At 47.8% G+C, this 288,358-nt stretch overlaps 1 protein-coding gene across 1 annotated transcript; it reads left to right on the forward strand.

Annotated features, from left to right (window-relative positions):
- Positions 1-5,471: 5,471 nt before the first annotated feature.
- On the forward strand, positions 5,472-180,526 carry FAM135B (family with sequence similarity 135 member B). Its single transcript, XM_047782921.1, has 19 exons — positions 5,472-5,548; positions 51,908-51,987; positions 91,681-91,820; positions 96,546-96,616; positions 101,879-102,052; positions 105,775-105,901; positions 138,573-138,726; positions 141,819-141,868; positions 150,351-150,506; positions 151,302-151,375; positions 158,721-158,875; positions 163,938-165,957; positions 167,858-168,024; positions 172,195-172,286; positions 175,269-175,366; positions 176,584-176,735; positions 177,775-177,885; positions 179,771-179,884; positions 180,302-180,526. Exons 1-19 carry the CDS (start codon positions 5,472-5,474, stop codon positions 180,505-180,507), a joined length of 4,218 nt encoding a protein of 1,405 aa, XP_047638877.1. The 3' UTR covers positions 180,508-180,526.
- The last annotated feature ends 107,832 nt before the right edge of the window (positions 180,527-288,358 follow it).

Here is a 288,358-nt window from a genome sequence, read left to right on the forward strand (position 1 = left end):
GTAACTGCATGCCCTTTTCATAAAGTCAAGGCGGATGAGAATTAAGATCAACACGCCTTTTTTCATTTAATCTTTCAAAGGCCACACACTTTGAAGATGGATGTTTTAAAAGAAAGATTACATTTTAAAGAAGACGTGTTTGTCAAAGGATTTGTTTCCAAGCAGCATCTAATGAGTATCGGCACCACAGTCTTTCTCCAAAATAGCCTTAATATTTTTAACACATTTCCTCAGAGGCTCCTGGGGATGTTCGGAAACATTTTCGAAAATGTAAATAACTCAGGAAACACTTTAGAGACATCGCAATGAAAAGTGCGGTCATTCCACCTTAATGGACCTGGAGTCCAGGCCTCCAGGGACCCCAGAACCTCTGAAACACCGGAGAGAGGACTAGTGCGTGGGGTCTGGATTGCATGAGGGGCCTTTTGAATTTCTGCCAAGAGTGTCGAAGGCAGAAATGAAAAGACGCCCTGCTTCCGCTGATGAGTGATTGATGACCTGTCAGGAAATGACTGAAGCTCTTCACCCGCGTGATCCTCTTTAATGCTCGGTGCCGCCTCAGTGCCCGACCTGCCCCCCCTCCTCCCCCCCGCACCCTGGAGAGGTCTCGAGATACAAGAACGGGGACAGTGGATCAGGCTCAGCTGTGACCTGGTGCGGGGGCTAAGGCTCTGTGCCTGGGGGGTGGGGACCCCGCCTGCTAGGGCGGTGGCTTTGGAGATGGAGAGACGGGCTTGGATTCTAGGAGCCCCGGACAGTGAGATCTGACAACTAACTGTCTCTGGGGGTGTCTTCCTTTGTTCTGGAAGCTGTAACAAAACACTACAGACATTTATTGCTCTGGAGCCGAGTCTGAGATGCGCACGGTTGCCCGCACGGTCCGGTGAGGGCCCCTCCCAGGTGGCAGACGTCTTAGGTTCTCGCGGGGCAGCGGGGGAAGGGAGCGCCTCCGGGGCTTGTTCGTAAGGGCACTGATCCCTTTCATGGGGGCGCCGTCCTCATCCCCTAGTAACCGCCCAAGGGCTCCAATCTCCCGGTGGCTTCACTTTGGGGATTTTCAGCATATGATTTTGGGCTCATGTTCAGAGCAGGGCAGGGGCAGGAGGAGAGAGGCTGCCCCTCTGAGCTCGGACAGCTGAGGGCTGGCGGTGTCCTGCACACCTTTGGTGTCACTGAAGCTGCGTCTGGGGTAGGGAGTGGAGGGTCCTGGTCGTCTGGCCCCATGACTGGGCAGAGAGCTGCGGGCCCCGGTGTTAGAACAGAGACCCAGGCCTCTCTCCCACCCTCACGATGCTGTGGTCATTAACGTCACGCCCGTGGGTGAACCTCTGCCTTGGGGACTCAGAAACCCACGCACAGACACGGCCGCTGCATTCTGGGGACCTAACCATCTCTTGGTTAAGGAAGAATAAAGACCATGCTTGTGTTTCCAGAAATAATTTCTCTTCCTACTTTAATAAGACCTTGGTGGCCATGAAAACGATGTAATACTTTACAGAACCTCTCTGGTTAGTTACCACTTCGTAGCACTCTCCTGGGTACGCACTCCCCGATCGGGAGTCCAGGCTCAGAGAGGCGAAGGGACCTGCCAGGTGACACGTTCCCTGACACCACAACCTGCCTCTCCCCTCCGCGCTCGGACTTAGGATGTGTTCCTTGTCAAAGCTCAACGCGGCCCGCCTGGGGATGATGGGGTCTTAGATCTTAGAACCTTTTGTAGTAGGAAGCCAGTGTGGAGGGGTGTGTGTGTGTGTGTGTGTGTGTGTGTCTGTACCAACTGTGTGGGTGTGATGCGTGTGTGTGGTGTTGGTGGTGTTTCGTGGCTGGGATGTGTCGTGATGTGGGTGTTGAGTGTGTCCTGGTCATGTGCCAGGGGCATCCTGTGTGTGCGATGAGTGCTCTGTGTGTATGTGCGTGTGTGCGCCTGGGTCTGTACCAAGCGTGTGCGTGTGATGTGTGTGTGTGTCGAGTGTGTTGAGTGTGTGCCACGTTTCTGTCCTGTGCGTGTGTCATGCTGGTGCCGCTGGCCCGGGGACCACCGTTGAAAATGCTACCGGATCCCCCGGGGCTCACCCTGTAGTGACAGACAGCACTGCGCTCTGTCTAGTCTCTGCTCTAACACCGGGGCCCGCAGCTCACTAGTCCTTAGAGAGATGAGGGAGAGGGTTGGGACCAAAGCCAGGAGTTTGGGATTCCTGCACCTCCGACAAAGGGGACCTAGTACGGTGACCAGCGAAACCGATGTAGAGTTTTAAACCGATGTTTTAAATGTGAGCGCATGGCCCTCGTTGAACAACTGAGTGTTTGGTTGTAATGCATCACACGGTGCTAAAAAGAAAAAAGGCAGCGTCCCACCAAGAATCTGTGTTTGCAGCTCCACGTCCTGGGATTGCTTCCTGTTTGCCCTGAACGAGCAAGGATGGCACAGAGCATCTTGGGAGAAAACCATAGTGTTTCCTCTATGCATTATTTTTGCTTCTAAACATGCATCCCCCTCAAACACTGTCCCAGCCATTCTGCAAGAAAGGACTAGCGCTGGAAAAGCAGAACTGTGGGCTCCTGGGTCAGTGTTCTGCCTTCCTGTGGCGTGCCTGATGGCTCTGTGTGAATGCCTCCCTCGGGGAGATGTTGGGGAGAAGCCCCAGGCGGTGATTAGCACGTGGGTGTTGGTGTGTGTTCTCGCTCCCCTGCTGTTCCCCTCTAAGCTGCTTCAGGAATCAGAGAGAGCAGAGACATCAGAGATCAGAGAGGGTCTGGCGTTAGCGGAATGGGTGACCACGAGCAAGGGTGGCAGCGGATTTGCCAGTTCTCCCGCATTTTGAGAATGGACACGGAGTGGGGTGCGGAGAGAGGGGGAAGATGCCCTGGCTGCTGTGTGCTGTTGAATGTGGTAACAAAATGAAGCCGAGTGGCTTTTCTGCTGGCCCCTCCACTGGGCTGTTACTGGAAATGCCTTGCACTTGAAGCGGAGAGGCGCGTTCCGACCTTGACAGACTCTGATGCATTCGGCAGGACCAGGGCGCGCCTGGATGGCTCTCCCATTAGGGAAATAGGTTTTCAGCACTTTTTCTTCGTCAGGACTTTCCAGGCTTATCCGCTTGAAATGTCCCCCTGCAGCCTGTATAGAGGCTGGGTCTAGGATCTGTTGCGTTTTCATCAGGCATGCGGAATTCTGCGTTTTCAGAAATGTTTTCCAGGGTGGCACCCTTGCTGGAGCTGAGATGCTGTTAAGGCCAAGTTAATCCCTTGTACTCTTATTCTTGGGACCTGGCCTGGCATGACCCCTCAGCCGTGGGGAGATCGGGCTCTGAGCCCCAGCGATGGTGGTCTGGTCCTCGAGGCGTCTCGGGGGGCCAGAAAGAAGAGGGGCTTTGAAGGGACATCCAAGTACCAGCCACACTTGCCAGCTGGGAGAGATCAAACCCCTCTCACCTTCCCTCTTCCTGTCTTATCCTCCCCCTGTCCCCAAGACCATGCCAGCTACTACCTGTTGAGAACCTTCTAGCTTCCCCAGAACCTGCTCAATTGTAGATAACCCCTTTGTACCTTCCGCCTGGGTAGCTTGTCTCATTACCTAGGACAGTAAACTGAGGCTGCTTACCAAAGGCCACCACTAGAACTTTCTAGAGTCACAAAGGGCTCTCTCTAGGTTAGAGACATCCAGACCCCTTTCCTTCTCTGCAGTATGGGGCCAGATTCTTCCTGGAATGAATTGGACAGCTTACATACAATACTTTAGGGAGTACCAAGAATATAGTAAATGCTCAGTAAAAGTCGGTTTCTTTTCCTTCCTCCAAATGCTCGGTATCTAGATGATCGCGTATCCTCGGGACATCCAGCCTGCCTTGAGTCTCCCGGTCAGTGTGTTTCTCCTCCTAGACTGGGAATATTTTAATTTTGTTCCCTTTCATCTTTCCTATCCAACCTTCTTTTTTTGCTGTGGTTGTCTTTTTAGGGCTGCACCTGCGGCGTATGGAAGTTCTCAGGATAGAGGTCAAATCGGAGCTATAGCTGCCAACCTACGCCACAGCCACAGTAACGCCAGATCCTAGCCGCATCTGCAACCTACACCACAGCTCATGGCAGCGCTGGATCCTTAACCCACTGAGTGAGGCCAGGGATGAAGCTGTGTCCTCATGGATGCTCGTCAGATTCGTTTCTGCTGAGCCATGATGGGAACTCCCGCCGTCCAACCTTGTTATTGGCCCAGGATCTCCTGGCGTGGAAAATTAACAACCTGTCAAGTTGGGTTCAGTGTCTGCTTGGCAATGGCACCCATTCCCTCTCCTTCCCCTGCTTGGTAGAGACACCTTTGTCTTTGCCGCTCCAGGCACCCTCGCTCTTGAGGGGCTGTGTTTATAGTAATGGGGAGAACCAGCTTCGTTATCATTAGTCATTATTCATGGTACCTACCGCTAACTGTGTGCTTACATGTCAGGGACTGCGCGGAGGGTCCTGTGTGACAAATGGATTGACTCTTCCCGTCCTCCCCACTTACGTGCTGTTACCAGTCCTCCTGTTACAGATGAGGAAACTGAGCATGGGAGGAGTTCAGTGACGTGCTCAAGGTCGTACAGGTAGACAGGGAGGAGAGGGCTTTGCTTTGCTGTCAGGAGGTATGTGCTTGCAGCTGAGATGCTGTTGGCTTCGGGTACTGGCGGATAAGGAAGCGCAGGGGACTAGCCCAGCTTTGTTATTTTCTCAATTTGTATGAAAGGATCATTGATTTACAGCATGATGTAAATTTCTGCAGCATAGTGACCCAGTCGTATATATATATATATTCTTTTTCTCCTATTATCTTCCATCATGTTCTAACCCAAGAGATTGGATATAGTTCCCTGTGCTGTACAGTAGGACCCCATTGCTTATCCAGTGTAAATGGAAGAGTTTGCATCTGCTAACACCAACCTCCCCCTCCCTCCCCCTCCCTCCCCTCCCCCTTGGCAACCACAGGTCTGTTCTCCACCTCCTAGAATAATGACAATTAAAAACAAAAATAAACCAATGGGACCTAATTAAACTCAAAAGCTTTTGCATAGCAAAGAAACCGTTAAAAATCGAAACGACAACCCACAGAATGGGAGAACATCTTTTCAAAGGTTGCAGCTGACAAGGTCCCAATCTCTGAAATACACAAGCAACTCCTACACCTCGACAACAGCAGCAGAAACAGCTCAGCTTTGAAACTAAAATGTTTGGGTCCAGGTCCCAGTTCCCAAGAGCTGTGTGACATCCTGCGAGTCACTTCGTCTCGCCGTGTCTTTCCTCGAAAAGGAACCCCTGAGTGAGGGCATCCAGGGGACACGTCATTGTCGCTTGGGTCAGATAATTGCTCAGATACTCCTGCCCACCGAAGTCAGCGCTATCGGGCTCCCCGTGGTAGAAGCCCCGGGCTCTCTGTGTTTGGCGGATGTGATCTCAAGCTGTTAATTCCCCTCTTGTTTTTTAGGTAATGAACCAAAAAGATCATGTCTGAAGTACAAGGAACGGTGGAGTTTTCTGTAGAGCTACATAAGTTTTATAATGTGGATCTCTTTCAGAGAGGGTGAGTATGCTTTTCTCTCTTCGTACGTGTTTATGCATTTGATCCTTATTTTTTTTTCTCAGGCAGGGGTGATAGTGGGGAGGACAGGTCATAGGAAATTTTTGGATCAATGACGAAAGGTTCTGTAATTTTTTTTTTCCTGCCAAGCGGAAAAGCCAAACTGGAGTGCATTTGAACATAAGCCCTGGGTTGACAAAGACCAGACAATGCTGGTTTCTCTCTCCTCCTCCTCCTCTTCCTACTTGCTCTTGCCATTCAGTCTGTCAGTCAGTGTCAAAGGAAAGTGAATTTATTGGCAAGGAAGGCTGCCTGTGTAGCTCTGATAAAAAGGTGTCTGAAAGATCAATATTTGTAGGGGGCCCAGTCCCCAAACCACGGAGCATAAAAACCTATGCCCAGATCTCTCAAAAATAGAATTGACAGAGTCCTTCTTAAAGGTGCAATTAAACTACAGCTGCTTCTACTTTTTGAGGAGGGACTCTGAATTTTGGCATTTTACCTGTATGACCCCAGATGGAATGACCAGTTCATTAGCACCAGCACTAAAGAGACTGAGACACGTGATCTTCCTTCAGAAAGCATCTGATCTATGGATTTGTAACCATAGTTATTCATACTGTACCTCATCTGAATTGTATATTGACCTTCAGTTATTGACTAAGGCTTGTCTGAAATCATCCCTGATAGGAAGACATTTCGAAACGGCACATCTGGAATTCCCATCGTGGTGCAGTGGCAATAAATCTGACCAGTATCCCTGAGGATGCTGGTTCGATCCCTGGTCTTGCTCAGTGGGATAAGGATCCCGTGTTGCCATGAGCTGTGATGTAGGTCGCAGATGGAGCTCGGTTCTGGCGTTGCTGTGGCTGTGGTGTAGGCGGGCAGCTACAGCTCCGATTCGACCCCTAGCCTGGGAATCTCCGTACGCTGCGGGTGTGGCCCTAAAAAATAATGGCGCATCTAAAACACAAAGAGAGCCCTGTGCCATTGGCAAAAGAGGTTGAAAATGGGTGTGGGAAGCATAAGTTACTCAATAAGCCTGTGGTCCTTTTGCTTCTTTCCACATCTCTGTGGTTTGGGGAGGTATCTTACGTAGCTGTGCTCACTTCTAAAGCCTGGTATTGAGTTAGCTGAATTAAAAACCTGAGCTTTGAATCATTTGTTCTATGTATAGATGTAGATTTGTGTGTGTGGGGGTATATAATTTTTATTACTCTTTGTATTACTATAGTATATAGTCATAAGAACAAAAAGTTACGTCCCATTCATACTAAAAGTAATTGTTTTTAAAACATGAATCATCACATTTCTTAACTCATTTTTTTTTACTTTTTTCTTCTTTTTTCTTATCTCGTCTTTGAAAATACCTTCTCTTGTTTTTATAATGGATATTGTATATGAGTAGAACAGTACATGCATATGACTTATAAATAAATATATATATATTGGGGTTGCAAGCACGTCAGTGTTTTTATGGGTAGCTATGCCGTCAGTACCAGCTGGGGACCACTGGTCCATCAAGCAGAACAAGGAGGACTCGTGTAACCTCCTTCTAGCTCTTGCTGTTCGCACGCGTGAGATAGAGGCGTGTGCACATATGTAGGCACACACAAAGATGTGGATGAGGGCATCGTCGTGTGATCACACTTGCTTGAGGGTGGGTTTTGTTGTAGCTCCATCCATGAACAGACCAGGGCATCCTTGGGTTGAAGGCGTTTAGATCTCTCAAAAGGATGGAGTGAGTTCTAGGGTCTCTAAGCTCTCATCTGTAGTAAGACCTGGCTGTGAATGGACCCCAGCCCCCTGGATTCTGCCTCAGAGAGCTGTGGACAAGCTGGGCATGATGCCAGCCGGGATGCTGCGTCTGCCAGGGGAATTCCTGACGGGCGTGATCCGTGGTGCTCGCCTGCTAAGGACTTTTCCATCCTGAATCCCACAGGAGCCATGCGTAGGGCCAGATGTAATTACTGTAACAAGCACACCATGGGCATGTGGCGGCTGCAGTCCGAGCCTAGGAGGCGAGGTTGGGGGCCTGCGTGGAAGAAAGCAGATGATCCCCTGCTGTCATGAGAGAGGGACGCTGGGCTTCGGGGAAGCTGGCTCATTTTTCTTGGCTGTGAGGATGTGCAATTCAGCGCCTGCTCCGTAGTGTCCTCGGGTGGTAGCCGTTCGAGCCAGGGGTTGCAGAAGAAGAGGGCCCTTCTTTGAACTGAGTTTGACTCTGCTCATCCAGGTTCTGTCTGGTTTCTCCGGTTAATGAGAAATGCCCTCTTGTGCCTCCAGCCAGATGCGTGAGCTCATTACCCTGCCCGCTCAGAGAGACGCCCCCTCTTGCTTTGTGAGGATGCTGCATTGGAACCACACGGGCACAGAACTCAGACTACTGATCAAGGATTTGCCCTGATCAAGGAGCTCCTGGCTCCCAGCACATTTATGTTTGTGAATAGTTTTTCTCATCCCAGAATGCACACTGGTTTTTGGTGATGTTTGCTTTGAACGGATAGTCAACTTGCATTTATCCGAAATCTATATTGAGGGAGATGAATTCTGAAAGGAAAAAGATCTGAGACCAATCAAAAGCATCATGAACTGTCACCCCCGTGCTTGGCAGCCAGACTCATCGTGACAAAAAAGCAGGGGCAGGGAGGCACGCGTGGGGTGGAGGGAGCTGGCTTTATGGTCAGACCTGATTTCGAAGCCATGCTCTGCTAATTATAAGCTCTGAGACCATGCAGATGTCCTCTTAAAGCCTGTTATCACTGTAAAATGGTGATGACAAAGTCTGTCTCGTGGGAAGATCCAGGTGGGAAGGCCATAATAAATCCAATTATGGCCTTCGCTTCATTAATTAATATATGCAGAAGAGCGAGCATGGTGCCTGGCCTGGTATCTAGTACATGTTACCCAAGTTGTCACTTCTTCTGGTAAATCCTTACCTCCAACCTGCCCTTAGCACGCTTAATGGAGCTATAGGCCCAGAGGGTGGATGTGACCATCTCGTTTCCCCCTTTAAAAAACCTTCTGCTTCTTTCTGCTTCCCCCCATCAGCCTAGTGCTCAGAGCCGGAAGGCTTTGACCCTCAACTTCTACCTTATTGTCTCTGCTCATTCTTTTTTGTCTTTTTTTTTTTGCTATTTCTTGGGCCGCTCCCGCGGCATATGGAGGTTCCCAGGCTAGGGGTCCAATCGGAGCTGTAGCCACCGGCCTACGCCAGAGCCACAGCAACGCGGGATCCGAGCCGCGTCTGCAGCCTACACCACAGCTCACGGCAACGCCGGATCCTTAACCCACTGAGCAAGGGCAGGGACCGAACCCGCAACCTCATGGTTCCTAGTCGGATTCGTTAACCCCTGCGCCACGACGGGAACTCCCTCTGCTCATTCTTGACCCTCCTTCTCCTAAGATCTGCCTTGAAAATCTCGCCCTCTGAGAGCTCCAGCACCGATGGGGAGCTCCTCCTCTCCAGACCATTTCTGGGTGTGGACCGATAATCGCCTATCCTATCAGCCCGGTTTTTAGGCACCCCTCTTCCTTGTTTCCAAAGCACATCTTATATATTTCTGTTCTGTCATCCACTCACCCGTGCAGGACTGTGAACACGAGTGAATGTAGGTTCTTGGATCAGGCTTCAGAAGCGTGAAGATGAAGGATGTTCGCCAGCGCACGAGGGGGACAGGTGTACATAGGAAGTAACTATGCCACGTGATGTTCCATGACAGACAGATTTGGGTCAGGAAGCAGAGCCCACGCGGAAGAGTTAAGAAGAGTAAGGCGAAGCGGGTGGGGGTAAGAGGATTATAGAATTTATCCCAGGCCACCTTTTACTAGACTCGTGATTGTAAGGATGTTGATGCCACAAACTTTCGTAGATTGCAGTGGGGGTGGGGGAGGCTAGGTTGCAGAAGTGAATGGTGGTGACGGCATGTGCGGCTTTATCCTCTTAAGTGGATTCAAGCATCTTAAGGGTAAGGACCCCATCTTATTTGACGTTATATGGGCAATGCTTGGCATAGAGCCTGGTGCATCCTGGCAGGTTCAAGAACAGCTTAGGTGTGGGCCTTTATTTTGTTTACGTTTATTTTATTGAAGTATGGGTGATTTACAGTGTTGCCTTAATTTCTGCTGTACAGCAAAGTGATTCGGTTATACCTAAATGTTCTTTCTCATGTTCTTTTCCGTTATAGTTTATTACAGAAGAGTGAATATAGTTCCCTGTGCTCTATAGGAAGATTTTCTTGTTTAGCCATCCATTCTATACCTAATAGTTTGCATCTGTTAATCCCAAACTCCCAGTCCATCCCCCGCCCCTTCTCCTTGGCAACCGCAAGTCTGTTCTCTATATCTCTGAGTCTGTTGTTGTTTCATAGATAAGTTCATTTGTGTCATATTTAAAATCCCACGTATAAGTCCTATTATATGCCATTTGGATCTTTATTAAATGACAGTAATAAAGATAAAGCTGTCCCTGATTCCTAGGGTATTAAATTACTGCGGCTCAGGGTGTTGCCCGTGGACCAGAGGCATCTCCATTACCTGGGGACTTACTAGAAAAGCTCATTCTCAGGACCTGTGTCACACCCACTGAGTCAGCATCTCTGATTGTGAGGCTCAGGTTGGGGTTCTAGTTGGAAAGCACAGGAAGTACTGATGGAAAAGTTTCTATGAAAATACTAGCAGGGCCATGTATTAGAATCATCTGGAAAATCCACCCTCCAGACAAATGGAAAAAAAAAAAAAATGCTGAGTGGACACCACCTAGGCATCTTTCTCAAGTTCCACAGGTAACGCCAAGGTTGAGAATGACCGGATTAGAACGAAACGCAGCATCTGCCAAGCAACCTCAGCCTTGGGTCGGTAACATTTTTGTCAGAAGGAAAGGGGACACATCTCTTCCTTCACGATGTGGTTGTGACCATCTTTCCTGGGGGGAGACTGGATCTGAACTCCCTTCGCCCGTGCCTTTCGCGCAGGAATCTGTAGAGGTCCCGTCTTGACTTTCTAGCGTGGGTTCTGGAGGTCAGAAAGCAAAAGGGAGATCTTATTTCATTTATAGTAATCTTCTCATAAGGAGATGCTTAAGCGAACAGTTAATTACAGAACCCATTGCATGGGTATTTATGGCGTTAATGTATCAATAACCCATTTATACCTATTTCTGAGGGCATGAACCTTCATTTCTGATATTGTTAGCTGAAAGGGAGCTAACGTTTGTCCTTGAAAATGAACTCAAATTTCGTTTTTAAAAAAGTTTTTTTTTTTTTGTCTTTTTAGGGCCACACCCATGGCATATGGAAGTTCCCAGGCTAGGATTTGAGTCTGAGATGCAGCTGCTGGCCTACACCACAGCCACAGCAATGCCAGATCCGAGCTGCGTCTGCAACCTGCACAACAGCTCACGGCAAAGCTGGATCCTCAACCCACTGAGCGAGGCCAGGGATCAAACCCGCATCCTCATGGATCCTAGTTGGGTTCCTTGCTGCTGAGGAACTCGCTCAAACTTCGTTTTAAATCTTAACTCGGACAAGGCTCTGAATCCAAACTGATCTTCTTTCTAAGTCAAGTTTTTCATTGTTTGATGTTCAGATTCATCTCTTGTCTTTCCTCCACCCCTTGTCTACGATGTCATTTAGAAGATTTTTCTGCCTTGGAGGTTTTAGGTGTTTGCGCCTGTAAATTCTGCCCTGCCCACAGACTTCTTGCACATGAAGAACCTACAGATCCTGTGATCAGATCTGATGTGAGAGGTTCAAGCATCACGGAGATGCTGGGATTGAAATCCCCTTTGAACAAATTCCCTTGCCTCGTCTCTACCGGAGTGAACATAGCTGAATCCTAAGTCAAGTGGCTCCCGAGAGAAAATACCACCTGTGTTTAAGCCCTGGCTGTCGTCCCCATCATGGCCTGATGCTTGGTGACAGCCAGGTCCCTGCGAAATCTGCTAACCAGCCTGGATGCGCCTTAATAGACTCAGGAATACAATTACCTTTGCTTGCCAGAGATCAATTCATTGATTGGACTGGTTCTGTTAGAAACAGTCTTTTTTTTTTTCCCCCCACTTCTCTTACTAAAATACGTTGAGATCCTTCTCATTCATTCCCACATTTTGAAAAGGAGTGAGGGTTATACATGGTTTGATTTGAGATTTTTATCCCTTGCAGCCAAGGGTTCCATGTAGCGCAAGGCGAAGGGATGGGCTCGGGGATCTTTAAGGTTTGAGTCCTTCTGTGAAACTCCATGATGATTATTTTAATAAAAAATCGGATCTCCCTTTCCCCATAAGATGGCATTTTAAAATAATTATTCCTATGGGGAGTGAACAGACGTTGGTTACCCGAGGGCTTATGTAGATGGACCTTCTGGATGATTTTTCTGGCAAATCCACGTTCCTGTGAACAATTACACTGTCCCATTTTTTTTCTCCTATTTTTTTCCTCTTTGAATCTGTGACTTCATACGCCTGCTGCTTTAAGCCTTTTATCCTCTTAAGCCCTGACAGAGGACATGCTCAGCTGGTCTATAAAGAAAAGACCCTCCCAGGGGGCTGAAAGTTGACCTGCAGAGATTAAAATGTCTCTGGTGAGCTCAGAACCACCCACGGGGCCTAATAACCTCCTGGAAGAATAAAGGCAGAGCAGAAAGCCACTGGGTAGAGGGGACCTTTCTAGTTTCGCGCTGACAGTGGTTCTTGCTCAGGCCTCTCAAGGAGAACGAGAGGGCATGTGGTCATGAATGCGGGGCAGATGGAAAAGCAGAAGCAGACCTGGTCTAGGACACAGAGGTCTCTTACTAGCTGGGTGCCCGTGGGCAAGTCTCTGACTCTCTCTGATCTCAGTGTCTTTACTTGTTTCGCAAGATCTTGGTTAGAAGTCACGAGTGATATTTGTAGAGCATCTAGCTAGAGAGCCAGGCTTGGCAGTGGTGCTGAGACGGGCTAAGCCCACATTAGCCGATCTGTCCCATGGGTGACAGCTGAAACTCTGCACCAAACGGGCCTCGGCTGGTCCGTGCAAGGCCAAGACAGACCACGGACTTGGTGGGCCTCTGGACTGGGGGCTTCTTTTTGTATTTTAAGCAGGTGTTACATACCCTGCCCTCCTCATCTCCCACGAAGAGGTGCCCTTGCCAATGGGAACCCAACGGGCTCCATACTGATTCATCTTGGCCTCAGTGGGGCAAGCCTTGCTTTCTGTACTTTACCTCATATTTGGAATTAAGGTGGAAGGGCCTCAGTTCCACTTCTTTTTTTTCACCTTTACTGAGATGTGACTGATGCCTAAGATTGTGTAAGTGTAAGGTGTGCACGTGACAGTGTCGTCTCTGTATGTGTCTGGAAGGATTACAGTGTGGTCAGTTCACACATCCTTCAGCTCAAATGGTTACCGTTTGTGCGTGTGTGTGCCTGTGCATGTGTGTGTGCGGTGTGACCCTTTAAGATCTATTTTCAGGAACGTTCAAACACACAATTCATTTCTAAAGAAATAGTAACTTTAGGGACACTACGGAAATACTCTAGTCAATAGAGGTATATGAAACTGCAGCATGTTTCTTTTCCAGAAGGTTCTTTGAGAGGACCTTGGGTCAGGGTGGAAGATGTAAGAGAACGAGGGCCCTGATGGTCAGGTCTGTTGCTGTATTTTTCACAGGACACATGTTGCTTTTGTAATCAGACCACGCCCGCACCCCCTCTGTATGTGTGTATGTACATATGTGTGTGTGTGTGTGTATGCATAGACACCTCTCTCTCTCTTTTTCTCCCCATTACTTGTGTTTCATATGCCCATGTGTTTAACTTTACAAAAATGTAATGTATTGGTTGGTTTTCTTCTTTCTCTCGGCCCATGTTGTGAACTTTTTCATCACCCTGTGTGTCCTGTTTATTAAGTGTGGTTGTTGTACAATGTTGTGCCAGTTTGTGCTGTACAGCATAGTCATCCAGTCACACACACACACACACACACACACACACACACACACACACACATTCTTTTTCTCTTTCTGTCTTCCACCATCTGCTGTCCCAAGAGTGGATATAGTTCCCTGTGCTGTGCAGTAGGACCTCATGGCTTATCCATTCTAAATGGAATAGTTTGCACCTACCAACCCCAAACTCCCTGTCCCATCCCACTATCCTTCCTCCCCCTTGGCAACCACAAGTCCGTTCTCTGTGTCTGTGAGTTTGCGTCTGTTTTGTACACAGGTCCATTTGTGCCATATTTTAGATTCCACATATAAGTGATGCCCTATGGTATCTGCCTTTCTCTTTCTGACGGACTTCACTGGTATGAGAATCTCTAGTTGCATCCACATGGCTGCAAATGCCATTACCCCCTTCTTTTTTACGGCCGAGTAGTATTCCATCGCATATAAGTACACTTTGTCAAAGGACTCTACCACCCAAGGCAGTCTGCAGATTCCATGCAATTCCTATCAAATTACCAAAGACATTTTTCACAGAGCTAGAGCAAAATATTTTAAAATTTGTGTGGAAATATAGAAGACCCCAGATAGCCAAAGCAATATTGAAACCGGAAAATGGAACTGGGGAATCAGGCTCCCTGATTTCAGATTAGACTCCAAAGCTAGTCATCAAAGCAGTATGATACTGGCACAACAACAGAAATATAGATCAACGGAACAGGATAGAAAGCCCAGAAATAAAATCAAGGACCTATAGTCACTTAATCTATGACAAAGGAGGCAAGAATATACCGTGGAGGATAGCCTCTTCAGTAAGTGGTGCTGGGAAAACCCACGGCTGCAGGTAAGAGGATGAAATTAGAACATTCTCTAACACCATACACAAAAATAGACATGAAATAGATTAAAGACCTAAACATAAGGCCAGATACTCTAAAACTCCTAGAGGAAAACATTGGCAGAACGCTCTTTGGCATAAATCACAGCAACATCTTGTTTGACCCACCTCCTAGAATAATGACGATAAAACCAAAACCAAACCAATGGGACCTAATTAAACTCAAAAGCTTTTGCGCAGCAAGGGAAACCATTAAAAAATGAGAAGACAACCCACAAAATGGGAAAATCTTTGCAAATGATGCAGCCAACATGGGCGTCCTCTCCAAAATGTACAGACAACTCATAAAACGCAACAACAACAGAACAACCCGATTGAAAAATGGGCAGAAGATCTAAATAGACATTTCTCTAAGGAAGACACATGGATGGCCAGGAGGCACATGAAAAGATGCTCAACGTCACTAATTATCAGAGAAATGCAGACCAAAACTACAGTGAGGTAGACACCGCCTCACACTGGTCAGAATGGCCGTCGCTAACAAGTCTACAAATAACAAATGCTGGAGAGGGTGTGGACAAAAGGAAACTCTCCTGCACTCTTGGTGGGAATGTAAAGTGGTACAATCACTGGGGAAAACAGGATGGAGGTTCCTCAGAAAACTAAATATAGAACTGCCATATGATCCAGCAATCCCACTCCTGGGCATATATCCAGACAAAACTTTCATTCAAAAAGATACTTGCATGCCCAGACCAGCTCAGCAGGTGAGGGCTGAAGAATGGGTGCTGTGAAACTTAAGAAAAAAGTTAACATAAAGCAAGACACAGGGACATTTATCTTAATTAAAGGTGGGAACCGGGGGACTCAAGGTCTCAGGGACCAAGAGTGCTGCCTCAAGAAACCACACTGCTTTTATTGTGCTCTTTAGGATTACATCAAGTGAGAAGGGGGTTGTAGGTGCAGGGTATAGGTTTTTTTATTATTATGTTAAAAGTTCTTTTATTATTTTAAAAGTCCATAGCCTTAGCTGGTTAAGCTTTTTTTTTCTGCCCTTTAGGCATTTCACAATCATTAGCATTGAGGAAGTCTGGCGCTAGTGTCTGTGCATAGCATCTAGAGAATCATCCTTGTGCTTCCGCAAACAGCATGCCTGTCTGCAGCAACCCAGCGTGTCTAGGTTTGCACCCTGGTTCTCCTTGCTGGTGCAAATTCTGCTAAGGACCGCTCATAAACCACTTGGGGCCATGAGGTTCCTCTTTCTCTTATTTTATCAAGATGCATCATACTGTGCAAACGGTGTGCCAATCTGCACAGGTTGGCATGCCTAGATCAATGCATTATATCCTCATTGAACTGGCCACATGAATAACTTATGCCTTCTGGTCTTTGTTCTTAAGCTTAAGTTATTTATCAGCACTGCGACTGTTTTTCAAGCAGCAAGATGGGGTAAAGTAAGGCAGGACAAGATGGAGTTTTTAGCGTAGAAAATAGAAGCAAGAGGCTAAGAAAAGATGGTAGAAACCTATCTCCCGACACCTGCACCCCTATGTCCATTGCAGCGCTGTTCACAATAGCCAAACCCTGGAAACAACCTCAATGTCTGTCAACAGATGAATGGATTGAGAGGCTTTGGTACATACACACAACGGAATACCTGTATGTCCCTTTACAACACGGTTCATAGCTGCACCAAATTCCATCATAGAATCCATCATAATTTATTTAACCAGTGCTCTATTTTTGGACATTTTGCTTCTTTTTTGAATTATCAAAATACATTTCATATTTAGAAGCCACCATGACATTTTTGTTCTTGAATACTTAGAAACACGTCACTCTTGGTTATATAAACAGTACCCCTGGAAAATGAAGGGGTACCTTTGGCCACTTGGTTTGCTTCGAAGTCCTGGCAAGGTGGACGAAGATGGGTTCTCATCCTCCAAGGTGAGGGAGGAAATGATTGGCAGCCGGACAGTCCTCCTTTACCCCTAAACCTCTGTCCCACCTCCTCCTAAACTTTGGCAAAAGGCCCTTGACAAAGCTCAGAGGAATTAATTGCTGACCTAAGAGTCTTCCTGGCATCGGGCAGGGAACCTCCAGCTTTTGAGTAGAGGAGCGTTTTTGAACAGCGGGCATCTAAACATCCCCGACGTAGTTCGTGTCTGGGTCTCCATGGCCCCACGGATTCCAGGCATCAACCCCCAGTCACTGAAGTTACTGGCTGGGGACTCTGGGGAAAGTCACCTTTGGAAGGCTGGCCCTCTTCTGTTCCCCCTAAAAGTGGGCAGAACTTTGCTTTCACCTGTGTGCTCTGTGTTCCCAGAGAGGGTGAAATTCTAGGCTTTCTTTGAAAAAAAAAAAATCTCTTTGGTTTCCTGGCACGAGCTGTCTTTAATGTCTCAACCAGAATTCCTCTGGAGTAGAAACTTTAATAATTCTCTGTTATTACCAATAACCTCACGTAATCCCCCCATGTCTGCGAGGGCTGTGGTGTCATTCCTGCATCGGAGAGGAAGCAGAGGCTTCCTGGGTTCAGAGTCAGGGTCGGTTTGGCGCATTCTGCACGTGGCCAGGTGGAGGGGCTTCTGGGGATGCCTGCCCCCCAGAGTCCACGCGTTGGCTCGTTCCCCCGCTAGGCGTGGTTTGTTTTGCCTGGAGCAGGCAAGGGGGTTTCAATTTTATGATGACCACGCGCCCCCGCGTCTTTAAACACGACCCAGCTCTGCAAACCACACAAGCACAGCTCACTCCTTTCAGGGAACTCCTACTCAAACTTTCTTTCCTGGCTGCCCTGGAGCTGCTTGGATCCTTTCCCTTGAACAAGGAGAGGATGTTGTGCTGGGGACAGAATCCCCCTGCCGAGGACTGACAGACCCCAGAAGCATTTTCTTAACCAAATCTCTGTACGCTTCCGTGACGAAAGCTCTTTCCATAAAGAGAACCCTGGGAGCCGATCTTCTGTCCGCCCCTTTTCTCACCCAGGAAAGCTTTTCTCGAACACCCTCCTCCTCCTCCTCCTCCTCAAGCGGGAAGGTTCAGCCTGCCTCCCGTGGAACTCCTGTGCAAACCGCCCCTTGTCAAACACACCCAGATCCTTGCTTGTACCCATTCACACAATCACTCGAAAGACCTTGAGCTCTGCCCTAGGACTTCTGGGCGGAACTCTGAGGAAGACAGAGCCGGGAAGTCAAGCCAAGTTTCCAACATGTTACGGGAGAAAGAGGTGGAAGTCAATGCAGTGATGTCAGCAATGGGACAAAAAACACAAGCCTGGACAAGGTCCCGAGGTGCTGAGGAAAGACAGGCACCCGCCTCCCCTCACCCACAAGGCATCAGGATGGGTTACCTGGAAGTGGGGGGGATTCTCTTCGTCAGCTGAAGGCCGGAAGGGAATCTCAGGCCTTGAGGACAACGTGTGCAAAGGCCTGGAGATGACAAAGCTCATGGCATCCCCTGGGAAATGCCATGCTGCTCGGGAGGGCTGCCTGGAGGCGGTGTTTTTGATGGCGTGGAAGGGATGAGACCAGCCAGACTTCCGGGAGGTTGACCCTGAAGCAGGGGTTGTTGTGCCCTGGAACTGAGATAAAGGAGGACCACGAAGCAGTTTCTGGAAAGGAATGACTTGATTATTTGTGTTGTAGAAATGACACTTTGGAAGCAAAGAGGGTGACAAGTGGATGGAGGCAAACTGATAATGGGTGAGGACAGCTCCGGGAGAGAACCGTTGAGAAATCTTGAAGCGGTGGGACTGGGAGAATGGCTGCTTTTGTGTGGTGTTGGCGAGGGAGGCCAGTGACGGACATCTCTTTCCTTGGATGATTGAGCAGGTAAAGCTGAGGGCGGGGCGCCCCAGGCAGCCAGGGGGCCCCTGTGAGTCCCCAGGTGCAGAGGCAATGGGGCATCTGAGTCCAGGGACCAGATGAGAATCAGGGCCGGGAGTGGTCTGCTTGTGGGCATCCCTGAGCCTGGCTAAATCCTTCAGTGACCCGTGACATTTCGTGAGCTCCGACTGTGTGCTGGGACCTTCACGGTATCCACTCACTGGATGCTATTGACATTTGAAGGTGGAGAAACATGCCCAAGTGTCTGAGCTAAAGCTGTTGGGAAGGCACCAGAAACATTGAGAGAGAGGAAATCACAGTAAGAGAAGAACTGGGAGAGCCTGAAGGAGGGAGCATCCTTGGGCTCAAATGTTGCAGAAGGAACAATGAGTATGAGGACCCAAAGGTGTCTCGGACTTGGCCTTGGCGGGGGTGGTGTGTGGCGAGGCTTGCTTTTGTTAGAGCTGTGTGGGTGTGTGGACAAGGGGCCAGAGAGCCTGAGAGACAAGTATGGCTGTGAACTTGCCCCACGCCTCCCCTGGTCCTGGGGAGAGCTGCAGCTAAAGTGGGTTTACTCTTCAACCTGATCAAGCCAATCTAGAGCTGATGGTCATAGCAGTTTGCCACGGGATGCCCTCTTTGAGCTGATGCTGCTGAGGTCAGGGGAGGATGCTGAGAAGGGGATGGGGAGGGGCGCACCAAGGAGTTTGAACTTTGTCTTCTAGGGGTGGCACAGGAGGGGTGCGAATGGAATGTTTTAAGTGGGGAAGGATCTGACTGGGGTCAGAACATCATTTGGCCAAAGCGTGGACAATGCACTATGGCGGGGAGAGGCAGTGCCTGCCGGGAAGGTAGTTGGCACTCACACACTGGACTTCTATGTGCTGGGTGAGGCTGCTTTTCTGACCTGGGTGGTGAGGACGGAGGAGGCAGTGGCTGAGCAGTGTGATAAAGAGGTTTCCTATTGCTCCCAGTCCCATGGATTGGTAGTTTCTGAGGTTTGTATAAAGCTCAGATCCACCACTGATGTTTCTCTCCAGATGACTTCGTGAGCCTCGGACCCATGAGAAACAGTAATGAGATGGAGCCAGTGTCCTTTATTTATAGCTTGGGAAGGTCCTAGTTGTCTCTTTGTGGGGGGCACTGGGAAGACAGATTGAACAGTAAGGATTCAGCACAGGCATGGATGCCAAAATGGGATTCTTCCTGTCTCTGTCACCCCGACTGAGATAAATCTTAGGCTCAAGTGATTAGAGACAGAGCGTGGAGAGGGAAGGAATGAAGATAAATGGATCCCAGGGCCCAGAAGGGGCCCGGGGTTCCCAGGCTGAGCTGTACTTACCGAACACAAGGAACAAACGGCAGCTAGAAAACTGCATGGCTCTGGAAATTTATTGTCTGTGATTAAAATACATCTCTGCCAGTCTCTCTGGTTTTAACCAATCCATTTGGCAGTGCTTTTTCTACTTTCATGTCCTGGGTCACCCGGTCCCATGGGTTTAAATTGCACGTACAAGCCCTTGGCTGCTCCATTTATGTCATCAGTTTCTCCTCCCTCCCCATCTTCGCATCCCCCCCAGCAGGTGTCGGCCATCCATCTTCACGTTGCCGTCTAGAAGTCGTCTGAAACTTGGTCTCTCTGAGCCAAAAAGCTGACTCACCCTCCCAGACCTCGTCCATCAGACAACGCCAGCTCAGTTAATGGCAGCTGCCCCTTCTGGCTGTCGACACCAACACCTTAGCTCGGTTCTTGACGTCTCTCTCCCTCCCACCTGGTGTCCACTTTATCTGGAAATCCTGTTGGCTCTATCTTGAAAACTGATCTGGAATGTCCTGTGTCTCACCTCTCTGGCTAATACCCTGGTTCTAGCCACATCCCGTCCCATCTGGATTTGCACAACAGTCTCCCCTTTCCGGTGGCCTCTATTGCTCCCCTTGTCCATCTCTAGTCCTCTCACACACGACACAGAAGCCAGATGGTCTTTGCAAAGCATCAGTCGGTCCACGATGCTCCTTTGTTCCCGCTGTCCAGCAGCTCCCCAGTCTCCTATGGATAAAGCCAGAATCCCTACTGTGGCTGGATCGTCCCTTCGTTTGCTCACCTCCTGCCACAACAATCTCTTTGTAGTTTCTGATTATACTGGGTACCACTCTGCCTTAGAGCCTTTGTGTTGGCTCTTCCCATTGCCCGGAGAACTCGCCCATTGACTCAGTCACGTTTATTTAATCTCTGCATAAGGAAACTGGGCGCCAGAAGGGGTACTTTGCCTTGTAGTAGTTAGACAGCTGGGTGCTGGAAGAACCCTCTGAGGAATCTCAGATTTCCTGATTCCCAATCAAAGCCTTTTCTTCCACAACCAAAAAGAAAAAAAAATTGCAGAGTGTGTTATCTTTGTGGAACACTGGTCCACCCGTGGCAGCCTGCTGTGGCCTCTCTTGGGGATTTTCCCTGCAACCGCGTCCCTCTGTTCATCCCATCACAGATGGGTGCACATAGGTGTGTGTGTGCACGCACGTGTGTATGCGTGAGGAGTGGGCTGTGCGATACGAGTGTTCCAAAGCACACCTCTTGGAGGTTGCTCTTTGCCCTGTGCTGTCATCCCTCTGTCTACAGGGTAGACTTGCAAAGCTGTCCAAAGCTGGATGTATCTGGGGAGGGGGATGGTGCGTTGCTTTGAGCCCTTGGTGTCCAGAAGCTTTCTTTTGAATGAGGAGCTGTGAATGGTGATGGAAGTGAAGGCAACGGGGAGACGCTTACTGCCATCTATTTATATCAAGAGCTTCACGTGGGATTTTTAGTTTACATCTCTGAGATACTGTGCGAGTGAGGAGACTTCTTAGGTGCGGACCCAGGGGAGACGCAGAGGCTGGGATTTGGACTCCGGTGTCAGCGCGTTGGAGTCTGGGCCCTGGGCCCTGGACCTCAGAGCCAATATGGTCCTGGACAAAGTGCTTCATGTCTCCACATCTGAGAAACAGATAATGCTAGCATCTGCCTCGTGCGATTTTTGTGAACAAGAAATGACATGCATGCGTATCGTTCTCGAGGATTTTTAGCTGTGAATTTATTATTTATCATCATCATCTTTATGGTTATTACACCATTTGCCTGAGGGAGCACTCTGGCTGGTGAGCAGCAATGCAGAATTTAAGCCTGCCTCTGGCTCCCTGCAAAGCTCATATATTCGTGTACGTGCCTTGCATCGCTGGCTCCACTTTGCATATCCAGCCTGCAGGAAGGGATGCTTGGAGGGGCCACAGAACTCCCTATTGAGGATTTGTCTACTTTTCTATCCACAGAGCCATTCATTCCTTCCCCCGTTCATTCTTCCTCTTGTCACGCACCTAGCGAAGTGTAGTAATATGTGGCCCAACCTCTGCAAATCCCGGGGAACGAAACAAGCAAACAACAAAAGAAACAAAAAATGAATCAGCCCGATTTATAGTCCCTGCTGTATCCTAGGGATTGAACTAGGCATTTTATCTCCATCCTTTCATTTAATTATCTGGGAAAAGCAGATAGGATCTTTCCCGCGTTACAGGTGAGCAAACAGCCTTCAACAAACAGGAAAACAGCTGAAGCCCTACAGGCTACTAATGGTTCCATTCCAAGTCTGTCTCACTTCGAATCCCACACTCCTTCTCAGCAGCCACGCTGCTTCCCTTCCAAACACCATGCCCTGGACCCCTACCTCCCGTCATCTTCCTGGAAACGCAAGCCTTGAGGGAGCTCAGAGAGACACCGTTCATTTTGCTGCAATAATTTCACAAGTGAGTCCAGAGCGAGCTCGAGAAGGACTCCTCTTGGCACAGAAGGCAAACATCTTGACTCCACTGTCCAGTCCTGGTGCCAGCTGGAGACTCGGCGCTGCTTGCTCCTCCCTGCGCTGGTCAGACCTCTGGGGCTTTGAATTCCCCTCCGTGTATCAAATCCACAACACCCGGGAGCATGTGACAAACCTGAGTACCCTACCTGCAGGTGAAGCCCCGGCTCTGCCCAACCGGGAGGAGCTGAATGGATGCAGAGGATTCACACCTGTGTGGTCATCCCTTCGGGACGGCGAACCGTCTCCCGGGAAGATCAATTAGATTCGCAGTTAGTTTCTGCAAAGGCCAGAACTAAGACCCTGGCAGTGACAGGGAGATCTATTTTATTTATTTTTTACTTAATTTTTTTTCGGATTTTTATAATGATTTTTATTTTTTCCCTTTGTAGCTGGTTTACAGTGTTCTGCTCATTTTCTACTGTACAGCGAGGCGACCCCGTCACACATACCTGTGTACATTCTTCGGAGACCTATTTTAAATCTTGGATATCAGGATATATGGTTTCTAATGGATTTGGCTTCAACGGGCAGGGTTGCTTTGGGCATCACGAGTGTCCACACTCTGCGGAAGATGAAATTTGGACGATCAAGTGGCCAGGCAAGCTGCACATTTGGTGAGAAGACAGTGGTGATATATTAGATCAGAAATGTGACATTGTGTCTTCTCTAATCAGGAGAGGGGTTCTGTTCCATTTAGAATGGAGAGGCAGTGAGATCCTGCTGTACAGCACAGAGAACTATGTTCTGTCTCTTGGGATAGAACATGATGGAAGCAAATATGAACGAAAGAATGTGTGCATGACTGGGTCACTCTGCTGTGTATCAGAAATTTGCACAACATTGTAAATCAGCTATACTTAGTTAAAAGTTTTGACTTCCTCTCCTCCGAGTGAATCTTATAGGAAAGGCTGATATATGAAAGGAAAAAAGGGGAACTGGTTCAGTGGACATTTCCTGGGACGCAACCTCAGGCTGCTTGTCAGAATATGGGGGTGTCATTGGACCTATTTGAAAATCCCTGGAGAGGCAGCAGTAAACGTAGTTAGCACTGTGTTGGCTACCATTTATTGAACACGAAGCCTGGACCTCTTCTAGGTTTTATATTTATGATCTCATTCAATTCTTAAAGCAACCCCATGAAATCAGGGCTATGATTCGGTCCCTATTACGTGGGTGAAAGAACTGAGGGTCCCACGGGTGATGTGACTCGCTCGAATGGACCTTGTTGGTCTCAGGCAGAGCTGGGCTGCCTGTTAGGACAGAGATTGCAGGGTCTCTAGGGTTGCACCAGTTCTCACTAGTCTTTGATCATCTCGCGTCTGGTGTGTCCGGATCAGGTCCTGACTAGTCAGCACCTGGAGACATGCAAACAGAGAAGATGGTGGGGGACTTAGGGCTGCTGCATGAGTTACCCAGAAAGCACGAGGAAAACCCCAGGAGCCCGCGAGAGGGCTCTTCGCTGGAGAAGCAGCGTGTCTGCAGGTGCCATGCTCATGGGTACCATTCCTTTGTGCCGGTTCTTTCTCGTGACCTTTCTGAAGCCTGGGTTTCCATGAACGATGCACTTGCAGAGATGACCTGTAGGACTTTTAAGCCTCCATGTGACGGTTCCTGACATTGATGCAAAGGGCCCAGGACTTCCTGTAGGCATCGTCATCTCTTTTGTCCTCTGACTTAAATGCTAAGCCAGTCGAGGGCTTACGGACGGTTGATGTCGCAGGAAGTGATGGTTTGTGTTCTGAAAAGCTGAGCTCTGCTTCCACTCTTTTGTTAGAAAGCATCTGCGCACATGGTCTTGGGGGATTAGGGCACCGGTTCTGAAAAATTCTGTCTCCCCAGCGAGCAGCCAGCTCCTCTTGGAGAAGATGTCTTCCTACTGAGGCCCCGCCGCCGCCACCCCCTGTCTTCTTTCCTTTGCTCTTTTATTACTCACTGTTCACACTGTGATCAGTGCCTGTGTGGCAGGCAGGGTGCTAGTTACTGAGGACTCAGAAGTGATGGACAGAAGGCCTTTCCCTTGAGCCTCTAACTCCTCACGTAGGAACAGACACACATTGCTGCTCAGTGTGATGTGATGAGCATTTGAGCCCCTTCTACGTGCTGGCCCCTCTGCGCTTAATCTGCAGAGAAATGGAGGCGAGTCCTATCAGCACCCACCTTCTGGGATGGGGAAACGGGCTGTATAAGTCATGCAAGGCAATATGGGAAGTCCTCTAGAGGCAGAATCCGGCTTGCCCTTGGGGAATTCAGGAAAGACTGAGACTCAAGAATTGAGGGGTCCCTTCCTGTTTGAGGTGCCAGCTCTTTTAGCTGGGGCATTGGATCTTTTGGGGCAGAGAGTGGCTCCAAGTAGAGCCAGAGGGGAAGCGGGGTTAATTGCACCAAATCCTTAAAGGCCATGCCAAAGGGGTCTGGATCAATACATTAGTTCAACCAAGAATTCTCTTGGGATTCTGGCAGCTAACTTGCCCCCACCCCGTCCATTAGGGATGAGCCAGGATTTTGTACATCCTGTTGCCTCTGAGCTTTGCACCTGCCGCTACAACTACGAGGAGCATCCTTTCAGTCTGCAAAGTTCCCCCTGCTAACTCCTGCTCAGGTTTTTCTCTCTTTTCAGATGTCCCCTGTGTCAGGAGCCATCCTTATGCCTTAGCCTGGGTCAGGAGCCTCCTCTAGGCTTTCCTTTGTTCTCTCCCCAGCTCTGACCATCTCTCCATCACCTGTAAGGGCCTGGCCTCCAGGGTCCATCAGTTCCTGGTTCTCAGGCCTCCCACTCAAGGCTGACACTGAGTGCAGCTCAGTTAAAGCTTGTTGTTAAATGGATGATTTGGGTGGAAATATTTTGATTGTCCTCATCTCTGTATTGAACTATATAGCAGGATTTATTGAGTTTCTACTGTGTAGTTGGCACGGGCCTGGGTGCCATTTTCCTGGTTACGACCTGAGTAAAACCGTCCCTGTTCTCAAAGAACATTGGTCCGGTGGGAGAGAGAGTCATAAAATGTAAACTCCCCTTTCTAAGTAGCCAATTCAGCTTGAAATACAGAGTATGGTGTAGAGGGCAGGTGGCCGTAGGAGCCAGGACAGGCGACGCCTCATTTAGTTGAGGGCTCAGGAGAGATCTCTAGGAAGAAGGAACATTTAAAAGGAGACTTGGAAGTTAATTAAAAGGAAAGTTAAGTTCAAGTGGGAGGAAAGAGGCTGAAGGAAGAGCAGGCAGGAGGCCCCAGGAGGGAACGGCTTCGTCCAGAGAAGGAAGTCAGGCCCCTGGCGCCGCTGAAGAGGGGAGCTCCTACCTGATTCTGCGTGGCCTCCGCGCTCCACTGACCGTCTCCCTTTGGATCCCACGGGGCCTCCTACCTTTGAGAATTACCGGTGGCCGCACACAGTCGGACCTGAGTTGACACTTGTTAACCCTGAGGCAATGCCTTTGACCTTCTGTTCACAAGATACCCCAGCCCCGGCCCCTCTGCTCCCCATCTTCGCTGCTGCCGTCCCAACGCAAACCACTGTCCTCTCTCATCGGGTGCCTTCTGCGTAATCTCTCTGCTCCCTCCCTGTTCCCACCTTCCTGCTGTTGTTAGCACAGCGGCCAGAAGGTTCTTTTAAGACCTAAGCCAGGGAGTGTTGCCTCTCAGCTAAAATCTTCCCAAGGACTTGGCTTCCCATTTCGCTCAGGACAGCAGCCCCAGTCCTCACGATGGTCATGAGGCCATTCCTGACACTCTGGCCACTCTGGCCACCTGCCTGTTCGTCTGGCATCGCCCCCACCACCCCCCCCCCCCGACCGCCCCGACCGGGGGCCTTTGGAGCATCCTGCTCCATCTGGCAAGTTCCTCCCTAGTAGGTCTGCAAAGCACAGTCTCTCACATCCATTCTCTCTGCCTTTGTTCATGTTCCTTCTCTAGACACACTTTAAACCTCAGCTTCCCCCAGTCGGACCCTCTTTTTCCTCGTCATCTTCCAACATGCCATGGATGTAACTCATTCCTCACATTTTTGTTTATTTAATCTTCCTGTGACAATGTAAGCTGCAGAGATGCAGGGATTTTTTTTTGTTTTTTAATCAGTTCTTTTCACTGATGAACGCCAGCGCTTAGGATGCTTTTCAAGGAGTATATGTAACTATTTGTTTAAAAATGGAATGAATGATGTAGGGGAGATACGAGAGCCGATTGTCACCTTAAAAATCCCTCTGGCTATTCCATGGGAACCCCTGCCACTTCTCCCAATGAAGCAAGTGTGTTCACTGTCTTCAGAGCCCAGCCAGGCTCCTTTGCGCCTTTCAAGCAGAGCAGGACTTCCAGTGGACAAGGTTAGAAGGTAGCGGAAGGACCACAGGCTCCATCAAGGGGAAGGAAGAACAGGACATCCTGGGATTCCTGGAGAAGATACCTGGGCAGGGCGGGTCTTCTTACCCTTTGGACATGGACCAATGAAAACAGGCGATGATGGAGTTGGTCTCTTGGGGGAGGCTTGCCCTGGCATATGCCTTTCACCCTGTGGGTCATTGTAGAAGTTGGGCAGAGTTCCTGTGGCTTCACTGCAGCTGTTCCTGGTCATGAACAGAGACTACATGTGGGATGGAGGAGGCTCTGAGATGTCTTAGAGCCTTGTGACCTTTGAAGGTCCATCTGGGGCCAGAGTAGAGCTCTGTGTTTAATAAGCTGGGGTCAGTGGCATCCTTGCCTTTTGTGTGGCTGCTCATGGCAGCTGTAATGAGGGTTGCAGTGGCTGGAAGAAGGGAACAGGCATGAACATGCCACTTATTTCTTCCTGCTTGCCCACCTCTGGCGATGAAAACCCAAGGCTTCATGGGAGCCAGTTCCCTCCCCAGCCAGCTCGGTGATCAGATGCCCAGCAGTGGGTGGGGCACCCTGGGGCCCCTTCCTCTGTCTTGCAGCCTCAGTCCCTCCTGGATTTTCCCCATGAGCTTTATCAGGAAACTCCAGGTCTTTCAAGGCACATGTGAAATAGCCTCAGTTTAACTCTTCTTCATGGTGCAAACTTTTAAAGGAAAAAAGAAACTTTAAAATATTTTTAAAGTTTGTTTGGAAGCACAAAAGACCCAGAATAGCCAAAGACATCCTGAAAAAGAAAAATGGAGCTGGAGGAATCAGGCTCCCTGACTTCAGACTGCATTACAAAGCAATAGTCATCAAAACTGTATGGTACTGGCACAAAGACAGAAATATAGATCAGTGGAACAGGATAGAAAGCCCAGAATTCAACCCACGCACCTACAGCCAACTCATCTATGACAAAGGAGGCAAGAGTATACAATGGAGAAAGGACAGCCTGTTCAATAAGTGGTGCTGGGAAAACTGGACAGCCACATGGAAAAGAATGAAATTAGAACACTTCCTAACACCATATACAAAAATAAACTCCAGATGGATGAAAGACCTAAATATAAGACCAGACACTATCAAACTCTTAGAGGAAAACATAGGCCAAGCACTCTCTGACGTAAACAACAGCAACATCTTCTCAGATCCACCTCTTAGAGTATTGACAATAAAAACAAAAATAAACAAATGGGACCTAATCAAACTTAAAAGTTTCTGCACAGCAAAGGAAACCCTAAACAACACAAAAAGACAACCCACAGAAGGGGAGAAAATCTTTGCAAGTGAATCAACTGACAAGGGATTAATCTCCAAAATTTATAAACACCTTCTGCAGCTCCATACCAAAAAAACAAACAACCCCATCAAAAAATGGGCAGAAGATCTAAACAGATAGTTCTCCAAAGAAGACATACAGATGGCCGAGAAACACATGAAAAGATGTTCAGCGTCACTCATCATTAGAGAAATACAAATCAAAACCATGATGAGGTACCACCTCACACCAGCCAGAATGGCCATCATCCAAAAGTCTACAAACAATAAGAGTTGGAGAGGGTGTGGAGAAAAAGGAATCTAGTACACTGTTGGTGGGATTGTAAATTGGTGCAACCACTGTGGAAGACAGTATGGAGATGCCTTAGAAAACTAAACATAGAACTACCATTGGATCCAGCCATCCCACTCCTGGGCGTCTATCCAGAGAAAACCATGACTTGCAAAGACACACGTACTCCAGTATTCATTGCAGCACTGTTTGCAATAGCCAAGACATGGAAACAACCTCAATGTCCATCGACAGAGGAGTGGATCCAGAAGATGTGGTACATATACACAATGGAGTATTCCTCAGCCATTCAAAGGAATGAAATACCGGCATTTTTAGCAACATAGATGGACCTAGAAATTATCATGCTAAGTGAAGTCAGCCATACAATGAGACACCAACATCAAATGCTTTCACTGACATGTGGAATCTGAAAAAAGGACAGACTGAACTTCTTTGCAGAACAGATGCTGACTCACAGACATTGAAAAACTTGTGGTCTCTGGAGGAGACAGTTTGGGGGGTGGGGGGATGTGCTTGGGCTGTGGGATGGAAATCCTGTGAAATTGGATTGTGATGCTCATTATATAACTACAGATGTCATAAATTCAAAAAAAAGAAAGAAAAATATTCCATGCATGTGATGTACAGTCAAGTCTAAACTCTGTAAAATGTGTGTCTCTACCAAAAAAAAAAAAAAAAAAAGGAAAAAAGAAATGCAGGCAGACCTTAAGAAGGCGCTTGTCACTGCAGCATGGAACTTAAGAAAGACAAGCCTACTGGTCTGTGAACATAGAGACTCCATTGCGGTTGTGCATGCATGCATGAATCTTGTGCATGCATGTTTTTGGAAATGCATGGTGTGTGCACACGTTTGTGGGCAAGTAGCGTGGGTATGCGTGTTTCCATGTGCACATGTGTGTGGTCATGTGTGGTTATACCTGCGGGCATATGTGTTGGTGGGCTCACATGCATGCTCATTTAAAGAAATGGACCAGCCAACATAGGTGAACCCTGTCGAGCAAAACTGAGGACTGACTTCGGGGACAGACTCTGGTTTTATTGTTTCTTGTGTCCTTCCCCCAAGTCATCCTTTAATCATCCACCTCACTGTGCTCAGAGCCACGTCACCTGCTCAGCTGCCCTCTCGGAAGCCCCTCCCCTCTCTCGGGGTCTCCAGGGTGGTGTTCTAAGGACAGTGTGATTGCCAATGGCTCTTCAAAGTCACCAGGAGGACTCTGTCACCAGCACAGTTTAAAGCGCCCTCCCCCTTCTCAGATCTGGAAGGAGGCTGTGTCTTTTGTGACCTTGCAGCTGGCCGCCTAACTTAGAGGTCAGGCAGGGATGGATGGTTCTGCTGCCTGGGAGAGGAGGAGCTTCTGGGTCCCTCCTCCCTCGGTGGCACTTGGCTCCTCTGGCTCTCCGTTCCCCAGTCTGTCCCTCAGGTCTGGACCCGCACACAGCGGTTCCCTAGGATTGACTCCTAGCTCTGCGTCTCCCCAGCTGGAGAGAGAGCTGGCGTCATGGCTCTGAGCTCAGCCCAATTTCTCTGTATCAGAAAAAGACAGTGTTCGTGTGGGAATCACCTGAGGAAGACACGTGGACATCTGAGCACAGCGCTTGGCACATAGCTGGTGCTCCTTGTGGTAATTAATGGCAGAGGTAAATGGCAGACAAGGTGCCTTTCACATCTGCTGGCTTGAGGACACCAAGAACGTCTTAAATAACTTTGTATCCCTGGCGTGTTCAACAGTGCTGAGTGCTCAACAGGGCTGAGTGCACGGTTCCGGCTCCTGAAAGGTTCATTGTAAGATACAATCAAAGGATGCACCACCAGCACCTCCCCCTTCCCTTCCTTCGAGGTTAATATCTCTGCTGAGAGAGGGCTTGGATGCTGGACCAAAACATGTCAATTTATGCTTTGGGGGCAGGAAGGGGGTGGCGGCAGGAGACACGGGCGCAGTTAGGTCTGAGGACAGTGGAGAGGTGTTAGAAGGGACACCAGGAGGTGATCGAAGTGGCCAAATCTTCCTTCACTCATTCAATTTATCAAACACCGTTTCCTCCCATTTTTAAAAACTGAGGGAAAGACACACACACTAAAAGGGTACATGGACCCATGTTTTAAGGGGGCGGTTCCGAGGCGTTAAGCGCGTTTATGTCGTTGTGCAGCCTTCATCACCGTCCATCTCTGGAGCTGTCGCCTCTTCTCCGACGGAAACCCCTTCCCCTTAAACCACCCCTGGGAAAATGGAGCAGAGTCTCCTGTCACCCGGAGCAGAGGGATTGCCTTTAGATATTTTTAGTGCTGTAACTCTATGAAGCTGCCGTGCTCCGCCGGGGGCACGTTCTTGTCACCCCTTAGACACAGTCCATGCCCCAGTTTTGTCAAAGGTCGTGCAGTTTCCTCTCGCCCCGCTCTGGGTACCCTTGAGCATGGTGGACACATTAGAGGTCGCTGTTCCTGAGTCTAAGCCCCTCCTGACCCACCACCCTGGCTTTAGGTACCAAGGAGGTGTGGGGGTGGCGGGGTGGGAGAGGATTCACAGGGTGTATGTTTAAAGCACACATTTAGTTGGTTCTTTAAACATGACGCAACTGGCTTATCCAGCCTGGATTAGTACCACACAGCCAGCTGACACTCGTATGATTGTTTGGGGTTTTAAAAATATGCGCAGCACGTGACATAAAGTCAACGGTAGAAGGAGGTAGGGGGCGGGGCACTGGGTGAGCTCGCTGAGACCTCATTTAAATAGTGAGTGTGGCTCCCTCTTCTGTCACCTCTGTGGCGTCTTTGCTGCAAAGCCACCAAAGTCACAGCATCTGCACATGGATTCAGTTCTTCCTTTAGTAACGAGTCAGGACATGGGCGCTGTGCTGGATGCTGGCGCAGGGGCCCATCCGACCTCAGGGCTTGTAACAGTGACTCTTTGAGGAGGCGTTTTCACGCAGGGGGCACAGGGTGCTGACTGCAAAACTGGGGCTCGGAGGACCCCGCTGGGCTAGCGCTTTGCGGGGAATATCCTGAGGACTCATTATTTTTGAGGCATTTGTTCTACTGCACAAAAATACACATGTATTTGCATAGATTAGAAAATGCACAATAACAAATATCCCATTTCTCAAAATCGTCTCTAAACTTAAGAAATTTACAGACGTCTCTGTATATGTAAGTGTGCGTATACGTATTCTTTGCATATATCTCTATATATGTACACACACACACACACACACGCACATGCTCTGGTGGATGCATTTTAAAGAAAAATAAGATTATATTGTCCACCATGAAAGTATTTTTCCTAAGTGCTTACTTGCAGTTGAATGGATGGCTCTTCTCTGAAGGGATGTATAGCCATTTGCTGTAAGTCAAAGTCTGAGTGACATGAAAATGCAAAAGTATTGCCAGAACAATGTTGCCGGAGTGGTGGGAGGTCGGGACGAAGAACTCAGCGGTCAGATGCCGGCCACTGGAGCAGCTCAGGACTGCGTCACTCTCTCCTCCCCACAGGAAGAGGTTAGGGAAATACGCTGTAGGAATCATTAAAAAATCACGTTTTTATTTCTTTTAGGGCCACACCTGAGGCATATGGAAGTAGCCAGGCTAGGGGTTAAGTCTGAGCTGCAGCTGCCAGCCTACACCACAGCCACAGCAATGCCCAGTCTGAACTGAATCTGCAACCTATACCTCAGCTTGTGGCAACATAGGATCCTTAACCCACTGAGCGAGGCCAGGGAGTGAACCTGCATCCTCACAGACACTGTGTTGGTTCTCAACCTGCTGAGCCACAATGGGAACCCCAAGGCGCGCATTCTTCTAGCAGGGAGCTCAGAGTCCAGGTCTTGGGCGAAACTATAAAATCCAAGTATTGATCCTTTCCTAATCCATGCGTTGAGGGATGGCTGGATGCTGGGCCTTGCCTGGGGCCTTGGGCTGGAACGGGGGCGGGTGGGGGGCAGGATACGATTCTAACCCTCACTGAGCTTGGTCTCCCCAGGGAAAGGCTGCCTGGAAAGCCAGCAATGGGGAGACCAGGTCCTCTGCCAGCAGCTGGGAGCCTCAGGCACTTAGAGAGCTTGGGGGGGGGGCACGTAGAGAACAGATGGGCGGGGCCCTCCTCTGCAGGTGTCGTGGGAGCCTCTGAGTTAAGTCCTGGCTAAGGGACGTTTCTGAGGTGTGGGCGGCTGTCGTCCCAGGGAAGGGGAGCAGCACGTTCAAAGGTGCCGACGTGTGGGAAAGTAGGAGGCACCCACAGAACAGCGACGCTTGACACCAGGAGCAGAGGCCGACGCCTGGGGGGAAGAAGCAGGACCTCCAGATAATGTCGGAGGGAGGACAGACTTGTGGTTGACCGGGGGAGGGGGAGGGGAGGGAGGGGTGGCGCTGGCATTTGCGACGAGCAGATGCCAACTATTCCACATAGAGGGATCAACAACAAAGTCCTACTCTATAGCGCGGGGATCCACGGTCAGCATCCTGCGATAAACCATAAGGGAAAAGAATATGAAAAGGAAGGGGTGTGTGTGTGTGTGTGTGTGTGTGTGTGTGTGTGTGTGTGTGTGTGTGTGTGTAATTGAGTCACTTTGCTGTACAGCAGAATCGAACACAGCATTGTAAATCAGCTCTACTTCAATAAGATAATTTTCTTATTGAGAGGAAGACAGACCCTGATGCAGAATAAGGGGTAAGAACTTGATCGAGGGCAGACCCTGTGCAGAGGAAACTGGTGTCAGGTTTAGCTGTCCCCGGGCAGGGGTCAGAATTGCCTCTGTTCCATGAACTGGTTTTGAGGCTCATTTCAGAAGGTCCCTGATTAGCGGATGATCCCTTATCTCCTCACAGGTCACCGAGCCCCACATCTGCTTCGACTCAATGACTTTCTGCACTGTTACATTTTTTCCCCAAAGCATTTAAAGGTTTGTCGAAGGACTGTCATTCTAAAATAGAAGCGTGTGTGTGTGTTTCTATCCCAACGGTCGAGCGCTTTGTTACGGAGGATTGTGAGGCGAGGGTGCCACCTGCTTTATCTCAGGTCATCTCACCTCCCTATCTCCCTCGAGAAGCATCACGTGGGTGTCCAGCAAGCACTCCAGCCCTGCTGTCGCAGCGGAGCTCGACAACGTTTAAGGCTTTTCCTTTCTTCTCTGGCGTGTCAGGAGTCCCGTTCCTTTGGTTGGAAGGTCGGTGGGCTCCCGAGTCCCGTGCGGGTTGGCTGTGCTGCTCAGTGTCCACTCCTGTTTCCCTCCTGCCCCCGTAATAGACCCTCCACACCCGCTCTTCTCCCCAGGTCTTCACTGTCAAGGTTAATGGCATCATAATCCACCCGTTACCTGAACTCAGGCAGGACAGAGTGGTAGAGAATGTGCTCTTTGCAAGCAGGTCTGGGTCCGAATCCCAGCTCTACCTTGTGAACAGGTGGCCTGGTTTTACCTTGATTTTCAGGTTCGTTTCCTCTAAGTGGGCATATGATGCTTTAACAGTACCACGGATGCAATTTATGTGACAGCATCTATCCTAGTGCCCGGTGCCTAGTAGGTACTTACGGACCCCTCTCCATCAACTCTTGATGTCCCCCCCTCCCCGCCCGCCGCATCACGTGAAAGATGTGGCGGCAACATGTAACCTGAACCAGCCAGGCTCTTCTCGGCTCCACACCTTTGCCAATCTCTTACCTGGATGAAAGGTAGCTCACTCTCCTCTTGTCGCACGCAGGTTTCTTTCTGGACTCCTGCTTTCCTTGGACGCTGTTCAAATACCCCTGGCTCCTTGAGAGACAGGTTAAAGGAATAGATTGTGGCAAATGTTAACTCTTCTTTTGTGACCCTGAAAGGGTCAGAATCATTCCAATGCCAGAGGCAAAGAGAGCTGTGGACCGTGATGTTTGGTTCCTGGAGAAGCAGGTGTCCTCCTGGACCTTCCCGCCCAGGCTCTGCAGACACACAGACAGACGTTCCTCTTCCTTGCAGACCAAAGGGGTCACTCTCGGAAGATGGGGGTGATCTGGTGTCTGGGGGATGTGAAGCCCCAGCCTTGGGCTTAGAGCCAGGTGTCCAGGTGCAAATCCAAGTTCTGATGGCTCCCACCGAGAATGTCACTAGTCAGAAGGATGCACCTGCCTTTTTTTTTTTTTCTTTTTGCCATTTCTTGGGCCACTCCCATGGCATATGGAGGTTCCCAGGCTAGGGGTCAAATCGGAGCTACAGCCACCGGCCTACGCCAGAGCCACAGCAATGTGGGATCCGAGCCACGTCTGCAACCTGCACCACAGCTCACGGCAACACCCGATCCTTAACCCACTGAGCAAGGCCAGGGATCGAACCTGAAACCTCATGGTTCCTAGTCAGATTCGTTAACCACTTCACCACGCATCTGCCTTTTTAACTCTTTTTTATTTTTAATATCTTTTTAGGGCTGCACCCATGGGATATGGAGATTCTCAGGCTAGGGGTCAAATCAGAGCTGCAGCTGCCGGCCTACGGCAGGGCCACAGCAATGCCAGATCCGAGCCATGTCTGCGACCTACACCAACAGCTCACGGCATTGCAGGATCCTTAACCCCGAGTGAGGCCAGGGATAGAACCCGCAACCTCATGGTTCCTAGTCAAATTCGTTTTTGCTGAGCCACGAGGGGAACTCCTCCTTTTCTCTCTTCCTTGCAAATAAGTGGAGACGTGACTCACAGCCCCACCTGGAAATTGCAGGACTCGGTGGAGCACTGCAAACGGATCCTTGGGCAGCTTGGAACAGGGGATTTAGTTCTGATTTTCAGACTTTAATTCAGTCTTCTCACTTTGAACATCTAGACAGAAAGGCCTGGAGACATTAGGTGACTTGCCTAAGGTCACATGTTAGCCACTAGCAGCCAGGGTTCTAGGACCTTTTGGCTACATCTCTTGGGCTTTTCTTTCTCTGAGGAATATCCCACCCGAACCTAGTAGGGACCCTCTGTATCCTGGTATCCATCCCAGAGTTCTCATGGGGCTGGGTCCAGTTCTGTTACAGTTCTTCACCCCAACTTCAGCTTGACCTGCTGTGAAAGAAGTGGAAACCAAACCAAACCAAATGAACCAGCAAAACCCAGGGCTTTGGGAATGCAGCAGGTCACTCAAGTGGGAAGACGTTTTTCTTTCAGATGTTCACTCATTTGTCATCTGTGTGAGGTCACTAAGTGTTGACTTGTTGTGATCAACTTTGGAAGACCTTTCTGTGGTGTAGGTTATGTTCTTCAAAGAATCTGACAGCCCTTGGATTTAAATCCCAGCAAGGCTGCTTCTTTGCTGTGTGGCTTTGGGGAAGCTGGTCAGTCTCTCTGAACTTCTTTCCTCATCTGTCATCTCAGCTAATGCCTACCTTAGACTGTCTTTTTTGTTCTGTTTTGTTTGTTTCTTTTTTTATTTAGGGCTGCACCTGCAGCATATGGAAATTCTCAGGCTAGGGGTCGAATCAGAGCTGCAGCTGCCGGCCTGCACCAGAGCCACAGCCACACAGGATCTGAGCTGTGTCTGCAACCTACACCGCAGCTCACGGCAACGCTGGATCCTTAACCGACTGAGCGAGGCCAGGCATCAAACCTTTGTCCTCATGGGTCCTAGTTGGGTTTGTTCCTGCTGAGCCACGATGGGAACTCCCTAGATAGGCTTTTCAAAAGACACGAAACAGTTTTCTGTCACCCTGAAGATAGTAGAGCCATTTTAGTTCTTGAGCACTTAAATCGTAAACTCTTTGGGGTTTGTACGTTGTTGATTAAAACCCCCCAAGACCCTCCTTGGAGTTTGCCTCAGTTAATGACAAAATGCCTTCCCAAGGAGGCAGAGTACGTATGTAAATATGTGTGTGTGCGCATTTATGATGTAAGTCATTCTTTCCTCGGGTCCTTCTGTTTGGGGGGGGGGGCTCTGTGTTATGTCAGCAAACATTTGCTAGTACCCACTGTGTGTGGTGTGCCAAGGGCGCAGGGGTATGACAGATTTATTGAGAAGGTACTGACAGCTCACCCAGGAGAGGACTGATGGCCTGAAACTTGGAAGCTTCTAGAATGTAAGTCTGGCTAAGAAATAGTGGGTGGGGAGGTCAGAAGAGAACATGGGCTTTGAAGTTGAAAGGAGCCCTTCTCAATCCCCTTTTGACCAATGGTTAGCAGCGGAGCTTTGGGAACAGCTACTTAACCTCCGTGAACCTACCTTCTTCGTTAATACTGTGAAGGTGACCACACTTAGGTGGCTCACTGGCGCCTAGAGGTAAGGTGTCCTCTTGGACGGAGCAGTGGCACATGGCAGGGTCAGTGCTGGGTCAGTAGACGTGGTCCTATATTTCATTTGGACAGGGCAGTGCCTTCCAGCAGGACCGTGTTGAGATGGTGACCGAGCAGTGGGTTCTCTCCTGGGTCACCTGCAGGTTCAGAGGTGCCTGGAGCATCCCAGGCCCTGCCCTTGCCGATGCGGGCTGGGCATGTGCTGTTCCCCGTCCACGAGGGTGAGGACGACACGGGAAGGGGTGGATTACTTTCAGCAGAACTGACATGGCCCTGAACTGCATCCACCAGCAGCCGAGCTTTGAACTCAAGACACCTGGAATACAGGTTAAGAGAGAAACGTCCGAAAAGGCACCTGAGAGTAAAAATGGCAGCTGGTGCCTGGCTGCAGAGAGGAGAGCGGACGTCTGGGCTTTGCCATCAGAGAAGGATGTGTAGGTGGTGGGGATGGAGAGACAGAGAGAGACAGAGAGAGGAGAGAGAGATAAAGTGAAAGAGAGAGGGAGGGAAGGGGTTGGAGGGAGGGAGGGAGAGAGAGAAGGGGGGGATGGTTTGGGGAGGGACAAACGCAGCCCATCCGAGGGCAGTCTACCTACACACCAGGGCGTGGGGCATCTCAGATCTCAGCTGCCATTCCGGGGTCCAGTTCACTGTAGTTTTATTAAACCGCGGGAATTCTGCTCTTGAATACTCGGGGATCTTTTCCCTTTGGTCTTTCTGTCCAATCCACTTGACGTTCAGCTAGTGGCATCTCTCTGTTGAACTTCCTGACCCAGCGCTTCTCACCCTGAGTCCAGGGCTTTTCCCGGCACGCGCATCATGTTTGCATTAACTTGCCAGCGATGACCCGCGTGCAGAGCCTTGGCAGAGCGTGGAGCGGTGTTGCTCACACCCACCACGTCCTCTGAGCCTCCCAGCCGACCCGAGAGGCAAGCCTGCTGCTTCTCCAAGTGCTTCCGACCCAAGTCCTTGCCTTCTAGCTGGCCAGGAGTTTGCTGCTGGCCATGGGCCTCCCGGAAGGACCTCGGGGTGTAATGCCCCCCATTGTAATTCGTGAGCAGATCTCTTAGTCAAATGGATCTAAGGGACGTCTTTGTTGTTGTTCTTTCTGAACAGTTTTGCAGAAGTAAAGATTTGATGGCTAAGGAAATGGAGATTTTTCATACGGACAAGGAAATCCCTTGAAATCTCCAGGATGGTTTTGAGCTCTTGTTAGTTTTTATATCAAAAGCAATTAAGAGGCACAGCAGCTGAGGGAATAAAATTAACCAGAGTGGTGACAGTTTCTTCTGATGGAAAGGGCTGGAAATCGGTCAGGGCTGCTTCTTCTGAAAGAACAGCTGGCGTGTGTGTTTTTCATTCTGTCTCATCTATCCATCCATCATCTATCCAGCTGTTTTTTTTTTTTTTTTTTAATGCAGTTTAGTAGCCCACTGGCTCGTCCTCATAGCCTATGCATGAGACATGACTCATACCAGATGGCTTGTGTGTGTGTGTGTGTGTGTTTCAGAAAGGAGGCAGGCTGGAAGGTGACATCATCCAAAACAATGTTTTGAAGGAGATCCTTCGTGGCTCTGCAGTAACAAACCCGACCGCTATCCATGAGGACGTGGGTTAGATCCCTGGTCTCGCTCAGTGGGTTAAGGGTCTGGTGTTGCAGTGAGCTGCGGTGTAGCTCGAAGACTCTGCTCCAGTCTGGCTGTGGTGTGGGCCGGCAGCTGCAGCTCTGATTCGACCCCTAGCCCTGGAACTTGCATGTGCTGCAGGTGAAGCCCTGAAAACAAATAAACAACCCCCACCAAAAAACAAAAAAAACAAACAAACCAAAATGATGTTTGAGGCATCTTATATTTTCTGAGTACATACAGTGTGCATTTTTTGTTTGTTTGTTTGTTTGTTTGTCCTTTTAGGGCCACACCCATGGCATATGGAAGTTCCCAGGGTAGGGGTCAAGTTGGAGCTGCAGTTGCCGGCCTATACCACAGCCACAGCCACACCAGATCCAAGCTGCATCTGTGACCTACACCACAGCTCTCGTGAACACCGGATCCTTAACCCACTGAGCGAGGCCAGGATTGAACCTGTGTCCTCATGGATACTAGTCAGATTCCCTTCTGCTGCGCCACGACGGGAACTCCCAGTGTGTGTATTTTCTGAGTGCATACAATGTGCAGGTGCCTTTCACATATTATCACATTTATTCCTACAACAGACCTACCAGGTGGGTGGTGCTCTCCTGCTTTGGCAAATGAAGAAACCGAGGCTCAGAGAGGTGAAATGATTCTCCCAAGAATGTCACACACCTGGCAGGTGGCAGAGCCAGGATTCAAACTCGGGTTTGACTCCAAAGGTGGTTTACCCCCAGCATAGCACAGTGCCGTCCGCAAGCCTGCCTTTATTAGAATAACAATGGTAATAACCCCAGTGGCCGAGCCAGTGAGTGTTGAAGCCTTACTCTGTGCCCTGCTAACCATTTTTATGTCACCCTCACGCGAACTAGGAGTTGGGTCTAATTGCTTCTCCAAGCCTTTCGATGGAGGAAGTGGTGGCTCAGGGAGGTTAAGTAACTTTCCTAAGGTCACACAGCTGGAAGGGGATGAATGTGGGACTTAAAACCAAGCTGAGTTTGCTTTCACAATTGGTACCTTTAACCATGACTCTTACATCTCCTGATGGGGGTTACCTTGGGCCAGCTGTTGGTTTGTTTGTTTGTTTGCTTTTTTTTAGGGCCACACCTGCGGCATATAGAAATTCCAAGGCTAGGGCTCGAATCAAAGCTACAGCTGCTGGCCTATACCACAGCCCCAGCAACACAAGATCCAAGCCGGATCTGTGACCTATGCTGCCACAGCTCACGTTAACGCCGGATCCTTAACCCACTGAGTGAGGCCAGGGATCGAACCCACATCCTCATGGATCCTAGTTGGGTTCGTTAGTGCTGAGCCATGGCAGGAACTCTTGGGCCAGCTGTGTATATAGTAGGAGCTCTTAGAGTAAATATCTGGGAGGTATCCATCTGTAGTTCCTCATTCTCCCTCCTGTACTCCAGCCAGACACAGTTCCCCAGAAACGACCCTGCTGCCTTTCCCCAAGCTTTTCTTCTGCCCTAAACTGTCACTCCATCTTTCCCTCATGCCCAAGACCTACCCATTCTTCAAGGGGGAGCCGAGATGGCAGGCAGGCTTCATCAGTACTGACCCGCACTTAGAAATGGGGCAAACCCCGAGTCGGTCTGGTGAACTCGTGTGTAGCTGTGTTGGACGTGACTCCAGTTCCGTTACAGGGCACCTCTGTCTGCCAGGATCTCCATCCTGCTGTGGGTCGGAGCTTTCACTTTCGTCCTGGAGAAGCAGCTGTGGTTCTACTGAACATGGTTCCAGGCTTGTTCCCCTCGGACCAGCGTTATAGATGAGGGCCTGGTGCAAATGGGGGATGTCAACAAGATCCCTTTCCGCTCCAGCCACTCTGCTGCCTTCACTGGCTGTGAACTCTTGGCTCACACTCCTGCTTCTTGACACATGAGGTCTCTACTGCATGCTGTGCTACTTTTAAGGGCCATTTAAAAATTTTTATTTATTGGCCATGCTGGTGGCATGTGGAGGTTCCTGGTCCAGGGATCGAACCTGTGCCACAGTTGTGGGCAACGCTGGATCCTCAACCACCTGCGATACAAGGGGACTTCCAGGAACCAGCTTTAATTCGCTTTTACCTTGGACAGAGCCCTGCCCCCCACTCTGAGCTAGCCTCACCCTTTAGCCCCTCCTCGTGGAAAAGCCGAGAGCCTAATTAGGACTAGAACTATTATTTGTGGAATTGGCTTTCATCTTTGCTGGACTGTAAGCTCCTCGAGGGCAGGGACTGTTTGATCATCCATCTCTGGGTCCCCAGCCCCTATCTTTTTTTTTTTTTGTCTTTTTGTCTTTTGTTGTTGTTGTTGTTGTTGCTATTTCTTGGGCCGCTCCCGTGGCATATGGAGGTTCCCAGGCTAGGGGTTGAATCGGAGCTGTAGCTACCGGCCTACGCCAGAGCCACAGCAACGCGGGATCCAAGCCGCGTCTGCAACCTACACCACAGCTCACGGCAACGCCGGATCGTTAACCCACTGAGCAAGGGCAGGGACTGAACCCTCAACCTCATGGTTCCTAGTCGGATTCGTTAACCACTGCGCCACGACGGGAACTCCCCCCAGCCCCTATCTTGATGCCTCGTACCTGACATTGATCAGCTGTCCATAACCAGTAGCAAGAATGCGAATAAAGTGGGCAGAAAACTTACAGTGGCTTTTCCCATCACCCCCACTGACATGGCTTTGCATGTTTAGGCACTTCGTGCTAGTAGGCGTCATCACGGTACCTCACTTACAGTGTTTTGGCCTCGCCTTCAGCAGACAGAAGTTCCAGGGCCAGGGGTCAAAGCTGCGCCATGGCTGTGACCCAAGACACTGCAATGACCATGTTGGATCTTTAACCTGCTGCACCACCAGGGAACTCCAGTACCTCACCTATATTTGCTGGTGACCAATATATGTATGTGTGGACCTTAACTTGAAGAATACACACACACACACACACACACACACACACACAATCTGAAGTTGCATAGACATGAGCCTGCACCCCAATTCTTCTTGTAAGCTCTACGTCTGTGTGTAAGATAGTTTTTTTGTTTTTGTTTTGTGTTTTTTTTTAAGTGGCTGTTCCCAGGGCCTGTGGAAGTTCCTAGGCCAGGGATTGAGTCCGAGCCCCAGCTGTGCCCCGCGCTGCAGCTGCAGCCATGCTGGCCGCATTCACCCCCTGCACTGGGCTGGGGATTGACATCACAGCTCTGTAGTGACCCAAGCTGCTGCCCTCGGATTCTTAACCCATCACGCCACAGTGGGAACACCAAGATCGATTTTTTTTTTCCCCCCGAACTTCTGTTTCCTCAGAAGGACCAGCAGAGGAGAGAACGAGCATCTTCTATGAATGTCATCCAGGTAGAACATGACATTGCAGGTAACGCACCTGTCTGGCGCCTGACTCAGGCCAGCTCGTGAGAATGAGTGGCTTCCTTTATTCTTTGTCTGATACTGTGGCTGTTACTGCTAATGTTGATGGAGCATCCGAAACAATGATATTTTACTCATATATATGTAGAAGGTCTTATCCCTGAATATCAATATCCATCCTAGAGTTAATATATCCTATGTATTATGTCCGAGTAGATTGGTACAGTGAGTTGGACCATGAGCCAAAATGAGCCGTCTCGTGCTCTAGCCTGGATTCTGCAACCTCGCCCTGTGTTTACTTTTCAATAGCAACATCTGGAGAAGTCACGATTGTATTAATAATTACCACTAGAGGAGTTCCTGCCGTGGTACAGTGGGTTAAGGATCTGACTTCAGAGGTGGGGGTTCTACCCCTGGCCCGGTGCCTTGGGTTAAAGGATCCAGCATTGCCGCAGCTGTGGCTTAGGTTGCGTCTGCATCAGTTCCTGGCCAGGGAGCTTCCATATGCCACAGGGGCACCTATACAATAATAATTGAAAAAATGGTACAATAATTACTGTTGGATTTTTAAAAAGGAATTGGTGATTCCCACATCACATGCACTGTGCCAGGTGCTCTCCCTGTAGGGGACTCATTTTTCCTCACAATCACTGATTTTAGAATATGGAGTATAGTTGCTTTACAATATTGTGTTAATTTCAGGTGTACAACAGAATGATTCGGTTATACATGTATTCATTCCTTTTCAGCTTCTTTCCCCAAATAAGTTACTGCAGAATATTGAGTAGCGTTTCCTGTGCTAGACAGTAGATCCTTGTTGCTTCCCTGTTTTATATATAGTAGTACAGTCATTCGTTTCTAAGAGGAGGGAGCCAGTGCTCAGAGAGGTCAAACGACCTGCTCAAGGTCACGCACCACTGGTGAGTGATGCGTCTGGTATCTAACGCCGGTTCTGTGTGAGGTGCAAGCCAGAGCTCTGGGGGTTCCACTGCTGGCTTTAATCCCATGCCTTTGAGCCCCCTGCAGGTTGTGCTTGCTCTCCAAGACTGTCTCCACCCTTTGACGGCTTGCATCTGGTGGTGGATCTGGTCTCACCCATTAGAAACATTCTCTCTGCAGAGACCCCTGCCTGAGTGTGATACCGTGCAGCGGATTTCTGGTCTGAGGGTTTTAAATTAGCCATGTCATTTCAAGCTGTGCGAGAGGCTCAGAAGCCTGCTTCCACCCTGCGTCGTTAAATCAAGCAACACAAGTGGGAAGAAAATCCAGTGCTGCCTCCAGTCAAAAGGGAAGAGGACCTAGGCTCCTTGGTGCCAGGCGTCTTTGCTGACATCCCATCTGACACTCGAGAAGGAGCCTTCATTTACCTGCAGATGGTGCTGTTCTGGGTGACAAGGAGACTGGCGCTGGCAGCTTTTCTGAGAGCAACACTGACACATGGCCACTCCTGCAAATTAGAAACCCCATCTGGGCTGACGCATGAGGTAGGAACAACAGGTCCAGCAGCCAGTGTGATAAAAACAGCAGAGGGAGATGCCAGGATGGGGAGGCACTTTTCAGGGTCCCTGCAGCGCTCTGCAGCCTCCGTTTTTATATTTAGCATCTGCAGCTAGGCTACTTGTGGTGTTGATCAGAGCTCCTCCACTGGCCTTTTACCAATAGAAGCATGTGTTTGTGGACCTATTGGGGTTGATAGAGAGCAAAAATAACACCCATCATTTACGGGAGCCCAGCATTGCTCTGCGCCTTGAGTTTTATTTCTATCAACTCCAGAAGGTAGCGGACATCCTCTTTGCAAATGAGAAAAAGGAAGTATGCGCATCACTGGAACACATCGTGGTACAGCAGAAGTGAACCCAACATTGTAAGTCAGCTCTGTTTTAAGAAAACTTTAAAAGATGGAGAAACGAAAACTACACTTCAGAGAGTTTGTCTTAGATTGCAGAAAAAAAAATCATTGCTGTTCTTATTGCTGATGCGGTTTTGCTTCTGTTTTTAATGTCACTGAGAAGAGGGGGAAATGAGAGAAGCACCATAGATATTTGGTACAGATTTTCAACCTGTATTCAAAGGGCACACCTCCTGTGCAGGTCATTCTTCCTTCCAGCTTAGAGGAGAATTACCCCAGAAGCCTAATTAGCAGAGCTTTATTCAGTGAGGTGTCTCTGAGCAGTAAGATAGATTTTTCCAGAAGGCTCCACAGTTTGAGTCCCACTCAACAGTGACTTTCTTAGACTTGTTCCAAATTGCCCACTTATTTACTCTGTTTGGGTTTCAGATTCCCTTTGGTTAAAAGAATGCAGCGGTGGAGTTCTCTGGTGGTGCAGTGGGCTAGGGCTCTGGCATTGGCACTGCAGTCCCTCTGGTCCCTGCTGTGGTGCAAGTTTGATGGATCCCTCACCTGGGAGTTGCCACGTGCCATGGATGCAGGCACCCCCCCTCCCCCTGCCAAAAAAAAAAAAAAGAAAAAAGCAAGAATGGAGTGGTGTTGGAGAGGAGAGGAGGGGGCTGCAGTGCTGTGCTGATAAATGTGTGAAACTGGCTCTAAAGGGGAAAAAAAAAAAGAGTCACAACAGGGGTTGATTTCCACGATGCTCTCACCACTTGTAAAAACGCACCACTCTGTGAATGGTTTCCCTAGACATTCAATTTAAAAACAGCGTGATTATACTCAGCGCCTGCAAACTTGGTTTGGCCGTGACTGGTGTTGGGGGCGGGGGCAGGGGGCTGCAGTGTGGGGAGAGAATTTGCAGATTTTGCCTTTAACCACTTGCTTCTCTGAAGCTCTCAGGAGCCATAGCTAATAGGCACAGGGAGCTAAGCTACAAGCATTTTACTGTCACCTGGGGCTCTGACCCCACACCCTGTTGGGGAGTGCCTGGGACTTACGTTCAGCTATAGAAAGAGATTCTTCTCTCACCATGAAGTAGGTTTAAAACTCTGGTGGACCAAAACTATCCACTTGGTTTCTACTGAAAAGTCCATCGGGGAATCTTAAATTTTAATGGCTTATTGCAGGGGAAAGTTAAGCTTCCCACTGCCCAAAGAAAAGTCCTGCCTATATCACTTCCTCTGCGCTTAACTGCACAGAAACTACGGCACCAGTCTGGAATCAGGAGGGTCTGGAATCAGAGTTGTTTGGCTTTGGACATTGGGTCTCGGGGGGGGGGGGGTCCCCAGAAAACCAGATGCAGACAGCACTGCTCTGTTGCTGCTGGTGCCGGGACCTCAGACAACTTCTGTCTTTCTGCTCCACCAGCCCTTCCACGTGGCTTTCGTCCTGCAGCTGGAAGAGGGCTGCTTTAGTGTTCACTCTTCTTTTCTGTCTGTGTCAAGATAGAAGATGGAGTCAGAGAGGGGACCCGTAGCCCAAGCGTTGTGCAGCTGAGGCTCCTCCTTCTAAGCCTTCTTGTGCTTTCCATCTGGCAAGGAGTGGTTTCTCTCAGGAAGCAGGAGAGAATCCTAAGATCGCTTCCAGCTGCAAGAGAGTGAGGAGTGAGAGTGTGTGTTTTCAAGTCGGCGAACTACATTCCCTGAAAAGGTCTTTTTTTATTTTAAGGAAGGAGGGGAGTGGGGATGTCGAATGTGTGGTTGACAGTGTGAGACCCACACAGACCCTTCGGGATCAGCTCAGGATGAGGGGTCTGAGACGGGTCCTTAGTAAACGTTGGTGGAACCTGACTGAACCGTCATCATCATTGTTTTGACGATGTCGAAGCAGCCAGGCAAGTTCTGCAGAAGTATTGGAGTGGGATTTTCTTGGAAAAAGCATCTCATTACTTGCTATGGAGGCCAATAAGTTGCAACAAGTGGATTGTAGTCCTGTCGTGGTGGGCAGATGCTCTTGCAACAGATGGATCAGTCTATGATCGTGGAGTAAAAATATATTGATCATTTCCTGGGTCTTTTTTTTTTTTTTTAAAGTTAATTTTTTGGAACACCAAGCCTCTCTTCCTGGCAAGACTTCCCCGGCTTCCTTGACTGGCCAGAGCATTTCTTGCTAGGATCCGTGGGGCTTCCACTTTTAGGCTGGGTCACATGGCCAGTACCAGGCGGCATTTCAGAGTTCACACTCTTAACCACTAGGCAGTGTTGCCTCAGAAGACCCAAAGAAAGAGGATTTTTTCCCAGCCAGATGGACAAGCCTTATCATAGCAGAGCATTGCATCTTGGAGCCGCCAGTTAGCATTCTCGGGTACGACGTGCCAAGGGTCTCTAAACCGTGTCCCGTCCAGAGCACCGCCATCCCCTTCCTTTACCCCAGTGGTGAGGTCAGAGGATACCTTGGGATCTTGTTTCGGGGAGGATTCGGCCTCACTCACCTCTTAGGCAATAGTAACACCCGTATTTTATCTTCTGTGGAATATGAGTGTTGAGACTCATACCCAGAACATGTACTGCCCTGTTCACACCTCATGACAGTCTGTGAGGCTGTTACAAGTGTCATCACTCATGAGGAAAGAGGTTCAGAGAAGGAAAGTTACTATCTTAACTTTGCCTGCTCGGCTCTGGAACGTAGGCATTCTGACTCCAGAGTCTCAGTTTTGACCTTTTCCCCAAGGCAGTGATTGGATTTTAGGTCATGTCCCACGCCCCTGCGTCAGGGCAGTTGTTTCCTAATACGTCCGATAGGAAGGTGATCAGGACAACGTGCCATAGTTATCTGTATCCCCACGATAGAATGTTATTTCTAGTTTTATTAGTAGTAAAAGAATGGCAGGTGGATGGTGAGCCGCTGACGCCGCTGAAGATGTTGGGATCGGATTGGAGATCCTGGTGGTTTATTGGGGGCATCTCTGTTACTGGAATTTTCATTCATTCACTTGTTCATACATCCGTCTGGCACTGGATGCGTGTCAACTATGTGTCAGCACCCTGTCAGTTGCTGGAAATCCAGAGACCTGCAGGCTGTGGCTTTTCTCCTCCAGCAGCCGGTGGTGATGGCTGTCTCTCGAATCAGCTGAGAACAAATGTCGATGACATGCTTTTTTCCTTCCTACAGCCCTAATAAGAGCTATAAGGGACACAGAAGTAGAAAGCAGCATTCTTATTCTGTGTGTTTTTGCGAAAACAAAGGGAAGTTCATTAGCGATCAGAATGAGGGATTGAGCTTCTGGGGAATAAAAGGGCAGTTGAGGTGAGGTTTTTTGTTTTTTGTTTTTTGTTGTTGTTGTTTTTTTAGGGCTGTACCCTCGGCACATGGAGGTTCGCAGGCTAGGGGTCAAATAGGAGCCCTAATATGAATGTACAATTTACTTAACCATTTCTCTTTGGATGTTTCATTATGATAAAATCACATACAATCACACTATTAAAGTTAGATTCCTAGGATAGAACTATTAAGGAAAATAAACATGTTGAGATTCTTGTCAAATTGCTTTCCAGAAAGGCTGTCATGATTTTCCATTTTTACCAACAGTGTGCAAAAGTACAGCTCTCATTGTATTTAAAATAGTTTTTTGGCCATCACTGCTGATTAGCAAGTGTAATTACACCTGCAACCTTTATTCCTTTTCTCTTCTCTTCTCTTTTCTTTTCTTTGTCTTTTTAGGGCCGAACCCATGGCACATGAAAGTTCCCAGACTAGGGGTCTAATTGGAGCTGTAGCTGCCGGCCTACGCCACAGTCACAGCAAAGCGGGGTCTGAGCTGCGTCTGTCACCTACACCACAGCTCATGGCAACTCCAGATCTTTAACCCGCTGAGCGAGGCCAGGGATCGAACCCACATCCTCATGGATACTAGTCAGGTTTGTTACCGCTGAGCCACGATGGCAGCTCCCCTTCATTCCTGTTCATAGCTCTGCCGATGAGGATGCAGACATCTCTGAAGAGACATCACCGTACCTACTGCATTATGTAAAGGGCGTAGTTCTGTGTTGCTCTTCTAGATGGAAGCCAGTAAAGGATGGCTGTTCTATTGTTATTTTCCCAAAGGGTTCTGGGCAGATCTAGACTATTCAGACCCACCAGCACATTGTCTGAAGTCTCCCATTGCCTGATCTTAGCTTCTCGGTCCTTGGTCCCTATTCCTCCATCTTTTCCTACCACCTGCTCATTCTCCAAGCAGCTGAGCTGGCTGCTCCCTTCCTCATAGTGCCTTCCTTAAATCACCACAGCTGGAAGAAGGTGACTCTAAGATGGTTAAAGAATGTCTGCTCATGAAACAATAAGGTCATTTTAGGAGAGGCACTAACATGACTCAGTAAGTGAACTTGTACAAACCCCTTCATCTCTCGGGATAGTTTTCTCATCTTTAAGACGGAAACCATGCTAAGCACATCAAAGATTTCCTTGAGGGATCCGCTAATTCCATGCCTGTCATGTATGACACGGTTTATGAATTTATGACCTGGCAGAAATTTCGTGTTAGACAAGAGAGAATTGCTAAAGGACTTTAAACATTCTGTTTAATCAAGACAGAACCAAATGGGCCAATCTAATTGAAACTTACTTCTTTCAACATATGCTATAAAGCATCTGAAGTTCAAGATGACTGGTTCGGTAACACCAGTGCTTTTAAGAAGCAAGAATTCAGACAGCGCTCTGGCGTTGGTTGTAAAGGAGTTAAAATTTATGCAGCAAAATATGACTCCAATGAGAAGCACTAGGCAAAACCAAATTACTCTTGTTTCTGGAGTGAGAACCTCATTGTCCTTTTCTAGTTTAACTACTTTAGCTAAGTAGTTCGATATCTGCAGGGGCCCAGTGTCTTCTGTGAAAAACACCTGAGGTAGTGCTTTCTTTTACAGAGGCTTTTTGGAGGATCAAACAAAATTGCATACGTGGAAGTTCCCAGAGCAGGTCCTGGCACGGAGATGCTTCATAAATCTCGAGCATAACTGTAACTTCTCCAAGCACAGGCTGATGCAAAAGTGGTGCATAGCCTCTGGCAAGGATTGGCCTCTTTTATATTTGGGGATGAACTACTGGTGGTTGGGGTGGTGATGATGGCGGTGGTGGGATTTGTGCCTCTTGTTTTGTTAATGAAGTTACTGAAACACATTGGTCTTTTACTGTAGAAACACTAAGCGTGACATCTTATATTTGTATAAATCAGAGTTTGCCAATTATCGGCCCATGGGGATTCAGCCTGCAAATGTATTTTATCATGTCAACACAGCTTTATTGTGATGCTGTGGTCATGGCCGCTGCTGCTAATTGCTTTTTTGCTGCTGTGTTTGTCACCGTCATTGATCTATGAACCAACATTTAAACATTTAAAGGTATTCTATTAAAAATCCAAGTTTCTGACTTCCCTTGAACATTGGAAAGATCTAGCCTTACACAGCCAACACTCCCCCGCTGTGGTAATGAACTATGGCTAAGTAGCAGCTGTCTGCTGTGGACAGTATGGGAAACTTCCACTCCCCCACCTCAGTCTTCCCCACACAGATGATGGGGTCTGTGGTCCATGCCTGTTCATCGTCGTGCTTCCCCTGTGGATTTCATGATGGCAGTAAACCGTCTCCGTCTGGTGAGCCAGGGTTATGTTCCTAGGAGCCTCTGGTCACAACATGTCCATCAACTTATCAATGCGTGACCCTGTTTTAGGTGTGTTTCTGTTTAAAGAAATATAGGCAGATAGATAGATAGATGGATAGATAGAAAAATCTACTATGCATGCGTGTGTGTGTGTGTGTGTGTGTGTGTGTGTGTGTGTGTTCATTTGGTCATTAACATTGAACTCAAGGCTGACAGTCGTATAATTCACACCTGCAGGGAGCCTACTTAACACACCATTTTCTGTATAAGGCACGGCTCAGCCTTCTTGCTTTTAGGAACAGCCAGCACTTTAGTTCTGATTAGTTCATCAAAGGTGATTTTAAAGACTAAAATCACCAACAAAAAAATTGTGGCGGTAGATAGGCTGCAAAAAGACCCTTGTGTAGTGTAAGAGCTGAAAAGAGCAGGTAGGGTCCTGTCTCTTTCGCCCTCAGGTGGGAAGCTACACACTCAAACGTTTTGCCTCTGAGCACGTCTTTGAATGACCTTGAAGGAGCTCCAAATAGTGTTTGTGAGATTACAGATCAACTATGGCAAGAAGCGAAATTTACAGATCCCACATCGTAAAAACTGAGAATAGACACATGTGAAGCAGATATTTTCTCTCCTGCATGGCTCATCTCTTAATCCTCTTTGTAGCACAGTTTACAGAACAAAAGTTTTTAATTTTGAGGAGGTTGAATTCATTACATTTTTTTATGGATTATGCTTTTGATGTCAAGTTTAAGACCTCTCTAGCTCTCAAAGCTTTCCTCTGTTTTTTTTTCCCCTTAAAAGTTTTATATTTTGCATGTAAATCTCTGATTCACTTAGAAATAAATAGTCTTTATATGAGGAGTGAGATTTAAGGTGAGTTTTTGTTTTTGGCCTAATAGATGTTGAGTTGCTTCAGGACTATTTATTGGAAAGGGTTTTTTCTTTTTTTTTTTTTGCTTTTTAGGGCCACAATTGTGGCATATGGAAGTTCCCAGGCTAGAGGTCAAATTGGAGCTGCAGCCACTGCCCTACGCCACAGCCACAGCAATGCCAGGTCAAGCCACATCTGTGACGTACACCACAGCTCCCAGCGACACTGGATCCTTAACCCACTGAGTGAGGCTGGAATAGAACCCACATCCTCAGGGATACTATTCAGGTTAGTTACCACCGAGCCACAACAGGAACTCCTGGAAAGGCGTTATAGAATTTCCTTTGAAGCTTTGTAAAAGATCCCTTGGGGGTGTTTTTGCCCTGTGGCTTCTGTGTGGGGGTAGAGTGCCAGGCTGCCCATATGGTCTGCACTGAAGCCAGGCTCAGTGGACTGCTCATCACCATTCACTGGTATTGAAAATCTGACTCTCTACTGGAGACCCTGTCTTGCCAGGTGGAAAAAGATGCTTCTTACAGCTTGGCAATGGTGACATCTAGGCTTCAATTTGGCCTTTGCCGATGTGGGTGGGGGTGATGCCACAGTCTTTTTTTTTTTTTTTCACCTGTATGGCTTGGCCGGGGTAAAACTACTATTGTTTAAAATTTTTCTGTCTTGCTAGGCTGCTTCTTTCCTGGCCCTTTGTCTAGAGAAAGCAGACATTTTTGTTGGGGCCTTTCCCCCTCCATCTGTTAGCATTTCTGGCTTCTTGGCTTCGCTCTGTTGTAAATGAGGCCAAAAGAAAAGGCAAAAAACTCACTCTCATGTCTCTCCTTGGACCCTGAGGTCCCTAGACTGTTTGCTTTCTCCTTCACCTTTAAGAATCTTCTTTTGTTTGTTTTCGGATTTTCTAGTTGTACTTAGGAAGAAGAGTAGGGAAATGTATGCCTACTCCATCTTTCCTGGAAGCAGAAGTCATGGCAGGAACCTCCCGCCCCCCTTTTAAAACCCTCCTTTTACAGATATAAAAACAAATTCAGAGAAGTTATGTGATATACTCAAAGTCACACAGCTCTCAAATGATGTCGCCCAAGCTACTCGGGTACAGTGCCAGTGCTCTTTGCTCTGCCTCTCCGTGGACCACTACGTGCACATAAACACATCAACAGAAACGATCTCGGAGAACATGCGCAGCACACGGAGTCGAGAGCGCAGTAGCTCCCAGCTGCGAGCTCAGTGAGCCACGCGAGACTGATGTGCTCGTGGTCTCTTTTACTTCGATCTCACTTTGTTTTATTCACATTTTTATTACACAGTGGGTTTGAAATCACTGGAAGGAGAGAACGATGATGCGGCCAGAAAGGTTCCCAAGTGCTTGCAGATGAAAGGGTTTTTAATTGCAGGGCACGGGACTCCAAAATGTGCTTCTGCACCTGGGGCAAAGGGGGCAGATGAGGGACAGATGTTGACTGACAGCCTGAGAACCTGCCCGCATGATGTGCAGGAATGACAGAATTTGGAAATGGCAGTGACACAGCAAAAATAGGGGCACAGAAATACGCTGGGCAAAGTATTTGGTGATACCCTCAGGATTAGCAGTTCAACTGCTGTGTTTCTTTTCCTCTTTTCTTTTCTTTCTTTCTTCTTTCTTTCTTTCTTTCTTTCTTTCTTTCTTTCTTTCTTTCTTTCTTTCTTTCCTTTTCTTTCCTTTTCCTTTCCTTTCTTTCCTTTCCTTTCCTTTCCTTTCTTTCTTTCTTTCTCTCCTTCCTTCCTCTCCTTCCTTCCTTCCTTCCTTCTCCTTTCCTTTTGCTTTTTTAGGGCTACACTCACAGCGTACAGAAGTTCCCAGGCTAGGGGTCTAATTGGAGCTACAGCTGCCGGCCTACACCACAGCCACAGCAGCGTGGGATCCGAGCCACGTCTGTGACCTATACCACAGCTCACGGCAATGCCGGATCCTTAACCCACTGAGTGAGGCCAGGGATGGAACCCACCTCCTCATGGATACTTGTTGCTGCTGAGCCGTAACGGGAACTTCCTCAGCTGCTATGTTTCTAAAGGAAGGGTTACAACATAGTAGCAATCAAATCATGTCTGAGTTGTCCACTGTGCATGAAAGCTCTTATTTTTCTGTCAAATAGACTTTGTTGATGCCAGCAAGCGCAAACCCCTTAATGTACTTGTAGCCCATGACCTAGCTTTTCCTTCCTCCTGTTTCCATCACCAGCAACCTTTGTTGGGCCTTGTATGATCTCAAGGGAACTCCACTTTGGTCTCCCACTTGGCCCGTCCCAGCCCTCTCCCACTGTGCTGATGGAATGACTCTCTCTTTGATGCTGGGTCATCATGCATGCGGCCCAGACCTTCCCTGGTTCCCTTTGACCTGTAGGATCAAGTCTGGGTCTTTTTAGCAGCAGGCAGCATAAGCAGTCTGACATTCAGCAGCCTGTCCTCTGTTCTCTTCTTAGGTATTATCAGATCCGAGTGACCTTAAAGGTGTCCTCAAGGATTCCCCACCGGCTGAGCGCCTCCATCGTTGGGCAGACAGGTGAGCAGGAGGATGGCACTGGGTACTTGTTTCCCCTTGGCAAACCTTCGTTTCTCGCTCTAAGCCAGGGCTTTAGAGTGCCGCACGTCCAGAGGTCCTTGGCAGGTCCTTGTGGGATGGTGAAGGCATGGACTTTGGAGATGGAGACCTGTGGACGCTTGGCCATGTGTGCGTGTTACCGCAAGGAGGACCCGGCTGAAGGAAACACACACACACACACACACACACACACACTCTCTCTCTCTCTCTCCCAGGAGCAGCTGGCATCTGAGGAGAAACTTGGCTGTCAGGGTTCCTTAAGTCAAGTCATGGAGGAAGGGGATGGGAAATGGCTCCCAGCTCATAGGTAAGAAGAAGTGTGTTGTCAGGGAGAAGCTGACCATCAGCAGGTGTATGGGGCTGAGGAAGCAGGCAGTTGTGGTAGCTCTTTCTGTGTACAACAGGGAGTCCAGGGCAGCACTCCTGGCTCAGGAAGAAGTCTTGCCAAGGACAATCCATGGTCCAGTCTTAGGGAGGCAGGTGTAGGCATAGGTATCCAGGGCCCCCAGCAGGGTCAGTATGATAGGGTTGCATCAGAAAGAGAGAACTTGTTTTATAAGAAATAAGGCTGGGCGTCAAGGTGATATTCTTATTCTCACAGAAATATGGACATGAGTAAATTTGGGGGAGTCTAGGCGTGAGCCAGACCGTAAGGAACAGGAGAGACACGTAGGGATGGAGGAGGCAAAGGAGAACAATGTAAACAAAGAAGAAGCTGCTTAGCTGTCACCATGCGAGGCAGCCGAGAGCATTACAGAGATCAGATCCAGTCGCGTCGAGGGGTCTGCTCACAGCGACACTTGGAGAAATTCGTTTGGAGTTGCTCCGGCGATTCGCCCCCACCCTGTTTTTGCAGTGATGTGATGGCGAGTAAAACGGCATGCGGTGGACCCCCCCCCCCCCCAGGGGGAGATAGATGTGCTGGACTGTTGAGCTCCACCTGGGAGCTGGTGTGGGAGATGCTGGGCAGAGCAGGCCACTGCGACCACGCAAGGGGCAATCGAGAGAAGCCAGTGGCTTGCGGACAGCAGGTTGACCTGAGCTTGTGATCTAGAGAGAGAACCTTACTGGAGACCCAGCGACTCCTCCCCCAACTCTGGACAGAGCTGAGTGTTAAGGAGCAGTCAGGGCTCCGCGTTTCCAAGGGGGTCCTTCGCTTCCATTCTTCACTCTACCCCCTCTCTCCAGGGACTAACTCGGGCACCTGAGACTGGTGTCGCCCACTCCCCATGTCCTGTGCGTACTCAGGACACCTGCGGCGCCCCACTGTGTTACCACCTGTGTCGTGCCCCCTCCCCGCCCCAACTCCTGCCAGAAGAAGATTCATGGAGTTGAGTGAGAAAGTAGGAGATTTGAACCCTGACGTTGCACGAGCTCAGGCTGACACCTTGAGCTTCATTTCCTCGCCTGAAACACGAGGATGAACATCTGTCTTCTGCAGGGTTTTGCCTTAGAGATGTTACGTGGAAAGGGTGTTCTCCACTGTATAGGGATTATTCAGGTGAATGTCCCAGGACGGGAACGGGCACAAAGGACGTGTCCAAGCCGTGTGATGTGTGAGTGGCCACCTGATCAGGGGTTCGAGACTGGGTCCTGTTCTCAGGGACAAGACTGGACCTGGCAATCACGTGGGACCAGTGTCCCGCTGACCTGAGGAAAGCCATCCCCAGGTCCCCGACAAAGGCCTCTGCTTCTTCTCATGACCCTGTCGCTTACAAGCTCAGCTCCTGTCTCTGGCTGAGCCGTCCTGGAGCTGACAGGCCCAGCCGGGAGGACCAGACAGGACACCCAAGAGCTGGCAGAGCCCGGTGAGTGGCTTGGGGAGAGGAGGACTTGGGCTGGAGCCTCATAGAGACAAAGAAAAAAATGAAATGCCACTTGGGGTGGGGGAAGGCCGTTTTCTTCATTGGTCTCGTTTGAGACAGGGATAATTGTGGTCCACTCGGTAGCCCACTTGACATGAGTGTGCTCTTTGGAACCGAATATTTACGCAGAGGTCAGTAGCCACGACAGTTGGGATGGCTCGGTGGGCGAGGAACAGATGGCGTTTGTAATTCCTTCCTCAAGGCGGATTTTCCAATGGTGATGTTTGCAGTGAGAGTGCCTTATTACAGAGCACTCCAGAATTTAGTGGTTGAAGACAACAGTTTATCCTTGATGTTTTGAGTTGCTGGGCTCAGCTGGGTCATTCACGGGCCGCTTTCAGCTGGGGTCTCCGTGGGGGCCGGTCACCATGGTTATGACACGTCTTCATGCACATCTGAGCCCTCAGCTGGGGCGGCTGGACTGCTCGTGGGAAAGGGCCAGCTCTCTCCAGTTGGGTGCTCCACCTTCTTCTGCAGTAGCTGGGTTCACCCAGAGAGACCTCAAGGATTGGGGTCCCTCGAGGGCTAGGCTGGGGAAGGGCAGGAGGTCACTGCCTCTACGCTCCATTGGTCAAGGCCAGTTGCAAGACCAGCCCAGCTTCAAGGCAAAAGTGGGTTATACTCTAACCCTGCATGGAACCCCCTTTGTAAACACAGCAAAGGAAGGGTGGTTCAGCGTTCGAATCGCACACCGTCATCCAGACATGCCTCCATTACCTGCCTGTAGTTCTGCGTAAAAAAGAAAACAATACATATGTTTAATCAATCAAGTATGATATACTGAGAAATCACCAGAAGGAGTCAAAACCATAGAAGCTAGTGATGTCTTTGACAGTTATTACTTGGGTGGTCTTGTTGGGACAAATGGTTTAATTTGGCTTTTTTGGGTTGCATTTCTACAGCAGAAAGAGGAACAACTATGTCTAGAGAGGCAAAATTCAGAAGTGGGGCAGGCCGTGCCTTCTGCGGTTTCCAGGTTCAAATCCTGCTTCCGACACTTCTCAGCCATGTGGATTTAGAAAAGTTATTTAACCTATTTGTTTTTTAATTTTTTTTTCTTTTGTCTTTTTAGGGCCACACCTGCGGCATATGGAGGTTCCCAGGCTAAAGGTCAAATCAGATCTACAGCTGCTGGCCTACACCACAGCTACAGCCACACCAGATCCGAGCCACATCTGCAACCTTCACCAGGGCTCACAGCAATGCCAGATCCTTAACCCACTGAGCGAGGCCAGGGATTGAACCTGCGTCCTCGTGGATGCTAGTCAGATTCGTTTCTGCTGAGCCACAACGGGAACTATTGAAATAAAGTTGACCTACATTGTTGTGTTAGATTTCAGGTGTGCAGCAAAGTGAATCAGTTATAGCTGTTCATCTCTCCTTCCTTTGTGCAGACTCTTTTCCCGGGCAGGTTATTACACACTATTGAGTAGATTTTCCTGTGCAGGAGGTCCTCGTTCCTTACTTATTTTGTGTATAGTGCTGTGTATTGTTCATCTCAACCTCTTCATTTATCCCTCCTGGCAGTGAGTCCCCTTTGGGGAAATGTTTAACCCTAAGTTAACCGATGTGTTCCTTGGGGTTCTTCACCTCTGCCCTGGGGCTAGTGGGCAGGACCTGCTTCGTAGGTTTGTGTGAAGAGTTGAAGGAATTATGCAAAGGCATGACTAGAATGGTCCTGGCACAGGAAGTGTTGCTATTGTGCTTTCAGTCGTTGTTGACTTGGTAGCATCTGCTCGGCACTGGTGGTCCCTGTGGAACACGTCCCTGGGGAGGAGAGCTGCCTGCCTGCTCTGGAGGCGCCCTCCGTCTTCGGAGGGAGATAGAAATGTTACACAAATAAAAACAGTGGCGGTGGAAGCTGAGATGAGGTCTCAAGTGAAACCTGGAAGGGGGAGCAGAAGTTGGCCCTGTGGGCACAGGAAGGGAAGGATGTTCCGGGTAGAGGGACCAGGTCCCCGTATCCTTGGGACCCGAGCTGAGCCAGGGTGGGTTTGGGAGGATGAGAGATCAGGGGGGCGAGTGATAGGACGTTGGCTGCCAGGTTCAGGGATGACGCTCTGGGGTAACCGAGCAGAGGGGTTTCGTTTCGAAGGCATAGCCAGAAGAAAGGAGAACACTTGGAAGACACACGCCCGGTGCTGTTCAAACACAAGATGTTACCTCATAAGTTAAGGGGCAGAATTATACATTCTTGGGCTCTTTTTTCGTTTATCCATTCTCTGGAAGCCATGATGTATGGAAATGCATTTCAGGTACGTAGGCGGCTTAGCTTCTGCCTCTCTAGATGGGAAATACTTTCTCATTGGATTATCCAAGGTCGGTGTGTATGAGTAGATTCTGTGAATAAGGAAAAAATAGTTCGCCATAACCTCTACACCATGGTGTTTTCTTCCTTCAGTACTTTTTTGGGTAATTTTAAAAATGTTACTGGCGTATAGGTGACTTGCAATATTGTGTTAGTTTCCGTGTACAGCAAAGTGAATCAGCCATACGTGTACAGATATGTGCATTCTTATGCAGATTGTATCCCCATGGAGGCTCTCACAGAGTACTGAATAGATTTCTCCCAGCTATGTAGTAGGTCCTTGCTACCGAGCGATTTTTGTATACAGTAGTGTGTATATGCCAACCCATACTTTTTCAGAAGGTGACTTGGGAAAGGTCTCTATAGAAAATGGATGGTTCCTTCTTGTCTGTAAGCGATGTATCTCGTAGAATAGCCTGTGACAGGCTCTGACCTCGTGCCAGGGAGGAGCAGTCCTCCCGAAGGCATTTCTGGAAAGATCCCCACGTCACAGAAGGGACGCCTGTGTGGGCAGGTGACACCCCACCTGTGACAGTGGATCTCATCAGGTCACGGTGCAGGGCGGGGAGGAGCTGCTTCTCTGTGGACGTGGGATCGTGGGAGGTTCTGCCGAGCGGCCGGCACGTCTCTAAAGGCTGCTACGTCTAAGTCATCACCCCAAATTGAAAAGTGTAAATTGTAGTTGATGATCCACCAAGGCCAGGCAGTCCCTGGGCGCTTCCAGAACTTTTCAGATTCCTCCCAGAAGCCAAAGTCCTAAGCACTGAAGAGCTCCAGAGAGGAAGGATGGCTTGTCAAAATACGAGTGTTAAGGGTTTCCAGGAAGAGAAACCAGAAGCAAGAAAATTTCTTAAAAATGTGATTCTGCTGGTTTCAAAGGCTTACGTTGTGTGGGTCTCACCGATTTGTTTCCTCTTCGGAGCCTTTTTGTAGGTCTTTGGCGTGTGTCTGTGAAGGAGGGTTCCATATGCGTAGCGTTGGATATTTCCTTCCAGCCGAGTGATGCTGTCTTATGGCTTGTGCAGCCCTTCCTGCCTGGAGATGTTGTAAAATGTTATTTTCGCTTAAAGAGATGATTGGTTAAGTCAGGTGTGGGGGAGGGGCACGGCACACGCTCGTCAAGGCCGCGCCAAGTGATTCGGGGGGAAACAGGCACCTGCTCGCCACTGCTCATCAAAGCAGGAGAGAGGATGGCACAGCCAATTGTGGAGACGTGTAAAAATTGCCATGATGAGTTTTAGTAATGTTTTGAGAGGTAATTTCCATTTTTATTAAGTGGAAGCACTTAAGAATTTCACCGGGTAGGGGGTGGGGAGAGGCCTTTGTTCTTCAAATGAATGAGACTAATTTCTTTTCAGGGCCCATTAAAGCACCTAAATATCAAACACTGGCCTGTTTTCCCGGAGAATGTGAAGCAGGCAAAACACTCGCGCTCCCAGGCTCTGGGCGGTCACTTGGGGCGGGAGGACAGCGCCACTCCGGACGGGAGGCTGTCTGGATCAGCGAGACTTAGAGGCTACTGTCCCCTCTACTCCTCGGGCGTCACCTCGGAAGCACCAGAGCCAGGGTCCCTCCCTTTTGCCTCCCAGTGCAGGCCTGGAACCTGCTCTGCCAGCTGGTCTGGTGACCCCGGTCCCTGTGGATCTGCGCCAGGATTCCTTTGTCCTGAGATCAAACCTTAAAGGCTGCCTGACCTCCAAGGCCCTCCTCCGGGAAGCGTTCTTCAGTCTCGTGCTGCTTTTGCTGTTCCCTCTGCTTCGAATGCCTATCCCTCCCTCCCGCCCCCTGTCAGCCTTCCAGTCCACCAGGCTGGGGGAAAGGAGTCGCGCCCGTTCTCTAAGGACACAAAGACCCCCTGCCCTGTCAGAATTACCGGTTCCCTACCTGGGCAGCCTCACTACCCGTGCACATGCAGCAGTGCCCCTCCCCCACTGTCCCTCCCCGACTGGGTGCCTCTCCTGCGCCCAGGGGCTCTGCTTTGGAGGACTACCCCCAGGCTCCTGGGGGCCCCCAGTCCAAGACTGGAGCGTGTCTGGGGGTGTGATTCCCACCCGCCTCCCCACCCCCACCCCTGCCACCCAACCAGGGATAATTAGTGAAGGGACACGGACCGGCGCTCTCGTCCCCCGTTGGGACAGGGTGAGAAGCGTCCTCGCAGGCTCAGGCCAGCTCTCCCCCTCCCAGGGACCTTGGTAGACATGCACCTGTGCCTGTCTGTCCTCCTCCCTTCGCCTGCCCCATGTCCCCACGTCCCACACGGTCTGCCTGGGTGCACGCGTGCTAGATCACCTGCTCGTGGACCCTCATCTCTGGGTCGGCTCTTTATCTGCTGTACCCAGAAGCCACTGGAGGCGGAAGCAGTTGGTGTGATACGGAAGGTGGGGGGTGAAGTTGGCTGGACCTGCGTTCTCCTGGGTCCCTCGTGACCCTGGGCCAGTAGCCTCTGTGGAAGTGACCCTCCCGGGCTGTTTGGGGATCCGTTAGAGCACCGTGTGTGGGTGGTTGATGGACGTCCTACAGGTGCACCCACATTTGGGTGTAACCTCTGAGGTCCCTCTCCTCCCCCGTTTGTCAGGGGTAAAACCCTCATTTGCCCACATTTAATGCCCTTATGGGGAGATAGTTAAACCGCATCAAATCCCAGTTCCAAAAGCCAGCTGCGTGTGAGGCATGGTTGACACAGAGCTGGAGGGTGGCCCCCGCTGGCCAGGAGCTCGAGTCTCGCGGTGGGGAGAAGAGGGATGGGTGATGGTTATGATAAGGGTGACGAGGGCTCAGGAGGTGGGGGCTTGGGGGCTGGGGGCTGAGGGCAGCCTCCCCTCCAAGGTCCCGATGCTCCGTTCCTGTGTCCGTCTTCTCTGCGCACACCTGACTTCCTGGTGTCCTGACCTCAGCCTGGGTCATCAGGGCAAATCTCTCCGTCCAGAAAGTGAGCCGAGTCCCACCGTCAGATCCTCATGGCTTCAGCTCACCTGCCATCCGTGCACCTGCCCTGGTGCTTCCGCTCCAGCTGGACCCCCAGGTCCCTGCCTGCCCCCCACTCCTCAGGTAGCGGCGCTACCAGCTGGCACCTGTGTGGGGCAGCTGGTACCTGGGGAACCGGGTTTCAGGCCAGCACACCTAGAGAGAGAGGGGCGGGGTCCTTGAAGCCCAGGCCAGAGAAGATGCTCAGCATCAGGGAGGCTTCCCTTTTGGACAGGAGAGAACCGTCTTTATCTCTATGGCGCTCCGCACGCGGGCTCTAGAACCAGCTGCTGGGTCCCACTCACTCTGGGTGACCTTGGCCTTGTTCCTAACCTCCCTGTGCCTCATCTTCCTTCTCTGCAAAATGGGAATAATCATAATACCTTCTTCCTGGGGTTGTGAGAAGTAAAAATGTTAATGCACATACACCCTCAGAGGGGAGCCTGACATCCTAAGCCCTGAGTCACTGCCGGCTCTTTTGAGGTTTATTGCAGAAGCCAGGATCCACAGGCTTGGGTGCAGTTTACATGGACTGATATGTTAGTCGTGATGGGTTTCCACTTGCATGTTCTAGCGCCAGGCACTGTTTCTGAAGCCTTGAGCCCCTAGATGCTCAGCTGCAGACGCTGTCTTAGAAGCAGCGAACTTCCCATTGCTGGGGTTTTAAGCAGAATTTTTCACATGGTATCATGAGACGGTGGCCCATGAAAAGAACATTGTAGCATAGTGTACTTAATGTGCAGAGTTGTTCTAGTCTTTTAAAAATGTGGAGGCTCTATTATTATTATTATTATTAGGGGTTTTTTTATAGGGCCACACCAGAGGCATATGGAGGTTCCCAGGTTAGGGGTCAAATTGGAGCTACAGCTGCCAGCCTATACCACAGCCACAGAAACACAGGATCTGAGCCGCATCTTCAACCTACACCACAGCTCTCGGCAACACCAGATCCTTAACTCACTGGGCGAGGCCAGGGATCGAACCCGCATCCTCATGGATACCAGTTGGGTTCATAACCTGCTGAGCCACAACGGGAACTCCTGTTATTATTATTATTATTAACCCTTAGGGATAGAAATTAATCCTAAATGTGAGAGTTGATGCTTATATTTACTCTCCAAAATGCTGGTTCCATGTTGCTTTCTTTAGTTCCGGCTCCCTGGTGCCTGCTGTAGTGTCTTGTACACAGTAGACCTAGCAGGTATGTTTATTGAATTAGCGAGTTCAAGACCAGAGGGCAGAACTTGGGCCAAAGAACAAAAGGAAAAGGGAGGCTGAATTACATGCAATTAAAAAAAAGTAGGGAGCTTTCGAAGGCTCCAAAAAAAACAGGTTCTTTTTTGGGAGGAAGCAAAAAACAGGTCATTTTGGGAGGAAGCATTTCAGTGGGAAAGGATGCTGTTTCAAATTCTCAGTAGTCCTTAAACTGTTGTTAAAAAAACCCCCAAACCTGATGATTATTTAGAAAAAAGCATAGTATCCAAAAGAGGCCGGATAATTTCCTTCCTGCTTTGGCCAAGTGGTCCTTGGGACTCTAAGAATGAACCATGGTGTGTGGCGTCTGGGGTATCGATGGGACGATGTCTAGGATGGAGCAGGAAGAGCCCAGGACCCCCTCGAACCACGGCAGGGTTTCTCTCAATGTGGTCCCAGGACCTCCCCTCTCAGGATGCCCTGGGGACTTGCAAACAGTCGGTTTCTTGATCCCTCCCCGGACACCTCCTAAGTCTGACTCGAAGAGTGAGACACTCGATATGTGGAAAAAATACCAAAGAGGAAATTCACATGGGGACAGCCGCAAGAGCAGAACCTTGGAATTGTGTAATTGCAGCTAATAAGCTGATGCTAATGATGGCTAATTGGCTGATTGAGTCTTCTCCCCTCAGTGACTTACAGTTACAAGAAGAGGTTCTGAAGTCTTAACACCTTAATGTAGAAAGTCCCTGGGGACATTCCTATGTGGCAGAGGGCCTTTGCTCCTGATCTGCTCACAGATGCATTTTCATCGGGTGCCTACGGACAACAGGGCAGTCATGCGGTGAAAAGAAATATTTTCGTCTGAGCTGGCTGAGGTTGGTAGACAGGTGGAATAGTCACTGCCGTAAGCTGGAGAAAGCCTGCTTTGGCTTTTGGTGCAAATTCTCCTGCCTGTTTACCCTGATGAGGTGAAAAGCGCTCTTTTCACCGTGAAGAATGAGAAAGCCCATCTTGTCCAAAATGCTCACATGTAACATGAGGAAGCCTGCACTCCCTATGACATGTTTGTTTGTTTGTTTTTAAATCCGAGGCACACAGTGGGAGGGCCGGGTGTCTCAGCAGCTCTGGAATGGAGAGAGAAGGGACATATTTAAGGGTAGAGTATCTGTTCTGGAGATTCTGTGCTCCGTACATCAGCCCCCAGAGCCATTTCGAAACTCTCACTTGTGGTGACCCACCCCATTTCCTGGGACATGTGTAAAAATGCACCATTTCCCACACTGAACACAGTGGGGTTTTTTTTTGTTGTTGTTGTTAAAACGTGTCTTTGAAATGATTGGCCTCAAATAATTCTTTATTCATGATGTTTCCTTATACTCGGGAAATGTTGCCAAGTGAGAAAATCGACCCTCAAGTTTCTTGGCAAAAGGAACAAAATTTTTGTAGCGACTGAATGTGACCACATAATATTATTGTGAGGAAATTCAAAATAATAGCATTATTAAACATTTATTCCTCTTGCCTTTGCAGTTTTGTTTTTAAATGTGGACGCTATTTAAAAAAAAAAAAGTACCCATCATTTCTAGGCCCTTGAGCAGCTCGTGGACTCCAGGCTTCCTGCCAATGGTGCCGAGGCATAAAACAGTCCCAGCTGATGGGCGGGGGTCCTATGTGGCGGGCAGAGTCCAGGACCACTTGACTAGTTGATTGGATGGTTCATTTGAGTAAAGAAAAGTGGAGTTTTCTATTTCCCTGGTTCTCTTAAGAACCAAATTTCGGAGTTCCCTGGTGGTCTAGTGGTTAAGGATCTGGTGTTATCACTGACATGGCTTGGGTTTGATCCCTGACCTGGGAACTTCCATATGCTGCTGTGTACTCCCTACCCCACCCCCCCCAAAAAAAAAAAATGGAGCAGGGGCTGTGGAGGCAGAAAAAACTGGATTCACATCTTGGCTCCGTCTCTTCCCGGGTTTGCGCCTTTGGGGAAGTCATTTGATCTCTCTGAACTTCAGGTCTTTTTATTATTTTTTTAAATCAAATGCTTTATTTTGTATGTTTTTTACAAACCCAATGTATTTTTTTAATAATTAAAAAAAATAGTTGATTTACAATTGTTGTGCCAATTTCTGCTGCACAGCAAAGTGAGCCCCTCCCACAAATGCCTACATTCTTTTTCTCATATCATCCCCCATCATGTTCTTTCCTAAGAGACTGGCTGTAGTTCCCGGTGCTGGACTTCAGGACCTCATTGCTTATCCCTTCTAAAGGTAATGGCTTGCATCCACTAGCCCCAAAGTCCCTGTCCATCCCACTCCCCCACCCCCGGCTCCCAGAAGTCTGTTCTCCACGTGGACCTCAGGTCTTTTGTCTGTAGGCTAAGGATCATGATTCCTACCCCCCAGCACACTCAAAGGTCTAAAGCAGCATGTCCCACAGAGTGGTACGAGCACCAACATTGGTTCATAATTATGTGGGATTGTAAGAGAGACGTGACCTCCGGGGCGGGGGGCTGGAACCAGATAAAATCCCACTCCCATTAAATTCTGGGGGTGTGGAGACCACAGTGCATCAGGGACTGACATTCTCGCTGTCCTTCTGCCCCTTTATCCGGACGTGCAGCTTCCGCTCTTGAGGTCACCTTAGGGTCCAGGCTGACTTCTGAAGCCTGGACCACTCCATCTGAGTCACAGGGGCAGGGGGAGGGGGAAGAACGGAGTAAGAAGCCAGGCACCCTCTCCCTGTTGAAGGTCTTCCTGGGGCCCCACACAGCTGCTCCTACATCTCATTCGCTGGAGTTTATGTATATGGCCGCAGCCAGAAAAAGGATGCTGAGAAAGGCAGCCTTTGTTCTAGGACTGCCTCTCCAAGGAAGAGCCTTGTAGTACCAGCCCCCAGCAGCCTTTGCCTCGGTGCTGGGGGTATTGAAGGTGAATTTAGGGGACCTGGGAGGTGATGCTCCTGAATATTAATCCTCATGGAAAAGTTTCTTTTTTTTTCAAGTTTAAGACTTCTGTTTAATTCAGGGAAAAATGCATTTTAGGCTAGTTAATTTTTTTTTTTTTTTTTTTTTACTTTTTAGGGCCATACCTGTGGCCTATGGAAGTTCCCAAGCTAGGGGTTGAATTAACCACAGCAATGCCAAATCCAAGCCACATCTGAGACCTAGGCTGCAGCTTAAGGCAGTGCCTGATTCTTAACCCACTGAGCGAGGCCAGGGATTGAACATGCATCCTCGTGGATACCAGTTGGGTTCTTAACCTTCTTAACCTGCTGAGCCACAACAGGAACTCCTGACTCTGTGTTATTAACCTTTACTAAGCTTCCATTTTAGCCAAGAGTTCCACCCCTCTTACTGTCAAGAGTATCTGGCTAAACTTCAATAAATGTTGACTTGTTTTCACCAATGGTTTCCATGAATGGAAAGTAACACTGGATCAATTGTTATTTAAGAGGGCATCACAGTGCCCTTTCATTTTTTTTTTTTTTTTTTGCTTTTTTAGGGCCTCACCCAGCATATGGACATTCTCAGGCTAAGGGTTGACTTGGTGCTGCAGCTGCCAGCCTACATCACAGCTACAGCAACGCGGGATCCGAGCTGCCTCTATGTGACCTTCGCCACATGTCACGGCAATGCCAGATGCCCAACCCACTGAGCGAGGCCAGGGATCAAAACCCATATCCTCATGGGTCAGTCACTGCTCCTCAACAGAAACTCCCGAATTTTAAAGCAAAAATTATTGCCAAAAAAGTTAAGTATTACTGGCAAAGCTGGTGTGAGGTCATGAGAGTGAAAATCATGTTAGTTTTTTGTAAATAACTGAAGTTGGGGAAATGGCAGCATGAAGCCTATTAATAGATATGAAACTCCCTGCTCTCAACTCACTATACTTCTAGCCATTTTTATTTCCTGGAAGATCAAGAACCAAAGGCACTCCTGCCTTTCCTAGAGTGCCTTTGATTCACTGTCCTACTTATGTGCATCCCGTAAAAAATTAGGAGCAGATCACTTGAGGCTTCACTCAGAGCAAATTTCCCAACAGAGACCCAAGGATTTGAGCAAGAGCCACTTTAAAGCAGAGGAGCGGGGTTCCTGGATCAGGCTTTCCCACTAATTGGCTTTCCATGCATCTGTCCCATGACCCTTTCTGTCCAATGACAGCCCGAGAGAAGAGGATGGATTTATGTTAAAACTGCTCATGCAGGAAAATGAACAGAATATGCCTCGCTGACCTTTTCATGTCTATACAGTATTTGGACAGTTACAGAAATAGGATTTCCCATTTTGTCTTGGGAGCTAATTGTGAAGCTCCCAAGGAGAGGCTATGAGGAAAGCATGTTCTCTGAAAAAATATGGCTTTCACTCAGAGTGTTCTCGAAGGAAAAGCATGAGAGTTTTATTTATTTTTACTCCATTCAATTTTTTTTGTTTTTGTAATGGTACATCCATTTTGAGGAGGCAGTGCTTTTTTTAAAGACTTTGCTTAGCGTGACCCAGCACACACATGTTCTCGGGGAAACTTGGAACTCTAGCTGCACAAAGCCAGTCAGCCTGAGAATTTTTTTAAAAATTATTTTAGTGAAGTATAACTGATTTACAATGTTGTGTTAATTTTTGCTGCACAACAAAGTGATTCATTCATACAGTGTGTGTGTATATGTGTGTATATATATACACACATATACACACATTCTTTTTCGTATTTTTTTCTATTATGGTTTATCGCAGGATACTGAATATAATTCCCTGTGCCATACAGTAGGATTTTGTTGTTTCGCCATCCCTTCTCTATATAGTTTGCACCTGCTCGTCCCAGACTCCCAGTCCAGCCTTCCCGCCCCCTTCCCCCCTCCCCCTTGGCAACCACACGTCTGTCCTCCATGTCTGTGAATGTGTTTTGTAGAAAAGTTTGTGTCATGTTTTAGACTCCACAGGTAAGTGATGGCATACAGTACTTGTGTGTCTTTCTCTTTGTCTTGCTGACTTACTCCACCTAGTATGAGCATCGCTTGGTCCGTGTGTGTTGCTGCACATCGGCCTGAGCATTTTGCAGCCTGTGCCCGGGGGAGTGTCTCTCCATCGCTCTCAGGACTTAGCTCACTTGCCTTCATCACTGACAAAGCCTGACCTGCGCCTTCGCACAGAAGCCAGGTAGCGGTTTTTGTGTGTGTGTGTGTATGTGTTTTTCTTGTTTACAGATAATTTGGATTATGCTGGCCCTACTCACAGTCTTTTAATGATAATAATGACGAGGATGATAATGACATTGACTGCTTAAATATGTACCCTATTTAAATTTAATATTACAATTAATGTTATGTGTGTACCATATTTAATATTAAATTTCCTCCCTTCTCACCACAACTCTGTATAGCGTAGGTGCTCTTGTTACCCCCACTTTATAGATGAAAATACCGACGTGCACATCTGGGAAGAGGCGGGGTGGGAATCCCAACCAGGCAGTCTGGATCTTAACTCCTGCATCACTTTGCAGACCTGGGAGCAAGAGACCAAGTCCTTAGTGGGTCCCGCCTGGCACTGGATGATCCGATCCTTGACTCTCCCCTTAAACTCATCTCCCACTCTCTTCCTCATTGCTCTTACTCTTCCTTGAATGAATGCACCAAGCTCATTCGCAATCCAGAGCTTCTGAACCTCGGGGGGGGGGGTCCTTCCACCCGGAAGTCAGTCCCTCTCCCAGTCTTCACCACACTTGCTTTGTTGATAAACCCCGGTCAGGTCTCTACTCAAATGTCACCTCAGAGATGCTTCTTGCCCATTTTTTTAAAATAGGTTTCTGGTTGCCACTCGGTTTCTTATTCTGCTTTCTTTTTCTTCAGGCTACTTCAGAGCTAGTTTTGTTACGTATTTATTTCATCTCTTTGTCGCCTCTACCATTTAATAATAGTGCCGCTTTCAGTAAATCATTCCTGAGTGTTTTCTAGGTGCCAGGAAATAGTGTTTCAGATGCTTTAAGTATTTATGTGTATGGATGTACTTGTTATGACACCTCCTCTAAGTGGTATGTTACGTGGATAGGTCCCTTTTTACAGAAGAGGAAATTCAAGCACAGAGCATTTGCAGATGCGCTCAACATCCCTTGGGCAGCGAGTCATGGAGCCAGGATTCAAACCCTGAGAGTCTGGCTCCAGAGCTCGGCAGGTCTTGTTGTTCCCTGCTCCACCCACAGTGCTGAGAACAGGACTTGTGCTGAGCATCAGCTGAAGGAACAAATCAGCTGTGTGATAAATGGTCCTGCCCCTGAACTGGTCCAGCGAGAAGGACCAGAACTGCTCCTTGACGCCCCGCCCCCCGACCTCCACATCCAGTCAAATTTCAGGTCCTATCAGTTGGGCCCTTCTCTGCCTCCTCAGGTCTCTCGGGTTCCTCCAAGCCCACTGACCTCCCTCTGGTCCCTCCAAGCCCACTGACCTCCCTCTGGTCAGGCCCCCAGTCTTTCCTGGGGTCAGTGCTTCCTCAGCCTGTTTCGTGCTCCAGCCTCATCCCTCCCACTGACACGGTTGGAATAGCGGCAGAATCAGACCTTCTCAGGCTGCCCCGCCAGTGTCCCAGGGATGCGCTTTTAGGCACATGTCATTCCAGTTCTACTGTTTTAAATATTTTAAACCATTTTAAAAAGATGCAATGTATGATATGCTTAGGTCTTTATTTTAACGAGCATTTACCCATTGACGGTCTCTTCAAGAGCACAAAACCATGTCTACAATCTATCTGGGTTCAAACCCTGGTTCCACCTCTTTGAAACAGTGAAACGAGTGCCTGGTACCTCTGTTTCCGCGTATGAAAACGATAGCAAGAACAGAGCCTCTCTTGCAAGGTCACCTTGAAGATGCGGTTGGGTGATGGGAGTCGCCTAGAAGCAGTAGCGGTGTTCGGATGTCAGCTGCTCTCCTCCTCCCCAGCCCCAGCTGTGCTGCTGTTCCCTGTTCTCTCTGTCCACATTTCAATATATATGCCATTGTAGGGCTGATGGACCCACCTTTAATCAGCCGGGCAGGCACAGATCTGATCACATGACTCTGTGCCCACAGGCGCCCCCTCCGTAGCGCTGCTGTGAGGGGCCCAGATGCCAGGTCTGGCCGCTGCATCATTTAGCACAGTGCTGTGTGGTGAGAGCAGAATGGACTGCATCCTGGGTTACCGTAATCTTGTTACATGGAATTTCAGCATTTACTCCCAGCTCCCCATGCGTCATATCTGACTTTAATTTGCACGAGGAAGGGCGTCTGTTAGATATAATTAGAGATAGAGCTTAGATGCTAAAATTGATCCTGAACTTTTCTTTTTGAATCAATGTTAGAATTCTTGAATATTATCATGAGGGGATTAAAATAAAAACAGAACCGGAGTTCTCTGGTGGCCTGGTGCCTAAGGACTCGACACTGTCACTGCTGTGGCTCGAGTTCTGTCTCTGGCCCAGGAGCTTCCTCATGCCACCGGCAAGGCCCAAAACAAACAGATAAATAAACAAAAACGGAACCAAAAATAATGTTGGGGAGAGACATGGGAGCAATCAAGTATTTATCACACAAATAAAAACAATGGTTGTTGGAAATGTCCGGTATCTTATTAAATCAGAAGGAAAACGCTTAACCAAGGCTTTGTAATCCTGATTTCAACCCTGCATGTCAGTCACAACCTTACGGCTTCATGGATTTTCTTGAGCAAATGTTATACACTTGAAACACATATACTGCCTCGCACTGATGAAATCATGCTTACATGGATTTCCCTTCCATGTAAGACGGGGTGGAGGGAAAGGAGACCTCCACTGCCAAAAAGTCCCTCAGTGTGATAAAATGCAAACGCAGGGAATGCACAGCTGCTCCTGGGGAAGATCTGAGCTGAGGGTCATCCATTCAGAGTCCCCAGCAAACACCCAGAGATTAAAGATGGCACCAGGGCTAAATTTCCATATGGAGGTTCTGTGGATTTTGAAGAGAAGGCAGCCAAGGTCTGCTGGGACCCCAGGAACATCTGGGGTGAGCAGATGAAAAGAAGCTCATGAAGATGCCTGAGGAGGAACAGCCAGAGACCAGAGAGAAAACACAAGGGCAGGATTGGATCTGAGAGCAAGTCTCAGCCCACAGCACCAGACGCTTGAAAGGGCTTTTTGATATGGACTGGGAAGCATCCAATAGCCGGACATTTCTAAACTCTGTCTTCAAGGTCTTTGAAATAAGCCTTTTCAAATTCTCCCCCGACACACGCCCTGGCTCAGCCTGGGCACCTTCCTGGTACCCTCAGGAAGTGGCTGCCTTTGCTTGTTCTGTGACACCCGGCAGAGATGCTTAACTACACAGCCCACCCCACCACCTGTATCTTCTTGCTTCTGCCCTGGTATTACCAGACCATCACGTTCGCAGCTCAGTTTCCTCTTCCTACTTAGACAAAACGTTTTATCTTCCCCGTAAGAATAACCTTGCTTCTTATAATCCCCCCATATTATTTGATCTCAGCATCCCTGTGAGTCTTATTGCCTATGACCATGTGTTCATGCTGCATGTGTATTAGCATTTCCACTGAAGAGCTCGCACCTAGAAGGTAGGACGTTGTCTGCATCTCCTTTTGTCTTCCCTTTCCGTTGCCTCATGGCTCCTACTTAGATCTCTGCCCGAAGTCTGTTCCCCCCGGAAGTCTCCTCCAGCCTGGCTGAGCGCTGGTGCGTTTGCCTTGTGACAGTCACCACTGTGTGCCTGTGTTCCTGTGAGAGCCACCTGACTGCTCCCTTGGTCCCTGCAGCTTAGAACTCAGTGGAACGTGGACCATGCTGTTGTGACCCCTTTCTATTCGCAGCACCTGACCCAGTACCCAGTGCCTGGTGTCCGTCAGGGTCAGCGTGTATGTTCTGTAGATAAGGAGACATTGTCTGTTTATAAAACTGCAGCCCCAGAGTTTCAGTGTCAGAGCCACCATGGAACCCGACGTATGTTCAGTAGATAAGGAGACATTGTCTCTTTGGAAAACTGTAGCCCCAGAGATTCAGTGTCAAAGCCACCATGGAACCCGCATGCCTGTTTCCTTGACCAGTGCCCTTCCTATCAGACTAGACTGTTCATGTCACTGGGACTACAGTCTGAGAAACCTGTCCCTTTACTGCTGTGGGCATTAGCCCTCTTTAGGCTTGTGTATTTCAGAAGCCTGGACAAAGGATTTAACCAAAAGGATGAACCAGCCATGGTGGAATCAGGAGTTAGGAGAACAATTCGGATCTGAATCTCCTTTCTGCTTAGTGTTCATTGAGAAAAGACTCTGGAGATCACTGCCTTGAAGTCTTTGAAATAAGAACCAGAGAAAATAGTCTTAAATGCAAAATACATCAGAGTTTTAGGGCCAAGTTTTAAAGAGATCTTAAAGATGAAACGGAAACCTTATAGACCCAGAGTCATTAAAGGAATTGACCAAGGTCATTAGTCAATGGAAGAGCTACTGTTTTAACTCGAGAATGTGAAATCTAATGGATATTTTCACCCTAAACGATTGCTTCCCCCCTCCCTCCCCTCCCCCCCTCCCCCGCTTCTTCCTCTTCTTCTTCCCTTTCCCTTTCTCCTTCTTCTTTAACTGTTGACTATTATGTATTCAGAGAAGAAGATTATCAAGCTCATTTGTGACTCCAAGGACAGCACCAGTGATGTCTGGTTAAAAGCAGTGAGAGTGAGCACTCGAGAGAGAATTCAGAAATAAAATATTTAGTCTCAGGAACAACAGAGCTGTGCTGAGAGTAGAATCGTCACATCCGAAGAAAATGGCTCTTAACCCAGAAACTCATTGTGGAAGCCAAATAGAATCAATTAATCTTTCAAGAGTGAAGAAAAGAGCAAAGAGAGGATGAGACCCACCCCCTCTCCTCAAGTAGCCATGAGACCAGACCCACTGAGTAGGTTTCTTCTGATTGCACAATGCTCGCACTTTCATTGAATATGTATTTATAACCAGAAGCGCCGGAATAAACATAACCCCGTGATGCCATCGTCTAGGTGTCATATAAACACTTGCAACACTTGATAAGTTCTCTCATTTTTTTTTCAATTTTTTTCCTTTCCCTTTTTATCACTTTCCCCTTCTCTTTCTATTTTTTCTTTCTGGACAACCTCTCTTTCCAATCTCTCTCTGGATATATGTAAACAAAATTGAGATAATTTGGCGGCTTATATCTTTTCTTTTTGTGTCTTATAAATATGTTGATATTCCATCAGTTATGCTGGGATAACTGAGGCATATTTCAATCGCCTCATAGTTTTCTGTTTCGTGGATGTAGTGTGATTTATTTGACCATTTCTGTTATGTTGAATAATTTCATTTCAATGTCATTTCTTCTAAATGATGATGTGATGAGCATTTTAAACCTAGCTTCTGTCTGTATCTTCGTGTGATGCCTCAGAAATGTCTTGCAAGAGTCAAATGCTTAGTTAATGAGTATGCATACACATGGCCTTCTGAGGTCCCCGATCTGTCACTAAGACACGCTATTCTTAATAGCAGAGGCTATTATAACAGAGGCTAAATATAGCCACTTTGATCCAGCCAGTTTTCAGCCAGTTGACTTGGTTGGATTCAGGCTAATATTGCTGTCTCTGCATGTAGCATTTTATGAAAAGTTGCAAGAGCAAGCACAACTGGTGTTTGATACATTTTGAGATCCTGAGAGCACAGAGCAGAGTATGGAGGTACAGGGTCCAGCTGGCTGGTCCCCAGACATCCTGAATCACCTGCTGCCTCTTCCAGGTAGAACAATGTAATGAAAAATGGGGTTGGAGGCAGCAGCGTGCGTTTGCATCTCGGTTCAGCCCCCTGGCTGTGTGCATTGGCTCCCCTTGCCTTGAATTGGGGCTCCCTAAGAACAAAGGTTAGCAGGATCTTAGCCATGGCACTTTTCCTCTCTCAGCCTCGGTTTTCTCATCTGTAAAATAGGAAAGCTAGTGATCAGTGCTCATGGCGTTGCCGAAAGGGTTAAGCATGTGATGGAAATGATGGGATGGGAGAGAGTCAGCCAGAAAGCTGTCTCATGTCCTAGGAAAGCCTCCTTCCACAATACATGACACGACTTATTTCCTCGTCTGAATCTGGTTTTATGATGTTTTATCATCTAATCTTCAGCTTAGACCCAAGGAGGAAGAGAGAAAGGCACTTGGAGTTCAGGATGCTGATTGAGCAGCTCAGCCCCGGGGGCCCTGCCTCCCCCATCAGGTACTGATGAGTGGTCCACAGTGTCCGAAGCTTAGAGGCACAAGTGAGAAAATAACAGCAAGCTCCCACAGAATTTTGCAGCAGGGGGTCCTGCCCACTTTCCAGATGCTGTTTCTGTGACAAAGCAAAGACAGACGCTAGTGCCCGATGGCGCCTTCCACCTTCACCATGTGCGCCATCACCTTGAGCAAATCACGCAAACTCTCCTCGTCTCTCTTTACATTTCTGTACAATCGTGCTGGTGGATGCACTGCACACGGCCGTGCGGACAGGGGGAAATGGCTAAGCACCCTTAAAAGTGCTCTGGGCACAGTAGGTGTTTAAGACATGAGAAGTCCCCAGAGCAGGGCAGACAGGGCAATAAGAGTCTCAGCAGAGGCCCCAGCAGGCAGCTAGTTGTGCCCCTGAGCATGCTCTCCAAGACCCCAGCTACTTAGAAGGTGGAGGGAGATGAGGGAGGGTGCCTTGGACAGATGTGTAAGGACCCGCTCTAAATGACAAGAAGCCCTACTGCTGAGGCAGCCGTATGTGTGTCAAAAGGCATTTCAAAGTTCCAGTTTAAGAAGATGTGGTATATATACACAATGGACTACTACTCAGCCAAAAAAAGAACAAAATAGATGCAAACTGTTGCATTTGAGTGGATAAGCAATGAGATCTTGCTGTATAGCCCTAGGAATTATATTTAGTCACTTGTGATGGAGCATGATGGAGGATAATGTGAGAAAAAGAATGTGTGTGTGTGTGTGTGTGTGAGAGAGAGAGAGAGAGAGAGAGACAGACAGACAGATAGACCGGGTCACTTTGCTGTATAGTAGAAAATTGACAGAACACTAAAACCAACTATGATGGAAAAAATAAAAATAATTTAAAAAAAATAAACTTCCACCGGCAGTTCATGAGGCTATTTTCCTGCACGAATTTAATATCTCATTTCGTTTGCATTTCCCTAATCACTATCTCTTTTTTTTGTCTTTTTGCCTTTTTCTAGGACCGCTCTCATGGCTTATGGAGGTTCCCAGGCTAGGGATCCAATCGGAGATGTAGCCGCCAACCTATGCCAGAGCCACAGCAACGCCAGATCTGAGCCTCGTCTGCGACTCACACCACAGCTCCCGGCAACGCCGGATCCTCAACCCACTGAGCAAGGCCAGGGATTGAACCCGCAACCTCATGGTTCCCAGTTGGATTTGTTAACCACTGAGCCATGACGGGAACTCCCTTAATCACTATCTTTTTATGTGATTATGAGCTATGTGATTATGTGATTAGTTCCCCTTTTAGGAGTTGCTCATTGACAACGTTTGCTGCTTTCGGGGGGATGTAATTTGCTCCTTGGGAATGTCATTGTGTTTCCTGCCTTCTGCCAAACTCAGCTTTGCTCATGATTCCTTGATGTGTCCTGTGGAAAAATACCTTCTCCTAGTCTGTATCTTGAACTTTATCTTTGTTTTAGGCATAAAGTCATGTTGACCTTTGGAGTCTGATGTATCGAAGCTTCTGCCTGCTGCTTTTGCTTAGGTTGGATTTTCCTGTCAGTCACACCAATAGGGATTTATTCTTCCCAACCATCTATATGGTTGTAGCTGACATTATTCCCACTTAGAGCTGGAGAAACTGAGGCTTAAGGAGGAACAGGTTAGGGTAAAGATTTGTACTGGGTCAGTTTGGCTTCACTGTCATCATTTGAGCCGTCGTTCCCTGCTGCTAATGGGGTACAACCACAGGGGTCCCCTATCAGCATCTCTGCAGCACCTCCCTGCTGACTTGGCCTGCCCCGGATCTCCAGCTTGTAACTGGACATGTTTCATTCACATAGGCTTTCCCTGCTGGGGTCTTCTTGACACACTACAGGGTCCCCTTGGGTCAGCCCGCCTCCCTATGGATGTCACATCTGGTCCACGTGCACTGTCTCTTTTGCCTCAGCAAATTCTGAGTGTCTGAGCTTCCCCCAATGCATTGACCTCTATCCTGCTGCCTGCGGTGGCCTTAACTTTTTGAAGAGCGAAACAAGCCCTGGTCCACTGGTCCCCGAACTGTGGGCATCTATATCAAGCTGTTGGAGTGGGTCTTCCTTGCTTGGATGAAAGGAGGTGACACCTCTTTCCTCTCCCCCATGGGAGGCGGTGTAGTCAGAGGCTGACTTCATGGCAACAGCTTCCTCCCAGCACCTGTGTATAAGCCCTCTGCCAAATCCTTCTTCCCTCTCCTCCTGATGCCAGGTTACTCCTCAGTCTAACGGAGATCTTAGAGCCACGGTTTTTATCCACTCCCTTTGTGAGTTCTGCTTTGTGTCTGGCCTTTCCCATTGGTTTGCCGAGTCTGTTGTGGCCTCTGTCAAACTTCAATTTTAATAACCCGGAAGATGCCTAGGTCACGTGCTCCCCCCACCCCAAATTAAGGGTGACACGGTCCCTTCAGTTTCTATTTTTGTAGCATTTATGACATTATAACTGGATGGTTAGAAATCCTCGGGCCTTTTGTTCCCTGGAAGGAAAGAATTCAAATGAGAGACATAGAGCAGTTTCCAGTAGCAGAAATTTCATTAAGCAAAGCAAGCTAAGGTACGTTACAGAGAGAGGAGAGCGGCCTCTCTGGCCGGAAATGAGAAGTAGCCCCTCCGTGGGGTCGAACTGGTTTTTCAGGGTAGTGGCAAGTCCCTGCCTGTGTCCTGCATCGTTTGGTTGACAAGGAAACTGACAGCTTTATGTTACAGACCTTTCCCCTCTGTGTGCAGGCACTTACCCATAGGCACCCAAGTGAAACCCATGGGTGGGAGTGGGGGGGAGGGAATCACAATGCAAACTTATTATACATACAGCATAATGAACCTGGCTGTTTTGGGTCACCTCTTAAGTCTTGGAGACCTGCACCCACCAGGGCTGGCAGTGTGGAAAGCCTAGCTGTGGTTTTTTTTTTTTTTTTTTTTGCTTTTTAGGGCTGCACATGGCATATGCAGGTTTCCAGGCTAGGGGTCAAATCAGAGCTGGAGCTGCCAGCCTACACTGCAGCCACAGCAATGAAGGATTTGAGCCACATCCGTGACCTATGGCACAGCTCATGGCAACGCCGGATCTTTAACCCACTGAGCAAAGCCAGGGATGGAACCTGCGTCCTCATGGATGCTAGTCAGATTCGTTGACTGCTAAGCCATGACTCCCCAGCTGTGTTTTTGACCTTCTACTTGGGCCTGAGAAGGCTGGGAATGTAGTGGTCCTTAACCACAAAAGGGAGGGATCTCTGGCATATTCTGGTCAGTGTCAAGGTGAGGGGGGGTGGGGACAAGAAAGACCGCTCCACTCAGGATGGGGCAGGACTTGTCTGACCAGCTACCTAACAGAACCATGACTTGAGCTCCCCTCCCCACCCCTTTACCGTAAGTCTTAGAAGGACGGAAGCTTGCTCACTGCCACAGCTCACGCACCTGCTGTCACACCTTTGCCACTCACGCTGATGTGTTGAGCCCGTGGACTGATGGATGGATGAAAGGATGAGCGTATGAATGACAAGACTTTCACATCCCTTCCAGACCACACCGAGAGACGTTTTCCCTTTCACCTAAATCCTCTTTAAAAGCTTCATCGGAGCACACGTTCTCCAGTATTGATTGATTTGGTTTAGAGCAGTTCTGGTCGATACTGCTAAAGTTTAAAGTGCGGTAAAAGTCATGATTCCTGAAAATGAATGCTCTTGTTTATCTTCTTCAAAGTAAATGTACTTTGCCTCAGCCTCCTGAACTATGTGCCGGTGGACGACCCATATTTTCATGGATTGGTGGCAGTGGCACTGATAAATTTCTATTGATTTTGCAACTGAATATTCCAGGTACTGTGCTAGATATTCTGTAAATACTTTTTCATAAATCCTCATAACAATCTTTGGAGTGAAGGTATCTGTGTTTCCATTTTCAAAGAAGGATTTTTTGTTGTTGTCTTTTTTTGTTTGTTTGTTTGTTTCCTAGGGCTGCTCTCCCCGCATAGGAGGTTCCCAGGCTGGGGGTCGAATTGGAGCTACAGCTGATGGCCTACACCACAGCCACAGCAATGCCAGATCCTTAACCCACTGAGCGAGGCCAGGGATCAAACCCATGTCCTCATGGATGCTAGTGGGGATTGCTACCACTGAGCCATGGTGGGAACTCCCACTGCCACAGTTTGATGGCTAATTTCCTTTGATCAGATGGGTAACTTGACGTCTCTACATTTTTAGGATCTTTTTGGTAATGGTCAAATGAGAAGGTAAATTATTTTTTAAAATATTAAAAAGTAACTAGGTTTGAGATTACTCAAACAATCAAAGGCGCTTTTACCCCAGCTACCATCCCAACACTGTTATGAGAGCTTGTAATCATGCTTTGCCAATGTTAGGGAGATGCGAGAATGTTTTCTGGGGAAAGAGATGAATAAGCAGAAGTCAGTGTGGTCTGTAGGGAAGGGACGTGTCACCCCAGGCAGGAGAGACAGCACTGGCAGAGGTGACACGTGACAAGGGGGGACGGCAGGTCCCTGTGGCTGTAGAACAGTGAGCAAGGGAGCCTGGAGAGGGGCACTTTGGCCTTGAGGACAATATGAGGGGAAAGAACCCCAGTTTTCCCTTTATCCTAAGATGAGTGGAAGGATCCTGAGGATTCTAGGCAAGGGAGCAGCTTGAGTCCCTTTGCAGGTAGAAGATAGTCTTCTTTGGAAATATTGTGGAGAGATGGGACCAGAGGCAGGTTGAGCAGCACGAAGCCCGCGGAGCCATCCAGGTGAGAACCCAGGGGACCATGGGCAGGTGCACTGGTGCTCGAGATGGAGAGAAGTGAGCCCTTCTTGGGAGGGATCATGCCTGGGAGGCAAGGGAGAGGGTGACCCTCAGACTTCTGGTTTAAACAGCAGGCTAGATCATAGACCCATTTACTAAACTACAGAATGTTGGAAGAGAAACCAGCATTTCAATTCTTTTCTTATTTTTTATTTTTTGTCTTTTTGGGGCTGTAACCACCGCATATGGAAATGCCCAGGCTAGGGGTCGAGTCAGTGCTGTACCCGCCGGCCTACGCCACAGCACAGCAACTCGGGATCCGAGTCACGTCTGTGACCACAACTCACAGCAACGCCAGATCCTTAACCCACTGAGGGAGGCCAGGGATCGAACCTGTGTCCTTATGGATGCTTGTCACGTTCGTTACCACAGAGCTCCAGAAACCAGCATTGTAGCTTTTAACAATTTGTTTCCTCTCTGGTGGTGGCGTGGAGAGTTTCCTTTGAAACGTGTTAAGCATGCGATGCCTTTGAAAATCCCCACAGAAGACTTCAAGTTGGCAGCGGAACTTAGAGGGGTGGCACTTGGAGGACGAGTCTGGGGTAGAGACTTGAGTTTTGGTGCTGCACCCCCTGTTGTGGACGGGACCTGGAGAAGATGCGTGAAAACGCAAGGGCCCTGCTCTGGGAGGGCTTACGCTGTGGTTGGAAGGGAAGATGCTCGTATGGCTGCCGTGGTGATGGAGGCTATGAAGTAGAACCAGCCCCCATAAGGGCGCCGGGGGGTGACACGGAGGGTGGCAGGCACGCGTGCTGTCGGGGAGGCAGCTCTGAGAAGGAGGTGGAGGAAAGCACAGTCCAGGGGGACCTCGTGTGGCTCAGCTCCGCAGCGGCCAAGGGAAGCGGGTATTTCAGGGCGGAGGGGTTGGCCAGCATCGCAGCAGCCTTCTGAGAATCCAAGCAGGGTTTACACCACAGCTTCCCTTGACATCTTAGCGGCGGGTAGACCATTCACCACCTTGATGGGAGCTCTTCCGGCGGTGATGAGGGGCTAGAAACCAGATTTGGGGGGGGGGTCGTTGAAGAATGAGTAAAGTGATGAAGAAAGGGGGACACGAGTTGAAAGGCCTTCCTGGGGTGCGTGTCACTGTTAGGCAGAAGGGGCCAGAGGGCGTGCTGGCCAGAAGGGCTGCGGGTTTGGGCTTTTGTGTGTATTTATTTCTAGGGAGAGAAAGTTGACTTCATTGCAAAGCCATCGGGGAGGATCTAGTTGGGGAGAAGTTAAATGTGTCAAATAAAGAAGGGAAACTCGTTGTAACACTCCAGTCATTAAAAGGCTACTTTTTCTCAGGCCCAGGCCTAGGGGTGCTGAGACGCAGGCCAGCACGGTGGGACCCCAGGACACTCATGCAGACGTGCACACAGATAATCGGGCGATGAGGTGTGATCATGGGGCAGGCGATGCCCTGGTGACCCAGCATCGGGGGAGGGGCCGACGTTACCCCCCGCCCGCTGCTTCCTGACCCCAGCTCCTACTGGCTGGGTGATCGTGGCCGTGGCGCACCTCAGCACGGTTGCGTCATCTCCTCTGCGCCAAGGCAGAGACGTGAAGAAAAATGAACCGGAGAGTCCTGGCCATCTGGTAATTGAATCTAAAGCTGCAATAATTGATTCTGCGGACGTAGGCCTAGGCGTGCATCGATTGTGGAGCCAACTGGCTGAGGGTGGGCTGACACCCAGGCAGGCGCTGCTGCGACTTTCGGCGGCTGTTTACAGAACCTGCTCAGACACAAAGGCATTGGAACATCCTTGGATACACTCCTTGATGCCCAGTGGATGTCAGGGGAGCCGTTGTGGGGCAGGAGGGGGGCGCTGGCGTCGGGGGCCCTGGGCTTGGAGGTTGGATTCTAGATCTCACTGTGAGTTCTGTCCTTGGGCTGGATCCCCCCAGTTCCTATCTGTGAAATGGGTTTAAAGAATGATGTGCTTTTCTTTTGGCTATTAGTTCTCCCTTGATGTGTGGGTTTTCAGGCTTTGGACACTGGCTTAGATGAAAAAGGAGTCCCTATTGTGGCGCAGTGGAAATGAATCTGAATAGTAACCGTGAGGTTGCGGGTTTGATCCCTGGCCTTGCTCAGTGGATTAGGGATCTGGTGTTGCCATGAGCTGTGGTGTAACTCACAGACATGGCTTGGATCTGGCATGGCTGTGGCTGTGGTGCAGGCTGGCAGCTGTAGCTCCGATTCAACTTCTGGCCTGGGAACCTCCATAGGCTGCGGGTGTGGCCCTAAAAAAAAAAAGAGAGAGAGAGAGAAAGAAAAGGAAACAGTGAGGACTCAGGTCTCCCTTTGGGGATCACCAGGCTAAGGCTCTACCTATTTCATTGTCACGCTCCTGTTGAGCACCTAGTTTATTCAAAGCACTCCCCTGGGTCACAGGGAAGACGGCCCATGACCATCCTCCCGTGTGGTGCCTCAGGGGGCCTGTCGAATGATGGAGAAGTGGGGGGCATGTGGATGAGGATGAGGTGATTCCTGGATGGATACAAGACAAGGTGGAATATACACTCCAAAGATGTGAACATGGGATAAAGTGCATTTTTAATATAAATACTGACACCTGCCACTGTCTTATCTTTCATGATGACCCTTTAGAAGAAGAGGTGTTCAGGGTTAGTTTGACCACGAAGAACATAGGCTTAAAAACATAAGTCCTTTGCAAGTGAGTTTATGTCTGGAAAAAATTGAAAACACTAATTTGAAAAGATGCAGGCATCCCAATGTTCACAGCAGCACCACTTACAGTAGCCAAGATATGGGCACAACTCAAGTGCCCATCAACAGATGGACATATGAAGAAAATATACACTCACACATACACATGTACGATGGAATATTATTTAGCCGTAAAAAAGAATGAAATTCTGCCATCTGCAGCATTGTGGATAGAGCTAGAGAATATTATAATTAGCACAGTTGGTCAGACAGGGGAAGACAAATACTGCATGATATCACTTAGATGTGGAATCTAAAAAAAAAAAATACAAACAAATGTATAGAGCAAAACAAATGGATTCACAGATGTAGAAAACAGACTAGCTGGTTACCAGAGGGGACAGGGAAGAGGGAAGGAAAAATAGGGGTAAGGTATTAACACATACAAACTACTATGTAGAAAATAAATAAGCAACAAGGAGATACTGTATAGCACGAGGAATTATACCCATCATCTTATAACAACCTGTGATGGAGTTTATACTCTGTACTGTACGTCAGTAAAACAGTTTTTTTGAAAAAGGCTGAATGAGGTGTTCCCTTGTGGCACAGCCAGTTAAGGATCTGGCTTTGTTACTGCAGCAGCTTGGGTTGTGGCTGTAACTTGGGTTCGATCCCTGGCCTGGGAATGTTTACATGCTGCAGGTGCAGCCAAAAAATGAAATAACATTTTAAAAAACTGAAAAAAGATTAAATGAAAAAAAATGTAAAAAACTTACAAGTGAAGAGGTGACATTTTCAGAGGAGACACAAGGGTCTGGGATGAAAAGGAGCCTATCAGTTCATTAAAAAATACTAATTCTGTGCCTTTTATGCCAGGCTTCTTCCTAGAAGCTGAGAGCATGGTGGTGATTGATAGTCTGCAGGCTCAGAGGAGGGCAGCACAGAGCTGCAACTGCATGACAGGTGTTGTAAGTTAGCTGCTGCAAACTGCTCCGGGAACAGAGGCTGGAGCAGCTATCTCTTCCCGGAGCATCAAAAGAACATCTGAAGCAGGGACAAAACAGGTGAGGGTCTTGATGAATGAGAAGAAGAAAGTTTGGTGGGGAAAATGGCATAAGGCAAAGAATATTCAAACAATATTTAAAAACAATAATATTTTTAAAAAACAATAATGTCTAAGTCCATGCGTGTCACTGAAAATGCCATTACTTCTTTCTTTTTTATGGCTGAGTAATATTCCATTGTATATGTGTACAGCATCGTCTTTACCCGTTCCTCTGTTGATGGACATTTAGGTTGCTTCCACGTTAGATTACTGACTTTGAGCAAGTGTTGTGCTAGGACCTCTTAAAACTACCAGTCAGTAACCTGGTCTAATCAGACATCGACTTGTATTTGGCCTGGTAGAGGTCACTATCAGCCAGTAGCTCCCCCAAAATTATCAAGAAAGTAATTAGAACATTGAAAAGTTGTGTTCATTTTAGGGAGCCATAGACATTTGTTTCCGTGATCAAATTTGGTGCCCTTGACAATAATGTAACTAGAGATTATTATTCCATTTTATAGAAAGCAAAGCAATGAGAGGACCATCGTGTCCTTGTGACAGGAGAAAATCGAGACGCTAACCCACGCCCCCCGCACCCCTCTGCGTCCTCTGTCATGCCTCGTGCCATCTTCGCCAAATCCCTAGAGTTGATCACACGTGATGTTACTAAGTGTGAGATTCAAAAGGTGAAACTGAGGAAGAAATCATAGCATGTAGTCAAGGGAAGAGAATGGTTCTTTGAAATTTTTATTTATTTTTTAGTAATTCAATGAATTTTATCATAGTTATTGTTACACAACCATCATCCCAACCTGATTTTACAATTATCCATCCCAAACCCCCAGTCTACCCCCTCCCCCCGACCTGTCCCCTTTCATAACCCGACCTTTTTCAATGTCTGTTAATCTCTTTCTGTTCTGCAAATAAGTTCATTTATATCCTTTCTTTAGATCCCCCATGTAAGTGACAGCTCATAGGATATTCGTCTCTCACTGTCTACTAATTTCTCTTGGTATGGTAACGTATGTCACTGCAAATGCCATTATTTCATTCTTTTTTAAGGCTGAGTAATATTCCACTGGGTGTGTATGTGTCCAGCATCTTCTTCACCCACTCCTCTGTTGATGGACTTCCATGTCTTGGCTACTGCCAATAGTGCTGCAGTGAACATTGGGTACATGCATCTTTTCAAGTCATGGTTTTCTCCAGACAGATTCCCTGGAGTGGGCTTGCTGGATCATGTGGTATAGAGGAGGAGAATGTCAACGGGCCTTCTTCAAGATCAGGGGCTGTCTTGTCTGCAGATCCATCATACCAGTTGTGGTGGATGGCGAGGGTACGGTTGGTCATGGAGCATCTTCTGAACGCTGCATGAGGGTGGGGAGTAAATGTGTGAGACCCGCAGGGAAGGACGTTCACTCTAAGCTACCACAGTCGGAGAAAGCTTGCCAGGAGGGAGGGTGTTTGAAGTCGGCCAGGAAGAAGGGAAGGGCTCAGATCCCCCCTCGGTTCCTTAGATCTTGCTCCCTGGAATGTCAGCACCATGTAGGTGGGTGGTTACCAGACTCTCTAGCTGTGCCAAGCCTGTAGGTAGACGGGTAGATAGACGGGAGCTAAGAAGTTCAGATTGAGAAGCATCTCGGTTTGGTTGGGTGTGGGGTAGACACCCTTTTGTCCTGCATTTGCTGTGTGTGAAGTTGAAGATCAGTTACCAGGTTCAGCCAGTGCCAGGTCCGAGTCAGGGCGGCGCATCAGAGTCCAGGGCTCTGGAGCAGGCAGGCCAGCATCGGGAGCCTTGGGCGATCTGGTGAGGGAGGTGGTTTGACTTGGAGAGGGGAGAAGTTGGCCCCGGAAGATCCCCCAAGTTCACAAACAGACTGACTGCATCTGCAGCACTTGGCGCTGGTGCCCAGCACAAGGAAAAGGTGCTGAGGGAAGGAAGGGGGAAGAGCGGCTGCAAGGCCATCCCTGTCTTGGAGGACAGGTGCTCCGGTTCCTCTGGGCCGACACTGGAGTTTAGAAGGAGGAGGCGTGGGATGAAAGCGTGGGGTCTGAGAAGACAAACCTCTGGCTGCAGGGACAGGTCTTGGCCGGGAGGCCGGGCTGACCTTCACGTGGTCTGGGGATGCCGCGTGCATTTTAACCAGGGACTGTGTTCAGCTGACACGTCTGGTAGGAGCAGTTGTCAGAGCAGCCGCTTGCCCTCTGATGTTGGAGCTGCCCCCCCATCCCCGGCCGGCTAGCCTGGCCCCTTTCCAGCCCCTCACCTTCCCTCTAGTCCACGAATAAAGGACTTGCTCCTGGCACAGAAAATGGCCTGCAGGAGACTGCTCATCACCATGCCTGGCGTGTGTTCTCATTGGTCGGGACCCGTGCTAACCATTTGGGGTACATGCCCGCTTGGGTGGGAGGGTGGGGTCTAACAGAGGGAAGGTGAGCATCCGAGGAGAGTCTGGGTGAGCAGGTCCTTGTGTGGTTGTGTGGGGAGAGCTCCGCTCACTCACAGGCTGGGGAGGGGACAGTCGTGGCTTCAACCCTTGGAGAGAGTTGCAGCCTGAGGCTTCTCCTTTTCTTCTGGTCAGTCTTGGCTCAGCCATGGTGGTGGGGCTGGTCTTCCAGAGGGACCTTCCATCTCTGTGGAAGAGAAAGGCGGAGTGACCACCTGGGCTTGCCTGCTCGGCAGTGTCTCTAGGGACTCCCCGATATTTTCGTAGCACGTCAGCACTGCCCCCTTCACTCTGTGGTCTCCTATGAAGGCCAGGGTCACCATGGCCTGGAGAAGGGCTCTGTGTTCTTTGGAACGTACTGGGACCACGATTGGGCGGAGATGCTGCCGCTCTTACATGTATTTGATTAGCTGCAGTTGTGGCTACGCTTAGTTCTCCTGGGGAAGCCTGTGGCTGAGGCAGATGGCTCAGGAAAGCCTGAATCACATAAACAGGGGTCTTCGCCTCCCATTGGCTGGGTCTCCTAATGGCTTTTTAGCAGAAGGGGTTTCAGAATGAGAAGGTGGAGCCCCGGTTACATCCTTCTCAGAAACCCCAGGCTGTGTGTTTCAGGCATGCTTAGTGCTGGCTGTTTGTAAAGGGACAGGATAGGTGTGGCCGTTGTGAGGACGAAGCAGGAAACAGAGGCAGCCTCAGTGAGCTAGCTGCTTGAGCCAAGACTCAGTCCACCCACCAATGTTGATTCAACACCGCTGCCAAGTTCTCAGTGCACCTTGGTCAGTCATGCGTTCCGTAAACATTTGCCCGACCTGGACGTCATGAAAAGAGCTGGCTCTGTGCTAAGCTTTCACCTGGATGGCAGCTTCCAAGCTGGTCATTTAGGGCCAATTAAACCATAGTAAATCATGTAGGCTTTATTCTATGAGCAGTGGGGTGTGATGAAGTCTGGCTTTTATTATATTAATAGACTGAAGAATAGTAACAAAGATGAGGAAAAAAGAAGAAGTAGAATTAAGTCTTCCATCTTCTGTGTGAAGAGAAAAGTACGAGGTGACCCAGAAAGGATTAGATTCATCAGAACCACATCTTGATTGGAAACCCCACAGAATTTGTGGAGGACTGGATAAGAGGGTGAGGGCGAAAGAGGAACCAAAGGTGACCAGGAAGTATTTGTTTATTTTACTTATTTTTATTAAAGTATAGTTGATTTATAGTGTTGCGTCAATTTCTGCCGTACAGCATAGTGACCCAGTCATACTTATATATACATTCTTTTTCTCGTACTACCTTCCATCATGTTCTATCCCAAGAGACTGGATGTAGCTCCCTGTGCTGGACGGCAGGACCTCATCACTTAGCCATTCTAAATGGAATAGTTTGTATCTACTAACCCCAAACGCCCCTCCATCCCACTCCCTCCTCCCACCTCCTTGGCAACCACAAGTCTCTGCTCCACGTCTGTGCGTCTCTTTCTATTCTGTCCATAAGTTCATTTGGGCCATATTTTAGCTTCCACATACAAGTGATATCATATGGGATTTGGCTTTCTTTTAGTGACTGGGAAGTCTTTTGCTCTTGGTGGTCAAGAAAGTGGGGGAGGAACACGTGTTGGAACCACGGTCAAAGGTTCTATGTGGACGTGGACGTGTAAGGTGTGTATCTGACTTGACCTGGAACAAGTCACGTCGTGTGGGCGAGAGGTCGGGTCTGCTCAGGAGAGAGATGGAGCTGGAGTCATGGCTTTGAGGGTTCTTGGCTCACAAGCGGCCCGTGAAGTCTTGGAAACAGCAAGTCGGGAGGAAGGGTTACAGCCCAGAGAGGCAGAGAGGCACGGGAGGAGCCAGTCCTGGGGGAGCAGCGGGCTGAGAGGGAAATCGCGAGCTTGGCTGCTCTCCGTTAGCAGGCACGGAGCAGGTGAGGCGTCTTCTCGACACTCTGTAGAGTCACATCATTATTGTCGTTTCCATCTGCGAAAGAACCAAGGCTGGGAGAGTGAAAATCGCACTGGAAGACTCCCAGCAGTAAACAGAGAGTGCCTTTGGCTCCATTTTTCCAGGTGGTGCCCACTGCCCCAATCCCAGCCTTTCCCCGCATCAGGAAACAATTGAGGATGCCCTTTCCACATCCCCTGAGCCTTCACTAGTAGCTGCTAGAATGCCATTGCGGCCGATCTTGAATAGTCACTCGGCTGCACAGTCCTGCCCATCCAGCAGCGTCTGCAGTGTCGTTTCTCTGGGCACCTGTTGAGTGTTAGACTCCGTGTCCCGTGCATTCCTAGGTCATCTTGTTCAACCCTCCTACATCTTGAACGCCCATCCCCAGGTCACAGGTGAGGAAACGGAGGTTCAGACCATGGAAGTTCCTTTGCGGGCGCTCGGTGTACAAAAGGCAGACCTCGGAGCACATCTGTGTCTTTTAACTCATCCATTTCTTGTCCTTACACAAGCGTGAGGGACGAGGCCACGGTCTGGACCTTGTTATTAAAATATGACTTGATGCGCAAGAGACTGCACAGCGGTTAGGACCCACTGGAAGGAACCCAGCAGGTGCACTTGGAGTAACTGGAGTATGTATGGTAGAGGCAACACGCTGGCCTGTACTTTGGCGATTAGATAGCAATGCACATCATCGGCTAATAAAGTGTTATCCAGTGCTAGCCTGCCTGGGCTCACTCTAATAGGTAGGTTACCATGGTTTATACGTAAGCCATGGAGCTTCCCATCGCTCTTGATGGGAGGGTGCTTACCGCTAACTTGCATCGGCAGTCCTTGTTCATGTTCGGGGCTGTAAAGAGGATTTTCTCTGCGCTCTTTGGTTTGGTTGTCCTCTTTGTGCAAATAGGAGTTTCTGCCAGGCCACGGTACCTGCTTTGTAATTTCGAGTTTCCTGGTGGAGTAAGATCAGCGTCTGATGTCTCAGGAACTGGAACTATCTGAGGGAGCCTTCTCTAAATCGTCCCCCTTCATCCACGCACTCATGAATAATTAACCGATTGATCGTTTTGGTGTATATTTATTTGAGTGAGCATACCAGGCAAAGCCCGCTGTTCCATCATTCTAGGACTTGAATTCTTTTTCTGCAAAGCAGAAGTGGTGGAGTTGCGTGAGAGCAGTGAGGAGAGAACCAAGTTGGGAAATACTGCCCTAAACACCGCAGGCTCATCCTTATTGTACCATCGCCAGTAACTAGGCTTATGTCTCACGCTGCCTATGTGGCTGTTTAGTTCGGTAAGAAATGAGTGAGTAAACAAACTTGGACATGAAAGGAGGGAGAGAAGCACGTGCCTTGCAGACACCATTCTACCATCTACGACCTTTGCTGCTGAGGACGGAACCGAACCCCATGATCCTGAGCTCCCTCATGAGGGGGATGCAAGAAGGACTGTAAAATGCCTGGAACCCAGACCAGCCAATCCCAGCCTAACTTCCGGAGAGCAGCTTGAAATGAGCAAGACAAGTCTGTGTCTCATGCATCTTCTAAGTGGCTTTTTCAAATCCTAGAGTTAAAAATAGCAGTGTTTGTGCTCAGACCAGGTTGTTGCACATAACGTGCCACCTCATTTGAAGTGGTCCAAGGAGCCTATAGAAGATGTTGCAAATAGTGCAGTGTATCTGGAGAGGTGAGAAATTCATTCACACAAGGAAATATCTGTAGAGGTGAATAAGGGACTATTCATCCCGACTCCATGGACAGGTGTTCAGACAGGCACATCCCACCAGGAACTGAGTGATTGTTGATTACTGAACCCCAGGTTTTTGCCTGCGCCTTGATGCAGAGCAGGTGATTAAGAAGCATTTAATAAATTAATTACTATATTTGAGGGCAACCCCCACAGAAACATATTAATCTGGGGTTATGAATAAGGCATACACTCATCTCTTTGTGCAGTAAAGCAAAACACTCGATATTCCTTGTACAGAAGGGGACTTCACGTAGAAAGTAAGAAAAATATGAGATGTTCTTTCAAATGGCCACGACCGAGGCAGTTAAAATGTTGCCCTTGATTGATGGGTCGTCGTTGTGATGTGCTTCAAAGTCGGAAGGTGCCAGTATGTGCACATCTCCTCATATTTTCCACCAGCATTTTGTGCCTTTAAATGCTCTGTTGGCAGGAATCCCAGCCCGATCCCCCATCTCCTATTGTCTGGGAAGCTCTGAGATTCCACGATGGAACAGGGTCCTTTTCTGAATGAGAGAACTGGATCTGAGCCGTCCCTTCTGGGGCTTCTCATGGCCACGTGGGTCTCTGTCCAAGGTGATTCTCCAGAATTCCAGGCAGGCTTGTCCTCTCAATGGCAGGTTTGCTTCTGCAGCGTCTGTAAGGCTCTCGGGGTACAAGCCTTGGAATCCCAGGTCCTCCCGCTGTTGGTGAACGTGACATATCCCAACAGTCCTCTTCAAAGCATAACTTTTGCGCCGGGTTAGATGGGTCCACAGAACCTTTCAGCTCACGACGTAACCAAATCAGCTTTGAGGTCATAACCCCTCAGCCATAGGGAACATGCAGAGTCGTCATCCTGGGTACCTCGAGGTACCTCAGAGTTCCTCGAGGTACCTCTCTTTCTGGGATCAGGTTTTCCCCACCTGGAACCCACACAGTGTATGAATACCTCCTACATCAGGCAACGTCTGTTCCAGTCTAACTGGTCTCCCCAGCTTCCACATTCCAGAAAAAGTCATCTTGATCCCTGTGCGCCCGGAAAGTCCTGCTGTCTCGATGCAAAATGTTCCCCTTGTCCTTCTGTGCTGTGGTCTCTGGGGAAAGTAGCAGCCTTGATGGAATCCTGGAAGGTCACGTCACATCTCTTGACCTTGGCGATGAGTGTTTGCTGGCCTCACCAGTCAGACAATGCTTATGCGATGCGGGCGGTCGTCCTGATCTTTCTCTGGAACAACAGGGAACATCCGCCTCAGGTAGCTTTTTCTTCTGTCTGTTCTTTGAAATGGTTAGAAGCAATAATAAAGCTTGGCTTCCAGTGACTTTCCGTCCTTCCTGTTCCTAGAAATGAGCCAGAAAATGACCTAGTTTAAAGAGTCGTCATCGGTATCATCTTCATCTTACCAGGACATCTGCTTGGCTTTCGAGAATTTCACAGTTGAACACACACTTCAGCTCTGCATCTCATCTCAGCCTCACGTTCATTATGTCAATCAAGCAGAGTGTGGCTCTTGCTTCCATGAAGCCTGAGGGCACACACACATCAAGAAAGTGGCGGGGCAGGTCTATGTGTTTGCATTACAGAAGGAGGCTCTGCTCTAAACCGCAAAAATCCAAGGTCCTGACCTTGACTTGCTCATAACCTATCTTGGCTTTTTGACGTCTCTGAATTCCAATGTTCTGGAAGCTTCTCCCATAGGAATGTGGCCGGGTCTGAAGAAAACCTGTGATAGCATCTTCTTAGCATCTTCATTTTCAAATCGTCCAGACCCCACTCAGCTGTTCTCAGGCCTGGAGGGTTCGAAAGGGTCCTCCAGAGTTTTTTTTTTGTCTTTTTGTCTTTTTGTTGTTGTTGTTGTTGTTGTTGTTGTTGTTGCTATTTCTTGGGCCGCTCCCGCGGCATATGGAGGTTCCCAGGCTAGGGGTTGAATCGCAGCTGTAGCCACCGGCCTATGCCAGAGCCACAGCAACGCGGGATCCGAGCCGCGTCTGCAACCTACACCACAGCCCACGGCAACGCCAGATCGTTAACCCACTGAGCAAGGGCAGGGACCGAACCCGCCACCTCATGGTTCCTAGTCGGATTCGTTAACCACTGCGCCACGACGGGAACTCCTACTCCAGAGTTTTGATGGCTTTTAGCCCAAGCCTGATTCTCTGTGGAACTCTCTGTGCAGGCAGTCATAGCCAGGTTCAAGAGGAATGGGTGTGGGGTTTGGCCCACAAGTCAGGGCCCATGAGGGTGCTGTGGCTTGAACTCTGGGGCAGAGAGGACTGTGGCCCATGAACAGCACCTGCACCTTGTAATTGGTGCTTGCTGAGCCCTCTGGGGCTGGAGGGGCTCTCAGCGGAGGGAAGGTCATTGTGTTGTGAACATTTAGAGATGCACACATATGCAAAGTAGTAATATTGCTCTTTTGAAAAGAAACAACAGAGAAATCTTCGAAGCGTGCGTTTCGGTCTGAAGTGCCAGGTTGAAGGGTCTCAGGTGTACTCTGGACCGTGGGAGTCCCTGAGGGACTCCCCCCCCTCCCCCTGGGCTCTGCTCTCTTTCTTTCTGCTTCTCTCCTCTTCCTTCCAGCCCCTTTTCTTGCTTCTCCCACTTTCTTTCCATCGGTCTTGTCCTCCCTCAAAGTTCCAACTCTCCTTTGGGTTACGCTGCAAGCTGTCGACTCTGAGACACACAAAAGATGCAGGTATTGGGAAGATGCTAATCTGCACCTCCTCCTTGGACCCCTGGAGTAAATCTAGTTGCTAAAGAAAAAGTTAAAAGAGTCTAAAGAGAAAAGGGGCCTTTTACCCTCCAGCTAGGAAGGGGCAGCCTCCCCAAGCATGGTCTAGGTCTTTAAACATGGGGAGAGTAGCCAAGAGCCCCCCCACCCCCCCAGGGGGGGCAGTGCCAAGTGCATAGGAGAGAGTGGGGTGCACAAGATGTGCACAAGCGCCCTCTGATGGCCAAGGAAGGCTCTGCATGTGAGCGGGAGAGCCAGTCCTAGCAAGTTCAGAAAGTGACCTTGCCCAGGAGAAGAAAGAAGCATCTCCTTCAGAATGTCAGGAAGAGGGAACCAGGACAGTGAGCCAGGTATCCAAGAGTGGCTTGTCATTATTGAAGAAGGGAGCACCCCAGTGGGAACAGAGGAGGCAGGCGCTGTCCCAGTGACGCTCCCAACCCCCAGAGGGTGTCTTATGATCAGTGAACCTTCCTTGGCAAGGAGGCACCTGATTTATGCCCTGCTTCCTAGTGATGACAAAATGACACAAAAGTCCCACAGAGCATCAGAAATGCCTCAGCTTGGGCTTAACAGGGCACCTTGGGTTGCAAGGATCTTCTGTAAACCCTGTTGAGTCCTGTGATCTAATTGGTCCATCTGCGCAACGTCAGGGGCACTCAGTCTCCCACAGATATGCAGCCAGTGGAAATGTACTCAGCAGAAAGCTCTAAGACCTTTCTCTGAACATAATGAAAAAGTCACCCTACTGCATTTTGTATGCCTAGTGTGTGCCTGGGCTTCAGATCTTGATTTATTTCATCCTTTTATGTCTGCACGGATCCCAGGAGGTCAGTGTGGTTATGCCTGCTCTTCACATGGAGAACTGCTGTGGTGCTAAGAGGTGATGTCGCTTGCCCAAGAAGGCAGGTGATTGACCTGTTTTGCTGGCTGTCCCTCCAGGTACGCGATGGCTCAGTGTTGCTCTGACCTTCAGAGTAGTCACCCCACCCATCCTCTGCCACGTTGCCCATCTGGCTTCTGCATCACCCAGGTCTTGACAGTGACAGAGGAAGGGCTGGTGCCGCAAATCAAAACAGAAAGGCGTTTGCACCCAAGGATCACTGCTGCTTAAAAGCCGCATCAGTTTGAATCCAGCGGGTCTAAATCGGGCTGCACCAGGCTAGTAATTTTATTTGCTTTGTGATGAAGAGCCAATTGGAGCAGGCACCTCTGAGCAGCTTTGAACACGACCTGAGATGTTGCATTTCTTCTTCTCTACTCTGGAGCCAAAGGCTGGTGGGGTCTAAGTGTCACAGTGCATTGGGAGGTGACGGCGACCCTCTGTCCTTGTTTCCAAGGGACTGTTTGAGCCAGCTGGGGACAGTGCACACGACGGTCAGGCAGTTTTCCTTTGCGTGTTGGCCTTGTTTTTCTTATTTTCTCAGCCCCCTTTGAAATCAGGCTGTTTCAAGTAGCGTTTTGTAGAAGACCAACCTTTTGCTGGGAAATGGGTGCATTTTCCTCACTCTCCCTAGAGGTCTTTGCCCAGGTGTTAAACCGGCTGATGTGAGGACAAGTCCACACCATGCTTGTCCTGTCCCAACTGTGGTGACACCTGCCTCTTCTTGGTTGAGCTTTGGTCTCTTCCTCTGCAGTGGCCTTAGCTATTGTCTGTGACGATGGAGGAAAGGAACGCATTTGAAAAGCACCTTGGAAGCTGTGAAGTACCACATGCTTGGCCTTTAGTATGAATAGCTAATCATTGCCTCGTGTTATGTAAATATTAGCATCATTTGTTTTAGAAGATGGCATATTTTTCCAACCGCGTGGTTTGTGTGTTAAGTGATTTGGAGGAATTCAGCCACTTTCTCTCCACGGTAACCCCGTGCAGTGGGTGCAGGAAGGTCTCCCAGCCTCGCTGAATAGAATCATCTTCCTGAAGTTCACCTTCACTTTGGGACAGTGTTTAGGGACGAGGTACATTTAGAATGTACTGGAGGACATGGAGTTGAACAAGTTCCTTAAAACCTGGATATCCAATACAATTAGAATTAGCGTAGGAGTTCCCATTGCAGCTCAGTGGGTTAAGAACCTGACCTGACCTGGAGGATGCGGGTTCGATCCCTAGCCTCGCTCGGGGTTAAGGATCTGGCGTGGCTGCAAGCTGTGGCGTAGGTCACAGATGCAGTTCAGATCTGGTGTGGCTGCGGCTATGGTATAGGTCGGCAGCTGCAGCTCTGATTCAACCCCTAGCCTGGAAATTTCACTGTGCTGTAGGTGTGGCCCTGAAAAGAAACCAAAAAGAACCAGCACGTTTATCTCAAACTCACAGAGCATCCATGTCCTATGTAATGTGCAGACAGCACCGTCAGGGGAGCGATGCTGTGGTCATTAGGATGTCCTTGGAGAAGGAAGGCCGGTTTCTGTCTTTATCTCTTTTCTCTCCTCCTCGGTATTTCCAGAAGAGGGGGGTTCTGGAAGGCTGTAGCGGGAGGGGATGCGTGAGAAGGTAGAGAGTTGAACAGGTACTGACTCCCAGCCGGGAAGCTCCGCCCTCTGCATGACCAAGATCCCGTGACTTACAGAGGATCAAACACGGTTCTTTCTGCGAGGCTGGCCCCATGCAGTGGAGGTCCATCTCCCACAAAGGAATCGCGTTCGTCCGTGGACGCTGGTCTTTGGAAATTGCGGTGGAGTTGGGGGCCACTGCGTTTCCTCTGGCTGGACCGACACTGAGGAGGCTGCAGGTCCAGGCCAGGACAGACGGGGGTTCATGCCAGCTCGTGTTTTGCAGACAGTGGCGGCCTGCGCTCAGCCTGCATCCACGAGAGCACCGTGCACAGCCGGGTCTTCCAGATCTTGTACCGGAACGAAGAGGTGCCCGTCAATGATGCCGTGATCTTCCGGGCTCATTTGCTCCTCGATGGTGAAAGGGTAAGTCCGGGAATCCACCACCGGCCGCAGACCCATGATCCGTCCTCGGGCCTGCGTATCCACTGCTGGGCAAAGGGACTGGAAGGGGCCGCTGTGGATTTGCTCTGAGATCTGACGGATCGGGAGCATTTTAGAGCATTCCTGCGCTTCGTGGTTTATTCATCCTGGTGCTCGTGTTTTCATTCATATTCCTGCTCGTCTCATGTTCCGAACGGGTCCCCTTGACCAACTTGCTGACTCTCTTAGTCCTTTCTTTGCCTGTTTGCCCATCTCTCTGGGCCTCTGCCAGCCGGTCCGTCAGCAGGTGTCTGCTGAGTATCCGCTGTGCGCAGGGCCGTGTGTATTGGGGGGTGGGGCTCGGATGAGGGACAAAGCTGAAGAAGGCAGCAGGACCTCTGCCCCCTGCTTACAAGTATCCTGACCTTTTGGTTTCACAGCATGTGAGAGGTCCGGCAGGTGCCTGAGTGTGCCCTCTCCAGGCTCCTCCCATCCTGGCTGTAGTGGGCCGGCGTGTCCACTGGGGTCCTGGAGCCTGCTTAGCTCTTGAGGACCAATGGTACCCATCTCCTCCCCATCTTTATTTTTAGTGACTTCACATGGGTGGCTTGAAATCAATTATGATGGAAATATTTACACCGTAGAAAAAGCACCAATACTACAAATCGGGATTTTAAAAAGTTTCCTTCAGAGAGCTGGTTGTTAAACATTTAATTTTTTTTTAATTTTTATTTTTGCAGGGCGGTGCCCGTGGCACATGGAGGTTCCCAGGCTAGGGGCTGAATCGGAGCTATAGCTGCTGGCCCACACCACAGCCACACCAGATCCGAGTGGCGTCTGTGACCTGCACCACAGCTCACAGCAATGCTGATTCTTAGCCCAGTGAGTGAGGCCGGGCCAGGGGTTGAACCTGCATCCTCGTGGATACTTACTAGTTGGGTTTGCGACCGCTGAGCCACAGCGGGAACTCCTGGCTTGAAACATTTACCAGCACACTCCTGACCGTATCTGCCTCTGCTTGGTAGGTGGGAGGGCTCCCTCCCTGCTGCTCTCTCTCCAGGTCCAATAACTGATAACCTCTCCCCGCCCGACCCTTCAGGCCAAAGGTGGTGAGGAGTCCTGGGTACCTGACCTCCAGACACCCAGCCGTCCTTTGTTGCTTTGCCTAAATTCTTCCCACACCTTTGCAAATCATCCCCTTCTGGGGAACTGAGTGCACCATCTACTCCCGCTTGGCCACACGTGCTTTAGCAAGAGATACCCAGAGGCGGCTTGGAGTGTTAAGGAACCCCCAGTTAGGCCGCACACAAGAGCTCAGCTTCCCCGAGTCCTAGAGAGCGAAGGTCACTTGGTTTGTCCTGGGTCACTGTCCTTCGGCATGTGGATCTCAAAGACCCTCCTGGGCACAGGGGTCGTGATTAGAGGCTGGGGTGGGACATGGCTCAGATCTCTTGATCGTTCTTCCGTCTTAATTCCATCAGACTCTCCCTCCTGCCCCGGAGAGTATAAAGCTTTCCACGGTTAAACTTTCCCAACCCTCAAGCCTAACTCACGGGACGTTGCCGCAAGCCGTGGTCCTGAGGCTGAACAGGGGGGCATTGTCGTCTTGCACGTAGTTGGAACAAGATGTAGTTCTTGCACGTGTCGTTTCCTTTAGCGTAGAGATCTGCCTGCCTCTGCAGGCTAACCATTCAGGCCTGTGTCAGGGTCGTCCGCCTGGCAGCGATCCCTGTTATAGTTAATCATTACATCCAGATCAGTGGCAATTAAAATGAAGTGGATACGCTCATAAAAGCTGTATCTCTGGAATGGATGCCTTAACTCTTTTCCAGTGAGTGTCTGTTTATGCCAGCCCAAACCCTGCTGATAGCCGGGTGGCCAGAGCTCATGGGCATGCCCGCACGTAGCCGTGTGGTGAGCAGCACGCCGATAGCATGCCTTCATCAAGTGTGTGGATGTGCGTGCCTCGGGGGGTGTGTGTGTGTGTGTGTGTGTGTGTGTGTTTGGAGGGACGGCAGGTAGCCACCAGCGAATGAAGAAATGAGTGACTAGAGAAACCTTTGATGCATTCTGGAGCATCTTGCTATTAAAAATATATTGACTGAGTTCCCGTCTCAGCTTAGTGGTTAACAAACCCGACTAGTATCCATGAGGATGAGGGTTTGATCCCTGGCCTTGCTCAGTGGGTTAAAGATCCGGCGTTGCCATGAGCTGTGGTTTAGGTCGCAGATGTGGCTCGGATCCTGTGTTGCTGTGGCTGTGGTGTAGGCTGGTGGCTACAGCTCCGACTTGATCCCTAGGCTGGGAACCTCCATATGCCAAAAGACAAAAAAAGATGTATTGAGACAGGGAGTTCTCATTGTGGCTCAGCGGAAGCAAACCTGACTAGTATCCATGATGATGTGGGCTGGATCCCTGGCCCTGCTCAGTGGGTTAAGGATCTGGTGTTTCCGTGAGCTGTGGTGCAGGTTGCAGACACAGCTCATATCCCACACTGCTGTGGCTGTGGTGTAGGCCTGCAGCTGTAGCTCCAGTTCAGCCACTAGCCTGGGAACTTCCATATGCCACAGGAGCAGCCCTAAAAACAAAAAAAAATGTACTGAGACATCAATGAAGTTCTAGCCAGGCTTAGTCTAGCCACAGCTGATCCTGGGCCTGCATACCTCTCCTTGTTCCAGAAGAACTGCAGCAAGTTTAAAACGGGAGCCTGCAGTGAATTTTTGTTACCTAGGCAAATGCATGCTCCGAGGTGGCTAGCACGGCTTGCTTGGCCAGTCTTACTTCTCAGGGATTGGAGCTGGTGACAGGAAGCTGTGGAAGTTCCCATTGTGGCTCAGGGGGTTCAGATCCTAACCAGTATCCATAAGGATGCAGGTTCGATCCTGGCCTCTCTCAGTGGGTTGAGGATCTGGCATTGCCATGAGCTGTGGGGTAGGTCGCAGATGCAGCTCAGATCTGGTGCTGCTGTGGCTGCAGCCTGGGAACTTCTGTATGCCGCAGGTGTGGCCTTAAAAAAAAAAAAAGAAGAAGAAGCAGCAGAAGCTGTGTTGCTTGGGTTGTGTGTGTGAAGCAGGGTTTGTGATTATGCAAAACAAATCGAGGAGAAGTTATTCATAGCACTCAAATTCAGTAAAACGTTACCTTTCACATGCTTTACATTTTTTAAAACAAATTTTCAAACCCTGGGGAGCTAAAGATAAATTCCATCCATATGTCCCTTCCTGAATTATGTTTAACCAGGAACACATTTCCAAAGTGGCCTTTGGCTAAGAGACTCCCATCCCTTACAGAATGAGGATGTTCTTGCAAAGAAACCCAAACCAGGGGGTGGGGGTGCAGAAGGGCTGAATTTATTCTTCAAGATACATGAATAGCTTCCATGCGACGGGCGCTATTCTGGGAGCTGGGGATCCAGAATGGATTAAGACTAGGCTCTCTCTTCATGATACCAGATGACAGGGGATGGTAGACAAGAGAAGGGCCATGGGGATTTAGCCAGAGGCTGGATGGATATTGTCAGAGGACCCCCCCCCCCCAAGCCCCATCCAGCGGGAGCTTCTGAATGCAGCCCAGCATGGCCAAATCCAGGGACTGTTTTCCAGAAGCTGGAGACCTGCCACGGAAGTGTGTAACCACCCGATTTTGAAATGTTTGCTGCTTGTTCAAAACATTAAAAAAAAAAATACTATGAGGACTAAACAAAATATGCCCACAGATGGTATTTGTCTCATGGGTTTTCAGGTTATAAGCCAGAAATCACTGTATGGGAAGTGTTGAAGGCAAAGACAGAAAAAAAACAGGGTTTTGTGGGTTGCGGCAGAGAAGGGGTCCCTCCGGCCTGGGGGTGGGGAGGAGATGGGGTCCTGTCTCAGGTGTGCAGTATTTACACGGATGTCCTGAGTAGGGTGTTTGTGAGCTCTGATATTGAGTAAGTGACTCCCCTGGAGGCGGGCTGATGTGTGATGTTCTGAAAAAGAAGATTCAGGGCTCCAGGGCTCCCAGTTTTTAGATGCATGTGAGAAGCTGGCAGGTAGAGTAAGAATATTCCCATGCTAATGAATGAAAACAGACTAAAAAAAAAGGGGGGAAGGAAGGAAACAGTCACGGATCGGACACGAAATGCTCATGTGTCTTAAAGCACAAATAGTTAAGAGCCACGGGTCTCGGAAGTGATGGATACAGTTTGTTGTGAAACTGAACCACCTCGGGGACTGGCTTCACTTCCCGGAGCATCGGTTTCCTTCTCTGTGAACCTGAAGGCGAGTCCCAGCCCCGAGAAGGGGCCAGAGGTCACCCCGCCTCCACTGTCCTGTCTCTAGCCAAGCGGGGCTTGCTCTCGACAAATGCACCGCTCCACCCTTTCAAAAGCAGGTGCCCCAGTGTACTTCACTCTTGATTCAGAGGACTCCAGATCAAATCTGTTTGGGAAATAAGGTTCTCCAAAGCCATGCAATATAAAAAACTTGTTTAATTTTTTTCTTTTTTTTTGGCGAGTTGGCTTTTCCCCAGATTTGACTATATAACCCTTTTCCTTCTATTTTCTGTATCATACAGATACCCCTTTCAACCAGCGTTACGTAAAACATGCATGGAAATGCTGCTTTACCCATAAATGGTATTGATCTTAGGGTGAGCGTCTTTGTCTACACTCTGGGAAGGAGACCAGCTACATGTGTCGTTTGGACCAGATTTGACTCTTGAAATCCTGAAACTTCGTTTCTCTTCCAGGTGGAAGAGGCGCTAAGTGAGGTCGATTTCCAGCTCAAGGTGGATTTGCACTTTACCGACAGTCAACAGCAGTGAGTGTCCCTGGAATCCTTGGATCACGTTAGCGCCATCGCCTCTGCCCGACCCTCCCCCGGGCCTGGAGTGGCCTCATGGCCACGGAACCTCAAGACCCGGTTCAAGACCCGCTGCAGAAACGCAGGCAGGGAATGTCTAAGTTGCCCTTTCAAGCTTCATGCATGTTAGGCGGGAGGCTCGAAGGTTGCCCGCACAGACAGCTCCTGACGTCCTAACTTTATTAATGGTCACCGTCTGGGAGCTGACGCCTCCATACACTTTCCATGCGGTGTACAATTCGGTGTTTAGATTAATGACCCTAGGAGGCTGCGAACATCAAGATCCCTTGAGAAACAAAGGCGATTCTGCCGGCATCCTCATCTTTAGGCCGAATATCTCCTACCGTCGTTCAGCTCTCTGAAAGTTGGAAATCCGTGGATGTGTAACCTGCTGATTGCATTTGTCCTTATAACTGCTCCCTTTGAACGTGTTCTCTGGCCTCTTCTTCCCACCCTGGGGGTGAACAGTCATGTCCCAGAGCCTCCCCATGATCTTTCCTGCAAGAAAGAGGGTCCTTTTTTTAGGTATTTCAAAGTCCAGTCAAATGTATTAACCCAAACTCCAAACTTTCCTCTAATTTATAACTTCTTTTTAAAAATTTTATTGAAATGTAGTTGACTCCCAAAATTGTATTGACCTCAGGTATACAGCAAAGTAAATCAGTGGTGTTACAAATATACAAATATCCATTCCTTTTCAGACTCTTTGCCCAAACAAGCTACCACCCAGGACCGAGTAAACTTCTTTTCGGTGGCACTTTCCCCTTTTCTCCACCGTGCCCCAGGCTTTCTCGGTGCCCAGTGCAGCAACAGAGTGTGGGTGCTTTGCCTCCTGTAGCTTGCTGCCTCCTGCCCCCTGGGGTGCGTGGGCTTCCCAGGGTCAGGCACAAAGAGAAGGGAGGAGATTGCAGATGAGGCAGGGAGTTCCGTGTGATGGGTTCAGTTGCACGCAGGGCTCTTGAGAGGGCAGATTCTGAATCACTGCTGTCTCTGCTCCTAGTGTATTCTTGTCCGTTCCTTGGAGATATAGCCATTACACAGTCCTCCTCTTTCCCAGCCCCGCTAGGTCTTTGATATAATGATGCTTCCTATGGTTGGGTCATTCACTCCCTGCAGGGAGGTCTTTTGGTAGCTCCTCCTCCAAGCAACGCACCTCCGGCCCTAGGATAATGGACACAAGCTCTTCCAACCTCACCTCACCCTGGTGAGATGCCCCGCCCTAATGCTACTCACTCTTCTTTGGCCAATCCAGCCACCTCCACCTTCACCTGGGGACCTCTGCAGAATAAGTCAGGCGCCAGGACCTGTGTCGCCCAGTTTCAAGGACATAGGGCATGCTCATACGAGGACTCCCCTTATTAAGTTGAAGATGAACTTGGAGTCCCTTCTTTTTCAACTGTTCCATGGGCAGAATCTCCACATACTCGGACACCTTTCCAGAGGTTAATCCTCCCCTTTGACCTCTACAACCTCCCATGGGGATGGGCGATCCGGTGGCCAGATGGTTCCCCCATCCCTCCAACGTCCCCATCGCAACTTTCATTCTCTCCTCAAGGACTGTCCCCTCCCTGGGATGTGTCCGATTGTTATGGATGGGGGTTTTCATAGCATGGGACGTTGAATCAGAGGGGATCTGAACCATAGATGGACGGCTGCTGAAATGTCAGAGGCTTGGTGGCGTCCGTGTTTTGAGAATGGACACTGCTGATGTGGACGTGGGTGGTCAGCCTTGTCTCGGGATCTGTCCGTGGTCCTGCCACTGTGTCCGGGCTCAGCACCACAGATTCCTCACGCTGGTCTTTCTCTGGACCCCAAGTGCCTCTGACCACCTTCCCCATTGCTTCTGCTTGCCTCCTGGTGGGATTATGGAGAAATCTTATCTTCCTCACGGCTTCCCCAGGACTGGTTGTTCTAGCACCATATTGAACTCAAAAGCCCCATCAGAGACTGGCCTTCTTTCTAACCTGTAATCTCCGAGGCGAAGTCCCCGCCTCTATTCTCATTCCCATCCACCACCTGGGGTGGCTGTTACGCACTCATTTGATGAATTGTATTCGCACTCTGACCCTATCTCCCTGTGCCCTCTTCCTTTGGAGGTGTTTGTCCGTAGCTCCATGGGAGGCATTTCCATTTGATTACAGAACCCTGCCATTGATCCCAAACTCAGCCTAGATGTCATTCCCCACTCAGCCCCCCAGGCAGCCTCAAGGATAAGTTAGAATGGATGCGATAAATGTGACCTTTTGTCATCAAATCGGTAGCTAATGGAGAGGCTCTAGAAAGGAGATTGGACAAAACAGAGTGTATAAAATTCAGCAACAGGCTCTGGGCTCATTGATTATGAGAGATGGGGGTGCATTCCTGCACTTTTCTAAATCTCAGTCGCCTCGTTTACAAAATGGGCATCCTGATAGCTCCCGCACCTCCTAAGTCCATTAGGAGGATGAAGAGAGCTGATACCTCAACCGGGCCAGGTGCACGGCCGGCAGCATCCATGTCTCCTTCCTCTTCGGGGCTTCCTAGATGCAGGTGGGGCCGGGTTTCCACAGGTCACTTCCTCGCCATAGTATAAAGCACTTAATAACAATCAGAGCGGAGCGTTTTCCCCCAGTATGAGATTAGCTAACAGGAACAGGAAGCCAGAGGCTGGGGGAGAATTGCAAATGCCATTATTTTTTCATTTCCACAAATTGGGCTGGCGGACAACAAGGCATCTGAGCACATCCTGGGGGTAGACTTCAGGCTTTAAAGATGACCCAGGCAGTCAGCTTCTTTGGAACCACTCGGGCTGATTGGGGTCAGACGAGAGAAGCGTGGCATCTAAAGTCAGGGTGGAAGGGTTCTTGATATCCCTCTCCTTCAGTGGTTCTCAGGGTGGGTGGCACCTTTTGGTTCTGTCCCCCACGGACATTGGGCCACTTCTCATTTCAGCCTGGATGGCAGTTCAGATACACAAGACCCCTTATCTCTCCATCTCCAGTTGTACAGCAGGGCTCTTCCTCTGTGTTTTGTTTTTGGCTTTGTTTGCTTTTTCCAGGCTGTCCCTGTGGCATATGGAAGTTCCCAGGCTAGGGGTCACATTGGAACTGCAGCTGCCGGCCTACACCACAGCCGTAGCAACATTGGATCCAAGCTGCATCTGCATCCTATGCCTTGGCTTGCAGCTGCACTGATCCATAACCCACTGAGTGAGGCCAGGAATTGAACCTGCATCTCGCAGAGATTATGCCGGGCCACAATGGGAACTCCTCTTTCTCTGTGTTTGTGTTGTCTGAATTTTTGGTTGTTGTTGGTTTTATTTCCTTGATGAGAACCTAGGCATTCTCCTCTCAATGATATCCGGTTTATCTTTATTCTTTTTCTAAACTGAGAAGCCCTCCTCAAACCTCCATGAATTTGCTCTATTCATTTCAGAGCACAGAAGAGTGATCCCCTCCCTCATTCTGAATTTTTTTTTTTTTGCACCTTTTTGCCTTTTCTTGGGCCACTCCCACGGCATATGGAGGTTCCCAGGCTAGGGGTCGAATCGGAGCTGTAGCCACCAGCCTACACCAGAGCCACAGCAACATGGGATCCGAGCCGTGTCCGTGACCCACACCACAGCTCACGGCAACGCCGGATCCTTAACCCACTGAGCGAGGCCAGGGATCGAACCCACAACCTCATGGTTCCTAGTCGGATTCGTCAACCACTGTGCCACGACAGGAACTCCCCATTCTGAATTCTTGCCTCTGGTTAAAGTGGCTTAAACGCTTGTGAGCGTTTTTGACATCGTGGCTCCCCTGACATGTATTTCACTCCCTGCTGTCTGAGCCCTGAGGTTATTCCCATGATTCACGGGAGCCTGCATCTGAGTGGAGTCCAAGCAATAATCCACAGCCACACAGAACAGGCTGGAGGTGGGCAGACCTGGGCCCAGCATTTCAGTTTTGCCTTGTGACTTAGGACAAGTCAGTTGGCTCCTGTTGGCTTGACCTCCTCGTCTGTAAATGGAATAACACCAGTTGTGACTTCGTGTAATCATCACTCTCGTTAAGGGAAAAGGCATTCTGTTTGGGTCGCAGTAGGGCTGCAATAAACTGTTGGCAGAATTAAAGTGACCGCGAATGTTAATGACTTCCTGGGACTCAGGGGTACGCTCTGTGTCCCCTGTGCTCAGGTTTCTTCTTGGTAAGAGAGGAGCCCGCTACTTGTGGGTGGTTTATGGAGTCACACTGGGCTCCATGGATTTAGTTAATTCTTTTACGGAGCATTCGTTTGCACCCCAGCTCCAAGCAGCAGGATTTCTGGGAAGCAAGGCCATTAGGATGGGTCTGGGGCCCCTCATCTTCTCTCTGTAGGGGAAGAGGAGGCGTCTCCTCTGGGCATCCTCTGAGCTCTCTGCTCTGCTCCCAGAAGACGCTCAATCCAGATGTTGCCGTGCTCTGTTCCAGAGGCTCGCCGAGGGCCTGAGTGCTTGGCATGCTGAGTTGGAGATGGTCACTGGATGCCTTTTATTCAGAGAGAAACCAGTCTCCTTTTTACAACCAAAGCCTCGGTTTATCTCTGTTGGTCCAGGTGGCTTATCTCTTGGGAATCAGATGCGTACCAATTACAGAACCCTGGAACAAAGGCGGGGGGAGTCCTTGATGAAATTCGTAAGAATCTTTAACTATTACTCTTTGGGGGTCATGCCTTTGTTTGTTCCATCAATGATCCCTTTGTGTAGGCAAGTCTTTGACCGATTTCCACTGTTCGCCAGATTCTATGCTTGGTGTTAAGGGTACAAGACAGAATTAGCCGCAGTCTTGCCCTTAAGAGGTAGGAGCCTGTAGAAGATGTAGAGGTACAGGGAAGGGCTGTGCTGGCCGTCTGGGAGGCAGATACAAGAGCAGGTGGGGGGCGGAGGCCCAGCGGGCTTCACTGTCGAGCCTGGAAAGGTGTCTGGGCACCGTTCCGTCATTGCAGGTGACCTTGGTGTGGGTAACAGCAGAGGGCAAGTCCCAGCTCTGCTGCGTAGCAGCTGTGCCATGTCCCGTGAGGCCTTTTCCCTCTCCGAGCCTCCGGTTTCTCCCAGGCCAGCCAGGGGAAAGGCAGTTTTTACCTAGCAGAGCAGAGGACTCGCAGGGGCGGCACAAGGGGACGCGTGCCCAGGGTTGTGCAGGGCGAGAGGTTGCAGTGGGGAGGCCTGGAGGACACCCACCCACCCCCACTCATGTGAGTCACCCCCTCGTCTTCCAGGCTGAGGGACGTGGCCGGGGTGCCTGTGATCAGCAGCCGCGTGCTGGGCCTGCACTTCCACCCGCGGAGAGGCCTGCACCACCAGGTCCCCGTCATGTTCGACTATTTCCACCTGTCGGTGGTCTCGGTGACCGTCCACGCTGCCCTGGTGGCCCTGCAGCAGCCCCTGATCAGGTACGAGGTTGCAAGCCCTGTGGGCCCAGGGGTGGGGGTGGCCGCTTGGGGATTCTTATTGCGCTTTCGTCTCCGACGTGGCCGAGAGCGGGCCAGGAATGATCGGCGCAGACCAGAGGAGCTGCTTCCAGGCAGGGGTGGGGGTGGGGGCGGGCTGGGGTGACAGGGACAGCTGGAGTCCAGAGGATGCGGCAGGAAGCCCCGGGGCTGGAAGAGTGACTCCTGGTGACCGCACCCGATCTGGCTTTCCTCCAACTGGGCCTTATTTGAAGAGTCTTCTAACATCCCTGAAACACTCTGTCTTCATCTCAGGAATAGGAACACTTGTGTTCCCATTGGGCCTCAGCAGTTACAAACCCGATTAGTATCCATGAGGACGAGGGTTCGATCCCTGGCCTCGCTCCGTGGGTTCAGGATCTGGCGTGGCCGTGAGCTGTCGTGTAGGTCGCAGACGTGGCTCCGATCCTGCGTTGCTGTGGTTGTGGCGTAGGCTGGCAGCTGCAGGTTTGATTCACTTCCTACCCTGGGAAACTCCCATATGCCTCGGGTGTGGACCTCAAAAAGACAAAAAAAAAAAAAGAAAAAAGGACATAAACACTCCTGTGTCCCGTCCACGTAAGATTTAGTGACGCTCACGGGAGGACGGTGCCAGACGCACGGTTTTCTGCCCCTCCGCCCGTGGCCATTTGTTCGAATGCAGGACCCGCTGAGGGGCCCCTTGCTCGCCCCTGATGTGAATTGTCCCAGAGCATCTCCACGGCCTCCTGAAGCCGTAAAGAAGAGGGACAGCGCTGACAACAGCGAGCACTTTGTCCTGTGCCCAGATGTCCTTGAACGGGCACCTGGCATGGCCAGAAGGGGACATCGACTCACTTCAGAACCTCCCACAGGCAGTTTTCCATTGTGGCTCAGCAGTAACGAACCCGACTAGTAACCATGAGGATGCGGGTTTGATCCTTGGTCTCCCTGGGCAGGTTAAGCATCAGGTGTTGTCATGAGCTGTGGTGTAGGTCACAGACGCTCCTCGGATCCCGTGTGGTTGCGGCCGTGGCATAGGCCGGCAGCTATAGCTCTGATTCGACCCCTAGTCTGGGAACTTCCACATGCCACAGGTGCAGCCCTAAAAAAAGCAAGAAACCAAAAAAAAAAAAAGCAAACAAACCAAAAACCTCCCACATGCACGTGGGCCCGAGGTGCACGCTTGCGCAGAGAGCTATTTGGGGATGCGATCTTGCAGCGTGAGCTTCTGGAAGGGAACTTTCCCAACATCCCTTTCCAGGACACTCCTCTGTGCTGAGGGTTGACATGTGGCGGCGGGGGCGTGGGGGGGGGGGAACTCCACTCCCTGTCCCCATTCCCTTGGGTCAGCCAGGAGGAAGTGAGATCTTAGCCAGGTCACGTGACCAGGATGTGCCCTCCCCCAGTCACCTGCGCCCACCTGCTAAAGTCCCATCCCGGCTCTGCTTGCTCCTGGGGCTGTGCCAGACACTCTCTGTAGAAAGTTTAACCTTCTGACGGAAACGGTGCTTTGCAAATTTGTCGGCAGCAACCTTGCCAGACAGGAGAGCAGATAGAAATTCACCATCAGAGTTTAGGCGTCTCCAGGGATGGGGGTAAGAATAGAACTGTTTTCTGTTCTCTGGATTTTGCAGGAAGGATTTCTATTAGTTCCCTCCCAGTGGATGGGAAAAAAGGGAGCCTTTAAGGTTATGGGAAATACCAGTCAACTAGGGCAAAGCTCTAGTTTTTCTCGAAAAGCCGTGTTAGCAGCAGCTGTTAAATCCAGGCAGGAAGGAGCAGGTGGGAAGTGAAAACTTAACTTCCAAAGATGCTTCACTTCCCCTCACAGCGACAAAGTTCTGTTTAACCCTCAAATGAGTACACTTGGAGCTCACCCGAGGGGGATTCAGCTACTCTGGGCTACACTTAAGTCATATAACCAGTTGCTTTAGTCACTGATGTGCCCTGAATGTGCCATGGGCACCTCTGCTCGGACACACAGTGCGTTTTTTCTGCGGTGTTCCTTTTACCCATCTTCTGGTTAAACTGTAGACTCCCTTTGAATCTCAGTTCTAAACAGAGACATGATCATATTATAGTTGATTGTGTTTGCGGTATTATCAACAATAGCTATATAAATATAACCATGGTTATATTAGATTTTGGTGTAGAAAAATCTGTGGTATTAGCGACCATCGCGCCTGGCATTTATTGAATCATCCCTGTTGGCCAGACATCGTACGTGGAGGCGTCCTTGGCTAACCTCATGGAATCGTCAACAATAACCCCGTTGTTACGGTTGCTGGTATCAACCTTGCTGAATTATGGGCAGACAGAGGCACTGGGAGTTTTAAGACTTGCCTCGTGGAGCTTGTAGATGCTTTGGGAGTTCAGACCCTGGCAGACCACGTGATCAGCAGCCTCTTAGCCTCTTGACAGTACGGATTACCGAAGCATTACCTCTAACTGTCCTCCCCTCCTCCCAGTTTGGCTTATAAAACGCTCTTCTGGGCTCCCTGGTCTGAGCCACCCCCATCCTACTGCATCTTCCTCCTCTGGATGCAGATGTCTTTAGAGTGCTGGCTATGCCTTAACCATCCTGGCCACCCTGTCACCTAACACGCTGCTAGGCGTGTGGCTTTAGCCCCCTAAGTATTTGAATGGGTTAAACCAAAATATAATGTTAGCTTTATTTCCCTGTGGGTATTTTGATTTGGCAGGTGGGCTTCTGGAATGAAATGCTTTCACAAATACTTCTTGAGGCCCTGTGATGGCGATAAGGCCGTCTGAGGCTACTGGTTATCAAGCCCCCTTTGCCATCAGAGACTTGGACGCCCCCTGGGGAAATAAGTCATGCCTATGACAGAACATTCACTGTAAGCCAAGACAGTTAACCCTTAGGGTATTAAGTGGAAGGGATCTGAAAGAAAGGGAGAATGAGTTTCAGGAGACTTTATGGATATATCGACTGGTGAAAATCAAAAAGGTTAAGGGGGAAGGAGATTATCATAAACCCAAACCAGATGAATTCAGATATCATAGGCTTTTCTAATCTCCCTTGATCCTAAAATGGATGTTGCCATCACAGCAAGCCGGTTGATCTTGCGACGACCTGCAGAGATGGGCAGGGCGTGTATCTTTGCTGGTGGAATAGACGCAGTGTTTCCAACTGACATGGAGACAGAGCCTCATCTCTCATGAGTCTTTGATGCCCACATCCCGTGAGACTCCGGCTGGGTCATGGAGATGGATGTTGTTTTAGGTTCTTCTACAGAAGAACAGAAGCATGGGGAGGGGTCAGGGCTGCAGGATTGCGTTCTAGGTCATGTCAACCAGAGGCGTGGGGCGGGACTCCCACACGTCCGATGGAGCCTCCCCCTATCCTGTGGTCAGGACCCCGCTCCCCCTGCCCCTGCGGTCAGGTAACCTCTGCCTCACTGTGTCTCAGCAGGCATGTCATTGGCATGGAGTGGGCATTTCTTTCTACACATAATAGGATGTGGGTCATCCTTGGCCTTCAAGCTCACATGCCAGTCATGGCGGCATCCAGCAAAGTGGCCCCCAACCTCCTAGGGGGCGAGCGACTCCTTCTAAATGACCAACCGCATGGGCTCCCCAATAAGACGGTCAAGGGAGTTGACTCAGTGGCACCATTGCTTGCTTTACATCTGTTTAGAAAACTTAATATAAATGTTCAATTCTTTCGATTCCCTTCTTTTCAGTTTTACTCGTCCAGGAAGAGGCCCCTGGCTCGGTAAAGGTGGCCCAGACACAGGACCAGAACAGTCCAGCCTCTCCCTGGAAAATCTGGTCTTTGGAGCGGGATACTGCAAGCCGACTTCCTCAGAGGTAATGTCTGTGGGGGAGCAGGGACCCCAGGACTCGCAAACTTCACTTAGCCGGGCGCAGATGTTTTCTGAGGTTTCAGCTTCTCCCCGACGCCCCATTTAGGGATGTTCTCCTCTGTCCTTCCCCTTGTCCATCCATGCCTTCTTTTAGTTGCTGCTGCATCCATCGGACATATTCCTAATGCCAGGCCCTGGGGTGGATGCAGGGGGTAGGGTCTTTTCATGGCATCGCTTCCACGCGGTCCCTTGAAGAAGACGGCGCCCAGAGGACGTGGGACGTGTTGTGAGCGGCTTCCCCCAGACTGTGTGTAAGCTCAAAAGCCTGCTGGCCTTGAGCTTCTTTCAAACCTGGCTCCGTCCTCCACTTGCTCGCTTCCGTGAGCCTCAGTTTTCCCATCTGTAGAGTGGGGCTGCTCATTCTTAATAACCTCACAAGGCTGTAAGTGTGTCCATTGCTGTGATGGATTTAAAGTGCTTAGACCAGCACTTGGTGCTCCGTAGGTGATCAATAAATACGCCCATCAGGTCCTTCCCCTTGGTCCTTCTTCCTGAGAAACACCTGTTGTTACTCTTCTCTGATGCCCAGGGCTTTGGACATGTGCAGCATTTCTCTCTCCAGACTTCTCTTGAGCAAATGCATGATCATTAGTATTGGGGGCCTGCTCAGAAATAACCAGATTGTATTTGTCTGGGTTCACCAGAAAACAGAATTAATAAGAGGCCTATGGAGAGTGACAGTGGAGAGGAAGGCAGCCAGCCAGCCAGCAGGGGTGGCTGTGTTTATATCATCACATGAGGATGGGTGGCTTCAGGGGTCCAGGATGGGACTGGGGAGGGATGGAAGTCAAGGACTCCCTTTGCAGCCCCAAGGCCAAGCACGGACCCTTCATCATTAGTGGATGCTGCCTGCATCCCCGAGTCACTCTTGCTGCAAGTCCAGCACTACTGCAGACTCCCCAAAGCTTGACTGAAGGCTTTGCTCTGATGGCATCACAGCCCAGCCTCTCCCTCTGCCCAGTGCTGCATCTTACTGCCCACATGAGCTGGGCCTGAGGGCCTCTCCCGTAGACCCACCTGAAAATTGTCAGCTCACACTGCTTCTCAGGGAACGCCGCCTGGAACATTAGGGAACGTCGGGGGTCATAGATCAGTTCAGAGCATCTTTGGAGTTCCCTCGTGGCTCAGTGGGTGAGAGATATGGCTGTTGTGGCTCAGGTTATGGCTATGGCTAGGGTTCAGTCCCTGGCCTGGGAACTTTGACATGCTAGAGGTCTTTCCAGAAAGAAAGATAGAAAGAAAGAAAGATTGAAATGAATTTTAAAAAACCACAGAGTTCCCTGGTAGCTCAGCAGGTTAAGGATCTGGCCTTGTCACTGCTGGGGCTTGGCTGCTGTGGTCAAGAGGGTGCAGTCCACGGCCTGGGAACTTCAGCAAGCTGCAGGTGCAGCCAAAAGTAAGTAAATAAATAAATAAAATTTAATTTAAAAAACCCCACAGATTTCTCTATTGGCTTAGCAGCTTAAGGATCCGGTATTATCACTGCCATGGCTTGGCTTACTGCAGTGGCATGGGTTGGATTTCTGGCTCAGGAACCTCTGCATGCCACAGGTGCAGCCCAAATTAAATAAATACATAAATACATAAGTAAAATTTAACAACCCGCTGAGTTCCCTGCTGACTCAGCAGGGTAAAGATCTGGTGTTGTCACTGTATGGCTCTGGTTATGGCTGTGGCACAAGTTCAATCCCTGGCTCAGGAGCTTTGGCATATGGCAAGTCTGGCCATAAATAAATAAACAAATAAATATCTAAAAAACCGCAGACTTCCCTAGTGGCTCTGCAGCTTAAGGAGTGGGTGTCGTCATTGCCATGGCTTAGGTTACTGCAGGGGTGTAGGATCGATCCCTGGCTCAGGAACTTCCACAGGCTTCTGGTGCTGCAAAAAAAAAAAAAAAAAAAAAAAGGCATCTTGGGCACTTCCATGCCAAGAGCGAGGGCTTCGCTGGCGCCCCAGGAGCGTGGGGATGGTTGTGATGTGGTGTCCCCCCCGAAGGAACTCTCATTCCTGTCCGCATGTCCTGTCCGCATGTCCTCTAATGCCGCCCTCAGAGGCCACCACCTCTGCGAAGGACCCTCTGATTTCCTAGGGAGGAATTCTCTTGCTCTCTCGGCTCCAGGCATCTCTGTCTCTCCTCCGTTGGGCTCTGAGCGGCTGGGGGCAGAGCCTTTGCCTTCAGCGCCACACCCTCAGGGCCCAGCACCATGCCTGGCGCCCATAATTCGCACTCAGGAAATGTGTGTTGAATGAATGATTGAGTCCCATGTTCATACTTGGCCTCAGCGAGAGAGCTGAGCCCCGCCGCCGCCGCCTCTTGCTTTCCTGGCGGCAGATAGAAAGCAGGGGGCGAACATGAGAATGAGGGCCTCTCCTTGGACGTGCGGGTACCATGCGGGGCTGCCCTGGGAGACTGTTCCGAAACCCTGGCCCTGGCGTGGGGTGGGGGGGCGCTGTACATCCTTTCAGCCTACCTGCTGCTCTTACATCCGAGGAGGCTGAGCGCCACCCAGCCCCACCTCTACCTCAGACACTGAGATGTGACAGACGGAAGAGTCTGGTTTCGAACACCGGCCATGTTCACTACTCGGTGACATGGGGGCTCTGTTCACCCTGTGGCAATCCGGGCTCCTCAACCCTAAAATGGAAGAGTACCTCTATTTTAGAGAGCATTTCAGGAGTGAATACATGTAAAAACAGTACAGAAATAGACTCATTGCAGGCACGTGACACAGTCTCGTTTTATTTTTTTATTTTTTCCTATTCTTCTCTTGGCTATTTTTGGGGATATGTGTCAAAGACGACATTCCCTGTCTTAAAGAGTCAGATAAAATAGCTTCTTTGTGGGCGCTCAGCGGTGAACTTGCTCGCAGAGCGCAGCTCAATGGGTTATTTTCAGGACCCGATGCTTTTCCTGTGTGTCTTCCGCTTGGGTCTCCTCCGGGGATGTGGGCTCGGAGCTGCGTGCCCACCCTGGGCCTTCCCGCAGGCAAGGGCTGCCAAGCAAAGGATACATCCACTCCCTTGCCTCCCTGGGGGGCCTCTGTCCAGATCCTCAGGGATCCCAGCACATTAGCAGATCACATGGAAATCCAAATCCGTGCAGATTGCGGCATCAGCTGGAGGGATTAGAGCCCAGTGCTCCCTTCAGAATAAGCCTTTGCAGAAACCAGAGGTTCGCGGCAAAATGAGCTGATGGGCATGGAAAAGCCTGGGGAGGCCGGGCCGCTGTGTCACATCCCGCCCCTCCTCCCACGCCAGGCCCCTCCTGGCCCCCAGCCCCACTCCTTCCTGCAGCCCCCGAGGCAGCTGGAGCTTCAGGTTTGGGGTTGGAGCCAGAGCGTGGGTCCTTTTCCTGAAAACCAGCCGCTTTGCCCCGGGGGGAAGTCATTGTCCCTCTCCCGCTCCTGGCTTATCTGTCAAAGAAGGATACTAATGCCTGCCTCACAGGGTTGCTGAGAAGATTAAATGAAGTAAGTGCATAAAAGCCTGGAGCCTAGAGCTTGGCACAAAAGTACTCAATAAAACCCTCTGCTGGGTCGTTTTTTTTTTGTTTTTTTTTTTTTTTTTTTTTTTAGTTTATTCACATAATTAAATCGAGTGTTATTCCAAGAGCCCCAGTGTTGTCTTGTGGGTAGGACTTAGATGTTTCCTGTTCTTGGCTCCAGCTCCAGCCTGCTGTGCCAGACACATGCCCTCTCTGGGTCTCAGTTTCTCAGTGTCTAGGAAAAGGATCAGATGAGATTGTGCTGGGGGCCTCCTTCCGTCCTTGCTATGCTGCTTTTACTGTGATCCCCCTGGCACTGCTTAATATATTAGTGCTCCAGGAGTCCTCTTTGTGGCTCAGTGGTTAACGGATCTGACTAGGAACCACAAGGTTGCGGGTTCGATCCCTGGCCTTGCTCAGTGGGTTAAGGATCCGGCGTTGCCATGAGCTGGGGTGTAGGTTGAAGACTCCGCTTGGATCCCGCGTTGCTGTGGCTGTGGTGTAGGCCAGTGGCTGCAGCTCCAATTAGACCCCTAGCCTGGGAGCCTCCATGTGACATGGGTGTGGCCCTAGAAAAGACAAAAAAGACCAAAAAAAAAAAAATATATATATATATATAAGCGCTCCAGAGAAACAGAATCAATAGGATAATAAGATCAAAGTGTGCATGTACATACATGTGCATTTAGGTATATGTGTATCTACGTGTGTGTGTGTGTGTAGATATGTATATATATATATATATATAGAGCGAGCAGTGTTTTAAGGAATTGTCACATGTGACTGTGGAGGCTGGCAAGTCCAGGACCTGCAGGTGAGGCCAGCAGTCTGGAGACGCAGGGAAGGGTTTCAACTCTGAGTCCAAAGGCAGTCTGCCCACCAAATGACCCACTTCCTTCTCCGTCAGTGTGGGGAGGGGGTCATGCCTGCGTCAGGCTTGTTAAGGCCTTCAGCTGATTAGAGGAGGCCCACCCATGTGTGGGAGGGAAATCTGCTTTCCTGAAGCGTATTTAATGGTTGAAACATTCATCTCCTCTGACACATACCTCCCCGGAACCTTCTAGAGCAATGTTTCCCTGCGTGTCTAGGTGCCGTGGATTTGCCAAATGGACACATGAAATTCACCAGCAGAAATGATCATGATATATAAGTCACCTAGACGCTGATAAAACTTTAAATAAGTGAAAAAAATAAATTAAATTTTACGTGGTGGGAGGTGCCCCAGCTCCCCGTGTTCAGAATTCCGCCTCCTCGGGGAGGGGCAGCAGTGGCTCAGCTCCGTTCTCTGCCCACCAGCCCTGTGTTTAGTCCCTACTCTGCGCTAGCATCTGTGTGCTGCAGGGGCTAAAACAAATGAGCTCAGTTTTTACCCTCAGTAGGTCTTGGGGTCTAGTGCTTGAGGCAACGGAGTAATTAAAAAATAGAAATTTGGGATAAATGCCCAGCAGTGGAATTGCCGGGTCATATGGTCGTTCTGTATTTAGTTTCCTGAGAAACCTCCATACCCTTTCCATGGTGGCTGTACCAGTTTACATGCCCACCAATAGTGCAGGAGGGTGCCCTTTTCTCCACACCCCCTCCAGCATTTGTTCTTTGTGGACTTGTTAATGAGGGCCATTCTGACGGGTGTGAGGTGGTACCTCATGGTAGTTTTGATTTGCATTTCTCTAATAATTAGTGATATTTATTGAGTATTTTTTCATATGCCTGTTGGCTGTCTGTCTTCTTCAGAGAAGTGTCTAGATAGGTCTTCTGCCCTGTGTTCACAGCAGCACTATTCATGATAGCCAAAACATGGAAACAACCTAAATATCCATTGACAGAAGAGTGGATTAAGAAGATGTGGTGCATATGTACAGTGGAATATTATTTAGCCATAAAAAACAAACTAATACCATTTGCAGCAACATGGATGGATCTAGAGACTCTCATACTAAGTGAAGTAAGCCAGAAAAATACAAATACCATATGATATCACTTATTTGTGGAATCTAAAATATGCAGCAGATGATCCTGTCTAAAAATAACGTACAACAAAAAACAGAAACAGATCATGGCCAAGAAGAGCAGCCTCGGGGTTCCCAAGGGGGAAAGGGGAGGGAGTGGGATGGGTGGGCATTTGGGGGGTTTTAGGGATGCAGACTGTTCTATTTGGAGTGGATGGGCAATGTGATCCTACTTATAGCACAGGGAAATGTGTGTGATTGGGTCACTTTGTTGTACAACAGAATTTGATGAAACACTGTAAATCAACTATACTTTAATAATAATAAAAAAAGGATATAGGAAATAAATTTTAAAAATCATAAGGGTATAATGTACAATTCAGGAAATATAGTTATTTCATAAAAATTACTAAAATTATAAATGAAAAAAAGATGAAGTGAAAAAAATTTAATTTCCTTAATAGTGTGAAAGCGTGATGCTGATCATGTAACATCACGTTTTCAAGCCCCTGCTCTGCACCCGGGTACCCTGTGAAGCCACTGATGCACGTGGACTCCGTCAGTATCCACAAAACGTTTTCTATTTCCTAATACAGCTGGAGAAACTGAGACAGAGAGGTTAAGCTACATCTGTAAAGTCACACAGCTTGGTGGGGACCAGGCTGGCATTTTGGCTCAGTCAGCGTGATGCCATCTGCCAGCCTGTCATCAGCCACTAGGTTAGCGGGTGGCCAGAGAAGGGGTTTTGGCTCCTCTGCTCTGCCAGGGCAGGTGCCTTTATGACTGGCTCGCTTGGGTGTGCCTGGCACAGCGCACGTGCCTCTGTTGCATGAATGAGTGTCTGAGATGGAGGAATCTGTGACCATCACAATGAGAGAGAAGAAGAGCCCTTGCGATAGACGGTCGGGTAGTTAACTCTCCAGCAGGTCTCCTGCCAGCCGGTACGCTGAGTCTCCCTGGTCCCTTGTCACCTGTGGAGATCACAGAGGCTGGGCTGCCAGGGTGGGCGATGGTGCCTGAGATGAGCAGGTTGGCTGCCAAAGTGAAATCCCTCCATCCTCTGCCTCAGCTAGAAGGTGGTTCCTGGACAGAGGGATGCGTGTCATTGAGAGGAGATGCCAGCTCCCTTTTATTTATGTATTTATTGATTTTTAATTTAAAAAATTTTTATGATAGTTGATTTACAATGTTCTGCCAATTTCTGCTCTACAGCAAAGTGACCCAGTTATGTGTGTGTGTGTGTTCTTTTTCTCACATTATCCTCCATCATGTTCCATCACACGTGATTGGATACAGTTCCCTTTTAAGGCGGATTGCTGAGAATTGGCATCTTCCTCAAAGGGAATGATGCTCTCACGCCCCACCCGCTCCTGCCACACACACTTTGGCTTCACAAAGCCCTTCAGCACTGAGCCTTGTAGCGTGACAGCACCCCCTGACCCCCCACCCCCCACCCCGCCTGCCCGCTCACTGTTGGTGTGTGTCTGGTGGCGGGGTGGGGAGGGAAGCTGAGGCACAGACCTGACTTGCTTGCAGAAATCTCCCCTCTCCCAAGCATGCCCCTTTTTCTTCTTTTTCTTTTCTTTTTTCTCCCCCCTCTCCACCATGGGCATCATTTTTTTAAATTTTGCAAAATAAGAAATTCAGAAATAATTTATGGTATTGACACAAAAATAGAAATCAACATAAAGATACTGATAATGTCACAATATGTCGAGCATTCACTTTCTCCGTTAGAGTGTAGTTGATTGACAGTGTTTTCTTTCTTTCTGCTTCATTTTTATTGGACTCTTGGCTCTTTACACTTTGCTTTAAATATACCCTTGCCTTGCTGTTGTCCACGTCTTCGGGTCCCTTTTCACGGGGATCTGGAGTCATGAGGGTAAGATGGAGACATTCCCTTTTTAAAAAAAATTTAATTATATCTTTCAACGTTTATTTTTATCAAATTTAGTCTATTTACACTGCTGTGTTAATTTCTGCTGCACAGCAAAATGACTTATTTATACACATTTATGCATGCTTTTTTATATATTTTTTCCGTTATGGTTCATCCCAGGAGACTGAATATAGCTCCCTGTGCTCTGCAGTAGGCCTTCGTTGTTTGTCCATTCTATACTTAATGGTTTGCATCTGCTAACCCCCGACTCCCAATCCCTTCCTCCCTCTTCCCCTACCCCTTGGCAACCACAGGTCTCTTTGCTGTGACAGACATTCATTCTTACTGCTAACATGGCATTGCCTCTGGGCGGTGACATCGCCATAAGCAGAGGCAGAGCCATTGGTTTGTTCACTTATCCAATATTTATCAAGTACCTCGTATCTCTCAGACTCTGTATAAGGAGTCGGTGATGCAGCTCTAATGAAAATGGCAGCCTCACCCACCCCCGGTGGGACTCCTCCGTTTCTGCCCCCCTCAGGGCCCATTTGAGCTGCTGGCGCATTGTAGACACTCTGCTATTGCTGGAGGCATGAATGAGGGGAGGTTCTCGATTATGTATGAGAAGTGACCACAGCTGACCTGGCCATCAGACACAGTAGGCCTAGTGCTGAGGGACCACAGGACTTTCAGAGGCAAATGGAACGTTTTCACTTTTTAAAAAGTCATGGGGTTCCCATTGTGGCCGAGTGGGTTAAGAACCCGACATTGTGCCTTTGAGGATGTAGGTTCGATCCCTGGCCTCACTCACTGGGTTAAGGATCCGATATTGCTGCAAGCTGCGGTGTAGGTTGCAGATGTAGCTTGGATCCTGTGTTGTCGTGGCTGTGGCATAGGCTGGTGGCTGCCGCTCTGATTCAACCCCTAGTCCAGGAAGTTCCACGTGCCTCAGGGGCTGCTATAAAAAGAAAAAAATAATGAAGTAAAAAGTCAGAACCACAAGTGTGTATAATCTAATTTAGATTGTATTAACCTTCATGTCAATGCACTCATACAAACATCATCTGTTCATCTGTTATTATCTATGTGTCCTTAGATCTCTGCTGTGATGGGCCTGGGGCCCACAGCAGCGTCATCACCGGGATGATGGTTTGGCTTTTGTTTCCTGGTGATAGACATGGGAAAGCAGAATCCGGTGAATCCGGGTAACTCCCCCAAGATGGACAGGGGCAAACCTAGAACTCAGCTCTCTATGTGGCCCCACGCTTTGTCAAAACTAATGGCACCTACGCGCAGAGCGTGCTGCACAAATATTTGTCTGTTATTGAATCGCTGAGTACAAAGGAGCTGCTCTCTGAAATGTATGACTAATATTCTCTAAGGCTAACTACTTGGGGAAGGGTCAGAAGTTACCAGGAAAACAGTAGTTATTTAAAGGAAAGCATGTTTTATAGTTGGTTTTTTTGAAAAAAGAAAAAAAAAAAACCCAAAAAACCTATTCAATACCTTTTACTGTTCTGAGAATTAAAGTGGCAAACACTGCTGTGTTCACCCTCTCCATGAAAATTAAGTAGCTTTAAATGGTGATCTAATTGACTAAAACCCTATGAAATAAATAGTGGGTTAGTAAGTGCTGCGTAGGCGACAGTGGGCTTTCAGTATGTGGTGTATGATTACGTCAGTCTGCGTATGGACCCCAGGTAATTCCATGGGTCGTTTCTTTTTTATTATTATTAACGTGTTGTTGATTTACAGTGGCCCAATTTCTGCCGTATGGCAAAGCGATTCAGTCATATATTTACATATACACATTCTTTTTTGTATTATTCTCCATCATGGTCTATCCCAAGAGATGGAATCTAGTTCCCTCTGCTCTGCAGCAGGACCTCATTGCTTATCCGGTTCTAAATGGAATCCTTTGCATCTACCAAACCCCCAACTCCCCGTCCATGCCCACTCCCTCCCCTGCTCCTTGGTGACCACGAGTCTGTTCTCTACATCCCACAGGTCAGGTCATTTCTGAAAGAGGATCTATCCGTGGAAATGGGGTTTTTATGCAAAAGCCTACAGGACTGCTTATTTAGGGACCACCCTCTTCATTGGTGAAAAGTCCCTTCCTTCCTCATCTGCTGCTGTCAGATGCCTGGTTCCCCTCCAAAGTTTCCAGACGCGATGGGAGAGGGCAGGTAGCGGAGATGAGGTAGGCGCATCCCTTCCCAGAATGCCCTGCGTTCCCCCTCGCACATCCCGAGGAAGAACGAGGTGGAGCAGCAGGGCGACCGGCAGGAACCCAGGTTGGGAGGAAGACAACCTGGCAGGGCTGAGGCGAGGTTCTCCCGTGGATGAGCTACGGCGCTTGGGCTCGTCCTTTAACTGCTCTGAGCCTGTTTCTTCCTGTCTCTCTCTCTCTCTCTCTTTTTTTAAGTCGTATTGAAGTACAGTTAAGTTACAAGGTAGTGATCGCTTCTGCTGTACAGCAGAGTGACCCAGTCATACGGAGACACACATCCGCTCTCTCTCAGATTCTTTTCCCACATCGATGACCACAGGACACTGGGCAGAGTTCTCCGTGCCGTACAGCAGCGCCCCATTGGCCAGTCATTCCATACGCATCAGCGTGCAGATGGTTGGTGTCAACCTCAGTGTGCATGCGCCCGTCCCAAACCCCGAGTCCATCCCTCCCACCCCCTACCTGTCCCCTTGGGTAACCATAAGTTTTTCAGAGCCTATATGTCTATTTCTGTCCTGCAAATAAGTTCATCTGTATCCTTTTCTCTTTAGATTCCACATACAGGTGGTATCATACGATGTTTATCTTTCACTTTCTAACTTCACTTAGTATGATAGTTTCTAGGTCCATCCATGTTGCTGCAGATGGCAGTAGTTCATTCTTTTTAATGGCCGAGTAATATTCCATTGTCTGTATGTGCCAGATCTTTTTTATCTGTTCCTCTGTGGATGGATATTTGAGTTGTTTCTCTGTCCTAATGGGGGAAGAAACGGGCTCACCGTGTGAATCAGGAAAGGGGGTTGCCCTTTAAGCATCTCTCTCCCCTCCCTGTTCCCTGCTTTGGGGTTGGTGTGACTGGATGACACACAAATCACGTGTACCTTCTTATGCAATTATATCAGCTCAAGGTATTGGACACTTCCTTGCGTTTAGTTCTGTGCTGGATAGTTTTAATACACTTTCTCGCAGCTCCCTGCTTGGGTTCACATTATTAGTTGAGAAAACTAAACCTCTAATAACTTCAGCAAAATTGCTCAGTGTCAGCGAGCTGGTTCCTGGTGGGGCGGGGGTTCGAGCCCAGAAATGACTGCACCTGACCCCTGCCTTCTGTCCACTTGGAGTCATTTTTCACCTGCTCATCTCCTTGAATCCTCCAGCGTGTGTGGGGGCCGCGTCTGTCACACTCAGCAGCAAACCTTCAACACAGGTATCTCTTGAATCAATAGTGATATTAATGTTTGCTCCTTTTTGCAGCTGAGGAGCCTAAGTCACATCTTGTGCATTTTTTCAGACAACAGTGAGGATGAGTGACGCCCTCATGAAAAAATTACCCCCAGCCCTACTCTCATAGAGTTTGCAACTTTTTCAGAAAAAAAAAATATTGAGAAAGTAATTTCATGCAAGATAACCATTATGAAAGAGTCATATAAAGTTCTATGGCTCTGTTTGGGGATCTCAAGAATATTGAGGTGATTGGGGGGGGGGTTTCTCTGCAGGAGAGAATTTAAGTGGATTGTTCAGCTAGTAGGGAACAGAATACAGGCTTCTCTCATTGGTCTTTCCACCCAGAGAACTCCTATTTAGCCTTCAAAACCCAATTCAGTCACTGTCTTTTTTTGTGAAGCCTTCTTTGACCACCCCCATGCAACCCTAAGCTGCTAATTTGTCCTACGTGTGTACTTTGGGCATGCTTCTGTTATCTTGCCTGAATGTAATAATCGTTTAATGAATTTCTTTGCTCCACTTGAAAGCATTCCAAGAGGGCATGGTTGTTCATCTCAATACTCACAAGTAAATCACTCCAAGGACATTTATTTCTCCTTTCCTGGTAGGAACCAGAGTCACACCCGTGAGGAAGCAGATAGGTGACAGCAGACTTGGTCAATAACTAGAGTTTTAAGCAGAAAGGGCAGTGAGGACCTTGGGAGCAAGCCGACAGTGTCTGGAGCTTTTTTCCCACGGGGGAGTCTGCCTTAAGGGGGTCGTAGGGCTGAAGGAGGGCCAGACTTCGTCTATTGCCTGTTGCGGGAAAGAGAGACTTGGGCTCTTGGGCAGGTCCCGTCACTGCTGCGCGATGTCTAACATACCACCAGCCTGCCCGCGAACTAGTTAAGAGCATCGTCTCTGTCACTCGCTTGCTTAAGAACCAGCAGTGGGATAACCTTGCCCAGAGAAGGAGTGTGGCAGGGAGAAGGTGCATAAGCTTTCGTGCCACACACCTGCGCTAAGGCTGGATGCGCAAACTTAGTATTTGGTCCTGTAGTCTATAAACATTCATTGCACATCTGACATGCACAGTGTGCTAAAATCTGGGATTTTAGGTAGAAGCAAGTCATATGTTTCCTCTTGTCCAGGGAGAAGGGAGAGAAACCCAAATTCTGAATAACATTGCCATGCATGCAAAGAAGCTTCTATTATTGGGGGACCTGACCTCACCTGAGGCAGGCCCCATGCTGAGGATTCCAAAAAGGAAAACACAGCAGATGTGATGCTGGGAGAGGGCCAGAGGGATCTGAAGCCAGGGGCCTTCTTGTAAATAACTTCCTCCAGCAATGACACCTGGCAACTGGCTGATTGACTCTTGGTGACCCTGTTGCCCTTGCGAGTGTCGTGTGTTCGCACGGCACATGTGGTTATGTGTGCAGGAGAGATGAAGCAGTTCCCACAAAGTAGCTGTCTTCAGTTTTGAGTCCAAGCAGCCGACCAGCAGGACGGTGCAAACTGATTTCCCAGAGGCCCCTGCTTCTCTCTTTGGTCTAAGATGTGAGCTGGCCCAGGAAGAGCAGGTGCTGCAGGCAGATGGCTGGAGAGAATCCTGGGAACCAGAAGGTGCCCAGGGCCTCCTGCTGCAGTGTGGGCAGCGTGTGGCAAGCCCCGCTACCTCCTCCCCTCCTTCCTCTTTCCCCCAAGACTCACCCTGGACAAAAGGTACACTTGCTAATGGAAAAAAGAAAAATCATGTAAAAAAAATTGACAGAACACGGTAAACCAGCTATAATGGAAAAAATAAAAATCATCCTGTAAAAAAAGGGTGCACTTGCTTTTAAAAGGAAGAAAGGGACATTCGGGTAGGCAGCCTAACGGTGGGCACGTTTGCCAGGCACCCCGAGGAAGCTGGCCCAGGAGACTTCTGTTCAGTTCAGCTTTGTCAAGTGCAGGTCTGCCCATGGCCAACACATGCCTATCAAACTTCCTGGCTTCTTAGCTCTCAGGATACTCGTTGCCATAGGCGTAGGCGTCAGAAATCCCACTAATGTGCCCTTCTTCATGGTTACTGGCAGGAAACAAGCTTGAACGTGATATCAGGCCTGGGGCTGCCCGTGCAGTTGGGGAGAGTGCAGTAGCTATTAACCAGCAACGCACGTCAGAATCTCCTGGGGAACCTTTTTTTTTTTTAAGATGAGGTAAATCGGAGCCTTATTCCCAGAGATTCTGATTCGAACCAGCTAGAGTGAGATTGAGAGAGCAGGATTTAAATAATCTCCCCAGGTGGTTCTGGTGCAGCCTTTTTGTTTTCTTCTTCAATTTTTAGGGCTGCACCTGCTGTATACGGAAGTTCCCAGGCTAGGGGGGTGACTCAGACCTGCAGCTGCTGGCCTACAGCACAGCCACAGCAATGCAGGGTCCGAGCTGCATCTACAACCTACACTAGAGCTCACGGCAATGCCGGATCCTTAACCCACTAAGCAAGGCCAGGGATCGAACCCACATCTTCATAAACACCAGTCGGGTTTATTATCACTGAGTCACAATGGGAACTCCTCTGACGCGTCCTTCACTGGAGGTCTCCTGAGATGAACCAAAAGGTATAGACTTTGGAGTGAGACCCGCTTGGGTACAGACCCGGGATTGGTCACTCTGGGCCTTGAGCTTGTCACGTCTCTGAGCTTGGGGATGGCGCAGCCATACAAGTGCTGAACTTGGAGGCAGAGCTCAGTGACATCCCTAGCTCGATGGGGATTCGTTTCACATCTGTGAAAAAAAGCAGTCGAAGCTTTAACATGTATGATTCTGCATATTCTGATGAGACTTTGTTGATCGTAGCATTTTTTTCCTCCAATTCTCACCCTCACCTCTGACCCTAGACTGGGTTGGGAGGCCCTTCTTGGGACCCTGAATACCTTCTTGCTGGTTCTTATCATTGCAACTTTTTTATTTCATTGTGGTTGCTTGGTTTCTAGCCAGTCTCTCACTAGACTGTGAGTTCCTAGATGGCAAGCTTTGGGGGCAGCAGCTATTGCTCACTGGATAGGTCCAGACCAGCGGGCGCCTTACAGTCAATGGCTGTGAGCCCAGGTGAGCAGCCATTGTCACACGGCTCTTGATGCTTTATCCTACTTAATGCCCACGAGACCCCTCTGATCGAAACATCATCACCTGCAATATGGACATAAGGAAACTGAGGCTCGGGAAAGTGGGCCAACTTAGCTTAGGTCACACCAGTAGAAAGCTGCAGAGGGGAAGCCAGTGTGGTGGATTCTAACACCAGTGGACCTGACCTTGGAAGCTGCACAGGGAGGGACCTGGTAAAGAACCTCCTGTTCCCGGCAGCAGCCTCCCACACCGCCTCGCCCTGTCCAGCCCATCGCTTCGCCCTCACCTGCGGCTTGTACAGAACGTTTCTTTCTCCTAAATGCAGCAGGAAGGCTCCCTGAGTCTCCCTGCAGTCGTAATTGCTCCATCTGAGAAAATAAAAACTGTAATTTGAGCATAACTGCTCATTGAGGAGTTAAAGACTTGGCCAGGGTTATGGAAAAGAATCATTTTATGTTCTCTTGGGCATGCCCCGGACTTGGAGTCAAGAAACCCATATTTAAATTGGACTCTGCCCTTTACCGGCTTTTAGCCTTGAGTGAGTCAGTGCCCCTTCTGAGACTCAGGGCCCCCTGCTCAGTAAAGTAACAATAACTGATCCTTTTTCTACTTCGGTGTATTAAGCGACCTGGCCACCTTGCTATCGTCCTGTATCTATCTGTGCATCTTGGTTGAGACCGCAGTGAGAAAAACACGTGTTGTTCTGCTGTCCTGGATGGGAAGGATGCTGGTGGGGGCAGTTTGCAGAGATCCAGGAAGGAACCTGCCCCCCGAGGACGATGACAGGGCGTGGGAGAGGAGTGTAAAGATTGGGAATGCTATGGCCGTTCCCATGTATTAGCGTCAACCCTTCTTTTGGTATTTCCTCAGTCTCCGTCTCAGCTGCTTCACCAGACTTGATGGTCTTTTGTAAAGGAGGGCTAAGCTTTCTCCCTGAGTTGACGAGGGCTCTGGGATCCACTGGTGTCTGGTGGACTTCTGCACAATGACTGAAAGTAGGGAGTCAGCCCCATGACGAAAGCTGCCAGGGGAAGTTTCTAGGCTCCAAATTTCTAGGAAAACTGGATATTGTGATCCTTTCCCCAAACTATCAGGCTGTTCTCCCAATCAGTGTCCTTTTCCTAGCTGAAAAATGAGCAGGACCAATGGAATATTCCAAAACTCCGCACTTTCTATTTCCAATGTTATGCATAATTGAGTATATTTGATGGCTTCTATCATCTTGAAAAATCACTTTTCAAATATTGAAATAATAAAAGATCCATCAAAGAACAGTGGTGTGATATTACCTTCTGTTCCCATGGAGACCAAATCCCTAGTGCTCAGCCGTGTGATTATTAATGGCATCTGCCCGTATAACGCACGGCGAGTTAGCTCGGTAAGTAAGCACATGATATTTATCATTGCCTGCAATGTGTCCAGCTCATTTCAACTTATGTGTGTTGTTGGGATTTTGTAAATGGTGTTATTTTCTAGTTTGGTTCAGTTTAATTTTTTGAAGGGCGTATTGCCAGTCTCTGGTAAGAGATTTCTTGGCTGTGTTGCTTAGAGATGGGCTATACTTTATTTGTGTGTATGTGTGTGTGTGTTGTGTGTTTGGGGGAGGCAGGTAGGTCTTTGAACAGGATCTCTGGAGTATAGTCCCAGTAGCTGGGCACACTTTAGGAGGCAAGAAGTTCAGTACCCAGAAAAAAGAAAGAAGGATGGCTATTTATTGAGCAACTTCGGTGTGTGATATACTTTGCTCAGTGTGCAAACAGGATCTCTTCTGAGCATCCATGAATATTTCTCATTATAAGACCCATTCTATAGATGAAGAAACTAAGGATCTAAGATGCCACATATATTTTTCTTCTGGTGTTTACCCCCAAACCCTTACCTACCTCTGTATAATTCTGAAAGATTGTTCTCTTTTGTATATTGCACTCAATTGTGGTTCTGAGCAGAACCTCACGCTAGCCCCATGGTTTGTTCTCCTGGTTAATACATTTCAAGTGATTGGCACAGGTTCAGTATTGAATAGATGGTAGATCTCTTCGCCTATTTTTGTTTTGCTTTAAATTTTTTTTCTCATTATTTTTAGCACAGCTGTAGTTAGAAGTAACAGAAGTGGAATTATTTGCTATTTTTGCTCATGTGCGCAAAGTGACTTTTAATTCAAGAACTGCATTTACATGGATTCAGTTTTTGTTTTTCCCCAAAGTCTAATTGTTCATGGATCTGGTAGTAATCTTAGTAATCCTGTTTCCATAAACACTACATTTGCACCTATTAGAGTCTATCAGCTACACTTTCTGCGAAGGGGTGGAGGTTCCGTATGTCTTCCCCTAATAGTCTTGCTGTTATCTGGAAGAGGGAGACAATTTTTGTTATTCCCATTTGAAACTGGAATTCTCTGAGCTTGCAAGCCTGCCTAGGAAGAACCCTCGTGGTTCTTCTCTCCACCTGCTGGCTATTTCATGGTACCGTCTACTTCTCATGTTTTATGCCCATTCTATCCCCAAAGCTCTGAGGAAGGAACCGTGTCTTTCTTAAACCCTGCTGGAACCAGTGCCTCATTAGCTCCTGTTGGGTAAAGGACGGAGAGGTGGACGATGAATAACTCATGAGGAAGTCCAGAGGCAAAGCTCGTTTTTCGTGTGTTAGGGAGCAGGGTATTGGGATTCCAAAATCAGTTCTTCCAGCACTAAAGCTACAGGCTCTTTCACCTTTATCATTTGGTTGTCTAGACTGGCGTATCTGGAGATACATAGGATTCTCGCTATAAAGCACATTTTAAATTTACTTACCCTTTCTTTATGTGCACATAGATCATGGCTACATTTTCCAGACTCTTGATCTGAATGGGCATTGTTGTCAGGTGCTCTAGGATGATGATTTTGTTGTGTGGTTTTTTTGTTTTGTTTTGTTTTTGTTTTTATTTTTGCTTTTTTGGGCTGCACCGGTGGCATATGGAGGATCCCAGGCTAGGGGTCCAGTCAGAGCTACAGCTGCTGGCTGACACCACAGCCACAACAACACAAGATCCGAGCCGTGTCTGTGACCTATACCACAGCTCACGGCAACACTGGATCCTTAACCCACTGAGCGAGGCCAGGGATCGAACCCGAGACCTCATGGTTACCAGTCGGATTCGTTTCTGCTGCACCACGACGGGAGCTCCCAGGATGATGATTTTGATGGTGATGCTGAGCACGGCCAACACGTACATGCATTGTCTCACGTAAGCCTTACAACAGCTATGAGGCTACTTCTATTCCAGCGAGGCTGTGTATCAGGACACCGAGGCACTGAGAGGGTGTGTCATTTGCCCAAGGTCACAAGCTGGGACGTGAAGAAGCTGGTGGTCTTTATAGCAGAGGGTCTGTGTAAGCTCTGCAGCCTACTGGTTACTGGGTCTCATGCCTCAGCTTCCCCCTTTCTAAAATGATTGGTATTGAGACAGCAGTGCTTTTTAAGTGGCCTCTCGTGGCCCGCATAATGAGACTGAGTACATTTCTCTTAAGTGACTGAGAAAGGCAGCACATCAGATTTCTTTCCCCTGAACCATCTTTCAGGATCCAGAATGAGTGTTACTTGCCCAAGAGGGTTTGCCTGGCCACCTAGACGGATGTGAACCTCACTGGTCTCTCTTTCCCCCCTTTGTGCCAATGCCCATCTCACTGGAAACGGTCGATTCTTCCCGCTGAAGGCCCCGTGGCAGACACGCCTTCCCTCACCCCGTGGCAGACACGCCTTCCCTCACCTCATCATCGAGTGAGTGCCTGGCTCTCAATACCTACATGGGCGAATGTTTTTAGAAGTTGTTCTGAAAAGCTCTAGCCCCGAGTGGATTAGATGTGCCCTCTTTTTTGTGCTCTTCCTCCAGTAGTTGTAAATCTTGGTGGTGACTTCATAGAACGTTTTATTCGAGTCATTTATATTTTTATTGGCAACTCCCTGCCAGCACTCCCTCCGGACTTCCTATTCCAGGAGAGGACATGACATTGAAACCGTCTTGGGGTAAATTATGTCTTCAGACGTTTCTAGGTGTAGACCGGCTCCTTGTCTGCGGGGTTGCACTAAAGAAGGGACAGCACCTCCCACGTTGACAGGGTCGGCTCCACGATTAATTGTTAGGACTGAATCTCATTCCTCATGACTTTTGCCATCCTCTCCGCCTCATTGGCTTCTGGGGAGCAAAGAGAGTCTTATTCCGTATTGATCTCCTTCCCTTTCCCAAGAGAACTTTCAATGAACACGATGCCTGCTCATGGCTGCCAGGATGTCTGCAGGGGGCTCCAGGGAACACTCTAACCTTGGCTCAGCCTTGCCCGTAGGCTCTGAGCCATCCATGCAGGGCTGGGGGGGAGGGGGGTGCAAAGAGTGGAGAGCCCCTGAAAGCTTCCCAAGGTGCCTCAGTCATACTTTTTGAGAGTTGGCTTCGGGGTATGGCGATGTGGTCCCCGAGTTCCACGGTGCATTCTGTCCCAAAGCCCGTTCCCCTTGTTTCATTGACCTGTCCTAATGCTTCCATGCTTTGTGAACCCCTTCCAGACAAGGGGAACCTGAAACCCCGAGAGTAGAAGTCACTTGCCTAGGACCCATCCTAGGGGGAACTTTCGATGCTGAATTTAAGACTCTTAAATTCAGGGTTCTGTTTGCCACGTAACAGCTGTCTTGGTGATCACGGTAGTGAATGCATGGAGACATCGGGGTGTGGCTCCGTGGCTCATATTCAGATCAGACTCCAGACTTCCAGTGAATTCATAGCGTGCTCTTAGCTGAAAGGTCCTGAGTCCTTGCCCTTTTCCACAGCGTCCTAAGCCTTTGCACACACTATCTGGGATACTCTTGGCCAGCACCTTATGAAGATTTATATCTATATTTCCCTCGCTGTATGGGTAAGGAAGCTGAGGCTTAGAGAGGTGAGTGACTGGCCCAAGGCTGCGTAGACGGTGCATGATGCTGCGGGATTTCCGCCCAAGTCAGCGGACTTAAGGGTTTAATCCTAACTCTTGCGCTTCTTCAGCTGGGGTCCTTCTAGGGTGTGATACTTTTTTGATCTCTTCTCTCTCACATCCATGGCAGTGCTTGATTCCCTCAAACTCCCTACTTGTCCTGAGTTTGTGCCCCTCCCGCTGCCTGAGCAATGCCCTTTTACCTGGAAAACGTCCAACCTCCCCATATACGTCTTGTCTTCTGATCCGCTTCTCTCTGTTCCATCTCACCTGGGCTCATTTGAGAGGACGAACCTTACGTTTATCCTCATGGCAAATGAGAGCCCGTCGTGCTGCCTTATCTGATGCCTGTAGACCTGAACGCATCCTCAGCCTTATCCCCACAGGTGCCTTAGGCGAAAATCATCATAACTTTCTTTTTTTCACTTCGGCAAAAGGTTTTCCTTTACATGCGTCTTCACGTGTGTGCCTGGCATTTTCATCCTCCTTTTTTGAAAAAAAATCTATGCCTTTTAAATTATAGGGTGCTTCTTACGTAGCATTGTTGTTGACTGGCCCAAGAATGCTACAGGTACTGTGCTGAGTGTGTGTGTGTTGCAGTAGCGTTTGTGTATAAATTGATCACCTCACTTAGCAAGCTGCCCTGAAACCACTCATCTGGGTGCTGCCTCGTGCACTGAACTGTGAGGGGCTTGAACCCAGAAATCATGTCCCAATAGTCATCTTATATTTCCCAGTAGTATTTCGCTTAGTGCCCAGCCCAGAAACAACACCCATACGTGGTTCTTGAAGAAATGTATGTGTGATTGACTTGGGCGCTTTGGTGAACATTTCGTGGGTGTGTCTTCTACTTCATGCTAAGACAGGGCTGGGGTAATAACCCCAACCATGACTGAGGGCAGAGCCACGCAAAACGCTTCTTGAAAGAAGTTTCCCTCGCCTCGGCGTAGAAGTAATCGTAACATCTGAGTAAAGGGAATGACGGAGTGGTTTCCAGGAAGAGAAAAACTCATTTACTGTGACCTCTGTTGAGCAACAGCAAGGGGCTCCACTGGGGTGTCTGTGATGTGGATTTGAGAAGGTAAAGACATATACATGCACACAGGTTGGGATGAGAGGCTGGTTTTAGGGACAGATCAGGCTGGCATAGGGGTAATTAAAGTCTGGGCAAGGAGACACCACGGGGAGAAGGGCCAGGCTTTGGTCTCTCGATTAAAGCAGCTTTCATGGCAAGCCCATGGGGTCCATCCACATGTCAAGTTGAGAGAAGACTTCCAGCCACAAGCCTCCAGGGCTGACAAGGTGCTTGTAGCCATCAAGCCCTCCTCTTCTGTGTGTGCCTACTTGGTACCCACCTCTAAGCGGGTTCCAGCCCCGTGGGGCGCGTGGCTCTCCCTCTGCTCCTCAGTAAGCTCATCAGCCTTCCCCACTCTGTATTGCCGTATCTGTTCGCTTCCCGCATCCACCCTCCTCTTGCTTAAATCCACAAGCTGTGATTTGCAAGGGAGAGAAACCTCCTCGATATCTGATCCCGAACAGGCTAAAATCCTATTCCCCAGTGATGCTTCTGCCAGAGCACAGAGCCACCTCGTAAAGAATCAAAGGCGTCACATCGAAAGTAACACACAGAGGAGTTCCCGTTGTGGCACAGTGGTTAACGAATCCGACTAAGAACCATGAGGTTGCGGGTTCGATCCCTGGCCTCGCTCAGTGGGTTAAGGATCCGGCGTTGCCGTGAGCTGTGGTGTAGGTCACAGACGCGGCTCGGATCCCGCGTTGCTGTGGCTCTGGTGTAGGCCGGTGGCTACAGCTCTGACTCAACCCCTAGCCTGGGAACCTCCATATGCCGTGGAAGTGGCCCTAGAAAAGGCAAAAAGACAAAAAGACAAAAAAAAAAAAAAAGAAAAGAAAGAAAGAAAGAAAGTAACGCATAGAACGTAACCAGCCTCTCCCATCGCGCCATCTGCCTGCCTCCTGTACCCCTCGGGGGTGATCCGATTGTGAGGAAAAATGAGATGACATCGTATTAACACGAAAATATTCTTAATAAAAATAGTACGATTAACTTTAATAATAACTACCAGCGTTATTATTTTATTCATCATATCTACTATTTATGGAGCAGCCGTATGGTACACTTACTATCGACCAGGCATTTGATTTATTATGTAACTGAAATCTGTCATCAATCTTATATCTGCTGCCCAAATTGCCTTTAATAGTAGATTCAGTGATTATACATGTAGAGTGGAGCCCTGATGGTACAGTCTGCAAAGCCAGCATTTAGATTTCAGGTTGGCCCTGACGACAGAGGGCATTGTTCATTTCACTCAACATGTGATCTCTGGTGGTTTTAAAATAGCACACATAGTGACTGGTAATTTTTAAAGAACTGTCTGTGCATCCGATTGAATGGAAGAACAGTGATTTATTTAAGTCGGAGCCTTCCTTCAAATGAGCCTTTAAAAATAAAGACGTTCATCAGAAAGGTGTTTGGGGTTTTATGATGATCTGACAACTAAATTGCTTGTTCAGTTGGAGTTGTGTAATGTTGTTCTCCATTAGATTAAATATTAAGAATCCAGTTTGCCAACTGCTCACGAAATTGCCGAGCACCGTGCCCAGTTTGGGGAATTGCTTTTAATGAAGAGTAAATGGAAGTAGAATACTAGAAAATGAAAGTGTCAAATGTTTCAGTAGCTACAAATGTTTTGATGGAGAGAGTCAGCGTTTTCCATCAAGGGAGGTGGCAGTGATTTCTCCCTTGTGATGCTGTATTGACTCTGGTCACCTTCATTACAGCATCCACTGTCTGCAGAGTCCCTGTTGGTAGACACAGTTTTCACCTGGCCTGTTCCTGTCCTTTGAGGGCTCTGTCTAGAACACTGAAGTCCAAATCGCCTGCATTTAGAAGCCTGCGGGGAAATGGGATTCTGGTTCCCCCTTACCTTCTCTTTTTATGCCTTGGTCTCTCTAGCTCAGAGAAAAGGAAGGCGCTGTCTATAGGCGTGGTTGCCCGTGTGATGGCCAACAACCTCGCTGTCCCGGCTGGGCCCTCGGACGTGTCCCCCCTTTGCACGCTGGTTCTGTTGTCTCTCCTCCCGTACCTGTAAGGTGGCTTGCACTCCCCTCTTCTGTGTCCCTGTAATACAAATACCTGTGCTTTGTCAGATGCATTCTTTGCTACTCTTCTAAGCACCCTGCTTCCGTTTCCTGTCTTAGTTGCTCCTCACCATCTTTTTTGGAGGGAATTGCTCTTACTGTTCTTATTTTATAGATGAGATGATGATCCCAAATTTCGACCAGGCTGCATGTCCTGTGGAAGGTGCTCACTTTCTTCAAGAGAGAAATAGCAAATAATAAGCAGCCTATAACTGCAGATCAGCAGCAAGTCGAATGCCCCAGCCTCGGTTTCGAAAGGCTGCAGTACAATATCCATGCGATCACTTTAGCGGCCTGACATGTAACGGCTTGGTCTTGAACCCACGGTGAATGCAGCAACTAAAACTGCTCAACAGTATTTGATTGTAATGTGAGCATGGAAACAATCCCAGTTTTACTTAAAAATGTGTTCATGTTGTTATTAGTCTAATAAGTTTGATCATTGTTAATAGAAAACTCTCAATTCCTGACACTTTGAGGGATCTACCACTTTCTTTATTTCTAAAATGAGGATAGTAATGGCACCTACTCTATAACGTTGACTGAAACGCTCTAGATATACTATGATTTTTTTTTGTCTTTTTGCCATTTCTTGGGCTGCTCCTGTGGCATATGGAGGTTCCTGGGCTAGGGGTCGAATCAGAGCTGTAGCCGCCAGCCTACGCCAGAGCCACAGCAACGCAGGATCCAAGCCGCGTCTATGACCTACACCACAGCTCACGGCAACGCCGGAACCTTGACCCACTGAGCAAGGGCAGGGATCGAACCCGTAACCTCATGGTTCCTAGACGGATTCGTTGACCACTGCGCCACGACGGGAACTCCTGATTTATTATGCAAATACTTTTTTTTTTGGTTTCTAGGATTGCTATGATCGTTCTTATAAAAGGCAGATGTACTCTGAGCTGTTTATTATAGAAGTGAACATTCTAATACGACAGTATTGATGCTGAGGTCTCCCATTTGCCTTAATATTCTCTCAGAGCAGCCTGATGTGTTTTTGGCAGGTGCTGAGGGAGAGTCAGTGTTTGCTTTCGGGAGGCAGGAATTGTTGGTGGGTAGGAGTGTGGGCTCTGGGATAAGGCACACACACCTCGTTCAAGTCACAGCCATGCCCCATACCCCCATCTGCCACTGAGATAGACAGTCGTCCCCAACCCCTCACTTAGAAGTGATTCCAGGTGCTCTGGGTGTCTCAGATAAGGCTTATTAGAAGCCACATGGATGCTTGGGCTTTGCTATCATAATACAGAGTCTGTTTTCAATGGTGATCAGCTCTGGTTTGCTTTCCAGGTTCCCTACAGAATGAAGTATATAGAAAACCCCACCAGAAGTCCTAGGCGGATAGATAAAGACCAAGTTCCCAAAAGAGAGTCCAGAACTCAAAATAGGAGAGTCATTGTAGATGCTAACGCTGTGCCTGTGCTAGTATCGGCCACAGGAATTTAATACCTTTCATAATTAAAAGTCACAACAGCATAGAGTTTTACATCTTTAAGGCCCCATGGTGACCCTCTCTGACTTCCAAAGTAGACACGTTTACCAGGACGACAGCATCCCTGGGCACCGAGTCTGCCAGATCGCTTGTTCTGTAGATTCGTCTTAGTTTAGGATCTTGGAACTGGCCTCTTGGGGATGGAAGTACGGATTGCTTGACCCTCCACACACTGTGTAATTAGTCCAGTGTATCCGTGGCCGTTTCACCTTACTCCTGCTGCTTTTATTACCCCATGATCACTGCCTTGCACTCAATTGAGAAGACGTTGCTTCTAGGGAAGGCAGGATCGTACCCTGTGGGATAACAGAGTAAGGCTGTGGTGGTTTGGAATCCTGGACTTGTCCCTTAGTAATTATGGGACCAAGGGCCATTCACCTAATGTCACTGGGACCGTTCCACTTTTGTAAATTTAACATCATGATGTCAAGTTCTCCGCATGTCCAGAGGGCCGGAGGCAATGACTGTTGAGAAGCCAGGGTCATGGAAGAGGGGCCCTAATGCATCTTCCCATCGCCACCAAATGGGCACACTGGCATGCATTCTGTCCATTTCTTACACATTTCTGTTTGCCTGGGAAGTGGTTTTTCATCAACATGTTATGCCTGGCCCTCTGTGGCCAGACTCCAGGCTGTCTGTCTAGTATCACCTCCTGTGTTTCTCTCATGGATTCATTTACCTTAGCAACACACTGCTGATTATATTTCCCCTGCCCTTGATACATTTGTTCAGTCAGCGTCTTTGTTTACGGCAGTTTCTGTGCCTGGCACCCCTCTCCCTCCTCCCTTCTCTACCTGCCTGGTCCTCCAAGATTCCACTGCATCACTATCTCCTCTAGGAAGGCTTCCCTACCTGCGCCTTTCCACACACTCACAGCATCCTAAGCTTTCTTCTGGCAGGATACTTACCAAATGGCACTACCATTTTGCAATTATGAATCTGGTTCCTCTGACTGAGAGTATGTTCTTCCAGGTGGGGTCATTGTATGTTAATGTCTGGACCTCAGGTGTTTAGCACATTGATGGGCACAGGGGAAGCATCAAATACAGAGTAATTCAGATCATGGTGATAAGTGGAATTGGACGGACTCGATTACATGCTGAAGAATATAGAGAAACCCAGTGGGACCGTCCATCATAATACTTCTAACATAAAAACACAATTCTCTAAATTCAGACAGATCAATAGCAACAATATAAGTGTTCACTCAAATTGCATCATAGGCATTAAGGTAACTTAGAAGAGGGTTATGAATCATTCCGAGTCAATATGCCAACTTATCTAATTACTGATGAGTTATTATGTCTTAAAGTTTTAACTACATCAAACTCTCTTGGTAATGTAGGAATTGATCAATTTACTAAAGAAAATAAGGACATTAGTGGAAGGATTCCTAGGATCCTTACGGATAATGAAGACGATGGGTTCTGCGTTTTGCCTTATGAAAGGCAAAGAGCATGTTCCCTTGATCCTCTTTCTTGCCCGATGAAGACAATTGAGCCACTGTCCGAGGTGCTGAAGCTGGGGAGCTGTAAGAGTGGGACTTAACGCCTTAACCCCAGGTCATTCCCATAATTCCACGTCCACTGGACTTTCATGGAAGCTGCTGCTTTGCCCCACCAAATGCAAGTAAAAAATACCTTCCTGTCATTTGGAGCAATTTGAATCAAAAAGTATCTTTTAGGAGTTCTCCTGTGACATATCAGGTTAAAGATTTGGCCCAGCAGTGGCTTGGGTCGCTGCTCTGGCTCAGGTTCAATCCCTGGCCCAGGAACTTCTGCATGCCATGGTCTTGGCCAAAAATAAATAAAGAAATAAAACAGGCTTATGAACAGAGAGGAATCAGGAATGAGGACAATAAACAAGGACTTGTTAAGGTCTGATTTTCAGCCTCACAACTTGTCCTTGTCTTCTGGACCACAATAGAACAGTTGAGCAGTCATGGGGTGTTAGCTTCATCCAGTGATTCTGAAAATTTATTTATTTATTTAACCAGGGATTTTTTTTTTGTTCAAATGAATGTCTACCCCGAACTTATCATAAAACTGCTGTCAACAGAAGAACTCCAGTGAAGTGGGGACCTCACCCATCCTTGCCCCTTTATTGCCGCTTATGGCACCTCCGTGACTTCTCAAAGCAGGGACTGGAATCCACTGGTCTTTTCTAACCCACCGCCTAACACTGATCAGCTCTTCTCGTTGGCTCCCTTCGGCCTTGAGCACCCCAGGTAGTTTGACACAGGGTACTACTAATGTCAGCAACTTCATCAAAGGAGATCAAATCTACTGGTTGTGGAGGGGAACTGAGGCATAATGCCTTCTGCTCCCTGAGTGCTGAGCCAGTTGGCAACTAAGACCAAATAATAAGAAAAACTGGAGCTCAAACTGGGATGCGAGATCATTTGGTTTTCATCTTTGATCCGGGGGGTTCCTGGACGTTAAACTCTAGACTCAACTACTCGGTCAGGTACAGCCTTGCTAGATAAATGCAGGCCTCCCTTTCCAACCATCTCATCTCCCAGGTTCCCCCACGGCTGAGGGTGATGGAGATAAATGCCTCGGGGAGGGGGGGCGGGGGGGGCTTGCTACTGAGAGAGGAAGACGGGGAAGAACCTGGTTTGTAATCTGAAACTCACCTTTTGCCCAATAACCGGGCAGAGAGGAGCCAGGTGTGTGATGCTAATGGAAGGTCTCCATGTTGAAAACCCATCAAGAGCAGAGAAGCAGTGTTCTCATCCACAGCGTGTGCCTTCCTAGAACTCCCGCCCCTTGGCTGCTCTCAGTGGGACGGAATGTAATAAACTCCCCCACGGCAGCCCTTTAGAGGGCAGCTCTTCATCTTCACCATGTCCCTTCGTTTTTCTAAACACCGCTTCCATCTACCACATGGATGGATGGCTCATGGTGTGAAAATAGCTGGAAATAGAAGATGAATAATACTCTGTTTCTAATTTTGCGGAGAAGAGGTGGGGGTACAACACACCTGTAGAAGGAGACAAGCACAAAACCAAGGTGACTGCTTTTACGGCTGGAGCCCGGTAGACCTCTCTGTGATCACCTAGTGGTAGTCACGGTCCTTTGATGCTGGAGCCATAGATGGGGGGAGGGGGGCGGCCTGCGTCTCCGTGTGAAATGGAGCGGATGCCTAGGTGGGCATCTGACCTAGACCTGGGACAGCCAACCCCCCCCCCCCCCAACCCCACAGCTCCCCCTCTGTCCAAGCCTGAAAACCCACTCTCTTTTCCTCTTGCTTAAGGTACCTCTGTGGGGTGTCGGCAAGGGGGCGATAGGAACTAAGTTGCATGAAGTCATAGTCATGGGAAGTCATGTGTCATCTCTCCACTTTAACCATTTTTGGCGAGATATACTTGGGGTTCATCTCACAGCTGGTGACCGCAATCCAGCGTTGGGGCGTAAAACTTGGGACCTGCTGACTAAGGTGGCAGCAATGTGTTGCTGACCCTGAAGAGGCCAGCAAGTTAAAATCGTTTTCCTGGAACCACAGCTAGTTGGTTACAAAGCTATAAGGCGAGCACAACTGGGTTTTCAGTTTCCTCTGTAATTTATAGAGTTTCCTTTTTAAACCTAGGCCTTAACATGGGTTAGAAGCTTAACCCTTCCCAGATGTGTCAACACAGGCTATTTAAACTTCCTGAAGCTCAATTCAAAGGTCAAGTTCAGCGTTAAGACTCGGAGTGTGTGGCTTCCAGCGCCAGACCGACAAATAGGTTGTTTACCACTCAGGGTTCCTGTTCGCAGGCTATGAAGTGGATGTAAATAATTGTGATTATTTCATAGAGTTGGCATAAGAGTTAAATAACTCACACATATAAAACACTTAAACGATGCATGGCTTCTGTTAGGACCAACTAATAAATGCTCGCTGTTTATGAATGCTGTTGTAGTTATTCTTATCATTTTCTGATCAGTTAAAAAGAACAATAGCCAAGAGAAACTCACTGAAACACCAAGAAGAAGAGTTCAGGGACCAAAAAATAGTCCCAGACACACAGCAGGCATGCAATGAACAGCAGCTCCTATTGATAGAATTCTGGATTTTGAGGTCTGATTGAGGTGGCTTTCTTTTTTTCAAATAAACATATTCAGGCTATTATGAACCAATTCCATTTAGGCATTCTCCCAGAATCATAACACAGAAGATTTACTGATCCTTCTGTGCAAAAATGTGTTTTGCCTTTATGGGCATGTTCAAATTCGATGGAAAATTATTGGTGTTTACCACATGCCAAAATCAGATTGTATATACACTGCATATAAAATATACATTTGTCTGTGACCTGAATATCTATAGCGTGATTATTACGGCCATCTAGCAAGTCCACATCCCCAAATCGTGTGAAAGCCCCACAGTTCCGCAGTAGGGGAAGAGAGGGTCATTTAAACCTTCGCTCCAGCACGGCATCACCAAGTCTCTGTTGTTGTGATGCTGCCAAGAACTTTAGAGGAGGCTACCTCCTTCATCCATCCATTGTTTCTGCATACACTGAATTCTGCATGCTAGAATTCTGTGTCTTTCGAGTTCAAAGACAAATAGCACACTGTTTCTAAACTCCAGGGAGGACGGAGAGAGACATTTACAGAAACATTTGTAGTGTGATGGGTATGTGCAAGGGATCTGAGAGGCAGAGGTCGTAGGAGAAGCTTCGCAGAGGAGTGGACATTTGATCAGATTCTTGGTGGTGAGTTTCAGGCAGCCAGGGGACAGACACTTGAAAGAACAAAAAGCAACCAGTGAGCTCTGGAGTGAAGCAAGAGGCAGCCGCTGAGCCTGGAGACGTAATGAGGGCTCACAACCTTGAATGCCATACTAAGGAATATGAACTTGATCTTGTGGACAGTGAGACGGCTGTAAACCCACTTGTATAAACCAGTGCTCCACATGAAGGGTAAGACTCAGACAGTGAGACCCATTTTTTTTTTTTTTGGCCGTGCCCGTGGCATGTGGAACTTCCTGGGCCAGGGATCGAACCCGTGGGACAGCAGCACCCCCAAGCCACTGCAGTGACAACACCGGATCCTAACCCATTGCACCACCAAAGAACTGCCTAGAAGCATGTTTTAATAATTAAAGTAAGCAATGGAGAAGACTCAGACTGGGCAGAGTTGAGAGCATTTTAGAAGTGGAACCTTCAAGACTTTGTAACAGAGTCTTGAGGTGAGAAAGAAGTCTGGAACTGGAGCAACTCCCTGGCTTTGTTGGGTATTGGGCAAGGTGGGTCTGTTAACAGAGACCAGAGGACAGTAATACGCTCCTTATAAGATGCTTTTGTGACAACAGGCAAGCCTCCCCATCAGCAGTTTAGAAGAGAGATCTGGAGCCCAGGGCAGCAATCGATCCAGTTGTGTAGATTGGAAAGGCATGTCTGATATGATAGCAAGCTTAGCTGTCTCTGGAAGGTACCAAATGAACTAAAAAGCCAAACTTCCTAGCTAACATTGGACAAGTACTTCATGTAAGCCAGGCACTGTACTAAACACTTTATAATTATCCCCACTTTCCATGTTAGGAAACTGACATTTCCGATACGGAGGGACTTCATCACGCGGATGGTCCACCGGCAGGGGATGGACCTATTTGGCTCCAGATTCTGTGTTCCAGCCAAACTCTATCCGTGTTTTGGTTTCTAAGTGGAGCACCATTGAGGTTGGATCTGCATAAACCATAGACGTGTTTACAGAGTCCATCAGTGGGGGTGTCCTCATTTTTTAAGAAAAAGTTCCTTTTAGTGTACGCTGGCATGGCACGGAGGCATCACAGGAGTCTGTGCGAGTGCTGACAGGTCTTGTTTAGTCCTTAGCAGAAACCCCCAAAGAGGTGCGTTATGATTGCCCCCTTTCTCAGATGTTGTGCAGATGGTGCCATGGGGTGAGCCCTGGCCAGGGGGCGTCCATCGTGAGTTTGCACACAGCCTGATATTCCACTTACCCCGCGTGGAGCCTGTTGTGTTATTTGGAGTTTCCATTCCAGACATTTGAAAAGGAGGGATTCTAAAGTGTTCTTTCTTTGTCCTGGGGAGATTGTGTGAGGCTTTTCAATCCACTTCATGCAGTTCTGATTGGGGGGGTGGGGGGAGGCAGCTTGGCTTCTCCATGTTGGCTCTGCAGGCCCGGAGGGCTGGCTAATGGGATTTTCTGCGGCAAATCATTCGCTTTGAAAAAGGCGTGCTGTTGAGTGTTTATGGAAAAGAGTGTTTGTTTCGTTTATAATAATCTCCAGCCATATATTTTTTGGGGGGATTTTTCTTTGGATTAACATTTTGACTTTCTGTGATCTTAATCAGCATAATCAAATCAGCCTTATGAAGAGTCCCTGGCATTTTCTTGATGTCTCTCTTGAAAAATCCATGTAACGGGAGTATCCAGTCTTAAAGGTGGAACTTCCTAACAAACTTTACTGATCCCTCAACCCTCCTGAATGGGTCCTGGAGCACCTTCAAAGAGAGGCATTGGTGATACGAAAACGCAATTGTGGGCAGGTAGCAGGACCAGAAAATGGATGGTTCAGGGATATTTGAAGCAAACAGGCTGAGGACGCATAGCTGTTGGGTGCTGTGCCTTTGTTAATCCCTGCCTGCTTGCATTTCTGCTTCATCACAGCTACTGCAGGGTTGAAATTAACGCCTCTGTCAGAGTAAGCGGACTTAGTGGAGCAGCTGTCCTCTGCCAGGCACGGTTTCCAGAGGCACGTGGCAGATGAGAAAGCACAGTCTTCATTTAGCCCCTGAACTTGAGAACCCTTCCTGCTGCGGACAAAGCAGAGTGACCCTGTCCAACTCACTAGATCTTTGATCTATGAAATGGGAATTGGAGCCCCTGTCACTTACTTGGTCTGATAAGAAAGAACCTTAAGGCATAAGTGATGGAGAAATGTCCAGAGCATTTTCCAACATGTGTGTCTCTATGTGTTTTTAGGCCATCTTTGCACATATATACCCATGGGTTAATATGCATAGGGAAGTATTGCAGAAGAATGTGCAAGAAATTATTGGACGATGGGGAAAAAGGCACTTTGTATTGTTTCCTTTGGTAATACTGAGATTTTTATCATCTCTAATCTGTTTTGGAAATCACAGTTAGAGTGTCTGCCTTAGCAGGTGCTTGCCAAACATCAAATGAGAGCAGGTATAATGGGAATATCTAGATGCTTCATAAATGGCAGATTCCTTCTGGCTCCATACACCTGGGGAGTCCAACACACACACCCTGCTTTGCACAAGCTCTTCTGGTCTTTTGAAAACTGTACTGACTCTTGATTTTATTATAATAGGAAAGATGCGAAATGGGAATATATAGATTATCCTGAGGGCCTGGTGGCCACAGATGTCCTAGCTGACTGGATTTTCTGCTTATGAAATGGAGAAGTTTTTTGATGCCAAAGCTTGTCAGGTATCTCCCTAAGGTCAAATCAGAAGGGACCTCAGAAGGCAAAGCCAGGTTTATTTGAGGTGCTGGGGTGTGAAGGGACCAGCTGAGGCTTTTTCCAGAGAATTCTGGGGTGCTCGGTTTCCATCTTCAGACTGAATCACTCATCCTTCCGGCTGCCGAGGATATCGGTGGCCAACCACGTCCCGCCACGTCCCTCTCTGGGGACTGGCCTGTCTGGGAAAGCGGCCGACCCAGAGCGCACCTCCCTGAGGAAACCACGCCCAGTAATGGTCAGTGCCTGGGTACGAAGACGGCCCCTGTCTCAAGGCCAGACAGCTGTGCAGGTTCAGAGCCCCCCTGGGGGTCGACTGAGATCTCTGTGTGGCTGAGGGACAGTGCTGGGTGGCCCCGCCCTCTGCCCCCTCTTCCTCTCCCCCGGGGGTTGCCCCTGCAAGCACACCCCATGAACTTGCTGCAGGCCAGCCTCCGCCTTGCAGTCTTTTTCCCAGGGATGGAATCTGAAAGCATCTCAGAGGAAGGTGACGGCAGACCTGAGACCTCCACCCGGGTTTCCTAATTTGTACCCTCTTGCCTCACGTGAGACCCAGTTGTGACGCTGCCGCGAGTAGAATGAGTAGAATCACACCCTTCGCTGTCTGCCTCCATGGGACCATTGGGAGCACAGATGAAGTTCATGTGCCTGTGGACTCCGCTGGACCTGTCTTGCCCCCACTGGACCGACTCTGCCCTCTCAGGTGGCAGAAAAAACCAAACACAGAAGGAGGCTGCCACTTCAGCAGCTACGCATGTCAGCTCACAGATGCCCAAAGGATGGAATTCCATCCACGCGCCGCCTGGAGTTCCTTCCAGCAGGATGGGCCAGGAAGCCCGGGGTCAAGAAAAGACATTTGCCTCCTCCCCTCACAGCCGCACGCACGCACGAGCAGTGGACGGACAGACAGGTCCTGCCACCCTGGGACTCGCCAGCTCACTACTCGGTGCCTCCCTTTTTCTGCCCAGATCTGTCCCTGGGAGATTCCTTTCTCTGTTCTTGAAACATATCCTTCCTGCCATTCACCCCACGGCATCCTCCTCTCTTGCAATTACGAGAAAGAACGGCCCTGGTCCTTCTTTTCCATCATGGCTGGACCTCCAAGTACATGGTGAACTTCGGCGTCTTTTCCTCATCGAGAAATCCCATCCGTGTAATTCTGCTGGTGTGACGCATCCTGCAGCAAAAACACAGTAGCATGTGTAAATCTCGCTGACCCTGTGATTGCATCCGCAGCCTCTTACAAACGCACACCATGGATTTACCTTAACGCCCAGCGCCTTCCTGCTGCACAGCAAACCTATTTCTCCTTCTCAGCACTGCGTACTGCTCATCCACCAATACAAGGGTCTTCTCCATTCCCTGTTTCCCTGTGAAAAAGAGACCTCCTCTGTCTGTCCCATGGCCTCTTCTCATAGGGGGCAAGAGAAGAGGCTTTAAGTGGGTGATTTCCCCTTTTCCCAAAACCGAGAGGTCAGGGTGCCTGCCTCATTGCAATTTTCATCATCTCCATCATCTAGTATTATTACTCTTTTTGTCTCTATTATTACTTTAACATGAACAGGATAAGACAGAGGTTTAGTCCATTTCAATGGTTTTCCCAGGCAGATGGATGGGGATGAGATTCAAATTCCCTCTTTTATTGGGATCTTGATGCGTTTCCCAGTTTTTGTCAGCACCAGGCCACGTGGGTCAGCCCTCCACCTTTGTTCCCCTCTCGCCCCACAGGGGAGCTTCTACGTGCCTTCCGAGAACTGCATGCAGCACGCGTACAAGTGGCACCGGGAACTGTGCTTCCTGCTCTTACACGCCTACCGGGGACTCCGCGCCTACTTCCTGACCATCATGAGAGACGTCCCGGGGCTGCCACACATGGAGCTGGGTAAGGGGCCGGGCACCGGGGGAAGATCTGCCCTGGCGCCCCACCTCCCTCTTGGGGGCCGGGGCTCCAGGGGTGTCCACGTGCGTGTGTCAACATCACAGCAGCAAGCACTGTTTCAGGTCGAGGTTTTGTTATTCTACGTCATTCCAGCAGGATTCAACCCCGGAGATGCAAACGCAGGCAGGAAAGACACCAGTACCCCGAGGGGTGTTCACGTACTCATTCGTTCATCCACCAAAAGCGCTTATGAAGCACCTCCCACCAACCTGGCACTATTGGCACTTTGCATTAACTTGCTTTCTGAGGGGAAGTGTCTGTTTATAGTTATGAGATTGAAACTTACCAGAGTATAAAGCAATGCTAAGAAATACCGATGTATGACTTTCTTTATCTAGACCATGACACAAAGCTCTCAGTGGGCATCATATTTGGTTTTCTGGGGGAATTGCCGCTTGTACATCAGACATCTTGCTCATTGGGCCTGAATCTCTCTTGATTGACAGGGAGCGGGCAGAAGCTCAGAGAGATGAAGTACCTGCTCAGGGTCACACAGCAGTGTGTGGCCAATCAAGTGAGGAGCACAGAGATCCTTCAGTGACCTGGGGACAGGGTCCTTCGTCTCGTGTCCCTCTAGGTCACAGCAGGCCGTGGGGTGCAGTTTTGCTCAAAGTCCTCTAATGAGGCCCTTTGCCTCCAGAGCAGAGGCCAGGTCCTTAACGTGGAAGTGGACGTTAGTAATGCCTGCTAGGGGCCTCAGCTTCTCTCCCTGCACCCTGGCATCTCACTGCAGAGATGGTCCTGGCCTTGGCGATACTGATGGCCTTGTACGTGGTCTGGGGTTATGCTGAACGCACGACCTAGCAGTCATTCACTTGCTGGTTTCTCTTCCCCATTAGACCAGGGGTCTCTGAGAGAAGCCCCCAACCCCTCGCACACAGTGGTCAGCATGTAGGGTGGGGTGGGTGCAGCTGGTTCTTATTGCATTTCTTTCTTTCTCTTTTTTCTTAGGGCCACACCCGAGGCATGTGGAGGTTCCCAGGCTAGGGGTCTAATCGGGGCTGCACCTGCCGGCGTACACCACAGCCACAGCAGCGCGGGATCCAAGCACATCTGTGACCTACATCACAGACCCTTAGCCCACTGGGTGGGGCCAGGGCTCAAACCTACACTGTCGTGGATGCTAGTCAGTTTGTTACCACTGAGCCACAACGGGAAAACTCTGTTGGCGCTGATTTCAGGTGGCATCTAACCTTCTGGCTTTATCAGCTCCAAAGGCCTCTTTGAATCACATGTTCTTGGGGTTGGCATTTTTTGGAGACCTCACAGGAGATCTGCACATGTGGAGCCAGAGCAATGCAGAGGGAGAACGGAGACTCTGTACTAGCAGCTGGTTTTTTGCTTCAACTTTTTTTCTTAACCCAAAGGAACCGAATGTATTTGTTCATTCACTCACTGTATTTTTATTGAGCGCCTGTGTGCCAGATGTTGTGCCAGACACCATGATTGGGGCTCTCAGACCCGAGGACAGCTGCTAGATGGGCAGGTGTGTGCTCATCCGTAAGGACTGATCATAGGGAGCCGAAGGTTTGTTCCCACTCACCTTGGCAATGATGCTTCAATTAAAATCCACAGACGTTCCTCAGAAAACGAAAAACAGAGTTACCATATGATCCAGCACTCCCACTCCTGGGCATGTATCTGGACAAAACTCTCATTCAAAACGATACGTGCATGATAGGGAATAGTTCATAGCAGCACTATTGACAATACCAAGACACGGAAACAAGCTAAACGTCCATCAACAGAGGAATGGATAAAGAAGATGTGGTACATGCATACAATGGAATATTACTCAATCATAAAAAAGAATGGATGATGCCACTAACAGTGACATGGATGGACCTAAACGTATCATTCTAAGTGAAGTAAGAGAAAGACAAATACGATGTGATATCACTTATACGTGGAATCTGAATTACATCACAAAGGAGCCTGTCTATGAAAGAGAAACAGACTCACGGGCATAGAGAAGAGCCTTGTGGTTGCCAAGGGGGAGGAGGGTGGGGAGGGATGGACGGGGAGTTTGGGATGAGCAGGTGTAAGCTGTTACACAGAGAGTGGATGCACCGCAAGGTCCCACCGTGGAGCCCAGGGAGCTGTATATTCAATATCCTGTGATAAACCGTGATGGGAAGGAATGTGATGAAGAGCACATATGTGTGCAGCTGAGTTAGTTTGCGTAGCGGAGATTAACACACCATTGTTCATGGTGAATAATTATTTTTAATTGAATAATTACTTTTTTAAAAAAATCCTGGAAAAAAGAACTGTCTGTGGCCCGGTGCAAGGCCTGACCACAACGTCATGGGACGAGGGAGGGGTTTAAACATCGGGCACAGTGTGAACATGAAAGGTTGTTCCCGTGTCTTGGTCTCGTGACTAGTGCTGCGATGAACTGTTCCCTGTCATGCATGTACCTTTTGAGTGGTAGTTTTGTCCAGATACGTGCCCAGGAGCGAGACCGCTGGATCATATGGTAACGGATGTGCGGCGTCCACCCCGTTCCGGCTGATGGACGGCAGGACCGCAGAGGCTGCTCTGCGCCAGCGTGGACCGTCCACCAGCACTGCCACCAGCACGGGTGGCGCTGGCCCATAGGCTTGGTTCTGCACCCCCGCTTCCCTGGACTTCTGAGTGCTCACCTGCATGGAGGAGACACAAATGCCTGTCCCATGTGTGTCACACAGATGGGTGTGGGCGCACACGCGTGTGCACGCCCCTGCCAAAGGACATCAGGACTGGAATGCCTTGGGCCACACAGCCTGCAGCCTGAACCAGAGGATCTTGTGTTTCTCAGAAATGCATCCACGGGACAATGTGACTTTGACCTTGCGTAAAGTCACGTGGCTCCAAATCAGAGTCACCCTCTCTATAAACAGGACCCTTTAGACAGAAATAGAAGGAGAGTCCACAGAGCTGTGTTTTTCTTCTGTGACTTCAACGTCGACTTGAAATCTGTGCTCCTTTCCTTCCATTAGCCACTACTGCAGTTCCGTGTGTGTCTGTCTAAATTTCTCCTTTTTTCTTCCTAGAGTCGCTTGCTGTGGAAGAAACACTCTCTCAGCTGTGCTCAGAGCTGCAGGTAATGAGGGGGCGGACGCCTTGGCTCCCAAGGGCAGTAGACATAGTGCCTTGCTTGGTGCAGAAATCAGATGAAAAGATGTGACTTGTAACCCCGTGTTCGATCCTACACTGGAGAAATACTCTCCCATCCCTCTGCCTGAAATCGCTGGGTCTCTTAGACACCCCACTGTGTCCCCAGCCCCGTGCTAGATATTTTGAAAAACACCAAACGCGTTCACAGGTCTTGGTTTCCCTGGCTTCATATTTTCGGTCTTGTACCCGTCCCGTTAACAAACACCGACGGACCACGGTCTGTGTGCTTCTCGCAGCAGGTTGGAGAAACCTTGCTCCTGTGCTCAGACAGCTCACACATGGCAGGAGCCGGCTTCCAAGACAATGATGATGTTGAAAACAGGATGTGTCTTTGCCAGAAGTTTGCCAAGCGTGGATTGAGAGTATGTGCTTGGTAAACACTTGGCCACTGCCTGTGGTTGTTATTTACAGTCTCTGGAAGGCTTTCCCATCCCATCGCCGTGGATGGTCTGGGCGAAGGATCTTCATATAAGCATTGGCAGATGCAGAAGGGAGGGGATGTGGAGCTTGGGGTTGGCACCTCGGCTGCTTGATGCTCCAAGCTGGGCTTGAGAGTCCATCTCATTGCAAACCGACATCGCTGTCTTTTAAACCCGTGTTTCTCAACCCTGGCTTCTTCCCCGCCTGGGAAGGAGATTTGGTCACTCTTGAACCCCCAGTGCTGTAAGACCTCTTGGAATCTAGTAAGCACTTAATAAAGGCTGGAATGAATGGATGGATAAATGAATCCCAAGAACGCTACCTGTTACCAAAGGGGAGGAAGTGGGTGATGCCGGAGCAGGTGAGGTCACCTCCCGAGGCTGCTGGCTCATCTGCAAAATGAGGTTGGACTCAGGGTTTTCTTCCATGGATTCTGTAAGCCTGTGTGGGGCTGTCCTGTGAGGAGGAGGGGGTAGTGGTTAGAGCCAGCTTCCGCCTGGGCTGCGAGGCGCCGTCCTGAATGTCCCAGGCTGGCTGTTCGGTTTGGGCAGGTCGTGTCCCCTCTCAGTAGCTAGTTTCTCATGCTCCTAGGGCCCTTAGGAGGATGAAATGAGCTCCTGTGTGCACACAGCACCCCCTCCCCACACTTCCCCTCCCCCCCCGGCTTGTTAAGCCCATCCAGATGGGCTTTTGGGGGTTGCAGATGTGGGCAGAGATATGCCCATGGTTTGGGGACCCCAGAAGCAGATGCTAGTGGACCCCAGAGAGGAGGCTGTGTTGCAGCCAAGCTTCAAGGGCATGATGGAGCCTGGCCTGTACAAGGCGGCCCAGGTCATGGAGGCGGGAGCCAGGGGGCACCAGGTTCAAGGTTGTGCTCATGGGTCAGTGAGTGGGGCTCCTGGGAGGGGAGGCAGTAGGGTGGCCTAGGCTCTGGGGGGAGCCCTGGCTGATGATGAAGGGGTCTTCATGCCCCACACAGTGGTATACAGCTTGGATGAGACCCCTAGGTCACAGGAGCCATGGAGAAGGAAGGTGACAAGCTCGTTGGGGGCGGTGTGGGAAAAGTCAGGAAGGAGAGTGAGTCTTAAGGCAGGAGAGGGTGGTTAATCGCATTTACGCCAAAAACAGTGACAAAGTCAACTTGCTCGTGCTGGAGGCAGGCTCACCTTCGATGCCCTGGGAGCGACTCTGCAGCAGCCCTGCAGGTGCAGTGGGAGAGCCAGCATGTCCCTGTTCATTTTGCCACCAGGAGGAGTGTGGCATCCTTAGCTCCCTAAACCACTAAGGGGTGGGCCCAGGGCCTGAACCCAGGGCTATCTGGGAGCCACTGCAATATGCATGTATTTGGTCCCTGCAGTGGTTCAGGTGACAGTAGGGTGGCTGACCAGTCTATTGGTATTATCTCAGGAAAAGCCAGCAGGGGTCCTGCTTCCTTTGGCCCCGGGGCCCCCAGCTGCAGGGAAACCGTGCCCCCCACCCCCATTTTGAGTGATAGTGTTGCCTCAGGCTTTTTTTGGTGCAAAGCAGCCCAACGAGCTGACGGCTGCAAGGATGCAGCTGGGTGGCAGGAGGGAAAGGGAGAGTGGGGTGAGCCTCAGCCTGCTCTGTGGTTTGCTAAAAGGCAGGACTCCCCCCCCCCCACTGCCACCTCCCACCCCCCGCCCTGGTGCTGGGAGTGAAAAAAACAAAGCTTCCTCCCCAGCACTCCCCAAAGCCTCCTTTCCAGCCCACAGAGCATTTACACGCAGGACATCGCCACCTACTGGTCAACTAAGCACATGGTCACAAACGCATCCATCCCCAGGATAGATGGGGCCGTGGAAACTGTTTCAGGTGATTTAAGGCCATTTGAAAACAGAGGGCTCTGCAGTCGTGGGACAGTTCATGTGCACCTTTACTCCATGCGAAGCTCATACATGTTTCTTAAGCTCCTACTGTGTGCCAGTTCCTCTGCTATTTGTTGGGAATACAAGGATGGCATTGAGCTTCCCAGGGCTGGCCGCCTGTGTGAAACACGCGTGTTCACACACGAGGCAGGGGTTGTCGATGGTGTCAGCGCTGGGCCAGGAAGTGTAAGAGGGGGGACTGTGGGGACCCAGGAGGGGGTGGCAGCAGACTCTCTGTGAGATTAGCCATAACGGGGGAAATAGCCATGCAAGGCCAGGGCGAGACGTGACCTTCGGAGGCCCGGTGGGTGCAGGAGGGCTGCAGGGGAAGCATTTGAAGCTGGTGGGGGGCGGGGGGGCTGGGCTGAGAAGGTGAGTTGGAACAGATGATAAGGACCCCTGCTGGGCCCCCTGATTGGAAAAGCGGTGGGTTGTGTTCTCCGAAACGGATGGAAAGGTCCTAATGAAACTCAGCCATGCACTTGGTACAGCAGACAGGTTCCGATCCTGCAGAGCATCTGCCAGAAAGCAGTTGCCACTTTTAAAATTCAATAATCTTTTGCCATACAAAAGATTATTTCCCAGTTTCCCCCATAAACGTCTAGGAGATTCCAAATTGCCATGTGGTCTTTCCTTGAGCTGCACACTCCTAGCAGGAAATAGTAAAAATTAGCTGTTAGACATAAGTGAATGGCCACTGATTGAGGCAGATCGGTTTTTGCTTCATTTGTTTACCTAATTGTTTTTAGCCAAGCCCCCCTAGTCAGAAGGTGTTTTAATTATTTCATTTAAGCCTGAAAACATCTTTTGAAGGTGGTTCAAAGGGACGATCCCATTGCATAAGGGCGCTTTCACATTGAGTACTTGCTTTGATTCTGAGGATGGAGGGTTTCTTAGCAGAGGAAACTAAAGCTTTAGAAATGACTGTCCCCTGGGCTCACGGTGACCTCCTCCTCCCTGGCCAGCCACAGTCCCTGGCACGATTATTTTTCAGCACAAATGCTAGAGGGCCACACACAGTTGTGCTTATTTCAAGCCCCCACCCCTTTTCCACCATCCCGCAGGGCCACCAGGGAGCCACAGAGCTCAGCTCGAGGCAACTCACTCGCGTCGCATCCCTTTCCTTCTCTGATTTGAGAATGTCTCAAACGTACAATGAATGACTTGTGGATTTTGTTACAATGTAGGTGCTCGATTTGGTCCAGGATGTTAAGAGATTCTGCGTTTCTAACATGTTCCAGGAGATCGCAGTAACCCTGCTGCTGCTGGACCACACTTGGAATAGTGTTTAAACTCAGAAACCCCACTGACATCTAGTAGGCACTTGGCTGCCCCCTTGCCCCCTCTGTGCTGTGAGGTTGGGCTCAGAGTGACCAGGCGGTGCCGCAGCCTGGGCTTCCCTTCGGCGATGTGCCCTTCCAGGCTGCGGGGTCCCAGCTGCTTCCCTCCTGGGGATGGGGCCTTGGAAGCCTGGGCAGCAACGTGCAGCTTGCCTTCGAGGGCCCCTCCCCTCGAGCGTGGAGGCTCATGGGTCTAGAGGGGCCCGGCCGCATCATGAGACTGCTCTGTTTTCAGGGGCATCTTCTCACTGCAAGACCTCGATGGCGGGGGCCTTGACTGATTCATCTTTTGCTTTGCCCAACATCCCCTACAGAGCAGGCGGTGATACGCTTGGGAACCAAAGACAATGACCACTCTCGCCGTCCTGGGTAAAAGCTCCAAGCGGGTCCCATTCACCCACAGGATGAGCGTCTGACTGCTCAGGATGGGCCTCGAAGCCAGTGTGTGATGCCCCTCTGGCTTGTCCTTCGCCCCCAGGCCTGCTCTACCCCCCGTATTCTGGCCCTTTCCAGGGGCAGGGCTGGGGCTGTCATCCTGTGCCCTTCTGTGTGCTGTTGGCCTCTGCCCAGACTGTCCCATCTCACCTGGTCTTCATTGCTCACCTGATCCCGGTCAGCCTGCAGAGCCTAAGCCACGTGCTTCCTTCTCAGGGAACCGCCAAGATGCTGGGCTCTGAGAGCGCCCGGTGACCTGCTGTCCGAGGGCACCATTCTCCATTCCAGCCCCTGCTCAGGGAAGAAAATGGTCCATGGCACGCCTCTCCGCCTCCTTCCACTAAGCCGCGGACTGTGCACGGAAGGAATTGAGTTCTATGGATGTTTGCAGTCTGTTACCAAGACATACTAGGTGCTGGTGAAAAATCTGCTAAACCAAATATGCAGAGTGAGTCTCAGATGGCACCAAAGGCAGTTATTCTTCCAAAAGTGATTGTCCAACTGGACTCAAGTCAAGACCTCCAGTTTGACTGAATGGGTCAAGGACACAGAAAGACTTGAAGTGTCTTTCATTCATGTCTCCCTTGGTCCTGAGTAGCGTAAATAGATGAGCTTGTAGAGCAGCTCCTGCTCGTTGCTGTGATAAGAGCCTCTGAGCATCTGGAGGGACACATGACCCATGAGAAGGTAACGAGTTCCAGCCAGAGCCTCAGGGTGCCCTGGGCGTTTGCAGAGTTTGCAGGAGATCCCCTCTGTCTTCTGCATCGGTATGTAGGTTGAACAGACACATGGCGTGTTTTTGTGGGATAGGCAGTCTACACGGGGTCCAGTGGGATTGATGAGACACAGCCAAGCATGGTGGCCCTGGAGCTGGACTTCCTGGGTCCCTCATTGGCTTCCTCGTGGTGACTCTGTATGTCAGGCATGTCCTCTGACCTCCTGTGCCTTGGTTACCCCGTCCAATAGTAGCGTCTAGGTAGAACTGGTATGAGGATGAAGCAGATGAATTCCTTAGAGCACTCGGCCTGAAGTGCCTGAAACACTCGGTTGTCAAGGTCGCCGTCACTCTTATTAGGTACCCTTTTGTGTGTTTAGGAACAGCCGCCTCGCTGAGCAGCATTGAGCTGAGATCTGAAACACGAGGGGGTACAGCAGAGTGCTTGTGTGTGTGTGATGGCGGATAAAGGTGATGACTTGTGCAAGGGCAGGAGTTGTGATCAGAAGGGATATAGAACCCCAATGGCTCGCTAGGACTCTTGGGAAACATTTAAAAAATTCTGATGTCTGGGTCCCACTCTCAGAGATGGGCCCACACGTTTTGGAGTCCCCTAGTGACTCAGTGTGTGGCCAGGATCGAGGACCATGGTGAGAGAACACAGCTCGTTCAGGGGACAAAAAGCAGGCTTTTCTCAACCTGACACCTGCTTACCTTGAAGATGCAGTGCAGGCATCACTTCCTCCAGCAAGCCCTCCGTGATTCTTTCATAGCACGCAGGAGCTATCTCTTTGTAGGTATAACTATCAAAGTAAATAACTGTCACTGGACCACGTGCCCCTTCCAGGACTGGATGCATTTATCTTTGGGTCCTCGGAACTCAGCATACTCCTGGCATCAGGAAGCAGTGAAGGGGTGAAGGAATGAGTGAGTGAGCAAAGGAGCGTGATTAGACCCAGGTGAAAAGCCTGGGAGCAGTGGCGAGGCTGAGTGGCTGCACATTTTTCAGGCAGCTTCCCCTGAAGTGGCACTGGGTCCAAAGGGCCTCCTTGTTAGCATGAAGGGCCTCCTCTCATCTTGCCAGAGAGACCCTTCCACACCCATCATCGGTAGTTGAACAGGCCCGGGCATCGGTGAGAGCAGGAAAGTCCTTTTGTGGCTTAATTAGAAGCGTCCTTAATCTCATCTGGAACCATTTCTGTGATCAACTAGGGGAAAGACATAGTTCTCCCAAAGACACATTTAATGAATAGCTTTTGCTGCCCTCTCTGGTGGCTGAGCTCAGCATGCAGGCTGTGTTTGCTGGTACTGCAGGAGTGGAGTGGGGGGGGGCGGGCTGTGGGTGTCAGGAGAAGACGCCCAGAAAGGGAAGTCCAGGTACTGAGGCATCAGGTGCCTCTCACTGGTGCAAAGTCACCAGTTTGCTCAATCAAGAGTTAGCGAGTTTCCATCATCCATCAGCCGCTGTGTAGGTGCCAAAAGGCTGAAGTTGTGAGTGCAGGCAAAGGAGGGCACTGAACTGCATCTGGGGAGGTGCCCTGAGAGAGGTCAGTACAGGGTTGAGTGGGCTTCAACAACAAGGCCAGTCGTACCCATGCGACACAGTCAAAGTTTCAAAAGGATCGTCAGAAACAAGGGGGACTGCAGTTACTTCTGAAACAGTTACCCGGTGGAGAACAAGACACGTCCAAAGTGGTGAAGAGAGAGAGAAAGATCAGAAGATGAGAGAAGGCATTTCCGGGAAAACGTGCAGCCTGATTGAGGGCCTAATGGCTGGAAAGGGCTGTGTGTTCACGCCACTGAATGAAGGGTGGTGTGGCTGAAGCAGAAGGAAGGTAGCCAGAAGCAAGGCAGGAAACATCCTCAGCGACAGAGAGGCATCCAGTGCGGATGCAGGAGCTTGGCGTCCATGAGGGTAGCAGGTGGGAGAGTGTGAAAACCGGCCACTGATAGTCCATCTACAAGCCTCCCTCTCCAGTCTGGATGTTCTCCAGTGGCTGACCATCTCCCTCCCACACCAACCTCATCTTTACTTTCCTGTTTCTTAGCACTGTGGGCTCTGGATTTGGGGACCAAACCAAGAGTGGATAGGCCACTCCACTGCCTCGCAACAGAGCCAGTGACGGGAACTGTGCTTCCATCAGAAGAAAGAAAGGGTCACTCTCGCATTTTTTTAGCTCATGTGGTCATCAGCCTCTGGCCTTTCTTCTTGGAAGCAGCAGCTTGGGGAGATGGCCGTTGAATGATGTCTTGGATCTGGGAGATAGCCATTCGTTACAGAGCCACGATGCCCAACACTTAGGGAGCCGCACTGCAGTGGCAAATTCCTCATCCTGTGTTTTGCCGACTCCAGCCAGCATCAGCCTTCCATCCAAGAAGAGCAAAGGGAACTTTCAGGGTTTCAAGGAGGCTTTGAACTTAGTCTCCCTGTGCTTTATGACATACAGTGGACAGTTACTCACTGTGCAGAGGAAGAAACTGAGGCACGTGGCAAAGAAGGAGCTCGGAGATGCGTTTGAAGGCGATGGTTGTGTGTCCTACCTCCATCTTCTGAGACAGACAGACCCCCACCACTTTTTTTTCCCCCATGTTCTTAAGTTTATTTTTAAACGTATCTTAAGGATCGGGATAGTGTAAACATTGTTAGTGAAGAAGAGTTGGTTTATAATATACTAGTTTCAGGTGTACTACATAGTATTTGGTAAGTTCTAGCTTATACTCAATTTAAAGTTACTGTAAGATACGGTGATTGACTCTTCATGGGTAACCCACCTCCCGCTGGATGAGACCCAGTGAGTGAGGCTTTCTGCAGGCAGAGTCACTGTCTTACTCATCCTTGTGCCCCCATTTATTTGAAACGTGTGCCTGGGACATGGGCGATGTGCCTTAAATTCTTGGTGAATATGTGATGAAGCGACAAATTCGGTGTTAGCCTCCATCTCTCTTCTCACCTCGCCAGAATGAAAGTTACCCCGAGCAGATGGCTTTCTTAGCTCTAGAGCAAAGCTAGCCATGGGTTCCCCAAGGGGCTCCAGGCTCTCTCTAGCCTGGATCCTTCAAGCTTTCATAAAGGCAGCCTGGGATCCTGCTTAAGAAATTTGGAGTGATGGGGAGGAAATGGTGCTGGGGGTCTTGAGAACAGCCCCGTGGAAATCACCTAACGAGTTAGGTGCTGTGAGGTTGCATAAAGGCTTTCATGTTTCTCAGGAGATGTTTTCTAACACCTGCCGTGTAAAGGCAGCGTGCTGCTGTGGCTTTGCCAGCAGATGGTCTTACAGTTGAATCCTGACTTTGTGTGACCTGGGGTGTGCTCTTGAATCCTCTCTCATTTTATTTTGTACAAAGCGATGGTTACAGCAACTCTACCGAAGGCTGATGGCAGGGATGAGGTAGGAAAGTGCACAGAAGGAAACACCTGGTGCTCCACCTGCCAGCTCGTGGGTGTTAGTGGTGGGAGCTACCACGATTCAGAATGTGATGGGATACAGCGGAGCGTCCCGAGAAAGGAGAGGGACTCATGCAAAGCAGAGACGCCAGCAGAGCCTTCAGGAGGAAGACGGCAGGAGCTTGTTGGAGCAGAGGTCCTTGACTGTTACCCTTTTGCCTCCCCAGATGTTGAATAACCCAGAGAAGATAGCTGAGCAGATCAGTAAGGACCTCACCTGGCTGGCCTCCCACCTGATGGCTCTGTGGACCCAGTTCCTGGACACAGTGACACTGCACTCCCAAGTGACCACGTATCTCACCCAGGAACATCACACCTTGCGGGTAAGGGTCACGTGGTACACATTCCGTAATCACCTTCCAGGCACGTGTCAAGGAAGCTCTTCAATACTTGGTTCTCTGCGGAGAAGACGAGTCGGGATTGACTTCTCTAGACCCAAGTGCGGGTCCTGGCGCCACCATGAACTTGTAGGGAGGCCTTAGGAGTTTCCTTAGGCTCTCGAATCTTTGCCCTTTTCTTCCTAAAATACCTGCCTGGGCTACCAGGTGATAGCAAGCCAAGCTCAAGGGATGTGACAAAGTGCTTTGTAAGTGTTTTGAAGAAGTGTTTTCAATTGGAATCCATAGTCTTAGCTTATTTTTTTTTTTGCCACCAGCTTGAATGCATGTGGGTAAGTATTAATGCATAATAAAAGATATGGGTCTTCTCTTTTATGGCAAGAGAACCAAAGAGCTGAGTCTGCAGAGTGCTTAGGGGACATACTGACATGACTGGCTTTGCAAATTCTGTGTTCTCTGCATGTATTTATGGTCTCTGTTTTCAAGCGTCCTATATTCCAATAGAAGAAATAAGACCTAAATATAAAAACAACAGAACGCGATGCAAGAGCAGATTCATAAACACGCATTAAATTGTGTCCATAAGTCAGATTTGTGCTAAGAGCTGCACATGAGAGAGGGCAGCTGTGGAAGGGCTATGTTTCAGAACCTCTGGGTTGTGGACTCAGCTCTCTTCCCATTAGGATGTGCCACTTCCTCCTTGGGCCTCAATCTCCTTTTAAGAAGGCAGGGCGATACACACCCCATGAGTTCCATTGTTGACACTCTTTTATCCTTCAGGTCCGAAGGTTTTCCGAGGCCTTCTTTTACATGGAGCACCAAAAACTGGCAGTCCTGACCTTTCAGGAAAATCTGTAAGTAAGCAGCTGCATATGCCCACATCACACCCTAAGCGCCAAGGACGGCCTTGTTCGGTTACTTCTTCCCTTCATCTTGGACCATGAAGGAGAGGCGTCTGCCCACCTCTGTGCATTCAGGTGCATTGTCTCTGAAGCCAAGAGAGTCAGACAGATTTTGCAGAGGCAGGAGCTGGCACGTGGCGGAGAAGGTCAATAGCCAAAGTTTTTCTTTGCAGTTGCGTATCATTAGGGTTCTATACAAAGAATCAAGACGTCTAGGTCCCTGAAGACATGTGGGCTGAGTCCTCTTGGTAAAATGAATTAGAAGCAGGTGGTGTGGCCACAAGCTATGTCAGAGAAAAAAAATCACCTGAGACGTTGCAGCAGCTAGGAAATGCTTCTAGCATAAGAATGAAGACCGAACCACCTAATTAGGAGGACTTGATGGATAGCTAAGTTTGGCTTTCTCCAAAAAGAAAAAAAAAATTAAAATATCCTTGAAGAAGTCGGAGGGTTGAGAAAAAGATGAGGTCATTGTCCCTCATTGTCGATTTCCCTGGTCGGGGCAGGTGGGGGCAGTGCTTCCTCCAGGACTACACAGGTCCGAGGGGTTCCTTTTGCTTCTGAATAGAGAGTTCATCTCCAAAATAAATGTGGGTGGAATCACGTTTGAGATAACCATAGTAATCCAGCAGGAGAAACACTTGCCATTCCTCCATCACTTCAGACAGACCTGGAGGTCTTTTCACCCTCACCTCTAACTGTATCTTCTCCCCACACTTCATTCGATTTGGAAAGTGCGGCAATATTTAAAGTCTGTCTCACGGATGCTGAACTTGAGAGGAACACCATGGAAAACGGATCCTCGGGTTAAAATGGCTTTTCTAGAACTACCTAGGGTTCCTCACTCACTCATGCATTCATTCTTTCAGTCCCACCACCCTGCTAGAACTGATTGCAGTTTTTAAAACTAAGATTGGAAGAGTTAATTTGACAGATGCAAACATTTCTTTGAGAGCCCCTGAGCAAAGTACTGCACGTGGGGCTCCAACAGAAAATCTGCTTCCTGAATCCTTACCCTGCTGGGCCCCGGCTCTGTTCTCAAGGAGCCTGAACACTCGTGCAGGTGACAGGCACACAGGCCACTCTTGTCCTGGAGGAGTGTGGTTGAAATGACAGCCGTTAGTACAAAGTACAGATGATACAGTTTCAGCAGACCTGGGTTCAAAATCCTGATCCTCCACTAACTTGCTGCACATTGTTGAGAAAGTTAGTTACCTATTTATTTTTTCTCTTAAGCTCACCTCGTCTCAGGTTCCTTAAACTAGGTAGGGTAATTGCTGGGAGGACCGGATGAGCACATCCACGTACAGGGCCGTGGACTGTGTGAGCCGTGGACTCTGCTCGGAAGATGTGGGGTGATAACTGATGACTTACACAAGTGTTGATTGTTCATGTAGACCCTGGGGATACGGCAGGGAACAGAGTAAAGATGCTGCTCTCCTGGGTCACTCATTCTAGTGGAGAAGCAGGGCAAGAAGTACAATACACCACCTCACATAGTGGTGAGGAAAGAGAAGCAAATTGAGGGAAGGACCTAGAAAGTTAGGAGAGTGGGGATGGCCAGCATCCTCATAAATGTTTAACAGCTCGCTCCCAGGAAAGCAAAACCAAATTCTGGTCTGCAGTGTTTGCTGATTCCCATTATGTCAGCGCTTCCGCTCTGGTCAGTTTCAAGCTACTGAGATGTTATCCCTAAATGTGGATTTGGGAGAAGGTGTGTGCAGTTGGCTTTGGCAAGCCAATGTGGATTGGCTCCAACACAACACGGGGTGTGGGGTTAGGAATGTGTTAGCCAAGGTGGTAAAAGAACATCTTTCTGAGGTTGTGGCATTTGAGCAGAGCCTGGGATTATAACAAGTCATACGCCGATCTGGGCAAATGCTTGGTCAGAGGGAATGGCTGGCTTAAAGTTCTTACATGGGAACACCACGTATTTGAAACGGTCAAGAAGCAACTGTAGCCAGATTGGAGTGAGCAGGTAGAAGAGGAGAGAGGCAGGACCAGCGAGGTAGGGAGGGTCCAGCTCGGGCCAGGACAAAGTCAGACTTTGTGCTGCAATAATTACCACTAATGCCTTAAAAAGTGACAATGTCGGAAAGGCCTTGGATTTCAAATCCCATGTACATGTCTTGAAATCTCGATCTTATAACTTGTAGTACTTGTGACATCGGACTCATTATTGAACCTCTCTTTGCTTGTGCTGAGATGCAAAGAGGAGATTCCTTCATAGTATCTATGTAGTGTTGACTGTGTGCCAAACACTATTTTGGGTATTGGGTATCCAGCAGTCAACAAAACAGACTCATTTCCTATCTCATGGAGCTCATATTTTAGTGGGGGGAAAGTATACACACTCATAAATAAATAAGCATGATATGTCAAATAAAATAAGTGCTATGCAGAAATATGTCAGTGGGACCGACACAGAGGATATTGCTTCATAGAGTGTCAGAGACGGGCTCCCTAAGGAGACGTTGGAGCAGAGGTCTAAAGCAGCCGAGGCATGGAGCCCTGCGGATACCTAGGAGATGATAACCTTTGCCCTGTGGGGGGACTTCAGAGATTAGAGAATTGTGTTCCCATTCCATGAATGGTAGATAGTTCCCTATAAGAGAAAGCCTTCAGTAGGATAGCGGTGTTGCTGTTTCGGAGGAGGTAAACTTTTGATGAGGTCATTAAAATAAGAACTCTAGAATCGAGAGGGAAATTTTATTTCCAACTGGAGGACAGGTACTAAGCATTGCAAACATAATTAAATCTGAGGTCGGGATAGGGAGCAGGTGATCTGTGATGCTAGTGACTCTGTGCGGACGCCGGTACCCTCATTGGAGGGTCAGAGCGGGAGGAGGGAGTGGTGCTGCCAGGAGGTCATGCCGTTTGCCGAGGAGACAGGACCATCCGCCAAACTCAGGATGGACAAGGGAAACTCCGCTGTCAAGACCCATCTCATTCAAGTGCAAACTGGGTCGTGTTTCTCAGACCACAGGTCCCCATCATTCCGTGAACTGTGGAATTGTCTTAGTGGACCGGGAGGATTTGGAGTTCACTTTTTAAATGAAATAGGATAGGGTAGGCAGTAACAGTACCTTTGTTTTCGGTGTGTGTGTGTGTCTGGGAGTGTGCGTGCAAAATGTAATTGGGTGGCCGTGCAAAATGAAGGTTACACCTTGCCATGGGTTGAAACACTGCTTCAGAAGTGTTTCAAAATGATTTAGGACTGGTTAGTACCAAGACGTATGTTTTATGGTTTCTCCTTCTATTTTACCGATGCCAGCTAGTGCTTTTCACACAGTCGTGTTCAACGAAAGTTTATTGAAAGGAATGAATGTGGAAGTGTTGAGGGATGTGAAAACTTATACTGATTTAATTTCTGTAAGATGATAAATGAGTTATCCTTTGTTTTCTATAGTAATAACTCTAATAATTATTTACAAATAAATACATATTATCATAAGTATACGTATAAATGATTATAATCATTTATACTGGTTTTATGGTTTCTGTAGTAATAATTATAACACTGCCTCATTTTATTTTTCTCATTTATTCAACAAGATGTTGTGCATATGGGGTTGCACACTTTAGGCACTTGACCTGTCTTTTGGTGCTAATAAGTCTATTGAGATGATTCTGGTAAGAAGCTGTGCTAACATTCTACATGCATTGGCTCAGTTAATGCTCACACTAACCCTTGAGCTAGAAACTGTTCTTTCCCCCACTTTACAGAAGAAACTGGGGAAACCTGGGCTCAGAGAGGTTAAGTAGCCACACAGCAAGCACGTGATGCAAACACGGACCTGTCAAAGTCCAGAACCCACATTCCTAGCCTCCTTGTTATGGCTCCTCTATAGAGTGCTGCGCCTTTATCCTAAAGAATATACTGGAAAAAGAAGATATAGACACCCCTGTACAGTAGAAGTATCTGTATGCTGTTGGACTGTGCTCCTGGAGTCAGGGTAAACCTTTGAAATAAAAATGAAATGAACAAGGCCCTGTGTGCTCCCTACAGCAGATCGCTAAAACTTACCTTACTTTATGCCCATTGATCGATAATTTTCCATTTCCCCTTCTCCCCAACCCCTGGGAACGTTATTCCCCTCTTTGGTGCTGTGAATTTGATGCTTCTAGGTATCTCACATACAGCAGAATCATACACTATGTTTCCTTCTGTGAGCGGCTTATTTCATGCAGCATAATGTCCTTGACCTCCATGCATCTTGTCACATATTGCAGAATCTGCTTTTTTAAGGCTGAATAATATTTCATTGTCTCACATTTTCTTGATCCATCATTCTCAAGCTATTTAGCTCGTTATGAATAGTGCCATCACGTACAAGGCAGTGCTGATAGCTCTTAAATATCTTGATTTCGGTTATTTTGAATAAATGCTCAGAAGTGGGACTGCCAGATCATATGGTCTTTCTATTTTTAATTCTTTGAGGAACTTCCATACTGGTTTCTGCAGCAGTACTACTTTTGTGGTGAAACAAAGGTCTCAACTTATCCACATCCTCACTGCCCTGTGTTTGTTTTTAAATTTTTTTGGCCGCCCCTGTGGCATATGGAAGTTCCGGGTCAGGGATTGAATCCATGCCACAGCTCTGACCTGAGCCACTGCAGAGACAATGCCAGATCCCTAACCTGCTGGCCTAAAGCGGCAATTCCTTGTTTGTTTGTTTATGGAAGTTCCAACAAGGCTAGGGGTCAAATTGGAGGCCACAGCCACACCAGATCCAAGCCACATCTGTAACCTAAACCACAACTTGTGGCAGCGCCAGATCCTTAACCCACTGAGCGAGGCCAGAGATTGAACCTGCATCCTCATGGATACTAGTCAGGTTCTTTTTTTTTGGGGGGGGGGGGTATTTTTGTCTTTTTAGGGCCGCGCCCGCAGCATATGGAGGTTTCCAGGCTAGGGGTCCAATCGGAGCTGTAGCCACATGCCTAAGCCACACCACAGCTCACAGCTCACAGCAACACTGGATCCTTAACCCACTGAGCAAGGCCAGGGATTGAATGGCGTCTTCATGGATGCTAATTGGATTTGCTAACCGAGGAGCCACAACGAGAACTCCTAGTCAGGTTCTTAACCCACTGAGCCACAGTAGGAACTGCCCCTTGTGTTTGTTTTAATAACAGCCATTGTAACAGGTGTGAAGTGCTAACTCATCGTGTATGTGCCCTAGAATTTGTAGTTAATTTTTGGACACATGATCAGCATTGTTTTAGGCATGTGGTCATGTTCACAATGTCCCTATGCTCAAGAGGCCACTTTCCAGCAGGAGAGAACTCCCTGCATAAAATAACTTAAATTTGACTCTCCAACACCTATCCTGCTGTATTATCATGACCTGATTCACCACTTGATTTGTGCATGACTCTGGACACTCTTTCAGTCCAGAATCAAGTTTCAGTCTTCTAGGTATATGCCCTAGCCTAACTTCCAGTCCCATGAACATCGGTATTCAATCCATATACTTGTTTCATTAACTGAGAATTGGACCAGAAGTTCCAAGTTCAGGCGATGGCTAAAAAGTGCAGAATTGATTGTAAGAAAGTTCCATTGACATATTCAGAGTTTCCAAGAACGATGAATTTGGAGTTACCATTGTGGCTCAGTGGGTTAAGAAACCAACATAGTATCCATGAGGATGTGGGTTCAATCCCTGACCCAGCTCAGTCCGTTAAGGATCTGGCATTACTGCAAGCTGGGGCATACGTCGCAGATGTGGCTGGGATCCTATGGTGCTATGGCTGTGGCGTAGGTGGGCAGCTGCAGCGCTGACTCAACTCCTAGCCTGGGAACTGCCATATGCCACAGGTGTGGCCCTGAAAAGAAAAAGAAAAAGAAAAGAAAGAGTGATGAATTTGCAGCAGCTTCATGGCTTTGAAGGACAGAATAAATTGCTGCTTTTTCTTTCATAGATTAAAATCCAGTTGAGAAGTAAGAGGAAAACAAAACATACACACTTCTTTCGAGGTTCAGTGTGCATATGCAAACTAGCATCTCTGCATCGATGTCCCTCTCCATCGCATTTGTCACTTAGGAGGCTGTGTGACAGAAGTTGCTCCAGTCTGCACAGGATTCCACAGCTAAAGAACTGTCCTATGGGGGCTTCTGGGGTTGGGCTGCCCTAAAAAAAAACTGCAGCTGGGAAGGGGACAGACAGGCAGACAGAAAGTAGCTACTCAATCGTGGAGTAGCTTGCTCAATCATTCTCCCAAAGGCACCAGCCTGAGAAGGGCATCTTCTTTCCTTGGGCAAGAGCGATTGCGTTGGCATGTGGAGGAAGATGGTGGAATGTTAATGTTTTCCCTTCACGAGGGAAAAAGCAACTTTCTTCTTTGCAGGGACTTGAGAAAGGGGTAAACATGTTCCACCAGCCCAGCCTTTGAATTAGGAACAGGGATGATGTCACATTCTGGAATCATATTCCTACCTGTGGAGTGATCATTCGGGCCATGGAGGAAGCATATGGGGCATTTTTTAATCCTATCGGGAGGACCCAGAACACATGGTTCCTGAACTGGGAGAATTTATATCCTCATCAAGGATGCTGGTTGGCCACTCCGCAAGCAATACAGAAAGCAATGTCAGGTGGTTCTGAATTCAAATGCCACAAAATCTGATTCAGGAGTTCCCGTCGTGGCGCAGTGGTTAACGAATCCGACTAGGAACCATGAGGTTGCGGTTCGGTCCCTGCCCTTGCTCAGTGGGTTAACGATCCGGCGTTGCCCTGAGCTGTGGTGTAGGTTGCAGACACGGCTCGGATCCCGCGTTGCTGTGGCTCTGGCGTGGGCCGGGGGCTACAGCTCCGATTGGACCCCTAGCCTGGGAACCTCCATATGCCGCGGGAGCGGCCCAAAGAAATAGCAAAAAGACAAAAAAAAAAATCTGATTCAGACCCTAAGTCGTATTATGGGTGGTTGGAGAAATAGAAATCAAGTGTAGTTTTTCCTCTAAAATACGAATGTACAGTTCCAGCCATTTCGTAAGACCCTCAGTCCACATTCCCTTAGGATGGTATTTATGACATTCGAGGAAGGAAGGGTGCGTGATAAATGCCCTGGTGTTTTGCCTGATCACACCGTGCATGTCCTCTGACCTCACCACCCAGACCAGTTCTGAGTCCAAGTGCACTGAGGTTCTGGGGGCAGGTTGGTAGCTGGGACCCTCGGATGGCGATTGTGAGTCTGCTGAATGTCTTCAGGATGCTGACTCCAGATAAGGGGGCGGGGCAGCAAGTCTGAAGTCTTTAAGTCTTTCTTGGATGCTCACGGGGTCTGTGTTCCCCAGGATACAGACCCACAGCCAGCTGTCTCTGGACATCAGGAATTCGGAGTACCTCACCACCATGCCCCCGCTGCCCGCAGAGTGCCTGGACATTGATGGCGACTGGAGCACCCTGCCTGTCATCTTCGAGGACAGATACGTGGACTGCCCTGCCACAGGTGTGTCTTCTTGGTTTTGGAAAGACTCAAGAGTAGGGCTTCCCACTGGCTTCCCATCCGTGGCTCTGTTTCCATCCTGAACAAATGAATGGCGTCCTTTGTCAGTTCATAGAGGAGAAGCAAGAACCAAGGTTAAGCTAGTTCTTGGGAATAACTTCATTGCTGGGAATTGACAAACCAGTGTAACCAATTGATGAACCAACGTAACCAAAGGACCATTATAGTAAAGGCTCCCTTTTGGTCTCCTGGGTGGCACTGTAATTCGTGCTTCATGTTTTCACCTGTAAAATGGGAACCCAATTCTCCCCCTCCCCAGAGTCCCCTGAGAGTCAAAGAGCGGTCCTTTCTTATCTCGAATGTGCAATTCAAATATGAAGTCCTTTCCAGTTGAACCTTAAGGCATTCGGTTTAGATTCCTATGCAGCGCCCACCGAATGCAAGGACCAAAAAGTGAGAGAAAGTGAGCTGCCTAAATATCTGGATTAATGGATGGACAGCTCAGTTCAGGGGGAAGAGCTGGTGTGTGTGTGTGTGTGTGTGTGTGTGTGTGTGTGTGTGTGAGAGAGAGAGAGAGAGAGAGAGATCTATTTTGCTGGCGCGATTAATAAACAGAGTTTTGCAGAGTTCGTTAATGAATGGATCCATCAACTGGAGGGACTGGAGTGTAAACTGGGCCTGCAGTGAATTTTACCAGATTTCCAGCTCCCTCTCCCATGTGCAGCCCTGCTTATGGAAACCCAATCAGTCCTTAGAGATGACAGAGCTGAAAGAGACCCAGGATCCCTTAAAGGAAAAGAAAAATGCCAACCCCTTTGCTGGAGGTTTTATGGACATTATCTCTCTGATCCTATAAACAACCTCAGGAGCCCTGTTTAACAGAGGAAAACCGAAGTGCAAAGAGGATGTGTATTGATCAAAGATGACGCAGCTCGTGAACGCCCGCATTCAAAGCCAACTCACCCCAACGCCCAAGCCCGCATCTGCTTGTCATCTCTTGGCAAATGGTTTTAAACCATTATATTGGGGTGCCCATCATTTAAATGATGGGCCACTTAAATTTCAGAGTTTGTGTGATCTGGGTTTCCAAGGACAGTGCCACCTTGCCAACAAAAGATGTAATTTGGTTTTCAGTTGTACCCTGACATCTAGTGTCAGCGCTGTGTATGACAGCTTGGAGGTGTACCAGCTGCAAAGATGGCAGCCAACCCAGCGGGTCAAAGTGAGCTCAAACCATCAGTCAAATGAGCTCAAAATGAGGTCAGAACAGCAGATTGAGACTCTGTGTGTGTGTGTGCTCATGCACACACAGGCGCCATGCATATATCTATGTAGGTTTATGGAGGTCCATAGATACACACACACATATGTGGATAGACAGATAGATATAGATAGATCTTTGTTATAGGATTAAACCATAGAAAATTTCAATAGTTAGAGAAGATCTAAAATAAGCACCTGTTACTAGATCCCCTCATATTATCATTACTAGATTTTGCTGGAGCTCATCCACTTTTTTTTTTTCTAAAACATACGTATTAAGAGATACCCGAGTGGCTATAGATTTCAGTTCCCTGCTCATGCGTGCCCTGGGATCGCCTGCCTTTATGTTTTCTGAACCAGCTGCACTTCAGCTGAGCCCCATCCAGCCTGCAGCAGTAGCTGGAAAGTCAGCCTCAGTCTTTCCGGGGCTCCCTGACCACCTTCTTCTAGTGCCCGTCATGTCCAAGCCTTAGAGGCTCACGCAGCAGCAAGATGTGGTTAAGGAAGGTCTTTCTAGGGCCATCTGCCCTGGCAGGTTCCTGGAAGCTATGCGTGGTCTGTCCACATCTACACAGTATTGTATGACCGGCATCTCTTTGCAACTTCTGTTATGTGTTTGGGACGTGGGGCTCGGCTAAGGCTGGGACCCCAGCATTTACAGCCACATCGCCCTTGAAGAAGCCCAGGACAGCTGCTGCTCTCGGAAGCCTGGAGAATCCCCAAGGCTCCCCTCGCAGACCTCCTCCTGACCCAGCCCCACCCCAGGCCACTTGGACAGCTGTGTGGGTCCGAGTTCAAACCACACAGCTGTCCTTGACCTTTGTATAATTTAACCGTGTTCCTTGGAGGTTCTTTAATCCCAGAACCAAAGCATTTGCAAATAAAGAACTGTTGTCTTTGCTCCTCAAAGGCTTGGTGGCCTTAATTTTGATCACGTGCAGTGAGCTTATCAGACTTGGCTTCCCCTCTGGCAGTGTAGTGGGAAAAGGGATCCCGTTTCCATATTAAAATAGTAATGTTTGTTTGTGGTCTGTGTTAGCACCATGGCTGGAAGGCCTGCTGTGCCCCGGGAACATGCAAATTCTGTCTATATGATCCATAATCCCTTCTGCCCGCCTCTCGCTCTGCTGTCCCAAGGTGATTGGGTGATTTTCCTAAGGCCTTCACAATTAGCCTGGATTTGAATCTTTTTATTGGGGGGGGGGGGCAACAGGGGTTGTGTTTTCTCCCGTATAGACTTGGGGGAGGGGGCAGTGGATAATTTCATCCACAGACCACATAGGAGTGACTCTGGCACAAAGAAAGGAGAAGGGCATGCCAGCTGGTACCATTAGTTAGTATCTGAGTTGAAGTCTGTTTTCTGCACATTAGATCCCGGGCGCCCCTCATTTGTCCCCGTCCTGTCTTACCTGTCGCAGATCAAAAGCTGATAAACTTTTCAGTTTGGTTTCCAGAACCCACCAACCCACCTGTTACCTGTAGTATGAAGTCCCTAATTCCTGTGGGGCCCTTGAGTTCAGCCCTACTGGGGCTTCTCTTGACCTGTCTAACCTCGTGCCCTCCCCCACCTCCTTTGGTCCCTCTTGCTCCATTTGCAGGGGACCCAAGTGAAGTCTGATCAGACTCTATCCCTGGACTGCTGGGCCTTTGCCCACCCTGTCCTATCTGCCTGGGGCCGGCAGCGGGGGGGCCACTTTCTCCTTTGATGAGGAAGCTCAATTCCTATGATCCAGATGCAACGCCCCTGCTTTGGTGGGACAGCCAGCTATCCTGTACGCATGTGGGGTTTGTTTGTTGTTTGTTTGTTTTTAAATTTTTTTTTATTATAGTTGATGTACAGTGTTGTGCCATGAACTCACGTTTGTTTCCCAATATTTTGAAAACCCCTTAGAGGCGGAGACCAGGTCATGCTTATAACAAATCCCCACTTTCTCTCTTTCTAAACCATGGCCCAGGACAGGGCTTTGCACATAGGATGTGCCAGTCTACCATGTGTAGGACTAAATGCCATTGAAATTGTGTGTTGTTTTTTAAACTAATGGAGTTGACGAGAGCAGGATTCTTTGCTTACTGCATTTCTGACCTAGTCTCAGTTCACGTTATGAACTCCTTTCATTGTGTCGTCGTCAAGATGCTAGCCTTGGAGATGGAGACACTCCTAAAACACAAATTCTTCTCTCCAGTGGGAATAAGCAAGGCCCCAGTGGATCCCAGGATAGTGGTAGATGTGTTACACATGTGTGTGGAGGGGCCGTGTGTGGAGAGAGGATGCTGGGAATTTGTAGCAGGGCTCGTCTAACCTGCTATGGGGTGCAGGCAGTTCCCCAAAGGAAAGGACACTTGCTCAGCCTCTCACGGTGCGCGGAACATGTCCAGGTGAGAAAGAGACTCATTCTTCACCATCTCTGCACAAAAAATAAATTTCACGCAGTGCGAGAAATTATCTAAGGTGCGAGATAATGATGTCTTAAAGCCCCACGCAGTTTTTAAGTATCTCCGTGGTTTACTTCATGATGGTATTCCTCACGATTATGTTCACTTAGCTTCTTTAAAACCGCCTGGATGGGAGTTCCCGTCGTGGCGCAGTGGTTAACGAATCCGACTAGGAACCATAAGGCTGCAGGTTCGGTCCCTGCCCTTGCTCAGTGGGTTAAGGATCCGGCGTTGCCGTGAGCTGTGGTGTAGGTTGCAGACACGGCTCGGATCCCATGTTGCTGTGGCTCTGGTGTATGCTGGCAGCTCAGCTCCGATTTGACCCCTAGCCTGGGAACCTCCATATGCCGCAGGAGCAGCCCAAGAAATGGCAAAAAGACAAAAAAACCCAAACAAACAAACAAAAAAACCGCATGGACGATTTAAACTTTGTTTGTTTTTATCTTTTTAGGGCCGCACCCACACCACCTGGAGGTTCCCAGGCTAGAGGTTGATTCGGAGCTATAGCCGACGTCCTGTGCCACAGCCACAGCAACGCCAGATCTGAGCCGTGTCTGCGACCTACACCACAGCTCACGGCAACACCAGATCCTTTAACCCACTGAGCGAGGCCAGGGATCGAACCTGCATCCTCATGGATGCTAGTCAGATTCGTTTCCGCTGCGCCATGATGGGAACTCCTAAACTTTTTAAAGGAAATAAAAGACCAGAGTCCCCCCCTTTTTTTGGTTTGGCATATATGGAAATTGAATGACAAAGCAGATGGTTTTTCCAAGAGAACCGTGGTACAGGTTCTTATTTTGTCCCAAGTATGCATTGTTGGAAGGGAAAGAAAGAATAAAGAATGAAAAAGGAGGAGGAGGAGAGGGGTAATGGGAGAGAAAAGAGACCAGGGGGCAAATGAGAGAGATAATAGTTTACCCTAAAGGAAAATAAGGAAAAAAAAAGAGTCTATTGTTCTTATTGGGGTTTCATAAGGTAAGCGTGATGGGTTAAATCAGGGCCCACGGGACTGAACTCAACCCCAGCCTGCCTCTCGTCTGCAGAGCCTGTACTCAGAGCACCTGACTCAAAGCCTCAGTCAGCTGATCACATGATTGGTCTTTCTGGCCCCGTCCTGAGCCGCCTACTCAGCCTAGACTATCAAAGGACTCACCATGAGTCACCTGGTAGCATTAGCTGTCAGGACCCACCACGCATAACCGACATTCCTATGTCACTTGGAAATTCTGAGAATTTCGAGATTATCTCCCAGGACCCAGGAACAAAGTCCAGACTAATTCTTTATGACACAGGCAGGCATTGGGATAACTCATGAACGTGGTTTCTTCAACTATAACAATTTTTCTTCCTCTTTTTCTTTTGGCAGGGCATCATTTGAGTGTCTACCCTAATTTTGATGTCCCAGCCATAAGTCCTGCAATAACGAATCTGAAGGACAGCGAGGAGAACCATATTGGAAGTAGAGATGCATCTGTGAGAGAAGACCCAGTTCTGCCCACCAGGAAGCCACCCCCAAAGAACTCTGATGAAGAGGTTGTTAGGTGTCCAGAGCCAGAGGAGAATGTCCCCACACCGAGTCACGTGGACATGTGCTCTGAGTCTCAGGTGTATCTGACCATTGGTGAATTCCAGAACAAGCCAGGATTGCCTGAAGCTGAACATTGGCCTGGCCAAAGGTCCGATGTTGGAAGGCATCTGCTGGCGGATGAGGACCTGCCCAGAAGCAGTCTTGGCCCCGAGGACGGCCAGGCCCCAGCATTGACCTACATCGACGTGCAATCGAGCAGTAAGAACACCTGCAGCGCTGAACCCACCGTGGTCACCAGTGCTCCGCACGAGCGCGGGTGCTGGCTGAGTAACTCTGAATTACACAGAGCGGAGCTGAGCCAAGGGGGAGGAGGCGGAAGTCGTCAAAATGCCACCTCTTCTGAGAAGACCACGCTGCGTGAGTTAAGTCCTCTAGGAAAGGGGGCGGACCCCGGGAGTAAGATGGTGCTGCTAAGCCTGAGGCTCGTGCCCTCGGAGCCCTGTGATCCACTAAACCCTTCTCTGAGGGACCCCGTGGGCATGCGGGCTTCCCCACGGGACGGCCCCGCAGAGGAGCAGGAGGAAGGGCCAGTGCTGTCCGGAGCCATCGAGAGATCCTCTTCCGTCATCTCCGATTCAGGCATCGAGAGCGAGCCAAGCTCCGTGGCCTGGTCCGAGGCCCGGAGCCGAGCCCTGGAGCTGCCTGGCGATCGGGAGGTCCTGCACCAGCTGGTCCGAAGACACGCCTTCCACAGGAACTCCCTGGAGGGCGGACACACGGAGAGCAATACGAGTCTGCCCAGCGGGATCCAGGCCTCTCTCACCTCCATCAGCTCTTTGCCCTTTGAGGAGGAGGAGCGGGAACTGGCGCGCACCAAATTGACCAAGTCCGTGTCTGCCCCCCAGATCAGTAGCCCGGAGGAGTCTGCTGAAGATGCGGACACCACGCAGCCAGGCGGGGGTCTCGCTGAAACCCCAGCGGAGGACAGCGAGAGCCGCGATCCCTCGGGACCCTGCCTTCCGCTGACTGGCGGCTCTGGAAGCCAGGATGCTGGGGTTGATCATTTGCTTGCGGAGGTAGTTTCAGACGCCAGCAACCAGCAGGGCCCTGGCTACATAGACACCCCCAAAGGGAAAGAGAAGAAGGTCTATCCTCAAGAACCCTGTTGTCTTGATGGCAGGACTGATAACCCTCCAGGTGTTGAAACCAAAGGTCTTAGTTTAAAAATACCACCCATCTTAGCGCTTGAAAACCCGAAGAACCGACCTTTCCCTGGAGCGCCTGTGGAGGCCCCGAAGGGCAGGCCTGAAGATGCTAACATGGGGGAGAGCCCTCTTCCCAACAGCGGTATCTTGGATGCTGAGACTTTCACCCACCATAAGGTGCCTGAGGTGAGCAGCACATCAGCTGCCAACACCGTCGACCTGGATTCAACCAGCGAGCGAGGCAGCTCACCTTGCACTGCTGATGATACAGTGCTTAGGAGAGGCGCTCACACCTTCCCGGAAGATGGACGTGAAGAGGGCCCTGCGTGCTCCCCTGTGTCACATTCCCTTCACCCCCAAAGTACGGGGAACCAGGAGCCCAGGGCAGGCCCTTCCACCGTGATCTCACACTTGGCCTCCGCAGAGACCTTCCCCCTCGACAGCCTGAAAGCGGTCGAGGTCGTCAACTTATCTGTGTCTTGCACTGCCACCTGCCTCCCTTTCTCGTCTGTGCCCAAGGAGACCCCGGCCAGGGCTGGCTTCTCTTCCAAACAGACTGCGTCTCCCATCACTCATCAGCCTCTGGGGTCCTTTGGAGTTGTGCCCACCCATCCCAGCAAGTTGGAGGAGGAAGTCAGTGAGCGGATGTTCAGGTAGGACGGCCGATGGCTTCTCACCCGGCACCGCCTTTCGGATTTGCCCGCGTCGTTCCCAACTTCATGCGTACGATGTCAAAATTGAGATGAGCGGTTACCTTCAGATTTAAAGTAATAGCTTCCTATCATACACGTCAGAAGTGTAGAATAACAGAAGGACGTAAAAAAGTATCCACCAGCCCATCTCTCACATATAATCATTCCATACGTTTTCCTATGTGCACCTATATGTATTATTATTATTGTGCAAAAATAATTCTACACAAACTCTAATATTTGTTTCCAACTTGCTGTATTGGAAACATCTTTCTATGGTTATAGATCTAGCGCTGTATTATCTATCACTTTGGTGTGTAAATGATGATCCATTGCATATTAACAAAACCCTGTAGAGACATGTAAGAGTTTTTCTTTTTCAGTATGATGAACAGCTATCTTATGAGTGTCATTGTACCGCTTTCTTTGCACATTTTGAGAGGGTAGTTCTTTAAAAGACTTTTGGAAAGAGGGCTCTTTCATCAAGTTTTCTTCCTAAGCCCCCTTTGTGTGGTTCTTAAGTGTGTGATTCCTTTTGAAATGGCAGAATCCACCCCTTTATCCTTGTGTTGGGTTTGTATTCATATCACTCCCTCACCAGTAAACTATGTATTTAATGACGCATAGTATAGAATCCTCTAGTCAAAATTCCCCGTCTCATGCACTTGTTGAAAAAGTGCTAAACAGTTACCATGACTGATAGCCCCAAAAGAAATTGCATGGGCAGGTAAACTTTGGATCCTGTATTGTACATGGAATCTTAACTGCTTAGTCTATGCCCACGTCATCAGTTGAAGTGATGCTTAACTAGCACTGCCCAATGCCCGACCAGTACTGTCCTGGTTGGTATCGTACGCTCGGTTGAACAGGGAGACGGGGAGATGACAGAAGCAAAGGAGGGCAGTTGAACAAATGGGACGGTTCGCACATGCTTAGCTGAGCCAGAAAGAGAAGGGGCTAATTTGGCTGCTGACAGTGTGAACAGAGATGGTGGCCAGGAGAAACTTTTGGGAGACGACACCTACGACGAAGAGAAAATATGCGGCATCGTGTCGGTGATAATGACAGCGTAGTGCTGAGGATGTGGCTGGTAATAGATAACGGTTTGTTTCACTGTGTGATCTGTCTCAAGTACTGTTCTGAGCATGTTGCATCAATGATATGATTTAATACACAGAACAAAGACAACTCTATGAGTTTGATAAGGATGTTATTCCCCCTTGACAAACGCCGAAACACTGCAGAGAGGTGAAGTGGTTGGCCCGCAGCTCCTAAGGTTCGAGGCTGCGATTCTGTCCTTGGAGGTCTGACCCCTAAGTCCATGCTCTTAACCACCTCCTTGTCAGATAACTGGGAAAGAACACGATAACCAGGTGGGGGAGGCATTTTCAGACACACAGACCCGACGATGCAGAGGCGCGGAGGGAGGCAGAGACGAGAGGCATCATCCCCGCAGGGCACCATGAGGGATGCATGCTTTTTGGAGGCTGAGAGATGACGCTGGAGAAGTAGATGGCGGTCAGGGTCATGAACTTTCACTCCTGGGGTGTCTCTGAAAGAGTGTGGGGTTCCTGAAGCTGGAGGGACTCTTAGAGGTTCTAGTCCAGGCAGGAACCACACGGAGATCTGCAGAACCCCAGGCAGCAGAGCTATTGGTTTTCCTGGGGTGTTGTCCTGCCTCCTTGTTCAGAACAAAGCTTCTTCCCTCTCCAGCATCTCCCACGAGGTCTCCGATTCAGCCTTTGCCGCGTGACAGATGCTTCCTTACAGCTGTTCGTCACTCCCGCATCCCAGCTCGGCTCATCTCCTGTTCAGCATGGCACACACAGCGTGGCTTGTGATTAATTCGTGTATTCTCCAGTTTTTATCAGGCCAAAGAAAACTTTAAAAAAGAGCTGAAGATTGATGGATTTCTGTACAGTGACTTATCTGTACTAGCTTCTGACATACCGTATTTCCCACCAGAGGAAGAGGAAGAAAATTTGGAAGATGGGATTCACCTGGTTGTCTGTGTCCATGGCCTGGATGGTGAGTTCCGCAGGTTTCCTCCTCAAAGTTTTGAGCTGTACCAAATTATGGTACTCACGAATTCACATACATCAAGGGCTCGTTGACACCTGTTCACTTGGCCACGATGGAATGATAGCAAGTATGCTGAATCTAGGAAAATGGCACAGCCTTGTTCCCCAAGAAAAGATCTCTCTGGCACAAAAAAAGAAAATAGGCTGAGTGGGTGAAATACATAAAGGAATGAATGAATGCAATGAAAGAATGAATGGGATGAATAAATCTAATGCATAACAAGGGTCAGAGAAGGGAAAAGCCTTCACCGGTGATGAATAGCAAAACCGGTGGCCACATTCTTCTTCTTCTTCTTCTTCTTCTTTTTTTTTTTTTTTTTTTTTGCTTTTTAGGGCCACACCTGCAGCATATGGAGGTTCCCAGGCCAGGGGTCTAATCAGAGCTACAGCTGCCAGCCTACCTCACAGCCAATGCCAGATCGGAGCCACATCTGCCACCTATGACACCGGATCCTTAACCCACTGAGTGAGGCCAGGGATCGAACCTGCATCCTCATGGATCCTAGTCGGGATTATTAACTGCTGAGCCCCGAGGGGAACTTCCACATCCTTCTTAGAATAATCAGATAGGGACTGGAGATGTGTTTCACGTTCACGACACCCTCTTGGAAATATCCTCAATCCGCCTCACTCTCGGGACAGATGCGTTTAATTCTCTGCATCAGCTTCTGGCTGATGCATCACCTCCCAGGACCCCACGTCAACAGACATGTTTGGTGACGTGTCAGAGGACCCAGCCGTAGATCGTCCTTTTCTAGGTGGTGGTGGTGGTGGTGGTGGTGGGAGTGGAGACCAGAGTGTGTGTGTCACTCGCCAGGGGCAGGGATCGTCCTGGACGCTTAACTGTATTCATGTTGCGATTCTGACGACAGCCCGACAGAGTCGCTACTGTTATTGCCCGAGTTTATTATAAACGGGGAAACTGCGTAAGAGAGCAGCACGTGAACGTGTGTAACTTCCCACAGCTCATGCACACAGGTCAGGATTCAGATGCCAGCTGTCAGGCTCCAGAGCCCATGGCTTGATTCCACGTTTTTTTTTTTGTCTTTTGTCTTTTTTGTTGTTGTTGTTGTTGTTGCTATTTCTTGGGCCGCTCCCACGGCATATGGAGGTTCCCAGGCTAGGGGTCTAATCAGAGCTGTAGCTGCCGGCCTACGCCAGAGCCACAGCAACGCGGGATCCGAGCCGCGTCTGCAACCTACACCGCAGCTCATGGCAACGCTGGATCGTTAACCCACTGAGCAAGGGCAGGGACCGAACCCGCAACTTCATGGTTCCTGGTCGGATTCGTTAACCACTGCGCCACGACGGGAACTCCTGATTCCACGTTTTGCCAGCACGCTCACCTCCCCAACCCAAACCTTCATCCACGGCCCTGAGTCATTGTCTTCAACTCTCACGATCTCTGGCCATGCTGTTCCATTACTGAAAACATGTTTCATAGCTCTCAGAAAATAAAACACACTCCTATCTTAGCGAGCCCAGAAAACGCCCAGCACAGAAAGTTCTTTCTGTCTGACCCTCCCTGGGCTCATTCCCTATCTTTGTGCTCTGCCCTCTCCCAGTTGGACCAATTCACTCGCATCTCGAGGGACAGAGGCCGTCTCACACCGCTGTGTCTTTCTCACGCTGGGCGTTCTTTCCAGCAAGCTCTTCTCTCTGCACGGACGTCAGCGTTCCCCACGTTTCAGCTGTTCACACATTCCCGTCCTCGTATTATTCTGTATCCACACACCTTGTACTGTGATTTCCAAATCTGTATGGATACGGGCATATCTTTTGAATATGTTTATTAAAAAAATTCTGCATCCCTGCCACACATTAAATACGACACACCGAGCCACACATGAAGAGTAGTACTAAAAATTATCATAAGGCAAATAATTTTGCTGAAGTCTGCGTCCCATTGGCAGAAGCCTTTGAACTTGGGACTCACGATTTCTTTTAAAAGGCATTCAGGAATTGAGGGCACGCTTGTTCTCAGCCGGGGCTTCCCATCAGAAGGATTTCAAGAAAGACAAAGAGTGACTTTTTTGCTTGTCCTGTGTGTTTTTAACACAGGATCTGTGGACAGCTGAGTGCCATGCCTCACCTGCCCAGGATGCACCTCTTACTTATGTGATACTAAGTTAAAATGAGACAAGCCTCTCAATATCTTTGGGAAAATAAGAAATCTGGTCAGCCATAGTCTGTTGTTCTTTCCATCCTGTAAGTGGGAGAAGAGGAATGTTACAGAGTAGAGCAGGTTCGACCACTTGTAGGTTATGTCAGAAAACCGAGCCGTCAATCACAGCGTTATCCTTTCTGGGTGATGTCATCAAAAAGACGGCCAATAATAAAGCGTAGGTGTCTTTTGAAGGCGATTTCTCTAGTCAAGGCCCCTAGGATCCGTTTGTTCAAATTCTACTTTGGAGGATATGTTTATATCAACAGAGAATGGAAGGAATGGGTAACGGGTGATAATTGGCACAACGCTTCATGTTGCGCCAAAAGCCTGAGATTTCTTATAAGGGTTCTTAATTTGAAAACATATCAAATCATATCTTTTGAAAAAGTTGTAAGTTGCATTAAGTTCCTTCTTGCTCATTAGCAGGTGGAGGAGAGGGGCCCATGGTTATCCCTTACATAGACTCCTCATGCTAAACATAAACACACATGTATGTGTGTGTGTGTATACGTGGGTATATATATAAAACATATATATATATATATATGTAAACAAATATAAATATGGATGTATATTTAAAGCCAGGGCCTAGATATCATTAGGTGGCTTTAAATAAGAACGTCAGGACCAAAGTGTATACTTTTATGGTCAGAAATGAAAGGAATGAGGAGTTCCCCTTGGGGCATAGTGGAAACGAACCCAACTAGTATCCATGAGGACACGGGTTCAATCCCTGGCCTCAATCAGTGGATCATGGATCTGGCATTGCCGGGGCCATGGTGAAGGCCAGCAGCTGCAGCTTCCATTCGACCCCTAGCCTGGGAACTTCCATCAGCCACTGGTGGGGCCCTAAAAAAATGAAAAGAAAAAAAGAAAAAGAAAAAGAAATGAAAAGAATGAATAAAACCTAACTTAATACCAGATAGAAACATTTTCTAAAAGAGTATGAGTATTTTATAATTCTAGCCCTGCAGGTCTGGGCATGTGCTCTGATTGGCCACCATCCTAGGGCATGTGCTCTGATTGGCCACTGTCCTAGGTGGTGTTTCTTTCTATTGGATCGTCCTTAAATCCCAGGAAGATTCTATCAAGTGTCTTTAGTTCTGCCATATTCTGTGTGGCGTTTTCACCATCCTTGGAATCGCTTGGTCGTTTCATAAAGAATGATCTGAAATTGATAGTAAACCAGACCACTTAGAGTGTCCAAACCGCATTGAAACTGTGGTCACATGCTTAAGTAGGTCAGTTGTAAGCAGTGTCTGACTTTCAGCTCTAGAGGGATCCCCTGAAGGAGCAGATGTAAAAAATTCATTAGGCTGCAGCTGAACCCTGTGGCCAGCATGAAATTTATGCCTAACAACACCTGACTGATGCTTCCTCTGTTTATAGCAAACCCACTTTCCAAGTTCTTTGTGTTCTTTGTGCTCTGCTCGGAGCAGCAGGCTTAGGTATTTAAGCTCTTGTTCCTATGCCCCGATGGCCACTCTGGCACCTGGTGCCCATGGAGCTGGCACTTGCCTGGCCCCGGATTCCCGAGGGCCACCCTGCTGTAAATGACTGCACCTTGACGGCCCTGTCCGAGGGGCTTGCTGGCCACGTGCGAGTGGCAGAAATGGATGGTCTTTGTATGAAGGAAGCTATCTGAGAGGGCCGCTGCTGGCGGAAGGCCCTGAGGAAGACAGAATTGGTTGTGGAAGAATGGGTCGGGGCCAGGAGGGGAGGGGGGGGATGTGCGCTCACCTATTTATAGATCCCAGAATAATCCTGTGGGGGGAGGGGGAGAGGCAGCACAGAGGCTGGTGGGTTGGACACATTCTAGTCGTTTCTATTACTGCCTTAATGAAAAAAAAATGGGAAATGGGGGGAATGGGAAGAGAGCGAGAAACGACTTCCTTGGATGTCAGCTTTTAAGGGAGTAACTGGGTCTGCGGGGTTATCTGCCGTTTTCAGGGAACAGTGCAGACCTGCGGCTGGTAAAGACCTTCATAGAACTGGGGCTCCCTGGAGGAAAGCTGGACTTCCTAATGTCAGAAAAGAATCAGGTATGACCACCAACCATCCGAACTGAAGGAACCCCGACTCATATCTTAGACACGCCTCCTACAGTCACCACAAGAGTTTATGGCCACACCGATGGGAGGGGACCTTGCCGGGGAGCACTGGCCAGGCGCTCGGAGGGTCTGAAGAGCCCACTTTCTTTGGGGAGGAGGTCAAGCCAGACCTCATAACCATTACTGTTTATTTCATAATTTGCATTAAAAGAAGGGGGACAGGGAGTGAAGGGGGACAGGGGAGTCAGGTGACCGGGCCTGTACCCTCATGGGTCATAGGTTGGGTGACAGCTCAGAGCATAAACGATTGGACACCCGTGGGTCGGTCCTGGGGGTGCAGTTGTCACTGGTGTCTGTGTAACCGGTGGAGCTCATCACGATCCTGTCAGGGGCAGAGGTAAACTGCGGGGCCTCTGTCCCCTCAAGGTCTGGAGCCCTCAGGGAGTATCAACATAGAAGAGATTCCGTGATCAAGAGGGGGGCCTGGGTGGAGCGTCACCATTGGCTTGAGACGGATGAGGCCACGTGTTTGAGGCCAAGCGTGGCTTATAACCCAAGGGTCCTGTGCCCCTCGAAGATGGGCCTCATACAGAGAATAAGCAAGAAGCAAGCCCTGTGAGGTGCAGTCTCATTCCTCCTCTTAGCGGTTGCTCCTGTCACCTTTTCTTTGACGCCTGCTGTGCACACGCCCATGCGCTCTGCAGGGTGAGGCTCTGAATGTGCGGAAGAGGGAGAAGCATGGGTTCGGCACCAGCTGTGTGCCCAGCACGCTGAGCCTCTGGCTTCTCTGAGTCTCCACAGCCGTTCTCTGGAGGACGGAGGTCCCGGCCCGCCCCAGACCGGGGACAGAGGCTCAGAGACGCGACCGGGTGTCCGTCGTCAGTCTGACCTGATGCGGTTATCCGTGCTCTTCAGGAACAACTTCCCGGGAGCACCCCGCTGGGGCATGTGCCCAGGGTAACCCATGCCCTCAGGGAGGGAGAGACTCTGGAGGCCCTGGACACTGCGGGGAGGGAGCAGGGCCGTGAGTGAACAGCGCTCACGGGTGTGTGCTTCCCGTTGGTGCTGAGGGCTTCCCTGCAGCAAGGGGATGCTGTTAGCAGGGGAATCCGCTCAGAGATTCTTTGGGGAGACGCCTTCTGGGTGTGCACATCTGCTGATGCAGCCCCCGAGGCAGCGGGATCTGGCCTGGGTACCATCAGGACTGTAGACCTGTGTCTATACAGAAGTAGCCTAACTGGGGGCAGCTGGTGGTCGCAAGAGAAGAAGGACTCTGTTCCATTCCATGCTGTCATGATTCCTCAAAGGTTGGAAACCTCCTAAGGGGGTAGCTATGCAGCACATCCCTTGAAAAACACTTGGTCTGGGATTTCCTGACATCTGAGCCTTTCTCATCATGGTCAGCCCAGACCTCATAACCATTAGTGTGTATTTAATAATTTGCATTCAAAGAATAATATACGGGTCAGTAGGATAGCACAGGGGACATATCCAGTCTCTTGGGATAGACCGTAATGACAAATAATATGAGAAAAAGAAGATAGATAGATGAGACTGGGTGACTGTGTGGCACAGCAGAAATTGATTTAACACTGTGAATCAACTCTACCCTAATAAAAATAAATTTGATTTTAAAAAAAACCTTTTTATGAAAAAATAATAGCCAGCTCAGGAAAGACGGGCTGGGGATAATGAACACACAGGCACGTCTGTGTCTGTCATCTTATCTAGCCTTTAAACTGATGCCAGGGCCACGTTATCCCCGGTGAAGACTTAGGAGGACACAGGTTCAGACTGGGAAGGACATTCCAGCACACAGATCCTGTGAGCTGGAGGGTGGTCTGCAGACACGGTTCTGGCTTCTTCTGGGACGCTAAGAAATCTACCTGTGTGCTTCAGACCTCTAGCGCCTCAAAGGTCATTGAATGGCAGGTGACAAGGCGCCCGAAAGGACTTCTCTTCATCCCAACTCCCCCCCCCCTCACACCCCATGGATGCTCCCAAGCCCTCTTGCTCACAGTTGTGGCTGGAGCTCAGCACAGCTCTGGGCAGCCCGTGACATTGTGGGACGAGTCCACGGATAAGCAAAGATCTCCTCGTTGTGGGTCGCATCTGTGCTTCCGAAAGTTAGTCCCTGAAATTGCACAAACCTAGCCCGTGTGTCTCCCTTAGGTCCGCCCCTGCAGCTGACCTTGCATCAAGGGAGGGGGGGAAATGTCGCATGTGCCTCGCAGCTACGTGAAGACACGTGCGAAGCTTCTTCCCATCCCCTGATGCTCCTGTATCCCCTGCCCGGCCTCCCTGAGGCACAGACGGCTTTAGGATCCGTCTCAGAGCCTCTGGATGTGGCCCCGAAGTGCTGACTAAAGTCTGTGCGGGGGGAGAGGGCGGGGCTCAGAGTCTAGTCCCTCCCCCGTGGAGGGGACAGTGACGTCAGTGGGCCTGGGCGCCCCCTGCCCTGGCGTGCAGCAGACACGCATGCGCCCTGCTCTCCTCCATCACCTCCCCCTGTTCGCTTTAGTTCTCACCCTTCTACCTCAGGATTCTTCAGCATCCCTGAGCTGCTTCTGAGCACCTCAATATGGGGCTCCTTTTCTTTTTGGCTTTTTTTTATGGCCACACCCATGGCATATGTTCCTGGGCCAAGGATCAAGTCCAGGACACAGCTGCGACCTACGCCGCCACAGGTGCAACAATGCTGGATCCGTAACCCACTTGTTCAGGCTGGGGATTGAACCCGCACCTCCACAGTGATCCGAGTGGCTGTAGTCAAGTCTTTAACCCCTTGTGCCACAGCGGGAACTCTCTGGGCTTCTTTTCTTGATGTTGAAGCCTGATCCACGGCCCTCACCCTGGGTGTGAGCACACCCCCAGGATGTGCCATGATGTTTCACCAAGGGAGATGGGCTTGTGCCCAGAGCCCGGCCCTGCACAACCCCCTCCCCCAACCCCCGTTTCCCTGTCTCCTTCCAGACGGACACGTTCGCGGATTTCGACACCATGACGGATCGGTTACTGGACGAGATCATCCAGCACATCCAGCTGTACAACCTCTCCATAGCGCGAATTAGGTAAAAGGAAAGTTCATGCTGGGGGGAGGGCTGCCGTTTGAAAGGTTTGCTAGGTACCAGCTCAGCAGGATGCCTTCTGTATACCAGCCTGGGATGAGTGAACCTGAGACCTTTCAGGGAGCGGCTTAGTTTCAGAGCAGAAGTGAGCACCGGGGTTGTGTGACACACGCATCTGTCACAGCACGAGGGACACCCCTTGTGCCCCTGGTAGGAAGAGAACGGGACTTAAATGCACATCCCTGGGTTTTACGCCCTTGTTCTTCTAACCCTCGCACGCTTGTGTCTGGATTTCACCGTGTCACCTTTCACAAGCTCTGCAGCTCTGAGCCTCCGTTGCCCCATCTGCTAAGTGGGGCCAGCCCTGGGAGGATGGGTCACGTGCCCCATAAAAGGCCTTGAGTCGGTGCTAAGTATGTCCTTCCACTCTTAGGAACTCAGGGACATGACGAAGCGGTTGGGGGATGGTCAGCAGCTTGTGTCTTTTTCACACTCGCAGTTGTGGACCTGTCCCCTTTAGCTCTTGGAGATAAACAGTCACTTCTTTATTTCACAAATGAGGATTCAGAGGCCTAACAGAGGTTAGAGGTACAAATGAAAGGACACGCGGGAGACGCGGGAGGGAGCCGAGCCTCTCATATGATAAGCTTTCAAGAAGTAACTATTTCATTGGAAAGCAAGGATGTGTCAGGTGCCTGGATCTGCCGGCTGCAGTCCGGCCGGGGCAGAGCCTGCACCACGGGCTGAGAGCGGCAGCTCAGCCGCTGTGTTCTGGGTGAATGAGGGAGAGGTCAAATTGAGAGGCAGGCGGAAGTCAGCTTAGGGCCTCACCAGCCCTGCTGAGGAGCTGCGATGTGACCCTGAAGTGACCAGGAGGGTTCAACGATCAGAAGTGCATGCCAGAAAGGGACCCCCAGAGGCCCCGAGGGAGCCGTAGAGACCCGGGTGGGGGTGGGGCTGCTCTAACACGAAGCTGGGAAGATGCCCACACTTGCCCTGACCTCACTGGGCACAGAACTTCCCTTCAGCAAAGCCCCACCTCAGGCTTCGCGTGGCAGTGTTCATTCAGGAACCCGGTGGAGACCCCTCTGCCAGTTCTCCTGAGTCCCGTGGGAGCTGGAGGCTGTCGGCTCAGCCCCTGAGCTGCCTGTGCAGCACTTGCCTGGCAGGCAGCTGGCCTCCTAGGGCCCCTCACGTGGGCCACCTCCGTCTCTCAACAGCTTCATTGGCCACTCCCTTGGCAACATCATCATCCGGTCGGTCCTCACGCGGCCTCGCTTCCGGTACTATCTGAACAAACTCCACACCTTCCTGTCGCTGTCCGGGCCCCACCTGGGGACCCTGTACAACAACAGTACCCTGGTCAGTACAGGTAAGACGTTCCCCAGCCCGTCAGCCCTCAGAGCTCACGCGGGGCCGAGGGGAGATGGACCAGAAACAGGTGCTCCCCCTGATGGAAGCTTGTGGCTCTGGAGCCGCTTCGAAGCATGAGATGGAGGAAGGAGATCCAGGCTCAGAAGGATGCTCTTTCGTTTGGGAGCCTGTTGAGATGGGATGAGCTGTCTGCCAAGGTCTCTTCAGCTTTCTGTGAATAAACAGCTGATGCCCTGGGGCTCCGACTGGAGAAGACGAGGAGATGAAGGGTGTGCGGGAGGGAGTGTGGGCATCTCAGTCCGCTCAAGCTGCTGGAGCAACTGCCATAGACCAGGGGCTGGATAAACAACAGACATCTATTTCTCACCCTTCTGGAGGCTGGAGAGCCCAGGATCAAAGCCCTGGCAGATGTGGGGTCCTCTGGTGAGGCCTCACCTCCCAGCTCACAGATGGCTGTCTTCACACTGTATCCACACGGCGGGGAGGGGAGGGAGCCCCTTCCACGCCCCCTCTACAAGGGCACTAATGCCACTCGAGAGGGCTCCCCCCTTATGACCTAATCACCCCCAAAGGCCCCACCTTCAAGTACCCTCACGTGCACGGGTTTAGTTTTCCACACAGGCATCTTGGGGACACACGCTCGGTCCACAGCAGTGGGCTTTGAATCATGTCTTTTCACGACACACCTATGATTACGTTCTAACCCAGAGACTCGAGGAAGACGCTGGCCACGACATTTAATCTCTATGCTACTTGGTTGCTTTTTTTGTAAAATGAGGCTGAGGCGTCAATGTATTTTGTTTGTGTACGGATCTGGATACGTGTATGGTATATAAATATATGTGTGTGTGTTTGTATATACATACATGCCTGTCTGGAAACATGTATAAAACACACACATACGTGTATATACGTATAGATGCTTGTCTGTAGACATGTCCACTTGTGGACATCTGTGTGTGTGTGTGTGTGTGGATATATGCATGTGTACAAACACGCACGCACGCGTATCTGTACGTATGTTTTTGTCGTTCTAGGCTTGTGGCTCATGCAGAAACTGAAGAAATCCGGGTCCCTCTTGCAGCTGACCTTCAGGGATAATGCCGATCTGCGCAAGTGTTTCCTCTACCAACTAAGCCAAAAAACAGGCGAGTGGCTTCCTTTGCAGCCCCGAGGCAGGGGTGCGAGCGGGCCGGAGATCCAGTGCCTGAGACCCCAGTTAGTTTCCCCGCTACGGGACCTCACTCGTAGAAGGGGCTGCTCGGGCGGTATGTGCAGTGTCACAGCCTCCTCCACTCGCCGAGCGGCCAGCGGCTGCCTGAAATCGCAGCTGCTCCCGGACCACCTCCCCACGGAGTGCCGGGCGTGTGCCGTGTCGTCCCTAGAGCAGACCTGCAGCCCCCCGTTCCCACCAAGCTTTGGAGGCCCCAGGTCTGTGCCACCTCCCGGCTCCTCCACCCCGGGGCAGAGCTGCCTCCGGACAGGGCAGGGAGATGCTGTTGCTGTTGATGGGGCAGAGGGTTGCCCGGCAGCTCTGAGAGCCCCCTTCCCCCATGCTCCGTAAGGGAAGCACACGCAGGCGTTCCCTGTCCTGGGAGTGAGGGGAGCACAGCAGTGACCTCATGTCCACCAAGGGGCCAGAGAGCCTGACCTGCTGTCCTGCTCAGTCCTGCTGAGCGAGCTGGCCTGGCCCCGGTCAGCCCCGTGGTCCACGTCTTCCACCAACTCTGATGAAATCTCTGCCTCCCTGAATGTGAGTCTGGCAGAGCCCTGGGCTGATGGAGGCCTTGGATCCCCTACCCGCTTGTGTCTCTGTGCTCCATTGAGCCCGCAGGGTAGTGTCCCCCACGGGGAGGTGAGGGGAGCAGAGCAGGTGAGGTGGGGTCACCCCAGAGAGCCTGGCGGTCCCCACCCACCGGGAGCTTGGGGGATGGCGTGGCTGCACAGAGTTACCCAGAAGGAGGTTAAGGGCTGGTCTTTATGTGCCCCTTGCCCTGTATCTGGCATCACCAAGGCTGGCCGGTCCCCAGCGTGTGGTCCCGGGCGAGAAGACACTTGTGCGACCCCTGCAGGGGCACCAGGCTAAGGGTGGTCCGGTCTGATGGAGGACCTGGGTGTCCACAGCGCCTGGAGATCCGTGACGGACTCCAGGAACTGAAGGAAGAGGCTGTGATGCTTAATTTGGCAGGTCCCTCTGCCTTGGTGCATGACACTGATGCCAGGGAGGTGAGACTGCACTCAGGGAGACAGGATCTGGTGACATGACCAGGGCTGCAGTGACAGAAGCCATGGGGTTGAGAAGAGGAGCAAAGCGCTCAGCTTACTTCCTTGTGGGCTCCTCGGTATAAAAGCGCCTTTTTCTTTTTTTTTTTTTTTTAGTCTTTTTAGGGCCACACCCGAGGCATATGGAAATTCCCAGACGAGGGGTCAAAGCAGAGCTGCAGTGGCCGGCCTACACCACAGCCACCCAGATCCGAGCTGCATCTGAGACCTACACAACCAGTCACGGCAACGTCACATCCTTAACCCACTGAGTGGGGCCAAGGATGGAACCTGCGGTCTCATGGATACTAGTCAGGCTTGTCACCGCTAGGCCACCATGGGAACTCCAGAAGGGCTTTTTTTTTTTTCCGGCCACTCTTGTGGCATGCAGGATTGAACCCACGCCACAGCAGTCACACCAGCCACAGCAGTGACGACGCCTTAACCCACTGAGCCGCCAGGGAACTCTCAGCTTTTTTGTTACTTACGTGTTGCTTATCTCTCACGGTGGAGAGTAGTGAGCCCCGTGTCTCCTTAGCGTCCTTGGCTGCTGAGGACAAAACCATCACCTTCCCTCTGACAGGCAAATCCTCTTCCAGCTCCCAGACTAGAAGGTCCTCCAGACCAGGAGGGCCGCATGCAGTGACCGCACTAGTGTGTCTGGGGTTGCCTCCCCTTTCCTCTCTCCGGGGCGAGGTGGGGAAATGTGTGCCGAGCAGAGCTGTGCGTCGAAACCACCCGGGTGATAAAACACCCACTGGCTTCTTGCAGGTCTGCAGTATTTTAAAAACGTCGTGCTGGTTGCTTCTCCCCAAGACCGCTACGTGCCCTTTCATTCAGCCAGGATCGAAATGTGTAAAACTGCCCTCAAGGACAGACACACAGGTGAGCCACCTTTTTTGGCTTTCTTGTTTGCTTTGCTTTTCTCTCCTCTTTCTTCATCTTGTTCGCCCTCTTTGTCCTTCCTCCCCTCCCCCCTCCCTCCCTCTTTCCCCTCCCCCCTCCTCCTCCCCCTTCTTCCTCCTCTTCCTCCTCCTCCCCCATCTTCTGCTCCTTCTCCCGCCTCCGTCTCCTCCTCCCCTCCCCCCTCCCTCCTTCTTCTTCTTCTCCTGACTTTGATGTAAAAAGCAGAAGGAAATGCTATAAAATTGGGTTCTGACGATCCTTGTACAACTATAAATGTAATACAATTCATTGAGCTAAAAAACACAAACAGTAAAACGCAGCAGGAAGGGAGGAAGGTGACTGCCCCGTGGGCACATCCGATGTTCTCTGCCCTCCCGGTCCCCCTCCCCGCTGCAGGACCCGTGTACGCAGAGATGATCAACAACCTCCTGCGCCCCCTGGTGGACGCCAAGGACTGCACTTTGATTCGACACAACGTGTTCCATGCCTTGCCCAACACTGCCAACACCCTGATTGGCCGCGCGGCTCACATCGCTGTGCTGGACTCCGAGCTCTTCCTGGAGAAGTTCTTCTTGGTGGCGGGACTCAACTACTTCAAGTAGCGGCGCGGAGGGAGCGGGCCTGGGGGCGCTGGCCAGAACCCTTTCAGATCCCTGAGAGCTCTGGCTGAGCTGTGCTTTTCTAGACCTCTGTCATTCCAGGGTGGAGCTCGGGAGAGGAGGGCGCCGAGGGATGGGTGGAGGGTGGGGTGGTGACCCTTCGAGGTGCTTTCATTTGGGAGACCTGGGGAAGCTGAAGCAGTGGTGTAAGAGACAACAGACTTTGCCCGGACCCGTCTAGCCGCCTGGAGTCTCACTCAAGATGCTTGCTAGGCAAATGTGGCGAAAATAAAGAATCAGCCTACCTGGAGGTGGTTAGTGAGCCCACCTTTTACCCGCCCCTGGCTCACAGAGCGATGGCGCCCGTTTCAACTAGCTCTGTCCCGTATGTTACTACTTCATAGCTTTATCATTTTTGATGCACACAAGCATTTCAGAACTCAGGTTACCCTCTGTGCGGAAGTGGAACATGTTTGTGTAAATAGACTCCCTCCCAGATTCAGATGTGCCCCTTGTTCAGGACCGCGTGAGGCCCACGCTCTCATCTTCTCCTCGTGTTTTCTCAACAAGGGACAAAGGAGTGCTTTCCCAGCTCCAGTTTTATTTCACAGCAGCCGTGGGTGGGGCACTTGAGGGCTATCAGGTGATGCTACTGGTAAAGGCAAGTTGGTGACAAAGGAAGAAGAACCGGAGGGAGGGTGATGAACGGGCTGCCCCCCTCTCCTTCTCTGGTCCTTCCCTATGCACAGCCCTGGTGCACGCACTGTCTTTGTGATTGCTGAAATCGCTGTCTGTCGTAGGCCAAATGGAGACTAAACCTAGCGGAAGAGGGCGCTGAGATTAATGCACACCTGTGGGAAGCTCCAGCCGGTAACTTCCAAAGAAATGCTGTGCTGGCATTTGATGCACTTGCAAAAAATTAAAACCACGCACATGACCAGCTGCTTCTCCTCTCCGCGGAAGGGAAGAGACATCTAACTGGAGGAGGGCTGGATTTAAAACCTCAGGGGAGCTCTAAGAAGGGTGCTGGTTATCTTCCACTAGACATGTCTTCTTGCCTTAGGAAAATAAAGGGCTAGGAAAGGTCCCCATTGATTAAAAAAAAAAAAAAAAAAAGCAGTAGACCACAGGGACAAACGCGAGATCAGAGAGGAGAGCGAGAGTCCGTTTGTGGGTTCAACTTCAGTTGTTACCAGTGAGTGACTTCAGGGGAAGTTGGGAACATTACCAAGGGGTTTGCCGTGGTCCCAGGGACTGAGGACACGCCATGGGCTGAAGGAAGCCTAGAGAATCATTTCATTGCACTGAAGGAGTGCACGAGCCAGGACCGTAGGGTTCATTTACACGGGCGGCCCATCTTCTTGGGGCAAAAGCTCCTACGGCTGCAAAATTCCCTTCCAAAAGCATGGAAACTCCTCTGGGACCAGAGTCCTGGTGCCCGCACCTGGACTCTCCCCTTGGCGGTGACCACCAATGCAGGGTGGCAAGCCGAGTGCTTCTAGACTCCCCTGAGAATTTTAGTTCCTCACCTGCTAACAAGGTGACCTTGGAGAACAAAGAAGACCGTGGGAAACAAGTCCAGGTGGACCACCTCACAGGAGAGCAGACTGAAGAATTTCCTAAGAAAGGAAGCGGCAGCAAGGGGTCCAAAGCCAGACTTGCGCACAAGAGATGTAGGGTTTCTGTGGGTCTCCTTCCCTGTCTCCTGGTCCTAACCCGTGTGGGACCAGTGGGTCCCCAGGTCGCTCCCCCACTGGGTATTTTTCCAGATTCCCGGTGGGCATAGATTCTGATTAGGCATCAGCGAGACCCGTCTGCTGTACCACCCGGAGGAATGGGCCTCCTGCTGTGCAGCCTGTGATGGTGCCATTATTCTGGACAGGTGCCCACGCTCAGTGCAGGACTGTGTGTTTGTAGCCACGTCTCCTCCTTGGTCCCACGAGGAGCCCTGCCCCTCTGAGGAGCATTGCCTTTTCGTGTTTCCAGGGCTCGTGATCAAAGCGTGTCCCTCCCTGGTCGCTGGAAAGGCCGTGTGGCCCGCGGTGAAGGAGCCACAGGCTGAATCCGTGACCATCATCTTTCCCAGCAGCCAGATGCCTTTTTTAACTCCAAGATGCTGTCTGGACACAGAACTAATGGCAATAAGCGTCCAGCCGCATGGCGCACCTCTTTTTATAGGGGTGCTCTGCTGTCTTTGTAAACGCACGCTGGCCTCTGAGCATCTATTACAATGGTGTAGAAAGTATATCCTATATTGTAAATGAGAGCGTCCAGTGTTGCGTGTCATGCCTCGTTTGAAAAGGCTTTTTTATGTCTCTTTCTATGGAAGTATAGATATATAATATATATATGAAAAAATATATATAATGTAAAACAGGGACGTTCTATGATTGATTATAAAATTATAAACAAAATGCCTGCCCAGAGGATAATAGTAGTATGTCTTCATTCTCGGCATAGTTTTTTGTTGTTGTTTGTATGATCTGTTGAAGTTTCTCGGAACGAGTTAGACGTCACTGTTACTGACGTTGAGCGGAATTGGAACTTGTTGTTCGTGAGTCAAACATCCTCAGAGGAGCAGAGATGGACCTAAAGTCACTTGGCGGCCAGATAAATGCCTCAGTGGCAGGTTGAAGTCGGCCGGAGTGCCGTGCACCTGGGGAGACGATGGAGCGAGACTCGGTTCCTGTGAGCGTCTAGAAGCCACAGCTATTTAGTGGGCAACCTCCCTCTGTGCCAGGTGGGAGCCCAGGGGTCAAAGGCAGAGTCCCTGCTCTCTGTGAACAGAAGGAAAATCCAGCCTCGGTATTACATGATATAACGGAGGCTTGAATGAGGCACAGGCAGGATCAAATCCAAGTCATAGACATCCATTCCTCATTGCTGGGAGCAGGCTGAGAACGGGACTTTGAAAGGGAAACTTGAACGTGAGAGACGTACCTTGCAGAGCCTGTCACCAAGGGCATGAGTTCATCAGTGCGTTTATTCACTCATTCAGTCACTCATGCATTCGACAAATACTGATCGAGGGTCTGCTCTGTGCGGGGACAGAGTAACCAGCCCATCAAGTGGGAAGTTAGGTCAGGTAGGCCCCGCGGAGGTGGGGCGAGTCTGATGGGGCTCAGGAGAGGGTTTCCAACCCGCCCTGGGGCAGTGGGGGGAGCGTGGGCCGGAAGGGGCTCAGGGAAGACGTGATGCCCAAACCCAGACGCAGGCGGAAGAAGGGCTGGCTGGAGGGAAGGAGAATTGCGTGGATCCTCAGGGAGGGAACGGAACGAGTAAAAGGTTCAAGACGAGAGCGAGCTGGGAGCCTGGGGTGCACTGGACAGGCAGATGGAGACTCAGTGGGGGTGCAGGAGTGACAGAGGGAGGTGTGATTTTCTTCTCCGAGGAGGAAATTTCCGGTGTTAACACTAGTAGGACAATTTTCACTCGGTGATTAAGGTCCTGTGGGAGGTGGGGCTCACCCCCCACCCATCATTACATCTCTCTCCAGGGTTATTGAATTGAGAGCACGTCCTTAGGTGTTTGCAATCCCTCAGGTGTAACGGGCACTTTTTTTTTGCCGTGATTTGGTTTCATGAAATTTACTTCTGAGCACTGCCAACAAGCCGGGCTGCCACGTGCAGTTGCCCAGGTTGTATGAAACATGACAATGACCCCGTAGAAGAGCTGTGCTCGCTTACTTCACTCTTAACAGGAGTCCGTCCCAATATCCTTAGGAAGGGTGGAGGCCGCTCCGTAACTTGTGGAGCCAAGCACCTGTGTGCACGTCGGGATCAGCTTTTCTTCCCTAGTTTTTCATTCACTTTTCATGTCTATGTTTTACTAAAAATCTATTTTGCATTGGGTATTTTACCAGGCTGTAGAAATAGTAAGATACAGCATGTAATTCGAAACACTAGAAGGATCCGAGATAATAAAACTCAATGTCTTATTTTTAGTTGTTCGTTTTTACATTAAAACCATGAAAGTTCAGCATTGGAGGAGGAACAGTGGGTAACTTAATGCATATTCTGTCTGATATTTTGCATCCCAAACTATGCTTTGCTAGCCTCCACCGCCCACGTGGGTAGCTCTGTAGCAAGAGTGCACAGATGTGGAGTTCCCTGGAGGCCTAGCGGTTAAGGATCTCGTCACAACTACATTATCAAATGGAGGATATGGCTGTCCTTATGTCCTAGGTGTGGTTATGATTTTCTGGCTGAAAGACACAGTTCTTAAAGCCAACACTTCATGACTCGACACGTTCAGAAATTTTTAGAGGCAAGACAGACCTAGGCTCTCGTTTATCTCATTTTTAACACGTGAAGGAGCAAAGGAATGGAAGTAAGATACAGTGTTCGGATTTGGTTTGCTAGGTCCTGTGCACATATGATCTCATTTAGTCCTTACGACTCATACAACGTACAGAGGATGTTGAGAGAAGTCAGGTAACTTGACCAAGAGGTCCCACAGCTTAGCAATGGCGGAGTCACGATTTGAGCCTCCATTTTATCCTTCTTGCTACAAGTCCTCCAACCTGGAGAAGTTAATAAATTGCAATTGCCAGGGTTCACGGGTTCATCTCTCAAACCATAATCTTAGGAGATTATAACATCATCTTGAAACCTGTTCCCGTACAAGACACCTACATAACCAATAAATTAGACGGCAAAGGAAAACATAATTCAGTGACAAAGGTGGTTTTATGAAGCAGTGTTCATAAAACAGTGATTGGCTGGCCTGTTGGCTCTTGGCTAATCCTTTGTCTCTCTTGATCAGTCTCACAAGTTTCTCTTTCTCCTACCAGCCTGAAGCCCCTTTTCCCTCAAGGCTCTTCCTTCCATAGCTGCTCTAGACCCTGCCCCTCCAGCTACACCTCCTGCCTCCTTCTGCTTTTCCCAGGTAGGAATGGCTGGTCATACCCATCTGGGAACGGATTCCTTGTACTCTCAGTTTTGAACCTGAACTTGGTGGTTCATGGAGGACAGATTCCTGCTTCAGGAGGGACCTGAGCCCTGTGTCTTCCCATCAGTGTTTTCTCACGGTTCCGTGAGCCCCTTGCATCTCAATTCCTGTGTTCTGGTGGGTCTCCCACACCTGTACTCCTTGGAGCGGGAACCTTGTCCAGGGCATCCAGGTGTCCCATGGCCTGGCACAGAGGTGGGGTTCAGTAAGTCTAAAAAGGGCCAGTCACTGATTCCCATGCAGAAAGGCTTTGGCGTTGGCTCCTGTTTACCCTCTAAGCTTCCACATGTGCAAGAGGAAAGTAGTTTCATCAGAGAAAATCCAATGGCAGTTTGCTCGAATGGGAAAGGCCCTATCTCTGGGCTGTTCTTTCAAGCCAGGGGGATGGGATCAAGTTTCCTCATCTATAAAATAGGTTTCAAATATATCCAATCTGGGGAGTTCCCAAGTTCCCGTTGTGGCTCAGCAGACTACGAACCTGACCAGTATCCATGAGGATGTGGGTTCGATCCCCGGCCTTGCTCAATAGGTTAAAGATCTGTTGTTGCCATGAGCTGTGGTGTGGGTTGCAGACGCAGCTTGGATCAGCCGTGGCTGTGGCTGTGCCCAGCAATTGCAGCTCTGATTGGACCCCTAGGCTGGGAACCTCCGTATGCCACAGGTGCGGCCCTAACAACAACAACAACAACAACAAAAAAGGAAAAAAAAAATCTAATTTAAAAGGCATTTTGGGGTGGGGTTGGGGTTGAGAAGGGGGAAAGCAGAGTGTCTGGAGCCGTGCCTGTGTAGAGTAAGCCCTTTAAATTTGGGGCAACAACTCCGAAATTATTTTATGGTAAATGCTGCCTGTAAGGAGTTTTCTTTATAGCCAATCAATACATTTTTACGTGCATACATGACGGCCTGGGGAGAATCAGCATGTGGGAGCCTTGAGGCTTCACCTTCCAGAAGTCAGAACATAATGTTTGGATGCCAGAAGCCTCCACACTGGAGTTTTCCAGCTCAAGTCGGTGCCTGATTGCATGATCTATGTAGTCCCAACGATTTTCCGGCTCAGGGGAAAATGTAAGCCGTTGTGAGCTTGAGAGGAGAAGAGGCTGGAACCCGACACACAGCAGAGAACAGCGTTCTGTCCAACTGGAGGTGTTCGGCAGTGTTGATTCTGTAAAATGTCACTCCGTCTTTTTATTGCATTGAACTGAAAAGGCTTTTAACACTTGGGCTGAAATGTCTTGGAGGCCAAGGTTAAATGTATTGCATATGGCAAAATACCCTGCTTTATCCTTCTCGCTCCAAGGAGTTTTAATAATAATCCAGGTACGTCTGATAACCTATGCATATATCTTTTGCTTGTGGTTTTTTTTTTTTTAAAGAAAATTTTCTTAAAAGAGCACCTCATTCTGTCCCGTGTACTCTGTTGCTTGTGTGTGACAATATCAAAGTCTGCGATTTTACTTTCACAAACAATTTCCCCATAACTTACACTTGAAGGCATTTCTTTCTTTCTTTTTATTTTCTTCCTTTCTCTCTCTCTCTTTTTTTTTCACCACCCCGAGGCATACGGAGCTCCTGGGTCAGGGATCAGATCCCAGCCACAGCTGTGACCTACACCAAAGCTGCGGCAACCCTGGATCCTTAACCCCCCGTGCCGGGCCGGGGATCAAACCTGCGTCCCAGCACTGCGGGGAACTCTTGAATGCATTTCTTTTTAAACAGTGTTTATTTCATCTCTGCTGCGTTCTGTGCTAAACCACAGGTGGCTACAGAAGTTAAACAGACCAGACCCTGACATACATGAATTTATAATCTAGTAGGGGGAGTGGACCACCCCCCCCCCCCCGCATAAATGGAAGAACGTCTGTGAGATAGAGGAGTAAGGTAAGAGGGGAGATGGGGAATGGTGAGAATATTATCCTGGCGCCTCTTAGAACAAGTCAGACTCCTGATATTAGACTTCCAGCCTCCCATCAGGGTCTGGAAGGAGGAAACCAGCCCAGATGAGATCCCAGCCGTGCCCCTCAAGCAGGACTGCACAGCTGCCTTGGGAATGCCATCCTCAGGTCAGTGTCAAGTTAGGAAATCTGCAAAAGGTCATTTCCATGGTGCATATCACAGCTCCCTCTGTCCAGAAGCACCACCTCCCGAATGTCATGCTACCTGTAGTACAAAGCCTTTAGATGCTCTGGAGTGAATCTTTCTACTCACTTTTAAAAGAATGATCAAAACCAGATGATCCAATAAAGAAATGGTCCACCCAGTGTGTCCCCAAACGTTATCACACTCAGGATTGACCAAGAGAACTAGCCTGTGGCTTTTATTTACCAAGCATACAACATGGGGCTTGGATTTGTTTTGTTTTATTCCGTCTTAGTTTCGTTTTCAAATGCGACTCCTACCTTTAGAAGGTAAAGAGAAGCAAGGATCTTCTGCCTGGTCCTTTCTCTGAAAAAGAACCTGAATGTATAGCTTGATGCCACTGTGAATCCCTCATGCATATTTATTCTGGTGACAATGTCTGCAGACAGTAAGGACCGATCTCCCCCACACCCTTGGAAATTGTCTGTAAAATTACGACAACGGGAATAACCAAGTCATCAGAACCAATATAACTCTACTATTTTTCTACATTTGCTTTTGGGGTTGGCATTTTGTGTCGCTCGTGATGTGTATCAATGATAATAATAAAACTCCGTTGACTTTCTTTGGCCAGGACTTTGTGTGTGTGGAATGTACGGAAGTCACTCTTTAGGGATGCATTTGGGGCTGGAGGGGTTACTGCTGTATGTGGTCAGAGGACCTGGGGCATGTGATGCTTATTTCTGGAAGTACCTGGGGTGGTTGAACAGAGCAATGAGGACCCTCCAAACGGGACCTTAGAAGGACCGGGTCGCGACGAGGAAGCTCCATTCCATGAACAGGAGGCCCAGGTCTTCATCCTCATGTTCGGTACGCACGCTGATGACTCGGACCTTTTAACAGAGCTGCTCATTCCCAACGCCCCTGGAAGGAGGAGCTCTTGGTCGCTGGCCGGCGACTTGGCTGAGTAAGTGGAGGGTCAGAAGCAGCAGCTGAGGGCAGGAGAGCTCACTGGTTCCAGTGACCCCAGAAGGTCCTTCATGGTGGGTCCATGCCCTCTGCCCTCTTCCAGTCGAAACCAGCCATGAGCATGACTCCTGCTGGGAAATGAGCCCCTGGGCAGGTCTGAGCACCCTGTGTAATTCGTGATAACTGCCATGTGTCTTTATACAACACTGTTTTCTGAGACTGTATGGTGCAGTCTCCGGGGTGGGGTATGGTGTCTACCCCACCCGATCCTGTTGCCACTGGCCCCAGCTCACTGGACCAGGGATGAACACCCGAGCCAAGTTCAGAGCTTCTACAGAATGGCCAGTGACCTGTAACGGATGGACAGACAGACAGGTGGGGGAGACTAGCCGAATGGCCAGTGGCCTGTAACGGATGGACAGACAGACAGGTGGGGGAGACTAGCCGAATGGCCAGTGGCCTGTAACGGATGGACAGACAGACAGGTGGGGGAGACTAGCCGAATGGCCAGTGTCCTATAACGGATGGACAGACAGACAGGTGGGGGAGACTAGCCAAACCAGTAAGAACACCTCCACATCTCTAGAGTCTAAATGGGAGAATGTGGTGGGGGGCAGGCTTTGCAGTAGGAGGAGCAGAAGGACAGGAAAGCAGCCTGAGAAAATGGCTGGGTCATGGCCAAGAGGGGCCCCAGTGACAAGTGGCTCTGATCAAGGAGGGGACAGCAAGGTCACCAGCCTGGAGCTGCCTTGCATTCCTACTTCCGGTCTCTGTGGGGTCATAAGAAACCCCAGTCCTTGGTCTCCTGTCAAGGATTCTGCATCTGAGGGGTGCTCGGGAACCCTGAACAAGGGGGTTCAAACTCACACACATGGGAGTAAAAAGCGTGAGCTGAATCTGCAGGTTTTAACACAGTCTTCCCAGGTTTATATCCTCTGGTTTTTCTGAAGGCCCTTAACTTTCATTGTTCAGTCAAGTCTGGAAAATAGGAGAAGCAGGACATATGACTTCCTCCAACTTAGACGGGGAAACTGAGGCTCTAAGAGGCTTAGGAAATGAATCACCTCTTTCCAGAACGACTAGTGATAAAGTCAAGACTTAAATCCAGCTCCAATTTTATGCAAACCTTTTAAGAGTCTCTGAAACAGGCAATTGTTGTATCAAGGGCTGGGGAAAGACCCAGGGCAGTTATCACAGAAGACAGACGGCGCTCAAGTAGTTATCCTAGAGGACCCTGGCCAAGCTCGCTAAGACAGGACCATCTGAAGGGTGAGGAATATAAGGCACAGAGAGTTTTAAGTGTTTGACCAAAATTATGTCTCCAATAAATGAAAAGGGGGAAAAAAAAAAAGAAAAGCCCTCCATCCCCAACTCCCTCTCCGGGTCTGGTTGTCCTTTCTGCCAGAACGTTAGCAGGGATGCAGTTGAAGCTACTCTGATGATGGCCAATGCCTGGGAATAGTACCCCAGGGAGAGCTGGTGACCTTGACTGGGAAGAAGAAGGTCATCCAGGTGCCGAATGATTAGAGGGCAGATGTGCAGGGAAATTGAATTGATTTTACCATTCATCTCAGGCTTGTACTTCAGAGATCCTGAATCATGGAGCCAGTGAGCTATGAGGGGGCTGTGTGTGGACACAGGGACAGCAGCGTTTATTGGACTCCCTGCAGGGCCAGGCAGTGGGCCAGGTACTTTCTCAATCCTGCGAGCCGGTGTCATACCCAGTTGTCTGGCTTAGCAGACAATGTGCCTGACTTCACAAACAAGCTTGCCTTGGTCTCCTGGGCTCGTCATCTCCTCCTTATAATAACCTGTGACACCTTGTCCCCCATCCTGCCTAGTCTGCTTCTCTCCCCATCACACCTCCAGCTTCCCCCGTGCTGTCTCCTGCCCAGACACTTGGGCCTCTTTGCTGTTCCGCAAACATAGGGCACACGGTTGCCCTGAGGCTTTGCATAGGCTGTTCCTGCTTACCGATGCCCTTCCTCCAGCAGCTGCACACCAGCTCCTGCCCCTCCCCTTCCTCCTGGTCGTCACTGAACAGTCTCCGGCTTAGTGAGGCGTTCTTTCCCCCGACACTGTGGGCTAAAACCTCCCTGCTCCCCCTGCCCCAAATTTCAAAGCCTTCCTCTGATTTCCAGTTTCTCATCACACCTACCACCATCTCACTTACTGGCTGTTTAGCTTTTTTGTCTATTGTCTTTTCTCACTAGACTATCAGCTTCAGGAAAATAGGAATGTTTTGCTTTTTTCCCCCTCTGCTTTCCACCTTTGCTTTTTAATGTCCTGGTACATGGTAGGTCTTGAATAAGAACTTGATGAGTGAGTGAATGAAGGGATGGGTATTGGATGCATAGCAGGTGCTCAGCGAATCTTGACCCACCAATTCCTAAGCGCTTGCCGCTCTAGCAGGCTGCCTCCTGAGAGACCAGGAACCCTGTCTAAGCACGTGGTTCCTCCCCAGTGTCCTGTGACCACCTCCGCCAGGGGGGAAACAGGGCCACAGCTGTGGGGAGACCCCTCCCTGGCTTGCGCACCTGGGGCAGAGCAAGTGGTGGAGACAGATTCACGTGGCCTGCAGGGGGCAGCCAATGCCTGGCCAATAGCAGAGAGCCTGCCAAAGCTTGGAGTTCCAAAAGTTGTTTGGAATCTGAGCAAGAAAAAAATAGAAAAGGTGGAATTTGAAACAAGAGAGGAGCACGGAAGTCCAGAAGCTAGAATTAGAGCAGCGTGCTTTCTTAGGGTTTTTAGCTGGGAATAAAGTATTGAGGGAATTTATCCCAGTTCAATCCACAAGCCCTGACAGATGTGTGCCCTGTGTAGACCCTGGCGCCAGGCACAAGATCCGTGTAAGAACAGTCTGCTCTCCTTAACGGAGTCCAGCTGTGACATTCAGTGATCAGCTCAAAAGCTTCCTTCTCAGAAAGGGGTGCTCAGATCCCCTTCTGAAAGATGGCATTTCTAGTTTCAGTTAAAAGGCACAGCCTGGCTGGCTGTAGGACACAGGGAGCCCTTCAAAGATTGGGGGACCGTGCATTCTTTCATTTCACAAGTATTGGCTGAGAACGATAATATTCCAGGCTCTGTTTAACCATCTGCCCCTTGGGTTAATCATCTGCCAACACTGGCAAGAAGCTCGCTTTAATGAAGCTTACGCCCTGGCGAAGCAGTTATGCAATGACCACAAAGCATAAGGAAGGATGCAAGTGTTTTTATATCACTGCCTCCTTCAGAAAGTTTTCTCTGCTTCCAAGAGTTGGAATTATTTTTCCTCTTTTTTCTGTATAGTGTTTCTCCTTGAGTCCCCATCAGGCTGTAAAATAATATGACTATGAATTACTCATGATTCGTGTGACTGATGATTTGCTAATAGTACTTTTGTATTATTAAGGGATGATTTTTTTCCCCCTGGCAGATTGCAGTCTTCTTGAAGGACCCATCATTGGATAAATTTGTAAGACAAAAACTTGGACCGAACTCTTTAGGTTTCCATTGCCTCATTGGCAAACAGTATCAATAACCCCGTATGTGCTAGAGGCTTCATAAGATCGCGGGAAACCCGGTCACCACTTCTCAGCCCTGTGCCCTTGGCCTTCCTTCTCCTTCATTTTTCTCTCTGGGGCCCTCTGTTGATCTGTCCCACGAGACCCCAGAGAAGATGCTAAGGCTGCCCTACCCTGTTGGTCCCCAGGTATAAGGGCAGGTGTGGGCAACAGGAGGCAGGCGTGTCCCCAGGTGCTTTGCCAAGTTCAGAGGACAAATGTCCCACATGAAGCAGCTCCCTCATGGCTCCTTCCAAGATCTCAGCTCCAACAAGCAACTTGCAAATAACAGGGGAAAAAATATTCATGGGAAAAAAATCAATTACATTCATGCGAATGTGTCCTAAATCTAACCCCTTGTCTCCTCCTGCTTTTTCCCCATTAAAAATATTAGACAGACATTCTCATCTTGGCTCAGCAGAAACAGATCTGACTAGCATCCATGAGGATGCAGGTTTGATCCCTGGCCTTGCTCAGCGGGTTAAAGATCCAGCACTGCTGTGAGCTGTGGCGTGGGTCACAGATACAGCTTGGATCCCACGTCGCTGTAGCTGTGGCCCAGGCTGGCAGCTACAGCTCCGATGAGACCCCTAACCTGGGAACCTCCATATGCCGCAGGTGTGGCCCTAAAAAAGACAAACAAACAAACAAAAAATACTAGACAAAACATCATTTAAATCTCAGGAGTAGGTATAGGTTGACCCAGCAAAACAATATTTGGGCAAAGATCTCATAGCCCAGGGTTCCTCCTCCACTGAGGCAGGAGGACGCGCTTTAAGCTCGTACAGTTGTAAAAGAAAGACATACTGTAAGCGTTTCAATGACCCTGTATTCTCGCCTCTCGCTCCAAGGGAGCTAGAGCCTCCATCCAAGGCTTTACAAGGACACCCTCCAGAGCCCAATTTCCAGATCCTCTCCTGGTGCACGTTTCTAAAATCTTTGTACACGTAAAGCATAGCTGACCTTCTTACCTCTTGAAGGACCCTGTAAATATGAGGGCTTCCTCCTGTCTTCATCATTCATGGAGACGGATAAACTTGGAACCCAAGATAACATAAGGCAAATACACAGTGCAAAGGGTGCCAGAGACACACGGTGTGTAGGGGGAGAGGGGACTGGCCACAGACCGAAGCGTCTGCAGCCCCGAGTTTCCAAAAATGAAGAGACCTGGCTAAGCTCCCCCCAGGACCTAGAGCTCTTGGCCACCCGGAAATCAGGCCCTTCTTTCTCTACAGTTCGGAGGCGCTGGCATTTTTAGAATGGGGAGTCCCCTTAAGATCATGGAATCAATCACTGATTTTTTCAAACCAGAAAACTGAGACTCAGAAAGGGTACCTCATTCCCTCCAAGACACAGTTCATCCTCTTGCTGACCTCTAGGAGCCCTGACCTTGGCCCCTTGCTGTCTTCGCTGCTGCCTGGTTTCCTTTGTATGCGTTAGAGACACCCTCTGAGCCTGGAGTTCTGCTTATCACGGCTGCTTCTCCATCACTGGGCCGTCCCACGGTGGGATCTGGGCTGATTTGGGAAAGCTTTCTGCCCCAAGCTTCCCTCCTCTAACTTGTCCCTTTAAACACATGCACTTTGGAAAGACAGAGTGGTTTCTACTCATATAGGAATCACGAGGGCCCTCTAAGCCCTTTTAATGGGAGAGCCGATGTTGGACAAGTTCTCATTAAATCCTGAGCTTGTCAGTTGAGCATTAATATTTGCTTTTTGGTTTCATAGCATTATTAGTCCTGCCAATAACCTATTTTCCAATAAATTAAATGGAATTTTCCAGTACAATGCATGGAAAAGGCTTTTGGTCGTGTTTTCTTTCCCATTTGCTCTTCCCACCGTCACCCTCCCCAACTGGGCTCATGGGGGCTCATCCTTTTGTCTCAAGAATAATACTTAGAAAGGAGTGAGTGTAATTTATGGCAATTGGGCTCAGAACACTATAGGGGGAACAATTTGGCCCTTACATGTGTACAAATTTCATTTCACAAATTCATCTCTTAAAAGGCAAAAGTGACAGGCTGCCTCCTGTTTGAAACACTTCAGTGAGTCCCATGGATCTTAGGACAAAAACTAAATTTCTTGTAAGACCTGACCTGACCCGGCCACCTTTAATTTCTCTCTCTCGCCTGTCATTACATCTCTAGATCCCAGCACAGAGCATAGATCCTGGGGCTTCGTAACTGACAATATCTAGTCACAGACTGTTTACCGTCAACCTACACTGTGATCAACATCAAGAAGGCACATGGGGGAGTTCCCGCTGTGGCTCAGTGATAATGAACCCGACTAGTATCCCTGAGGGCACAGGTTCGAGCCCTGGCCTCGCTCAGTGGGCTAAGGATCCAGCGTTGCTGTGAGCTGTGGTGTAGCTCGCAGACGTGTCTTGGATCCCGTGATGCTGTGGCTGTGGTGTAGGCTGGCACCTGCAGCTCCAACTGGACCCCTAGTCTGGGAACTTCCATATGCCGGAGGTGTGGCCCTAAAAAGCAAAACGAGCAAACAAAACCAAAACGAATGCATTTAGGGATAAAGGAACCTGAGGTTTGCCCAGTGTAAAACATAAATGAACCAGTGCGAAACTTCCTGAACGGTGGACCCTTCCCTCAACACAATTGCAACTTAACTGATACAAAAAATATACAGAAAAGATACAGAAAACAATCACGCAAAGCTTCAAAGCAAAAACATCCCTGGACCAAATTAAACGAGGCAAAGAAGACTTTATTCAAGGCTATTAAAAAGCAAGGGAAGAGTTCCCATTGGGGCGCAGTGGAAGCGAATCGACTAGGAACCATGTGGTTGCGGGTTCGATCCCTGGCCTTGCTCAGTGGCTCCGGCGTTGCTGTGGCTGTGGTGTAGGCTGGCAGCTGTAGCTCCGATTAGACCCCTCGCCTGGGAACCTGCTCATGCCGTGGGTGCGGCCCTGAAAAGATAATAAATAAATAAATACTAATACAAAAATAAAACAAGGGAGAAAAATCAGAACTCACACCAGAGTTCAAAGTCATGGGCCATCTGTGTTTGCGAATTGGCTTTATCCAAAGGAAAAGGGGGGTTTCTCCTACGTTATGGCAGGAGGTAGTTTCACAGTTTGGAGCAAGGCACAGACCGAGGCTGGGCTTAGAAACTTTTGCAGAGACCTGAGGGTAGTGAGGCCTCCGTGGTCCTTGATGACTGCGTTTCAAAGGGAAGTTTCCAGGGGCTATTGAGAAGGACTTCCCTGGGTTGTGGGACTGGCAAAAGGCTTTTAAGGAGATTCCATCTCAAAGGAGCAGAGGAATATTTTATAATTGCAAGGCTTTCACACTTGCTCTCTAAAAAGGGAGCGAGGGGCCCCGAGACAGGGGGACGTCTACCTAGAGTTCAACCAGCTGAGGGGGATTTGAAGTGACCTTCTTGGCCAAAGGATCCAGGAAACTGCCCTGAGGGTGCACAGAAATGCAGATTCACTCACCAAGAAAATTATCTAAATCTCAGTAAGAACAGTGCAACTTTGTAGCATTTGAGCCACAATAATTTTTTTTTAAAAAATCATTTTAGGGCCACGCTGCTGGCATATGGAGGTTCCCAAGCTAGGGGTCAAATCAGAGCTATAGGTGCCAGCCACAGCCACAACCACACAGGATCCGAGCCTCGTCTGTGACCTACACCACAGCTCATGGCAACACTGGATCCTTAACCCACTGAGCAGGGCCAGGAATTGAATCCAAATCCTCACACATACTAGCCAGTTTCTTAATCTGATGAGCCACCATGGGAACTTCTTGAGCGACAATATGAGTCACCGTCCCCAGCCCAGCTCCTTGTCACAGACACTCTGTCCTGGGTACATGCAGCCAAGAAGGTGGGGGCTCCCCCTCCCCCCAGCTCCCAGTCTGGGGTTGAGGCTTCACCCTGGGGAGGGAGGGCTGGCTGTGTTTTTTATCTCCTGCTCCCTCCATCCCGATTGAGATTCGAGATTCTATCCCAGGAAGGCACGGCTGGGGGCCCAGGTCTTCCTCCCCCCAGCCCCCTTTGTGGTGTGGAAGACCTACTCCAAGCATGGACGCCCAAGAGACCCGAGGCCAGTTCGATCCCATCCCTGCTCACTCACAGTGCGAAGGCTGGGAGCCGGAAAGGACCACCCTTATCCTCGCCTCCCACCCCAGACACCCCCACTGCCCATCAGAGCCCCTTCCTACAACGGGATTGCCACTCCAGGAAAAAGGGTCCTTGTCCTCCACCCTGGCGTTCTGGTTCAGGGGGTCTGCCCAGGGGGAAGTCGGGTCAGAGGGAAAAAATTGCTCCGCAGCTCTGCCTGAAGAGACTGACTTTATTTGAAGCAAAGAGTGACCATCTCCCTATCTAAGCCTATTGTTCAAAGCAACGGAGACCTTGACCATCTTGGTGGAAGCTGAGAGTGACCCTGAGCTTATGACTCTCAGGAAAACTGGGGTTTCAGTCCTGCAACCACAAGGAACTTATTTATGTCAATAACCTGTGAGCATCAAAGAGGAGTATGAGGAGTTCCCGTTGTGGCTTAGCTGAAATGAATCTGACGAGCATCCATGAGGAGGCAGCTTCCCTCCCATCTTTGCTCATGGGTTAAAGATCTGGCACTGCTCTGCGTGGGGTGGAGGTCGCAGATGTGGCTCGGATCTGGCGTGGCCATGGCTGTGGTGTAGGCCGGCTTCTACAGCTCCGATTCCACCCTTAGCCTGGGAACCTCCATATGCTGCAGGCGTGGCCCTAAAAAAAATTAAAAATAAAAAAGGACCAAAGAGGATTATGAGTTTCAGAGGGAAACACACACACCACCCAACACCATGGCTGCAGCCTCTGCAGAACATGAGCAGAGGCGCCTGTGACATGAAGCACAGGGAAATCCTGAAATCACAAAGGCAGGGTGTTTTAAGTCCCTACGTGCGTGGCAACGTGGCAGGAAGCATGGAAAATTAACACACAAATTAAGACCCTTAAGGCTCTGCCACATGCTGCGCTGCCTCCTCTCTGATGTCCATTTCATAGACGGAGCATCTGCAATTCAGAGAGGAGACCTGCCAAAAGTCACCCAGCATCCAGGGGGTGAAAGGCTGAGTATCCTTTCTTCTCCCGCGAAGGGATTGCCTGTTGACCACACTGTCTCACAGCGGGCTTTCTTCTTCATTTCTTCTTGTGGAATCGACATATTATGGCAAAGGAGAGGTGGCAACTCCAGTTTCGTGGCTGGAGGGAACAGAATTCACAGAGGCCTGGGAACTTGTCTGAGATAAGACAGCAATCTTGGAGCTCATCCTTCACCACCACTCCACTGCCGTGATTCTTTTGTTGGGATGAGGGGAGTGGGGCTTGGCTGAGCAGTGAAAAGGTAGTCTTGGAAAGCCGTAGAAAAGTCTTGACTTTCTTGGAGCCGCAGGCATCACCGCTGTGGAGGGAGATGGCTCAGACCACTGTTGGATAGGAGGAGCGAAATTTCTCCATCTGGAAGAATAAAACCAGACTCCTCCTTAATCTGCTGCAGATTCCATCATCGCCTCCTTTGTTTCCATTAGAAAAGAAGAGGAAGATGGAGAATAAATCCTCTCCATAATACACCTGCTTAATTTGATTTTATGAGCTGCTGGTTTATCCCACGTACAGGCGGAGCAAGATGAGGCTCTCTGCTATTCCTGCCGGTGCCTTTGGTAAAATGAAGTTTAAAAGACATGACAAATCTTGCACCTAATTGAATAAATGCACCTGCAGAGTTGGAGCTGATGGAGATTATTAAAAGGTTCAAGTGTCGAGGACAAAAAAAGTGAGGATCCATGTGTAAGGTCTGTATGCTCCCCTCCTGGATCCCCCCACAGCAGGGGAAAGCGTCCAGCCCTGTAGAAAGACAGACCTGGGGAGAACAGGGGCTCTGGCCCAGGTGGCTGAAGGGAGTGGCCTCCACTGAAAAAATGTGAACCCTGCCCAGTGCGGTTGGAGAGAGGTCTACAAGGGATGCCACGCAGCAAAGCCCAACCAGATGTGTGTGTGTGTGTGTGTGTGTGTGTGTGTCTTTTTAGGGCCGCACCTGCAGCATATGGAAGTTCCCAGGCGAGGGATGGAATGGGAGCTACAGCTGCCGGCCCACACCACAGTCACAGCGACATCAGATCCGAGCTGCGTCTGTGACTTACACCATAGCTCACGGCAACGCCGGATCCTTAACCCACTGAGCGAGGCCAAGGGTCGAACCCGCATCCTCATGGATGCTAGTCAGGTTCATTACCTCTGAGCCACTACAGGGACTCCCAGGGAAATGTTTACTTATGTAGCCCAATGTTTACTGGAACGATATTCCTTGTCGGAATTAATTTTGTTCTTCTATACATTCCTCTGTTCAGAACACCTTCCTCAGTCCATGAAATCAGATTTGAGTGTTTCTCTTCTTACTCCCCTCTGCCCCCAACACCTGGCAACCACTTTTTTTTTAATTCTCTGTTTCTATGAATTCAACATGTAATTTTTTTTAGGTTCCACATGTAATTGATAGTATGAAGGATTCCTTTCCTCTGCCTGGCTTACTTCACTTAACACAATGCTCTCCGGGTCCACCCATGTTGTTGCAAGTGGCAATATTCCCTTTTTTACAGGTGGAAAAATGTTTCATTTTACCTGTGTATTATCCATTCATCCATTCAGGGACATGTAGGTTGTTCCCATGTCTTGGCCACTGTGAATCATACCGCAACGAACACGGAATACAGACATCACTTGAAATAATTATTTTGGGACATTCGTCTAGAAGTTTGAATTGCTAGATCACATGGTAGTTCTACTTTTTTTTTTAATTTATTTTTTTTCCCACTGTACAGCAAGGGGATCAAGTTATCCTTACATGTATACATTACAATTACATTTTTCCCCACCCTTTGTTCTGTTGCAACATGAGTATCTAGACAAAGTTCTCAATGCTGCTCAGCATGATCTCCTTGTAAATCTATTCTAAGTTGTGTCTGATAAGCCCAAGCTCCCAATCCCTCCCACTCCCTCCCTCTCCCATCCGGCAGCCACAAGTCTGTTTTCCAAGTCCATGATTTTCTTTTCTGTGGAGATGTTCATTTGTGCTGGATATTAGATTCCAGTTATAAGTGATATCATATGGTATTTGTCTTTGTACTTTTAACTGTTTAAAATTGTATGGCTGTATCTGCGGCATATGGAAATTCCCAGGCCAGGGACTGAATCTGAGACACAGGTGCCACCTAGGCTATAGTTGCAGCAGCGCTGGATCCTTTAACCCATTGCAACAGACTGGGATCGAACCCATGCCTCCACAGTGACCTGAGGTGCGGCAGCTGGATGCTCAACCTGCTGCGCCATGGCAGGAACTCCTACCTTTAATGTTTCGAGGACGCTCTATAGTGTTTTCCCAGGTGATTTCACCAGTTTCCATTCTCACCAGCAGTGCTCAAGGGTTCTCTTTCCCCACAGCCTCGCAACACTCCCTCTGTCTTGTTGATTTGCTTAGGAGCCTTTTAACAAGTGTGAGGGAGTTGCTTGCTGTGGTTGTGATGTGCATTTTCCCTGACGCTCAGTGATGTTGAACACTGTTTCATGTGTCTGGCAAATATACCTTCCATGGGAAAAAAAAAAAAAGTCTGTTTAGGTCTTTGCCCACTTTTTTAGTGCGGCTATTTTAAAATTCAACCAGAATATACATTTCGTAAAAGCCAGGAACTTGTCTGTTCCGTTCAACTGCATCCTAGGCATTTAGAACAGTACACGGCATAAAGCAGATTCCCAGCAGTCCCTTTAAAATGCTTGCTGTGAGACGAAGCCCCCTCCTTATTTTGTCCTTGAGAGTAATGGCCCTAAACGCGGCGAATACCTGAGATCTTATGATGTGCAGTTTGGAGTCTCTCCACTAGAGGGCAGAGCTTGCAGCTTCTTTTTATTTCTCTGCCAAAAGGCCTATGGCACACATGCCCCAGCAGGCATAAGGGCAGCTTTTTGGTCTCTAAAGGATAACACAGGAAGGGCCCTCGATACCCACAAAATCAAGTGCCTAGTGCAATTTGACATCGTCCCTGCCAACGTGAGAAATGAATGCAAACCCAAATCAAAACAAAACACAAACAAAAATGTTTCACTATGTAATGATTTTCTTTTTACGAAATGCTGTCACAGCAATAGAATGTTCAAACCAAATAAACACATTGATGTGCCCACATTCTGTGTTAACAGCAAATCAATCCCTCCCAGCCCCTGGTAAACACTCGTTAAACAAAATATTTAAAGACGGTCAGTTTGGAGAGCACCGGACTGCAGGGCTCTCTGGGGCATTGGCTTTCTTCCCTCCATGGGGTCCCTCCTGTCCCTCACGAGGTGGGGCCAGTGGGGTTCTTGTCACCTCTGAGCCCCTTGCAAAATCAGGCCCACTGCCGCTTCTCGGGGCTAATCCTAACGCTGGGGCAGGAGATCCTTAGCTGCCTCATCTGACTGCAGTGGTGTTCAAACTGGCTGGATGAAAGAGATTGCCTGTGAAACACACATTCTTGGAGTTCCCATGGTGGTTCAGCAGAAAGGAACCCAACTAGCATTCATGAGGATGTAGGTTCCATCCTTGACCTGGATCAGTGGGTTAAGGGTCCAGCGTTGCCTCGAGCTGTGGTGTGGGTCGCAGACGTGGCTTGGATCCCAGGTTGCCGAGGCTGTGGCAGAGGCCGGCAGCTGCAGCACCGATGTGACCCCTGGCCTGGGAACTTCCATACGCTGCAAGTGCGGCCTCAACACAAACAAAGACGAAAACCACCCCCCCCCCCCACATTCTTGGCCTCCAGACTTATCCAGTATGAGCCCTGGTTGTACCTCCTTCATCAAGTAACCAGGCCCAGTGAAAAATGTCCTTTTCCTTAACCAAGTGGTTCCCAGATCTGAGTACCTCAGTATCATCTGGGAGCTTTGAACAAAATCTGGATGCTCACTCTTTACCCCAGTTCAACCCGAGTCTCCGGGGGTGGAGCCCTGGCAGCACACGGTTTTCAATCTCCGCAGTGGTTCTGATGGACCATCTGGGCCGAGAATTACGTGTCTGACTCTAAGGTCCTCCTCCAGCCCGACAGCTTTCCTATCGTATTCACTCCATCGCTGATTCATTCATTCGTTCGTTCTTCAACTGTTCACTTGCTAACGTGCTTTGGAGTCAGTTTTCAAAATCCGACTGAGATCTCAGACAAGCGATTTGACCCCTCTGAGCTTTATCTGCTTTGGGCACTGAGACGCTCATGCACGTCGCTAGATGGCCGTGACAGTTGGTGGAGATGCTGCATGAAAATACAGGCAAAGCAGCTGGTAAATAACGAGTGTTTGATAAACAGTAGGTGTTAAGTTACTCGATTCTTTTACAAAACACGTTGTCAGCACTGTGCTGGATTCTGTGGTTGTGGTCGCCCTGACAGGCACGGGGCACCCCCAAATTACAAACATCGAGGGGCCAAGGGGCCATCGTGTGTATCCCACAAAATCTGGGAAAGCACAGCTGAAAAATACTGCTCTCTTCACACTTTCTGAGGAGCCTGTGAATGAAGGGTTAAAGTAATCATCGAACCTCTTGGTGTCTGGACACCCCTGCTGGATGGACAGAAACAGGGTCTACAAGTGGGGACCCGAAAGTGAGGTTGCACTGGACCAAGAGACCATTGAAAGAGTGTGGGAAGATCACTGGGAAGCAAAATATCCATTGGCGAGAAGGGGCAAAGATAAGGACAAGGCCATGAGGTGGGTGCCAGGGTCCTCAAGATGCCCCCAGAAATTCATAATGGAAAAGAATCTAAAAAGAATGCACACCCCCCCGAAACTCACGCAACATTGTGAATCAAATCTTTATAAAAAAATTTTAGCTCATAATGGAGGACAAAAAAAAAGGGACTGGAAGATGGACAGATCCGGCCATGGCAATGGATGTTCCCAGCCTAAGGGTCAAATCAGAGCTACAGCTGCCAGCCTACACCGCAGCCACGGCAACACCAGATCCAAGCAGCATCTGCCACCTACGATGCTGCTTGCAGTGACACTGGATCCTTAACCCACTGAGTGAGGCCGGGAATCCAACCCCATCCTCAGGACATTATATCAGTTTCTTAACCCGATAAGCCACAACAGAACTCCCTGGGTATTTTTTTTTTAATTTAATTTAATTAATTTTTTTTTTGCTTTTTAGGGTGCTCCTGAGGCATATGGAGGTTCCCAGGCTTGGGGTCTAATCGGAGCTACAGCTGCCAGCCTAGGCCACAGCCACAGCAATGCCAGATCCTCAACCTACTAAGCAAGGCCAGGGATGGAACCTGCAACGTCATGGTTCCTAGTAGGATTCATTTCCACCACGCCATGATGGGAACTCCAGTATTTTTTTTTTTTAATAAAAGGACAAATATGAATTTGTATGTGAAATCTTTCATTTCTCAACTGTTGATACAAATTTCAAAATGAAATTTACCATGGCAGAAGTACTTTGGGCAATTCAGGTCAGTGGATAACCATTTTGTAAACTCTTTGACCTGTGGGAGGGTAATTCTTTCAAAGACTCTGGTAATCTGTAAAATTTGTATAAATGTGGCTGCCGACTTAGCCAAAAGACACCGTTTCATCCCTGCAAAATATTGCCAAAACTGTTTGGTTCCGCTTAAAACACTGTCCTTGATGAGTTTCTTAGGCTCAAAGAAAAGAGCTCTCAGAACAAAGGGCCGATCGCACAGTCAGCTCAGGGAAGGGTCCTTCCTCATCCCTGATTCATGAACCTTCCCGACGTCCTGACAAATCTCTTCCTTTAGCGCATTAAAGGCACAACGCATAGGGTGGCCCCTCATGGCAAGTTAATCACTTTCTGGATTTTGTCTTAAATAATTTTTCTCAAGGGGCAATGTTTTTCTCTGCCTGCCGTATTTACGCAAACAGCTTCTCAAGCTGTCTCTGCGGATGTATTCAACAAGACAACTCAGACGGCCAAGTTCGTTTAGCAATTTCGTCGGGTTTCTACAATAACTTCCTGGGGCCCCTCGTGTTCCCCTTTCCTCTAGACCTGGGCCAGCACTAAATCTGTTCTTCCTTACCCTGGGCGTGAATGAACAGGTTAACGGCAACTGCGTGGAATGTTTACTCCCTTTCCCAGCAAAGTCATCTGAGCTTTTGAGGGGTTGGCATGAAACGCTACATGAGGAGAACGACGGTAGATGCAGGCCTCCAGCCCGGGCCACTTCTGCCCCAACTTCTCTCTTCTCGTCCCACGGTCTCTGCCACCTTGACCCTCAGCTCCCCAGGCCCCATGCGGAGTTCCACCGTCTTGGCAACCAAGTGCAGAGACAGTGTGGCCGCTTGGCTGGACCCCTCAGCTCCTCCAGCAGTCCTCTGAGTATCTGCCTCAACCCTAAAAACATCAATCCCGCTTGTGACACCTGCTCCATGGAAAGTGAAGACATTACCCAGAACGGTCCAGCTTGCACTTTGCATCTTCCTCCTTTTTGGTCTTTTTAGGGCCACACCCACAGCATATGGAAGTTCCCAGGCCAGGGGTTGAACTGGAGCTACAGCTTCCACCACAGCCACAGCAACAGGGGATCCGAGCTGTGTCTGCAATCTATACCACAGCTCATGGCAATCCCGGATCCTTAACCCACTGAGTGAGGCCAAGAATCGAACCCACATCCTCATGGAAGATTCGTTTCCGCTGAGCCATGGCGGGAACTCCATGCTCTGCATCTTTCTTAACACATGCTCCCTATTTCTCCTATTCTTATAAATCCCTACAATACACTCACTCTCTTTTTTAACTTTTGGCCACCCCTGCAGCATTTGGAGGTCCCTGGGCCAGGGATCAGATCTGAGTCACAGTTGCGACCGACCCTGTAGCCACGGCAATGCTGGATCCTTAACCCACTGTGCTGGGCCAGGGATCTAACCTGTGACCCAGTGCTCCAGAGACGCCACCAATCCTGTTGCACCATAGCAGGAGCTCTTCAGTGTGCTGTCTCCATCCTCACACACCCCAGATGTCCACAGTAGCTACTAACAATCAGTCTGTGCCCTGCATGGGTGACCTGCCTCGTCCTTGGTGACGAGGAGAATCATGAAGGGACGTGGAGAGGGGGCTCTGGGTGACACGTCGTCTGTGTTTCCTGCTCAGATGGCATGACTCCCACATTCCAGCTTCACCCTTGGCACTGTGACTGTCGCCCATCTAGGCATCGCCTGTTCTCTCATTCATTCAAAATATCTTTTTTTTTTTTTTTGGTCTTTTTAGGGCTGCACCCACAGCACGTGGAAGTTCTCAGGCTAAGGGGCCAATGGGACCTGCATCCACCAGTCTACACCACAGCTACAGTAGCACGGGATCCGAGCGGCGTCTTTGACCTACACCACAGCTCACGACAACACTGGATCCTTAACCCAGTGAATGAGGTCAGGGATCAAACCCGCATCCTCGTGGATACTAGTCCGGTTCATTAACTGCTGAGCCCCGACAGGCGCTCCCATTCAAAATATCTTTACAGAGATCCTCTTAGGTGTCAGGTACTGTGAACGGTGCTGGGAGGATTCCAACAACTCAAACGGGAGCCCTGCCTCAAAGGCTCATCATGCACAGAAGATGAACTTGGAGGAAGGTAAATTACAGAGCTGGGTGAGAAAACCGCGCCAGTGAAGCGGGTAGGATGCTCTGTCTGGAGCAAGGAGTGTGACACCTCAAAGAGAAGACGCTTGAAGAGCGAATGGTAAGGACGCTTTGTCAGTTGAACCAGGAGGGAAGAAGCCCTTCGAGGGAGAGGGGAAAGTTTGTGCAAACCCTGGGGGCATCGCTGCGTTTTGTGCTCACGGATGCTCACTCGACAGCTCTTCATTGAGCATCTGGGCCTACAGCAAGCCGTCCTCAGGGGATTCAAGCATTCTTAGTGCTTCAGCACACAGGTCAAGAGGATGGAGGCACGACATTGAGAAGAGGCCAAGCTATACGGTGGGGCTGGCATGGCGAGAGCTCACAGAGGAGAATGGAGGACAAGCTGAGAATGTGGGCGCCGTTCTGTGTAACCGCTGGGGTTCCCAACCTCAGCATCGCCGACATATTTGGCTGGAAAATGTTTCCTCGCGAGAATCGACTTGTGCCGTGCAGGATGCTTAGCCGCATCCTTGGCCTCTGCTGTGAGGATGCCAGGAACGCTCTTGCAACAACCAAACGTATCCCCAGGTTTTACTCAATGTCCTCTGTCCCCCGCTGAGAATAATGGCTGTAGAGTAAAGCAGTGGGGTTTTAATCAGTGAAGGGGCGACTGATGGTCCAGGCACGTGGGCAAACGCAATACCCTTCTATGCACACACCGATGCACTTATTTGGAAAGAAAGAAATATGTGCATGGATAATTCCAGACCTTCCATGGTTACCTTTGGGGGGGGGGGTTGTATTCATGCTGTTATTTCCACATTTGCCACAGAAAAACACCCTCCTCCCACAGACACATGTCCTCCAATATTTGCTTCCCCTTTGAAAGTAATGCGCATCTGCTGAGATACGAGGTGTTCTGGGCCAGAGGGTGTGGGAGCCACAGACGAGACCTGCATCCCTGCCCTCAGTCGGGGGAAGGAGGCGCGCGCTGGGCCTCCGGTCAGAGTGCCTGTCCTCACTGCCTTTGGATGGTGCCTCTCAGGTGCAGCAGAAGGCATGAGAAAAATGCAAACAGAGGCACTTGGCAGACACGTTCCTGGGGCTTTCAAAGCTACCCTCCCTCACGATGCTTTCAAAAGTCTGTGAAAGCCACAGCAACCACTCATCACGAAGGCCTTCTCTTTACAAAAGGACAAAATATAGCATCAAGCTGAAGGGCTAAAATGCAGATGCTAAAATGACACCAAATCACCATGGCTTTCATGTCCCCTCAAGGGTATGATCAGTGATTGAGGGGGCTTCCGTGGGACCTCTGATTCCCTCTGATGTCAGTGAATGCCAATCAGCCCAGCAGTTCCATGTAACAGCCCATGGTTCTCCAGGGCTAGCCCACAGACTGCTCACCTCTGCCATAGTCTGGCAGAGGAATCCGGTTGGAAAATAGGCAACTCAAACTCACCGAGACTTCCATTACCACCAAAACTTTGGTTATTCCCGCTGCGACTCCCTTTCCTCCCCTGGGAACTACTACCTGTGGTTGAGAAGGATGCTCAGTGAGGTCCCTAAATCCCAGACAACACGCTCAGGTGGGGCTTCTCAACCTCGGCACCGTGGAGATTTTGGGCCAGATCGTTCTTTACTGTGGGGGACTGCTCTGAGCTTTATAGGGTGTTTTGCAGAAGCTCTGGCCTCTACCCACAAGATACTATGTTCCAGCTTTGGCAGCCAAAAATGTCCACTGTTGCTAAAAGTCCCCTGGAGCAGGAGGAGGGAATCGTGCTGGGTTGGGGACCTCCGGGTTCCAATGGAGGTGACGTCTAACTGGGCTGTATTTTACTTGAGCAGAAGCTAGACCATCACATTCCTGAGTCAAAACACAGAGATTGATTATCATGGAAACTTGCAAAATTAACCAGAGTAGGCGTAGTGAAAAGAAAAAGGGATAAGTAAAAACAAGAACCAAAACCTAACAGGGTTAAAAGATGGACTTGGACTTGATGTAGAAAGCAGTGCTTATTCCCATGGGCACATCTGGAAGGGGAGAGAACGTTGGTGGCCGGGGATGGGGGGGGAGGCTCATTTGCTAAAGCAAAGCCCTGCAGGAGCGACTAGAAGGTTTATCCTGGGAAATATCCCAGGGTCTGGCATGAGTGGGTGAGGGTAGTGCTTTAGGAAATTCCTTGGGGTCAAACATGAAGCAAAGCGTCTAACTCTAGAGGGCGCTCCATCCTTGGTGCAGATAAGATTCTTCTTTCCCCATTTTCCAGAAGAGAAAAGCCAGGTGTGCAGAGGTTAAAAGGCTGTGCCCAAGCAATGCGGGTAACCATGGATTCCCCTTTGTCCCTTCTGTCCGGGGATAAAGCCATTTTACTTGAGTGGAGCATCTGAGCTCTTGCATTGCATGGGTGTCTGGTCAGGTTAGAGCCAAGTACAGGGATTCCATGAGAGCCCCGTAATTAATGATGTGTTGAAATGTGAACAGCTCCCATGGTGTTTGCTCACACATAGATGGAGAGAAATGGCATGGGATGCCTCCATAAGAGATGCTCTGTCCCAAAGACTCTTTGGGGTCCCCTGGCATCTGCAGAACAGAGTAGAAAAGGCTGGGAGGGTGAAGGAGGACCCCCTTCGCAGAAGGCTTATTTTCCAAACGTCTCTGTAGGATGCACGTGCCGCTAACTTTCTAATGAGGCACAGATTGAAAATGGCTAAACACACTTGTACTGAAACCAGGGTGATGGGACCCAGAGGCACTGTGAAGAAATTCCTCTAATTGCAATTTTTAGTTATTATCAACATGGTCCTCATACTTCAGGGATAACTACCGGAGAGCTGTTTTCATTTTGTTGTCTCTACAGCTCCAGGTCTTTAGAAAACAAGGAGATTTGGAGCAATTATCTGCTTCAGGACCAAGGACAAGTTGGCGGGTCCTCAGAATCTTAGCGCTGCTCTTGAATATTCATACAGGGACTCTTTAGAGAGTGCATGATAAGAGCTGGGCATGGGGCTAAAATTATTCCCAGGTTAGCTTTGTTAATATTAATACAACCATTGCTGTTAGCATTGATTGCTTTACCACAGGCCAGATACTGTCGTAACTATTGAATAAATTAACTTTAAAATGTCTGCGGTATATTGGGTACCAGGCACTGTATTAAATGCTATGTACCTTAAATATGTTACTTAATCCTTATAATGACCTTTTGAACGGGATTAGTGTCAAACCCTATATATACATGAAACCGAGGTTTGGAGACGTTAAGTGGCTTGTCTCTAAGCCACAACAAGAAAAAGTGAAAATTCAAGGTTGGATCTTTTCAACTCCAAACTAGCCCTGCTTGAGGGTATTTCTTCCCTGGAGTTTATACTTGTACCAGTATCGTAATGTCGTAGAAGCTACTATTACAGCTTTATGATACGTCTCATTGTCTGCTAATAAATCTTTCAACATTTCCCCTGTTTTAGGTTTGCCGTAGCTGTTACTGTCCCTTTGAAACATCCTGTATATTTAGAATCACCTTGTCAATTTCCTTTAAAAAAAAAGTTTGGTATTTGATGATAATCCCCATAAATTTATGGTTCAATTTGAGGAAAACTGAAATATTTACAAACACTAGCGGTTCTTCCAATCCGTCATCAGGATATATCTTTCCTTTCATTCAGGTTTTATTTAATTGTTCTCCTTTGTGTTCTGCAGGGCTATGAATTATATAGGTCTTATTTGTCACTTACTAGATTTACTGTTAGATATTTGATATTTTAATGTTATTTTAGATGGCATTTCAAAAATGCACACGTTAAACTTTTTGATGTAATGTGGAAATTGAAGTGAACTCTGCATATTTATTGATCTATATCTGACAATTTTCTAAATTCACATCTTAATTTTAAAGAATGACTGGGCAACTTCGTTAAGTATTCTATGTTTGCAGTTACATTTTCTGCAAATAATATCATTTTTTTTCCTTCCTTTTCAATCCATGTATCTTCTTCTATTTCTTTGTCCTGGCAATAGAATTGTTTGTGATTAATATCTATTCAGGAATTTGCTTCCATTTTTTTGCTAAGGGTTTTTCTTTTTTATTGTGACACGATGTTGCATTTATGTATGATTTTCTTCCATCTACTGTGATGATAATATGACAGCTCTCCTTTATTCTGTTAATAATGTAAATTCTGTTGATTAACTTGCAATTATTAAGCCACTTTTGCCTTTTTGAAATAAGCCCAACTTGATCGAAAAGTATCTGATGTCCATTTTATCACACTTGCTACATATCCATTAATATTTTATTTAAGGTTTTTTCATTTTCTGCCTATGAAAGAGACTGGCCAGTACTTTTCAGTTTATGGTATACCCTTTTCTAGTTTCCATACTAAAGTTACGCCTCTTCATCAAGCAAGATAGAAAATTATATTTTCCCATTTTCTGATTTACTGAGGGAGAAAAAGAAGCATGCCCTTAGTATAAAGTTTTCTTTCAGGGAGTTCTCATCACGGCTCAGCAGAAATGAATCTGACTAGTATCCATGAGGACATGGGTCCGATCCCTGGCCTCACTCAGTGGGTTAAGGATCTGGCGTTGCCGTGAGCTGTGGTGTAGGTCGCAGACGCAGCTCAGATCTTGTGTTGCTGTGGCTGTGGTGTAGGCTGGCAGCTGTAGCTCTGATTTGACCCCTAGCCTGGGAACCTCCATGTACCACGGATGCAGCCCTAAAAATAAAGTAAAATAAAATAAAATAAAATAAAATAAATAAAATAAAATAAAATAAAATAAAATAAAATAAAATCTTAATGCCTAGAAGAGTTTATTGGTCTAACCATCTGTTCCTGAAAATATTTCCATGTACATCTTTGAAGTATTAAATATAATTATTCAGATTCTATTGCACTTTGTTTCAGTTTGGTTTTTATGGTGATTTGTCCATTTTATCTACATTTTCAAATACTGATATTAATAGTTTATTTATTATATATTGTTAAAATCTGTAAGATTTAGAATATGGTCCCCCTTTATCATTCTGGAAATTTCCTTGTGTCTCTCTGTCCCTCCCATCATTCTTACTAGGAGGTGTTCAATTCTATCGATCTTTTCAGAGAACCAACCTGTACTTTGTTGATTTTTATCTATGGCAAGGTTTATTTTTCCTGCTTTATTAAATTGTATTATTACATTGATCCTTCATTTTGCTCACCTTCTCTGCATTTAATCTGCTGTGTTATTTCCCCAAATTATGCAGAAAGATATTTAGATGATTGATTTTTAATGTTTCTTTTTAAGTTTTGTAGAGACACAATTATGAGTTCAATTGTTTAATAGAGGGCTCTTCAGTCATCTATTTATTTTTGATTGAGTTTTGCAGTTCATATATTTTAAGGAATGTGTCGATGTCACCTGCTAGATTGTGTAAAGTTTGTGTATAACTTTATCCTTAATATTTCTTCTTGTCCTGTCATTGTCTGAAGGATTGATCTGTAGAGAAATGCCCTCTTTTAGTCCTGACATTAGCAGCTTGCATCTTCTCTCTTTTATCCTTATTCAGCCTGGCTTGTGGTTTATCATTTTTATCGATCTTTTCAAAGAAAATTTTTTTCCCATTGATTTTCTATTTTTTCTCTTTGCAATTACATTGATATTTTTTTCTTTATGTTTTCCTTTCTTTTGCTTGATTTGGTCCATTTGCTTTTTTTTCTAGTTTCATAAGGTGGAACTCAAATCACTGGTATGAGAACTTTCCTCTTTTCTAATATAAACCTTTAATGCTATAAATGTCTCCTTAAGCCCTGCTATAGCTGTATCCACATGCTTTCCTGGTTTTTACCAGGTATATTTTCTTTCTGTCATCCTTTCTTTCTCCTTTTTTCTTTCTTTCTTTTCTTTTCTTTCTTTCCTTCCTTCCTTCTGTCTTTCTTTCTTGCTTGCTTGCTTGCTCTTTGTTACAATGATAACTGGTTTATTTAGTTTGAATTACAATTCTCATTAGCAATAATAGTAACAATAACACCTGTTAGGCCAATGAGTAATTATTTGGGTACCCATTATGTGTGGTATGTGTGCATGTGTTGGTAGTTGGGTATAAAATTGTGTTATGTCTTCCTGGAAAATAACTCATCTTGTATTGTCCCTTTTAATCCTCAGTAGTCTTGTTCTCAAGGCTTCTATGATACTCATGCTGGAGCACCAGCTTGCTGCTGCTTCTTTTTTTTCCAAATTTATTTATTTATTTTGTCTTTTCTAGGTCTGCTCCCGTGGCATATGGAGATTCCCAGGCTAGGGGTCCAATCGGAGCTGTTGCTGCCAGCCTACACCACAGCCACAGCAACGCTGGATCCTCAACCCACTGAGTGAGGCCAGGGATCAAACCCACAACCTCATGGTTCCTAGTTGGATTCGTTTCTGGTGCGCCACGATGGGAACTCCGCAGCTTGCTTCTTGTATGAGTTCTCGCAAAGTCTGTCTTCCTCCAAGCTTTGCTTATAACCTATGTACATATTTATATGTAATGTGTGGGTTTTTTTTGTAGACCATATAGTTTGGCCTTTCTTTTCGCTTTCCAAACTGAAAGGCTTCTATGATACTTCTATGAAAGGCTTCTATGATATGTAATATCTGCCTTTTAATCTTATTTGGTGTACTTGCATTTGATATTATTATTTATACTTTGGAGTTTAAATAGAACACCTTGTTAACTTGTGTTCCATTGGCTTCATCTGTCCTTTGTTCTTTTTTGGCCGGTTTTTGGAGTAATTGGATATCTTTATGGTTTTATTTTATCACCATTGTTGGCATATTCTGTATCTCTAAGTTTTTAATGCTTACCCTTGGGTTTCAACATACATCTTTAATTCATCACAACCCATGTTTAAATAATGCTATGCTGCTTCATGTAAAGTGCTATAGCTTCATAGCCTTAGAACAATGTCAATTGAATCACTTTAAAATTTCGGCCGTCGATTTTTACTTTTTTATTAAAGTATAATTGATTTCCAATACTGTGTTAATTTCATGTGTACGGCACAGTGATTCATTTTGGGGGTTTTTTGGGGGGCAGATTATATTCTATTATAGGCTATTATAAAATTTAGGGTATACTTCCCTGTGTTGTGCAATAAATGCTTGTTTCTTACCTATTTTATGCACAGTCGTTTGTGTCTTAATCGCATACTCCTTATTTGCCCTCCCCCTCCCTCTCCAGTTAATTTGTTTTTTTTTTTTTTTTACATGTGTGAGTCTGTTTCTGTTTTGTATGTAGATTCATTTGTATTAGTTTTTGTTTTCCACATATGGGTCATGTCATACCGTGTTTGTCTTCCTCTACCTGTCTTATTTTATTAAGGATAACATCCTCTAGGTCCAACCATGTTGTTGTAAATGGCACTATTTCATTCTTTTTATGGGTAGGTATATATGTATGTATATAATACATTACTGCAATATAAGATGTATGATATGTATGTGTGTGTATGTATGTATCTTACGTCTTCTTGAGCCAGTTTTCTGTTGATGGATTTTCAGGTTGTCTAAGTCTTGGCTGTTGCCAATAGTGCTGCTATGAACATTGGGGCACATATCTCTATGCAAATTAGAGGGTTTTTTTTTTTTCTTCCTGGACATATTACTCAGACGTGGAATTGCTGGATCCTATGGAAGCTCTATTTTTAGTTTTTTAAGGAACTTCCATATTGTTCTCCATAGCAGCTGCACCAATTTATATTCCCACCAACAATGTAGGAGGGGCCCCTTTTCGGCTCACCCTCTCTGGCACTCCTTACTTGTAGGCTTTTTGATGATGGCCATTCTGACTGATATGAGCTGATACCTCACTGCGGTTTGATTTGCATTTTCTCTAATACTTAGTGATGTTGAGCAACTTTACATGTACCTGCGGCTCATCTGTGTGTCTTCTTTGGAAAAAATGCCTATTTTGGTCTTTTGCCCATTTTTTTGATTGGGTTGTTTATTTTTTGACATTAAATTATTTGAGCAATTTGTATATTCTGGCTATTACCTCTTTGTTGGCTGCATTGCTTGCAAATATTTTCTCCCAGCCCATAGATTGCCTTTCCAGTTTGTTGATAGTTTCCTTTGTTGTGCAAGAGATTTTGAGTTTGATCAGGTTCCGTTTATTTATTTATTTTTTCTTTTGCCTTGGGAGATTGCCGTAAGAAAAGATTCTTGTGAATTACGTCAAAGGATGCTTTGCCTGTGTTCGCTTCTAGGAGTTTGGCGGTGTCATGTCTTACATTTGGCCTTTAACCCATTTTGAATTTATTTTTGTATATGGTGTGAAAGAATGTTCTAATATCATTGATTTCTATGTGGCTCTCCAGCTTCCCCAACACTACACGCTGGAGAGCCTAACTTTTCTCTATTGCGTATTCTTGCCTACTTTGTCGAAGATTAATTGTCCATAGATGTGTGGGTTAATTTCTGGGCTCTCTATTCTATTCTGTTAATCCGTATGTCTGTTTTTGTGCCAATGCTATGCTGTTTTGATTATTGCAGCTTTGTACATAGCCTGAAGTCTTTTTTCTAATGATTGTTTTGGCAATTCTGGGTCTTCCAGTGTTCCGTGTAAAAAAAACCCAACAAACATCTGTTTTTTTGTTCTATTTTTGTCATGCATTTTGCTGTACATATATCTTAAAGCCGTACTACATTGCTACGATTTTTACTTTAGATAATTCTCTTTTAGAGTCTCTTTTTAAGGACAAGCGCATTTATATATTTCTATGTATCTTTTTTTTTTAGGGCTTTTAAATGTCTTTGTACAAATTCAAATTTTAACCTTGTACCATATAGTTTGCTCGACGAGACAACTTGTACTAGTTACGGTGGAGAAGGTTAGCCAAACAAATGGAATAGGACATTTCGGTTGTTTCACACATGCTATTTTTCATCATGTAACAGTACCAGGCAGGGGCTTTATACTGGTAAAGATCCTCTTCTGTTTGGCATTCAGGTACCCACGATAATGGCATCTATTTCCTCTTCAATGCTTGACTTCTGAATTGCCCAATGTAATGATAATCACAGCCCGGAGGAAAACAGAGCATGGAGGATTTGTTTTGCTGCTCAAGGAAGGTCTGGAAGTAGCACACATTGCTTCTACTGGTCCTCCAGCAGCTAGAACTCAGACTCACGGTGCCACCTCACTATGAGGAAGCCCGATAAATGAAATATAGCTGGGTGTCCAGGAAGAAAAGGAAATGATTTTAGATGAAGAACTAGGAGTCTCTTCCAGAGGTATTGTCTAGGCATATGTCATAGGCTCCCAATATGTTCTCCCACTTCGTCCTCCAACAACCCTGAAAGAAATGTTATCATGTAGCTGGAGATACAGTTCCATAATCCAGATAAGCCAGATGGTTACCTGTATTTACAGATAAATATGTCCTTGGAACTGGAGACTAAAACAATTTCAGGAACCAAGCAATCCTGGAGAGATTGCAAAGAATAGGAAAAGGCAGGCTTGGCGTGAAAGCATATTGCTTGAAATTCTGCTGGGGGATGAGTAAGAGGCATGTGATCATTTGGTCTAGGAAAATTCATGTAATCTGTTTTGAGAGAAAATTATAAATGGAAAAGATCCAGAGAGTAGAAAAGTAGAGGTTTCCAGATATGCTGCCACTTAGGAAACTCTTCAAGGAGCTGTATAAATTTTAGGAAAAGAAAGATAAATTTTTATGGCAAAATAGACTGTTTCCAGTTTTCTTAAACAGCTCTCACATGAATGAAGGTTCTGATTTGATCTCATTGAAAAAAGTGTCCAAAATAAATTTCTCCTAATGCATTTCATGATCTCTGCAGGAAGCACGATAGGCACCATGGAAACCAGCAAGAGGCTACCAAGTCCCCTTTGTATGTCATTTCTGCAGGGGTGTCTGGCCAGCTCTTGCTTCTCTCTACTTCATCTGCCCTTAAGAGCCACATCCGCGCCCCTGAAAAATGGTACTGTGACCCTCACGTTCGTGCCCCCACCTCCAGTTCTTATGTTGAGAAAGCCAAGTGCTTAAGGTGACGGTATTAGGAGGTGGGGCCTTAGGGGTGATTAGGAGGTGGGGCTTAGGGGTGATTGGGGCATGAGGGTGGAGCCTTCACAAATGGGATGTGTGCCCTTTCGAAAGAGGCTCTGGAGAGCTCTCTCACCCCTTTTGCCCCGTGAGGACACGGCAAGGGGTTTACAGCCTGGGAGAAGCCCACACCTGACCATGCTGGCACCCTCCAGAATTGCAAGAAATACATTTTTGTGGTTTATATGCCATCCACTTTGTGGTATTTTGTTCCAGCAGCTCGATTGGATTAAGACGATGGATAAAATGCCCCCAATAAATCAGCAACGGGCTTAAAGAGAGCCTGCGGTTCTTTCTAGTTATTTCTCTCGCTCTTTTTCTTTTTACAGCCTCACCTGCGGCATATAGACATTCTCAGACTAGGAGCTGAACAGGCAACCCTGGATCCTTGTCCCACTGAGCAAAGCTAGGGATCGAACCTGCATCCTCACAGACACTATGTCAAGTTCCCAACCCACTGAGCCACAACAAAAACTCTCCTAGTTATTTCTTTATGCCCTCAGAGTCCCCTCCTCTTTTGTTACAATATTCATACTATTGCAGGTCTTTGTATTTCTGGCATAATTATAATAAAAACCATTTCCCAGGATACATAGGATGCTGCCTGCCCAGTTTTATTATCACTAAGACCCTGTACCTAGTCGATGTCAATATACATATCCTTTTATAATTTTTGACCTCCAACCATGCCTGCATCAATGATATGACTCCTTTTCCCCTTTAGATGATTAAAAAGAAAGAAATTTAGTGGGGTTCCCTATCGGTTTAAGGACTCAGCATTGTCATTGCTGTGGCTTGGATTTAATCCCTGGCCGAGGAAATTTTGTTGTGGGTGCTTCCAGAAAGAGAGAGAAATTTAATGAAAAGCAAATGCAAAGATACAGAGATGTGTCTGAGTCATTAGGGAGACTGGAGAACAGGCTTTGGTCTGAGCTTTGTGGAATGACTTCAAAAGCCACACGGCACACCCAGGGCATGCAGGGAACGGCTGCCTCTTCCAAAGTCAGAAAACTGGTGAATCAGGAAGCCTCCTGTCATCTTCTAGATCCAGAATGATGCTGCTTTGCTCAAAATTCTTGCAAGCAAAACATGTGCCTTTCTATCCTACCACTTTCTTCAGGAGTCAGTTCCAAAGTGAGCAGCGGACAGGTGTTAATGTCTCTGAATGGTAGATTCTCAATGTCACCCTAAGTACTCACTGCAGGGGAGTCTGGGAAATGTAGTTTTTATCTCCCCTTTTGCACACCAGATAAGCAATGGAACGAGCATTCAATAAATCAATCTGCTTCACTTTCCTCCTTGGATAAACAAATTTGTTTTGACAGATCTTTTGGCCTTTCTCAACTTTTATTGTGTCTAAAGTGAGATCGTAATCCTGTGCCTCCTGCTTCTTGGGGCTGTTTGGTCAGAATGAAATACTGCATGTCACGCATTTGGCAAACAGCAATAGAGAGCTGTGAGAGTCGGTCATTAATGCCGATATTTGAGATGATGTGACCGAAATATGGAAGTTATTTCCCACCAAAATGGAAACGTGTATGTTGCCTCGTGAGTGTGAATAGGAAGGAAACAGCATAACATTCATCCAGTACCGAATAAGGGCTGCGGGCTTTCACAGATGCCTTCATTATGTCCCTGTATTTGCGAATCATAATGATGCTGGCAGTTAAGAGCACTTTCCACACCGAGATTATTTGGTTTTGCTAAATGCTGTAGTAGGATGGGGCTATCATAAGGCAGGTAACGCTGCTCCCCCAAGTAATTGAGTATTCTAGGTATTTAAAAATACTCGACTCTCCTGTGTGTAGGAAAAAAAGGCCAAAGGATGGGTTTCAAAGTGCAGAAAGAAAAAAATCCAGTTCTTGGTTCCTAAAGAATTTTTGTTCAGATGCTCCCTGTTGTTTTGATATGTAAAAAGGAGAGAAACTCTGTGAGGGGCCATCAAGTACGGTAACATTGCGGTGATGAATGATTACAGAGATGGAGAAAGCGTAATTCTCAATCTAAACACTCACGTGAATTGGTGAGAGGAGACTCAAAGTTTACCAATGAAAATTTTTAAAAGGAGCATAAGTCTTTATCTGAATTTATTCTTTCTCCCTCTTGGAATGTAAATAAGAATGTCGAAAGATGGAATTGGTCCAATACAAATTACCTCGAGTGTTTATTCATAAATAAGCTTTTTTTTTTTTTTTAATTGGCTGTTTCAGGGACTGTATGATCAAGGGGCAAGTAAGTGGCTGGCCTTGTACTCACCTGGCATTTGATTTCTCGTCCATCACGTATGAGTTTGCGATGGTTATTAATTTTCCTAGATTTTTGGAGCCTCTGTTTCCTCATCCTGAAAACATAGATCCTAATTCCGGGTTCAGGGTTTTTGTAAAAATGGAACGAAGTCATGAAAGTAGAGTGTTCAGCAAAATGCTTGGCTTCGAGTAAGGGTTCATATGGGCATCGGCATGGCTTAGGCCCGACATGCGTTCCCTTCAACGCAGGGTCCCTAAAATGCAGATCAGTATCTCTAGCCATGTGGCTGGCCAGCACACAGCGAGGATTTTACAGATTTGGACTATGGGTGGCCCAGAAATGACCCCCTTTCATAGCCAGAGTGGGTGGAGATTAATGGTAGGGAAGGTGCCAGCAGTGACGGGCACCGTGGGCATAATCTCCAGTCTTGACGGTACCAGTGATCAGATGGGTCCGGGGGAAGAAGCAAGAAAAATCCCGCACAAATACTCTGTTCCTTATTGAGTGATCGGATAAGGAGTGTTTGGGCGGGAGATACACGGAAGGTGAGACCATCCCCTACAGACAGGAAGAACCAGGGACATCGGGACACGTCCCAAAGCTGTAATTCAGGGGCAAGACTCCAGGGGCTAAGAGGAGATGAAAATGAGGACTGAGGTCCAAAGGGGTAAGTTTATTCCGCAGGCTTCCCAGGCGGATCTTCTTGCACAGGATGCTAAGGAGCCTCTGAAGTCTGGAACGACATCAAAGATAAGGCGTTCACTTAAGACTGGAGCACGAGCTTAGGCCACATCTTAGGAAAACAAAGCAAAACAAAACTGATGAGACCTCTCACCATAAGTTGGATGGGTCTGAATTGCGGGGCGGGAGCTGTGAGCTAGGGCGTTGGTCCAACACAGGACACTTCCACTGACTCAATAAGAATAAAAAGCAGGTGGGTGAACAGTCCGCTCCACCCTGTTTTTATGGAATGTGAAGGTATTTCTCATTCGACTTCAACTGTTTTTGGACTCAAAAGATGTAATTTAAATTCCCGGTCCCTCTCTTTTTAAGCAAGTCCATCAACGTGCGAAACACTCCATGCTGATCCTGACTATTCAGTTGGGAAATCCAATGTGGTAACTGGCACGAAAAGATAAAGTAATCTGGGAGTTCCCTTTGTGGCTCAGTGGTAATGAATCAGACTGTTATCCATGAGGACACTGGTTCAAGCCCTGGCCTCGATCGGTGGGTTAAGGATCCAGTGTTGCTGTGGCTGTGGTGTCGGCCGGCAGTTGTAGTTCCAGTTTGACCCCTGGTCTGGGAACTTCCATATGCTGTGGGTGCAGCCCTAAAAAGACAAAAAAAAAAAAAATAGTCTTTATTTTCTTGCTCTAAACCTGCCCTGTCAGATGCAGTCACACCATGTGACCATCAAGTGATTGAAATGTGTTTCGGAGTTCCCGTTGTGGCTCAGTGGTTAACGAATCCGACTAGGAACCATGAGGTTGTGGGTTTGATCCCTGGCCTCGCTCAGTGGGTTAAGGATCCAGCGTTGCTGTGAGCTGTGGTGTAGGTTGCAGACGTGGCCCAGATCCTGCATTGCTGTGGCTGTGGTGTAGGCCGGCAGCTACAGCTCCAATTAGACCCCTAGCCTGGGAACCTCCATATTTTTGGGGGGAGCGCCCCCCCCAAAAAAAGTAGTCAATCTCTTTAGTAGTTGGATGTTTTTGGTTAATAGTGTTAATATTGATGACATGTTAAAATTCGAAACATGTTGAGTTATACTCAATATATTGTTGAAGGGAATTTCACTTGTTTCTTTTTTAATGTATCTCCTACAACATTTAAAACTACCTATGCGGCTCTCATTATCTTTCCTTTGGACGGTGCTGCTCCAAACCAGGACCTTTCTCTTCCTGAGGTTGTGACATTGACTGTCCTTTGTGCCTTGTCCTTGGTCCTAATGGGGACACATGATTAAAGGCATCACATACTTATCCTGGTGGCTGATTCGAGAGTGAGCCTTGCTTAACTCTAAGCCTCCTAGATGAGAAACCATGCCAGTGACAAAGTAGAGTCTAACCTTACAACTCTGCCTCAACAGGGTGCAGTTTCAACTGCTCGGGGGCAGAGGACAGAAATTGAGGATGAAGCCAACCAGAGGAAGCAGAGCCAAGAGCTGGATCTAGATAAAGGCGATAATTTCTGCAGCCAAATCTACCCCTTGGGCTTTCCAGCTACATGAGTCAAATCACCTTTCTGCCGAAAACAGTTTAATTTTTTTTCCTTTTTTGGTTTTTGCTTTCATCAAGAATCTCAGCTCTTTTCAAGGACCTTCAACTGCAAAAGCCTGTCCAAATACACACAGTCTGTTCTAATCATTTCTGCTGGGGAAGATAAAGTTCAAGAATGGTCTGGAACTTGCCCAAGACCACACTATAAGAAAGTTCAGGGGAGCTCCTGCTCTGATGAAGTGGAAACGAATCTGACCAGGATCCATGAGGATGTGGGTTTGATCCCTGACCTTGCTTAGTGGGTCGGGGATCCAGTGTTGCTGTGGCTGTGATGCAGGTGGGCAACTGCAACTCTGATTCAACCTCTAGTCTGGGAATTTCTGTAGGCTGTGGATGCAGCACTAAAAAGAAAAAAAGAAAAAGAAAGAAAGAAAGAAAGAAAGAAAGAAAGAAAGAAAGAAAGAAAGAAAGAAAGAAAGAAAGAAGGAAGGAAGGAAGGAAGGAAGGAAGGAAGGAAGGAAGGAAGGAAAGAAAGAAAGAAAGAAAGAAAGAAAGAAAGAAAGAAAGAAAGAAAGAAAGAAAGAAAGAAAGAAAAAGAAAAAGAAAAAAGTTCAGGTTCAGAGCTGGGAAACCAGTCTCCTGACTCCCAGAGTCATGCAAGACACTGCTACACCTTGTATCAGAGCAGAGATGAGTGACAGACACACAGCTGAACAGCGTGTGTTTAGCTCAGAGTCCTCTGTCTTTCCTGCCCTCCCAGCCCCTCTACAGTGGGGGGCTGGCCACCACTCAGTCCTGAACCAGTCCTGATGAAGCCTCAGAAAGTATTAGAACTTTGCAGCCATCCCTCAGGGAGTCTTGAAATTAGGTCTATTGCCCTAAACCTACAATCAATTGTATGTTAAATAAGCCCCAACACTGGCTTAACTGCTGTGCACAACTTTCTCTTAAGACCTAGATTGAGACCTAAGAGTTGCATTTTTCCATGCCCTCATCATTAGCGTCGCCTATGCCCCATGCTAAAATCACCAATTTTGCATAGATTCTAGGAGAGGGGCATAGGCCGTGAGGACAGGGCTGTTCCATGAAAGGAGACCCCTCACATGGAATCATGAGGGGGCAGCTGAATCAAAGTTTTCTTTTTTTTTAAAATTTTATAATGATTTTTATTTTTTCCATTATAGCTGGTTTTCAGTGTTCCAGTTCCCTATACACGTATACCTTCTTTTTTCTGAGATTCTCATGCTCCGTCATAAGTGACTAGAGAGAGTTCCCAGTGCTATACAGCAGGATCTCATTGCTTATCCATTCCAAGGGCAATCGTTTGCATCTATCAAGCACCCGTTTTTTCCCCACTAACAAGGAGATAATAAAAGAAGAGATGATCCAGCTATTCAGGAATATTGGGGTTTTGTTTGTTTGTGTTGTTTTTTCCTGATGAGCCACACCCACTAGTTGAGGGTAGCCTAAATTCAACACCAGGTTGACAATTCTCTCCCTGGACCACTGCAGCCTTTTGTAAATCATTCCCGAGCCGGATGCTGCTGTTGCTACTTCTTCGTAGCTTTGTATCTCTGAACCATCTCAATCTTCCTGAATGGAGATACGTTGGAGGTACCCAGAAAAGCCCTGACATCACTCTCGTGTGAGCCCAATTAATGCATTAGGCATGGGGGAGCATGACGGCGGCATCTGTTATCACACTGTCTTTACATGGAGAAACAAATTAGCGGTGAGACTAGATGCTGCAGGTGCATTTCTGGGAAGAGGGTAATAATCATAGGAGCTATTGTGCAAGTCCTAAGAGTTTGTACTTTCTAAACCATAATTAAAAATCATGTATAATGACCATCTTGGAGCCACGAACCTGATGCAAGAGCTCTGAGTGCTGGGGGAACGTCTGTTTCAAAACCTCAGCCTCAGCAGGTGTCTGCAAAGAGTTCGGTATGAGATGCTCTCAAAGGAACATGGAGAGAGCAGAGAGAGGCCCGGCCTCCGCATCGTCTCTTTTAGACTTTCTCCAGTGTCTCACTGTGGCGATTACGGTTCCACACTTGGCGTGTATATATATGCAGCATAAAATGCTGTTGTCATTTTTCTGAACTCAGCATAAATATGTCCCTCTGTAGACAGATGACATTTTCATTTATTTATTATGTATACATGATTACATGTTTTCAATGTTGTATAATAAAATTTTAAAAGGGGAAAAAAGGAAACTATACATCATGGATTCTTAACTCTTTTTTTGAACTTGAGAGCTCTTTGAGGAAAAGACCAAAAGCTCCCTGTGTAATTACCATGGGTCAGATCAGCTGATACCCATTCCAAACTCCTTCATGTGCATTCCTGTCCTGCAAGGGTCAGAAGCCTCCATATGCACCAGTGTTTCTCAGCTCTGCTTGTTACTAGAGCCCCAGATAGGATTTAGAGCATCTGACTCAATGCTTTCACCTGAATTCAGAACAGAGCTAGGAAAGACCGTATCTGCTTAGTGGATGCGGGTTATGTCCTGGTTCTGGGTCCCAAGGTTGTAAGCAGCATTCCCGACTGGCAGGTGCCGTTTTCATTCCAGGACCTTCAGCTCTGCAGGCCACAGATGCATGAATGAGCCAGTTCTGCAGTATGTTCTGGAAGCTCAATCTAGAAGACTCTGTTTCTTCAGCTCTCACGATTCTATTACCTCCTTAATACTCTGTAGTGCATCCTCTGAAACTAGCTAGAGGAGATTCTGCTCTCTATCAGTGTTCCCTGATCAATATAGCATTCCGTATGTATGCCTAAAAATAGAAAAAAAGGGGGGTTCTCTTGCTGGGCCCAGGGATATGCAGTGCTCATGCTAAGACGCGCCTGTCTTCCAGCTATGTTTTATGACTCGATACTCCCAGTCGATAGTCCAATCAAAATAAGGTGGCAAGAGTGGGCCAGCTCCACAGCCAGCCTGTAGATGCCATTTTAATTCACGACACAGCTGAACTCTCTTCCCTTGTAACCTATCATCTGTGTCCTGGGGCCCATTTTAAAAAGCAGCAGCAAGGGGCATATGGGCAAAGGCCATTCTTTTTTAAAGTTCTAAAGAATTTTTATTAAAGTCCAGTTGATTTACAATGTCACACCAATTTCTGCTGTACAGCAAAGTGGCCTGGTCATACTCATATATACATTCCCTTTCTTATATCATCTTCCATCATGGTCTGTCCCAAGAGAGGGGACAGAGTTCCCCGTGCTGTGGAGCCAGACCTCATTGCGTATCCATTCTCAATATAATGCTTTGCATCTATTCACCCCAAACTTCCCATCCATCCCACTCATTCTCCATTCCCCCTTGGCAACCACACCAGTCTGTTCTCTACGTCTGTGAGTCCGTTTCTGTTTCGTAGACAGGTTTATGTGCAAAGTGTGTGCACATACAGTTCTTGCCCATTTCCTGAGTGTAAATTCCAGTTGAGCAAAATTTTAAATAGGCACAAGTTGCCTTTGTCCACTGTCTCCCCAGTAGACAGATGTCAACTCAGAAACAAGACAATGTGCGGTAGACTCTTGAAATGTAATCGACACCCCCGCCCGGCCCCCATCTCCTTCCTCTTTCACATCCTTGCACATGTCCTCCCTGTGACCACACAGAAAACCCTTCTCACCCCACCTCTAGGATTCCCAGCCTGTACGGTCAAAGCTTCCTCGGAGGGAAGCAGATTCGCTGGAGAGAAAGCTGCCCTTAGAACCAGGACATGGACCACCTCGTGGAAGACTGGGATTTCCCACGGGCCAGCACGGGCTGCTCTAGCGGTGTCTAAGAAGAAATGGCCTTTTCTAAAAACTCACATGAGGAGGCTCTTAGTATGCAACGCTCTCTCCTCATTCAGAGGGAAAATACTGCAATTATTAGCATCCTTTTCATGAAATGCAAGGTTGTTGGATGAACTCATCGGCTTGCTTGGTCTCTCCCGCTTCTCTCGTTTCTCTTTGCATCCTCACATTATGCCAGCTTCCTCTGTGGTTCTGCACTTGTCAGCCCCTTTGTCTTCCCCATTCTGACACATCAGCCAGGACACTGCTCTTTGTTTTTCCCACTGGAAGATGGTTTTTTGTTTGTTTTCCTATTAATTATGTCATGGACGTGGCTTCTGAGAATTCTAATGTATTATGAATGAAAATGAAAGGATGCTGGTAACACAGTGCTGAAAGGAGAAGCTTGGCAGATGGAGAGGCCTGACTTCAAATGCTGTCTTGACTCCTTACTGCTGTGACAAATTGCGGGGGGACCATCTCTGAGCCTGGTTTTCTCCTCTGTGCAATGCCGGGTAACGAACCTTTCCTTCTCCTGCTCTTCCTTTTCCTTCTCAAAGACTTCGGACTGTCTGCTATAACTAGTGTGATGCTTCTGTAGAAACCTGCATCTTGTCTAAGACGTGATTCTCTATCTCCTCCCTCTTCTGTCTTATCATCGCTTCTCTCAAGATAACCTACACGTTTCTTCCTCTTTTCCTCATCTCCCTTAACCAACACTCTCCAAATCTCCCCAAGACGTCTTCCTATTTTCCTCTTCTTCTCCCCTTCCTTCCTTCTCCCTTCCTCCTCCCTCCCTCCCTCCCTTCCTCCTTCCTCCCTTCCTTCCTCCTTCCTCCTTTCTCCTTCTGCTCATCTCCCTTCCCCATCTCCTGCTTTTCCACTCCTCCCAATCCTCAACTTCTGACATTGGTGACTTCTCACGGTGACCATCTCTGTAATCTGAGGCAGAACTGGTCTACCAGCATGGACTCATGTCCAGGTGCCTTATTCCAAGGAGGGGTGGAAAATGCTTGGTGATCCCAAGTATTTCCCAAGAAGAAAGAAGGTACCTCCAACGACCTTCCTCCAGATTTATTTTTACCACATTCTTAAGGAAGATCATCCAAAATAAATTGGATGCAAGCAAGATTCTGTGCTTCATTTGGTGATGACATAGACCTAAGACATGAGGTGGAAGTCAGTGCAGGACAGAGAGAACTGGACAGAGACAGTGGCCCTCCAGAGAAAGTAAAAAATTTGTTCCCCTGCAAAGCAGCCACCCTGTAATTTTTTTTTTGTCTTTTGTATTTTTAGGCCCACACCCTTGGCATACGGAGGTTCCTAGGCTAGGGGTCGAATCAGAGCTATAGCTGCCAGCTTATGCCACAGCCACCTGTGACCTACACCACTGCTCACGGCAATGCCAGATCTTTAAGCCACGGAGCGAGGGCAGGGATCGAACCCGCATCCTTCCTCACGGATACTAGTTGGGTTCATTAACCACTGAGCCACAACAGGAACTCCCAACCTGTAAATTTATTTGAAGTAGAGGCTGCTGACTTTGTTGGGGAAGAATTAAAAAGAAGAATCTTTGGCAACAGACCTGTGCTTGCCAAGAAGGCAGGGACTGGGAGTTTGGGGTTAATAGATGCAAATTATTCCATTTAGGATGGATAGACCCTAGGTCCTAATGTACAGCACAGGGAACTCTATCCAATCTCCTGGGTAGACCTCGACGGAAAATGATATAAAAAAAGAATGTGTGTATACATATGTATGACCGAGTTACATTGCTGCATAGCAGAAATTGGCACGATACTGTAAATCAACCATAATTTTTTTTTTTTAAAGAAAGATGTTTGGTGGCAGAGCTGTTCTGGGCCTGGGAGAGGCATTACTTTAACATTTGTTGAGAAAATGCTACATTAAATAACTCAAATGATCATACTGATTTGTTTTTCAGCACATGTTTATTAAATGCCTCCTAAGTGCTCGGTGTATTTCTGTGGCTGTTAATACAAAATTCTTGCTCTTACGGAGCTTCCAGTCTCATTGGGAAGACATAGCAAACAAAAGCTGGACATAGACACAGGAAATAACTAATGATACATCCCAAAGAAAAGACAGTTACGCCATGAAAGAGGGTAGGAAGAAAGGAAAGATGCAATTCTGCATGGGATGGGTGGGGAAATTGGTGAACAGGCTAGGAGATGATGGTGGCTCGGACTAGTTCACGTGGGGTGGAGCTGGAGTTTATTCTGAAAAGGTGCGAAAGGAAAGAAATGGATGCGTGCTCGAGTCCACAGCTCATCAAGAGGCAGTCAAAGCCAAAACTAAAGATTTTAGCCTAGGCGTCTGGAAAACGTGCTGCCAATGAAGAAGGATTCAAGGAGAGGATCAAAGGTTGGGTAAGGCAGACTGAAGAGGGGTGTTTTGTCCGTGTTGAAGTTGAGATGCTTCGTACATGCTCAGATAGGACTGCAAGTTAGGTGTGGAATCGAGATTTTAAGGACCACACCCATATGATACACACGAGTATATACCTAGTTTATGATATGCAGTTTATCAAGAGCTCTAAGGAGTTCTGCCGTAAAGCAAGCTACTTGATCATGATGTGGCCCAGAATTTCCCAAAGCAATTTGGCTAAGAACGCTTTTTGTCTTATGACACACACACACACACACACACACACACACACGTAGACACGAGTATCCCACCAAACCATTTTTTTTTGAGATATGCTGGCAGATAAAGCACATGAGTAGAGACTGGATAACTACATGTCTGGAAAATTCACTGCTGAATTAAAAATTAAAAAAAAAAAAAAGAAAACTGTCCTTGTTCATGCAGAGAGAACTCTGTAGAATCCGTGCTTCACCGATGTGTCTCCTCATTGCATTTATCACGCTGAAATTAGTAAAGAGTCATTGGTGGAGGGAAACTAAGCTTAAATCCAGTGGAGGCAAGAGAGCAGTTCTTCTCCTGCCACCTTATAAATATGCCCCAACTCTCAAGCTCGGAGGCCATTGGTTTTGAATGTGGGGGTGGAGCTGCGAGGGAGCCCTTGGCAGATGTTTTCAATCTCATATGCTGATGCGGGTTTGCAAGGCCATGGGCATGGTTTCTGCACACAATGAGTAGAAAGTCACTCGTGTGTAGTATACAGTGCAATGTATTCGGGTTTGGGACCTATTTTTAATTTAAATACTAGAATGCTGTGACGTAGAGAGGAGTGGAATGGATTGAAATGAGAAGGAAAAATGTCAGAGCACATCCAGGTCGGGAAAGTTAATATTGTTTCCTAAGTTTTTGTTTCAAATCTGTGTGTGTGTGTGCGTGCGCGCACGCGCGTGTGTTTGTGTGTGTACGCGCATATACACTCAGAGATTTGGGGCCAGGTTGTACTGATATACAATATTCTTCCTCGTCACTGACGTGTTGGAGGTATCCAGCTTGAATGTGGGGACCTCGACGCTGACCTCTCAACCCGCACACCTCATAAGACAAGACCTAAGATAGATGCTACGTTATGACATGGGAACTCAAGGAACTTCCGTTAGATGGCCAGCTTATGTTTGCCTTCGTCACTTCCCAAGAGGAGAGAGGCTGGGATTTGTGTAAAGCATGATCATTCGTTAGGTCTTTCCGAGATCTGTATCGGGTCCTGCTTCATTTGGTTCTGATGAATGAGACCCAGCTCTGGGTCCCTACTGTGTGGAAGGCTAGGTGCTTAATAAGAGGGTGAGGGAAGAGCTAAGAAATGCATGAGTGAGTTAAATCATTGTGGTCAGTCGACTTGCTCCCCATCCCAGAAGCTTTTGTCACCTAGGTTCCAGGAACTAATTAGGAGCGTTAACACTAAGGAAACTATGATGTAGTCATTCACACTAATAGCAGCTCTGAGTCATTGATAAGGTTTGTGAGGACGCTCGTTTCTGGGACAAATGCTCATCTCTTCAAGTTCCTGTCTCATGTCTAGAGGTCCCAGTTTCACACTTTAAAATACTCGGAAATGATATATGGGGTCCAGAAGCAGTTTTCAGGTTTTCTTCCTTTTGCTGTCGACAGGGCTCTGTGTGGGATACGTGACTGAGACAGAAAGACCCGCCTCGGGGCACATTCGAGCTGACCACTGTCTCAAGCAGCATTTGAAGTATTTCGACATCGGGGAGACACGCCTGCCCAACTGCGACGCCCACATCAGGGGCCGGGCTCCCCTTTCTGTGACGCAGCCTCCAGCCCCGCTTTTGAGCGCAAAGTCCCGCCAGCACAGGATGCCTTTCCTGCTCTTTGCAAATACGCTTATCCTGTCCATGGCTCCGCGCCTCCCCGGGAGAGCCCCTCCTCTCTAAAGCACCCCAGATCCCCCCAGATGGGCTCATCTTCCTCATCCCTCTCAGAGCACAGGGTATGAACTTCACGTAACGTCTGTGTGCCTTTAGTTTCACACTGTGATCATTGCTTTTTTTACGAGTGAATCTTCTGTGGCCTCCTGGACTGTAAGCTCACCACAACCTGGAACCGCAGCAGAGACACAGGAAGCCCCTCATCATGGCCCTGAACACAGGGGGCGTGATGGAGCTGTGCACACCTGCGAGGCTGGCACCTTGGAACAGAGGCGGCGGTTCTCCTTGGGGGCCCTCCCAGGGGCGAGGTCCTTGACCGGGCATCGTGATGAGGTGTGTACAGCTTAGTAAGGAGGACAGAGGCACCCCAAGGAGACAAAGTGCAGTGTGCTGAAAACCTCTTAGAAATCAGTTTGTAGGACAGAGCGGTGAAAGACATAGGGGTAAACGGAGGTGGACGATTTGGTAGAAGCCGAACCACAGCACCTTCCCATGGCCAAGTGCGTGACAGATGCTTATGAAGCAGTATTATGGCTGTTCAGCATTCCAGACTTTGTGGATACAACAGGGCAGAGTCTCTGCTCTTATGGGCTAATAGCCTTGTTGGAAAGATAGGCAATTAAATGAAGCAAGGCAAAAGCGTTTTCAGAAATGAGGAGTGCTATAAAATATGCGAAAGAGGGCGAGGTGATAGTGAGTGAAGGGTCATGAGAGGCGGCTTCAGATTAAAGGGTGAGGAGGTGCCTCACAGAATTGAAAACCGAACACAAATCCAAACACAAAGACCCCTGGGGAGAGCGTTCTGACACCCAGGGCCAAAGCCACACAGTGAAGGGAGCCTGGCACACTCTCTAGCATCTCCAGGATGGTCGCAGGGAGTAAGCAGAACGGAAGAGACACAGTACGAAGCCGCTGGCAGGTTTTCAGGAGGGAGGGCAATTGTGCAAATCAAAGTCCACCGTGGCCGTGGCCGTGGCCGTGGAGGGAGTATGGGCTAGAGAGGTGGAGAAGGCATGAACGTCCAAGGACACGGTAGAAGGAGAGAGAGGATGATGGCTTGGCGTAGGCGATGCTGGACCTGGCGAGAATGAACTGGTCAGCCTCTTAGCACCCCCCACCCGATGACCTCCTCCCAGCCCCCATCGTCTGTCACCAAGATGGTTGAGTCAGCCTCGTAACCAGTCTCCTGTCTCATTTCTCTGCCACCTCTTACCCACTCAGGGCCCACAGGAATATCTCCTTTTAAACTTCGTGGTCGCATATAATGCAGAGAAGGGCCCATCCAATAGGCACACAGCTTGATGAATTTTTACAAATGGAATATGCCTCATCACCGGCATCCAGATAAAGAGTTAGAACCTGCCCGTTCATCCTCAAGCTGCCTCTTCCTCCCCCCAGTCACCATGCTCTCCGCATCAGCACCATCCTGACCTCTGGCAGCATAGATATCGTGCCCACTTTCCCCACTTTATATAAATAAATGCTGCCTGAATTCTTCTGGGTCATGGTTTTCTCTCCTGGACAACGGCTTTATGAGGTTTATGCATATTGTCCTAGGGGAAATCTGCAAAAAAACATAAACATTCCTGCCCCAACTCCTCCGCTGCTTTCCTGTCCCATTCAGAATCAAAACCTTATGTTGGTTTGGAGATGTCCACCAGTTCCGGCTCCTACTGCTTTCTGGCCTTGTCCTGCTTCTTCATCTACCACATCCCCTCGCTGCTGTCCCAAGGACTCACCCAAACTGTCCCTGTATCAGAAGGCCATCGTCTGGGGTCAGAATTAGGGCACTCCATTTCTACGTGCCTAACTTATCTGTGCTCACAGAATTCAGTATCCGAAGCGCTGATTGGCAACCTTGATTCAATCCTCAGTGTCCAGTGGCCCTCACCTCCCCACAAAGTCTGACATTCAAGACTCTGCCAAAGCCGCCTCCCTCCTCCAAGCGGCATCTTCCTCCCTGGGACCTGATGACACGGTGACCCCTTTCCTGCGGTCACCCTTTCCCTCGACCCCTCCTGATGTCTGCAGCCCTTCCTGGCCCATATGTGACCGCCTCCCCCAGAATATAGACTCCCTCCCATCCCAGCTCACGCTCTCCCCTGCCCACTGGGCAACTTGGTTTTTAAAGATCTCGTCCACTGGCCGTGGCCGTGTTGAATGGAGGTAGTTTCCTTTGTATGGAATCATGAACTTTGGAGTCAAGGAACTTGAATTTTAGCCCATCTCTGTTTCTGAAACCGAGAAAATTGATTTGAAATTTGGACTGCTCTGCCGCTAGTAGGAACTAGCACTTATTGCTGAGTGGCTAGAATTTAAATTCGGCAGTCAGACCACCTGGATTTGGAGACTGGCTTTCCCTATGTGCTCATCATTGTGAAGATTAAATGAGCTGGTACCCACAGACCATTTAGAATACTGGGCCCGACAGTGCTCAGTGCATGTCAGCTGTTCTTGTTGAGATCTGCCGCCTCCTCCAGGAAGCCTCCAATTGCTCCTCTAAGCAACTTTTCCTCAGTGCCCTGAAAACAGGTTCCTGGAAGCTTGCCCGACAGGCTCCACAGGGTTTTCCTTCTCTTTCAGCAAGTTGTGGGCATGTGCCTCTCTCCCTGAGGGCTTTTACTTCTTGAGATCAACGAGGGTGTTTTTGTATCCTCTGGGTCTGGCAGAGATGAAGCCTTTACCTTGTCGGAGTCTCTAGTCTGGAAAAAAAGATAAAGAAATTCCAAAACTTCCCACGAGATGGCGCTATGAGCCCACAATCAGGATGCTCTCCAGAAAAAGCAGCGCCAGACCCCCACCCCACACACCCCCGCACCAAGCCCAACTTCTGGGGGCTGGGGCAACTTGAGCCTTGCAATTTACACCGCACATAGACAAGCTCTTTCTCCTCCAACATGTGTTTTATCAAGCTTTCTTTTCAGATGTTCAGGAAAAATTCAAAAATAGCCGGGGGAGAAACTCTTTTTAATTGAACAATGACGGCGTGACATTTGCGCATTGATGTGATTTTATTTTCTGGTTACTGAATGAATCAATCCTTGCAGTCACTTCGCAGCGCTGGTGCGATTATCCCCGTTTTATAAGGAGGCACTGAGGATTCCAGAGGTCGAGTTCCTGGCCCAGGCTCGCCTACAACACGCATCGGCTGCCAGGTCTAGAGCTGAGCGTCCTCCTTGCAGATTTCAAGCCCATGTTCTTTTCCGCTGCAGCGTCTGCATTCAGAGAACGAGGGCGTGAACGGGGACAGGCCCCCTTCTCCGCAGGCATGGGCCTTGCTCCTCTCGGGGTCCAGGGGAGGGATGGGCCACCCGTGACCTTGCCTGAAGCTTCGGCAAACGATTCTCACATGCAATTGTGATGAGGTACATTTTGCTGCGTTGAAATTACTCGTTTACACTCTCAACGCTCTCCCGTGCTCTGTATAGGAGCAGGTCGGTCTCGTTAACAGATTTTTCGGTTTTTACTGCAGGCTGGTAAAATACACACAGTAGAAGGTCAAAGAATTAGGTCCCTGGTCTCTCTTGCTCCCTAATTTCCTAGATGACCCCAGGCAAATCATTTGCTGTCTCAGAATTTCAATTTGTTGATGGCTGAGATGAGTTGTGCTGGTGAAATAGCCTCTCTTCCAAAGTGAACACGCTTTGATTTTTTTCTTAGAACATAAGAAATAGACCACATTTCAGGATAAGAAAGGGCAGAGATCAGTCCAAGAGTTTCAGGCTCCTCTTTTTCCAGGTCCAGTGGCCAAATAGATTTTATTCTTTGAAAAACATTTCCTGTGCCTACTGGCAGTAAACCAGGCAGTGGGGAGCGGAGAAGTGAGTGGGGTTCTTGCCCCCAGCTGCTAAGTGAGGCAGCCCCACCCTGCACCCAGCCATCTGCCTACAGATGCGCATATCCTGACACAGAGAAATGGTTCTTAGTGACCAGAGGCGGGTGACAACGAGCCACGCTGTCTTCCCAGCACTGAGAAGGGCTTCCTCGTCTCTTTTCATCACTCGCTTCGGTTGGTTTTCTCTATTCTGCTGTGACAAACTACCCGGCACTTGGTGGTCTGAGATGCACAGAGGCATCGTCTGCCAGTGGCTAGGTCTGAAGTCTGACGCAGGACTCCCTGTGACGTAGCACGTGCAGGACTGCACTCCTTGCTGGACGCTCGAGGGGAAGTTATGTTCCTTGGCCTTTGGAGGGGCTCTAGGGGTCATGTCCCCTTTCTCCATCCTCCAAGCCGGCCATGCTGCATCTCTCTGACCATTATTTTGTGGCCATATAAGATTCTCAGCTTCTTTTCTCTTTTCTTCCTTCCTTTTATTTATTTATTTATTTATTTATTTATTTATTTATTTATTTATTTATTTTTAGGGCCATACCCACAGCATATGGAGGTTCCCAGGCTAGAGGTAGAATCAGAGCTGCAGCTGTCAGCAGATGTCACAGGATGGCAACTCAGGATCTGAGCCGCGTCTGTGACCAACAGCACCGCTCACGGCAATGCCGGATCTTTGACCCACTCAGCCAGGCCAGGGATCAAACTCACGTCCTCATGGGTACTAGTTAGATTCGTTACTCCCGAGCCACAGCGGGAAGTCCAGATCCTCAGCTCTTAAGGAGCATCGTGACTATGCTGGGCCAATCTGGAGAATCCAGGATAATTTCCCCATCTCAAGGTCCTTGACCGCAGTGGCATCTGCAAAGACCCTCTTGTCACCTTGTCATGTGAAGCAACTTATTCACAGGTTCTGGGGATTAGGGCCTGGACAGCTCTGGGTGCCCAAATTCTCCCCACTACACCATCTCACAGTGGAAACTGTGAATTCGGGGAAAAATCCATGTTCTAATGCTTTTTGTCTTATTTGGCACGATAGGGATACATTTCTTCTAAAACTGTATGAAAATATGTACTTTGAACAAATTAACTGAAGAATTAAATCGATACTCAGTTTTCCTTCATTTATATAAGCAGGTATTTTTTGGGAAAGGTCATTGTGAATTTGGTCTGCCTTGCTTCAGAATAGTGCTCTTGGACTTCCTGTTGTGGCTCAGCAGGTTAGAACCTGACTAGCATCCATGAGGATGCGGGTTCGACCCCTGGCTTTGCTCAGTGGGTTAAGGATCTGGCTGTGGTATACAGCAGCCACAGCTCCGATTCCATCCCTAGCCCAGAAATTCATATGCCGCTAGTGTGGCCCTAAAAAGACACACACACACAAAAGAAGAAGGAGAAGGAGAAGGAGAAGGAGAAGGAGAAGGAGAAGGAGAAGGAGAAGGAGAAGGAGAAGGAGAAGGAGAAGGAGAAGGAGAAGGAGAAGGAGAAGAAGAAGAAGAAGAAGAAAAGCAGATAATGGAGGGCCGTCTTTATTGCAGTCTTCCTGAGAAGAAGGCTAGATGAGGAATTTTGCCTGGAGAGGAAAGGCTGCTGGCGGAGCCTGAATCCAGAAGAACGTTGGAGTTTGGTTTTGTGCATCTTTTCTGTGCAGGGCGTGCTCAGTGTTTATGAGAATTTTATGTAAAAGCCTATAATTCTGGATGTTTGCAACTATAGACATAAAACTGGGAGTCTATCACTGCAACGGCCACTGGCTGCTGGTAACAAAGATGAAAATGACAACTTAAAAAGAAAACTCATTATTTTCCCGCATTAAAAAATACCCATAGTGGGATTGTGGTGCAGTACATTAAGGATCCGGGGTTGTCACTGCAGTGGCTTCGGTCCCTGCTGTGGCCCAGGTTTGATCCTTGCTCCAGGAACATCCACCCGCCAAGGGAGCGGCCAACACAACAACAACAACAACAAAAAACTCCAAACAAAACAAGACCCTTAGGTGAAAAGTCTTAAGCTGGTTTGATGGCTCTGTGTCATCATGGGTCCACGTGCCTTCTTTGCTCTCCACACATCTTACTAAGTAGTTTTAGCTATCAAGCCAGTTTCATGTTCCAAGGTGATCACTGGAGATCCAGCCATCTCGCTTATGTTTGACACAGGAGCTATGCTGGGAGCAAGGGCAGAAGGGACGAAGGGACAAAAAGGTTTGTTGTTGTTGTTGTTGTTTTTTCTGAAAGCTCAAACGTCATTTCCACTTTTCTTCTTTCCTATTTCTGTGCCCATCTGCAAGGGAGACTCAGAAAGGGTTTAAAATTTGGGTATATTTCACTGGACTAAAAGGATTCTATTTTAAGTCAAAGCAAGGTGCAGCTAAGGAGATAACCAACCATTCCTACCACACAGACATTGGCAAATAGAAGGCCCCTGAAGCCACGGAAGTAGGTAAAATTCCATCAAAAGAGTTGGTAGGTGAAGACGGGTGGGGTCTTGGCTCCACCTGTGCCCATCACCATGGAGAAGTTGAAAGGAGGTGGCACCAAAGTGCGAGGCTAGTTGAATAAGACAGGACCCTGACTGCAAGGAACTTAACCATCGCAACGTGGAAAAACAAACAATCGGTACATTGACATTTGACACCATGGCAAGAAAAATACACTTCGGTGAGAGCGTGAGGATTCAACAGAATTGCACATCAGCTTCATGTAGACTTCTCGTGCCAGAACCCTGACATTCTTTTTTTTTTTTTAAACAGAGAAAGGCACAGCTACGGAACACAGAGACGGTAACGAGACTTTCTAAGGCTCTGCTTTATCAATCATTTTTGGTTTTTAAGTAGGAGAAAAGGAAAGGAGGCACTTGACGCATTTCTGTGATGCATCCAGCAATGTTATGTCCTTAAGTTCATGTCATATTGGTAACAATGACACTGTGTTCGTTTGTCCCCATGTAGACACTGAGGTTCTAGAAAGAGAAATCGCATTGTCAAGGTCACACAGCAACCGAGTGGTAGGTCGGAGACCTAAACCCGGTCTGCTTTGTCCCCGAATTGTCATTCTTTCCCAGCTCCTTTTAATTGTAGGACAGACTGCTCACCTTCTGTGCTGACATTTGAGTTGGAGCTGAGTGGTTCTTTGTTGTACAACGTAGGATGTTTTGCATCATCTGTAGCCTCTTCCTACTAGATGTCATAGGCCTCCCTCCAAACGAAATATCTCCAGGGGTTGCTCAGTGTCCCCCCAGGGGCAAAACTGCTCCTTCTTGAGAACTGAGGACACTTTCCTAGCGTGGACTTCCACCCATATCTTTCTTTTTCTCTTCCCCTTCCTCTCTCTTTCTGCACACACACACACACACACACACACACACACACACACACACACACACACAGAGCTTCCTTTCCACCAAATCTTTGCTCCTGATAGTTCCCCAGGCACTCATTATCTCCCTTTTAAATCTTCTCCCCTTGTCAATAGATTTTGCACGATGCTATTATCCATCCATCACCCAAAACGGAACCTTGGGAACCATCCTAGCCTCCTCCTTCTACTCCTCTTTCCACAAGAGATCAGTCTTCTGCTTGTGCCACAGCCCTTGGTTTGATCATCTTCCCTGAAGTCCTGTTGTGACCACCCCAATCTGGGCCTTATTCACTCTTTCCTCGTACCCCGGCCTCAGTTCAGTCCCCAATAGACCTCCCTGCTCTCTTTCCTTCTACCCATCCTCCACACGGCAGACATACCCAACTCTCCAAAATGCAAATAGAAAGCCTGGAACCTGGCCCTTGCAATCAAATCTTCTAACATAACAGAATCTCCTCAAATCCAATCCCAGATCATGTTTCCAGCCGTAACAGCAACAATTTCCGTGTAGGGGTCCACATAGACTCTAGCCATTCCCTGATCAAATTTGCCTTTTCAGCACATTAGTATTTTATTCAGGGTGATATTTCTGCCTTTAACATTTTGTTTCAACTCTGTATGTCAACATCGTAGGAAATTTTCAAGGCTCGGCTTACATAATCTAGTTCTTTGAAAATTGTCTTGATACCTTCTCCATGCCTTCTGCTTTCCTGAAGAATCAGTCTGTTCCCATTTCCACTGTACATCCCTTTAGGGTTATATTTATGTCATATGAAGTGCTCGATAAGTATCTAAGTGAGTCAAAAGGTTTGGTAGGTGACATAAATGGCATACCCGTAGAGATGCACTCATTGCTTAAATAGGGCAAATCATGCGGCACATTAAAACCGGTAGATGACCAATAATGTTCAAATGCTAGAAGAGAGTGTAGGAATTGACAGATGAGGATGGTGTGGCTAGAGATAACGTTGAACAATCTTACGCTATAGATGGAGTATGGGTTCCAGCATCAAAGAGATTTGGGCTTCACTCGCAACACCTCATGATTTCTGCGATGTTGGGTAAGTCCCTTCACCTCTAATATGTAAATGAGGAAATATAATGCCCATGTAGAAACATCAGATCAGATGGTGTGTGTATATATATATATATATAAATATATAAATCACACATGTATCTAAAGTCGTGTATGTGTACAAATGATTATCCGTATAAATACACACTGTCTTGTTGACAATGAGAAGCCACGGATTTGTTTTAAGCACCAGGATTTGAGTAGAGAATAATGAGCAGAATGAGTGGAGAGCAGAAACAGGCTCCAGTGAGAATCAGCCAAGAGAGAGCTGATGTAGGGTAAAGAAGGAAAGGCTGTCCCCTCGGGGACAGGTGATAGGTTCAGCCTTGAACTTAGCAGAAAAGACACCACCAGAGCCTACCCGCATGGAGAAGTCCAGATCTCAAAATGCTCTCATTCAAGCTCTGATGGAATAAAGTTAACGATGACAGTAGCCGCCCGGCCCGACTGATGCAGAGCTCAGTGTCTGGACCACAGCTCTTCCCTGTTTCATATCCCTTCATTAGATGCATAAAGACACTTGGTCGCTGAACTCACAGGGGGTAGAATGACCCCCTCTCATACAGCCCTTGAGTCCCTGGAAATGGGCCCCCAAGGTCGCCAAGTAGACACTGTGTTTTTAATCCTGAAATCACACTCAGAGAGAGGCTGTCCTACAATTTAATTTGATTCAATCAATATTTACCAAAGGTCAGCCAGGTTAATGCAGTTAATACAGTAGATTCCACCAAGAAGAATCCTGAAAATGAAAGGTTGAGCTTTCTGGCTTTCAGTGGTGTATAATATAATTAGAGGCACGAAAATAGATAATGCAGAAAATGCTGTCTTTTCATAGAACGTATTATCTGTCTGTGAAATGTATTTTAAAGAACACTATGCTTTATTTTAAGGATTTGAAAGGGCCTAGCAATTTCTACAAAGTGGGTCAGGTTTTACTAGGAGTTTCCATTTAAAAATAAGGGACATCTCATTTAGGTAGGGGTTCTTCCTGGAAGGAGTTAAAAACACTCAGGAAGACAGACATTGAGAAGTCTTTGATTACTGTTTCCCCCCGGAGGCAGCTGTCTTCGCTGGCAGTCCATCCCCAGCCCTTCTCCAGGGACCCTCCCAGGCTCTGACGGATTGCACCACGGGCGGTGCTCCTCTGAGGCTGCAGAAGTTCAAGGTGTGTTCACTGAGAGTCGGGCATGAGCAGAACTCTGGAGAATGAATGGCTCTTCCCGGTCATGGACCAACATTAACCATCCTTCGCTTCAGGTGGGCTTTCAGGTCAATGCCAGCTTATTCCCATCTCCAAGGCCTTATGATTGTTTGCTTATATTTTTTCCTGGGATGGGCAGGCGCTCCTTCTGATGCATGTGCTTCTCCACCAATGCCAAGGATCCATCTGTGTGGAGTTCCTGTTGGGGCTCAGTGGAAATGAATCTGACGAATATCCATGAAGAGGCAGGTTCCTCTGGACTTGCTCAGTGGGTTAAGGATCCAGCGTGGCTGTGAGCTGTGCTAGGTTGCAGATGTGATCCTGCATTGCTGTGGTTGCTCTGATTCAACTGGTAGCCTGGAAACTGCCAAAGGCCATGGGTGCGGCACTAAAAAGACAAAAAAGAAAAGAAAAGAAAAGGAAAGGAAAGGAAAGGAAAGGAAACGAAACGAAAGGAAACGAAAGGAAAGGAAAGGAAAGGAAATGAAAGAAAGGAAAGGAAAGGAAAGGAAAGGAAATGAAAGAAAGGAAAGGAAAAGAAAGGAAAGGAAAGGAAAGGAAAGGAAAAGAAAAGAAAAGAAAAGAGAAAAGAAAAGAAAAGCAAAAAGAAAAGAACCCATGTGTGAATCCCAAGTGAGCCAGGCAGACCCTGGATTCTGGGTTGCCAGTGTCTGAGTTAGGGGTGGCCAAGATGAGCTCTCCGAAGAGAAGGCTCAGCATCCTAACAGGTCATCTCTGCCCCTTTGCTGATGAGGGATCACCTTCCAGAACACGTGGAGCCAGGGCACCTTCCCTTATTTCTGCCGTAAGTCCTTCACCGATGGGGCGCAGTCTGGAGGCGGAAAGCAGTCCCTCTCTTCACACCCACATAAAGAACAAAGAGCATCCGAGAGAGGCACAGCCTGGCAGCAGAGGGAAGAACGCCTGGCCGTCGACCGTCAGAACTACACGTGTCTGAGGCTGACCCGTGCTAGCCCACGGAGCCCGTACGTGAATTTCTACGGATTGATCAGGGTGACTGGTTTTTTGGTTTTTTTGAGCCAATTTTAAATAGAAATGACTTGGAATCGAGAAAACACCCATGGAGTCCTTGGGCCTGCAGAAAACATGTGCCTTCTAACCACGGGTAGGATTGAGACTTGGATCTTTTTTATTTCTTTTAAATAAAAATGAAAGGAAATCTAACTTTAGTATAACTGCACCTGAAGCTAGTGAAGATAACCAGACTGGTTACATTTACGACTTTCTTGATTTCAACCATGTTAACGATCTGATGTGAAGTGGTGCTAAGCAGGAAACGAGTAAGTATTTCTCCCCGGGTCGGCAGACCGAGAGCGTCCGAAAGTCCCCGAGGCCCCACCAGCGAGGCCCACTGACGGTGACGGAGTCAGAGAGGGGTTTCTGCCTCACTTTCGGATTATATTTTTGCTCGTAGCTTTTGTTCTTTTTTTTTTTGTCTTTTTGTCTTTTGTCTGTTGTTGTTGTTGTTGCTATTTCTTGGGCCGCTCCCACGGCATATGGAGGTTCCCAGGCTAGGGGTTGAATCGGAGCTGGAGCCACCGGCCTACGCCAGAGCCACAGCAACTCGGGATCCGAGCCGCGTCTGCGACCTACACCACAGCTCATGGCAACGCCGGATCGTTAACCCACCGAGCAAGGGCAGGGACCGAACCCCCAACCTCATGGTTCCTAGTCGGATTCATTAACCACTGCGCCACGACGGGAACTCCAGCTTTTGTTCTTTTTCTCCCCTTAGTTTTAATGTTTTTTTTTTAAGTTTTGTTTAAATTTCTTTTTTAATTTTTTTATTTTAAAGATTTTTATTTTGTCCGTTATAGTTGGCTTTCAGTGTTCTGCTAATTTTCCACTGTACAGCAAATTCACCCAGTCACACACACACACACACACACACACACCACACACACACACACACACACACATTCTTTTTCTCACATTATCCTCCATCGTGTTCCATCACAAGTGACTAGATATAGTTCCCTGTGCTACACAGCAGGATCTCATGGCTTACCACGCCAAATGCAATAGTTTGCATCTATTAACCCCAAACTCCCAGTCCCTCCCACTCCCTCCTTGATTGGTTTGATAGAACCTGGACTCCGTAGGAAGGATGAGGTGTTCAGAAACTGCACATCGAACCCCTCCTCAGCTCAAGCACATTGTCTAAGAAGAACCAGAATGATACTGTACTTGGAAAGTTCAGATGAAATGCTTGGCTAGACCAGAAGTTGGTCCCCAGCAAAAAAAATGCTCAAGGGAACGGAATTTACCAACCTCCACTTTTCCCTTTGGGAAGAACACTCTCAGATCCGAAAAGGTAGAGTTTTTTCTTCCCCCCAGAGAATGATTGATTAGGAATGGAATCAGCATCAGAATTCATCATGATGCTATGTGAAATAATATACAAAATAAGTTCTTTTGAAATGTTATTAAATCCTAAGCATTTGAAAATCTGTTAAAAGTGTTTTAATGGAAAAAAGAAGCTTTTTTTGGCAAAACATTAAAATATTTAATATTTGCAATTATGTCTATTTGGATTTACTTGGGCAAACAGGTGTAACGGCAGTGGGCGATTTCCATGTACCCATTTTCGCAGTCCAGGTTTCTCTTCCCCAATTTGTGTGACTGATTCCAAGTTATATTAAGGGCTTCTTTTTTGGAATTGAGCTCACTTTCAGGTTTAAAAACAATAATGATTTTTTTTTGGTCTTTTTTGTTATTGTTGTTGTTGTTGTTGTTGTTGCTATTTCTTGGGCCGCTCCCGCGGCATATGGAGATTCCCAGGCTAGGGGTCCAATCGGAGCTGTAGCCACCGGCCTACGCCAGAGCCACAGCAACGCAGGATCCGAGCCGCGTCTGCAACCTACACCACAGCTCACGGCAACGCCAGATCGTTAACCCACTGAGCAGGGGCAGGGACCGAACCCGCAACCTCGTGGTTCCTAGTCGGATTCGTTAACCACTGCGCCACGAAGGGAACTCCAATAATGATTTTTGAAGGCAGGGGATGGCCTGACATGCAGACAAGTAAAACCTTCAGAAAACAATTTTTTTCCCTTTTTTTAGGGCTGCCTCTGCAGCATAAGGAAGTTCTCAGGCTAGGGGTCCGATCGAAGCTATAGCTGCTGGCCTATGCCACAGCCACAGCAAGGCGGAATGTGGGATCCGAGCTGTGGCTGAGACCTACGCCACAGCTCATGGCAACGCCGGATCCTTCACCCACTGAGCAAGGCCAGGGATCAAACCCGTGTCTTCATGCATACTAGTCAGATTGGATTCCACTGAGCCACAGTGGGAACTCCCAAGAACAATCCTTTTATGAACCTTCTACACAGTCATTGGGGAGGGAGGGTTCTCGCCTCAGGGTTACCGGGATTGCCCAACACGCAGCACCTGACACTGAACAGGTGAGATGAAGGGCAGGTTATTAATCAGATGGACTCACAGGAGTTCCATCTTGGCGCAGCAGAAACGAATCCGACTCGGAACCATGAGGTTGGGGGTTTGATCCCTGACCTCGCTCAGTGGGTTAAGGATCTGGCATTGTCGTGAGCTATGGTGGAGGTCACAGACATGGCTCAGATCTGGCGTTGCTGTGGTTGTGGTGCAGGCTGGCAGCTACAGCTCCGATTCGACCCCTACCTGTGAACATCCATATGCCATGGGTGCAGCCCTAAAAAGACAAAAGACCAAAAAAAAAATGTACTCACAGCCCAGGAGAGGGGACCATCCTGTGCCACTTGGGGCCCAACACACACCACGGAGATTAAACTTGAACAGAGCAAACCTCTGGGCTTTGTGGTATCCAGAGGGCAAGGTGTCCTCTTCTTCCCACGGGAGGATGTGATTGGCTTGTTTGAATAATTCCACGGGCTGATGGGGAACCAAAACCTGCTTCTCGGGTGTAAGCAGAGCTGTGGCTGGTCCCTTCGATACAGATGGACGTTTGGCGATGAGACGTCACCCCCAGGAGCAGAGGAGGGGGTGAAACTGGCCAGGGTGTCACGGAAGCTCTGCCAGTTTCACTAAGAGTCAAGGCAGTAGATAATATTGACCCTCGATGTTAGATCTTACACAACAACGGAAACTTAGGGTATCCATGCCTCTTTGCTGTTGACTCTTCTCCCGTTGACAAATGGCAGCTTCTTTTTCAAAACATTCGAAGCCTCTTTTGCTGTAGGTGTGCCTGAACCAAATTTCCTTTCTTACAGGAATCTCCACGTTAGTGGCTTTTACTAATGATTTTAAGGATCAGCCATCCCTTATCTCTTCTTAAATCAGCAAGCCTAGCTCTATGGTCTCCTGGTTCTTTGTAAGGACTTGCTGATGGAATCGTATGTGGACTGGTGATCTCCTCCACCTCCTCTAGAAAGCTCTCTGTCCCACATGACGCTGGCATTGATATTGACCTCATTAACGATATCCACCCTCCCTAATCCTCTCAGGAAAGGGGACTCTCATGTTACTTTACCAGGTAAGGAAATGGAATCCCAAACAGGTTAATTCACTGGCTCAAGGCTGCAATGCTGGTACGAGCTGGGTCCAGGTTATGTCCTACTACCCTTGTAAATGCTAATGGAGATTATCCTGTATTAACTGCTTACTCTGTCGCCCTCACTTGCAGAATGTTTCCTGGTGACAGAGACCATTTCCTCTTTGCATCTATTGCAGTAACTTCAGGGTCAGAGAAAAAAAAAATACACGCCTGGTGCACAGAAACTGTATTTTGTCATGGAAGAATGGAAAGGGGTCTCTTGAAGGAGATGCAGAGAAGGCTGCCTCACTGGATTATGGAACGGTGATGCTGAGGGGACTCTGAGAATCCGAGTGGGCCCCTGAGGGCAGCTGCGACGTCTCATGGATCCCATCCTTCTTGTATATAAGTCAGGGGTTTGGGGGTGTTCGGAGATTCACTCTCCCTCCATCCTGTTAGTCCTAACCAGTGGTGGACTGACTCAAGGAGTCAGGTCAAAATAGAGTCAATGTATGGATAAGTCTGTATTGGGCCTGATGCAAATGCTTGTTTGACTTTGGAACATGCCTGTGGAGAGACTTGGGTCCATTGTCAGAAACACCGCCATGGCAGGGCAGACTGCCACCTGTCTCATGACTTGGTCGCCAGAAGAACAGACAGCAATGGAAGCAATGAGGTCCCGCTGTACAGCACAGCGAACTATATCCAATCTCTCCCATTACGATGGAAGCGCATATAGAAAAAGAATACATATATAGTATGATTGGGTCACTATGCTGTACAGCAGAAATTGGCACATTATTAATCAATGAGATATATATGTATATATATATATATATATATATTTTTTTTTTTAATTTGAAAAGAAGAAACTGTATTGAGTCACACGTTCTTTCCCATGCAGGGGAGCTGTGTGGCAGGGACCAGCCCAAGTGCTTGAGGCAAATTATCCCACTAAATCCTCACAATAGCTCTCCGAGGAAATGACTGTTCTTCTCTTCGGTTTAAAGCCACTGGCCGGTCACACACGGGTTTGGTGGCTACACAAAGGGAGGATGAGCGCCTTTGCCTCGCCGCAGTCCGTTTAATAGGGGACCTGCTGAGAATGACACAGATACCCACTGGGGCATCGCCTGGGATGAGATGAAGAATGCAGCGCTTAGCTGGCGAGTCTCCCCTTCGGACTAGAGGGTCTGATATCAGGGCTGAGGAGGCTCTCCCACCTCCCCTCACGTCTGCTTCCTGAGGCCATGAGCACGTGGAGATGCCAAGTGCTGAGCCGTTAAGGATCAAGCACTGGAAGGCATTTGTCAGGCATGTCTCTCCCTCTGACAATTTAATTGGGGCAAATTTTGGAAATTTCAGAAAGATTACTGAAGAAGAGGCTTGACCTGTCTCAGAGAAGCGCCTATAATAGCTCTCCCAAATGGCAGGGAAACGAGCCAGCAAGGTGGTCTTAGCACAGGTGCCATATTCGGATCGCCTTCCTCCCCGCCCCCAGCCTTTGCCTTGTAGCCTAAATGACAGGCTTCAGCTTCAAAATGAGACATTAAAACACAGCCTGCTCTAGAGATGACGAGACCCCAATTCTCTCACGAGCGAAACTTTCCATCCTAGTTTTTCGCCGCTCCCACTGTTTCATGTTTGAGGCTCACAGGTTGTTCCATTGTTGAAAGTTGCGTTATGCCCAGGGTGGCAGAAGGTTTGCTTGCCAGTGTCAAGGAGGAAAAGCGACACATGGAATTTGCCTTTTAAACCAGGGAGCAAAGAGCTATAAGCTCGTGTTAGGGAATATCTTTCTGCATCTGGTACTTCTCTGGGGAAAAGTCCCATTCTTTCCCCCTTTCCCCATCCCCCCCCGGGGTGGGGAGGAAAATGCCAACGGTTTTAAGCTTCCTCGAATTGAGCAAGTTACCTCTCCTGGAGAGTAGTACATCATGGTCTGTTTTCTTTGATTAGGATGAGATGGAAACATCTAGAACTTCCAGGGACAGAAACTGGTCCGAGCGATTCATTCTCCGGGAAATGTAACGTCGGAGGGTGTACCTGCCTGCTCCCCTCCCCCACCTTGCCAGCATCCATGCTGCATGGCAGCTCAGTGCCAATACTTGGACTCTTGGCCATTCACATAGCCCTGAGCCTCAGACACTGCTTCCTCAGAGACCGGGGGTAAAGGAGAGAGTTGTACCCCAAGTTCAAGGTGAAACATCCACTGGTCTTAGCAGGGGCATCTTTCAGGAAGCAGAGGGTTCTCCTAACCCCTTGAATTCCTTTCAAGAAGTTGTGACCTGTGCTGATTTCCACTGAGAGCTCACCTGTGTCACTCTTGCGATCTCTCTCTAGTCTCTCCATGGGGCACAGATGTCCACAAAGGCAACAGGTAGAATTTTATTGTTAAGAAAACACACAGTGCATTTAGGAGAGGACGGTAGCTTTAGCAGGACATTTAGAGAGGATGGGCATTCCGTCTTTATGTAATGGACATAGGGGCTGTGCCCACCTAAATGAGGCACAACAGATCCAGTTAAGTGCCACCAATGAAAAATGGAAGATGTCATTCATTGGCTGGACCAGGTTGCATTTGGGGGATGTTCCAAGGCTACTCATAATAATATGAGATTGTTTTCAAAATGGGTTTTGTCATGTAATGGCTTGAATGGTTTGCTCCTCTTCTGAGGGATGGACAAATTATCTGCACATTTCAGCAGATTCTCCTTCCTAAGACAATGACTGTCTTTATCTGGTCCACGCTTGGCTGGGGGCCAGTGCAAGGATCAAGGGAAATTCAATTCCTCCTTGGAATCAGCAGCGTCTCTGCCCGTTGTTATCATCATTTATCAGTCTCTGTTTTGAAATATGCTTGGGAACCTCCGAGGACACCTATATATATTAAAAAGCTATTTTTAAGAAGTCCTCCGTTCTTGTTCTCATCGTAAGCATGAAATTGAGATTAATTTGTCCAGCCAGCAGGTAGGCTGGGTCAGAAAGCAACACTGGTGGTGCTGGTGGCGATTAAGTGGTGTGGTTGGGGGGTGGAAAACTGTCCAAATATCGTATGATTATCACGTATCCATGGAATCTAATAAAAATGATACAAAAGAACGTATTTAAAAAACAGAAACGAACGCACAGATTTCAAAACTGATCTTATGGTTACCAAAGAAGAAACTGCTGGGGAGGAGGGAAGAACTGGGAGGGTGAGAGTGATATATACACACTACCGTCTAAAATAGATGATTCATGAGAACTTACTATAGAGCACGTGAATATCTACTCAATGGTTTGTAATAACTCATATGGGAAAAAAGAATGCATATATTTATATGTATGACTGATTCCCTTTGTTACATACCTGAAAGTAATACAACATTGTAAATCAGCTATACTTCAATAAAAATGAACTTTAAAAAGAATTAAAAAATAATCATCCTTTTCCATTACATGAAAGTTATAATTTGAAATTTTGATTGGAATTGAATTGAACTCACAGAATAATTAGAATGTAACTGTCATCTTTATGATAGTGAATCCTCTCCATAAACATATCTTTCTATTTATAAAGGTAATTTTCATGTTTTTCAATTTCAAACAAGACTTTTCACATAAAAATCCTAATATTTTTGTCTAGTTCTATCTCTAAGGGTATTATATTCTGTGTATCTCTTACTAATGGGGTTAGTTTTAGAACTGTATTTTTTTCACTGATTTTATTGTTATTACTGATATAAAGGTATATATTTTGCTGGTGTACCGTAAATGATAGGCTTATTTCTTCTAAATGATTTAAAATAAATCTCTCAAACTCTGCATATAATCAAAAAAGGAAGAAAGAAAGGAAGGAAGAAAGGAAGAAAATTGTCTATCAGAGTTCCTGTCGTGGTGCAGTGGAAACGAATCTGACCAGGAACCATGAGGTTGCGGGTTCGATCCCTGGCCTTGCTCTTTGGGTTAAGGATTCGGCATTGCCGTGAGCTGTGATGCAGGTCACAGACGTGGCTCAGATCTGGCGTTGCTGTGGCTGTGGCGTAGGCTGGCGGCTACAGCTCTGATTAGACCCCTAGCTTGGGAACTGCCATGTGCCACGGGTGTGGCTCTAAAAAAAGACAAAAAGACAGAAAAACAAAAAACAAAAAACAAAACAAAAAGAAAGAAAGAAAGAAAGAAAACAGGAAGAGAAAATCGTCTGTCAAATGCAGCTCATGGCCATTTTGAGCACTCAGTTCTGGATTCCCATTTTTCCAGCACAGGGATTTCAGATCTGAGTTGGTGGGCTCGAGAGGACAGCTGGAAACAGAAAAGCAAGTGAGGGCAGCCCCCCAGCTCCCGGCACAGTCTCCGGCCAGATATTGACCAGAGACACAGTAGGGAAGTCATGGGGTCCTTGGGGGCTTTGCCCACAAGAGTCTCAGTTACAGGGTCTGATTTCTTCCCTTAAAATCTGCATCACAGGAAGTGCTCCTGGGCACTGCCGATCTGGACCAGTTCCTCCCCACTCCCCCGACCCACCCCCCCACCCCCCCCAGGCAGTGGGAAAAAACTTCCCCCATTCAGGGTGACAACTGACCCTTTCCAGGAACAGTTTTTTTGTTGCTGTTGTTTTTTGTTTTTTTAGGGCAGCACCTGCAGCATGTAGAAATTCGTAGGCTAGAGGTCGAATCAGAGCTGCCGCCGCAGGCCTACACCACAGCCACAGCAACACCAGATCCTAGCTGCATCTGAAACCTATGCTACTGCTTGTGGCAACATGGGATCCTTAACCCCCTGAGGCCAGGGATCGAACCCACATCCTCATGGAGACCATGCTGGGTTCTTAACCGGTGGAGCCACAACGGGAACTCCTGTCCTTACTCTAAGAAAATTTTAAAAATTGGGAGTTCCTGTTGTGGCTCAGCAGGCTAAATTTCTGATGTCTTGATGCCAATCTAAAGATTCCTTGTGGGATCCATGTATCTCAAATTAAGAATTGCTCATGGGGACTGTTGTTCAGAAAACCGAAGCCTGATTGACTAGAATGGGAAGACCCTTTCAGGCAGTTTCCTTTAGGTTATAATCAAGACACATGCCTTTCCCCTGTCTTCAGATGCTGCAGATCATTCTGGAAGCGCTTGGAAAATCATTTCTAATATAGGAAGGTTCAAATCATAGGTGTATTTATGTTTTTTCTCACCAAGCCTTAGAGCAGGAGAAAGTCTTTTATTCCTGCACAAATTTGCTCCTGTTGTTTTCTTTTATATCTCTCACAGGAGAAAGAAGAGGTTTTGTTTTCACTTACCGTCTGATTTGTAAGGGAAAAGAGGTTCCTTTTCCGCCTCATGGTGTGAGCTCCAGATTGGCTGGGATACCAGCCAAGCCCGAGCCTCTGTGCTAAGGAAAGGGACGTGCATTGTCCCAGGCTCACACCTCACTCAAACCCCTCAATTTGCCTTTGTTCTTCCCACACTGTCATCCTTGGACTCTGCAAGGGACCGCAGACATAGAGCAAAAACTTTGCTGTCTGGCAAAGGCACAAAAGGCTTCTGGTCATTACGGCAGTACCTGTTTTCAGTAGAGAAAGATGCCATCAAGCCTCGTGCTAAGGCTTAGGAAATTAGTTAAACTGCTTGTAAGGCGGACCTCGTTCTGCAAAGTCTGAGGATAAAGCTACGGGCTGTATTTGTCTTATACTTTCTAAATTGCCCTTGGGGACAATGCTTCACCCCAACATTTGCCTTTCAACTAGTCTGATAGAGCTTTTTAATCCACAAAGCAATTAGCACCCCAACAGTCTTCTTGGGATCTGGCCATGGGTCCCTGTGTCTACTTCGCTCCTAAGTTTTTTTGGCTCCTGGTCGCTGGCCTTTGGACCCGGTTTTACGGTTTCCTTTTCACATGCCTTCCATTGCCCCTGCTTGAACCTTGGTTTCCTCCTTGAAGAGTTGGATGAACAGAATGAGACCGATCTTAGAGGAAAGCGATGGGAAGTGGAGCCCAGGTCGTGCTGAATTTTGCTATCCTTCCAAAGGAATGGGCATTGGATCCAAACAGATAAGGACTGAAGCTCAGCTTAACTATCAGGTTACAGCATGTATCTGGACAAATCATGTGACCTGTCTGAGCCTGGTTTTCTTGTCTATAAATGTCACTTCTTAACTCTCTGGCCTTGATCAAATGATGCACCTGCGGTGAGCCCCCGTTTCTTTGTGTGTAACGCGGGGATCCTTACAGTCTCGATTGTGCCCATTTCATAGATTTAATGCGAAGATTGAAATGAATTCGCACATGCAAATCACCGAGCATTCGGTCCAGGATGAGCAAGGCGCAGCCCAGGTGAGCTACGACGATTGTTAATCTCACGTATTCCTCAAAGCCAACTGGCAATCAGGTGGTGATTAGCCTTGAACTAATGTTTTAAGAAATGACTCAGAGATTTTTAAAAAAGGGGGCATGAACGTGGCGTGTTCCCGGGACCTAGAAGATTTAGCCTACTGAGGGCCATTTCACTGTGATCAAGTGGCCCTCTGGGTCTTGGGAGGCTCTGGGAAGCTGCAGCTGGGAGACCATCCCTCCACGCTGTCCTCTTTGAAGTGTGGCGGAAGCATGCTCTTACAGTTTGTCTCCTGACCTCCTTGCGTCAAGTGCTCCACTCACGGACCCTTTCAAGAGAAGGGGGACTCGGCTGCAGAGCACTGGCCCTGGCAGGGCCTGGGTTCCAGAGGTCGAAGGAGGACCTGGCGGCCAGAGGGTTGGAAGGAGCTTGCAGGAGAGTACACAGCGGCTCCAAAGGAGATCTTGGCCCTCAGAGCAAGAGGAATACAGTGCTGGTAGCAGCAGCCCTAAGGCAGCCGAGAAGAGATGGGGGCTCTTGTCCTGACCCTGCTGCTGCTTCTCTATGCGACCTTGGGGTGAAAAAAAATATTTCACAGCTTTAAACATCAGTTTTACTGCAGTAAGCCACATGACTTCCAGGTGTTGTAGGTTGTAAAGTTCCTCCTTTTGGAGTTATCATCGTGGCTCAGTGGTAACCAAGCTGACCAGTATCCATGAGGACGCGGGTTTGATCCCTGGCCTCGCTCAGTGGGTTAAGGATCCAGCGTTGCCGCGAGATGTGGTGTAGGTTGCAGACATGGCTCGGATCCTGTGTTGCTGTGGCTGTGACCTAGGCCAGCAGCTGCGGCTACAGTTCAATCCCTAGCCTGGGAAACTCCATATGCTTCAGGTACAGCCCTAAAAATATGTATAAGGTTCCTCCTTTTGAGGCGTGAGCTGTAGTGAGAAGATCAGCTTTAGAATCTGGGTTCACAAATCTTGGTTTACATTTATCAGCACCATGAGTAACTTTGAGACTGCCTGTAAATTCCACGATATCCCTCTGCATGTCTCCTCATCTGTAAAATGGGGGTAATAAGTCTTTCACAGTTATTCTGCTGATTAATTGAGTTAAGGCGGGAGATCACGTGACTCTGAGAGCCACAGGAAGCCCTAGACCTCCTTCCTTCCCTCCTGTGTGCTGCGTACAGGTAGAGGTGACTTGTTAAGCAGTATTATGACTGGTTACTTGAGTCTTCTTATTCGTACGTGTCTTAAACACAGGCGTATATAGAATGAGGTTATTAATAAGATATATATTAATATAAGAACCAGAAAGCTCCAATTCCTCTCTCCCCAAATATTTCTACCAACTCCCTATACAAATGATTAAAGTTCCACCATTAAAGGAGTTCCCTCTGTGGCTCCGTGGGTTAAGGACCTGACATTGTCTCTGTGAGATTCAGGGTTCAATCCCTGGCCCTGCTCAGTGGGTGAAGGATCCCGTGTTGCCACAAGCTGCGGCACAGTTCATGGATGTAGCTTGGAACTGGCGTCCCTGTGACTGTTGTGCTGGCTGGCAGCTGTAGCTCTGATTTGACCCCTGGCCCAGGAACTTCCATAAGCCACAGGCACGGCTATATATATGTATATATAAAGTTCCACAACCAAAGACAGGATTCTCAGCTCAGCAGGCATCCTCTTAAATGCAAATACTCTGGAGTGGGACATATAGTAAGCTGGTCTGACATTCATCATACTTGCAATGATTTTGTATAGGAAGCAGACATGGCAAACCCGGGTCTCCTTCTCAAGTGCTGATCCAGAAGTTGAGTGGCAACAGCCCTTGATGGAAGAGCCTCAGTTGGCGTCCTGACTCTGGAGCTGATGAATTTAGTGGCTGGGTATCCTATGAACCCTAGGGTTAGATGATAAGACATGAAAGGACCTCGTCAATTCCGATTTTCTGTGCCGCGGTGGACTCCAGATGTCTCAGGGAGACTGTAGGTCAGCAACAAGAGACAAAGTTGGAGGCACTCTTGAGAAGAGGAACAATTCTGCCAGATTGAGAAACTGCGCGGGCTGCCTTAGACAAACGATGGAAACAGTCACGGTCCCAAATTATAGAGGTCGAGAGACAGAGAAGGCTGAGTGGAGGAAAAGGAGGTAAGAAAACCAAAACCAAAAGAAAAATAAACAAAAAAATGAAAAAGAAAAAAATGTCCATTCACAGCAACCTTCCAAAACAAGATTCCGAAACGCAAGAACATTGGGGGTTAAATCAGGCTGACATAATCAGCAACCAGATTACAAACGTATTCTCGCCTGACAAAGTGTGTTTAAGATGTTCAGAGACAAATAAAGCATCACCGTCATTAGAAAGAAAAGACACAAAATCAGGCGAAAATGAAATATGAGAACATAGGTATAGAACACGTTCTAGAAATAAAACAGTAAGGTAAGCTGTGAAGTAAGTATATAAACTGCAGACCTCCAAGACAAAGTGGAAAAGTAACACACTGATCTATGGCACTGATAAAACCATTTAGAACCCAGCCGAGAGATAATAAGATAGAAATTTGGAATACCAGTGAAATGAATGGAGAAAATAGTTTTAGAGGCTGAAATAGGCATAATGTATTTTCAGAGGAAAACATTAGAGAAGTAATAGTTGAAATAATAACTGAAAAATTTCCAGAATCTAACAGAGAAGGGATGTTTCTGGACATGAGAAATAAGGCCCCCAGAAGCTGTGAAATGATCTGCAAAACACACCCAGTGATACACTAAGTACTCAGGCACAGCAAGCATATGCATCACGATCAAAGGCATGGTGCCGTAATGCCAGGATGGTTTAATATTACAAACATGCACTAACAGAAGTCACTGTATAAAACTGAAAACTATACATTTATGGCAACAGATGTAGAGAAGTAATGTGAGAAAATTCAATTCCCATCCATGACTTAGATAACGTATGTTTAAATAATGTGTTTTGATAATAAATTATTAAATAATACTTTCTTTTTTTAAAAAATGCTTTTTAGGGCTGTACCTTCGGCATATGGAAGTTCTCAGGCTAGAGGCTGAATCAGAGCTGCAGCTGCTGACCACAGCCACAGCCACAGCCTCGTGGGATCTGAGCCGAGTCCGAGACCTACACCACAGCTCATGGCAACACTGGATCCACAGCCCACTGGGTGAGGCCCAGAGATAGAGACCACATCCTCAAGGATACTAGTCAGGTTCAAAACCTGATAAGCCACAATGGGAGCTCCCTAAATAATACATTGTTAAATAATATATTATTTGAAAATAAATTTAAAAGAATTTTATTTGTAGTCAAAAAAAAAAAAAAAAAAAGAATGCCCACACTCACCATTTTTACTCAACACTGTTGAGGAGAAGGCCAAGTTGAAGAAATAAAAACACATACATTTTTAAGAAATTGAAAAGTAAACTATAAAAAAATATCTTTACTTAATGTTGATTCAATCCTTCCTAGGAAAAACACACAAAAGAATCTAGAAACAATCAGAAGTAATAACATAATTCAATAAAATTTCTGGATATATGATTTACAGACCCCAAATCCAATAGGCTAGTAAAAGCCAACTAGAAAAATGCAGAAGAATGAAAATAAAAAGACAAGACAAATAGAAAGCAAACACGAAAGCTTCTATTTATGATAGCAATAGTAATTCTAAGGTACAATGAAATAAACCTTAAAAAAATATAAAAAGCATCCATGGAAAAAGTATTCGAAATTATTTGAAAAGCATACTTTTTTGGAAATGGGGAGGCAATTAAGTTGTCACAGTAACTGGAGGTGCTACGAACTGAACTCTGGGAATAAATGCCCCGAATTCTTACCATCTGCAAGAAAATCCCAAACGAAAACCAGCATCTCACTCAACCTGCAGTTGCCTGATTCCACTGAGAAACACTGATCTCAGTAAATGGAAAGATAATCCACATTCATTGATGAAGATTGAAAAGAAGACGTAATATCATAAAGATGCGAATTTCGCCAAATCAGTCTCTAAATTCTCTCAGTCAAAAGAAGGGGGAAATATTATATCAGGATCTGTCGTGGACGTGGATGGACTAAGATTTTTCCTTAGTTCATTCCTACTTCCTCACGCCCCCTTTCACAGTATTGTCAGAAAAAAGGTCTTGCTTTTCCATTTCACGGTGAATAACACCAGACAGCGGAAGGGGGCAAATCTTTGTTGGAGATTTCTACGGTGGGGTCGGAATCAGGCGTCACCTCGCAGGAGTCCAACAGTGTCAATGACTGGAGCCGATCCAGCTGGGTTTTGATAGTTTACATAGCAAACTACCCCCTTGCCCACCAGATCAGTTATTTTCTTACGGAAGATGCCGATTTGCTTTGATTTAATTACAAAGTTGGTATCCAAATTAGCTGCTTGAACATTGATGTGGTGAGAAAACTATCTTTTTCTTTCTTTTTTTTTTTTTTGGTCTTTTTAAGGCCACACCCGTGGCATATGGAGGTTCCCAGGCTAGGGATCGAATCGGAGCCAAGGCTGCTGGCCTAAACCACAGCCACAGCAACGTGGGATCTGAGCTGTGTCTTCAACCTACACCACAGCTCACGGCCACACCAGACCCTTAACCCAATGAGTGAGGCCAGGAATCAAGACTGTGTCTCGTGGGTACTAGTCAAGTTCCTTAACTGCTGAGCTACAATGGGAACTCCTCTTATGTGTTTAACATGGAAGAAAACACCCACAAAAAACATATTGAAAAGTCTTAATTGATTTGATACAATTTAAATAGGAGGAAGGAACAGGCAATTTTTTTTAAAAAAAGGATCAATTACATTCTAACATCGTAGAGCAGTTTTGTATGCATATGGGTGCAAAGAACATTGAATCCCACAGTTTCTAGAGTAAATAAATGCTTTCAAAGATATTCAATAAATGGTCAGACATCACTGGAAATATGATGTTTTTGTAAAAAGAAAAAAAATGATAGCTTGCCATGTGTGACAGTCTTTTTGGTACTCCCCCTGCCCCATTTTCACTTCTAATGGTCTCATTCCTTTGCTCTCTCCATTTGGGAAAATGAAGAGGTAGAGTTTTACCAAAAATGAGGTGTAGAGAATATGCTGTAAGAGAAGGGAAATCTATGGACGGTATAAGGCACGGCATCCTCCACATGTAGCGTCTTATTTATTTCTCCATTGCTTCGGCTGAGTATTATGATTCCATTTAGGGGCTGAGGATACTGCATCCAAGAGCAGCCACTTAAGGAGAGGCTAAGGTGCAATGCAAAACCAATAGGGATGCTGAGAATCAAAGCCACACTCTTTCTTCTCCCCCACCCCCATCACAGAGTGGGGCACTTAAAAAGAAAACGATGGAAATAAAAAGCCCAGTAATTCAGCTTCTTGGTCTCTACCCCAAAGAATGGAAATTAAGTCCTCCAACAAAGACTTGTACACAAATATTTATAGAAGAACCATTAACAAAAAGGTAGAATTATCCCAAGTGTTCATCAGTAAATGAATAGATTAAAATATTTTATATCCATACAATGGAATGTGATTATGTAATATTATGTACATAATATATAATTACGTAATATATACACGCAACAATCTGGATGAACCTTGAAAACATCCTGCTAAGTCAAAGAAACCAAATGCAGAATTTACATGTGGTAAGAGGCCATTTATCTGACACATCCAGATTAGGTAAAGCCGTGGAGACAGAGAGCAGGTTCAGGGTTGCCAGGGATGTGGGAGGGGAAAATGGTGAGTAAATGTCTAATGAGTAATGGGTTTTGTTTTTTTTTTTTTTTAGGGGAGGGATGATGCAAACGTTTTGGAACTCGGTAAAGGTTGTGGTTACATAATATTGCAAATTTAGTAAAAGGCACTGATTTGTGCACTTTAAAAATGGCTCATGTTGTGTTATGTGAATTTCATCTAAATTAGGCATATTGATACAATTCTATATTTATACAGTTCTGTAAGTAATTTTATTATATATAGAGAGGGGGCTATTACATACACCAAGTAAGCAGTGACATAGGCCAGTCAAGGAGGATCTCTCTGTAGAGTGGCATTTCAGTTGAGGTGGGAAGGATTAACAGCAGAACTGGGGAAATGACAGTCTGGAGAACGAACTTTCTAAGCAGAGGATGTGGCAGCGCCTGGTCTTTAGAGAAGAACCTTGAGGCGCCCAGTCGGGCTGGAGTCACGTGCGTGCCGGGGAAGGGGGTGCGCGAGGAGGCCTGGGAAGGAAATCACTGTGCTTGTGTTAGAACAGGATGGGAGACAGTAGGAGAAAAAGAATGCATATTTATCTATCTATCTGACTGGGTCACTATGCTGTCCAGCCGAAATTGACACAACACTGCAGATCAATGACACTCTAATAAGACTTTTTTAAAAAATTAAAAATTGAAATTAAAAGCAGATTCACTTCAATTGCTTTTAGTAAGACCTGCAGGCATATGCAAACAATCTTCGTGAAAGAGGTGTAAATGGACCGAGTCTCAGAAGTGGGAGGCCCCGAAGTATTGATGTTGGTTAGGAGGCAGCAGTGGTAAAGGGAAGAGCCTGGCCCAGAGCCTTTATTGGGATTTTTGGGGAAGGAAAAAGGGTAAAGCAGAGAGAGTAGTTACCCTGAGTGAGTTTAGGATGGTTTAGCTGGAGTAGTTTTGATGGGCTCTGAGTTAGAAGGTTGCCTCCTAGTTGTCTGGTACCTGGGGTGATTTTTTTTTCTTTTCTTATCTTTTTAGGGCCACACCCGCGGCATATGGATGTTCCCAGGCTAGGGGTTGGATCAGAGCTATAGCCGCTGGCTGACCGCTGAGCCGTGACAGGAAGTCCTTCTTTTTTTGGCCCTGGGTGATTTAAGGGGAGGGAAAATATGGGATCCGTGTGAGGATTTTGTAAAGCAGGCGGTTAGGACTGTGGCTCTGCCTTGGTCGTTTTTTTGTGTCCACACCAGGCGCTCAGAGACATCTTTGGCTGTCTCTAGAAATTAGCTAGCCCTGAGAGTGGCAGTCTTTCCAGCATCACGGTGACAAATGCCAGAGCATCAAGAATACAGAAAATGAGAAGATAGGGTTGATACAGGAGTCCTTTTGATCCCGGGACAAAGTTTGGCTTTTATTCTTGTTGAAATAGAGCTTTAAGCAGACAAGGATTAAATAACACCATCTAATTGACTGGACTTCGTCTACTCTGTGGTTACATTGGTTTATAATCTTCCATAATTTTGTGCTTTGCAAAGAAAGAATAAAACTCTGCCAATTAAATTCTGTATGCCATTGACTTCAGTCCAGAGATGTTACAACATGAAAAAGAATGTGGTTCTTGGAATTTTGAATGCATTCTGTTTTTTTAAAGTACATTCTGGGGAATTCCCATTGTGGCTCAGTGGTAACGAACCTGACTAGTATCCGTGAAGGTACAGGTTTGATCCCTGGCCTCGCCCAGTGGGTTAAGGATACGGCGTTGCCATGAGCTGTGGTGTAGATCACAGACGAGGTTTGGATTCTGCATTGTTGTAGCTGTGGTGTAGGCCGGTAGCTGCAGCTCTGATTCTACCCCTAGCCTGGGAACTTCCATATGCTGCAGGTGCAGTCCTAAAAAGACAAAAGTATACTTCATGCTTTGGGGAGAAAAGGATGGGGGTATTACAGGAAAATAAAATCAGGAAGAGTTAGTAGAAACTGCAGCAGTGGACCAGGCATACACACTGGTGTTGGTCTAGAATGTGGGTGGATTTTGACCCTTCTTGGCGGGAGATGGCTTTGTCCATCTTTGTCCATCACGCTCGTAATGGTCTGCAAACTGACTGATAGGCAGATGGGTTAAGAGCACAGCTGCCAATTTTAGCATGAAATATTTTAGCGGAGCAGAATAAACACAATGATCAAGTTGTCAGAGCAGACTCAGGGCAGCCCATGAACTTGAACTTGAAACAAGCCAGGGCGGAGAAAATCAGAAATGCCCTTAATAGTCAAAACAAACAGATGGTTCCCATTTGGGGGCTTGCTCACTTTTTTATATCTCATATATGTGTCTTTAACTTTTAACTTGACCTAAATCAGGGCCCCTTTCACTCCCACAACCACCCTACACATTTCCCTATATGTACTATTCAGAGATTTGTCTTCCAGATCATTGATCCAAGGTTAAGGTTAAGGTCATGTGCGGTGACTATTTCAACTGCTCCTTTTCCTTTAAAATTAGCAACATGGGAGTTCCCTTTGTGGCTCAGTGGTAATGAGCCCAACTAGTAACCACGAGGATGTGGGCTCGATCCCTGGCCTCGCTCAGTGGGTTAAAGATACAGTACTGCCGAGAGCTGCGGTGCAGATGTCTGATGCGGTGTGGATCCTGCATTGCTGTGTCTGTGGTGTAGGCTGGCAGCTGCAGCTCCAATAAGACCCCTGGCCTGGGAACTTCCATATGCCTTGGGTACAGCCCTACAAAGCCAAATAATGATAATAACAATAAAATAAAAATGACCAACGACCTAGTCTTGACTATGGGAATTTTTAGTCAATTTCATGGACATGGGAATGAGCAAAGACCCAGGCAATTAGAACACTGGAGAGATGTCGACACTCTTTCTAAATTAACGCATCTGATCTCTGCTACCTGCTACGTGCCAAAAATGCCAAAAACATTGGGGTGATGTGCTATGAATAACACAACAAATATCTCAGTGAACTTGACCGTTAATGCACATCTCCAAAGATTAAACTTTCCCCACTGTGGTTACGAAATTTATCCTTTTAAAGCAAGATCTTACCCCTGGAATATGAGCTCAGGCTTCTTAATTGTAGCTAAGAACCTCAACTCTTTATTCTAGTTTAAGAATAAAATCAAATGGTGTCATGTGAAGGTGGGTATAAAATCGGATGCATAGGATACAGAAAAGGCCATTTTCAAAGGTGGCTGCTGTCTTTGGAGGTGTGCCTCGGAAGAGAATTAGCAGTGACTGAGTACCAACTATCTGGAATGTAATTTATATGTGCCATCTCATTTAATTTTGACGGCAAAATTATGGGATCGTTAATCATAATGCCAGTTTTACTCCCGTGGATCCGAGGCCTAGAGGAACTAACTGATGTTTCATGTCTCCCTGAGCGGAAGTAATAGCAGTGGGATTGAGAGCTTGGTCTCAGCAAATCCCAGGTGCCCAAGTCCCTTCTAAAATAAATACATCCAGTTATGGACTGAATCGTTTCCACCCCCAAAATCGCACGCGTAAGCCCTAACCTCCACTGTGATTGTATTTGGAGAGAGGCCCTCCAAGAAGGTGATTAATGGTGAATACTGTCCTAAGCGTGGGGACCAATTCTAATAGGACTCGTGTCCTTATAACGCACCAGAGGAAAGTCTGGACTCAGCGAGACGTGGCCACCCACAAGTCAGGAAAAGAAGCTTTACCAGAAACCAGCTCCGCGGGCACCTTGATGGTAGACTTCCAGGCTCCAGAGCTGTGAGAAAACAAATGCCGGTTGGTTAAGCAGCCCAGTCTGCGGTATTTTGTTATAGAAGCCCTGAGACTAACACACACATACAACCCTGCCTCCTATCCCAACATCGAAAAGCAAGGGTGGCTCGACGCTTCCTTGAATTATCCCTAAAAAGACTAGGGAATGTGTAATTAGCATTTATTAAATCCATAAAGGGATTATAACTCGAGCTAAATCCTTAAGATTTTTTCAGTAGTCTTCCATCGTGTGTCCAAACCGAGAGGAAACACGAATTGACTGAACATCTCTTCAAGGCTCTGTCCGTTCGCATGTGTTGTTTGATTCTCACCACAGCCAAGGAAATTAGCTAACAGGTGTCTCTAGGTTGCAAGTTTGCTAGCTGAGCTTTAGAGAAGTTAAATTGCTTGTCCAGCGATCCCTGACTCCATGTCCAGAAAGAGTTCCACCCCACAGCTTCCAGCGGACACCTTCTCCCGGGAGCTGGGATGTTGGTCATTGCTTCTCTTTCAAGCCCATGATGAGGAAGAGTAAAGGGACCCGTTTCCTAAATGGTTGGGTGACCTGCTGCTTCAACAGCTCCTAAATCTGTTGTTCAGCTATGGGTGTGTGATGGTGGCATCACTCATCTCTTCCTGCCACTCCCTTTCCCACTTTCATTCTTTAAAATGTAATGTCCTCCTCCCAGAAAATGTTCAGGTCACATTAAATCCTTAACACTGAACTTCTGAAGCTCTCTCTCTTATTTTTTTACATTCCTTCATGGTAGGGCTAATAATGCACGGATACAGAAGAACTTATTTAGAAAACAGAAACAAACTCATGGGTTTTGAAATCAAACTTGGGTTACCAAAGGGGAAACTCCGGTGGGGGGGGGGAATAAATTGGGAGGATAGCGATAAATTCATTAACCACTCCTGTATATAAAATAGGTTACGAACAAGGACCTAGTGTATAGCACAGGGAGATCTACTCGATGTTCTGTCGTAACCTACATGGCAGAAAGGAAAGAATACATGGATATGTACGACGGATTCGCTGTGCTGTAAACCTGAATCTAATACGACATTGTAAATAAACTCTTCCCAATACAATTTTTAAAAATTAATTAATTGAAAAAAGAGTGGTAAAACACATAGGAAGCACATTGTATGGATCAAACCTTACACAAGGGCCTCAATACATTGTTATTAATACACGAATAGGTATATGTATTTATAAATATGCATAGGTCGTTGGTATGATGCTTGTTAAAAAATAATTACAGTCAGTTCAGGTTTAGCTTGAACACTGCTGCCATATATATATATATATATATATATATATATATATATATATAAATTTTTTTGTCTTTTCTAGGGCGGCATATGGAAGTCCCCAGGCTAGGGGTCAAATCCGAGCCACAGCAACACAGGATCCAAGCCCTGTCTGTGACCTACACCACAGCTTATGGCAACGCTGATCGTTAACCCAATGAGCAAGGCCAGGGATCGAACCCCCAACCTCACGGTTCCTAGTCGGATTCATTAACCACTGCGCCACAACAGGAACTCCTGAAGCTATCTTGATTTATCTTATTTCCGGTGTCTCATACAATCCCTGACATGTAATTCATAATTGCTGTTGTCTGTTTGGAACTTGGTCTTTAATCTGTAAAATGGGAGTACTGAGAACTGTGAAGTTTTGGGATTGAAGGAAGACCTATGAAAAATGTTAATTACATCACTGGATTCTAAGTGATGTTTATTATCTTCTCCTTCAAAATAGGTAATGTTGTTAAAATTGAACAGGACGAAGTAAAAGTCTTATTGAACACAAAAGGATTTTCGTCCCTACCTGTTATTGGGATACAGGATATCAGGGCTCGAAGTTATTGCTACATCACGGAAAAGATTGGTATTAAAGGGAACCTCAGTTAACACTGAATGATTGCCTCATAGACACTCAAATCAGGCGTATTACAAACTATTCAGGAACTGGGATATGTAATCCTTTAAGAAAGATCTGATGTGGGACAGCAGATTGATGAGTTTGGCTGAGGTCAGGCAGTGGGAGACTTTAAGTGCCAGGCTAAAAAGTTTGGACTGATGTTGTAGCTTAAGGAAAATCAGTGGAAGATTTCGAGCAGAGGCACGATGGCTTGATTGGCTCTCCAAACGCGCGAAGACAGTTTCTCTTCAGTACGTAAAAACATCCAGGGTATTTTCCCCACATCAGACACCAGTTCAAAAAAATGCAAATGGTGTGGAAGGGCGAGTGTAAGGTTTAAGGTGTTATGATGAGAACTTGGAGAAGACTGAAAGCACTTAGGACTCAGGGGGGAAGTGGGCTTCAGAACATGGAAAGTTCCAGAAGGAGATTAGACACAAATTGTATTATCTTTACTCCCTCCAATGCAGTAAGTTCCCTCAAGGGAACTGTTCCCAGGAGTCTCCTAAAGACATTGCGTGTACTTAAGTCCTCTTTGGACCAGCACTTTTGTGGGTTGTTTAGAATTAATTAAGGAATGCTGATCAGACTATTGTGAAAGGCTCTTCCAACATAGAGAATTCAATTTCTTATAATCGGAAACACGGTGGGATATTGCCCATCATTTCTGAGGCTCTGTGGGATGCTGCATAGGGGTGGTCTGGGAACAGTTTACTTCAAGGTCACTGTGCAAATCCATCTGTCTTGCAGGATCCCAGGTGGCCCTGGCAGTACAGCACTATGCTAGATGACAGGGGTAATGTGATGTGACCGTGTTGAGAGGAACCAATGAGACGCATCGATGGGTAGCAGTGACAGCCCCACCTTTGCTCCTGGGACTGATACACTGTTGAGCTACAAATGGACCAGGTGGTCTCAGCTCACTGGGACACCCCTTTCCATCACTGAAGGACATTGGATTGAAAGAATCTCTCACCATGTGGCAAAACACTCATATATAGTGTGAAAAAAGCTGTATTCATATCTTTCTATTAGTATAAAGCATTTTGATGTCCCTCCCTTTGAAAATGAGTCAACATGCTCTATAAAAGGCTCTATCAAACTGGGTAGACTTCTAAACACCGAATAGCCCTTTTCTACACACTGTGAGTTATGTGCAGTCTACCTAATTGTATCATGTGGTTTCTGAGAATTCAGGATAACATTTTATTCATTTCTGTGTCTGAAAATATTCTCACCTTAGTAAGAACTCAATTTTGTTGAATAATTAGGATTCCACCACATCATCGAGCATTTCCATGATTTTAGATCAAATTCTCCTGCTGTTTTTAAAACTTCTTGGCTCACTTCAAACTTCTGAACTCCTTCCACCTTTCCCCTATGTTTTGGGCAAATAATTTCATCTTTAATTTTGTTAAAAACATCTGTTTGGGACACATCACCAGAGCTCCTAGTTCCCTATATCTGCTCTCAAAGGACTTTTCATTAAAGTTATATTGGCATATGATCAACTTTTTAAAGTGTAGGACTTGAGGTGTTTGGCCTGTGTGTACACCTAGAAAAGCATCACCACGAGCAAAAAAAGTGACGGTATCCATCACTCCCAGAAGTCCCCATGTGGTCCTTTGGGATGTGTAACTCCAATTCTTACCCCCAGCACCTGCCACAGGCAATGATTGAGCTGCTTTCTGCAGCTAAATACTAGTTTACTTTTCTTAAAATTTTATATAAATGGAATTATGCAGAATATGTTCTTTGGAGGGAAGAGTCTGGCTTCTTTGACTCAACACAGTTATTTTTAGATTTATCTCCATTGTTGCGTATATTAACAAATCTTTTATTTTTATTGGTGTGCACTAGTCCACTATATAGATCTGCTGCAGTTTGTTTAACCTTTCAGCTGGTGAGGAATATTAGGGCTGTTTTCAGTTTTGATGATTATAAAAAAGCTACCATGAATGTTTATAGAGAAGTATAAGTAGGGATAGACATCTTAATTTCTCCTGGGTAATATCTAGTCATTGAATGGTTGGATAATATTGTAAGCATATATTTAGCTTTAAAATCCAAAACAAAACCTGCTCAATTTCTTCCAAAGTGATTGTATCAAATTACGTTCCCACTAGAAGTGTGTGGAAGTTGTGTCTCTCCTTGTCAACGCTGAAGGTGGTTGGTCTTTTCCATCTTATCCATGTGAACAGTAGGAAGACGGCATCTCATTTTGGTTTAAGTTTGCATCACTAAGGATTAATGGTGTCGAGAAGTTTTATTGTCATGTATCTCTTTTTTGGAGAAGTTTTTGTTCAAATATTACACCTTGTGTGTGTGTGGGGGGTGTGTTTTCATCTTATTGAGTTTGAGAGATTTCTTTACATATTATGGATAAAAGCCTCTCATCAGATTTATGATTTGTAAATATTTTCTCCTAGTCTATGGCTTGTTTTTTATCTCTTAGTAAACTTGAAAGAAATTTTTTAAAAAAATTTACAACGTTCAATTACTCTTTGTTTTATTTTATACACTACATTTTTGGTGTCATATCCAGGAAATCTTTGGCCAATATGAGATCAGAAAGATTGTCTCCTGTGTTTTCTTATAGATGTTTTATAATACTAACTTTTATATTAAGGTATGTGATCCATTTTCAGTTGATTTTGTGTATGATTATATATATGTGTGTATATATATATAGCCATGTATATATATGACTTGAGTGTTCTTTGTGGGAAATTTTTAACTAAAATCTCTGTTTAATAGATATGGGACAATTTAGATCATACATTTTTTCTTGGATAGGCTTTGATTAGTTTGTTTCAAGGAATGTGTCCATTTTTCTAAGTTGTCAAAATTATTGCGTAAGTTTCCATGTCATTTTATTGCTCTTTAGTATTGGTAGAATCTGTAGTTATGTTTCCTCTTTCACTTCTGATATTGGTCATCTCTTTGGTCCTTATCAAAATGTCTAGAGGCTTGTTGATTATACTATTTTCAAAGAACAAGCTTTTGATTCCAATGATTACTTTCAAATGATGATTTATCTTTTCTATTTCATTTATCTTAACTCTTTAGCATTTCCTTTCTTCTACTTACATTGGTTTAATTTGCTTTTTTTTTCCTTCTGGTTTCTTGAGGGAGAACCTGAAGTCATTGATTTCTTATTTTTCCTTATATTTCTAATGTAGGTGTTTTAGTGCCACAAATCTCCAGCCCCAAAGATGTGTTTTAGTGGCACCTAACATAAATTATTACAGTGTTTTAATTTTTATTTAGCCGAAAATAATGTCTAATTTTCTTTTGATTTCTTCTTTGACCTGGTGTTATTTAGATCTGTTATATATTTACAAATATTTGGGGATTTTTCAGAGATCCTTTTGTTATTGACTTCTAATTTCACTGTATTGGGATAGAATAATGTATTGTGTATGATTTGAATCCTTTTAAATCATTGAAGACTATTTTCTGTCCCTGAAAATCATCTCTTTTGTTAAATATTCAACGTGCAATTGAAAATAATGTATATTTTACTATTTTTTGCACATAGTTCCCATAAACGACAATGAGTTCAACTATTCTATTTTGGGAGTTCCCGTGTGGCTCAGCGAAACAAATCTGGCTAGTATCCATGAGGACTCAGGTTCGATCCCTGGCCTCGCTCAGTGGGTTAAGGATCCGGCATTGTTGTGAGCTGTGGTGTACGTCACGGACATGGCTTGGATCTGGCGTTGTTGTGGCTGTGGCATAGGCTGGCAGCTACAGCTCCGATTCAACCCCTAGCCTGGGAACCTCCATATGCTGTGGGTGCGGCCATAAAAAGACAATAAATAAGTAAATAAGTAAATAAATAAATAAAGATTCAGATCCTCATCAGTTCTGAAAATATTGTCTGTCCTGTGACAGGAGATTCTTAAAAAAAAAAAACCAGCTATTTTATTTTGTGTATTTTTGTTCATTTCTATGTACTCGCTCTAACGATTATTGAGAGGGGAATACCGAACTCCCTTGAACATAATTGTGAATTTCTCTAATAAGATAGAAAGTAGCACAACCTAGGATTATGATGATCATTATAAATTAAATAATTGTCCTCTTAAAAGTAGACATATTGATACTGACAAAGGACATGTCTTTGAGTAATATACGTATTTGTAAAAAGACCAAGCCACCCAGCACTCCTAGGTTTTGGCAAAGAGAATATCCTAGATGTGCCATGAAGATAAAATGAAAACCAGTCATTGGAACATTCTCAGAAATTTTCAATAGCTATTAAACTGCCTGTTCAATTATATATACATATATTATAAATATACACATGTTCAATAATATATGTAATATAAAATATATGTGACACATATGTTTGTGTACGTACGTGTGTGTGTATACACATATATATACACATACAAAATCAAGAAGTTTTTACTAAAAACAAAGTATTTGGCGAATTAGTCAATTTGACCAATCGAGCGACTTCTCTCTTCTAGTAATCCTCCCTTCAGTAAATGACAGCCCTGGAGTGGTGACGGATGCGACACTCCCCCACACCCTCTAACTGTGAGGCGTCACCGAGCCCTGTTGCTTTACCTTCGGAACGTGTATCTCTCAAGCTCATCCCCTTCTCTCATCCCGCCAGTGCCCCGCTGGCAATTACCACCTTCCTCCTCCTGGTGAATCTCACAGACTCTCGCGTCCTGCTCTGCCGGCTTTAAAGGCATCTCTTTGCAGTGAGGGACTAGGTGAGGGGGGCATAAAGCAACAAGCCAAACACCTTTGATTCGGCCACACCACCGCCCCTGTAGTGAGCCTCTCTGGTTTCTCAGTGGACATAGGTGGACAGGAGAAAGGCTATAAGCCTATGGAGACTATATGGCCAGGCCCTGGTTTGATTCTGCCTTTATCCCCCCACATCCGTAGCCTAGAATATTCTCTTCTTTGTTCGGAGTTGACGTCTACGTATCTTTCATATCTCACCCCCAAATCATTTTTAGCTTTATAAACCATTATAAACCATTAAAAAATAATGGAGCCTATGTTAAACTTTTTTTTTCTTTTACTAATATATCCGAGGATGGCTTCCCTTCTAATATTGCCTTTGTCACATCTCCAGGTTTTGATATACATGGTGCTCATTGGCCATTCATTTCTAATGGTTTATGATGTGTTTGAATTTCTTCTTCAACTCTGAGTTATATGAGGGAATTTACATTTTCTCATGAATAAATATATGTTCTGATGGCTAATTTCTTTCTTTCTTTCTTTCTCTCTCTCTCTCTCTCTCTCTCTCTCTCTCTCTCTCTGTCTCTTTCATTTTATGGCTCAGGCATGTAGAGGTTCCCTGGATCAGGGATTGAAACAGAGCTGCAGGTGCAGCAGTGCTGGATCCATTAACCCACTGTGTTCAGCACGGGATCGAACCTGCACCTCTGCAGCAACCTAAGTCAGAGTCTTAACCCACTGCACCACAGCAGGAACTCCTTAATTTCTGAATTTATTGCCTTGTGGCTGTTGATAGTGCTATCCTAATTACTTTCTAAATAGCTTTTTCCAATTTACATTGCTACAGTCATACATGACATGTTTCTCCATTTGTGGGCAGGCAAATGGGGAGTAGGTAGACCAATGGCCTTATGTCTACAGTAGGAAAGCCTATTTTGTAGTTTTAAGTAAGTTTTCCGCTCTTAAGGCATGAAAACCGTTTCTCATTGTATTTAGGTATACTAATTTGTGTTATTATTAAAGTTGAATATTTCAACGTGTTTGCTAAATATACATTGTATTACTTTTGTAAACTCTGTACTCATATCCCTGTACATTTGTCCACTGGAGGCTTGTATTGTTTCATGCATTAATGCTTGAGCTTTTTGTAGAATAAAGCTCACAACCCTTGGGAAATTATTTACGGAAAATACCAGCACATGTTTGCCTTTATAATTTAAGTTACTTTTTTTTTTTTTTGTAAAATGCACTTAACATTTTATATATTAAGGTTGTCCATTTTCCCTTTTTGTTTTTCTCTATTCTAGCATTTAAAAAGCCAAACTTTCCCCCAGAGATTTGGTAAATGTTCAACACTCTTTTGTTTTTCTATGAGTTTTGTTTAAATGTTTACCTCTGATTGTTGAAGGGTCTACTTTGTTGCAAGTGGGGCAGTGAGAGCCCAGAGTAATTTTACTTCCTGTAAATAGCTCGTTATGCTTTCCAGTACTTCCCTTAGAACATCTGTCATTTGCTCTGCCATGTTGAATTATTTTCTGTGGAAGAGCTGCTGCCTATATTACTTCATAATTCTCTCTCTCTTAAAGAAGGATCACCTTCTTTACAACCTCATCTTTTTAAAAGATGGCAGAACTCATCAGAAAATGCCAAACGTGGAGTTCCCGTCGTGGCGCAGTGGAAACGAATCCAACGAGGAACCACCAGGTTGCATGTTGGATCCCTGGCCTCGCTCAGTGCGTTAAGGATCTGGTGTTGCCATGAGCTGTGGTGTAGGTCACAGATGCGGCTCAGATCTGGTGTTGCTGTGGGTCTGCCGTAGGCTGGCAGCTGTAACTGGGTGGATTACAGACCAAGAGTCCATGCAAACACCCATCTGGCGTTGCTGCAGCCGTGGTGTAGGCTGCAGCTCCAAGCTTGAATTCCATCTCTGGCCCGGGACCTTCCATATGTCCTTGGGGTGACGTCAAGAGAAAAAGAGTCATAACTAATAAATTCCAGTCTCTCTTAGTGTATCAGGAAGAATAAGAGGAAGGGAGTTTCTTTTCAGCCAAAGCATCAAGGACATTCTCTGGCAAATGCAAAACCCCTACAACTCTATTTGGGTGTGAAGCACAGACTGATGTTATAAAACATGCAGGGAGATGCATAAGGACTTTCATGTATTTTATGAGAGCTGGAGTTCTTTAAGACTGCTTTAACTCTCAGAGGCTGCACAAATTGAGAAAAGTTGGGCTGAGTAAAGCTCATAGTGGAAGCAATTGAATGTTTTCTGGAGGCAGAGAAAGTGTACAAAATCAAGCAACTTTTGTGCGGGCTCTTAAAGAGTGAGTAGGGATTTTAAGGCAGGGATAGGGAAAGATTTTTGAATTAGAGAAAGAAGTGAATACAAAAGTGTAAAATGGGAATGGTGTGGGGTGTTTATAGAATATCACCAAATTCAGCATGGTTGTCACTTATGATTCATGGGATCCCAAGCCAAGAGCCCAAAGTTTATCCTCTAAGGTGAAAGGAACCAACAATGACTTTTCCAGTGGGCTTTATCTTTTTTTTTTTTTGCCATGCCCTCACCATGCAGAAGTTCCTAGACTAGGGATTGAACCTGCACCACAGCAGTGACCCAAGCCATAGCAGTGACAATGTCAGGTCCTTAACTGCTAGGCTACCAGGGAACTCCCCTACCAGGCTTTAGAGTCAACCATATTTATTAAATGCCCACTTTGCACTGGACACTGTTTTAAGAAATTTATATCAATTAACCCATGGAATCCTCACAACAATCTTATAGGATAGGTGCTGGTATTAGCTCTGTGTCTTTATGGTTGAGAAGACTCAGGTACCGAATGTTAAATAATCCGCCTCATTCCAAGTTTCACAGGATTAAGGGGCAGAAACAGGATTTGGCCCCCGAGTGTCTGGAGCCAGGACCATATGACCTTAATGCCATCTCTTTCCTCCTCGCTAGTATCAGTGTCTCTCTTGCTTTACCTGATTTGGGGAAGAAGAGCTGGATGGGCACAGAGGGGAGGATGAAAGGGGATGTCACAGCAGTCGCTGTGCCTCTAAATGGATCGGAATTGAAGCAATGGGGAACATAGCCTTTGTACACTCAGATTTCAGAGCCCATCAATCAGGGAGCCCGGGAGGAGAGCAAATAGCCAAAAGCTCATTCCTTCCAGATAGTCCATTTTCTGTTCTTGTCTTTCCTATAAGTCCTCCTGGTGTGCTTCTAGAAAAATCATTCCTGCAGTGGTAAATAGTATTTTGTCTATGAGGGCTGGGGCATTTCCTTTCTGTCATCTCAGATTTCTGTCACGTCCAGTGTTATCTTGATCTATAAAGACAGGTCAGGTTTGAAAATGTGAACTCTAGAAAAATGATGGTTTGCAACCTGCTGTTTTGCCTAATTTATGGAAAAGAGCCAGACAGGGAGGCTGTGGGGAGAGATGCGCAGTTCCACCCAAACACAAACATCTGCTTTGCAGACCCTGCTCTGCGGACTGGTGCCGGTGGTGGACTCATTGTTTCCTCTTAGTGTCTAGCTCAGCGATTTCTAAGTTATTACAGTTTCTTGTATTTTACTCCCTAGGTTCCCAACCTTGCACAGCACTTTCAGACGTCTTCCCAAAATCTTATTCACATTTGCTACCTCTAACCAGACATTGCCCTGCACATGTCTCCTTATTTGAGGGTTTTTATGGTTTTTTTGCAGGTGGACCCCGAGTTGAAACCCAGAGCTGACCAACTACCCCACAGGAAAATCCTCCTGGCTATTTGTTATGCACAGACCATGAGGTTTGCACATTTTTAAGGATTGAGAAAAAAATTAAAAAAAACATGAACTTTATGACACATGAAAATTATGTGGAGTTCCCGTTGTGGCTCATTGAGTTAAGAACCTGACATAGAGTATCCTGGAAGAGGCAGGTTCAATCCCTGGCCTCACTCAGGTTAAGGATCTGGTGTTGCCACAAAGCAAGCTGTGGCTTGGGTCTTTTGTGGCTGGGGCTGTGGTATAGGCCTCAGCTGCAGCTCTGATTCGACTCCTACCCCAGGAACTTCCATGTGCCATGGGTGTGTCCCTAAGGCAACAAACAAACAAATTATGTAAAAATTCAAATATCAGTGTCGATAAAGAAAGTTTTGCGAGAGAGTGACCACACTTTTATTTCTATATCGTCGCCTGCTGCTTCAGGCTGCAACCGTGGAGTTGAGCAATTGTGACAGAGACCACACAGCACCTCATGCCTAAAATATTTGCTATCTGATGCTTTCCAGGGAAAATACAATTGCCCACCCTTTGTCTGAATCACTACATTGCCTTTCAAGATACCCAGTTCCAGAGAGGATACACGTCAGGTGCTCGGGAAATTGGGCGGCACCTTCTGTGTTGCAGGCATAGATGTCTCATCGCCATTCTCAACCCCACCAAGACCGTCCCTCCCTCTTTCCAGAACTGTCCCTGGCTCACTGTCCCTAACTCGTAGTGGACTGCGTATCATGCAAATGGCCCTGGGGTACCCTGATCTCCTAGATACTCTCCGTCTCTGGTCCCCACCTGACCCCAGGCATCCCCTGCCCTCGTGCAGCTGGATGGAGGCTGGAAGGAAGCCTCTAGAACCTGTTTGCTTTCTGTCTGTCCCTGCTTTTGCTTCCCATTCCAGCAACATAACCCTGGCAATGCCCGTCCAACCAGGCCGGGTCAGTTTCTTCCCATAGCAGCATGTGATGCCAAAAGGCACACACAGATCCAGCTGCCTACTTCATCATGTCCCTTCAGAGACGTGAGTACCAGCTGCCCACCTCACGTCTTTGAAAGTCCAGGACCTGGCGCTGTAGAGAGTCTCCCGGGAGTATAGATACCAGCATCTGCTCAGCAGCGCCCCCTCCTGGAAGGCCTGGGTTTCCGCTCCCCTGAGTCCCCTCCTAACATCTAAATCAATCAGTTCCAGAATATTCTCTGTGCCTCCAGCCCAGTGGTGGGAGGAGCTTCGTGAAGTTCTGACCTCTGTGATACCTTCGTGCTTTTCCCCTTTTCTTTCAATTTTTAGACGTTTAGTTAAGGATTCTTTACATCATATTTTCTCTGTTTAAGAATTTGGTGGGCTTCCTATCTCCTCACTGGATCCTGAATGATACAAGCATTGGGCAATAGAGTCAGTTTATCTGCACCAAAGTCTGTATCAGCTCGCTGTCCCAGGTGTACAGAGGTCTACTCCGCTGTCCATTTATCTAAGTTTTTGCTGTTGTCGTCGTGGTCATTTCGATGGATCCTCCTGCGCCCTCAGCCATTAAGCCTCCGTGTGCATCTGGGAACCCACGTCCTGGTTTCTCCTTTCCACCGACTCTGGTCCAGATCCTGGCGCACATTCTGGGAGAACTTCCTCTTCGCAGGTCGCATAGGAGAAATGTAAATTTGGTGTCTGCCTTCAGGGAAATTGCATGGAGGCAGGCGAAGTAATACTATTATTTTCTTGTCTTTTCTTTGCCCTCCTTATCCGAGGCCCCTTTTTGGAATCCGCACTTGCGGGTTCCCATGACAGTGAGGACTGTGGAGATGGGGCCAAGGACATCGCCTACGGTAAGCCATGACTCCGAGGAGGTCTGGCGTGGTGCTTCGTTTAAAAGGCTCAGAGCAGTAGCCTGAGCGACTCCCACTTCTTTCTGAGGACTGGACGCGCAGCTAACTCTTGTTCTCACCGCCGCTGTGTTACCTCAGGATTTCCCTTTGCTCCTCTAGTCTTTTATCACTTATTAACAAATCCCATATATAAAAGTATTTCTATTAAAATTGCTCATGTGATTTCTGCTTGTTGGCCTGGTCCCCGGTGATCCAGCTGGGCATAGGAACTGGGGCTCCTGAATCTGAGTTCTGTACTTTCTCCCTAATTGTTGGGAAAGGTTCTCTGGTGCATGCTTTCTTCACCTGCCTCCCTGCAATTTCCCTGAAGGCAGACACCAAATTTACATTTCTCCTCTGTGTCGCATAGCATTGGGCAAGTGTTCTTTGATGGATTTAACAAAAGAAAAAGTGACAGGGTTCCAGAAATGTGCTACATTAATTAACTGCTCTGAACAGGTGCCAGGCTCCCCTGGTGTGCACATAGGCGCGTGTGTGTTGTGTGTATGTGATGGATGAGCACACATGTGCGTGATGGGTCGGTGATGTGTGTGTGTGTGTGGGGGGGGGGGGGGTGTGTGACGGCACCTGCACTGAGTTGAGTATCAAAGAGCAGAGGACAGAAGCCCCTTTAATTTGGGGGTCCTGCAATTTCTGTTTTTATAATTCACTTGCACTTCTCTAGGTTCACAGTGAAATATTGGCCCAAATGGGCAGTAGGAATAGAGAATGCGTTTTCTAAATGTATAATTGAAGTGAGCCATATTGTTTCCTGAGACTAATGGGCTGCAGAGGTGATTCGGACGACTGCGGTGTGTGCAGAGGGAGGGTAAGCTTGCGAGTGGAAAATGAAGGCGAGCAGGGTTGTGGCAGGTGCAGCCAACGTAGGGTGAATAATGAAACAATAGACCATGTAATTGGATGATGCACCATTCCTGCTGCTGTGGATGATCGCTGCAGGCCCAGCAATGCACCAAGCTGCACCTGCCTGCCCTGGAAGAACGGGCAGTAGGCAGCCTGCTGGAATTTTAGGGATACGGAAAACTTCTTTTCTTCTTTCCCAATACCTGTAGGAGTCTCTTCCTTGAAAGGTTTGTCTTATAATCTTTCTATTTTGGATTTAAAATATTACAAAGGAGAGGGTTACCTCCTGATTCAAAAGACCCATGGAGGGTAAATGAGTAAGTTTGTTCAGATTTATTTTTTAGCATAAGACACAACATGAACAACTGAAGCTAAAAAAAAAAGAAAAAAACAAAAAACAAACAAACAAAAAAAACCAGACTCGTTTGCAAAGGGTTCAGGGTTTGCCTAGGACCCGAGAATGGACAGGCAGGTGGATTTCAGGAATCAGCTGGAATCAGGAACTTGAATCTATCCAAATGCTTCCTGTTTCTTCTTTTCTCCTCTTTTCCTCTCTTTGCAAATTCTTTGTTCTCTCTTTTGAACAGCTTCCTCCAAGTTTCAAATCAATTGTGGGTAATCATGGATGTCACCAATACCTGAGTTTTCCGCTTTACAACTTTGGGCACCCGAGGAATGAATCGGGCTCAGTTTTGATTTCAAAATTATGGAGTAAAGGAAACTAGAGGACCTGATTGGGTCACCTGTACATCCCTGGGTACGTCAAAAGTCCCCAGGGTGGTGTCATGCCAGACTGACAGCAGGTTCTGCAGGAACCATGTGGCTGATGGTGTGGGGACAGTTGCAAGAAAAAGGAAGGTCCTGGAAAGATAAAACATTAGCTGTCCACTGAAGTGAGATATGCACAGTATATGCTGTGAACAACAATTTAGAAAATGTGCCCCTGGGTTATTGTGCCCTGATCATTGGTAATCAGTAAGTCACTCAACAAACAATTATGGAGTACCTTCACCATGCTAAACACTGGCTGGATGTGAAGACTTACAAGGCGGAAGCTGTGCCCTCAAAAAACTTGTGATTCGGCGGGGGTGGGGGGTCGGGGGGGAGGTCTAAGCCTAACACTAATTTTTTTTAATTGGGAAAGTCTTCATATTTTGTCTTATTTTTTAGTTTTTTTTTTAAAATTTTTATGAGAGTATAGTTGACTTACCTAACACACTTAACGAGACTTAGCTTTAGAAGTCTGAGTTATTTCATCTCTCACATAGGTGTGGTGATAATGTCATCCTCTGCCTGTCTTTCGGGGTTTTAATGTGTCATTTCTTAATCCTTATGGTTTTTAAGAATATTTTATCTGATACCAATAAGTATATCTAATCCTTTGGGATAGAACATGATAGCAGATAGTATGAGAAAAAAATATACATATACAGGCATGACTGGGTCACTATGCTGCACAATAGAAATTGGCAAAACACTGCCAATCAACTATACTTTAATAAAAAAATCAAAAATCTCATATAGAATTGCAACCCCTTAGAGATTTGAGGGAATGAATTTTATTTGACGAACGAAAAAACAAAACCAAAAACGCTCCATCTGACTTTCCCTGCTTCATGCATATCTTTCTTGCATCCAATTACTTAGAACATAACTTTATAGAGGTGATATCAGTCTAGAGGAGTTTCCAGTTTTGGAGCTACCGGGCTTGTAAGCGCTGTGACAGGCATCGCGGAGAGAGCATGGCAGTAGAGGTGTTACAGTCAGACCTGGCGCAGGTAACTGTTCACATACGGGCATTTCTGGGGGGTGTAAACAAGTCAATATCGAGACTAGAGAGACTGGGTTTTAGGGCTATTCAGGGTCTGGGAACAGATGGTCAAAGGCAATCAGGACAGGAGAGAATGAATCAGAGCTCCCGAAAAATCCAGAAGTACACACCTGCGAGGCAGAAAGGGAGCCAAGCTGGAGAGTGGAGAGGGGTGGAAGAAAGAAGCTTTGCTACTTCAAGGACCTGGAAGGAAATCTGCCAGAAGGTTGGGTGCACCTTCCACTGTCTTTTATTTCTGCCTCTTTCAGGTTTGAATAACTCCAGGCTTTCTGACCAGTGGCAAAAAAAAAAAAAAAAATCCTCTATTTTGGAACTTGTCCATGCAGAGCTGCTTTTAAGAAGAGGTCAGAAAAAATAGAAAAATTAGTTGCTGGAATGGGATGTAACTGTTGAGGTTTTATTCATTGCGAAGCCAACAATTCCAGAATGTGGAAGGGAGCTGCTCGATAAAGCAGAGTCCAGCACACGATCTGTGGCTCATTGCAAGGACTGCATCCTTCACTTACTCTCTCCACAATTAAAGCATTTTTTCATTTGACACATAACATTGAATGCCGAGCACGTGTGAGAGCCCTTGCTAGGTGCTGTGGCTATACTGTTAAACAGGACAGAGGTGAATTCTGTACAGTAAGGATTTATGGGCTACTAGATGGTATTGAAACAAGTTCCTCAACTACCCAAAAGACATAGTATGCAATAACATCAAGTTCAATGATGCTATGATTGGGGAAAGCGAAGCGGTTTGTGTGAGAGGTTTACTAAACACATTGTGTGGTAGACAGACATTGGGGGGACCCCCCCCCGTGACCTCATTGCTGTGGCTCTGGTGGCTGCTGTCTCGCAAGTTCACACTGGCGCAGGAACTTGCACATGCTGGGAAGAAAAAAAAGAAAAAAAAGAAAAAGATGAGGTGCCATGCTTGTGCTTAAGCTGTTATACAAGACTCATCTGTTAACTGACTCTCTCCGGAGTCCTAAGTCTTGCAACTCTGAGGAAATGGGTTCTGCCAACAAAGGAGACTGGCCTCAGGTCCTTCTCCAATGGAACCTCAGATGAGATGCCAGCCCTAGATAATAGATTGAGAGGCTCAAAGCAGAGGACATAACTGTCCTGAGTGGAGCCTTGACCCTCAGACACGGTGCAATTAGGCGACTTCTTTTAAGCTGCAAAATGTGTAGTAACCTGTTAAGCATCCCTAGAAAACAGACACATAAAATTACGTCAAATGTCTAACTCTGTGCCAAGCACTGCACATGAGACCAGGAAGCAGGGATACAGAATCCAAGAATCTCCACCCACCACCCCCAGCCATGCTGGTGGTTCAGTGCCCAGGAGGGTCTATAGGCTTGTAAATGCAAGGACGAACCATGTGAGACGTGTCAGTGGCATTGGGGGTAACTCAGAGAAGTGAGCTCCCAACGCTGCTTTGTGGGGTTCAGGTACATGCACGCTGTAGCAAACAGGTGCGCTGAATCTTGGTGCGTGAGAAGATGGCCATTTGCCTTCACCTCCAGGACCAGGAAGGCATTGAGCAGATGGCAGGGCATTCGCAAAGGGCAGGTCAAAGGCTGTGCATCCCATTGGAACTTCTGTACCACATTAGGGCCAAAAGAAACCCTAGAGATCTCCGGAAAGACAGAAAAACCCACACAGCCTCTGTTTACGGAACGATGCTGTGTATTAAAATCAGATAGAACTACTTGATTATTCTCCATTCCCATCGTCTCTCCCCCTTCGCTGAGTTACACACCTTTTGCCAATTTATGGCAGTGCCGACAGAGTTATTATCAAGCTAAAATTACCACCACCCACAACGGGAATTTCTGCTGTTATAAAACAAAAGCAAACGCCAAAGCCGGAGGAGAAAGAGCCTGTAGGAGAGGAGGCCTTTTGCATCTCTTTTCCGGCAATGTTCTTTTTATGCTAATACCTCATCGTTTCCTACCTTAATGACGCCATTAAATGCCATGAGAGTATTTGCAAGAGAAATTGGTACCTGGAGATGAAGATGTAAAGTTACGAAGTGTGTTTTGAGGAACAGAGAAGATTTCTCGGTAAAGGAGTTAATGTTCCGAAGAAAGCTTTGTTTATCCGACAGACTTTATGACTCTACTGTTTTCTTCACTCAGCACCTTAATTCTCAGCCACCATAAGGCTGTCCAGATGTTTAAAATAAAAAGCCCATTTGGGTATTATCAGAGATTACTGGGAAGAGATAGACAGACATGATGTTTCGCCATGCAACATAAATTCTCCGCGTATGTGCCATCCAACACTCTCTATCCTCACCCCGCTGAAAGACTGAACTAATCAATCATAAAAACGAGACGCAGGGCCCCAAACACAATTTACCTCCAGCCAGCTGCCATCACAGAGGTGGAAATAACGGATGTGAACAGTGCCCGTGCCCAGGGCCCGTCCCTCTGCCTACCTCTGAGAATCTGTTCTGTCCCCGACCTTCCCCTTCAGACTTGGCACCAACCTCCTTAGACGTATATTCTGTTGGAAGCCACCTTGTCAATTTGTCAATCCCCTGCCAGCTGCCTTTTCTCGTCCCTGCCCCTTGATTGATTTCATTCCTGCTGCCTGCCATGCCTGCCCCGTTTAGCTCTGCCAAAGAACAGTCAACTCCTCTTCCAAGGTCTTTCTTGAGACCTCATGCATCTTGATGCCCTCTATCGAACCCTGCTGACCAAAGCCATTCTCTCTCCCATCCTCTTGTTCATTAGCCTGTGTCACCTCGAAGGCCCTTATCATGCTCTTCCTCGAAGGTGGGCAGCACGACCCAACGGCTCTACGAGATTAAATGCCTTGAGAACAAGAAGCTTATGTTTGATTCCATGTAGTTCTACTGACAGCAGCCATTCTGGATTCATCTACCTAGCACAGTGAGTGCCCTGGTGTCCATGCACATATTTGCTGCATCAACACACGTACAGATCACTCGTGTTTTTGTCATCATCACTGCGATTCTAAGAGGCTCAAGGCCATTGGTTTTGCTTTCTCAACAAGGAGAATGGGACCTGTATATGGGAGGTGTTCTCCACCAGGTCACACGGCAGGGACTTGAGCCTAAGGTGTGACTCCATCCACACGGCACCATCAGACCTGCCAGGCCAGGCACGTGAGGGGTGATGAGAAACAGTTATGAAATGAATGAGAATGCAAAGCAGGCATGAATGAACACTCACATGGAAATTTATTTACTCTCCTCTAGGGCAGTACAGCTCACCATCAATTATTCTGACTTTCTGTTTTCTGTTTTTTGTTTCTTAAATCACCCCGCCTTTTTTTTTGTTGACACGTGAGTGGCCTGCTGACCATACCCCTTGGCTGGGTTCTGGCTCTACTGTAACCTTGAACAAGCCCCCTAACTGTTGTTTTTGCTAATCAAGAAGATAAGGGCATCGTTCACATGCTTACTTGATGATGAATACACATTGGTGCCACTTGCAATGGCAAGAGAGGAAATGTCGAGAGAGGAAAGCTAAGGAAAGGAAGAGAGAGTCTCGACCTTCACTGGAGAGGGTCCTTACTAGTTCTCCGAGCAGAACAGAGGGGCTGATTGTCCATTTCAGTGGCTCTGCCCTCCAAAAAGACCGGTCAAGACATACGCTCCCCTTGACCCCTGATTAACCTGCTCCTGAAGCTGGATCGCTCACCCGTCAGTCATTTACTGAACATGCCCAGTGAAACAGAGAGATCTGTTCTCACACACAAGAAGGAATGGTTCTAGAAAGAAAGCAACGCAATTTCAAAACAGGGTTCTAGCCCAGGTCTGCCGTTAGTTCTGTGCCTTTTTAATGCCTGAGCCACTATTTAGGTAACCAAGCAGTGACGGCTGTCCTTTCAACACGCATCGTCTATGTGTGTGTATTCCTGGGAATTTTGCTACTGCTTCTTCTTTACAAACAGATGGCCCATAATGAGGATGCTCCTTGTCCCTTACCTGTAATTTCTAATTATACAGCAGAAATACAAATCTAGCTTTAATTCAATTAAGTGGTAATGAGGTGAGGAAATAATGCGTTAATGTATTACTGCAGTTTGGGTTGGTAAGCAATGGACGATAATATTTGTGTTCCATTCCATTCTGTGTGGGTATTTTCAAACTCTTTTCAAAATACACTGGCTGTAATAGCCTATTAGAAGCGGAAGAAAATAGTCAGCGAAAGACAAATATATGCATCTTAGAGAGACCTCAGTTTGCTGTAATGATTACTTTTTGAGCCCCTATTAAGTGCAAGACACCAAAGGATACTGTATAGTCCTCACATCTTCAAGTCCGCTTGCCACGTTGTATCCGTGGGTATCACGCAGCCTGTATCCTCACTTCGGTGAGCCTGCCTTGCAACCCCCATGACTGGCATTTCCATTCGTGTCGTAATGACATTCTTCCCACTACACCTTAAATTCTGCTGTCGGATAGCATGACTGTTACCCGAATTTCAAACCCATATCTCCCTCCCGGAACATAATCGTCTGTCCTTGCAACTCCCTCCTTTACCCACAGCACCTGTAAAGAGACGTCTGCGCCCATCCTGTCCTACATTCCCTCCTCCTAGTCACTTGTCCTTCCTTCCCCAACCCAAAGCCCGGGGCCGTTCACCTGAAACTGTTGCTTCCCATGAGCTCTCGTCACTTCCTTAGCGTCAATCTCTGGCATCGCTGCCCAGCAAAATTCCAAACACAGAACAGAACACTTTTTATTTTGCATGTTTGCATCTAAACGGTTGCCAAAGAAAATAATGAAATTCGGGATATTGTGTAACTGGGTCACCTTGCTGTACAGTAGAAAAAAAATAACGTATTGGAGAAATAAAAAAAAAAAAAGTCATACGCAGCCACTCCTCTGCCTCCTCTACCCTCCAGTGGCTTCTTCTTATGATTTTGTTGTTGTTGGTAAAAGCGATTTTTCTCTGGCCTAAGAAACCATACATTACTCCTTGATTGGCATCTAATCTATTCCTTAAACAACATTTTCTCCATTACCTGCTTTGTTTATTTTCCTCCAAACTTTTATTTTACTTTATTTTATTTTATTGGCTGTGTCCATGGCATGTGGAAGTTCTTGGACCAGGGATTGAACCCTTGCCATAGCAGTGACTGGAGCCACAACAGTGACAATGCCAGATCCTTAACCCACTGAGCCAAGGGAAGCCCTGGTTATTGTAGTTTAATTTGATATCATTATCATACTCATTTTAGGAAAAGTATTATTGCCATCCCTCTATAATAAACCTCATTGGCTTATTCTTAATATTACACCATTCCTTCCAGTGTTTTAAGTCTCAGCTCATGTGCTTCATCCAGAGAGAGGATTCCTTTTTTTCTTTTTTTTTTTTTTGGCCCTGCCCATGGCATGTGGAAGTTCCCCAGGCCAGGGATCATACATGCATCATGGCAGCAATCAGAGTCACAGCAATGATCACGCTGGATCCCTTACTCACTGAGCCACCAGGGAACTTCCCTGGTGGAACTTAGACTACCCTATTTAAAGTGCCTCTCGGAGTTCCCATTATGGCTCAGCGGAAACGAATCTCATTAGCATCCATGAGGATGCAGGTTTGATCCCTGGCCTCGCTCAGCGGTTAAGCATCCGGCCTTGCTGTGCGCTGTGGTATAGGTTGTAGCCTCGGCTCACATCTTGTGTTGCTGTGGCTGTGATGTAGGCCAGCAGCGGTAGCTCCAATTCAACCCCTAGCCTGGAAACTTCCATGTGCCGCAAGTTTGGCCCTAAAAAGACCCCCCCCCCAAAAAAAATGAAAGTGCCTCTCACAGTGATGTTCTGTGCCTGAGTCTCCTTTTGTGTTTTCTGTTTTTCCTTGTATCTGTTCTATGGTATTTATCTCCTTATCTGCTTAGGTTTCCTAACCTAGCAGAGTGTAAACTTCTGAAATAATAGGAAAAGAAGGTATTTCTTTGTTTAGGACAGTGCCTGGTACAAGGTAGAATTTTGAGGTACATTTGCTCAATGAATAAGAGAGGAAAAGGGGAAGAGAGGGAGAAAAAGAAGAATGAGGAGGAGGATGAAGAGGGAGAGGGAGGAAGGGGAGGGGGTGGAAGGGGAGGGAAGGAGGAAAGGAAGGGGAGGGGAAGGAGGAAGGCCTTTAGCTACTAGATAAAGACACTGGAGAAAGACAAAATGACTTATTTCTAGGACCAACAACAGATTAATGGTTTTTACTCCGTTGATGTTTCAGATAGAGGGACTTGACTGCTGGAGATGAGAAATCTTCAGATAACTGGTATTTGCCAGCCCAGCTCGTATAGGAGAATGGGAGCTTCCCTGATTGAAGTGAGATTATGCTCACAGACCCCTCCTCTTGCCCACGGTCGCTCCCACTCATGACACATAACAAGGAGGGGCGAAGTCCAGCCTGGTTCTGAAAGCATCCATCCTTCTCCACCAATGATGGATGCGGTCAAAGCCACTGTCTGGATGCCCGGTCTTTCAGAATCCCTGCCCTCTTAAGATCGAGTTCATGAAATGGCCCTCTCCTGTTCTGCCACCTGTCTTTCCTCACATGAATGATCTAAGTGCCAACTTTCTTACTTTTCTATTTTCAGCCAACATGAGGCAACACTGTCACAAAAGCCAGGGCTTCACGTGTTCATGCATTTGGTACACAAACCCAGCAGTGTTCTAGACCCTGGGATATAGATCGGTCCAGGCAGCAGCATCCCTAACCTCGTGTTACCCCCATCTCTAGACGTCTTCACCCTGGTGGAGGGCCTTGGGGATGTCCTCTTTCTATATAACATTGGGCTTTCCAAAAAAATCCAAGTAGGCAGCTCATGCCTTATGAAGCTAGCTTATTAGCTATTAGTCTCGCCATATGCCAAGACAGAAGGATTGTTTATACAGGATTGCTATTGAGTTCCCTGTCACTAGAATAAATCACTATTGACCTTTCCACTTTTAAGAGCTTAATGAACTTAGGAATGGAAATTACCCACAGGAGTAACAACTGTAACCTTGGCTTCTATAATTAAAACACGTTGTCATTAATGTTCGCTCTTTGACATGCCAGGGGTCACTGCTATTAATACGGGTGAATCAAGCCAGGCTAGAAAAACGGACAGAAAATCTAAATGGCCTCAATTCAAAGCCAAACAAAAGATTCTAAATGAAAATTCTACGTAGATGGAAGTGCAAAAAGACAGAGTGGCATGGAATCACAATGGACTTGCAGACTGTGAACTAACAAGGGTTATACGATGACTGTTTTTTAAGCACTAGGCACAGTATATCCTGTATACAGAATCTACTTTGATCATTATTTGTATCTGTGAGTCATTATCTCTCCTTTAGAGACGAGGACACTGGAGTCCTCACTGTGGTGCCACGGGATGGGCAGCATCGCTAGAGCACTGGGATGCAGGTTCAACACCTGGCCCTGGATCCGCCATTGCTGCTGCTGCAGGTGTAGGTCTCAACTGTGTCTCGGATCTGATCCCTGGCCTGGGAACTCCATACGCTGCAGGGTGGCAAAAAAAACCCCAAACAAACAACAACAACAAAACAAAGAGGAAACTGAGTTCAGAAGGAAAAAACAATGTGCTAAAGTAATTTATTCATTTAACAGTACTTTGTCCTTTACTGAGGGACTACAATAGTCTAGGAGCCCAAGATATAGAAATACCTAAGACAGACTTCCTGGCTTGTCATTCTAAACCAATAACACATGACTTTTTCAGTGGTGTAGTTTGGACTTTTCCTAATTGCATTGAGCCAACAAAGCCTTGATCTTTGAAATAGGAAAACTGGAGTTTCCAGATTCAGCGACTTGGGTACCTGTGACCTTGAAAAGGACGTTAGGAGTTTCTTTGCGCTGAGCCCCTTAAGTTGTCTGCACTATGAAGAAGTTAGGTTTTGTAATTTCTTGGGCATCTTCTAGGGAATCACCAGACCACCTGACCAGGAGGTTCTGGTGAAGGGTTAGTGTGTAACATGGGGGACTCTTCTGGTTTCAGATGACACCTAACTGGCTGTAGGAAGACCAGAGAGTCATCACAAATTCGAACATGTCATGACGGTAAAGCTGAAACCATCAAAGTGAGATGCGGAACCTATGTGCTCAGTGTGTGAGCTGTTTTGATCCCCTGTTGGGAAAGACTAAGGAACTACATGCTCTTGAGATTTACTGTCTGAGAGCTGGCTTCCATCACAGTCCCAGATTGCTGCTGAAACCTACCTTCCCAATCCAAATCCCAAGATCAGATCTTAGTGCATCAATTTGGTCACCCTAAATCAATCAATATGCCCATGGTGGATAAAGGCACGGATTGGTGAACCTCTGTCACATGTTCTGCCCCTGGAGCCACCGTCAACTTACCCAGAATCATGTGGATCCCAAAATGGAAGTCACTGGCATTTGGAACTGGGAAAGTCAGAACTGATTCGAAATCGTAACCAAATCACATGTAATCAAATACGAATGCTATTTGTAATCTATACATATACATATATATACATATATATATATTTTTTTTTTCTTTCTTTTTTGGCTGCCATGTGGCATATGGAGTTCCTGGGCCAGGGATGCCATACAAGCCGCAGTTACAAACTATGCCACAGCTTCGGCCATGTCAGACCCTTTAACCCACTGTCCCAGGCCGGGGATCGAACCTCTTTCCTGGCACTACAGAGACCCCGCCGATCCTGTTGCACCACAGTGAGAACTTTGCCATCTGTAATCTATAAATATTATCAATATTGTGTATGGCCAGTTTTTTTGCTATTATCTCTGGTGATATTAATATTTTCCATTGTGATTTTTCATCATACAAATTACTAAGCAGATACCCACGGAAGTTCAGTGACTTGCTTCTGCTTGCATAGCCAGTTTGTTTATATTATCATTTTTTCCAGGGTATTAAAAACATTTCTGTGCACCTGCCACATGCCAGGGATTATGTGGATTAGGTCGTGTGCGAGTCCATTAAACTCCTTTCGTATTCTCCTTGAGCTAAAGTCCACCAATGACATTATCTGCTTTTAAATTTAGAGGGAAGGTTGGGATCTGGTTTCTTTTTTCTTTTTTCTTTTTTGTCTTTTGGCCTTTTCTAGGGCCATACCCGCGGCACATGGAGGTTCCCAGGCTAGGGGTTGAATCGGAGCTGTAGCCACCGGCCTACGCCAGAGCCACAGCAACGCGGGATCCGAGCCGCGTCTGCAACCTACACCACAGCTCACGGCAACGCCGGGTCCTTAACCCACTGAGCAAGGGCAGGGATCGAACCCGCAACCTCATGGTTCCTAGTCGGATTCGTTAACCACTGAGACACAACGGGAACTCCGGGATCTGGTTCCTAACATGATATATGTCTCAGCAGGCAGGTAGGCAGCTTTGTCCTCTTGAAATACGGAGAGCGTCCCGCTCTCTATCCAATTGGGGTATTTGGAATCTTGAGAACGACTTTATTACACTTGGTTGAACTCAGCTGTTCTCTACCCACTTATTTCTTCTGGCTTCTTTTGGGCTTTATAACATCATACACCACAAAGTGGTTCCTATGCAACCTTTCGTCCTCATAAAGACAGGTAGGGTGTTGACTCATAAAACATATGCAAAATGACCCTAATTTCATCCTATAATTTTGCTTTTGAATTGAGGGAACACAGAAACATTTCATAGCATAAAAATAAGATTTTTAGAAGTTTTTATATCCAGGAACCTATGGATTTAAGACCATGTCCGTATATGAAATGAATCAGAAAAATCCTGGAGACTGATACTAACTTTAACAATGTAAGAATCATAGAAGAAATTACTTCAATTCCCATAAATAACACTCATTCCTAGTGTGTGTTTCAAATTACACCACTTGCATCAAAAATATATTTTAGCATTTTATGATATATAAGAAAGCATCCTAAAATGTATCAGTTTATAAGAGGCATTTAATTTGTGCAAATCAGTTTAGGAACTGGGGCTAGGTGCACCTAGTATATTGTGTACTGGCCTAGCCTGGCATTGGTCACTGGCCTGTAATCATCGGGTGGCTAAACCGGGTCAGTTTGGTCCAAGGCTGCCTGATGTCCCTCTCTGGTGGGTGGTGTAGGCTGTTGGCTGAGGCATCTCTGTCCTCTTCCACACGGCATCTGCCTCTCCAGCAGGATGGCTCAGACGTATTCACGTGGCAGCCTCAGGGCAACAAAGAAGCAAGCAGAGAGGCAGCCAGGACTATGGAGGCCTAGGCTGGGAACTCCCGCCAGGGCCTTTCTGCTGCAATTCACAAATTACAAGGCCAGAACAGATTCAAATACGCGAAGAAATAGAACCCACTTCTTTGAAAAATTTTTAAAATTAAATTATAGTTGATTTACAGTGTTGTGTGAATTTCTACTGTACAGCATAGTGACCCAGTCATATACATGCATACACACATTCCTATATATATATATATACACATTCTTTTTCTCATCCTATCTTCCATCTGTCCCAAGAGATTGGATAGAGTTCCCTGTGCTGCGCAGTAGGACCGCATTGCTTATCTATTCTAAATGGAATAGAACCCACCTCCTGACTAGAGAAGACACAAGGTCACATCCCCAAAGTGAGGGCGTATTGAAATACAAGGAATTTGGGCTCGTTTTTTTGCAGTCTACCAGAGTTTGGCCTATGGTTGCAAAATACTCACATTTTCCCACAATCGATTTGAGTTTATCTCAATGGCAGGGCTTTCAAAACTGTCGTCCCAGTAAGATCAGATCCAGGCTTAAAATCCACTAATTCATCATCCGCATTAGATCTGGATGAGGCCGGGGTGTCTCTTCTTTGGAATAAGGTTGACAGACACCTTCTTCCTGAAAGGAAAGGTGTCCCGTTCCCCATCTCCAACAGACCCGCCCTCTGGTGGGCCTTCTTGGGATCCAGGTACCTGTTACGTTAAATACAAAGGGTGGGGCCACCCCAATATATGATCATGCTGAGGGATGACATACAAGCATTCTGGAGGTCCTGTTGTGGCCTATCAGCAAGGAACCCCAAGAGCGCCCATGAGGACTTGGGTTCAATCCTTGGCCTTGCTCAGTGGGTTAAAGGATCCAGCGTCGCCATGTGGTGTTGGTTGCAGATGCGGCTCGGATCACATATTCCTGTGGCTGTGGCTCCAATTCGACCCCTAGGCCAGGGAACTTTCATATGCTGTGGGTGTGGCCCTAAAAAGAAAGAAAGAGAGAGAGGAGAGGGAGGGAGGGAGGGAGGGAGGGGGAGAGAGAGAGAGAGAAAGGAAGGAAGGAAGGAAGGAAGGAAGAGAGAAAGACAGAAAGAAAGACGGAAAGACAGACAGAAAGAAGGAAGGAAAGAAAGAAAGAAAGACAGACAGAAGACAGAAAGAAAGAAAGAAAGAAAGAAAGAAAGAAAGAAAGAAAGAAAGAAAGAAAGAAAGAAAGTAAGTAAGAAAGAAAGAAAGAAAGGAAGGAAGGAATACAAGCATTCCTACTGAAACAGGGAGTAATAAGATCTCAGCAATTGCAAGGCCATAGCAAAGCTGAAGTCCAAGCTGGCCCACGTCATCCTATCTCCATACTCTGAGGCCAGGGAAATATTCCTGACTGGGGTCCCGTTTCCTTCCTACAGATTTGTTGAGTAGATGTTTAATACATTGTTATTCTTGACTCCTGGCTCTGCTCTCTGGGCTCCGAGCGCTGCCTTCTGGGCAATTGGCTCCTTCCTCTGTTTCTTGTCTTCTTTTTCTTTCTTTCTTTTTTTTTTTTTTTGGTCTTTTTGTCTTTTTAAGGCTGCACACGAAGCATATGGAGGTTCCCAGGCTAAGGGTTGAATCAGAGCTGTAGCTGCCGGCCTATACCACAGCCACAGCAATTCGGGATCTGAGCCGCATCTGTGACCTACACCACAGCTCACAGCAATGCCAGATCCTTATCCGACTGAGTGAGGCCAGAGATTGAACCCTCAGCCTCATGGTTCCTAGCCGGATTCGTTTCCACTACACCACGATGGGAACTCCCTGTTTTTTGCCTTCTTATGCAGAAGAAACATCCCATTTTGCAGCAGAAAATTTCCTCAGCCTGCTTCCTGCCCATAAACAGTTGACAACCCCAAAGTCTCTTTTCATTTCTAACTCTCTCAGTCCCTTTAATACCAGCTACCAAAGACAAAACAAACAAACAAACAAACAAAAAAAAACGGAGTTCCCGTCGTGGCGCAGTGGTTAACGAATCTGACTAGGAACCATGAGGTTGCGGGTTCGGTCCCTGCCCTTGCTCAGTGGGTTAACGATCCGGCGTTGCTGTGAGTTGTGGTGTAGGTTGCAGACGCGGCTCGGATCCCGCGTTGCTGTGGCTCTGGCGTAGGCCGGTGGCTACAGCTCCGATTCAACCCCTGGCCTGGGAACCTCCATATGCCGCGGGAGCGGCCCAAGAAATAGCAACAACAACACCAAAAACAAAACAAAACAAAACAAAACAAAAAATACTGTGGATTTCCTCTCTACAATGTCAAATTATTCTTTCCCCTCTGGGTTTTGGATTTGTTTTAGATCAGGGACTCTTCTTCCTCCTCTTCTCTCCCTTTTGGAAGCGGAATTCTAGCCTATGCCTGACCCACCATCATATTTTGGAAGCAGAGAACTTGTTTTGTTATTTTACAGCTCTACAGATGGGGAGGAATTTTGCCCATGGATGGGTTACTCTGCAAGCTGTTCCATCTCTAGCCAACTTTGATGTGGGCAGGGATTCACTTGAGGCACTATTTAATCAGAACGCCATGAACAGTGCCTTGCTAGAGGTATATTAGGGTGCCAGAGTCTCATGTATATACCTTATTTAAATGATTAAGATGACGAGATTTGGAACCTTTTGAGTTGATGGTATTTAGATGAGATTTCAGATTTAGCATTGACGCTAGAACACGTTGGGAGTTTGGGTGATGCTGGCATGGAGGAGCTGCGTGGTGCGTGTGGGATTGATATGAAGTTTAGGGGGCCAGATGGTGAACTCTAGTAGGCTGATGCGTGTCCTTGAAAAATTCATGTTCGCCAGAAACTTCAGAATGTGAACTTATTTAGAAACAGGATCTTTACAGATGTGATGAGTTAGGATGAAGTCATCCTGGATTCTAGTGTTTCCAGAATTCTAGTAAATTCAATGGTTAGTGTTCTTATAAGAAGAAGAAGGACCCTCAGAGATAGAAACAGAGGAAAGAAGCCCATTTGAAAATGGAGGCAGAGACTGAAATGAGGTGCCTCTAAGCTGGGGAACACCAAGGACTGCCAGGAACTATCAGAAGCTAGGAAGAGGCCTGGAAGGATTCGCTTCCAGGACCTTTGGAGGGAGAAAATCTCTGCTAAAACCTTACTTTTGGATTCCTAGACTCCAGATCTGTAAGAGAATTTTTTAAAAATTGTTTTATGCCACAAAGTTTGTAGTAATTTGTCATGGCAACCCTAGGAGACCCAGGCAGGGGTACTGCCATCACAGCTCTAATGAGGATGCTGAGCCTCTGACTGCAATGACAGTGCCTTTCCCCTTGCCGTGTATCCATCCAAACTCTAGCTTTGCTTGGTCTTAGCTGCCAGCCACGCCTAGGAATGATGGCTTCCACCCTGCCTGTTCTCCTCTCTTCCCACCATTTATCTGCAGTTGGAAAGGCATCTTCTTCTCTTTCCTAACTCTCTCTGAACTTACCTCTGGCAAGGCACTTACCATGTGTTCTCCTTAATGATTCCCTCAAGTGAATTCCTGCCCACAGCACAGTGGGCTAGAGACACAGCATCCAGCAGAGCAATGAAGTTCACGGTTTTTGTAGCCAGACAAGTCAAGGCATGTAGCTTGTGTGCCATGTGACTTGGACAAATTCTCATCTTGTAGGTCTATCACCTCTCCCTCATCCTTTCTTTCTTTTTTTTTTATTCTAAATTGGCTTTTTTTTTCTCTCTTTTTGGCTTTTTTTGGGGGTCACACCCGGGGCATATGGAGGTTCCCAGGCTAGGGGTCCAATGGGAACTGTAGCAGCTAGCCTACGCCACAGCCACAGCGATGCGGGATCTGAGCCGCATCTGTGACCTACACCACAGCTCACAGCAATGCCAGATCGCCAACCCACTGAGCGAGGCCATCATCCTCATGGATGCTAGTCAGGTTCGCCAACCACAGAACCACGACAGGAAGTCCTAAAATTGGTTTTATTTTTATAAGTAAAATTTTTAAATGGAAAGTGGTATTGCTGGGCTTATGCTTTACACAAATTACTCAGATGATATTTTGAGGAATAGAATGAAGATGATAGAAGAGGCTTCGAATACTCAGATAAGGAATAGTGAGGGGCTTAGACAGTGAATTGGGGTGAATGAGACAAACAGCAGGTACATATTTAATTTTTAATCACTCTCTAAGCAACATGAAGAACATTTAACATTCCAAAATAAATTTCACCCTAAAACTGCAATTGTGATCAGAAAAGGGTCCTTGTACAGGGTCACTGATCTACCATCTCTCACATGCCCAGTTTGGGTGAGAAGGACAATGTCGCACCTAGGAGTTAGGGTTGCACGTGGTAGATTCCAAGAAATGTGTGTTGACTGGTAGAGTGTTTAAGAGTCTGGGCTCCAGGATGAGACATACCTCGTTCTACCTCCTAGCACTCCAATGTCAGGAACTACCCTTAACTTTTTCATGACATCACCATCGAGTGAAGGTAATAACAGCATCTACCCGACAGCCCTCTTGTGAGGGTGAAATAATTTACCATATGTAAAGCATTTAGCACAATGCCCGGCAGATGGTAGATAGTCCATAAATGTTAGTGATTTTTATAATAAATGGAAGAATTGGTGAATTAATAATTCTGCCAAGGGCTAGGGACATGTAGCAAGGTGTCCCTGTTGTAGAACATTTTGAGACAAATTAGAAGCGTTGAGGTGAGTGAAATGAGGTCAGTCTTGCCCAGAATGGGTGTGTGGTATCTGAGCAGGGCTTAGTCAAGGCCTGTCAGTGATATTGGAAATGAACATGACCTCTCACCTCCATCCAGGAGGTGGCTCCATCGCCAGTGGAGAGGTGACCATCACTTGATTTTGAAGCTGAAACACCAAAGGTAGCGTGTCTGTACGTTTTGTTGATTGCTGGGTTTTTCCTTTGAAAAGAAAAGTTGGCTAAACAAATTATCTGAGACAAAACCGTTTCTCCATTATCTGATCTTTTTTGGGACTGTACCTGTGGCATGCGGACGTTTCCGAGGCAGGGATTGAACCTGCACCACAGCAGTGACAATGCCGGATCCTTAACTTGCTGAGCACGCACAGACTTAGAGCCCCATCTGCTCTGCTTGGTCTCCCTTTCCGTTTGCACTGCAGGTAATCCAGAGCAGCATTTTCTGATCTGCTGGGAGACAAGGTCCCCACCCTTCTCCTCACTCCACTCCGCCCCACAGGCTGTCTGCTCTCCCCCCGTGACAGGCAGTTGTGCTGTGGCATTGCCATTTTAACTCATGGATGCCGGAGACTTATTTATTTCCCTGTCTTTGCATGATGCATTGCATGTTGACACATGGTACAAACTCACCACATTCCTTTCCTTTGGTAAGATTTGACTGATAAATAGATAGATGCTGGAGTTCCTGTCGTGGCTCAGTGGTTAACGAACCTGACTAGGAACCATGAGGTTGCAGGTTCGATCCCTGGCCTTGAACAGTGGGTTAAGGATCTGGCATTGCCGTGAGCTGTGGTGTAGGTTGCAGATTCGGCTCAGATCCTGTGTTGCTGTGGCTCTGGCATAGGCCAGCAGCTACAGCTCCGATTAGACCCCTAGCCTGGGAACCTCCATATGCTGCCGGAGTGGCCCTAGAAAAAGGCAAAAAGACAAAAATAATAATAATAATAAAATAAAAATAAAAATATAGTTGCTGTGGGTGGTCCCTTTGCAGTACAGTGGGTTAAAAATCCGGTGTTTTGGAGTTCCTGTCATAGTGCAGTGGTTAACGAATCTGACTAGGAACCATGAGGCTGCATGTTCGATCCCTGGCCTTGCTCAGTGAGTTAACGATCTGGCGTTGCCGTGAGCTGTGGTGTAGGTCGCAGACGCGGCTCGGATCCTGCGTTGCTGTGGCTCTGGCGTAGGCCAGTGACTGCAGCTCTGATTCGACCCCTAGTCTGGGAACCTCCATATGCCGCGGGAGCGGCCCTAGAAAAGGCAAAAAGACAAAAAAAAAAAAATCCGGTGTTGTCACTGCTGTGGATTGGGTCACTGCTGTGGCTTGAGTCACTGCTGTGGCTCAGGTTGGATTCCTGGTCCTGGAACATTCATATGCTGCAGGCACGGAAAAATAAAATAAATGTTTTGCATTGCTAATAACTCTGGATCTATTACAATCATGGGATAGTGGATTTTTAATGTTTGCTCTTTTTTAATAATGTAATAACTT

The sequence above is a fragment of the Phacochoerus africanus genome, chromosome 6 (genome assembly GCF_016906955.1).
Source record: "Phacochoerus africanus isolate WHEZ1 chromosome 6, ROS_Pafr_v1, whole genome shotgun sequence".
NCBI classification, from domain to species: domain Eukaryota; kingdom Metazoa; phylum Chordata; class Mammalia; order Artiodactyla; family Suidae; genus Phacochoerus; species Phacochoerus africanus.

What these genes read in the sequence shown, in the direction of transcription:
- FAM135B (XM_047782921.1), top strand. Translation starts at nt 5,472, where the DNA reads ATGTCTGAAGTACAAGGAACGGTGGAGTTTTCTGTAGAGCTACATAAG. An exon ending in TTTACCGACAGTCAACAGCA is followed by an intron (nt 96,617 to 101,878) that starts GTGAGTGTCCCT and finishes CTCGTCTTCCAG; the next exon opens with GCTGAGGGACGTGGCCGGGG. An exon ending in TAATGTCAGAAAAGAATCAG is followed by an intron (nt 172,287 to 175,268) that starts GTATGACCACCA and finishes GTCTCCTTCCAG; the next exon opens with ACGGACACGTTCGCGGATTT.